General features: G+C 42.7%; 3 protein-coding genes and 1 long non-coding RNA gene across 4 annotated transcripts; 2 read left to right on the forward strand and 2 right to left on the reverse strand.

Annotated features, from left to right (window-relative positions):
- Positions 1 to 74,211: 74,211 nt before the first annotated feature.
- ppargc1b (peroxisome proliferator-activated receptor gamma, coactivator 1 beta) lies at positions 74,212 to 176,131 on the forward strand (the record flags this gene model as incomplete). Its single annotated transcript, XM_083980763.1, has 12 exons — positions 74,212 to 74,292; positions 145,704 to 145,889; positions 150,128 to 150,328; positions 158,894 to 159,019; positions 162,735 to 163,791; positions 164,684 to 164,729; positions 166,633 to 166,697; positions 166,990 to 167,611; positions 168,285 to 168,342; positions 168,656 to 168,774; positions 169,430 to 169,557; positions 170,029 to 176,131. The coding sequence occupies 12 exons, from the start codon at positions 74,212 to 74,214 to the stop codon at positions 170,118 to 170,120; spliced, it is 2,781 nt and encodes a 926-aa protein (XP_083836889.1). The 3' UTR covers positions 170,121 to 176,131.
- On the reverse strand, positions 122,705 to 125,417 carry LOC310992095. The gene is made up of 5 exons (XR_014595662.1): positions 125,085 to 125,417; positions 124,708 to 124,821; positions 124,397 to 124,485; positions 123,679 to 123,870; positions 122,705 to 123,259 (listed from the first exon to the last, which is right to left on the reverse strand). It is a non-coding gene; the product is annotated as an uncharacterized lncRNA (long non-coding RNA).
- An 8,824-nt stretch (positions 176,132 to 184,955) lies between the features above and the next one.
- pde6a (phosphodiesterase 6A, cGMP-specific, rod, alpha) lies at positions 184,956 to 218,685 on the reverse strand (the record flags this gene model as incomplete). The annotated part of the gene is made up of 23 exons (XM_083980369.1): positions 218,349 to 218,685; positions 217,604 to 217,745; positions 212,813 to 212,965; positions 211,296 to 211,385; positions 210,782 to 210,922; positions 209,848 to 209,922; positions 209,478 to 209,542; positions 209,021 to 209,087; positions 205,615 to 205,662; positions 202,918 to 203,067; positions 201,597 to 201,740; positions 200,642 to 200,707; positions 200,226 to 200,372; positions 199,138 to 199,245; positions 198,128 to 198,237; positions 196,284 to 196,371; positions 195,366 to 195,466; positions 194,144 to 194,251; positions 193,262 to 193,325; positions 188,994 to 189,068; positions 185,827 to 185,910; positions 185,355 to 185,523; positions 184,956 to 184,999 (listed from the first exon to the last, which is right to left on the reverse strand). Exons 1-23 carry the CDS (start codon positions 218,675 to 218,677, stop codon positions 184,956 to 184,958), a joined length of 2,568 nt encoding a protein of 855 aa, XP_083836495.1. The 5' UTR covers positions 218,678 to 218,685.
- A 3,964-nt stretch (positions 218,686 to 222,649) lies between these two features.
- Positions 222,650 to 228,592, forward strand: slc26a2 (solute carrier family 26 member 2). Its single transcript, XM_083980475.1, has 5 exons — positions 222,650 to 222,730; positions 223,978 to 224,602; positions 224,726 to 225,016; positions 225,921 to 226,369; positions 227,616 to 228,592. Exons 2-5 carry the CDS (start codon positions 223,988 to 223,990, stop codon positions 228,430 to 228,432), a joined length of 2,172 nt encoding a protein of 723 aa, XP_083836601.1. The 5' UTR covers positions 222,650 to 222,730; positions 223,978 to 223,987; the 3' UTR covers positions 228,433 to 228,592.
- Positions 228,593 to 267,535: the final 38,943 nt, after the last annotated feature.

The following is a 267,535-nucleotide window of genomic DNA, read 5'->3' on the forward strand; positions in this document are numbered from 1 at the left end:
TGAAAACAGCCGAGGTGGGGGCTGCAGCGTGTCCGTCTGTTATTTTGCACGTCTGTGCGACCGTTAAATGCTTGTCTGAGTGAGTGGGACTGTCTGTCTATATAAGACCCTGTGCAGGCATAGGTCTGAGTGTGTGTGTGTGTGTGTGTGTGTGTGTGTGTGTGTGTGTGTGTGTGTGTGTGTGTGTGTGTGTGTGTGTGTGTGTGTGTGTGTGTGTGTGTGAGTGTGTGTTGTGGAGGTTGGTCGCCCATGGGGAAGACTGGAGGCGTTCTTGTTTTGAATTCCTCCAAGCCAACTGTCATAATAGAGTTGTATATGGGAGCAATACACAGAGTGAGAGAGGAGAGGAAAACTACCGGGCTGAAGTGATGCCGTCCTCTCAGCAGGTGATTTAGAAATGATTCATGTTTCTAATAGAAATTCATATGTAAGTAAGAATTGATCAGGTCATCATAAGACATGGTCCGTCTCAGTGTCTGTGTGACTCTCATTCATGCATCTCGTGTCGGTGAGTGAGAGACGTCTCGGATTAAACTTACAGAAAGACAAGAGGAGATGCTGTTTTATTAAACAATAACTGCCACAACAAACTCGATGTCAGAAGCGGGATCACCCGTGTGAGGCGGCACCCAGGGCTCAGGAGCTGCAGGTGGAGACTTTTGCACAGCTAGAACCTGGGACTCTAACCTCAACCTCTGTTAAAGAGCGGCCACGGACAGCGCTGTTGTTTTGGAAAGCAAAGTGTTTTCATACTACATTCCCCATGAGCCTCTGCGCACGGTGAAATTCTTGGACCAGCACAAGAAAAGGGAAAACATTTGCCAAGAATGTTTTCATTCATCAAGAATGAAAGTCAGAGGTTCGAAGACGAGCAGATACCATCATTGTTCCGACCATAAACGGCGATTCGGCGGCGTTACTCCCATGACCCGCCGGGCAGCGTCCGCAAAACCGAAAGTAGGAAATGCTGGGCGAGCTGACCACTAAATAATAACAAAATAACGATAAAGACAAAACGATATATTTATCGAAAATGGACCCATTAACAAGTGTTGGTAATGTAGATTCATCCACATTAATATGAGACTTTTTTTGATAACCAAATACAAACTCCTCGTTGTCCCTTTAACAATTGGTTTGTTTCACATTTGTCAGAGTTCTTGGAACTCAAAACTTACTCAAGTGCTTTTCAACAATTTGCTACCAAAAAAAAGTGAGAGATAAGTAAAAGTGTCAAAAACAACTTATGAAACAATCTATGTACATAAAATAATATAAGATAAGTTATACAAAAGGTAATTACGTATATAAGAACAATATAAGGTGATAAGATATGAAACCAAAGCAATAAATCCAAGGTCCCTGCACCTGCAACTAAATCCTAATTCCCACCAAAAAAAGAAAAGAGAAATGTGCTCTAACAAAAGCAAACGCAGGAAAACCTCAGATACTGATAATCCAGTCCAAATAACATCTCCCAATGTTCAGTTCATGATTGCGGCGAGAAAAGTGTCGACCAGCTTAAAGTCTGGGTTGCAGAGTGTAGTTTTCTGAGTAAGCATAGATGTCAAAGAAGGAAATGTGATGGAAACTCTTAGAAGTAAGTAAGCATTGTTTCCTAGAAAATAATCAATGTGCTTACCTTTATTATGTAAGTTAGTATTTAAGAACCATTTGAAAAACTTGGTGTCTCATTTTGTCTGAACAAACTGACACTCCCAGTTAAATAAAAGCTGTGACTCACCATTCATTTGCATAAACATAAAACATCATAACAGTTGCTTGCTCTCAAAGTCCTAAGCAAAGGTTATGTGTATGACATGATTGTAGTGTTAAAATGTGATGTAGCCGTGTTGTGAGCTCCAAACAGTGTTTGCCTCACTTGGTGGCAGAGAAAACTAAAATGTTATTTAATACCTGTGGAACTGAGCCTTTAAAATCCACTCTTATCTGTAAATTGGTGCCACTGTGCTGAATGAAAAAAAACGGCCTTAAAAACATAAAAATCCAAGATAAAGTTCCTCCCACAGCTTCACACATGAATCTACTGTTTACCGCTTTAATATCTGACAGAGCCGGCTGTGAAGAATACATTAAGACTTCAAGATTTGTTTTCACAATTTTCCTTCTCCGCTGCATAATGAAAAAGGAGGTTTAGCTGATCATCTCCGTGCCCTTTAAAATCACCTCTGTGCAGATAAGAGTCAGTGTTTTATTAGTTGGTACGGCCCGGTCCATGCAGAAGTTATTAACAGGAGGCGGGTGGGGGTGGGGAACTTGCCCACCAAGATTACATTAGGAACATCCTCCTCCTCATCATCTTTATTATTATTCCCCATCAGTAAATGCCCTGCCGGCTGTGTGTATGCATATGAACTCATCAGAGGGAGGCTTCGGGGGCGACGTCGGCCTCCCGCTGACCCTCGTTAGGCAACGACGTGGTAAAAACAAGAAGAAGCCCCGAATCGCTTCAGATGAAATTACACACGGCAGCGAAAGGTCGACGGGAAAGTCAGCAGAGGTGTCAGGACGGGGGTCAGCGGGGAGGGTGTGAGTTAGGCCGTCCACACGAGGACGACTCTTGAAAAAGAGACAATCGGTTTGGCTCCATTAATTTCATGCTTGGGCACTGTACAACCCCCCCCCCCCAAGATGGAATTATTCATATTCACCACGAGTTGCTGATGTTGTGCACAAGATCTGGCTTTTCACTGTGATCTGAGTAAAGACCATCGTGTGTAGTCCAACAAATCTCACAAGCTGAACCAGAGGCAAATTAAAAACAGACAGAAAACCCCAACGGCAGCAGCTCCTAAAAACTACAATGACTCATTTTTTTAGGGGATTTGATGGATTAAAACTGGTCTAAACTGAAGCAACAAATGTTGAGATAAAAAAAAAAAAAATCTGGATCCTACGTTTCCCATAATGCATCTTGAGTTCATTTTCTTAGATCAGACCTCTCAACCTCAAATCCTACCCACTAGTTTTTAATTTAATAATTTGAGATAACCCTGATGACGTTACTGTGATGTCAGGTCATGTCAGAACTGCAGTTCCCATAATGCAACTTGAGAGCATTCAAACCTCACTCTTTGTTAAAGATTGTCTTTCAAATTCCTTTGGACACTTTGTAAAGTTTATATATTCGTAAATCATAATCCAAGATAACCTTCATGACATCACTGTGATGTCATCCGGGTTACATAGTAATTCATTAGTTGTGTTGACAAAGCTCCTCCAGAACTGCAATACCCATAATGCCCCACTTTTTTTTCCTTTTTTTTTTTTTTACAATAGACCCTCAAACTTTGTCAAAGATTCTCTTTCAAACTCCACTCAGCAGTTTTTAACATTTTTATATAAATTTATATAAATCCCAGTCTAATGACGTCACTTTGATGTAATTCTGGTTATATAATTCATCAGTTCTTTTGACAAAGCTCCTCCAGAGCTGCAGCTCCCATAATGCAATTTGAGTGTGTATTTTTCAGTAGATTAGACGCCGACTCTGTTCTATAAAATTATTTCTTTCAAACTCCACTCACCCAAATCTCAATCTGATGACGTAACAGTGATGTCATTCCTGTTTTATAGTAATTTAATATGTTATGACAGAGCTCCTCCAGAACTGCAGATGTTAAAAGAAAAGAAGAAAAACTGTTTTCAAGATCAAAGAAGAATCTGTGTTTTTGTTCAGCAGTCGATCTGCTGAGTATTTTCAGGTGTGGTGGGGGCTGAACATCACTGAGCTACATGAAAGTGGGCTAAGCTAACACTGAGCTCTGTCCCTGTGACCACAGCTGCTCCTCCTCCTCCTCCTCCTCCTGTGTGCGAGCATCGATCCAGAAGAAAACACTCAGAGGAAGGTGATGTGGCCTTGAGATGGCCTTGGTACCAGCAGAATTAGATGGAGGCTTATTATCATCACCTTTCACACACGCACGCGCACACACACACAGCCCATGGAACATGCATACCAATGGTCAATGAAACCTAAGCAGGCCTTCAATCAGCTACACACACAGAGAAATACACACACACACACACACACACACACACACACACACACACACACACGGTCACGTGTAATACCAGCCGCTAATCAATAGCAGTGCTAATGGGAACTTGGGACAAGCCACAGACCGGGACCAACACACACACACAGGGTGCACACACATTCACATATGTGTATGAAATCACACAACTACACAGTTGTGCTGCAACTAATGAGGGAGAGAAAGAGAGAGAGTTCCCTTCAAAGTCATAATCATACTCCCGCTGTGTTAAAATGCAAACCAACACACACACATACACACACACACACACACACAGAGAGCTGAGAGTGACACTACTGGTATGCCGGCCGCTCATGTGGAACCAGCTGACCTTCGGCCACTGATACTTGTCCTTGAGTCACATGAGAGGGTGACACACTTCACTGAATGTGTGTGTGTGTTTGAGTGAGAGAGAGATAGGTGTGTGTGTGCATGCGCGTGTGTGTTTCATTTGAATACTGTAAACATGCTTTTAATAGCCAATAAGCTACTCCGCTGTGTGTTCATGCATGTCGTGTACATCTCCTCTTTATATTAAGTGTGTGTGTGTACATGGGATTTGTGCGCAATGCACTTGTGTGTTAATGTGTTGAAGCTGTTAATGTTAAAGCTCAGTGGTTTTAGTGTGTAGCGATGGGTTTAAACATCACTCGACAAAGGTTGCAGGTTGTTAATCACTGTTTACTGCAGCTTCTAATCAGGCTTAATTAAACTTAAACTCAGTTTAGATCTACAGAAGCTGCTGAAAGGTTTTTCATTGAGTCCACTCGGGGTGAAAAAAACAAAACATAATGGTGTTTTATTATCTAAATTTAAACTGGTAATTTTGCAATGATTCAGATTGAGTCACAGTTTCTTTTTTTTTTTAAGGGATAGTTCAACATTTTGGCAAATTTGCCCATTGCAATAATCCCTATAGTCATAGCAGTAGGTTTGTTAGCCACGCTACGGAGGCTCATGGGATTTCTTGGTTTCCCTCATCAAACTCATCAAATACACAATCCAACAACTCCAAAACGCTCTGGGGGACAAGTTGTGACCTGCACATTCACCACGCTATGAGATAATAACAGAACGTTACGAGTCGTTTTAGAGGTAAATTCATGCAAAACCGCTGATGCGCATTGCCTTCAGGGACAGTTTTTCATCAAGCAGTCTCTGCATTTCCCTCTAAAAACAACTCTGTCTGGTAACGTTCTGTTATTATCTCATAGCGTGGTGAATGTGCAGGTCACAACTTGTCCACCAGAGCGTTTTGGAGTTGTTGGATTGTGTATTTGATGAGTTTGATGGGGGAAACCAAGAAATCCCATTAGCCTCCGTAGCGTAGCTCTGAGCAGCTCGCAGCTTTGCTCCACCGTTCTAAAAATAGCTTGCACCGACAATTAAAGGTAACAAACCTACTGCTATGACTATAGGGATTATGGCATTGGGCCAATTTGCCAAAATGTTGAACTATCCCTTTAAATGTACGGTTACAATTTTTTTGTGACATTTAAAATCATGTTATTGCACACCTTGTTCAAAATGAGTGGATTGTGTGTCCATGGGCTAGTGTGTGTGCGTGTGTGTGTGCTGACAGATCCTTTTCCCACCGTACACTAAGAGTCCTCTGGTCGACCTCTGATTCTCTGAACCCTGTGAGATTAAACCCTGATGGAGAGATGGAAAAGAGAGAGAGAGAGAGGAAGGGGGGTTACCTTTCTTCTCCTCCCCCCTTTGACATCACCTCTCACTTGTCCTTCCTTCACCTCTATTTATCTCCATTTCACCTCTTTTCACTGCTGCTTTTCCATGAACATCTCTTTCCACATCTTCTCCTCCTCTAATCTTCCTCCCTCCTCCCCCTCCCTCCCATTCCTCTTCCTGCTTTTACATATCCATCTCTCCCTCTCTTCTCCCACCCCTCCTCCATCCTATGGTAATTTCCCTAACAAATCTCTTCATGCGCTGCACCTCGGCTCTTCTTCATATTTTTTGCTCTGCTCCTGCTATTCACCGACTGCTCCCCTCATTTCCTTCTTCTTATCTTCTGTTCTTCGGATGAATAGAATAAAATGCATTGGAATAAAAAATTGAAATGAGCGGCTTCTAGTTAAACTGGACCCGATCCAGCACCTGAATAGCAGATTCAAACTAAATGGATTCAGGCAGAATGAATTTGAACTTTTAGCCACTGGTGTGTGTGTGTGTTTGTGTGTTTTGGCTGGTGTTGATTTATGAGCTCTAAATGCTGTGTGCTTTCAGTTTTAGTTAAGCGTCTGTTTAAAGAGCTTAATTAGCTCAATCAAAATTCACAAGAGGCTCACGAATCAATGCAACACAGCAGGGTAATTCACCAGAGGACCTTTGGCCTGCAGTCGTATTCTGTTAACACACATAAATAAATAACGTGTTTTATAGCTTTACATGCTCTCTGCAGCAACCTTGTTTTCTCTGTGTGTGTGTCTGCGTCTAAGAGGGCGAGCTGCGTTTGAGGACGACTGAATGATTGCTGGAATACAATTAGAGTCCTGTCGCAACTTTTAGAGGCTGTGTGATTGAAGCTTTGTCTGCACAGGTTTAAAGTGTTTCCAAATAAATTGGCTTTTCTGAGGTGAACGATGAGGGCCGCTGCAGGACTTCAGCGGTCAACACAAAAATATGCCATTACCAAAACCAAACAAGAAATGCGTATCGCTCAGCAAACTGTCCTTCTAATTAATGCAGCAGTAAGAATGGATGTTGAAAAAGACTTTACATTAAATACATAATGGATGCAAACAACTCTGCATGTTGCCTTCACTTCCTACTGTGAGATTTCTTGAAAAGGAGTTTTTATTTGTTTGGCAACAGATGTTGTTTATGTCATAAAGTAAAGGGGTCGTCTCTAAAGCCCCGAGAACTGCAGGAAATAAGCTGACTGCATGCATCAATACATAACAACTACAGGATAACCTGCAATTGACCACAAAAATAACTTAGAAAGTTGTTTTTAGAAAACTCAACAACTTTATGGAAAAATAGATGCTTAGATACTTTCCAGTCAATCCAGATTTAGGTTCCATCGCAGCATTGAGATGACTGCTAATAAAGAACATCCATCTCATCGTAGATTCTGGTAAAGTCTCAGAACACAACACACAATGACCCAAGATGACCCAACTTCCATGCATGCACTGGTGGTTTCACATCCTCCCAACAACATGTGGGGTTCCACAGGGCTCTATCCTCAGACCTCTATTATTTAATCTCTACATGCTGTACTTCACTGAAACAATTCAAAATTTGATGGTTTCATATCACACATATCCAGACGACACACATTTATATTTCTAAATGGGTACTGCCCAATGGAAACACTAGGATGATGCATTGAACGTCTTAGGGACAATCCAAAACTTTAACCATTTACACAGCACGAAAAACCAAAGTCATTGTTACTAGTGCCAGTGAACAGAAACGTAAAGTCCCTATAGTCACTATAATGGTCTGATCCTGAAGGGTAAAGACTAAATTTCGATCATCACATTGAATCAACAACAGAATCAGATTTCCGCTAGATTGAAAATATCACCATGATCAGATATCTAAACCCCTTACCCAGAACAAGACCTCCATGAACTGGTTCCTGCTTTTATTTCCAGCAGTCTGACAGCTTTATCTGAGCTGAAAATCAGCATATAACACCAGATCCTCAGGTCACTACATTTGACATCAGTCTCTCACAGGACTAAATTCAGCATTCTCCGGTTAATAAATAAATCACTGAATAGTTTAGCAACAAGATCAGAGCTTTCTTGTTGGGCCTATACACTCAAAACTGAACAAGCCAAGACTTGGGACTATGTTCAAGGTCAAGCTAAAACCAACCTGTTTTCCATTATTTACTACTGTTTTAAATTACAAATTCTGTAAAGCACGTTGGGTCGCCTTTTTTTATATTGTAAAAAAATTTAATAAAATAGTTTTGCCTCGCCAGAGGGAGATGTAGGAGAACAAACTGCGAGGATAAGGTGAACCTTAGCCAGGATGCCTCTCCAAAGCTATTAAAGTGAATTATTAATTAATACACTCCCACCCATCACATTATTTCTCCATTTTGCCAATTAAAACAACATACGATTTTGAGCCTCTGCTCACACACAACAGACCTCTGTAGCTCTGTCATAAAACTTTTTTTCTAAAGCAACATTAATTCTAACCTCTGGACCAGTAAGCAAACAATCAAACAACCAAACAGTATAACTGGTTTGTCTATATCTACGGTGAACAATCTACCTTGATTTAATTGGTTGAGTTAGTGTGTGTCAACTCTTTGCTGATTCAGCTCCAGATCTAGATAAGGAAATGAAAGTAGAGTAAACAAACACTAATCCAGGTATGGACTCATTCATCACCGTGTTATCAAAATGCCACTCCAACCTCCTTTTTTATTATGTTTTTACAACCTACACACAACCAGTGGGAGGGGTCAGCCTGACTTGGGCTTCCCAGGTCGGATGCCTTGCTCAAAGGTGCTGCCACTCACTGCCTGCTGTAATTCACCTTCCAGTGAGAGGAGAGGGCTGATAGCTTATCACGAACCAAGGTCTAACATGTCGGCTGAAGGTGCTCTAAACGTCGTGATAGTGTAATCAGTGGATGTGGTGGCAAAAACTAACTTTACTCAACATTTGTGAGGGGACAGACAACATGGCCTTTTCATCGGCTCAGTCACATACGGTCCTAAATGTCATTACCAGCACTGTAATTAAGAGACTGCATGGGGAAATTAATTATTGTTGTTGGGTTTTTGCTGGGAAAAAGGAAAAAAACACAAACAAACACACACACTCACCTGACCTGGAAAAACACCTGAACTTTAAAGTGATCTTGAACTGCTCCATTGCACAAACTCACTCTGTATTGCTGTCAAGGTTACTGTTTGGGATCTCTTCATGTCTGGTCAAGTCAGCCTCCTCTTTTTTCCTGCTTTCATCACGATAACAGTCTCAAAAGGTTTTGCAATCACACGTTACAGTGCATTCAGGCTGATAATCGACTCCTAGAAAAACAACCCATGAGGCCGTGTTAGCGTGGGCATGTTGCTACAGTACAAGATATTGACTGCACGGATTAAATGCAAATCAGGAAGTCCATGTTACTTGAGGCAGGATTTTACAGCTCTACAGGGGGCAGCCATTTCCCCCTAATTGTTCACACTTGTCAGGTAAACAAAAGAAAGTGGCAGCGCAGTGGTACCACTCGTTATGAAATATTCCACCTCACAGGTAGACTCATTTATTGGAGCACTTCAGTGATTTCAATCAGATTCTTTGATGAAAAATTGATTTACAGTTCCCTCATGTTTACATGAAAGCGTAACCTAAATTCATGCCAAAGGCCATCCCATTTCTAAGGCTCCTTCAAATGAACCCAAGAAGTACAGCCTGTTTTTCCAGAGCCCAACCTCTCACAAGAGTCATTGTGTCCTACAAAGCAAGCAAAACAAAACACAGACAGAAAAGCTTTGTTAAAAGTTAAGTAGGCTATTGATTTTCAGCTCAGATCAGCAGATAACACTGATACAACTGATAAACCAAAATTCTCGAAAACTTTTACATGTTGTCATGATTACCAAGCAACATGAGCTGTGTTTTTCAATGCAACATTAATGGTTGGCACAACTGGTGACCCAAAGCCTCTGTAGACCAGATCGGCTTGTTCATTTTGGTCTTGATGGTTTCCGACGTCTTCAAAGAGCCACACCTTTGCAAACCGGATCACTAGGACACATTTAATGTCACAATTAGTCAGTGTGGGATTATATATAATGTTCTTAGCCGTTCACACAAAGGAGGACAGCATGAGACCCCAGTATAGTCAAAGAAAGGATTAGATAGGACTGTGTGGCACTTACAGGAAGAAACACGATCAGTGTCACCAGCTCAGTGGTTATTTCATCAGATTTATGGATTTCAAAATTCCCTGACTGTCCCATTTAGAAAAAAAACATAAAATCTCCAAAAAAACTGAAACATTGAACCCACGGCTGAGACTCTACAGTGAATGTTAGGACAGTTTTGTCACACCTGAAGGTAGCACAGAGGTACATCGACTTATTGGATGTGTCTTGTGGTTCTTTGTTATAATTATAGTGCTCACTAGTCATTAGGGAGTTATCTCTTCCCTCTGTCAATCACTGGTCATTATTAACCTGATAATGCTCCTCTTCCTGGTGTTTAGTTGAGTAAAAGTCATACATTATTAAGTGATCGTCCATAAACAAAGCAGATAGCAGCATGTTCGCAGCAACAGACTTTCCTCTTTGATCTCAGAGCTAACCAGAGCAATCACCGCGGTGTGAGAAGATTTAACTCCACAGCTTCAGGGGGGAGTCACTTAATAAAACCTGTGATGAAACGGCCTCACCCTGCTGCAAGGAGCCGCCAACCACCTCCAAGTATTTCATCACTCTGGGTCTGAGAGCAAAGTCGCACTAAGTGCTGCTTCACAGGCTTTTCCACCTTAACGGGGCACAAAATTAATCTGCGTATTATATTTTTCCAGAATCAGGGAGATGACAGCGTCCTGACCTCACCTCCAAAATCTCCTTCTCATATGAAAATGAATAGGATAAAAATACTTATTGGAACTCAAAAAAAAAAATTGAGCGATGGAGGAGTCAAGAGTTCAACTTCCTGTCTGTTATGTTATGTTTTTTTCCTCCAAACTTCAAAGCACCTGGACAGCATGTTTTCACGCTGACGCTTAAACCTCGCGCTGTCGTCCAGATTTACATGCAAAAAGTGCAACTACCTCAGTATCTTTTATTGCCACCAACCTACAGTAATGAGGTAAAAGGTCAGGAGCACGGGGTACATACACATTCCACCCTCTGCCAAATGTCAGTGTCATGGTGGCGTGCGTGGAGCGGCTGTGGCTCTCATCCTTGACCCTGGTGCAGTCGGATGCTGATCATGTGAATGATCTAGTGATGTGTTCAAGAGCTGCTTCGAAATCTGGTGCTAAATAATGTCTCATTTTTTTATTCAATGTCAAAGTGAAGTTACATTTTCTCCCTTTTTGAATACTGTTGGCTTCACATGGATGTGTTGGACATCTAAATGAAGAATAATGTCTCGATTGCATTCAAGATTTTCTATGATGAATGAAGGATGGATTTAGCTTCTTATTATTCCCCTTTTCCATAAATTAAAATAGTTCCCAGGTGTCTTCAAGACATATCTGTGACATGTTTCGGTCAAAATACCCCAAGGATCAAACATCACAGCACTTTTTTCTGTTCAAAACAGCCCTGTTCAGAACAACCGAGGAAACAACTCGTAAAACCACATGGATTTCAATTTAGGCAGCCTGCAAATTACAGATTATTTTGTGTGCGAAAGGCAAGACAAACACCTAGATATATGTTAAAAAGCCTTCAAAAAGTGATATTTCCATAATATGTCCCCTTTAAAGAAAGAGCATGCATTTTATGTATGAAGCTCTGAAGAAAACTCAATGCAATACTTTATTCAAGTGAGACCATTGAACTGCACTGTTTGACTTTATTAGGCAACAGGGGTTAAAAACTAGAATGTGAACTATTTCCAAATGTGTCATGGCCAGTTATAAAAATAAATCTGCCCCAATACTTGGCACAGTGAACACCAGTTCCACGGTCCGAATCTGCCCCATATACCAAATTATTGTCAGACAGCTACTTCCACATCTGGGCCTGTTCTGGCACACAGACAGAAAGTCTTGAATCGTCATAGCAACACACAAGAGGAAGCACAACCAATGCAAGAAAAAGGACAACAATCTAAATCTTAGTTTTGTATTTTTAACCACAAAACAAATCTTCTAATATTAAACGTTGCTGTGCCTCATAACCATCTATTTTCAAGTCTAGTGGTTCACTTTAGGAATAAATGTTTACATATCTGAATGCAGACTGGGCAGGTGTTTTTGTTTATAGAGGCGTATGAGTCAGTGAGATAAATTGTTCATCTTCATAATATCCCGATGAATATTTGTATTGGATTTGTTTTGTGGCTGACTCACATCAGCTCGACAACAACAATTCTAACTTTAAGTCTGGCAAGGCCACGGATGAATCAGCCCGAGACAATGGATCGTTTCAATAAGCAGCGCAGTGGATGAAACACAGCCCTCGCCTTTATTTACTGTGGGCATCAGCATCAACCCTTTGTAAAGCTGTATATCGGATTAGAGGAATTCACTCAGCTGTCATTGGTCTTTGGGTCTGATTTTGCCACCGTCAGTTTCTGTAGGAAGTAGGCCAGAGCCACGTCTGTATGAGTCAGACCAAGTTTTTTTATCTGCAGTACATTTTTTCCAGTGAAAGTGAAGAGCTGGAGGCGAAGAGCTGCCCGATCAAAGCTGTGAGTCAGTCCAGGAGGTCAAAGGTGAACCAGCAGCGAGTCACACTGCTCTGCAAACAACACCAAACGTTCACCGCTACATTAGTGAATTACATTGATAACCTGAGGCTTATCTGATGTTTGTTTTTGTTCTGCCATCATAAAGCTCATGGATGTAATATCATCATTATGTAAACACCGATTTTTAATGTTGATTTAGTTTTCCAACTACTGTGGATAATAAAAGCATTTCTTCCAATCATGTAGATCTGAGTGAGCTTCGAGCACCAAGACGAAGAAAACACCACATTTTAAATTCTACTTGTGTTTCGACATTCAAAGTAAATTGTCAGATCTGCCGACAGAAAGTCTCAGTCATGTATAACTTCCTGCTCTGATAGCCGACATACCAGTAATACCAGCTCAGCAATTTGCTTGATAAGACCACCGGGGGCTTCAGATAACTGAAAACTGAAGCAGATTTAGTCATCGGGGCAACGAATTACAGACATATTCACAGTGGAAAGTATCTGTAAGAGAAGAAGAGGAGGTGTTAAGGGGTCAGCGGGACACTGGAGGTTGTTTTGGTGTCTTCTCTAGCGGTCGTCAGGATATTGTATCTGTCACGCTGCATGATGTAGGCGATGAAAGGAAATTACTAATGAGATTTATTAGTCATTCGAACTGTTCCTCAGTTGTACGACAAAGAGGTTATTGGATTTTTATTTACATTTATCGTCGCGCACCAGAGGACAAATGTGTTTCAGTCTCTCCTGCTGAATTACTGAAGTGTGTAGAGTGTGTAGAGTAGTATTTCCTCTTTACCACACAGAGAGTTGTGTTGGTAAAAAGTTGTTCTAGTTTTAAACGTATCTGCAGTTTGAGCCGTCACTGGACGAGTGAGCGTTAAATGAAGCTGACACACTGTTGCTATGGTTACCGTCGGTTTAATAATACCTTGCAAACTGATGTGGTGAGCAGACACCCGTGTTTTCCCTCAACTGTCTCCTGCAGACTATGTTTAAAGGAGCTGTTTATAAGTTTTAGCCAGTGCTACGCAGCCTGTGTGTTAGTATAAACAGCTGTTTATTCACCGGTCTCACCAAGGGCTTTTACTATAATTTCAGTTACAGTCAAAGAGGATATTATAAGTCCCCACTGACTCGGTATCGGAAAAGTGATGACATGGGCTCACTGGGCTATGGCTAGCATGCTAACCTTGGTAGCTGGAAACAGCTGATAGTTGGTAAATACATGAAGTTTGATGATGATTTTGCAACGTCTCTTCTCGATAACTAAGTAAAGATCTGCTAATGCTAATGTAACAATAGCAACACTTTTTAAAAACTTTAACCAAGTGATAGACATGGTGGTGATGTTTCCTATTTAATAAATATTTAGCTTGAAATCCAAGCACTTCCTCATGATTTCAATAGAAAATACATATAGAAAGATGGATATACAATAAACAGTATATTATGCCTATGGTCATTACTGTACATCATGACCATAGACAAAGGCTATGTAAAATTTTACTTGAAGATGGTCTAGATTTGTTTTTAATGTCTGATGAATGTAAACTTCGGAATTTATTTACAGAAAATGTATTCCCGCTAGCTAGAGTTGTCACGATACCAAAATGAGTAACCACGGTACTATACCAGACAAAGTATCACAGTTCCGGGTATTATCACGATACCGCAGCCTTTTAAAAATTATTTTTAATTTAATTATTATTTTTATGAAAATATTGTATATATTTATGAAAGAATATTTACACAAGTTATTACTTATTAACTCATTGAGTGCCAACCATGTAATTTCTCGTTTTTCGTTCCCATGTGTTGAGTGCCAAAAACGAGATTTCTCATTTTTTTTTTCACTTTTTTTTAAAATTATGAAACTAGACACTTTAACACACATTGGGTCTCATTCATGAAACGTGAGCAGCACGGATTTATGTGTAAACCCTGAGCAGCGCAAATGTACGTGGATTTCCGCATTCATCAATCTTTTAGTAGTGCTGATTTTTTCGTAGCTACTCACAAAATCTACACCTGCTCCGGACTGTGTGTAGCGCTTGTGTAAATGTAGGAATGCAAATAAATACTGCTTGTCACTGTTGAAAATTACAATTTTAATCCGTATTACTCTCTCTCATGTTCAAAATACGCCGATGCCTTTGAAACACGTCATTTAAACATGACAAACAATTAGAAATATTTGGAGAGAGAGACGTTTTAGGGATCAGACACGCACAAACACGTCAAGACTCCATTTTATGATGATAATAATCTGATATAAAACTGGAAAAAACTTTTTTGTGTTGCTACAGTATACGCTCGGTGGGCGCACACTTCACCCTGCGCAGCAGCGCAGTTGGCACCGGTTTGGATGGAGCTGTGACAGACGGCTGGTGCTTCTGTAACAATATAACCTGCCTATATAACTTCATGTGTTGATACAACCATGCTCCTCTACAGCTGAGGCTCTGAAGAGCCTCCTCCTCCTGTCGCTGCTGTAGCTCTGTAGTTGTGTGTGTGTGTTTTTTTTTCATGTTTCATATCGAACTATTCTGGTTTTACTTCTTAAACGGTACTTTAATAAACCAAGGATACTTATTTCACTAAATGTGTTACTTCCCTCCAGCCTTTGATTACCTGTCCCAGTCACACCACCACTAACAGAAGAGAATTAAATATTTTTTCTGGACTCCACTTCACCCAAAATGACTTCGATCCGCGATCTCTCTCTTTTTTTCTCTCTCTCCCTCTTTCCTCGTTTGCGTTATGGCCGCAGGTGAACAGGATGCACCTACCTCCTAATATGGTGGTCAGGATCTCCTTATATGGCTATTCATGTATGGAGATCTATGCTAATTGCTGATCACCGGGGGCGTGTTGTTAATTTACGATGGGTTGGCATTCATGAAGTTACACACGTGTTTACGATCAAATCTGAGTTTCCCGCACCGTTCATGAATCCAGAGTAGAGTTTTAGTAGAGTGAGCTTTTATGTGCAAATCTACACACAGATTTACTCACGTTTCATGAATGAGACCCAGTATGTGTAAATTTGGGGACTCTACGACGAGTAGAACTGAAATAGATGACAATCAAAAGCTCATGACAGCTCATGATCTGGAAGTTTTCATCATAACTCGGCTTTTGCAAACGGAGTTCTGCATGTGGATGCAGCGCAGCTGCTCCGCTGTCACCCGCGAGGCTCCAGCAGCTCGGAGCCGAAACAGGAAGCCCGGTCTTCATCTGGAGCAACACAAAATTTTGTTATACAGTGGTATAATGACAATAAAGGCATTCTGATTCTGGTAAAATGTGATGGTCTCTGGGTCAAAGCAGACCGGCATCACCGACCCGTACCACAGAAGGACCGCGACCACCGGTGGGGCCGGTGTTCCCGACCTGCTGTGGCCGAGAGACCATCACATTCCGCGGCGAGAGGCTGTGACACGGCACGGTGTGTCTGTGTTATTGTTGTTTAGTGGCGCCCCCCCCCGCCCCCGATGGTGAATTTGTGAATAGAACAACATTTGTTGTATATATTTATCTTACACGAGCCCTTTGATCCAGAAATGCAAGTGTCAGAAGAGCGACGGGCACAAACAGAGCACCTTTCATAAAAGACGCTCTATCTCCTTTTCTAGAAAAAAAGGAGGGATTTTGGTGAAACCCAGCCATGTTTAGCTTGACTTTTCTCAGGAACAGAGGCACGTAGAAACAAACGGTTTGTGGCCATTTGAAGCATAAAGTTTCACCTTTCAAATGAGCCACAGTATGTGTTGGTGGCAATAATATAGAATACACTGTGGCTCTACAAAAATCGTCAAAAATGGTCTAAATTGCCGGTACACTTGACTAAAACTTCTACTTCTAGTTCTACTTTAAACTCTTCAGGCAGTGATCAGTGACAGCGGCTTTGACAGGTAACAGTGTTGCGTCTTTTCACCGACAGCTGTGTGATTAGCGCACTGCACTCACTCCGATGCCCATTTTAAACAGACAGAGATCCTGCTGCATTAGGACACCAGTAACAGGCAAACAGCCAATCATTCATCAGCTGTGTAGTTTGGTGGCAGCATAGTTGCCTTGGGTTTTTTTTTTTTTTTTCAATTTTTTTTTATATATAACAGCAGCGCTCAGTGAAAAGCCAGAAGGAGAGTAGAGGCGGCTGCTAGCGGAAAGTGGCACCGGTAGTATAGTAATCCACGGTAGTACCGTCATGTAGGATTTCTGGTATAGTAGTAACCATGGCGACTTGGCACCGCGGGGTACCGTGGCATGGGTATCGTGCAACTCTACTGCTAGCAAAGTTCTTCCTAAAGGCCTAGAGCAGTGTAGGAGTAGGCTATATGTGTGAAGCAAACACTATCACCGTCTGTATGTATGCATGTATGTAGTATAGCCTACTGTGTATATGTATGTATGTGTGGGTGTGTATATGTATGCATGTATGGAAGCATATTTAGAAGCATCATTCCCTGTCGTTTTATTTTTGGGCTTTTTTTTGTTTGCTATTTTTGGTTCTTGTATGGCTCCTGTATTCATGTCTTAAGTGTCTTGTAAGCCAATGAGGGCTGGTTACCTTTGGTTTATGATACTTTAAAAATAACTAACTAACTATAGAAACATAATCTTGTCTTATTACACTTTAAGGATATCATATCACAACAATTTACTCCATTTCATTCAAATAAGAGAGTTAGCTGTAGCCACTGCAGCTGTTCCACCGTGTCTCTGCAGGAAGCTGTTTTTTGCAGCTTGGTTGAAAAAAATAGACGATTTACAGTCGACACGGTTCAAAAATCTGATTTGTACGAGTGCTTGTTTCCTGTGGGGAACCTGTAAAGAGCCGGAGGAGGAGGTGGTGATCATCATATGGCCATAAGTACAGAAATGTGGTGCAGGAGTGTAGCTGTCGGTAGCTTAACGTCTCCAAGCAACAGGGTCTGTCAGTTTTCTGACAGGTCGATAAAAAGGACACTGAAAAAAACTGCAGCCGCACAAAGTGAATTGAACCTGACAGGCAGCAAAGACGGCGTGAAGCATTACAGACATTTTCATACACTTCTCACCCACAGTGCCTTTTAGCACAGTGGGTCTCGGTGGGAATCAAACTCACGGACTCTCACTGCCTGCTGCTGTTGGAGCTTTTCACAGAACGAAGAAGGTTATTGAAGTGAAGGAGACCGTCCTTTAGGGGAGACACTACAGGTGAATAGGGTAAAAAAATTAAATAAACATTTCTTTTGACTTTTCTGAAAGAATACATGTTAAGGAAGAAAAAGAGCCCAACATTTCAAAATTGATCAGTGCATGAAAAAACTGTGTTTTTGCCTGTATGTTTTGGCTTTAGTTCAGTATATTTACCTCTGAGAGTCATTATTAGGGGCTTTTATTTTGAAGGCTTTGAAACGTGACTCTGTTTTGTGTGTATAAGAGAAACTGACACACACAGAGATGCACTACATTTGTCACTGCATGAACCAGTTTCCATTTAATCTGCCCAGATTTGCATGGGAGGAAAAATTGTTCATCTATATTCTTTTGATTTATTTTATTTTCCTTTGTGTGTGTGCGTGTGCGCGTGTGCGTGCGTGTGTGTGAGAGAGAACTCTCTTTCTCTTTTACTCTCTTTTTAGATCCAAATACTCTTTCCTCTCTCTCTCTCTAACCTAGTTTAGTTTTTTTCCCCCTCTCTCAGCATCTTCTGGTCTCGTTCCCACGTGTGTGTGTGTGTGTGTGAGTGTGTGTGTGTGTATGTGCATTTGCTTGTGTATTTTGTACATGTGTGTGTGTGTGTGTGTGTGTGTATGTGTGTACTTGTTTGTTTGCGTGAGTGAGCGGGGGCCTGAGCTGTCGGTTTGCAGCATTTTGGATGGATTTACCGAGGTTATATGAGGATTTCCCTCTCTCTCTCTCTCCCTCCCTCTCTCCATCCTCCTGTGTGTGTGTGTGTGTGTGTCTATGTGTGTGTGTGTGTGTGGTCTTGTGGGCTCTGAGGTAATTATGGGAGATTTCTCCCTCAATGGAGCGAGCAGGGGGCAGGTGCCTGAGGAATACTCTCTCCCTTCATTTTCTCTTTCAGTCTCTCTTGCTCTCTTTCAATCTTACCCCCTCTCTCTCTTTTTCCCTCCCTCTCTCTCTCCTCCCTTCCTCTTTCACCTCTCTCTTTACCTTCCTCTTTCTCCCCTCTCTCTCCGTCTCTTTCTCTCTGTCTTCTCTAATCCCGACAGCACTCAGGTCATTAGATCATGTCACTTCATTTGTGTTGTTTGTGCAAATGCCAAACACGCACGCACACACACATTTAAACTCTAACACATTCACACACACATAAACACATGTGCACACATGCGTATAACCAAATAACTCAGAGAGTTGACAAACAGTCACCCACAGCTACTGAAACTCTGAATCTACTTATTAAACTGGTCTCAGGTTCATTGCATCTGTTTGTGGTGAATTATTATGAATAAAGTATCTGACCCTTTGAAGGACAGGTCGACACTAAGCAGCTTTAATCTTAAAAGAGTCGTTTAATAAACAGCTGTTGACCTGTAAGTGTTTGTGTCTCTCCGGCTCTTTTATAACATCAAGGTCCCAGATTTAAAAAAAAAAAAAAAAGTTTCTCCATCCACAGAGAAATGCACACAGCCTGTATTCAGAAACTGAGCCTTAAAGGAGACATATCATGCCCCTTTTCCACAGATTAAAATAGTTCCCAGGTGTCTTAAAGACATGTCTGTGACATGGTTTGGTCAAAATATCCCAAGGATCAAACATCACAGCTCTTTTCATCCTCTCAAAACAGTCCTGTTCAGAACGGCTGGTTTCAGTGCCTGTTCCTTTAAATGTACATGAGCCACTGCTTGCCCCGCCCCTTCTACCGGTCCCAGGTAGGGCTGGGATTATGCAAATTCGAAACCTAGTTACATCACTGGAAGACAACTGAGGGAACAGCTCATAAAACCACGTGGATTTCAACCGAGGGAGCCTGCAGATTACAGATTTATTTTGTCAATTCTCACATTTTGCGGTCCAGAAGGCAAAACAAACACCCAAATATATGTTAAAGGAGCTTGAGGCAAGATCAAGGAATAAAACTCATTAGCGATACAACGGCCGTAGCGGCCGTCAGGGTTACTGCAGCCATCAGCCAAGCTGGTGCGGGAGCGCGCATCAACTCGACACAGCAGTGCAGCTGATGATGTGACAGTGACACTGTGGCATAACGTTACTATACCAGTGTTTTCCATTAATCAGCCGCCACAGTTTCGTTTGGGTCCGCCGCAGCAGTCTCTCACAGAAGAAAATAACATTTTTCACTATCTCTCATCTCTGCCAGTCAGCCCCTCTACCTGCTGTCTCTCTCACGACACACACACACACACACACACACACACACACACACACACACACACACACACACACACACACGTCGCGCTTGGCTGTTAATAAACAGTAAATGCGCCATGCCGCGCTCATTGTACAGTGCTCAAATTTACGCGACACCCGGAGGTTGACCGCCCAGGCATCAGGTCAGCACCGGCCGCCGCCGCCTCTGTGAGCCGCTGGTGCCGCTCGGCTGCTCTAGTGGCTCTGCACTCCTCCGAACACGTCGGAGAATTTCCTTACAGGTGTTGTTTGGATAAACTGACCACGGATGAATCAATCGGCTCATTGTAAAACTATTTATTTATTTATTGAAGTAGCCTAAATATGGTGATTTTTGGTACAGATCGAGCCCCAAGGCTGCGCTGCTCACACACACCTGAAGCTTCACTTTTCATTCAAATGAACTAATGCGACTGCCACTGTTAGATTTCATCAATGAGACCAGCATTTATCTCCTAAAACCAATTCAACCCGCCGGCAGAAAACCTCTAAAAACCTGTGGGGAAGTTACTCGGCTCGTTTTCTTCCCTGGGAGGAGGACAGCTGTTGCCCGGCCGATGAGCTCAGCTCCCCGGCTGCAGCCTCTGTGACGAGCCGCTGCTGCCGCTCATGTGTGGCTCTGCACTCCTCTGAAAAATGTCGGAGCAAATCTACTTACAGACGTTATTTGGATAAACTGACAACAGATTGGGAATCTAAACTGTCACTTTCTCGCATGAAAAAATATTAAAATTTAAGAAAGTGACGTTATTTCTCTACTCGCTGCTCACATAACTGTTCAGGCTGCAAGACATCCGCCGTCCGCCAACCGCCGCTGGTCGCAAGCGGTGGAAAGCTGTCGAGGACGCGCATGCAGCGTCATTTGACGTCACACACACACACACACGACACGATGACAGCGCGGGAAATTCAGACCCAGAATTGCAGTGCATTTTGCAGCACACAGCCTGTTCAAGGCAACAGAGAGATACGCGAGTGGGCTCATTCTTTTTGGTTTTGAACGCTTCATCGCCCATTAGCAGTAAAAAACTTAAAACGCATGTGCATTTCTTCACAAATCTTGCCTCATGAACCTTTAAAGAGGCTTCAAAAAGTGATATTTTCATAATATGTTCCCTTTAAAACCAGCTGTCGGGACTCCCTGTGACAGTCCCAAAGCCCCGCCCTCTCACCACCTGGACCCACCATCCATCCAACAACTTTCCAAGGATTTGGTTTCTCTGAGTGTTTTATTCTGAAATCTGCACTATTTTTTTATTGGATTACTCAGTCAAAACAGTCAGCCAATCAGAAGAGAGCATCAGAGCCTCCTCCTCCTCCTCTTTTCTGATTGGCTGACACCAACCTGTTGCTACTAGAGCTCCAGAGAGAAGTTGAGAGAGAGAGGAGATGGGAAAACTACACTGAGATGTTTTTTTGCAAAATGATTTCACTTTACATCTCCATCATGGCTGCAGGAGATGATATTATCATTTTTCTAGTGTGTGTGTGTGTTTTTGACCTTTGCTCTTTTCATTTCTCCACCATCTCCACTCACCAGGTCTCTGTTTGCTGGACCGACTCACCTCTCTGAAGCATGAGACTCACGTATGAATAGTTCAGGTAACAGGTGATTCTTTTATTGCTTCATTTCTTTTGTCACTGACTTTGTCTTCACACATTCAAACAGCAAATGCAGCTAATTTGCATATTTATGTTTCTCTTCTCACAGACGTCAGAGTTACAGTGAGATATGATGAGAGGAGTTATTATCAAGCTGTTGTGCTGCACCACGTCACTGTTTTATGATCTTGTCTCTCTCAGACTAAAATACAGGTTAACGACAGCTGCTGCCTCCGCTGACGGGTAAAAGTGAGTGATGACAGAGAGAGATAGACCCCCTCCCTCTCTCTCTCTCTCCTCCCTGGTAGAGATTAAACTGTCTGTTGTCGATATCTGGGAATGATGATAGTGTAACGGTGGAGTGTGTGTTTTGGACCCTGAGTGATTTAATTAGAGGAAGCGATGGAGTGGTTAAGGGGTTTAGAGAGGAGGGATGAAGTGGTGGAGGATGGCGTGGGACGGCTGGAGAGCAGATGAATGGCGGAGCGGTTGCAACAGGTCGCCATGGTCACTGAGACCTTAAATAATATGACACTTAAAGGGATAGTTCAACATTTTTGGCAAATTGGCCCATTGCCATAATCCCTATAGTCATAGCAGTAGGTTTGTTACCTTTTATTGTCGGTGCAAGCTATTTTTAGAATGGCGGAGCAGAGCCGCGAGCTGCTCAGAGCTACGCTACGGAGGCTCATGGGAACGTTACCAGACGGAGTCGTTTTAGAGGTAAATGCAGAGACTGCTTGCTGAAAAACTGCCCCTGAAGGCAACGCGCATCAGTGGTTTTGTATGAATTTACCTCCAAAACAACTCTGTCTCGTAACGTTCTGTTATTATCTCATAGCGTGGTGAATATGCAGGTCACAACTTGTCCACCAGAGCGTTTTGGAGTTGTTGGATTGTGTATTTGATGAGTTTGATGAGGGAAACCACCAAGAAATCCCACGAGCCTCCGTAGCGTGGCTGTGAGCAGGTCACTGTTTTGAAATCATTTCACTTGTGCAACAAACTGCATCATGGTCAGGTTAGACCTCTGGACTCCATGGATGCTATACATTTTGAAAAAACTTAAAAATGTAATGAAAATACAGCTGTGTAGAGAGAGTTATTTTGTTATTTTCTGGTCTGTTAGAAAATTAGGTTTTAATGATATGAAAATGGGTCAAACTTCACCTGAGGATGACGGGAGGGTTATCGGAGTCCTGAAGTTTTAGAAGAAGATGACTTAAAGGTGTTTTGTGCAGCAGTTTTAATTTAAAGGAACCCTTAACTCAGCCTTTAAAGGAAACCTTGTGTTAAGGTGTTGAGTGCAATGAGCTGTTTGAACAATGTGAGTGATGTGATGAGTGAACGGAGAGTTAGAGCTGAGGGTGATGAATCGACTGCGGACAGGTGTGGAGAGATGCCAGGGGAGGTTAAGCCACGCCCCCTACGATGCAACACACACATACACACAGAGGTGGAGACTCACAGGGAAACACAAGGGGAGGGAGAAACATGACAAATATAACAGTATGGCTCTGTTACACCTGTTGACACCAGGTGTGGTCCTTGTCCAATCAGCTGCAGCCTCATGTTGTGTCTCTGAGATCAACGAGCCGCCGCTCTTTGACCTGTCGTTACCCATAATGCCCCGTGATATTTGTGTAGATCCCAACAGATGGGCTGTGTTCGAAACCGCGTACTTCTCCTACTACTCGTACTACTCATACTAACGATTTGAGTATGCAGTATGTTCACACTGCGCAGTATGCGATTTGCAGTAGGCGAGAAGTTCCCGGATGCATACTAGATTCGGCCGAAATGTTGAGTATACATCATGAGGTCACTACTCATACTCAAACTACCCAAGATGCAACGCAACGTGACGTCAAGGACCGCCTCTTCCTTGCCGCGAAAAAAAAAAAAAAAAAAAACGGAGAAGGAGGAGCCGAGCGGACGAGAGGAAAAAGGAGGGGCAGCAATACAAATGTGAGCAAGCTAGCCACAGTGGGGACAGGTTCACTTCCTGTTTATAAAGTAAGAGCACTGACGTCATTGTAACGGCTTTCTTTATGGTCAATTGCAACGGGTGCTTTATTTTGACACAGAAACCGGAAGTACAGTGCTCACTACGGCTGGTTTTACTAACGCCAGAGAAGTCCGACTTCGTCCGACTAAAATTGTAAATAGGTGTTATTTTGTCATTTTTTCAACACCATGGGGATACGAAGTAGTACTTTCTCGCCTGAAAATGTTTCAAATGTTGCTGAAGTTATATATTTACAGAGTTTAGAGCTTAAGTGAAATCAGCTTCAGGGCGGCTGATTTCGGCTCGGGCAGGAGCGAAATGCATTGTGGGTTATCATAGTACGCAGCAGTGTGAACGCTCTGCATACTGTATGATCGATTAGTATGTAGTATGGAGTATGGAAGTATGCAGTATGGAAGTATGTAGTATGGAGTATGTGGTTTCGAACACAGCCATGTTTGCATGCGTCTTAGCAGAGCCACAGTTTGCAGTGAGTGAGGTGGGCGGAGCCTCAGGCTGAAAGAAAATGTGCTGCTTTAATTGTCTCCTCACTTTTTAGTTTTTTCCCATCACTCACTTCTTCTTTCTTATCTCCTCTCTCCTCCTCCTTCATGACTCATCCCTCTCTCTCCCTCTCGTTCCCATCACTCCCAGTCATTCCTCCGCCTCACTCCTGCCTCCTTCCCTCCCTCCTTCTCTTTTCCCTCCCTCCTTCTTCCACCTCTTCGTCTCTCAGATTAATCTTGTTTTCTGGTGACCGTCCAGCAACAGCTGTTTCTATTGGCTCTACGAGGTTTGGTGTGTTTATATGTGTGTGTGTTTCCCACTCACTCGTTCTCTACCTCTCTCGTCCTTCGAGCTCAAATAGGCTTCAGTAGCATTATTACTTTATAGCTACTGCAAAAACACACACACACACACACAGTATTTGTTCTCTACTTGCACATGGTTGTGTGTGTATGTGAACCTCATGAATTCAGTGATACATTTCAGAAATACTCTCTCTCTCGCTCACTCGCTCCACGTGACTCAGGGATTATCTCTCTCAACCAAAATAAAGCAGAGAGAGAGAGAGGTAAAGAAATAAGAAGAGAGAGAGAGAGGAGAGGGAAGGCTTGTGGAGGGAGCCAGGAAAAGATAGAGAGAGAGAGAGAAAGATGGATAAACAGAGACATGAAAATGAATGGGAGGGATGAAACACCAATAATCGATACTCTGATAATCGCCCGTCATGGATGATGTCATCACGAACACTTGACTGTGAATATTTTTCACGCCACAGATCAACATGTCAGCGGTGACTGATGTGATGCTCGTCGTGTTAATGAGACGGTTGCTGCCGTCGCTCGTCACCATGACGCCACATAAATCTTTACACAGTTTGTTTATTTTTTTAACCTGTCGTTAACTGCAGGTAGATTTTCACAAACTCACCCTGAGGCTTTATTCTCAGACACTAAACTCGCTGCGTTTACGCCTCTAACGTCACCACTGCTTCTCTGCTGAACTCCTCGTTATCGTCACTGTGCGACTTCGTCTCGTTACGAACGTAATCTCGTCCTAAAGGGATAGTTCAACATTTTGGCAAATTGGCCCATTGCCATAATCCCTATAGTCATAGCAGTAGGTTCGTTACCTTTAAGTGTCAGTGCAAGCTATTTTTAGAACGGCGGAGCAGAGCCGCGATCTGCTCAGAGCTACGCTACGGAGGCTAATGGGATTTCTTGGTTTCCCTCATCAAAATCATCAAATACACAATCCAACAACTCCAAAACGCTCTGGTGGACAAGTTGTGACCTGCACATTCACCACGCTATGAGATAATAACAGAATGTTACGAGACAGAGTTCTTAAATCCCTTTGAGACAAACTGTTTGTAAAAACGGGCTATACAAATAAAATTGCCTTGCCTTGCCTTGCCTTTTAGAGGTAAATTCATGGAAAACCGCTGATGCGCGTTCCCGTCGGGGGCAGTTTTCCGGCAAGCAGTCTCTGTATTTACCTCTAAAACAACTCTGTCTTGTAACGTTCTGTTATTATCTCATTGTGTGGTGAATGTGCAGGTCACAACTTGTCCACCAGAGCGTTTTGGAGTTGTTGGATTGTGTATTAGATGAGTTTGATGAGGGAAACCAAGAAATCCCATTAGCCTCCGTAGCGTAGCTCTGAGCAGCTCGCGGCTCTGCTCCACCGTTCAAAAAATAGCTTGCACCGACAATTAAAGGTAACGAACCTACTGCTATGTCTATAGGGATTATGGCAATGGGTCAATTTGCCAAAATGTTGAACTATCCCTTTAAACATCAGGAGCTGAGAGCGTCCTCCTCCTACGTCTGTAGCCACAGAGGAAACACTCGTATTTACACGGTCGCCGCCGGCCTCTGATATCCTTGAAAGTTAATGAAGTGGAAGTGATCAAACATCCAGGCCTCCTCCTCTCTTGTTGTTGTTGTTGTTGTTCGTGATATTCACAGGAGCCTGATAGCTCATCATAGAAATGAGTGTTATAACAGTAATCCTCATCTGTCTGCGTCTCAAACTCTGCTGTGATTGGTGCTTCTTCTGCTTCCATGTACAGATTATATCACCTTTACCTTTCTTGTCCCGCTCACTCCACCAACTCCATAAATATTTCATCTCCTACATTTGTATTGCAGGTGTGGACCGGTGTTATTGAGGGAGACAGATACATCAGCGCCTGGTTTCCAGGAACAGTCAGAGACTTTTAATGACCACCACCCACTCCCAGTACTCCAAAAATAATAAATAATAATAATACACTTTATTCATGTAGCACAGTTTACAGTGTTTAAAGTGCTCTCTAAGAAATAGATGACATGGAATGAGTTGAATAGACACATGAAAAGACATACAATGTACATAAAACATGTCAAAAACATAAGTATAAGTGAAGTAATAATATAATAAAACAATAAATAATTAAAATAAAGTAGGTTATACATAGAAAACCTAAACTTGGTAAGAAATCAAAACTTTAAAATTGTGATTGTAACAGGGCGTGAAGGCTCAGAGCTGTAAAAAATGATCCCACTGCTTTGTTTGTCTAATCCAAACTCCCAGTCGATGTAAAAGCAACACCTGTGTGTGTGTGTGTGTGTGTGTGTGTGTGTGTGTTGTGTGTGTGTGTGTGTGTGTGTGTGTGTGTGTGTGTGTGTGTGTGTGTGTGTGTGTGTGTGTGTGTGTGTGTGTGTGTGTGTGTGTGTGTGTGTGTGTGTGTGTGTGTGTGTGCTGATTGTGTCGTCACAGTTTGGCTCTGAGCTCTGGGAAACTGCAACGTGTGTGTGATGTTGTTTGGAGCGAGCAGCATCTCAACACACAACCTCACACTGCACAGCAGGAGTCCAGTAGTCACAGTGTTACATCACACACAAACACACACACACACACAGAGGAGGAGGATAATCTGTGTGTGCGTGTGTGCATCAGGTGTTTTTATATTCTCTGTGACTACACGACTGTGATCACAGCACACTGTGTGTTTGTACTGTATATACATACACTGTGTACAGTATACAGACATTATATCTTCATGATTGTACACCTGGTGTGTGTGTGTGTTTGTGTCAAACTTGTATAGAAGTTGTTTCTCCTCGGCTCACATCAGTTCAACACATGTGATCAGTGTTAACAGTGCAATCAATGTTATATCCATGCTGCGTTCAATACCCATTATCTTTACTGTTCATCCTCACAGGGCCTGACCGGAGGCTGGAGCCAATCACAGTCTATCACAGGTGTGCGTGTGTGTCTTATATTATCACCGTAAAATTCGGAATATAAGTCACAGTCTATTTTTGAGGGTCTCAAACTGGGAAAACAAGGTTTTCTATTCCTATTTTTTAAATAAAAACGTTATGCAAGTTATTCCACAAGTCTACAACATGAAGTTTCTGTGCTGCATTGTAGTTCTTGTTATTTTAAATTAAAAAAGAAAAGAAAAAAGAGATTGTGGGGTAATTTGAATACTATACATTTAGTGCAATATAGCACATGTGTGTGCATGTGCCCGCACGTTAGAGAGAGACCGAGTCCAGCAGGGGGAGGGGCTGACTGACAGAGATGAGAGACGGTGAAATGCTGTTAAAAAAGCATAACAATAAGATTATTTTCTGTGAGAGACTATGGCGGACCCAAACAAGTCTTGTGAATTAATCAGAGAAAAAAACACACATGTAGTTGTATGCGGATACAGAACACATCACTGTTTACACCGGTCACAACGCGTCCATGACCGCTTCTGGAGGTGGTTTGGCCGATCGGATCACTGTACTTTAATGTGGTCATTAGTCAAGCTCTATCTAATTGCAATCTGATCACTGAAAACCCGGTGTAAACGGGGTTGAAATCTACCTTGGTCTATAACCCGCACCCAACTTTTTAGATGAAAAAAAAGGGGGGGAAAAAGTGCGACTTTTACACCAAATTTTACAGTAGATATCTGTAGTTTGTCTTGATTTATAAAACTCTACTGCTGCTCAGAGTGTGGTCATCGTTTCCCTGTTTATTGACGACATTCAGATGAACAGTTTTCTGATCAGTACTCTCTGTGTTTCCTCAGATCTCACAACCGTGACCTGATGCAGCAGGTGGGTCAGTGAACGCATCACCACACACAGGTGAGAGAACCTGCACCTCCCATACTGTAACAAGGTGGAAACGGTTAAACGTGTGTGTGTGTGTGTGTGTGTGTGTGTGTTTCAGCAGCAGAGCTCAGGTGCGATGATTAATGTACAGATCCAGACTCAAAAAGAGACAGTCCACACACACACAAACACAGACACACACAGAGACAAGTGAAGACAGTAATTATGTGTTTCTATCTTCGTGTCCTTCCTGTGTGATAATGTGGCTCTCATTATCTTTTATCCTCAACACACACACACACTGTTCACACACATTAAGCAGAAACATCACAGTGTGTTTACTTTCATGTTGTATCCACAAGTTTCTTTGTGTGTGTATGTGTGTGTATATATATTGTAGGATACAAGGAAAATATATATATATATATATATATATATATATATATATGTGTGTGTGTGTGTGTGTGTGTGTGTGCAGTGCTCTTTCTCTCATGACTCATGTTCTATTCCTGTGTCTCATGACAGTGTGTGTTGCTGCTGTTGAACACTGAACACACAACACACACACAGTCCTCACACAACCAGTCGCTTCAGACGAGCGATCTGATTGGTCGGCGGCGAGGTAATGAGCTCCCTCTAAAAATACTATTGTGGCCTCTCTCCGGCTTCCTGAGCTGGTTGTGTTGTTTGTGTTACACTTAAATTTCTGACATGTTCGGGATTCGCCAGTTTCATGTAATGAGATTAATTCAGTCGCATCAGAACAATCAGACGACCTACGACTGATGAATCACACACGCTTCAAGTGATCCGGTGGTTTTGTCTAACTTCCTGTCAGCAGATGGAGTTAGCAGTCCCCGCCCTCGTCCCTACGTCGCCACATTCACGCGCATCCCTTGGCTGCACACACAGAGAGGACCGCCCCTTTATGCCGTTCTCTCTCCTCATTGGATAAAGGTTGTAGGATACAAGGAAAGTTTTCTCCTCGGCTTACAGCAGAGCAGAGTGACTGACAGACCCGTGTTTAAGACCAAACACTCTATATAAGTGATCGCTGTCGGAAGATAAAACTATTTAAGACTGATATTAACATAAACATTCCGCTTACTTCTGCTTTAAGTTAAATATTTAAGTTGGAAATTAAATAACTTGGCTACAAAATCAGTAATTGATCAATTATTAATATTTAGTTGAGTTTAATCACGCGTGTGCATGATATTTATTTGTTCAAAACTATGAAGGGATTTTTTTCAAGTGTTTGATTATAGACAAATATGCTGCTCAACCCTCCTCTTGTCCTGGGACAACTGGGACAACAATTGACCCAATCTGTTCCCTTCCTCCATCCTTCCTTTCTCCCTTCCTTCTTTCCACAATCCTTTTCTACTCTCTTCTTTCCTTCCTTCCTTCCCTTCGTCCTTACTTCTTCCTTCCTCTTTTGATCCAATTGACCTGGTCTGTTCCCTCCCTCCATCTTTATTTCCTTCCTTTTCCCTTCCTTCTTTCCCTTCTTCCTTCCTTCTTCTTCCTTCCTTGAACAAATCTGTTCTCTCCCTCCATCTTTCTTCCCTTCCTTCTTTCCACAGTCCTTTTTGCCTCCCTCCCTCCCTTCCTTTCTTCCATCATTCCTTCCCCTCGTCCTTACTTCTTCCTTCTTTTTTGACCCAATTGACCCAATCTGTTCCCTCCCTCCATCTATCTTTCCTTCCTTTCTTCCTTCTTTCCCTTTGTCCTTCCTTCCTTCCTTCCTTCCTTCCTTCCTTCCTTCCTTCCTTCCTTCCTTCCTTCCTTCCTTCCTTCCTTCCTTCCTTCCTTCCTTCCTTCCTTCCTTCTATCCCTTCAACCTTCCTGCCTTCCTTCCTTTCGTCCTTCCTTCCTTGACCCAGGACTCAGGAGGACAACAGGAGGGTTAATTCAAATGTCACTTTATTATACATTTACCGAAAACAATGACAAAGTCCAATCCAGAAACACTCAGAGGCCTCACTGCAGAAGGCATAAAAAATATGCAATAAACTAAACAATACAGGACTTTACACACCGAATAAAAGACACAAACCCATTCATACCGGCAGTGATGCAAATATGCAACAGACACGACAATTACATGTATAAACCAAAGTTTCCTCCATGTTGTGCTTTAAACCTGCATAACACACACCTACTTGTTGATTATCCCTCACATATTCATGTTTACGTTCGCCAACCTGCTGCGCCACCGTTGGCTCGCTACCAACTCTACTAGCTCTGATGCAGCAGCTCACTCTGTCCTGACAACCTTAACCACACAACCCTTCATTTGTTTGTAAACTTTGTGTCCCTTGTCAAACAAGACAGGGTGGTGAGACACAGGTTACATGATTAATTGATGCGTTTATAGTCGCTGAAAAATCAACCTCACTCCAAAATAATACATTACATCACATTTTTCGCTGCCTAACAATTCACTGTCTGTTTGAAAGGACTCAAAATACATCCCCGGAGTGTGAGGTTCTCATTATGTAAACAATGACAACCATAAAAAAAGGTAATAATGAGTAATTTATGTTAATATAATAAAGTAAAGTAAATGTAAATCAGGTTTAAGATAATAACAAGAAGGAGAATAAAGTGCTTTATCTCTCTTACTCTCTTTCTTGGACATACATTCAGTCATTCATCCATTGTGGTAAATCATTTATTCGTTGCTCCTTCCAACGACCGTCGTTCAGTTTTTCATTCACCAGTCCAGAGTGTCACTCATTAAGCAGCTAGGTCACTTTCTGATTGATCGTTATCTTCATACCTTGTTTCAGTCCGAGTCTCTACCAAGGAAATTCTGTGTAACTGAAAGAAGGAAGCTGATAAAATGTTTTGATAACAATTTGCTTTTATGGCTTATTACACAGAAAGGAAAAAGATAAGGAGCTCATCTGGGCTGTTTGGTAGAAGAACTGCACAGGCCACTGAGTACAGTTTAAATGAAGCTCTGTATGGCTCCACCAGTGTGTTGCATTGGTGCATTTTTCTTTCTTTTGTTTTTTTGCAAGAATTTTGATGCAGGGTAATTTTATACACAAAATATTGAGCCTGGTTATTTGACAGTTATTCTGGACTTAAGTCGTTATCTAAAAAAAAAAAAGGCAACATTTTGGCTTAGGTGTTAAAATCTTGTGCTCCAACTCATGGTCAGGAGTTTGTCTGGGTCATTTTCTGCTAATAGGCTCCTCCCATGTTTGATGTCCAGTAGCTGTTTGTTGCATCAGTCTGGGGAGTATCAGTGTTTATCGTGTCTCTCTGCTCCTCCTTAATGAGCCGCTGACCACAAACAAGAACTTTCTTAGTCTGAGTTTTATCCGGTCTGATTAAGGATTGAGATGTGGTTCGATCCCCAGTGAACGTGGACCCTGAATAATGAAATACTGAACCCCAGATTGTGTTGGAAATGGTAGGAAAGGCCTATAGTGGAAATGAAGACTAGAAAAGCTTGATCCATTGACGCTGAAGAAAACTATAAGTCCCTAAACGTCACATAATTGCTAGTGTTTTTGTTCGGCTCCTGTCACTTCAGGTTCTTCCACTTAGAGACTTTATTCAGACAGAAAACTGACGGCAACAAAGAACCTGTGGCTCCTCCTTAAACATGCAGTGATTGAGTTGGGACGGCAGCTGAGCGGCTGCCAGCTCCGTCAGGTTGAGACAAATAATCCAGACCTGAGGCTGTAAACAGAGGTGTGAAGCAGCAGCAGCTGCAACAAAAGGAGCAACTAATCACCCTCCAAACGTCTCCGACACAACCAGCCGTATCGGGACGGAGGAGACGCAGCAGAGTTTGGCTCCGTCTGGTTTAAATCTGATTTCACTCCCACAGCCTGATGAAGACTGCTCTTTTAAATTAGGATCTAAAGACGGTCCTGACATATTATTACAGACATAAACTTGTATCATATCTGAATAAGATACCTCAGAATAACCCTGTAGATCTGGATCTATCTTAAAGATGACTGGAGGCCTCCAACTGTAATGAAATTGAACTCCAGTCAATATTTCTTTCATATGGTGAGTGGTTCCTTTTTCTGGGGAATTACATTGAACTTTTCTCTCTCTCTGCAAAACACAGATACAATAAAAGAATTTAAATGTTGGAAAGAGATTATTTTCCCTCAGCCTTGTTCTATATTTGACTTTCATGGAAGCACCTGCGCAGTTTAAAATATTCTTGCCTTATTTCTAATCTGAAATCCATGAGAGGACAGAAATAATATGTTATTCAGCACAAAGTTCTTCACTGAATGACTTTATAGAGGAATAAGAAATATTTGGATGGAAACTGTGTTGGTGTCTCTCCGTCTGTAACATCTGTATTTCTTATGAATGCAAAACATTTCCTTTTTTAAATACACGCGTTGCATATTTCTCTGTCGTTCCTCTGCAGCAGCGGCTTCGCTCTGCGGCGGCTAAACAAATGACTGCTCCAACACTCAGTAACAAGTGGAACAGATTTTCTCTCTAAGGATTTCACACACAACTGGAACCGACTCATAATCACAGTCAACACTTGTTCCCAAATATTCAAATTTGGATCCTGCCGCTGCCATAAACCTTCCATAAATACTCAGATCTTCAAATCTCCTCTCAGGATTAGCAGTTCAACCTCAGGTCACAGAGAGTGAAACAACTTCCTGATTCGATGTGATGATAAACTGCAGGTCTCATACTTTAAAATATAGCCTATTCATGTTATACAGGCAAAGATTTACATTTTCAACGGAGTTGACTTCTATAAGTTTTACACAAAGTGGCAAACCTAGAAGAATCATAAGTTAAAGGAGAATTCCGGCCATGACCCCTAAATTGTTGTCCTGATGGTCACCCAGTGTTGGGGGGTGCAAAAAACGCGACTAAAATTGATGCAGGCAAACCAGAGTTACACCATGGCTAGATGGCGCTAGGGATAGTGACGCCAACGCTAACCTATGGGGGCAATTCTTTCACCAACAACAAACACTCAAAAAACAATCAAATATCTATGGTACATGACTCGAATCCTTACGAGACACCACTGAACTCCTACAGTATAAACAGTATAAACTTTGTGTTTTTGCATGTAGTCACTCACCTCAGACAGCTGAACTCTGAAACATCCTGGAAAGACATTACTATCCGATCACAGAGTGCCTGCTCTCCCCGCCACAGAAACAAACACTTTTTCCTTGTTGTAATGATTTATTTACAAAAATAAACGGTCAGAGATATTATGAACATTACCACTGCACTGCTCGACCGTTTATTTTTGTGAAAAATGACTGGAATTCTCCTTTAAACTTCAGTCTTCTTCGTCCCTGTGGAGGCGACGCATTCACATTATGTGAAACACTTCTTTTTCTTCTGCTAAAGTTAGCATGCTAACCAGCTAGCACTGTCACAGTGTTGCCAACTTGGCGCTGCCGCGGGCACTCACAGGTATTCAGCCTACACACAGTAGTGTCACAGAGCTGCCTCCGCTGCATTCAGAGACGCACTGCTCCACGCCACAGACATGAAGAGCGCCGCTGCCCCCCCCCCCTCCCCGCTGAGATAACGACGTCATTTAGCGACTTTTAGCGACTTTGACGACAGCCAATAACGACTTTGCTTACTGAGGAGTTGGCAACACTGCACTGTCATATGGTCACTTAACTTTGAACCGATAGCGAGTCACTGTAGCATGATCCAGGCTGCACTGAAGATGTAGCACTGTATTTATAACCTAATGTCTTTAAATGCAACATTGATTAATAAACAGCTTTTAATACCATTGGTGATGTAACGACAACAATAACAGGACTTAGGAGCTATTCATTCACTGGTCAGTTGCTAACTCTGCTAACTGCTAACGATTGGATGCTGTGGCTAATTTATGTAGGTCTTTACCATTGTGAATGCTAAAATGCCTTTATATAGGGTATGGTGTGTGTCTGCGTGTGTGTGTGTGTTCTCTTCAGGGGCTGAAGAGCAGAAGTTGCCTTGAACAGACACCGGCTCATTGAAACATCAATGACAAGAATGCGACACAGAGTACACACACGCTGCTTTGAGTCAACCTCACACACTCACAGCCCAGTGGACACACAAGTACAAACACACACACACTCACATACACACATACAAGGAGTTCAGATGAGTCAGTGTTTGTATAATGTACATTCTTATTAATGTACACACACACGCACACACACACACACACACACACACACACACACACACACACACACACACACACAGACTCTCAACTTTTACAACACACTGGAGTCGCACACATTCTTTACAAGAACTCACACTCTATGAGCCAATACAGTTACGCCCAGTTACGCACACTCCCCTCTGCACACACAGACACACACTCCTGTCTGCACCCTCCCATATCAGAGTCCCGAGACCAAACCACAGGTCAAAATTATTCAGATCAATACTCAGATGTTTTTCACAAATAATAAGAATCCGTTATTCAGGTCACAAAATCCAAATCAGATTCAAATTGAATGAAATAATTTCACTTAAATGAGTTTGTTCTGTGTTAATAAGAATAATTAATCACAGTTCATTCACCATAGGAGCTGCTGCTTTCTTCAAATGTGATTCATTTTATCTTTTATTTTCTTCCCTGAAGTGATTTCACCATCTCGCTGCAGCGTTTTAATTTTTTTTTTTTTTTATCGTTTTCACATTTCACCCGTCAGTTTGAGTCCCTTTAATAAAAAGCAGGAACATCATAAACTTAAATAGCCATCAGCGCTGATTCGCTGTAGTTTGGTTGTGTATGCACTTGTTTCATGAATCGATTCGTCCTGCTCATTTATCAAACTGATGAAACTAAACCAGTCTTACAGTAGCTTCAGTATTTTATTTTTTATTTTTACAAGGAAGTAGTTGTGCAGAGAAAAAGTGCATGTGTGACCGATCTTGTTTCACTTGTGGGGGCAGTTTTATTGCATCATGTTTTCGTCTTCCAGTAACTTCTGATTACATATGTACTTTCATACTGCAATAGAGAACCAGTTCCTTTAATCCTGCAGCCATGTGGACACGAGTGAGTTTCAAATGAGAATGTTTTTTTTGTTTTTTTTTGCCTTTGCATAAAGCAGGGATTCTTTAGTGTGCAACCTTTCATCATTAATAATACAACTACTTTTTTCTGCTCAAACTTTGATTATTCAGGGAGAAAAACATGGTTGAAAAATTCAAACCGAGCTTTGAAACTTTGGAAATTATGATTATGAATAAAACCACCTGTTGCAGCAGTTCATCACTCTCTGAATTAATCTGGTCAAACATGGTGGAGTAAAACAGATCTGAGATCAGTTTCTGGTGTAAGTGATCATAACTGTCAAGTCTCCTCCGCCTCCATCTGTGTCGACAGCAACGCCTCGTTGACTGCAGAGACTTTTTTTAATTTATTTTTTAACCGTGCATCTCTACTTAATGAAAGTAATAAGAGGTTTTAATGAGGCCGGTTTAATGAGCGTCGTCCTAGTTTAAATTCTCATGGAGGCACTAGATATACTGAAAAAAAAAAAAAAGCTTCTGGACTTAATGGGATTCATAAAAAAACTCACTAACAACAAATGACAGTTGTTGCAAAGAGGCAGCTGAGGAGGACGCTACAGCTCCTTCAGGTCTCATCCCAAACCCTGGTCACGTAATGAAAGTTTTTAAAGTGATTTAAAAGGAAAATCAGATTCAGTCACTCTGAAGCCTTCAAGGTTAGAAAAAATGCTCTGCTGTGTAAAAAAAAAAAAAAAAAAAAAAGAAAGAAAAGAAAACTATATAAAGCCTGATTTTCTGTTTCTGTAACTTCTAACTGCTTTCATTGCAGAGCGGTCTGCAGCATGAGGGATGGAGAAGAGAAGAGATGGTTTTGAAGTGAATCATCTGCTGAACCTGCGACTCAATCGGGAGGTGAGATTGTAAACAAGCGTTTACTGTTTCCACTGCTTCAGAGCCAAAACCATGTGGTGTCCGCATTAACTCCCCAATCTGCAGCCCCTCTGCCCATCTATCACTCTCCTCCACCTTGTGTGTATAACTCCGCCGTGCATGTGTTTGTTCTTGGATCAATATTCCCGGTAGGCTCCAGGAGGAACGGCTCGATTCGCCTCACGTTCGTCCCCTCCGACAGCCGTGACAGAGCCAACAGCAGAGTATGGATCAGCACCTGCTGCCGTGTGCTGATCCATACTCTCTCTCCGACTAGAGCGCTAATATCTAAACAACTGTTCTTTACTTGTGTTGTTGTGTACGACGGTGTGGCAGCACGCACACACAAGCAACAGCAGCTGTGTGATCCGTGTGCGGGTCGCCCTCGTCTCGTGGATTGATTTTAACAAAGCTGACGACCGTCATAGAGATTTTTTCCTCGTAGAGACTCCAAGGCCCCAGCTCTGCTCTGCTTTTTCTTTTTTCTTTTTTTTTTATCATACGAGTTGTCACGGCAACTATTAATTCTGTAACTTTAAGCTTTTCTGGCTTGTGACCCTAAAACTGAAACCTGTGACCCCCTGCTGCAACACCACAACATGCTTTTTAACAGGATCAAAAAAGTGGAAGAATCACAGAGGTTGAAAATGGCCATTATCATAATGTAAGATAGATAAGATAACAACAACAAACAGAAACACAATAATCACAAGTAACTGAAGCACAGCAGTGAAAATTGACATACAGCAGTGCTTGAGAATAAAATGCATTATCATGTGCAGGAAATGGGATATAATGCATTTCTGTGCATATAAATAGTTTGTGAGACAATTAAATGCATTAGCAAAAGTATTATTTAGAATAGTTAAATTAAATATTCTGTTTTTTGTTTTTAATTTTTTTTTAATGTTCAAAATACAGTACATAAATTCATTCATTCAAAAATTAACTAATAAACTACAAAGAAGAGATCAACAGTGGCATATGTAGACTTCTTCAGTCTACTTTTTGTTAAGTGGCGAGACAGAGGTGGGGATGAAGGAGGATTTAAAACGCTTTCCTGAGGTGCAACAACTCATATTCAGAAATTATGGAACTGTTACTTACTTTACAACAACAGGACCTGGTAACTTTAAACTGAGACAGACCAGTGTGATGTAACATAGTCCTGCATGAATCTCAAACTGGAGCCGGGACTTTTCAGCAGCTATAAATAACAAAACGTTCTGAAACAACTCTGGTGGTGAATGTGCAGGTCACAACTTGTCCACCAGAGCGTTTTGGAGTTGTTGGATTGTGTATTTGATGAGTTTGATGAGGGAAACCAAGAAATCCCATGAGCCTCCGTAGCGTAGCTCTGAGCAGCTCGCTGCTCTGCTCCACTGTTCTAAAAAATAGCTTGCACCGACAATTAAAGGTAACGAACCATCCCTCAACAGGGGAGGAGGTCTCAGACACCACCTATCTCCAATTTACAATGCTGCCCTTTCATCCCTTCCCAGGAGATTCAACAATCTAGCCTCAAAGAATAACAACTGTTCACAAGTGGCAAGTGACTCCAACGACTGTCGTTATAACACAATAGGGCACTAACGAAGTCGAAACCAACTTTCCACCAAAGACAGTCACTTCAACGACTGTCGTTGGCACTTGGAGCACAAAAGGGAACCAGTGACATCATCAGCCTTGTGAACGCCCACACAAGAGGTTAAATACCTGGGTCTCCACACCAGTTAGTTGGACCAGTCCCAGCCTGGTCAGATGCGTACATGAACTGATGAAGCCTCTTGGATGAGAGGTGAAACGTCTTCCTAGACAAATAACTAAGTCCAGTTGCTTTCGATTTAACCTCCTTTGAGAAACACACCTACTGCTATGACTATAGGGATTATGGCAATGGGCCAATTTGCCCAAATGTTGAACTATCCCTTTAAGCTACAGTAATGACTTAACTAATCTAACAGCAAGGAGCCTTCAAAATAAGACATAGTTGTCTCACCGCTGCGACACAGTTCATCTTCAGATGCAGCCCCCTGCATCTCAAAAGTTAATGCTAATATTATTTTTTTACACCATAATAGATTGTTGTAAATAAATATAAAAAGTGATTGACTCATTTTACAAAATATTAAATATACACATAAATCTGATAAGAGCTGTGACAGTGTTTACACTTGGAGGTTGGTCAACTTTCCAGGGAAAGGCGTGGACTTTCTGTTCACCTCCAGGTGTAACTGTCACTCACTGTGGAGGCTGAAATGTGTACACACACACACACACACACACACACACACACACACACTGTTGTCGGTGTGCGTGTGTCAGCCTGTATGTACATTACACTTCCAGTTGAGTTTGACTTCCTGTTTGATGCTATTTGTTCTTCCACTGGCAAAAAAGTGAGTTAAGGACATTTCCACCCGGTGAGTTCACGCTTCACATAAATAACTTTAGAAGCCATTACATAGTCTGATGATCCTGGATCACATCTATCACAACATCATTTACAGGCTGCACAGGTAAAGACTAATAGAACAAAAACCACAATCAATTTTGTTTTTTGACTTTGAGTTGAAATGAATCAGAAATGAACATCCACACTGAAATCACAACATCACAATATGAAACACACACACACCTGCTGCAGTAAAACTCAGACTGACGGTTGATATGACCACAGCGCCTGTTTTACATGAAACTGAATGGGACGCTGCCTCAGTCCTCACTCTGCACCTCTGGCTGTCTCTCTCTCTCTCTCTCTCTCTCTCTCTCTCTCTCTCTCTCTCTCTCTCTCTCTCTCTCTCTCTCTCTCTCTCTCTATGTATCAACATTTTTGAGCAAATTTTGTGAAAATGCGCAAAAAGAAAATGCAAATTCATGCCCTTTTCCATTTGTTATTGTTTTGCGATTATTGGGAAAAGACCTGTTTTCTCCCCCAGGATGACGACGCAGGTTGACCCAGTCGCTGCTCACACAGGTGAAGCTTCACTTCTCTGAAAAACATCGTAGCAAACTTCTAAACAGCCGTCATTTGGATAAACTAACCGCACATTGGGGATCTAAACAGTTACTTTCTTGCATGAAAAAATATTAAAACTTAATGGCGCTACAGTGGGAAACAGCTTTTCGCCTGTTTTACAGCTGTATGCCGCTGCATTCTGGGAAACTTGTATAGCTACTGTATACTGCGGTGTGAACGGCGCCGATCATCGTTTATTCGCAAAACCTGTTTCCATAGCAAAAAGTTGCATTTTCCTTTTATCGATAGGCTGACAAATCCACCCCCAAAAACTTTTTTGCGAATTTTCTGCCTCTTTTCGAATTTCTGGTGTTTCCATCCAAGTTTTTGTTAGCAAATTTTGAAAATGCAAATAAGAATAGGTGGATGGAAACTCCACTTCCATGTCCGCTGGGTGTTTGAATCCATTTTCTGTCTTTCTGACTGTTTGCTTTCGTCTCATCTGCTCCATTTCTCTCTCCCTCCCTGTTGCACCATCACCCCAACCCTCTCCCCTTGACACAAATTCTCACAAGTAACCTCTTTTTTTCTTTTCTTTTTTTTTAAATGCCCCCCTCCACTCCACCCTTCAACCCCCTCCTGGTGTCATAACGCTGCCATCTTGTTTTACAGGAGGCTAAGAATGACACTGCCCTGGTACATTGGGTCACCACTCTGCAGTGCACTGGGTCATTTGGTCGTGGTTATAAATAAAGTCGTGACCTCTAACCAAGCCCCCCCACCCCCTCGTTCTGCTCTACACCAGATATAGATTTCACGTCTTTTTGTGTTAAGTGCTGGACGATAGTTACCGTATGTCTTTATCTGGAGATCCAAAGCAGGCTGATATACTGTAATGCTGCAGAGCAAATGTCACTGTATCTGCAATAAGAAAGTCGTGATGTTTATATGACATTTTCAAAATAAAAGCAGTTCAAGAAACATCCTCCTATAGAAATGTTTGAGGGTCGTGTATCTTTGTTTCTCTACATTATGATGTGTGTGTGTTTGTGTGTCTGTGTGTGGGTGGATGTACACACCTGCCTGTGTACATTTAAATGTGTGTCTGCATTTGTGTCGACAGGGAGTGTTTGGTTGGTGTGCAGGGTCGCTGTGGAGAGAGAGGCTCGACAAACTCGACTGGCATCCAGACTGAGGAGAGATGAACCTGGGCGAGTGACACTGAGAGAGAGTGGGAGAGAGAGAGAGAGAGAGAGAGGCTGCAGGATGCTGAGTATTAGCTGTGATACAATAGCAGCTTGTTTGTTAATGAACTTCTTTGATTTACATTTATTCCTCCATAATTTGTTCAGCAGGATGCGTCGCTACAGACAACAACACACATGAATCTGACTCACAGATAAAACCAGAGAAAAGAGAGTGATGAAAAGAGAGAGAGAGTGCAGCGAGGAGGCGAGAAAGAAGAAGAAGAAGGGCAAAAAGAGGAGGAGAGAAAAAGGGGTTGAGGAGATAACAGAGGGGGAAGAAGGAGGGAGGGAGGGAGGGAGGGAGAGAGAGAGAGAGAGAGAGGGAAGGATAACAGGAGGAAGAGAAAGGAGGGGAGAGATGAGGATGAAAGAGCAGAACAGAGAGAGAGAGAGAGAGAGGGAAAAGACTGGAGTATCAGCAGAGAGAAAGAGAGAGATCAGAGCGAGCCAGCATGGAAAAGACACAGAGAGAGAGAGAGTGTTGAGTCATGTGACGGAGCAGCACGTGTCTCTCTCTCTCTTTTTCTCTGGCTCACATTCCTTCCACTCAGATACAAGGGCTCCTCTCAGCCAATCAGGACGCAGTGTCTCTGAATCACTCTCTCTCTTTCTCTCTCTCTCTCTCTCCTCCTCTGTGTTTGACTGTGTCGCTCGCTCGCTGACTGTGTGGCCCTCCAACACACACACACACACACACACTCTCTCTCTCTCTCTCTCTGTCTCTCTCTCTCTCTCATATCCACCTCTCTCTCCTCTGGCTGTCAGAATCAAATGTATATAACAGGTTTAGTTTAATGCTCAGACACTCAACCACCCTCTTTAATTAGATCTAATTATATACATTATTCAGACATATATTATACATACATGCTCCATATATTCTATGAGTCAACTATAATCTTTTACACTATATAATATATTTATTTCAAACTGTTTTTCCAGGGTCTCTATGCCATTAATTCATTTGAATCTCAAAATAAAAGTCTCTGCTGATGATCCGCGCTGGCAGGCAGGCGGGAATGTGGCACTGAAGGGGTTAAAGGCCCGGGGAACTGGAACTGATTAGTTTCACTTCAGTTTAATCACTCAGATCAATAGGAGATTAATACCTGCTTAATTGTTTAAGTCGTACTTAATGAGAAATGCTCCAAATTCTCCGGCATCTCACATTATCAATAGTTGCATTTTTTTTTTTTGTTATGACAATATTTGTTGAATTTACTGAGAGGACTAATTGAAAACAGGCAGATTAATCAATAATGAAAATAATTGCATGTCATTTTTTAACATCAGCTTGAAGCGACTCGACTCAGGCACTGAAAAGAATAATGAAAATTTAATTTGAGTTGCTTTAAGGTGAAACAGCTCAGAGTCAGAGTCTGTAACCACAGCGTCCTGAGTAGAGGACCAATCACAGCAGAGAGGCGATCATAGGTGTGTAGAGGCTGTGAACAAACAGGAAAAATGTACAGGAAGATAAACAAAGAGCTTGTTGTAGATTTAACTTTGAAACTAAAAATGACAAAGCGAGACATTTTATTTCATTCAGACATACTTAAAGCAGATATCAGTGGAATGTTTTTGTTAATATAAGTCCTAAATAGTCCTATTTTCCGTCAGCAATCACTTACATGAAGTATTTCAGCCTAAACACGAGTCTCTCCGTCACTCTGCTCTGCTGTAACCCGAGGAGAAAATTTTCCTTGTGGGATACAAGTGTTATCCAATGAGGAGAGAGAACGGCATGAAGGGCTGTGTGTGCAGCCAAGGGATGCGCGTGAATGTGGTGACGTAGCACGAGGACCAATTGATGCCTGACAAGGGCGGGGGCTGCTAACTCATGGTGCGTTCAAAGAAACTCGTACTTTGTGTTTTTCCTTCCTGTGAAGTCATACCAGTTCGATCTGGTACGAGTTCACGGGTCGGAAGTTACGAGTGGCCGTTATAGGGAACTTTCACAGACAACAGGATGGTAAAAACACGAGCTACGGGTTACCTGGAACGCTACCAAGTCGTAGTTGTGACTTGAAGCTGTAACTTACGGTTTCAAAAGCCTGCCTTGAACGCAGCATTAGCCGAAACGGCCGTGAAGCTGATATCTGCTTTAAGTTAATAATGATAAAAAAGAAAAGAGAAAAACATACAGCGTGTGCGAGTTTTGCAAGGTTTATGGCTGCCTACCACAACAACAAACTCATGACGTAATCACGTTACGTTCACCTTCTTGCTCCTAGAGCATCATGGGTAATGAAGTCCATTTTAATGTAACTCCAAATCAAATCAAATGCAGTCTCCTTTTTAACCACATATTCAACATATTAACTGTTTTTATCAATATTAATGTTAACTTATATTTTAACTCACATTAACTTATTTATCATTTATTTAAACAACAACTATAGACTGTAAACAAAGATGGATGTCGCCCACAGACTGAGCTGCTCCACCGTCGCCATCTTGGCAGAGCCTGACTCCGCCCCCTAACTCCCAGCTAATCTAAAAAGAGGAGGAGCATGACCATATATAGCAAATATACACTCACCCACCCTGCCACTCAAATAGGCCACGCCCCCAACTGAAATAGGCCACACACCCTAGAGACTGACTCTAGTGGTCAGAAGAGGAACTGCAGCTTTTCAGTATTTGATTGATGCTTGAGAACAACCTACATTTTTGTATTATACCACCACTACACATGCACATGGAGGAAATTATGGATGAGAAAATATCGATTAGTATGAATATAGGCTGTGGGGATGCAAAAATATGATTGGATAAATACAGATGGTGCTTAAAGTTATCAGTATAAATCAGATCATCCTTCTTCACTGTTTCTGTTCAGAAGACAGAAACATTACAAATGCAGCAGCACACAGCCTCACAGATCCATTCTTCTGTTCATCAGTCGTGTCAAATCCTCAGTCAGATGATGAAGCGTGCTCCTGATTATCAGTCCACCATGACTCAGGAGAGTTCAGGAAGAATCCAGCTGTGGTTGTCAGACCTGATCATAACCTGCTCTGTCCTACTGCACCATGGGTGTGTGTGTGTGTATGTTTCATGTGTGTGTGTGTGTGTGTTTCATGTGTGCAGCCTGATGTGATTCTGTTACAGTCATTTACAGCTGCTTTAACTGTGATGTATGAGTGTATGTAAATATTTCATCTCCCTCTCTTCCTTAAAGCTGGATGCATGTTTCCATCTGTCTCGCTTCCTGCTGTGTGTTAAGTAAGAGGATGCAGTGCTCACACACACACGCGCACACACACACAGAGTGGGACACAATGCATGCTAAGCCTCTGTGTCAGTGTGTGGCAGATGGAAGCAGAGAGAGAGAGAGAGGGCGAGAGACATAGCCAGACAGATGCAGGTACATTTCATGGATGAGCTCAGAAGCCTCAGCTCTGTGTGTGTGTGTGTCTGTGTTTACATCTGTATTGTCGAGTATGTTTGCTCATGTGAGTGGCTGTTTGATCTGTGTCTGCATGTGCGGATGTGTGTGTGTGTGTGTGTGTGTGTGTGTGTGTGTGTGTGTGTGTGTGTGTGTTTACAGCCCATATTGTTCAAACACAGTTAACCAATCTGGGTTGATCAATACACACACACATACGATTGATCTACTACATGTTACATGAGAAAAACATGACGTAACAAGAGGGCAGGAGGAGGAAAGCTGTGAATGGAGTGTGTGTGTGTGTGTGTGTGTGTGTGTGTGTGTGTGTGTGTGTGTGTGTGTGTGTGTGTGTGTGTGTGTGTGTGTGTGTGTGTATGTGTGTGTGCTGACAGATGTGCCTGTGTGTAGTCTAATCACTGTGGTGAATGTAAACATTGCTCATGGCTGAGAGGGAAATGCCATAAGCCTCAACAGAGAGGATGAGTCCTGCAGAGTAAAGAACCAAACACCAAATGTTTGTTTCCAGCTGTTTGACAGATTTTACAGGCAACAACAAAAACACACAAACTTGATAATTATTTAATTGTAATTATGATTAGAAATAAAACAGAGACTAATTTATTTAAAGGTACATTGTGTAGGAATTACTCCCGTCTAGCGGTGCGGTTGTATATCGCAAGCAACTCAATCGTATTTTTCATGCTGCATTCACGTGGAATTGGGCAGAGGGCAGACAGACGACAGCCGCCGCACGTAACGGCATAAACAAGCCTCTATGTAAACAAGTGGTCCGTCAGCACGAGGCAAAACAATACACGTGACAATATGTTGTCATGGTGATGTTGTATTGTTGACCTGGCCCACGTTTTACCGGCTTTCTCTGGACTTCTGTGACTAAAATGACATCTGGTTTGTTAGCGACGGCCGTCTGCCCGACTGCAGGTGAATGCAGCATCAGTGTAACGCTCCATTCCCCCTCACTGCGTTACCGCGGTGACCTTTCACAGACGTCACCTCGACCTGAGCCGACAGCTCCGGTGTCTCCGCTGAGTTTCCGTGGTTTCCTACCGTCACGATGCCACTGAACGTAAAAACATGGCGACACCACATGGCAGCAGCACCGAGCTTACCCGCTCCATGTAGATATGAATGATATGAACGGCTCATTCAGAGCTGAAAGGAACTCTTCAGTTTGTTGATGGGGGGGATTATTGGTTAATGAAAAACATACTTTTGAACGAAATAATTGATTTTCGTGAATAGAAAACAGGAGAAGTTACACAATGTCCCTTTAATAGGACCAAGTGCCAGTTTGTAAATAAGGCCACCATAGTGTATATGTCAGTTTTATAGAAACAGGAAACAGAAGAGCAAACACAGAAGAATCAGTTTGATATTATTGATTGATGTGACTCATTAAAAGTAACAATCACACGTCACACTCACTCTGACGGACCGTGTTGTTTCAGTCAGAGATGAAGTCGTCAGACAGGATCAGAGAAGTGAAAACAAGTGAAGATGTCATGTCAGTCATGTGATTTACAGCTCCAGGATCAGTGCTGATCCACCTGCATTAAACGGGGCTCCTGGTCCAGAGGTCACGTGACACTGTTGATCTGTTCGTTCATTTTATTATTATTCCTCTGTTAGTCGCTGTGGTGTTTTATCCTGGACTGAACAGACAGAAAAATATGTAGGGAAAGCAGGACATATAATAGAATAATCAATATCTATCCATCTATTATCTATACCGCTGATTGGTGCAGGGTCACAGGGGGCGGAATCAATTCCAGCTGACATAGGTGAGGGTGGGGCACTGAGACAAACAACTTTACACACCCACATTCACACTTATGTGCACTTTATCTATTTATTTCAATTTTAATTTGACCATTTTTATTGTTTTGTTGCTGATTTGTTTTTCTGCTTTTATTTTTATTTTATTTTTAATCTGAATGAATTAACTTTATTATCATTATATTCATTGTACAGTGAAATTCAGTGTGGCTTCTACTCAAGGAGAAGCACAGAATAAATGGAATAAAAAGATAAATAAGAGCAGCAGAGATAAAAACAGCACTGATGTATAAATATATTCAAGTCACTAAGTTTTTCTTTAGTTTAGTTGTGTTCGGTTTGTGACCTTGTTAAGAAAAGTGCTATATAACTAAAAAGTATTGTTATTTCCATGTTTATTATTAATAATTAATTTAACTACTGCGCATTTATTTTATGAAGCTGTAGAACCTGAGAGAACTCTCACATGCACAAGGAGAAGGTCATGTTTCACTCTCTACCTTCCCATACACACCTGTGCACATCTGTATTCACAGTGACCAGTGATCAGAGTATTAGCTGTAACACAGTAAAATACCAGACGAGGGGTGAGGACGTCTGAGAGGTCTGAGGCTCCGACCTCGGGGGCCCAGGCTGCAGGAATCTGGTCTCCTGACAGCTGCTGCTGCTTTTAACCCTCTGTCACACTTTACTGCCACCTCCTCCTTCAACTCTGAGTTGTAACATCACAGCAGAGACACACTTCTTTAAAGGGGACATATTAGGAAATATCACTTTCCCCCTAAATGTGAGAATTGACAAAATAAAATCTGTAATTTTCAGGTTGCTGAGGTTGAAATCCACATGGTTTTACGAGCTGTTCCCTCAGCTGTCTGACAATGATGTCATTAGCTTTTGAATTTGCATATACCACCCCTACCTGAGAGTACAGGTACCTGTAGAGGGGGCGGGGCCTGGTGAGTAGTGGCTCATTTGCATTTAAAGCGACAGGCACTGAAACCAGCCGTTCTGAACAGGGCTGTTTTGTGAGGATTAAAAGAGCTGTGATGTTTTGATCCTTGTGGTATTTTGACCAAAGCATGTCACAGACATGTCATCTGGGAACTATTTTAATTTATGGAAAAGGGGCAGAATATGTCTCCTTTAAGTTACACGAGTGTGGTCTTAGTTTCTTCCAATTTGGAGACGCAGTGAGGTCGAGCTTGGACACACAAGCACATTTCAGATATGAAAGACAAGTCTGCACATGGACTCTGATTTGAGCTCTTTAGCTGTGCGTTGTGTTGTGTTGTTTTGTGTTGCACATCTGCATCTTTATGCGTCATTTGCTGTTTATCAACCTGGACGCACCTTGGACATCTGTGACTCAGACAGATGTGTCAGTGCCCAGTTCCATTACTACACTGAAGACTCTTCTCCTCCGTCTGTGATGTTTTCTTCATGCTCACCATTATGTATAATAGAGAGTGACCCTGTGCAGCTGCAGGGTTGTTTTATCTGTCTGTTTTTAGGAGGGCGAGTGGCTGGAGGACTCTGCTCTCTGAACGGAGGCATGAGCTCCCACTCCTGACGCGTCAAATGTCTTTTAGTGAAAACTATGGGAACTTTTCAAAGTCTTCATGATCTTCTTCTTCTTCCTCTCCTTCTGCTTCTTCTGTGCAGTAAGGCTGAGAGCTCTGAGGCTGCAGAACCTTCATGAAGAATTCAACCTTAGAGGTCTCTAAATAAAAAATCCCATTCCTGACATGTGACATTTGCTTCTTGGTTCACTGAAGAGGAAACATCATGAAGTAACAGTTGGGTTATTTGACTGAAGACTGAAGACTGGTCAGGACGACTGAGTGCTAACAGCAACAACATTGACACACTCATCATCCTGTGAGAGAAGAATCTTCTGTTTCTGGCTCAAATCCCTGACTCACTCTCATGTGTGATTTGGGAACAAGACTGTGACTATGAAAACATTGTCAGGAGCCTCGGCTACGACGTTAGGAGCAGTCGGGTCGACTGAGTCGTCTGAGGTGACGGACTGAAGATCTTCCTTTCTGCCTAATGAGACTCAGTTTAAATCTCAGTCCTGATGTGTCCAGGTTTCCTCCTTTGATGTTTTACTAGTGTCAGTTTTATCTTCAGGTCCAGTTTGTCAGGATGGTTGTTCACATGACAGTCGGCTCTGTGCCAGAAATGGTCTCTACCATACTTACTGGGAACCCTGATCACATGACCAATCACATACTTCACAGGTAGAAACAAGAAGCAGATAGTCAACCCTGCAGCTTTTATACATAATAATACTAGAGCCTGACTGAAATGGGATTTTAGTGAGAAATGTCAATATTATGGAGTAAAAATAACCTCTGATAACTGATTTATTACATTAACACATTTCGCCGATCCTTCATATATGGTTCAAACTCTTTGACAAATATCTATTGGAAGTTCAAAATGTTACTGTTTAATAGTCAATAACTTTTATTATTCAAACTGGCCTCAGTGCAGCGCTGCAGGAAACTCTTGAAACATATCAACGAAATAAATAGAAAAACCTAGAAACGGGTGAAAATGACTCGCTTAAAGGACAATTCCAGGCGAATTCAACTCGGGGGTGTATTTTCCTATCATTTTAGGTCTAAAAGAATGAATCTGAAGATTTTCAGTTTAATTGCTCCTGTTTTGCGGTAGTTGTGTCTGTCCCCGCATCGTCACGGCAGCAATGAATGGGAGTGGATGTAAGTTCTGCTGTTTAGGCTGTTTACATCCCTCAAAGCCGCAATTTGTTTCCACAGACAGCGTCAGATGGCGACTCAAACATGCACCGAGAAGTTTATTTTCTTCAAGCAAGCCGACATGTTTGTAAAACTAGATCTAATTCAAAGTCTCCCGGAGTCTCGCGCGAGACCCAGTTGCTGTGTGCGGTGTGTTCAGGTGCAGTGGGAAAAGCTACCATTTGTGTCATAAACACAGGAATATCAACTCTTTAATACACCAGCACTACAACTTCGGGCTCGCGCGAGACTCCGGGAGACTTTGAGTTAGATCTAGTTTTATAAACATGTCGGCTTGCTTGCAGTAAATAAACTTCTCGGTGCATGTTTGAGTCGCCATCTGACGCTGTCTGTGGAAAAAATTGCGGCTTTGAGGGATGTAAACAGCCTAAACAGCGGAACTTACATCCACTCCCATTCATCGCTGCCGTGGCGATGCGGTGACAGACACAATTACCGCGAAACAGGAGCAATTAAACTGAAAATCTTCAGATTCCTTCTTTTAGACCTAAAATGATAGGAAAATACACCCCCGAGTTGAATTCGCCTGGAATTGTCCTTTAATTTTGTGTTGATCAAACCTGTAGAAATGAGATAAAACCACAAACACTTATTTTTCTGTAGTGAACCAACCAACGACAGCCGTCATTTCTACATTAAAGAGGAACTATGCTACTTTTTTTTTTTCATTTTAATTAAACAGCTTCAGAGTCTTAGTGCTGGTTAAATCAATGACTTGTAACTAGTTCCAGGGAGAATGGAGGCTCTCTGCCTTCCACCTAGCGTCTCTTGGCTGAAAACCAACCTTGTAAGATCAGAGCCTCCGACCCGGTGTCCCAGCTCTCGTCTCACCAGAAACATGTACTGCTTTATGGCACTACGGCACAAACACACCCGAATCTGTAATATCATGTTAACGTTACCCACCTCAGGTAGACATCGCTCCACAGATTGCCTTCTCGTCTGCTTCGTTGAAAACAAATTCACATGGCCAGAGGGAGGAGGGTTAGTGTTGAGTTTTTACGTAAAATATGCACTCGTAGAGAAAAAAAGTGACAGACTTCCATAGTTCCCCTTTATACCAGACAGTTTGTCATTTACCTGCAAAGTTTGACGACACAAGAAACACCTTCACATCGGTTCTTATTGACCAACACAAACGCTCCGTTGGGTCGTATAAAATACTGTGAACGAAGAGCAGCAAAGACAGATGTAGCATTAACATGCAAAATGTAAATGAATGAGCAGCTGGTAGCAGAAACATCGAGGTCAGTGATGCCTGTAAATATTTATCCAAACTGCAGTCAGGGAGTGAACAGTGGTGTCCACATCATCATCACGTCCAGAGGTCTCAGGACTCAAACCCCTGCAGCGTTTCTGTAATTTGACGAAAACAGCGGGAGTAAACAAGTGATGCATTTTAAAACTGAACTTAATAAAAAATGCTCTAAATCTTAAGTTTACTCCAGTCACACTGATGATGTCATGCAGAGGTCTTCTGGTTTAATATCCAAAACACCAGATATGCTATTATATATACTATATGCAAATTTTTTTAGCGACTCATGCTGTGCATTATCATGGACGTGTGATGTGTCGGATGCGGACACACACACACACACACACACACCGGGTTTGTTTTTCCATATCAATCACTGCAGTGTAAAATGTTTGGGATGGAAGCTCCCTCCAGATTAACACTATCTTGTTTTTGCATGCATTTTTATTCTCGCTGCATCACGTCCTGTCGTTAGTATGCAGGCTGATCTCGCTGACAGACGGGCACCGGCTCTCTGTCTCTCTGCTCGCTTCAAATTTGGACGAGGGCAAATGCACTCCTGTGTCCCAGTTTTAACCGAAAAAGGAAAAAAAACAATTTGGGCCCCTCACAATGGAAAGCAAAGCGAGGTTATGAGAATCATGTGAGTTTTTTAGAGCGGCTTTGCAGCAGCAGCACCTCACATGAAGACAAGACGGAGAGAGAGAGAGAGAGAGCTGCTTTTATCTCCCAGGTCGCTGAGAACGAGGGAGTCGGGGAGGCGTGCCTGCTGATCCCAGATCTGCAATTCTGCTCATGCAGGCTTGAAAAATGCTTTTGGGCCTAAAGATAGAGAGTTTTTTGCCGGAGTAAATATAGACACAGTGGGGTGTTTGACCGCTGCTGGTGCATGACAGCCTGACTCCCGGTGATGGTCATTCCTCATGTTTTCAACTTGAATTGATGGACACTCGGCCGAATATGATTTGCAACATGAGTTCACTCAGAGCGAATGGCTCCGGACTGAGCATGTGCAGAACAAGGGGGGGTGACAGAGGTCCAGCACCTGCCCCTCTGCCCTCCTGGTACACACACACAGAGCTGCTGTTGTATTTTACTGCTTTTTTACTTTTTTTTTTTATGCCCGTGGCCTTTTTCAAGAAAAAAACCCTACTAACAATAATAATAATGTAGCTATGAATAAAACGACCTCTGACCTCAGGTCATGTGTGACTCTTAACGCCACAACGTGTTGTGCGAGTTGCTCTGATACATTTTACGAGATGAAGAGTTTTTGTTGCTGTTAGCCACCGGCTACGATACAGTTTTGCTGCCATGGAAACACAGTGTGAGCCTGTGATTGACGTCTTGTTTTTTTTTTTTTTACATGAGTGAGTTGTTTCTGTCCTCAGCTTTAGGCTGATTAAATTAACCCCACATGATGGTTCTGACCATACACGGACGTTTACCTGTTACCTCTTGGTGCTTTACATCAATAGTTCTCAAAGTGGGGTCCGGGGACCCCCAGGGGTCCTTGAGAGGGTTCAAGTGGGTCCCCAACTTTTTCTTGAAATTTTACCACTTTTTTCTAGAACTTTTTAACTTTAAAAAAATATATACAGTATATATTTTACTTTTAGAAATGTTACGACTTTTTCTAGAATTTTTCAAAAACTTTTTTTTTTTTTTTTTTTTTTTTTTAGAAATGTTACCACTTTTTTCTAGAATTTTTCTTCAGTCTCAGAACAAATATTTGTGTATTTCTGGTGTTTGCTTAAAAAAATTGTCCAATGGGGGTCCGTGGTCTAATTTGTGTCAATTTAGGGTCCTTGATGTAAAAAAAGTTTGAGAACCATAGATGATGTAAATCACTTTAACAAACTTGTATCTGTGCAGTTTAAACTTTCACAAATACAAAAACAGAGTGGCGACAGTCTTGGTCACTTATTGGTCAGATTGCTCTACAAATAAAGTTTCAGTTGAGTTGAGATCAGTGAGACTCTGTGATGTATAACATAACATATTTTCACTTCGTCCATGTGCACATGAACATGGATCTTAATTACGCCTCGAGGGAACTCCTTTATAGTCATGTGGACCTGAGCAAGACACAGCATGTTTAAGGCCATAACTCATAAATTCACACACTAATTTAATTATTCATGACACAGTTTAACTGAGGATAATGAAGTGATGGTTTCATGTCACAGAGGTCAACATCACTGTGACGACATCATTTGTTGTAAAACACCTCTGACCATTAGTCAATGCGGTGAATCAGGAAGAGGAGATAGTGAGCAGATTTCATGCGACGATTACAGATGATTTCTGCATTTACATCAGTTTTAGCCAAAATTGAACATTAATAATTATTTAAAAAACTAAATCTACCAGTTCAGAGGTCGTGTCATCGACCTCCTGTCATTTTAAACCTACTTCTTTCCTTCTTCAGCTCTTAACAGCAGTAAGTTTAACCTTTATCTGAGTCCTCAGCTCTGGTCTCAGCTGTATTATTGTTAGTAAAGTGTCAGATGACTGGAGAGGAGGAGAATTGATGAAAAGGTGGAAGGAGGTGGAGGTGATTAGAAGGAGGAGTTTGCCGTGGAAGTTGTTGAATTTGCAGATAGTGTGGGGGAAGTTAAACGCTCGTCTTTATCAGGGATTAGAATGAGCTCAGAGGGAATATGAATGAGGGAATCAGGAAACGCTGCACGTTCACACCTGCGTGTGTTACCTGAGTGTGTTTGAGTGTGTGTGTGTGTGTGTGTGTGTGTGTGTGTGTGTGTGTGTGTGTGTGTGTGTGTGTGTGTGTGTGTGTGTGTGTGTGTGTGTGTGTGTGTGTGTGTGTGTGTGTGTGTGTGTGTGTGTGTGTGTGACATACAGGAGAAGATATAATAAAGAAAACAAGAGTTATGGTGATGGAGAGAAGGAGGACAAAGAGAGGTGGAGCAAGAGGAGAAGAATGAGGTGGCAGCTGTGATGGACAGATGTAATGAGGGATGACAGAGAACATAAAGAGAAGATGAAGGTTCTTATGAGAAGAGGAGAAGAAGGGAAGTTGAGAGGGAAAATAAATGGTTGGAAGAGAGGGATGATGAGAAAAAAGGAGAGTGAAGAGGAGGGGGAGATGGAGAAGAGGAGAAAAGTGGAGGAGCAGGTTCAGAGAGGAAGATGGAGGAGGTGGTGGAGCAGAAGATGAAGGAGGAGGAGGAGGAGGAGCTGTGAAAATCGAAGAGGAGGAAGAGTCTGAATTGATTTTTCTTCTGTCTTCTGCTCATCGGTCTCTATCGCAGCCACACACACACACACACGTTTTACTGTACTTGTGGGGATCAAGCTTTGAAGAAGTGACGTCGTCTGATCACTTCTCCCAAACTGGTCCTCACAAAGATACAAGTTCAGACACACACACACACACACACACACACACACACACACACACACACACACACACACACAAAGCTACATATCGGACAGAGATAGAAAAGGACGAATGTTCTTCATTACATCCCTATTGATTTAGACTGAGGCCCACCCATTCACACACACACACACACACACACTATGAAGGTCTTAAAGTTTTAAAAGCGCTTCTTTCACACCTCTATCTGTTTGTTAGTTTTTCAGTAACGAGTAATCAAAAAAGTTACTTTTCCCCGTTACCGTGTCGTTACCGTTACTGACAATAAAATGCGCCGTTACTTGACTCAAGAAGTCCCGTCAGAAAATACTACCTGTTTAACCGTCCTGTTGTCCTCCTGGGTCAAACTGACCCAATCTGTTTCAAATGGTCCTTCATTCCTCCCTTCTTTCTGTCTCTCCATCCCTCCTTCCTCCCTCCTTTCTCCACTCCTTTCCTTTCTTTGTTCCTCCTTTCCTCCATCCCTCTTTCCCTCCTTTCTCCCTTCTTCCCACCATCATTTCCCTTCCTTCTTCTTCCTTCCTTGACCCAATCTGTTCCCTTTGCCCATCCTTCTTTCCTTCCTTTCTCCCTTCCTTCTTCTCACCATCCTTTTCACTTCCTTCCTCCCTTCTTTCCCTTCGTTCTTCTTCCTTCCCTGATCCAATCTGTTCCCTTCCTCCATCTTTCTTTCTTTCCTTCCTTCCTTGACAGGAGGGTTAAGTGTAGGGCAGTATTTTTTTTCAGTTCATCAACTGGTTGGAAAAAGACGTTTATCTGGAACTAACCAGCTCACTCAGTATTCCTCCACATAGGCAGGCTCCGCAACGCGCTGTATCACTCCGCCGCCTATCAGATGTTTAGATCAGCAGCGTGTGAAGAGGCGGAGTGAAACAGTGCGACGCAGAGCCTGCCTGTGTGGAGGAATATTGAGTGACCTGGTTAGTACAGTAGTTAGATAAACGGGGGTTAGGGAGGGAAGTCCAAGTAATTTGACATATTTGAGCATTTTAACACAATAGTTACTTTCCTTGTAATTATTTACTTTTAACTCGGTTACTTTTTGGGGAAAGTAACTATAACTAATTACTTATTCAAAGTAATGTGCCCAACAGATGCTCGTCCTTCAACATGTGGATTTAAACAGTACAAACTAGAGTCATGTATATGTGTGTATTTGATGAGTTTGATGAGGGAAACCAAGAAATCCCATTAGCCTCCGTAGCGTAGCTCTGAGCAGCTCACGGCTCTGCTCCGCCATTCTAAAATTAGCTTGCACCAACAATTAAAGGTAACGAACCTACTGCTATGACTATAGGGATTATGGCAATGGGCCAATTTGCCAAAATGTTGAACTATCCCTTTAACACTGACTCAAGCTAAACGATGGATGAACTGCAGAGCTCCGGTTTTCTGATCAAACCTCATTCATGTGATTTCACAGCTGTTGTTACATTTCACGATCAATCGAGTTGATTGGTTTTGCTCACAAGACGAATCAGAGACACAGAAACACTGATCAGTGAAGACGTTTAAAACAAGAAACGCTCTGATTTGAACTAAACGTGAGTCTCTAAACAGTTTGATCGACCTCCTGCTCTGACACACACACACACACACACACACACACACACACACACACACACACACACACACACACACACACACACACACACACACACACACACACACACACAGGTGATCAATGAACACATGACCCCTCTATGAAATAGGCCACAACACTGATTGATAACTACAAACAAGACATGGTTTCCTATGATCCGTATCAATAGAGGATGTTGTGTTTGTGTCTGTGTGACACTCATGTTATTGTCTCAGAGTTTGATTGATCACAGTTTTATTGCAGCATCGATCAATAAGAATAAGACTCTGGTTGTTTATGGGGTTTATTTTCTTTTTTGTACTTGTCTGATTTTTTTTTTTTGCACAAACAGATGAAATGAAGATTTGCTTTGTTGCAACAGACGGAGCTCCTCTCTCTCTCTGTAGTAACGACACACTCGGCTTCATGTTCTCCCCCGATGGGAATATGAAGCTGTTTTTCGGTGTAAATTCAATTGCATCGTTATCTCCGCTGTGTAGTGCATCCAATAGGAGGAGAGGGAATGAAAACATGAATGAAATGAAAACATTTAATGAGACGAGGCATAAAACAGAGAGAGAGCCGAAGTGGGGAGGAGGAGGAGGAGCGAGGCCGAGCTGAGCTGAGCTGGTTCTGGAAAGAAAAGAAACCCCAGGTGTAGTTGTATTGAACTGTGACGGCGGCTTTACCTGTATCAACAGCAGTTAATCATTGCATTTCATTGATGCAGGGTGTGTGTGTGTGTGTGTGTGTGTGTGTGTGTGTGTGTGTGTTTTTCCCACAATCTCTTGCAGGGATTGTCGTGGAGTGTACACATGGGCGCGGTGCTGTTGGTTTAAGTCGGACTTGAGAAATGTGAACTCATTCTTTAAGGTGAGCTTCACCTTTACACACGCATACACATGTGTCGTCTGCCTACGCGTTGTTGTCTGCAGTGATACGCACACAACAACACACACACAGACACACCACTACCACCATCTAATGACTTCATGCAAGTCACCCGACTCCTTCGTCCCGACCGGTCAGTTTTCTGAACGTCTCAACAGTGAGACGTTCAGGGTCACACAAACGTGCAGAGGGAAGTTGTGACTGGTCACTTTTTAAATCTTGCTTTCTTCTTTGATGCTGATGTTGTTGTGGTAAAGACAGACTCACAAACTTACGAAGGAGTATTAGGGCCAGGCAAAAAAAAAAAAAAAAGTGAGGCAAAAAAAAAAAAAAAACGTCTGCGGTGACTGTAAAAAAGAAAAGAAAAACATGAATATGCATCAGTCTGATTTCCCTTCAGACAAGGTGTCGGCACAACACAGGCCTCCATGTCACTGTGTGTGTGTGTGTGTGTTCATACGAAGAGCTACAGGCAGCGTGAATGTGTAAAACGTTGTATATGTTTACTACATATCATATGTAGGTCTGAGTCTTGACTTTCTGTGTGTGTGTGTGTGTGTGTGTGTGTGTGTGTGTGTGTGTGTGTGTGTGTGTGTGTGTGTGGGTCTAATTATTCTTCCATATTGTTCTTCATGTATGACCGTGTGCAGCTTTGGGCAAAGTGAGCTCATCCTCGACCCGCGATTCACCTCTTATCCAATCAGAGGAAAGAACATGACTAATAGAAACAAGACGCTTATTTAATTTTGATTTAATGACGACACTTTTCTCCCAGCATGCATCACTGCTGCTGCTGCTGCTTCTTGACTCTTGACACACACACACGTGTGGCTGAAAAAGAAGGTTTCTGTGTGTGTGTGTGTGTGTAGCTTGTGGCAGCTGAAGTGAAAGGGAAGGGAAGTAAACAAACAGAGAGGAGCGGCTGCTGAGGTGGGACTGAAGGTCAGACCAGTGTTTCTCGTTTTAATGCTGCCTTCAGGTGCTGCTGTTGTATACGGCCTCCGTAGCTGGAGATATGACTCACTGCTTGGCGGTCGACGTGGCTAATTGGAGAGCAGACTTGGTTTTCTCTCATTCTGGCCACTTGGAAGCCGTCATTCTGTCTCATGTAATCAATTTGTATTTTTTTTCCCCCGCTATTTTTTCTGTGGTTTCCTGAGTGACCTGAACACATCGGTTAACTACATCTGATGTTTTCTAACTGTATTTGTGACTTGCAGAGTTCATCATTATAATTAGAGACACTGTACAATTTAATCAAGTAAAATAAGAAAATAAATCTAGAAAACATGAAAATAAATAAGAAAATGTGACTGATAAATAAGAATTACAATATAATAAAATATTTGAGATACAAGTGACAACCCATAATATTCTTTTACAAACCTATGCACATGCACTCTTGACTGTTGACTGGATCATTCAGCGTAAATACAGCTCTGTGCAGCAGCAGCAGCAGCAGCAGCAGCAGCAGCTTTGCATTCGATGCTATAACTGATTTTACTCTGCCATTATTTTTTTTTAACTATTGTTTGATGATTCGCTCAAATAACGTGTAGTCTGCAAAATGAAATCACTTTTAAATGGGGCTTTTTTCCAGTGGAGGAAATGAACACATCCAGCAGTGGCAGGTTCTGCACCTGATTTTGATGCTTGTGTTGTGGAGTTGAAGCCTGAGTGGATGAATCCATCTGTCAGCTGTTTAGAAAGTGTAAAACCAAAGGAAAGAGCTGTTTTAGATAAAGCTGAAAATGAAGTGAATGTTTCAATGGGTGATGGATTATTTTGTAGTTGAGTGTCTTTTAAAAGTGTCTAAACTTGTTTCTTGTTCTGGCTCCGCCCAATCTACTGCAGGTAACAACCACAACTGTGCCTTTAAATAAATCACTTTTCCACGGTTGTGCGCTCGAATGAAGAGCTGTTCATGTGCACTCATCCAATAATTACATTTTACAACAGCACTTGAAGGCAGCGCCGCACACTCGTGTGCTGTCAACATTTGCGAATGTCAATAATTAGAACTGGAAGCTTGTTTTTCACTTCACAGCGTCGTGAATCACATGATGCTTGTGAACACATCACAGGACATGTTCTCTCCAGTCAGATGGGTTTAAAGTGTCGGCACGTACAAGGAAAGTTTAATATGCACAATGATGAGTGAGTTTATTATCAGACCAGGAGCCAGAGCTTCATTAATTAAAGTGGAGCCACATGCTTCAGTTTAAACCTGGAGATTTGTAGGTAAACAGAAATAAATTTGCTGATAAACTGTCCCGTTGACAGGTTTAAAACTTATCTCATCTTAACAGCACATGACGTCATTACGCACAGCTTTTTATTTGATTTAAAGGTCTGGAAAACGCACTCGAACTGGTGTTATTCCCATTAATATTTCTATCGATCTTGAGATAATTTGATGGACAAGTGGAAGGAAACATGGTTTGAGTGTAAAAGCAGCATTTCAGAGAGGAGTCGTCTGTCAGAAGGGGTTGTATTTGCTTTTATTTATGGCCTTTTTGTACTAAAGTTAAGAGTTATTCCAGGTAATAGACGCCTCCTCCTCCTCCTGCAGCGTCCAATCACAGGCTGCGTTTTTTATCCAACAGTAGCAACTGTTGCTTTGAGTGCGACAGAGACAGAAACTAATCAGAGAGAGGAGCTGCTGCTGCTGAGATGAAAACCTGTTTATGATCCGTGGACTCTAATGAACGACAGCTGGTTCTCACTGGCTCAGCGCCTCTGTCCATCCGTCCGTCCCGCCGCTCGTTTCCATTGTTGCGTTGTTTATTTTTCGTACCAGGTGTCTTAAACGGGACGTGTCATCCATCAGCCAGACTCCAGATCAGCGGCGTAGGAGTGTGAACGCAGACGAGCCGATGCAAATGCCAAAACACATCACATGGCGGGTTATTAATACGGCGAGGGCCTTCGATAGGTCAGTGTGCGAGGACGCTCCAGATCAAACCTATTTACGGCGCCTGTTCACATCCAGACCTCTCATAAGCATCTTAGGCCGAGAGCTCCGGCTCCCACTCCAGATCATCTCATAAATTACATCATAAATCGTATCAGGGACACACAGGAGGCCACACGGGAGCCCTGCAGGCGACTGCCAGCATCCCCTCGCCCCACAACACCCCTAACACCCCCCCCCCCCACACACACACACACAGACACACACAGCTCAGCAGAGACGCCTGTGTCTTTAGGTGAATGCAAACCAGATTCAATGGTGTATTTATAGTCGTGGTATTTTGTCGTCTACACGGGCAAATGTCTCCCTCGTGTTTCACACACACAGCGTTAACGTGGAGGAGCTCAGGAGAAGAAGAAAAAACATTTGATTTAGGTTCAGTCACATGACGTTGTGACATGAATGCATCAGAGGAGGTGATGGCTTTCAGTCTGATGAAAATACAGTGGCCCTGAGAGCTCAAAACACTGCAGCAGAGGAAAACACATGCAACATTCAAACATCTTGTCTTGACACACCTGTAATCCGCTTCCTGTTTAGACCGTCCAGCTGAGATTTCTTTTATATTTTGTCCTTTTTTTCCTTCACCAGATGCACCGTATCAACATTTTCCACTGCTGAAGGATGTCCTTGCTTGTATTCCTGCATAAAATTTTGTTTTTTTCTTTTCTTTTGGACAATTTGCATCACATTTTTCATTTCAAAGTTATTTTATGAATTTTAAGGACATGGGCACAGATGATTCTTCTCCATCTTTTATCATTTTGTCGTCATGTTCTGGTCACAAACCAACAAGACTGATTGTTTTGTATAAAACTGGCATCGTAATCGGCAAATAAGTACACCACTTTCTGTTTGAAGATGTTTCCACTTTAATAATCAGTTAGATTTTTTTTGTTTGTAGTTGTTTTCTCATCAGATCTATCTGAAGATGAACAAACAAACTATGAGAATAATGGCACTTGATGATTCCAGCTGTGCCTGAAGTTTGCAGCTGTTTCGCTGATGCAGATGAAGGAGAAACACAAAATAATAACATAAAAGATTCAAGCATCTCTTTGACTGAGCTGTGTTTGATGTCAATACGTGTGCAGCCTGCGAGCAGACGCAGACGTGATGTGTGTCGGCCCCCTCCGCTGTGTTAAGTAGTGCAAAGTTCAAGGTCAGGCTGCTGGCAGCAGAGCGAGCGGGCGAGAGAGCCAAAGAATGACTGGGGGAAGGAGTGAGTGAGCGAGTGAGTGAGGGAGTAAGTCAGCAAACAAATGAGTGAACCAGCCACACACACACACAGGGATGAATTAATACCTGTACGACCGTGTTCCTCCTCCTGCAGGCGAGTAATGAAATTCCCATGTTACATGTCAATGATCCTCCACCGCCTCGAATTAAACCCTCCCATAAATCAGAGCGCTCTCCACTCACTAACATCCTCCACACACACACTTAAACACACATTCATTCATTTATTTATTTAGATTAGATTAGTTTAGATGTATTTTATTCATCCCACAACGGGGAAATGTAGTTGTTACATCAGCCAAGTTAAAAAAGAAAGAAAGTAGAGAGGGCTAAAAAAACAAAACAACGAAAAACACAAACACAACACAGCTCAACAGACAGAAAATATAGACACAATAAAACAAATCAACCTTCAACCCGGCAATTTGCAAAACAAGTACTGAGGATATAAGGATATCAGATGGCCTGATATAAAAGTATTGATAGGTAAAGTGACTATGGTGTAAAAATATTGCAACGTAAGTGACAATGATATAAATATAAGTATAAATAATATAAATACCACTACTGCAGGTGTGCATGAAATAAGAATATTGTGATGTAAAGTGACCATTGATATAAAAATATTGCAAAGTAAGTGACAATGATATAAATATACATATGAATATAAATATACTGATACAGCAGGTATGCATGAAATAAAAAAAAAAATCATAGTGTAAGGTGACCATGATATACAAATATTGTAAAGTAAGAGACAGTGATATAACCAGTACTGCAGGTATAAACTATATAAATAAATAAAATATTTCAGTGTAGGTGACTATTATATAGAAATAAATAATACAATATATATTTAAGGATAAGAAATGTAAATGAATTCATTTTGAAGACCCGTCACTGAATATAACAACAGGGTGGAGGGAGCTAACGTTGGGTTTCTGTTTAAAATGGACGTCGGCAAAAAATATAAATAAAGAAATAGATAAATAAAAGCAGAAACAGCCATTTGCTTGATATTCATCGTCTGATTTGAATATCTGTCACAGAATTAGCATTTTCTGTGTTGTGTTTACATCCCTGACTTCCTCCCTCAGAGCGCCGCTCGCTCTCGTTACACTTAATCTTTTTACAATCAAAGTAGTTATGGGATGGATTGGTCCTGTAGAATCTGTAATTCTTTATTGTTTACTCTCCTCATGCAAATATTTAATGTTATAAGGTGTTGCACAGGTGCACATGTCACATTTTTTATTGGCCTATTTCACAGTTTAAATGTGTTTCATTGGTTCTGCAGCAGCAGCGAGGCTGATGTGTCGGCTCGGTCACGGGACTGGACTGTCTGGCTCTGTGACAGACTCCTGCTGCTGCTGCTGCTTCGTCTATTTAAAGCTGATAAGTAAGTTGAATCTTTTAAATTACAGTGAGCTGCGATGACAGAAGCAAGAAGACAACAGATCAGTTTTCAGGAGTCCTGCAAAATCAAAATTTTCACTGTAGAGCAAATGTAAAAAAGCGTTAATGGTGGAATAAGCAGGAAAGGTGGTGACCTCGATCAATTCCACAAAAGCCCCCCAGTTGCCTAATCTTTCCCCAGGAGCCCCACTTATTCTCCATATAGCCTACTGTAACCCTGACTAATACTCATACTCATGCTGCATCAGCTTCTAAACAAAATCAAATAAAATATGCAATATTTATGAAATATATTTTACTTTTCCAAGCATTAACCCCCTGCCTTCTCTTTAAAAATGGTTTAGTCCAACCTGGAGCAACAGCAGCCCCCACTTTCATAAGTAACTATTATTAGCTAACATAGCACAAGAAGAACAAAAAAGAACAGACAGTGCAAATTCATAAATCTGGTTACAGGTTTGATGTAAACGCCATGTTAATATAGAGAAAATATAGTATATAATATTCATAATAATACCAAAAGTGTAAATTAAAAGTCGGGGGCTAGGGGCCCACTTCAGTATTTTTTCAGGGGACCCAGAATTCCCAGCAGCGGCCCTGGGAATCGGTCACTGTTTATTTTTTGTTTGTTATTTTAAGTGTTACGCGGCTCTCTAACTTGTTTTATTAGCGTCTTATGACTAATGTAGAGTCGTGAATGCGGCGTTACTTCTCCCTCTGATGTCAGAGTTTGACCCACTGCTGCAGCAGGAAGTGTGACCACAGCTGTGTCACTGATGTGTTACACTAATTCTGCATCGTAATTGGAATTCAGCGCTGCAACCATTCGATCTTATACTGGGAAATAACATTTGGTTACCCTGTGACCACCATTAGAACTGGTGACTTTTCTCTGTGTGATGCACCAACGAGCGGCATCTGAAGATGTAGATTCATGAGGAAGGACATGTGCAAGGCGACGTGGTTGTCAGGAAACACGAACAGAAATTCATGTTTATTTATTTAACAGAGAAAAAAAAAAACTTGCAACATGTAAATGAGGAGTCGGTGGTTGAGTTTGCAGTGAGGAAACAAACTCAGTGTGAACACGCTGCTGTCACTCGGGCTGCGTGACCGACTGCCTCCCTGACTGACTGGCCTGCTGCCTGTCCAGATTACTACGTATCAGCGACGCCTGGATATTTATATCTGGGGCACGACCGGGCTCCTCTCAGCCACCGTGTGTTTGATGTGAAGATCAGCATGAAGTAGGAGGAGGAGCTGGTTTTAGTTTTTATTATTATTAATCCGATTTTGGCTCACAGGTTTGGACTGATATGAAACCTGCTGTGGACGTAGCTGCAGGAAGCCGGAGCACCTGAGGGCACCTGAAGGCACCACCGTAATCCCACCCCCAGCTGCAGCACTCATCCAGGTGACCGAGGGACATTTCTATTCTTTTAAAGCTGATTTTTTTTTTGTCTATTGTGTCACCTCTCCCTCCCCCGACCTGTCCTCGCTGCAGCAGCAGGAGCTTTTAGAGATATTTCCGTGTCATAATTTGTACAGTGTCAAGCAGCATTTTCGCTGGTGTTGATCTGTTGTGGCAGGACGGTTCGGATTCAGACATCCCACCCCCTCCTCCTCCTCCTCCTGCAGCACGACCAAAATACAGTTTTGAACCAACAGCAGCTCATAACAACAACACACAAAAAAAAGTGTGGGATTGTTCAGAGTGACATCTCTTCATCCTGATGCTGCTGCGTCTAACAGGTTGTCAAGTTGTCGAATAGTTTGACTGATATAAACTTCATGTGTCGCTGCAGAGATGTGATCCACACAGACACCATCACTGGTCTGTTCTTAACCTTTAATAAGTATAAACTTTGTCTTGTGTTGTTGATCTGCTCGAGCAAGATCTCCTAGTTTTTGAAGGGGGGAGGAATATCAGGTTACCATGGTTACGGCAGTGTTCTCCATCACCACCTCACATATATATTTCTACTGTACAGGTTCTGTCAGTATCAGCAGCACACTGTGTAGGCCCTGGTCCTGCATCAGGCTTGTTTTTCCCAGTATCTTATAATTAAAAACACAGCGATGGCTGAACTCGTGCATGATCCCAGGAGGATTAACCTCCCTGATCGCCATGACACCTCGCTAGGAAATTAGTCGGTGAGAGACAGTGACGAGCTTCTGTCAGTAACTATATGAAAATACAGATTTAAAAAGCGTTCAGTTTTTCGTCACATCAACGTCGACCTCTGGTCCTCTGAGAAAATACAATTGCACAAACTTTTCTACTGCAAACAACATTAAAATTCAAAAATAAATTCTTCCAGATATGATCAAACAAAGATTTCTTCACTTCCTCACCTCCACTGTGAAGATCCGACTGCTGTAAAAGTCCAGTTCTTCCAGCAGTCATGTGAGCTCGGCCTGACCGCTGTGTGTGGGGCAGGGCCGTGGTTATTTTCTGATCTGCTGGAGAAGCAACCAGGGTTACTAGCTGTTGAGATACCGGCCGTGCCGCTAAAACCACCTGACATGTACGAGCCCTGCGTAGCAACGCCGTGTCGTCAGGTCGCAACCTTTGTCTTTTTTATTGTGCGGCCGCACCCCGAGGACTAAATGTTATTGAAATGTCAGCTCGGATGGTCTGGATGCTGCAAAGACACACATCATCTCAGCTTACAGTCTAGAGCTGTGCATTGTTTCTTTAGTGTGTGTGTGTGTGTGTATGTGTGTGTCTGTTTGTGCTGCAGCTTCACTGTGATATATGGAGGCACTAATGCAGCCGGGTCTTCGCAGCTTATGGCCTGTTTGTCATCCTCACTGGAGTTTGTGTTCGGGGGTGATAGCGTTTTCTTCTTGCAGCATCTACCCGTCCTCTCCGGCACATTTTCAGATTTTATAGTTTGTACACAGAGATAAACTGACTGACTAGTGCACAGAGGTGTTTGCAGCTGGGAGAGGTTTCCCTTAGGAGTTTGTGTTTTTATAAAACCTCATAAGCCACCGTAGTTCAGATTATATTTTATTAAAGTGAGCCCCTCTTCCCGGTGTCACTTCCAACCTTTCACCCACTGAATATTTGGCTTCCTGTGATGCCGGCGATTTAGACATTGAAGGTTATGTCGTTGGCGGTCTTTCTGGGTCAGGAGTTTGGCTGGAGACATAAAACACATATATATAATGCTGTAACATAAGAGCAAGACTTCGTTGGTATGTCAACGTGGAATGGTTTGCTGGCATCGACCAACACCATGCAAACAAGCCGGTAAATTATGGCAACATCGCTATTTTTAACACTTTTAACGACTTGTGTAACATGTATTTCAGTTTCAAACACATACCGACCGCTTATGAAAGTAAACTATGAAGCCACTTCGGTGCAGGTTGGATTATGAGACGTGGAGAAGCAGGCGACTCCTGTGGATCTGTCGAGGTTTGGTAAGGGTTCTGTATCTAAGATTTGGGCCAAAATAAGTTTAGAGGACCTTGGTTGTGATGGTTACAACAGGTTCTGCAGTGGTTATAGGTGTGTACAAGCTGCGTCCCAGTTCAGGGGCTTCATCCTTTGGAGGAGGACGCATTCGAGGGTCAATTACGTTTACGTCACAGTGTTGCGACAAGGCCTGTCCCAGTTCGAAGGCTCCTCCAAATCCCACGAATCTTTGGACATTGTTAATTATTAGCCACCCAGCATGCTAGATATCGTAATGTTGAGGTGGCTGGCTGCACTGCCCGAGCTGAGGAGCTGTTGGAAGTAAAAAAAAAAAAAAAAAAAGCTGCTACTTTCAAATGTTTGACGTTAGGACGTTGATATCGTTTGGACGCAATCAGGAAATGCTCCGAAGGCTGGACCGTCCCATTTACCAACGGTGGACACGATGCAGCTAACACGCTAACATTGTTAACACCAAAAAGCTAGCAGGCTAATATGCAGGTAACAGCTTCCTCAGTGAGACAGTCAGAGTAGATGATGTTAATCTGAGTGTTTTGACATCGTTTGAAAAAATAGATTAATATTTCAGTTATTTCAGTTCTTGTGTTGCACTGATTATTGATTTTTCTGTATTTTTGCAGAGAAGTGTCGGGTTGGTTCTCAGGATCTGGCGAAATGTCGGCTACATAAATAAAAGCTGATGAGTATTAATAGGTAACAGGTACACAGGGAGTGGGAGTGGGTCAACAGCTCATTTCTGCTCAGCCTCGTTACTCCAGCTTCATCAACTTTGGCTAAACATCAGATTCTATTCAAATTCAGTAAATCAGGAAGTCCAGTGCACCACTTCACTTTTTAAAATAAATTGTCATCCTCATCGATGCAGAACAGACAGAGTTACTAACATGTCTCTGCAGGTAAAGCTTTGAGGCCGCAGCAGAGCATCATGGGAGTGTGTGCAGTGGTGGAAATACACGTTGTATTATAGTTAAAATGGTTAATGTCTGTGCTGTTCGTGCTGCAGCTGAACAGCAGCACAGAGACAAGAAGAGTGTGAGTCACACTTCATCGTTTACTCCAAAACAAAACATGTGGTGAAGCTGCAGTGCATGCTGGTCTATTTCCTGCTGCCCCTCTGTGGGGGGAGAGTTTTATCGTAGCGTCCTTCTGAGAAGATGGATCTGTTTTTGGTGCAAAATGTCAAAGGAGCCGTCGCTCGGGACCGACGCCTCTTAGAATCGATAATCTCTTTATTCTTTCTGCAGCATCTCTTTGTTGACATTTATTTATTTATCAGTATCGACTGTTTCACAAGAGTTTAAAGGTTTTTTTTCTGTTTTACGTATTTATATTTGATGAGGAGATGTAAAAGTGTGGGGTGTGATATTCGACGAACATCTTGTGCATGACCGAACGAGCGGCTGCTGTTGTGTCTTAATTGAACGAGGTGACGAGCAGAGACAAACTCACTGTGATGTTGCTGCTGATACCTGAACATGAATTTTTGCATAATACAGGCTGATCAAAAGATTCACTATAGTGTCCTCACATGACACACACACACACACACACACACACACACACACACACACACACACACACACACACACACACACACACACACACACACACACACACACACACACACACACTCATACAACATACATACACACACGTTTCCACTTTTGTCTCTGGTTCTTGTTGAAACACTTCCTCTATTTTTCACACAGAAATATGCAAAACTCATCACACAGTCTTTCTATCTCTGTCTCTTGTGCCTGTGAGGACTGACATGATTCAAACCTGAGTGTTTTATAAGTTCAGTAAATCACTGCGTGTCACTCCCCCTCTCTGTCTCCCACTTCCTGTCTGTCTCTCTGACTATCCTGTCAATTAATGGCCAAAAAATACTAAAAAACAAAATCACAACCTGTGTCTCTGTATCATCACATCTGGACGAGTAGGCGTCAAGTTTTCATGTTGTCTGTACGTCTGTTTTATTATCATGAAGGCAAATACTCGACTCAACTGTTCACCTGAGCTGTAGCATGAACTAATTATATTTCACAAAGGTCAATGCTGCGGTGTTGTACATGATTCAGGCCTCGTAGATGACATTTCTCAGGAAGAGAATCTCCTCAAATTTGGTGCAAACATTCATTTGGTCTCAAGGATGAACTTGTTAGAGTTTGGAGGTCAAAGATCAAGGTCAAGGCGAGGACGTTCTCACTCATGACTCAGGAATTCACAGAGAAATTAGGATGAAAAATCACACAAACTGTTGACATTTTGTACGACTGTGGATATTTGATCTGGACAAAATGTGTTTTTGAACAAGTGACCAGTTCGGCCAGATGATGAAGTGGACTTGGAGGTAAAACACAACAAGAACAAGATCAAAAACAACAACAACATGAACAACAACAACGTGTTTGTGTGAACATGCGTCTGTGATGTCGAACGTCTCTGTTTTCTGTTTTGCCTTAGAAACAACATTTTCCTGAGCTTTGTTACAGTAGGAACCCGTTTGATCAACTGACGGCTCCTGTTTCCTGACCTGTCAGTCGTCTTCCACTGCCGTCGCTCAGCTCATTGGTTACACTGCTGCCTGTGTCTGTGTGTGTCTGTGTGTGTAGTGTTTCTCCACGGCGTTACACTCTCAGACAGGAACAAAGCTCAGAGGGAGTGAGGAGCTCAGAGACGTAAGACGACTCCGAACGAGTCGGTCCTCACTCAGACACAAGTTCAAGTACACACACACACACACACACACACACACACACAGTATTAAGGTCGGTGTTGTCAGCCAGGCTTTTGAAAGACACACAAGACACGCTCGGTTATTGGGCATCACCTGCCTCAGACAGTTAACCTTCTCCTCACCGACACACAGAGCAGAAAAGCCCTGTGCTGCAATGCAGTGATAACATTACACTCACTGCTGTTACTGTGTGTGTGTGTGTGTTGAAGTGTGTGTGTCCTAATGCTCGATTTTCCCTCCTGGCCCATATCGGCCGTTTTGTGGGAATAGCTGCAATTGTGGAAAATTGTGGAGCAATAACAGCTCAGACATAAAAATGTCTCATATCACAGTAAAAGTTTAGACCTGATTTCATTTTTTATAGAATAATTTAATAACTTCACATTAAGAGGAAACACAGATTCTAAAGTGTGTGTGTGTGTGTGTGTGTGTGTGTGTGTGTGTGTGTGTGTGTGTGTGTGTGTTATCCTGTTCCACTGCATGTCGTTATACTGTCACTGTCTCCACTGTGGTTGTGAAAACTACACTGACAGGATGATGATCAGTACAGTAATGTTACAGTTATGTGGTTGGGACACTTTTCATTTCACCATGAGTCAGTGCAGAGACGACACCAGTCACTGATCACTGTGCACATTCTGCACACACACTGGTCTGGGACATTTTGGCTAATGTTTGCCATCAATTCAATTCAATTCAGTTCGATTCGATTTAATTTAATTGTAACTTTAATGAAAACTTTGTCATACCTGTACATGAAAGCGACAAGCCGTTCTCCCTACATAATATTGTTTGCCAGACACATTTAAAAGCAGACACATAAAAAGGATAATTCAACATTTTGGCAAATTGGCCCATTGCCATAATCCCTATAGTCATAGCAGTACTGTAGGTCCGTTGCCTTTAATTGTCGGTGCAAGCACAGAACAGCGGAGCAGAGCCGCAAGCTGCTCAGAGCTACGCTACGGAGGCTCATGGGATTTCTTGGTTTCCTTCATCAAACTCATCAAATACACAATCCAACAACTCCAAAACGCTCTGGTGGACAAGTTGTGACCTGCACATTCACCACGCTATGAGATAATAACAGAACGTTACGAGTTGTTTCAGAGACTGCTTGCTGAAAAACTGCCCAGACTGGGAACGCACATCAGCGGGTTTTGCATGAATTTACCTCTAAAACAACTCTGTCTGGTAACGTTCTGTTATTATCTCATAGCGTGGTGAATGTGCAGGTCACAACTTGTCCACCAGAGCGTTTTGGACTTGTTGGATTGTGTATTTGATGAGTTTGATGAGGTAAACCAAGAACTCCCATGAGCCTCCGTAGCGTAGCTCTGAGCAGCTCACGGCTCTGCTCTGCCGTTCTAAAATTAGCTTGCACCGACAATTAAAGGTAACGAAACCTACTCCAAAGACTATAGGGATTATGGCAATGGGCCAATTTGCCAAAATGTTGAACTATCCCTTTAAGGACCATTTCTATTCTAAAAGACAACAACAATTTTGATAAGGGAAGAAAAAAGATAAAATCCAATCAAAATAAAGTCGGTCGACTTACATGAATCATCTCACTCTGTTCACACTTGCAGGTTGAGATGTGTTGTTGCTGTTGCTGCTCCTCTGAGTGCATTTACTGTGGTATAAATTTTATATAAGCTGCTCTATACTGCAACCTGGACTTGGAGGAGCTGAGAATTGAATGGACAACATGAACGCACCACCTGAACTGTCATGTCTCCAGGAGTTAAATCCAGAGCATGTAGAGCTGTCGAAAGGTTTTCTTCAATGCAGCTGAACACAGTAACACAGTTTGCTCCTGACCTGTTAGTAAAACGCTATAATTACCTTTACAGTGAGAAATGACGAACAAGTCGTTTATTGCATTTTTCAAATAACTTGCATGACAAGAGGGGTCGCAGCAGAGATGAACCTGAAGGCAGCGTGGAGGTGCAGAGCTGTGACTGAGACGGTGCATCAGGGTTTTTTTCCCTTTAGTTTCAGTGGCATCAGCTATATGTCATCAACCATGAGAGCTAAATGAGTGACAGGAGCTGCTCCTGCAGTTTCCCAGCAACAGAAACAGGATCGTGCCAACAGAGTGTGTGTGTGTGTGTGTGTGTGTGTGTGTGTGTGTGTGTGTGGCGGCTTCACAAAAAAAACCCAACAAAAAAACTCCCCCAAAGATTGAGGTGCAAGAATTGAGTCCTGAGCAGATTGGACCATTTAGTATTTAGTGTGTTAATAACTGTTTGTTTGTGACTGTAAGAGCAGATTTGATGTTGATTGTTGTGTGGGTCACGGCCTAATTGTCATTGGTGGGGCAGCCTATATATGGTAGGAACCTTTGGGGGCGCATCAGGTGTTTCCAACCGGAACAGGAAAAACAGTTTTTGACCGCTGTGCGGCATCACGGTGCTCCGTGCGGGTGTGTGTGTGAGATGTGTGATTGAAAGCATAATGATGTCAAATAAATGGACTTGTTTGCATCTGAACACGAAAACAACTGGATTCTCATTCATCCGTCATGGTAAAGTAAAGCGCGTCAATTAGGTTTCCTGTTGAAATACCTCAGTGGCTTAAAGCATTGGCTTAGCTTCTACAATCAAAGTCAAAAAATGTTTTTCCTCCGACGGCATTGCTCCTTTGCTCAATCTCCCTCCCACTCTTATCAGTCCATTTTCCAAAATGGGATCCAACTTGTAAATGGAACTTTGTCTGCTTACTGTGCGCTTCTCAGACATCAATGAGGAAATTTCAGTTGCAAACCTTTGCTGCTGACAGTAGCGAACGACAGCTAATTCAGCCTCCTCCAAATCCTGTGGTGTCAGGACACTGCTGCGCTGCTTAACAGTAGCCTTTTTTCCTCCCACATGAACAATCTGTGGTCCAGAGGCCTTTCGCTGACGACTGAGGTCAAACAGACGACCTTTCAACCTCAGGAACCAAGCCACTGCCACTTTAAGTCTTCTCCAACATGAAAAGTAACTTACGAGATGGTCAGTGGCGTTCAGTGCATCATGAACAGTGACATTCACACAGGCCTCCTTCTTGACCTCTGGATCATCAGAATCCATCCTGACATCATGATTACTTACTGGCCACTCTGCCTCAGACTTCCTGAGAAAGCTTGGTCCCTCCAGCCAGCTTTGATTTTTTAGAAACTCTGACACTTTCATCCCCCGCGATGCAGCATCGGCCGGATTTTCTTTGGTGCCAATGTGCCTCCATTGAGCAGGGCTTGAGATGTCTCGTATGGCTGAGATTCTATTTGCCACAAACGTGTGGAACCGTCGATCTTCATTATTGATGTACTTCAATACTGACGTGCTGTCCGTCCAAAACACAGACTCATCCAGCTGGATTTGAAGCTCTGCCTTTAGCATGGAATCCACTCTGGCAGCTAGGACGGCAGCGGTCAATTCCAATCTTGGGATTGTTACAGCCTTTAAAGGTGTGACTCTGGCTTTGCCCAAAAGGAATGTAACATGATGCTCACCTCTGAAGTTCTTAAGCCTGATGTAACTTACAGTGCCGTAGCCATCTTTGCTGGCATCTGCAAAATGATGCAGTTGGCTGGCTATGGGGTCACCAAAGTTTTCCGGCTTTAAACAGCGTTCAGCTTTGAATGATGACAATAGTGTGACCTCCTGTAACCACACCTCCCATTGCTGCAAGATGTCAGGTGGTATTGCATCATCCCATCCGCAATTTCTTCTGCAAAGCTCCTGCTGTAACATCTTAGCAGACAGAGTGACTGGCGACAAAAAACCCAGAGGATCATATACAGAGCTAGTTGTAGACAACATCCCTCGTCGGGTCAGAGACTGCTGTTTGACCTCCAACTTGAACTTAAATGAGTCTGACTCGACACACCAGAGCAGACCCAAAGCTCTCTCAATGGGCAGTTTGTCTCTGTCCAGGTCCAGCTCTTTTAGATCCTTTGCCCTCTGATCTTCAGCAATGCTCTGCAGGACTGAGCGGCTGTTACTCACCCACTTCTCCAAGACAAATCCACCTCTCTTACAGAGAGCACTGAGCTCTTTGACTCGTTGCTTTGCTGCCTCCTCAGAGCCCAAACTCAGCAAACAGTCATCCACGTAAAAGTTTTGTTTAACAGCTTGAACAGTTTCTGCAGAAAAATCAGAGCTATTATCATCAGCAGTTTTCCTTAGCGCGTAGCTAGCGCAACTGGGTGAGGACACGGCCCCAAACATGTGCACAGTCATCCTGTAGACTGCCAGTTCTTTACTGAGGTCTCCCTCCGGCCACCAGAGAAAGCGCAGAAAGTCTCTGTCCTCTTCTGCCACCTTCACCTGATAAAACATTGCCTGGATGTCACCCATACATGCCACAGGTTCCTGTCTGAAGCGAGTGAGGACTCCAAGCAGTGAACTGGTAAGGTTTGGCCCTTGCAACAGTTCATTGTTCAATGATGTGCCTTGGTACGTGGCTCCACCATCAAACACCACTCGAAGAGAACCCTTTTTAGGATGATGGACCCCGTGGTGGGGTATATACCACACTTTTCCTGGTCTGCCTTGTGACTGTTCCAGAGGCACATTTTCTGCATAGCCCTTCTCAATGACATCATGTAGACAACTTGAATATTCTCTGTGAAACTCCGGGTTGCTCATAAACCTTTTCCTGAGTCCAAGTATCCTTTGCTTTGCTACTTTAAAGCTGTTTGGCAGGTGAGCATCCGGTCTCTTAAAGGGCAACTTCAGGCAGTATCTCTCTTCCTGTAGAACTGCAGAGGATTCCATAATCTCCATAAACTTTATGTCTTCTCTAGACATCTCTTTGTCTTCTGAAGGCCGTTCATTAAAATCATGCATATACTGATTGTTCAGCATGATTTCCAAATTAGACACTGAAATTCGATTCACCACAACAGAGGAAAGCTTCTTTTCATCATTACTGCAGTTTCCATTTAGAGGCCCATTAATTACCCAGCCCAATACTGTTCTTATAGCATATGGACCGGATTCACAACTGTTCACCACTTCCCATGGCTCCAATAACCTGGGAACATTGGTTCCTATCAATAGGTCCACGTTGGCCTTTATGGAAGAGATGTGAACCTTGGACAAATAAGGCCACCTTTCCAAATCAGCAGCAGTGACAATGTTGTCTGGAGTGACTGGCATTTCCCTCTGGGTGAGAACTTCAGGCAAAGGATAAAAACTTTTTCCTGCAAGATCTGCAACCTCCATTCCAGACACAGCAAAAGTGGGAACAACCTTTTCCTGTCCCATCGTTTTCAAAAGAAAATTCGTTCTCTTTCCTGTGATGTTCAATCGCTGCATAAGGTGTTCAGAGCAAAATGTTGCTGTGCTCCCAGGATCCAAGAATGCATATGTCTGAATTATTTCATTTCCTTTTGTAGATTTGACCTGCACTGGGACGATGGAGAGAATGCAACGGTCAGTACCGGCCCCTGTACGTCCACATACCTGGGAAGAAGTTGATGGATTTTCTTCACGTGGCTCCCATGTGCGTTGCAAATCAACATTGGTCTTTGGGATATGAAGTGCAGTGGGATGTTGTTGATCACAAACCTCACAGACCAAGCGTTTCTTACAGTCACGGCTTATGTGTCCGAGCTTTAAACAACCAAAGCATATTCCTTTTTCCTTTATGAACCGAATCTTTTCTCTGTGCTTTTTACGTTGGAACTGTTGACATTTCTCCAAGAGGTGAGCACGTGAACAGCAAGAACAATACAAAAGGTCCTGTCTCTTTGCATTGCTTGTGTGAGCATTTTCTTCAGATGAGCTGACAGGCATAACTGTAGTAGCAAAACTACTTTCTTTCCCTCTGAATGACTTTGATTGCATTTTGAATTTGTTACAGGGTTTTGGAGCAGTTACATTCTGGGGTACAGATGGTTCAATGTTTCCAAAAATTGGATCAGAAAGGATCCTCACTTGCTTCTCCAAAAATGCAACAACATCAGCAAAATGTGCCCTTTGATTGTATTTTTCCATTATATCGTGGGCAACAGCCCTCCACCTTTCACGATATTTATATGGCAATTTGCAAACCACTGTTTTCATATTACTTGGCATGTCCATTTCCTGCATATGAGGAAGCTCCTCCATCACATTACAGCACCCACGTAGAAACAGACCATAGGCTTGCAAAGATTTAACAGTGACTTTGATGATGATCAATAATGTTGAATTCTGGAGCTTTGATGCTTTTTATAATGGTGAATTAAAGCCCCAGTATGTAACTTATTTGGCTTTTTATTAGCATTGCTTTCATAAATACGTATTTCACTGAAGTCGAATCACACCAGCATACAAATGAAAGCTTTCTCGTACCTTAGAATGAATCGTTACAAGTCGTTACAAATACATAAGTGGGCGACGCACCGAACTGAGGCTGGCAACGTGACCGTAGGTAACCACAGAAACTCACCGGAGCTGTCGGCTCGGGGAGAAAGCTTTCGAGGTAGCGCCTGTTAAAACTGTGTAGTGGACCACTTGTTTACATAGAGGCTTGTTTATCCTGTTACATGCAGCGTCTGTTGTGTGTCTGACGTCTGCCCAATTTCATGTGAATGCAACATCAAGAATACATTATGATACGCAACCACACTGCTAGATGGGGGTAATTCATACACATTATACCTTTAATGTGAGGATTTGATCTTGTATTGACTGTGAACGCATCATATTCATCACATCTAAAAACAGATTCCACCTGTAAACACTGGACACCTTCATGTTGGCCTGTAATGTAATGCAAATATGATCACTATTAGCTATTGGTTGAAATCACTGTTTGTTGTAATAATGTGCATTTATTTCCTGTCACAGTGGAATTAAATTAATCCTCATTTAATTGACGGGGGGCCACTGGAGTCACTGCATTAGCCCCTGGAGGTCCCCAGACCCCCCCTGTAGGGAGAACCGCGTGTCAGTAACGTCTCGTGTGTGTGTGTTTCTCTCTGTGTGTGTGTGTGTGTGCGTGTGTCTGTGTGTGTAAACCATAGGTGTAAACAGATGCGCCCCCTACAGGCCGCCTGCCCCCACTGCCGCTCCTCCTCCTCCTCCTATACACCGCTCTCTGACTCCACGGCTCCTCATTCACTAGAAGATGGCGGACTGCGCTCCACTATTAGATGAGGAACTCTCGTCCTTTGTCTTCAATTACTTGACAGAAAACTCCGGCAGCCAGGTAAGACCCCGACCGCTGCGGACACACGGGACTCTGGGCTTTGCACAGCGGGGTGAATCTCTGCGTGTCGCCGGCTCTGGGGCTCGCTATCCCCGGTTGATGCGAGCCTCTCGCCCCGGCTTGTCAGCAGCATCTCCTCGGCTCAGTGAGACCCGGTGTCTCGGCTCTGCGTGCATGCCTATGTGTGTGTATGTGTGTGTGAATGTCTTGACGTCTGGCTTTCACGTGTTTTTTTTGGAGGAAATGTCACCGGACGGATTAAACGCAGAAATGTGTTGCGTGTGTGCGCTCGGCGGCGGAGAGCAGCCGGCGAGGCGAGCCGCAGCTCGGGAGGATTATTGGTATGCAGAGGGCGCGCTGGGAAACTTTTGACGCATTCTTCAGGGAAGTTTTAATTTCAGTGCCGGAGACTTGGGACACGTGGTGCGCCCCTTCAACGCGTGGACTTGGCCTGAGGACTGTTGTGATATTATGACATTATGATACTAATCCGCCGCCTCCGGGACTCGTTACATGTTCCATTTGGGCTGAGAAAGAGACGGAGCGGAGTGTGCTTCAGTGTTTTAACGTCGGTGGATGAGAGAGAGAGAGAGAGTGTGTATGTGTGTGTGGCAGCGGTGTGTCGAGGCGGAGATGCTTCAATAAAAAGATCCAGTTTGGTGGAAACACTGCAACACATCAATGCTGTGTAATGTTATTTATGCACTCCACTATAAGCTGCTGGAGCTTAACGGGGGATCTGTCTCTCTCTCTCTCCCTCTCCCTCGCTCTCTCTCTCTCTATGTGTGTGTGTGTCTCGCGCCGCGGAGCTGCAGGTTCCCGTCGTTGCGCTGCAAAGTTGAACCAACTCACATCGGTGCAATTTAATCAGAAAAGCCAGTGCAGTGGCCCCGATGGAGGAGGATGAGGAGGAGGAGGAGGAGATGGGGGCATGAAGGTGTCAGTCAGCTGAGAAAGTTGGGCCGGTTTATATATAGGATACATGTTTTACGTTTTCGTAACCGTTTGCGTAATCGTTTGGTAACGGTTACAAAACGTCAGTCTGCTTCGCTGACGGTTGTTCGCTGCTGTGGCTGCAGCGAACAACGGTGGATCTCCGGGCTGTGTTTCTCTGCGTGGGGGGGTGATGGTGGTGGTGATGACGGACAGGGTATTAACCCCCGTTGTTGCTGGGGAGGGAGAGAGAGGCAGGGAGGGGGAGGAGGGAGTGGGGGGAATTATATCGCACTGAATTTCAAGGAAACGTCATGACGCCAAACTGCGTCCGCAGACCTGCACAGTTGAGGGATTCCTCGCCTCTGGGCTCTCATGTACAACACATACAGCACCAGTGCGTGATAGAAATGAATGCGCAGCATGTTTGGTTTAATTCGGTGCACGGTGTGCACGCGGGGCGGCTCTTAATAAAGCACAATGTGAACTTTTCTCCCCGGTGCTCCCGTTAATCCCGCAGTAATCTCCTGTGGATGCGCAGCGCGCAGGGCGGCAGCGAGCGAAGGCGAACATCTATAAAAGTTGTGATTTCGTCCCTGATGAAGAGCTCTCGTGCACATTAGATGTGGTCCGAATTCACCAGAGGAACATATCGATTATCAATATCCTCATATTGGGCAATCTGATCAGTGTGTGTGGGGGGGAACAGAGAGGGGAACGATGAAGTAGATGATTTCTAAACAGGGTCTGATAGAAGGAGAAATACACACAGGACCCCGGTGTTTAACCGCATCACAGCGTGACATGAGATGACGTCATGGCGATTGTTATTGCTCCGTTTGCACGGTCATCGCAGGATGTGATAGGTGTGTGTGTGCGCGTGCGCGTGCGTGCGTGTGTTTGTATGTGATTGGCAGTTTAGCGGGCTAATTCACTGTGTGGTGGTGGTGGTGGTGGTGGTGGGATCCTGGGAGACTGTGGTCTATTTATAACGTGCAGCAGTGACATGTGCTTCCACACAACACACATACACACTCACACACACATGCACACACACAGATGTGAACTGCATGATGGGAAGCAGTAAATGAAAGGAAACAGCGGAGCACTGAGGAAGAATCACAGATCCAGCATCAGAGCATCAGAGGATCTGATTGTGCATCAATATGTCATCATCATCACATCCTATGACATCATCAGCTATATGATCCACTTATTAACCCATTGACTTTATATTACACCTTTATTATAGCTACATTTCATATTCGCCTCAGTCTTGTATGTTCATGATATATTCAGCCATGACCTTATTAATCTCCACACGCTTCATGATGCTGTTACACTCGTCTTATCAGTTTTTGATTACAACTACTACGATATGAAGATAATACTCTGTCTTTTATGATGCAGTTGATCACTGATCAGTCATCATCGGCCTCTAAACCAAAAGAACCTCGTTCCAAGTCGAGTGCAGGTCCTGAAGTTCACACGCAGAGAGAGAGAGAGAGAGAGAGAGAGACACCACATCAAACTACATCAGACTGAATCACTGTATTGTACAAAAAGGAGTCGTGCAGCGTGTTTTGAAGGAGTCGGTGCATAAAGAAACAGGAAAACACAGAAACACAGAGTCGGTTTAATCTCTGCAATATCGTTTTTCTGGGGCTTGTAATGTTGGAATTGCTGCAAAGTCCTTGAGTGACACACAGAAGGAGGGAGGGAGAGAGAGAGAGAGAGAGAGAGAGATAAAAGTGCAACCTGAGCATGAGGAACAGGAAGAAAAAAGCAAAAAGCCTGTAATTGTGCTGCTCTTGTATCGCTGCTTCAGTTCTTTCTTCATGTGTTGGATGATACGTTATCTGTTCTACACATGCAGCGTTAATAAGTTAATATTTACTCAGGGTTATTAGGACTGGCTGCTGGCTTTCACTTGCCCCTTCGTCTCTCCCTCTCTCTCCCTCTCTCTCAGTGTGTGTCTGTGTCGCTCGCCCCTGCCGGCTGGTTATTGTAATACTACTCTATCCTCGTGACTGGAGTTACAGAACAGGGCTGCTGCAGTCATGTGAGTTGTAGTGGAGGGAGGGAGGGTGGAGGGAGAGAGAGAGAGAGAGGGAGGCGTTACTCGTGACGTAGACGACTGACAGCCAGTCCCTCCCCCCCCCCCCCCCCTCCCTCCTTCTAGCATGTGACTGCTTCCTTCTCTCTCTCGCCCGCTCTCACACATACAGTGCACATGCTCACTGTCGATTCTCTCCACTTCTTCTTCTTATTCCCTCTGAGCACTTTATATGTATAGATTCACTTGAGTTTTATTGCACATGTTCATTTGAATCCATCACTGACTTTTGCACAAAATAAATAAATAATTAAAGGAATAAAATCAAAAATCTGAGGGATTTGTTGTCTGTAAATGTCAGGAAATCGCTTCTGCTCAATTTAAAACGTGCTGAAATCCCACCGACTAATCACTGAGAAGGTCAGAGCTGATCCTGCGATGCACCAGGAGAACGAACAATGTCGACCTGCCAGAATTATTACAATCAACATTTCACTCTCCGTGATTATAAATCTCAGGCGCCGCCGCCACGATCCGGGATGTTGACATAATAAATCAGCGTCTCATCATTATAAGAGCCAACACACTTGTTCCACCTGCAGCTCCGAGGGCCGAGATCTGATGCTTCTCTGACGTCAGTGAAGGGAGGAACATGATGAGGAACATGCACATAACTTCTCATCCCATGGTGATGAACAGGAGACAGAGTTGGTGTCGTTTCCCTGCACTGCATTGCAGGTTGAAACGATCAATGTGTAAGATCTGACGAATCGGTGACCTGCTTCATTTTTATTCACATGGGCTCGGTGGTTGGACTTTGCACCAGAGGAGCTGGCAGGTTAAAGTCTCCTGGTCCAGCTCAGCTGATCTGATCTGATCTGGACAAAACCGAGCGGCTGTGGGGTGATGGTGTCCTGATGAGGTTCATGGTCGCACGAGTTTAACTCATTTCCCCACAGATTTAGGTCAACGTTTAGAAAAGTAGCTGATCGAATGAAAGTGAAAGATGGAGCTGAAGCTGGTTTTTGTTTCTAGGTCACTGTGACGTATAGGAAACTATCTCGTCATTTAGCTCCAACCCCAAAAAACATATACAGTTGACAGGGCTCCAGAGCAACATTTTTTGTTTCGACTAACTTAAAATTTCAGGAACGTGAGCAGAAGGTTTCGGGGCGCACACCGCAAATCGAACTGCAGAGCAAATATTCACATTTCCTTTTCGCTCATGATTCTCTCACACATTGGTCTGACACCTGTAATGACAGATTTCAGATTCTCTGAGTCGCCTCTTCCATGTTTCACCATTGTTTTTTTTTGTCATTCAAATTTGTAGTTGTTTTAACATAACTCTACAGACATTTCAAGTGTTACAGATATGGCATAAACAAATTAATAGTCTGTTTAAGAAAGTAAAAAGGAGAAACAGATAGATAGAACGAAGAGAAAAAAGAAAAAAAATCTGAAAAAATAAAATATAACATTGATTGAAATGAAACACTCATCTTACAACTTAAAAGCAGCCCCTGGCACCCCTCATGCTTCATACACATTCAAAGCATACATAATTACATGCAATATGTTTCACACTTGTAAGGAAAAACCGACAAATTTTGTCGTTGTTTGTGAAGTTATTGACTTCACCTGAACACTGACTGTAACTCTGACCCTCATGCGCTGGTTGTTTTCCAGTGCAGCTTGTCTCTCTCAGCTCTAATCATTGACCGGGTGTCGAGGGGGCCGGTCTTGGTCCGTTCAGGAGATTTAAGTCTGGGAAGATCAGGCGGACTTAACGTCAGTCACCGTCACCGCCGCCGCCACCGCTGCTGCTGCCGCCACATCCTGCTGTAACAGGACACAACCAGCCACAGGGCACATACTAGTAAAATATTAGCCGTGGCTCATCTCGTCTGTTCAGGCCGTTCAGCTCAGCGCCGGTTGGGCAACTGAGGGGAAAAAAGTCACATGTGAACTGGAAGAACACGTGTGGGAGAGAAAAAAGTGGATTCTCCCGTTTTAAAAATTAAATATTTACAATGCGACAAACATTTTCCCATTAACGAGCAACATGTGTGTAGAGATCACGTGTGTGACTGCCCTTCTTTCTTTCTTTCTTGCTTTCTTTTTTTGTGTTGTTGTTTCTTTTTTTAAAGTTTACTTTAAAGTCTGGAGTCGTGCTGTCATGTAAAAATAGTTGCAGCAGTTTCCTCACAGGGATCATTAAAGTTTTATTGCAGAGAGAAGCATCCATGTTGGCCCCACTGTATTCACTACACAGAGAACATGTACATGCAGACAGGGGATCGGAAAAAAAAAGCTTTTTCTATTCAAGCTTAATTGCAGATCCATTAAATTCAGACTTAAGTGAAGGGGTGTGAGCACAAAAAAAACAAAAAAAAACGACAGTGCCGCCTGAACCAGGAGGAAGATGGAAGTGAAATAAACAACTTTAGCTCCTTGTTTCCAGACGACGCAGCAATTAACTCAGTGTTTCCATATTTGTCTCCTCTGAGCCTGAGTTCACATGTTATTATCAAGTGGACTAATCGAGACAAAACTCATCTCTTAAGTGTTTAAAACATTAATTGCATCTCTGAAGCGACGCCCACGTTGTCGACCAAATGGAAAAGCTAATAAAGCTTAAAGCCATTACCGTGTTGTTGTGGAGCCCTATAGAGCCTCATACTGTCAGTCAGCACTTTATCCTATAACCACGACGTGTGTGTGTGTGTGAATGTATGTGAGGCCCTCTCTCTCCATGTGTGTGTGTGTGTGTGTGTGCATATGTTTCAGCCCAGCAGGCAGTCGGCCCTCATCCCCCTAGCTATCAGGTGATCCTATCCAATTTTGGATTGGAAGTCACACAGTCCCTTACTGACCTCATTCAGCCTCATAGCTGCACTTTGAGCGTCACTTCCAGTCTGATTCAAGTTTTTTTTTAAGCTTTTTATCTGTTAATAGTCAAATATAAGTATCGACTTTTGCAGTTTTTGCTTGAATTGTGATGTAATGTGAACCTGGCTGGTCTGATTAGGGCTGAACAATTTTAGGAAAAGATCTAATTGCGATTTTTCAGGCAGATATTGTGATTTCGATTTGATTTGCAATTTTCTTCAAATCAAGCTTGAGTGAACAGTAACATTTACAAAATGACAGGAAATTAAATCATACCATTGAAACATTAAATGCCATTACTCTAATGCAGGAATGAAAACAAAAGTTAAGAATTGATTTCAAATAAAGTCCTTGACAAACAGCAGTTATTACAACTGAAGAACTAAAAGCCGTCTTTGACTGTCTTAACTTAAAGAAGTGCAAAAAATCCTTAATTGTGTTAAGTTAAAAAAAAAAGTTAAATAAAATACAAACCAATTTAAAAAAAAACAATGTTAAATAAGTAATGATAAGAAAAAGAAAATTCAATAATTAAAAAATGATCGTGCCCAATAGCCTTCCACTCAAGTTGGTATAGGCACTATTTTATGCTATTTATCTCCCTACCATCTGCAAAAAAACACAGTTTTGGTGATCACATGATCACATTGTCTGAAATCGCAATTTCGATCAGAAAACGATAAAACGTTCAGCCCTATAGGTCTGATGGTGTGATACGGTGGGTGGGAAGAGAGAAGTTGAAGGAAGAGTGAAGCGGTAACACAGACTGGTGTATAAATCTCCATCACAGTGTGTTTGTACTTGGCCTACAAGCAGTTAGGAGCATCAGTTGCTGCTGTTGTTGTTGATGTGGATCAATAAATCTGATTTTCTTCTCTGATTGGTTGGTGACAGAGCAGAGTGAGGGATCCAGACAGACAGACAGACAGACAGATAGACAGACAGGTGTATAAATAACAAGGCTTTGAAGTTCCACCCAGGAGTGATGGATACAGGTGTGATTGGTGCTGACTGGGATTTACACCGTGTCGGGGACAAACCAGGAAGCTGCATCGTATCTGTCGCCTCACAGCTTCAGGCTCCTCCGCTATTTCTTATTTCTTCTTTTCTTTATTTTCTCATTCCCTGTTTTTATTTGTTTTTTTATTCATTTTTATTTTGTATTTTACCACCCAGTTTCTGTGTCGTTATCTGTGTGGTTGTGGTTGTCATTTTTCCACCTCTATCGGAGTCGTGATGATGTGCACGGTGACGGTGCTGCAGTGCTATGTGTTCGGCTCGCAGCCCTACAGTGACTCACCTGTCCCTTCTGTCACTGTTATCCTGGACACACACACACACACACACACTTGCACATCCATACGTCAAAATGCAGCATAAAAACGCAGAACAAGCAGAATTGTGCGCCCGAATGCACAGGTGACTATATTTGTAATCTTTTATAATAATACAGTGAATCTCAGTGGAAATACGACAAATATCTCAGTGCAGCAACAGAGGTCAAAGGTGCAGAAAACTGTTCCCCTAATGTAATGTAATCTAAAGCAGCTGTGATTTACAGTAGAGTTGTGTTGTTGTTGTTGTTGTTGTTAATTCTTTGCACTAAGGTGAAACTGTAAATCTCTGTTGACGCCGGTGTGGGTAAATGTTTCCTCACCCAACGTGGTTACTGCGGTGCCACACCAAGGTATCTTAGCTCATCTGTGTGTGTGTGTGTATGTGTGGTGTGTGATAGTGTAGTTAAGAGCAAAATGTTTGTTTATGTGTGGTTGATCCTCATCGTGGTGTGTGTGTGTGCGTCACAGAGTGGGCGCTGGGAATATGGCTGCTTCCTCCCAAATCCCTCTGAGGTTCATCAGGCATCCGGCTTAGACACTGACCCCCCCCCCCCCCAACCGCCACCGCCACCATCTCACAGGGCCTGTGTGTGTGGATCCCAAACGGCTTGTGTGTGTATTCATGTTTGTGTGCGTGTGTGTGTCACATGTTGGGGTGGGCCGTTGTGAGCTAGCATGCTAGCAGAGGCAGGTGAGGGGTCTCTCAATAATTAATTGCTTGGTGATTCATCAGCTGCTCACTCAGGCCTGCCTGGCATTACACACACACAGACACACACTAGAGCTACACAATGCTGTTATGAACAGGATCGTCTTGGAACAGAGATCACAATTATCTCTCCCCACATTCAGTTTTCATTTTAAATAAATAGCTCCTCAGTGTAATCTCATATCATCTTGAAGTCTCCTCTGGTGCCGTTAAAGCTTCCGCATCGTTTTATGAGTTCTATTTTTTTTATTTATTACAAAGCAGGTGTAGTGTCTGTATCCAGAGCCTAAAGCTGTCTGTGACTTTGTGATGTCACAACGAAGAAGTCACCAAGCCCCGCCCACCATCCAACAACTTGCAGGATTTGGTTTATTCTGAAATCTGCTCTATTTTTTTTATTTATAGAACCACTTAGAAAGCAGTCATCCAATCAGAAAGAGAGAATCAGTGCCTACTCTCTTCTGATTGGTTCACTCGCCTCCTAACACTTGTCACCTTTAATGTCGACACACAGAATCGTTTTATTAGCCTCATTATCACCTTTAATATCAGAATCATAAATCACATGTCTTCCTTTTGATCGTCCTGATCGATAAATAAATGAAGTTCCTGTTCCTGCTGCTGTTTGTGTGCAGTTTCTCACACTCCTGTAATTTGTCGATGCAATCAGGTGTAATTAGAAAAAAAAAAAAAAAAAACCGCTGATTTTCAAAGCCGTGGATCTCACCGCTAATTTTAACGTGATTAATTGTGCAGCAGAGGGACAGAGGGCGAGGATGTGAAGATACCACACATACACACACACACAGTAGTTATAACTGTATCAGTACGAGGATCCTTCTATTGGTTTTAATCACGATAATGTGTAATTAACATTTTCTCTTTTAATCATGTGGCTTTATCTTGTGATGCTAACTGTTAGCCTGGTGACAGCACAGAGGACGCAGCAGAGTTGTTATCAGGTTTATTGGACGTTATAAACTCTAATCTGACTTGAGTTATAGGGATTGGAGTAACTGAAGGGTCAGAGGTCAGAGGTCGGGTTGTCCACTCCCACACAGGACAGGTCTTTACACAGTGGGATCTGCTAGTGCTGCTGCAGAGGGCCCTGAGCTGGTTTTAGCTCTGTAGCTGTAGCATGATGCTCAGTCACTGCAGATTTTTCTTCTTCTTCCACACGGTTCGTCTTCCTCCCCTGAGGTGGAGCAGCAGAGCAGCACTCAGCCGTGCAAGAGTGTCCAACACACACACACTCACGACGGCTTCATCACGTGCACTTAACACTGAGAGTCAGAGAGAGAGGAGGAGAAGGAGGAGAAACACCCAACAACAGGGCGAGAGTCTTATTAGGGATTCAACTAGGGATGTCACGATTGTAGATTTTCTCAGTACGATTATTGTCAGAGAAATAATCACGGTATTAACGATTATCACAATTATTATGCATTAATTAATTTCACAACACTATGGATGTAAAATCAAATATAGTCAAAAATATTTACACAAAATATTTAAGTATCTATTAATGTAGAACCAATTAACCATCCCCAAGGGGATACCATCTATACCAAATGTTTAACTTTATTTTATTTTTTTTTATTACAAATGACACGCTAACATTTAAATTCCTATACGTTAGGTAAATGGACCAGTATCTGTGCATTTACCTTTACTTTGGTGCTGATCTGCCGATATGGTTCCAGCATAACTTTTTTTTTTTTGGAAAGTGATGGTATTTCTGAATATTAAATTAATCGTGGCGTTTAATACCACGATTAATTGTGAAAACAAGTAATCGTGACATCCCTAGATTCAACGGCTGCCTCTCTCTCTCGTCTTAATTTATATGAAAATCTATTCGGCTTGTCGCCGTCTTGCAGGTTGTCGCTCTTTCTTTTCTCTCAGTGACTCAAACCAGAGTGGGATGTGAAGATGTAAATTTCTCCCCTCTCTCTCTCTCCAGGCTGTAGTTTTTAATACAGATTATATACTTGTGCTGTGATTCACTGTTATCACCTTTCATCATATTTTCTGTCTTTTATGGTTCTTATCTTTATGCAGCAGCAGCACACGACCGCACACGATTGATCACTTTGGTTATTTATTGCTAAATCATCATTTACATACCATTTAACCTTTTGCCGCTCACACATGGTGAGTGGGTTCATTGTTATGGTCATGATGAGATGATGGACCGGCGGTGGCGGCGGCGCTCAAACCCACAACTTTCCCTCCAGGTGCTCAGGAAACCCCTCCAGGGTTGATCGCTGCTTTGATTTAGAGTGGGAATGATTAGTTTATTTATTGATTAGTGAAAAGACAGAACATTGATTAGGCACATATTTAGATAATTACTCCCTGGTCTGTTTTATGTCAGTGTGGATTGAATTGGATTTTTTTTTTTCTGGGGTCAGACAAAACAGGATGTTTGTGGCGGTCGCCGTGGTTACCACAGCCACTGTTAATCGACATTTTAAACTATCCCCCTCACATTTAATAGACTCATGGTTTGTTCAATTAACTGAGGGAGTCTAATCATCATCGGGTTGTGTGACAGTGAAAAAAACTAATTTGATTCCTCTCAAAGTTGTGGAAGTGTCGGTCGGGGTGCAGGAGAAGATTAAACACGGCTGAGGTTTTTGCATTTTTGTCTGAAACATTTGGTAATTTTTGAGATTGGACTGTTCTCACAAGCAACATGTTCCCAAATAAAGATAATTCAACAGAAACAGACAGTGTGGAGGCCAGGTGTTGTTGTTCCAGTATGAAGAGGCCTTGATGGGGGGGTGGAGACAGTAGGAGCTCCGATGCTGACTTGTGTTTCCTTCTGTTTACCAACAGATCCACTCTGGATGTTGTGCACATTATCTTTAGTTTTTGCTTCACAGAGTCGACAAATTGTGTTGTTATGTTATCCATCCTCATATGCACAATGACATGTGCGTGTGTCTGTGTGTTTCCTGCGTTCTGCAGCACACCGCCGCTTTCCTCCCTCATTTATCCGAGCACGTGTGTTGGTGGTTGTGTACATGTACGCACATGTGTGTATGTGATGTGTCCTTAGCTAACCTTTACTGGCAATTTGTATTCATCACAGGCTCCCTGTTGCTATATTGATAGTGTCAACATGAGCGTGCGACAATTTGTCATTCCCTGCACACACACACACACCTGGGGGAGACGGGAAGGGGTCGGGGGAGAGGGAATCCAATCTCACCCAGCTGCTCAGGGCTTTGTAGGAGAAGCTGGTGGAGGCCCGGCTGCCACCGAGCTCGCCGCCTGCCCTATTTCTCTCTCAGCTTCAGCTTCCTCTCTCTCTCTCTCTCTCCTCCGTTACCTGATTTATCATCGAGGGGGGATGGGGGCGGCCGCCGGGGAAATGTTTCATTTTAAAGCTGAAAGAACGAAGCAAGCGAGGGTCCGTGTAAAAAAACAACAAATCCAAACCGGAGATGAGAAGCACATGAGATGAGAGCGGACGGGAGGGGCTGATACGGCGGCGACATGTCAGCGGCGCACACTGCTGCTGTCTGATGTTCCCAATCTCGCCACATTTGTACAACAAGTGGCGTTTGAAGCGTTTAACAGATAATGGCAGCGGGAGAGAGAGAGAGTGGACGTTAGGACTCTGGTGTGTAATTGCAGTTATTGCTGCAGTTTAAAGGGGTTGGTTCAACATTTTGGCAAATTGGCCCATTGCCATAATCCCTATAGTCATAGCAGTAGGCTTGTTACCTTTCATTGTCGGTGCAAGCTGTTTTTAGAACGGCGGAGCAGAGCCGTGAGCTGCTCAGAGCTATGCTACGGAGGCTAATGGGATTTCTTGGTTTCCCTCATCAAACTCATCAAATACACAATCCAACAACTCAACAACGCTCTAGTGGACAAGTTGTGACCTGCACATTCACCACGCTATGAGATAATAACAGAACGTAGCGTGGTGCAGCTCACGGCCCTGCTCCGCCGTTCTAAAAATAGCTTGCACCGACAATTAAAGGTAACAAACCTACTGCTATGACTATAGGGATTATGGCAATGGGCCAATTTGCCAAAATGTTGAACTATCCCTTTAAAACTGAATTGTACGACTGTGTTACTGCCTCTCCTCTGTGACTGCTACAGTCTGCTTTTAAGATGTCTGTGATGATCATTAAAAAAAAGTACAGATTGAATCTTGACCAACGAAGAGCTGATGTGGTGCACAGCTGTAAAAAGTCAGATTAGAGCCTGCTGCTGGACTTTGATGCTAACACTGAGACTTTCATGCTGTAATAAAACACTGGAGATGAATGGGAGTTGTTCCGAGTGCAGCCGGAGCTGTAAAAACCGCCGCTCCGTTATTGGTTTGGGCTCCACAGCGCCGGCCTCTCCTTCTCCTTGACGCCGTGCCAGTGTTTTGGCTGGGGCTCGGCCCGACTCGGCCCGACAGACAGATCGAGTTGTAAAAAGATGTCTGGACCGCTGGATGGGAAAGCGCCCAACTGCACAAACACATCATCTCTCCTCCTCCTCCTCCTCCTCCTCCTCTTCCCCAGACACAGACAGCGCTATAGCCTGCAGGACCCCGCCGAGGTGACGCGCACACTGACGTGCACGCACGGCTGCTGGTCGTCTGCCAAACAAAATGTATATAACAGCAGCAACCAGAGTCTCTTCTCTCCCAGTAATCCACTAGTTCAGCAGGATTATTGTGTTTGTGATTCAGGATTACACAGTCAGAGCACAGAACTGGTTCCTCTGCTGCGTCCAAGTGATGCAACAGCCGGGACGTGGGCTCCGTTAACACTCGTTAACGGCTTATTAATCACACACAACAGGCAGGGATGCAACAATAGATGGTGGTGGTGCTGGTAGTAGCACATGCAGGCGTTAGGCTACAGACTCAGTATCATGGGCGCCGGAGTAGTGTCGATGAAGGAAATAGTAATTATTGATACTAGTAATAGTAGCAGTGGTGGCAGCAGGATAAGTTAAAGGTCCAGTGTGTAATATTTGTCAAGGTTAATTGGTAAAATCTGAATATACTACTCATTAATAAGTGTATAATCACTATAAAATAAAAAGTGTTTGGTTTTTGTTGCCTAATAATTATTCTTATAGCAATAGTCTTGCTTTAGAGAGCATTGCCATCTTGGACCTTTAATAGTAGTTTGTTGTAGTAGGAAAACGACGCATCAAAAGTAGTAGTAGTAGTAGTAGGAGTAGGAGTAGTAGTAGTAGTTGAGTAAGTAGAGGTGTCAATAGTTGCCGTGGCAGTTACGTGGCTAAGGAGCGCTGCTTCACTAGTGAAAATATCCCAAAACAGGTTCAAGGTAACATCATAAAATCAAAAAGAGTGGTTTGACTTCTCAGTTTATTGTTTATGTGCTCATAACTGAAAAAAAATGACCAAGGCACACTGTTTCAAAAGTAAAAAAGCTTTTAATTCACTGTCTTAACGTCTATGCCTTTCAACAAATCTAGTCTTCATCAGGGCATTGAAAGAAGTGACATCCCATTCACAGATGTACGAAGGCTGGTGTTCGCTGCAACCAGTGCTAATTGTACACTTGATACAGGTGTGGTTAACTAGGCAGTAGCTATCTGCACCAGAAACACCACCACATCAAAAACAGTTATATAGACAAATATTGAATTATATGAGCCATTGAAGAAGTACTAGTGTTATAACTAGTGAACTAGTGGCAGTACACTACCTACTACTACTGCTAATACTATTACTACTGCTACTACAATGTCAGGAGTTAATGCAGTTATAGTGATGATGGTCTGATAGAGTCTGAGGCAGTAAAAGTGCTGCTCTACTACTTGAAGAGAGGTACAGTAGTAGTAGTAATAGTAGTATTAGTAGTAACAGTCTTCACCTTCATCATGTGATTCTTAAGCAGATTTAGTTTGTTGCAGGAGTCAAACACAAATGGTGACGGTTGGTTTATCTCTACTGTTGCCTGCTGCACCCCCCCTGTGTGTGCGTGTGTGTGTGTGACTGATATTTGTTAGAAACCATTGTTGTGTGGACTCGTCCTCACATCAGTCCCACTGTGTGTGTGTATGTGTGTGTGTGTCTGTGTGTGACTCTCAAGGGCAGTCGTGTAAATGAGAGAAAAGGTTAAAGGAAATTTCCATGGCATGGTGTAAGAGACAAGAGGGCACACACACACACCCACACCCACACACACACACACACACACACACACACACACACACACACACACACACCCATACACACACAACTGCCAGCATGGCATATAGCCGTAGCAACCAGGTGCCAAGGGAAGGCAAGCACAGATTGGTGTGAACATGCACTTTTACACACACACACACACACATGCACACACACGCTCTTTGCTGACTGCAGTTATCTATAAACGCAGCCTATCACCTTCTGTACAACATTATTTGATACGGTTCAGCGCAGTAGCTCAAACACACACACACACACACACACACACACACACACACACACTGAGCGTTTCTCCTCCGCCATTACTCCACTTTAAAAGCCATTTGTTGTTATTTTTAGACGTTGTTGCCTCCTCAGATAAAAGCGCATTACCGTCTATGAACTAGTCCGTTTGTGTGTATATGAGCATATTTATGAGTGTGTGTGTATGTGTGTGTGCGCTACAGGAGGAAGTGTGTGTTATAAATAGGCTCCCTGGCCCAGATGTGCGCCCGTCACTGTCACTTACGACCTGTGCGCGACCTCGGCCTCAGTCATAATTACTATAAGATCTCCATCACAGCCGGAGACACCACAGCACCACCGACTTTATCTGCAGCAAAGCATTACAAAATAAAAGAGATGATCAATTATGAGCCTCACGATAACTTAGTAACGGCCGACTAATGTAATAACTCATCACAACTTAAAGGGATAGTTCAACATTTTGGCAAATTGGCCCATTGCCATAATCCCTATAGTCATAGCAGTAGGTTCGTTACCTTTAATTGTCGGTGCAAGCTATTTTTAGAACGGCGGAGCAGAGCGGTGAGCTGCTCAGAGCTACGCTACGGAGGCTAATGAGATTTCTTGGTTTCCCTCATCAAACTCATCAAATACACAATCCAACAACTCCAAAACGCTCTGGTGGACAAGTTGTGACCTGCACATTCACCACGCTATGAGATAATAACAGAACGTTATGAGACAGAGTTGTTTTAGAGGGAAATTCATGCAAAACCGCTGATGCGCATTCCTGTCTGGGGCAGTTTTTCAGCAAGCAGTCTCTGCATTTGCCTCTAAAACAACTCTGTCTCATAACGTTCTGTTATTATCTCATAGCGTGGTGAATGTGCAGGTCACAACTTGTCCACCAGAGCGTTGTGGAGTTGTTGGATTGTGTATTTGATGAGTTTGATGAGGGAAACAAAGAAATCCCATGAGCCTACGTAGCGTAGCTCTGAGCAGCTCGCGGCTCTGCTCTGCCGTTCTAAAAATAGCTTGCACAATTAAAGGTAACAAACCTACTGCTATGACTGTCGATTATGGCAATGGGCCACTTTGCCAAAATGTTGAACTGTCCCTTTAATAAATGGCCCCCCTGTAGGAGCCTGCCTTCCAATGTGATGTATCCTCCTGGTGATGTGATGTCATTTAAACTGATCATTCACACTGATAAACACCACACAGGGTGGAGCCGCATCACAGTGATGGGCTCAGGCTCTGCGGGGTTTAGTGATGGAAACTTTAGAGGTGTGTGTGTGTTGTGTGAGTGTGTGTGTGTTGTGTGTGTGTGTGTGTGTGTGTGTGTGTGTGTGTGTGTGTGTGTGTGTGAGGGTGTGAGTCATGCGTGTGGGTTGTACTGTAGGCAGGCAGCAGGCTTCTACCTGCAGATTGCATAGAGAGTTAAAGAGGTGGGTGAGGCCATTAATGTCCTTTGGGATGCATATACAAACACACACACACACACACACACACACACACACACACACACACACACACACTGGCTCACATTTATTTACTGCACACATACAGTACACACACACACAAGTGAATGTCCGTGCCATATATGGCGTGTGTGTACATGTTCCCAGTAAAACAAGCATCCCGCTTGTCTCCAACTGGTAACTTTCCACTGTCACTCTCTCTCCTCTCGGCCATTGCGTGTTCGCATTTCTTCTCCTTCTTCTCCTTCTTCTTCTTCCACCATCGCTCTCTCTCTCTCTCTCTCTCTCTCTCTCTCTCTCTCTCTCTCTCTCTCTCTCTCTCTCTCTCTCTCTCTCTCCCTCCCTCTCTCTCATTGACCTACTTCCCAAAGGCTGCTCAGGCTTGCGTGACCACAGTGCTCAGTGCTACGGTGATCTGCTGCTGCTGCACACACACACACACACACACACACACACACACACACACACACACACACACACACACACACACACACACACACACACACACACACACACACACACACACACACACACACACACACACACACGCTGTGCATACTACTCATGGACAGTAATGCTTGCACATACAAATTTACCGCTTCACACACATGAGCATTCACATCACACACGAGGAGAGGAGAGGATAAACCTGAGGTGGTGGTGGTGGTGGTGGTCAGTGTGAATTACATGAATATATACAAAATAAACTAGTAAATTGATCATTTAAATGCAATAAATGTGATTTATATCTAGTTATTGTCATATTTTTGATTGGTTTACAGTTGCAAATGGGTGATTCAACCATAAACATGAGCTCACTGATTGCCTAACGCAGCTTGTTCCTCCCGGTAATGTTGAAAAGTATCGATCTGGATCGCAGAGTTTGGAATAACTAGACCCACATTCACATGTGATCGTATCATCACACAGAAGAGGCTAAGTGCATGTTATTACCCTGCCCCATTCTCTGTTTATCTTAATGAGTCATTGATTTAAGCCCATATTACTGGACTAAAGCAGCTATAAACATCATATCTACAATTTAATTTAAGCTTAACTCTTTGTAGATTTACTGCCGCCTTTTTTCTCTGATTACTGCATCAAACCCGCTTCAATCTGCCTCTGATTAATCTAACCATGATCTAATAATTAATATCTGTAATCACCCAGTTGAGACCTGCCTGTAGGGAAACGACAGGTTCAGGTTAACGATGAGATGAGATGGATTTTGGATCAGTGCATGTGTGGAGCCTCCATCGCACCCTCCGTCTGTCTGTAAAGTATCTGATCCCCGGCGTCTCCACATCAGGAACAAGTGGCGTCCTGTTGCTCGTCCCTGACACACCCGTGTTGTTGTGGTGCGTAGAAAGTTTCCTCTCCCTCTCGCCTGCGCTTCATTGTTTCCCTCTTTCACACCGAGGCGGGGGGGGCGGGTGCTGCATGTTGACGGGAGGAATGTCACTACTGTGATGCAATGAGCCAAATTCTTTAATGGTGAGTGTGTGAGTGTGTTTTTTGCACGAGTATGTGTTCAGACCTGTGTGTGTCTGCGGGCAACTTTTTTATATGTGCGCGAGAGATGTGTTTGTTTTGAAGAGGAGACATTCATGTGGTTGCTTGGGTTAATATTTGGGTGTGAAAGAGCGTGTACGTGTGAACTGACGGAGCGACTGATCACATGCAGACTGGATCGGCTCGTACAGGTTTTATTGTCTCCTCGCTGCAGGATGATTTCGCTTCTTCTTCTTCACCATGTATTTATCCTGCACCAGTGCTCAGTGTTCATCTGGGAAGGATTTTCCTAAGTCAGTGAGAGATTTGTGCTCGTACACACCACACTCATCTTGATGCAGAAGATAAATATTAACACAGATTTCCCCCCCTCCCGCCGTCATCCTCGTCCTTCACTGTGTCGGAAAACACCCTCAGAAACCTGCCAGAGCCTGAAGGAGCAGTCATGTGATCTGATAGATTTACATTAACTACAGTTTATTTGGTTGATAGTGTAACTTTAACTAGAAGCAAACTGCTGTTAAAGCGTCATACAGTAAAAAAGAAAAAAAAAAGGGAGATGTTTCTGTGACTTTGTGATGTCACAACGAAGCAGTGTCCTAGCCCCATGCACCCCCACCTGGACCCACAATCCAACACTTTTTTTCTTTTTTGAGTGTTTTATTATGAAATCTGCTCTGTTTCTATTCATTTTTATTCACTCAGAAAACTGTCAGCCAATCACAAGAGAGGCTTTTCCTCTCTTCTGATTGGCTGACGCCGACCTGTTGTTACTAGAGCTCCAGAGAGAAGCTAAACCATAAATAAATAATACCATAAATCTTCCTTTTATGGATCAACACTTCAAATAAAATACTGGAGAAGAGAAAAAGAAGGAGCTTAACCCTGAGAAATTATATTTTCACCTTAGACAAACATGCACACATTTATTTTCTCTATTATTCTGCAGTCTTTTGCATTAAGAGGTTCTCGTTCCTTACATACACCATACATTTATCTTCCTATGGATCAAACAAAACACAGAAGAGGAGTGGAATATGGGGCTTTAATAGCAGCTGGCAGCCAATAAGGAATTCACATTTTCACTAGATGCTGTATAACTCCATAATAAATTAGTAATTTGTCAAGCTGTGGCTGATGAAAATGAAAATGTTTTCAATAAAACGTCCAAACTAATAAAAAAAAAAACATCTTCACTGAATATTTAAAAACAGGATGAGACGTCGTCCACATGAAGTCCATCAGTTGGTGTTTTCCTGTGTTTGTGCAGCACGTTGCAGACTACACCTCTCTCTGTCTCTCGTCTGTGACACCCCCCACACACACACACACAAACACAAACACACACCTCTTTCCTGCGGTCGCACACTTCAGTCTCTCCCTTTTTCACCACACACACACGCAGTCACACACACACCTCTGCTGTGTCTCTCTCATGCTTCATGCTTTTCCCTCAGCTCTGCTCAGCTTTGTGCTTTTCTAAGCAGCGCCTGACCTCGTTTCAACTCTCTCCCTCTTTTTATTTCTCACCCTCTTTTCACTTTTCATTTACTCTTTCTCTCTTCGTCGCTCTCTGGCCATCTCTCTCTCTCTCTCTCTCTCTCTCTCTCTCCTTCCTTCCATTAACTGTATTCATTCCTTTTCACTCTTTTTTCCTAATTCATTTTCATTCTCTTTGATGTCAGCGTTGCTTTCTCTCTCTGCATTTCACTTGAATATCGTTCTACCAGTAGTTTGGAGCTGTCTGATTTGAGATAGCAGTTACTGGGGCAACACACAACACACACTGACAAGCTCAAGTTACCATAAGTGAGTGATGGATGTTTTGTCAATCAAATGTGGGATTTAGCTTGACAGCGCGTGCACACACATATACACACACACACAAACTGACAACAGGGTGAGGAGCACAAACACTGTCGGGGGCTGTGAGGCCGAGCCAATTGACACAGCATGAAATACACAGAGATAGAGAGAGAGTCTGAGACTTCATGGTCTGATAGCTTATCGATTCCTCTGCAGGTGATTTCAAGAGGAAGGAAGAAAGAAAGAGTGGGGAGGGAGAGTAGAGAGTAGACAAAAGAGACAGACAGGTGAGGAGGGAGGGAGAGAATAACCCTAACCCTCTCACAATGTATGCAGATGTCTCAACAACAGTCGACATCTGAGAGATACGATTCCAGGAAAAATGGAAACAGACCTGTGGCCTTTGATCGTCCTGCTGCCCTCCCTGACGCACTCGCTGCGTCAAACTAAGTCAAAAATTACTGAAATGTTGAATCTGTTACGTCTGTTACGACACAGAGGACAGCTGTTGTTATCAATGTTCACTCTCTGCACAGTGAAAACCACTAAAGCTTCTATTGAACCTCTGTAGCTCCCTCGACCCTCTCCAGTGCCGTGGAGCCCGATGACGCGAGTTGGAAGCTGCTGTTTGGCCCAGTTTGGCCCAGTTTGGCCCCTTGTGTCCGAACACTAGGGTTTTAACGCTATTTGATACCCAGGTCAGAGCCGGGCAGGTCTGCCTCCTCTCCTTTGTGGCTTTTATGCGTGTTTGGGTGGTGTTACAGCCATATTGTCTGGTAATGTAGTGGACCGCCTACTAGGAAGACTGAATGATTATCCTGTGTGTGTGTGAGTGTTAGTGTGTGTGTCCTGCTCCCATTAGAATAGCACTCTTGGTCCCCAGTTCATTAGTCCCGTTGCCAGCAGCTGAATGAGGAGCCGAACACCTCGGAAACCAGCTGAGAAAGGCTTTCTGGAGCTTTCTGTGCGTCCTAACACTCTGGTCACGCTCTTGTATCGCGGCCACCAGCGTAACAGGAAGAGACGCCATCAATACAGATTTTCAGCCATCCTGGCAAACCATTACTTTACTGTACGCAGGACTGCTTCAAAGAAAAAAGTCTTTTTTTATTTTTTTATTTTATTTTTAGCATCGCTGCCGTCTGGATGTGGTCATCTTAGCATGCAGAGGTGTACGAACAACAGCAGAATAGAAGAGCTCTTAGGTGATGTAATGCTCCCTCTGGCAGCCATATTGGAGGCCTTCAGCTCATAAATAGTGGCAGTGAAGTGGTGGTTGTTCCTGACTCAACTGGAGCACTGAATCGAAACGGTTCATTCCTGCTGCTTCTGGGTGGGAAATGACTCCAGGAAGAGTAGATGGAGATTAAAAATAAATCCAATAACGTTTTTACTGTTCTTAACTGTAATTTAAAGGTCAGATTTTGTACAATAGTAGATGTTAATGTGTTATTTGATTAAAAAAAGCAGCTCTAGGTTCTGTATTAATACTGTGAAAGTATTAGAGCTCCAGTCCACAGAGAAATGCACACAGCCTGTTTTCAGAAACTGAGCCTTAAAACCAGCCGTCAGGACTTCCTGTCACTTTGTGATGTCACAACAAAGCAGTCACACCAAGCCCCACCCACCACCACCTGGACCCACCATCCAACAACTTGTAGGCTTTGGTTTCTTTGTGTGTTTTATTCTGAAATCTGCTCAAATTTGTATTGGATCACTCAGAAAACAATCAGCCAATCAGAAGAGAGGCTCAGAACCTCCTCCTCTCTTCTGATTGGCTGACACCGACCTGTTGTTACTAGAGCTCCAGAGAGAAGCTAAACCATAAATAATACCATAAATCTTCCTTTTTATGGATCAACACTTCAAATAAAACACAGAAGAAGAGAAAAAAATGGAGCTTAACCCTAAGAAATGATATTTTCACTTTAGACAAACATGCACACATTCATGTTTTCATATTATTCTGCAGTCTTTTTGCATTAAGAGGTTCTCGTTCCTGTGGCGAGGTGGCTGCAAACAGACGTCCACGCTTCATTTTAAGCCATTAAAAGCCCAAAGGAGAGAGAGAGAGAAAAAAGGGGGATGTTAAATGTGATAGTGTTTTGACAGTGTTTCTAAACAGCCGTGAATCTGTTGGAGGAGTCGGGCCTGGCTGCCGGGAGATTAGTGTCACAAGCCTGTGCAGTTTGACGGCAGAGAAAACGAGCAGAGAGGTTGTCAACACGTGAACAAACGCTCATAAAAGTGAAGAGCAGCAACGTGTAATTATTACTGGATCTGGTGGAATCCAAACAAATATTTTTTTTTCTGTGTGAGAAAGTAGAAACGTAAACATCCCATAGAGACTAGTCTGAACTGCTGTTAATGTCATTAACAGCAGTGTCTGTGCTGATCTGACCGGGCTCATCGTGATTGACTGGAGGTTAAATCTGCCACTTTCCTCTTGTGTGGAAAGAAATGTCAAGACTGCTGAGATGACTAACACTTGCATAAGAACATCCTACACACACACACACACACACACACACACACACACACACACACACACACACACACACACACACACACACACACACACACACACACACACACACACACACACACTTTACAGCTCGTCAAACACCCACAAATTTGCAAATTCATAGAGTGACAGTGTGCGCATCCATAATTCATCCCCCTTTTCCTTGAGCACGCATGTGTGTGAACAGTTGCAACATTGTCCCTGGAAGTCGGCTTTATAGATATCAGCCCTTATTTTCCTTTGAACTTTAGCTGTTGCTTGCACACACACAGACGCACACACACTTTCTGAGCACAGGACACACAACGCCCTCTTTCGCTCTCCTCACACACACATACACACACTTCAGAGCAGTGCGTTTGTGTGGGGTTTGTGTCTGTATAAGGGGAATGAGGGTAGTATAGTAATAGAATGAGGTGGTGGCGTGAAGGTCGTTCTGCCAGTATAAACATGATCTCTCTCACACACACACACACTCACACACAAGGTCTCACATCAGCTGCTTGTCCCTCGCTGTGTGTTATTTACTGCGACATTTTCAGAGCTAACCTGCTACCTGAGTGTTGTTGAAGTGTGTGCGTCTGTGTGTGTGTGCGTGTGTGAAGGGCAGTTCCAGCCTGCCAGGTGAAAGATTTGCTGCAGACCTGGTGACAGGGACAGACATTTACCAAAAGCTGCTGCTGCTGTTAGCAGAGAGGGAAACAAGAAAACATCACACACAATGTTTAAAGGGATAGTTCAACATTTTGGCAAATTGGCCCATTGCCATAATCCCTATAGTCATAGCAGTAGGTTCGTTACCTTTAATTGTCGGTGCAAGCTATTTTTAGAACGGCGGAGCAGAGCGGCAAGCTGCTCAGAGCTACACTACGGAGGCTAATGGGATTTCTTGGTTTCCCTCATCAAACTCATCAAATACACAATCCAACAACTCCAAAACGCTCTGGTGGACAAGTTGTGACCTGCACATTCACCACGCTATGAGATAATAACAGAACGTTACCAGACAGAGTTGTTTTAGAGGTAAATTCATGCAAAACCGCTTATGCACGTTGCCGTTGGGGACAGTTTTTCATCAAGCAGTCTCTGCATTTACCAAGAAACCAAGAAATCTCATTAGCCTCCGTAGCAGCTCGCGGCTCTGCTCCGCCATTCTAAAAACAGCTTGGTAACGAAGGTAACGAACCTGCTGCTATGACTATAGGGATTATAGCGATGGTCCAATTTGCCAAAATGTTGAACTATCCCTTTAACGATGCTCCTCTATGATCAGAGCTGATCAGTTTTCATTATCAATTGATCACTTTGGTCATTTATCATGGGAGAATATCACTTGTAAACAGAAATAGAAGAAGTCTTTTTTATTGTGATATACCAGGTGTGTAATGCGGAACTTCTTGTGTGTTCTTGTGTCCTGCAGGCGGAGTCGTGGCTCGTAAAGGGTTAAACATTAATTTATAGTTTTTGGTTTTTCTCCCAGTTGTTGAAATTCATCGGCGCTCTTTGTTTATGAAACGATTTACACTTGAATTGTTTATGTGAATTTGGCATAAAGTGAAAAGAGCAGATGCAGAACAAGGATGGAGACAGCCAAAATAAAAGAGAACATTGTGTCTAGGTGTGTGTTCATGTGTTCAGTTGTGTTGTACATACAGCATTTAGCGATCGTGTGTGTGTGTGTGTGTGTGTGTGTGTGTGTGTGTGTGTGTGTGTGTGTGTGTGTGTGTGTGTGTGTGTGTGTGTGAGATTCAGTGTGTTCTTTGCAGACCAGCCGGAATATAATGGCAAAATAAGTGTGTGTGTCTATGTGTGTGTCTATGTGTGTGTGTGTGTGTGTGTAGAGAGAGAGGAAGCAGATCTTTTGATGGGACAGCTGGGAAGTTCAAAGCCCGATCGGCTTCACGTCTGATGATGAACACACACTTACACACTCACACAAACACACACACACACACACACACACACACACACAAATTCTGGCTTTTGTACTTGCCACAGCTGCAGCAACACACACACACTCCCACCCACACACACACACACAGACACACACTTGTTTCGTCAGCCTCTCAGAAGCAGGTTCACTTTCTGCAGAGCTGTATTTAGAGATAAACCAGCAGGTCAAAGGTCCTGGTACAAAGTCTGTGTCTCTCGCTCTTTGTTTCTCTCTCTCTCTCTTTTCTACCTAATATGGCCGTGCTGCTGCTGCTGCTGCTGCTGCTGCTGCTGCTGCTGCTGCACGAGCTCCTCCGTCACGTGCACACACACGCACACGCAGACACGCACACATACGCACACACAGGGCTCAGTGTCAGACTTCTCGCACACTGTGGTTGTTGATACTCAGGGGGTTGCTGCGTTGTGTTAAAATTGTTTGTGTGTGTGTACGTGTGTGTACAGTATGTGTGTGTGTGTGTGTGTGAGAGTGAGAGTGTGTGTGCGTGTGTGTGTGTTAGAGATAATCTCTCTCCCCAGCAGTTTGTGAAGCCAAAATCTCCCAAATCCTCTTGGACTTTCTGTTGATTCATCGATATTATTGTTGATGTTTTAGTTTCCTTGTTTCTTCTTCTTCTTTTCATCTCCACCTGTCCTACTTCCTCATCTCCTCTCCTCACCTCTTCCAACTTCTCTCCTCTCCTCTCCTTTGCTCTCCACTTCCTCTCCTTCTACTCTCCTCTCATCTCATCTCCTTTTTCCCTCTCCTCCCCTCTCTTCCTTCTCCTCTCCTCTCCTCTCCTCTCCTCTCCTCTCCTCTCCTCTCCTCTCCTCTCCTCTCCTCTCTCCTTCTTCTTCCTCCTCTCCTCTTTCCCTCCTCTCCTCTCCTCTCCTCTCCTCTCCTCTCCTCTCTCCTTCTTCTTCCTCCTCTCCTCTTTCCCTCCTCTCCTCTCCTCTCCTCTCCTCTCCTCTCCTCTCTCCTTCTTCTTCCTCCTCTCCTCTTTCCCTCCTCTCCTCTCCTCTCCTCTCCTCTCTCCTTCTTCTTCCTCCTCTCCTCTTTCCCTCCTCCTCTCCTCTCCTCTCCTCTCCTCTCCTCTCCTCTCCTCTCCTCTCCTGATGTCAGCATGTGATTTCTTGCTTCTCTAGGTTGTTTTCAGACTTTTGTGTGGTTAGGCACATTTCAAACTCGCTTTTATTCGTGTGTGTGTGTTTGTGTGCATTCAAATGTGTGTGTGTGTGTTGGGGCGGTCTGTTGTGTTTTGAGGCACATTTCAAGCAGCCATCTGTGAGATAAGTGAAATGGGTCTTTTCTTTGCTGCAGCAGCTGTAAAGGAGTCTTCAGACTCTTCAGAGGAAACTTTAAAAAGAAATAACAGAATTGCCAGTGGGAGAGTGTAAAAAAACAACAACAACCCAATATCTATTTCTGTGGCGTTTTGTACAAAAACAGGAAGTTATCCATCTCCAGGTGTGACTGTTCAATACCTGAGTCTCCCGTCAAGTAAAAGCAGCAGGAAAAAAACCTCCAGAGTTTATTTTTTATCCATCTGTCCATTGGCTGACTGCGGATTTCAGAATAAAACAAATCCTACAAGTTGTTGGATGGCTGGTCCAGGTGGTGAGGGGGCGGGGCTTTGGTGTGACATCACAAAGTCACAGGAAGTCTTGACGGCTCAGTTTGTGAATACAGACTGTGTGCATTTCTTTCTTTGATACCTTCACAGTATTGATATAGAACCTAGAGCTGATCTATAATCATAAACTCGTCTATTTGTGACTCGTCAGTTGAGTTGTTTCCTTCAGCTCAGTTTGTGATTGAGAGTTTCACCCTGTATTTGACCTGGTGACGATGGTTAAAAACAACATCTAAACATCTCTAGTCTTTGCAGAACAGAAACCTGAGGCTTTATCAACCCCAACACTGTTTTGTTTTGTTTTTGTCTCGCTCATTTTCATGTGACTGAGCAGTTCATCGTTTGACACCACAAAGTGTCTGTGCTCTGTTAAAAATGTCCCCTGGTTATTTCAGTGTTCAGTGACATTTTCCAGACCAAGTTGGAATTGAAACACAGCGAGCGAGTCGTATAGTGGAACCACTTCACGGCAGAGCAACTGGTCTTACTGGACTAATTCTGTGTGTGTTAAGCCACTAAGCCCTGGTTATCTCCTCACATTTGGCTAAGCAGCCTAGTCTGCTAACGTCTGGACCTCTGCAGGGTGAACGTACAGTACAGACGCTGGTGGAGCGACAGAGCTTTTCCTGAAGGAATCAATGCAGCACAGAGTAAAATGAGTCTTAAAGTCCCCCTAAACCAAAAATTTACTTTTTGAAATTATTAACATGTCAATGGTTTGGTCAATGGTCAATGTTTGGGTTCTGCTACAAGACATTTCAGCACCAAAGTCGCTAATGCAGCCACAACTGAGCATTTTAGATTTGAAAATGCATTTTCAAAGCCAAAGGTCTGAAAAAGTTGGATTCAGTTTTTCTGCAAACAGTCGGGATTAATACGTCATAATCCCTAGCAACCAATCCTGTTGAATTTGTTTTGCATCTCATTTGTTGTTCACTGTGATGTGATCTACTTACACAGCTAGATGTTCAAGAATAGTATCTTTAGTTTAAGTGGTCCAGAGTTATAGTCAGGGTTTGAATCGCTCCTCCGTTTCCCGAGTCATGATGCATTTGCATACTCATGAATATTCATAGAATCTGGATTTTTCAATGAGGGAGAAATAGTAGACGAGTTTTTAGCCTCTTTGGGAGTTATTTTAAACAACTTTTTTGTGGGGAAGCAATTTTAATCAAAAAATAGTCATAGCAGAGCATTAAAAAAAAAATTAAATGCCTCTTTAACACACATAGACACACAAAAAGTAATACAACTTTAGGGAAAGAGATGGAAACTAAATTACACCAAAGTGCAGAGAAGGAGACAGAGTTAAAAAAAAAATTAGTTGTAAAGGGCAGAGAGAGAAGAGAGGAAGATGGAGGATCAAGAGAGATGATGAAGCATCTCTTCAGTTTAAATTAAAACAGAGTGCAACAGATGAAGACGAGGAAAAAGGAGGGAAATTGAAAGAAAAGAGGGAAAGGCTGCGAAATGTCAGAGAGTCAGAGGAGAATAATAAGGACACGGAGCAAAAGTTTGCAGCCTCCCTGATAATATACTATACCAGTGTGTGTGTGTGTGTGTTTAATGTATGGGCTCGAGCAGGGCTGTAGCTTATCACAATATGTGTGTGTGTCTGTGTTGGGTGTGTGTCTGAAATGATGTGTCACCCCGGCATCCCTCATCCAGCTCAAGGACGGAGTCGCTGATTGCACTGGCCACTCTCCACTGCCTCTGTGTGTGTGTGTGTGTGTGCGACGACAAGGTCTTTGTATGAGGGTGTACATATAAATGATAGTGCGTCTGTGTGTGGTGACAGTGTGTTCTCCGTCATGCATGCTCAGGCATCAGTTTGTGTGAATGTGAATGTGTGTGCGTGTGTGTTGACGTCCTTGTATATTTATGCGTGTGCTGAGAGGTCCACAGATGTATGACCGGATTCCTCACTTGGTGTGTGTGTGTGTGTGTGTGTGTGGTTGTTGGTGTGTATTTACTGAAGACACCTCTCATCATAGCAGAAGTTACTTGATCACAGCAGCAACTGATCTGCCGCCGCAGCCTGGAGGAGTCTATATGTGTGGACGCTGGCATCTACACTGCATATGTGTGTGTGTGGCTCTACGTGAAGGATTACACACACACACACACACACACACTCATTCTGGTTAACATGTTGAGCTCAGAGCTTCTTAGAGCTCAGTCTAACATTAGCCTGCGTCATGTAACTGTGTATGGACCCTGCACAGGTGCGACCTCCACGCACACACTTATACACACTCACACACACAGTAACACATTACTGACTAATGATTATGTGTTCGCACAAAAGAAGAAATGTGTGTATGAAGTCATGTGATCACGTGGTTCCGGTTTATAAACCTCACCCATTGACAAACTGGAGCCTCATCAGTTAATTCTGATTGGACGATAAATAAACTGAACTCATGAGTTTGTTAATAAAAAACACAAGTGATCAGACCCAGAGAAGAAAGATGAGACGGATTATGAAATTTAATTTGTCTTGTTTTACTGGTAATAAAAAAGTAAAATAATAAAATGAATTCAGAATGACTCACAATAAATAATGATTTTAAAACAAACACAGTGAGTTATGTTATAGTGTAAAATTGTTATTGTTGCTCCATGATGTGTATGTGTGTGTGTGTCTCACCAGTTTTAAATTTGCCTATATATGTGCAGGAAATGGTGCACACATGTTTTTATGCAAACACACATCATTTATGCTTCGGACCGTTCATGTTTGAAGTTTGTGCATTTGCTTTATAAACAGCAGCTTGTGTGTGTTTGTGTTGAGAACTGATCAGACCTAAAGACAAATATCTGATCTACTGATACGTATACAACATGATCTCAGACTCAGACTCTACTGTCTGTACCTGGAAGCTCCGGGTCATGTGATGCAGCTGTGGGAGGCGCAGCCATGAAACAACTTCCACTTGTTTGTTTATTAGAGAGATTTTCAAAGGATTTAGTGAATTCATCTCTGAACCATTACGGAGTCTGTCATGGCAAATGTTTAAAATGTTCAAGTGGCCTCATTCAGTCAACGCAGCGCGGTAAAGTCGTGTTTGGAAGTCGTGACTCGTATTCGATGTCACTTGTTTCTAATGAAGGCGATTTCTTTTTGCTGTTTTCATTATTACCCTCTCTGTGTTTACAGAATATTTCCTAAAGACTCTGGAGGATCAGATTTATAGCTGAGAATAAAAGCTGGTTTCTCCTCTGGAGCTTCTACAATAAACCTTTCAGACCATTTTTTAAAACAGACGTCTTCTCTGAGTGACTCCAAAGTTTGTTTGTCTTGTCGCCTCCTTGGCCTCCCTGGCAGGTCTCCCTTTTGAAAAAGTCATTCTTAATCTCAGGCCATTAACCTTTTTGGAAGCATGGTAAACCAGAGCTTCGCCCTGACAAAAATCCCGAGCCGGAGCTGCCAGTGTTCGTCTAAAATAAACCATCGCAGTCATCCCAGTCATCTGCGTCTGAGCGGGGAGGGGGGAGGGGGGAGGGGCTCGTGGGCCGGCCTGTCATTGGCTCTGATTGGCGTGTCCTTTTGCAAGGTGCTTGCTGACCAACTGCTTCATACCTGCTGCAGGACGCCGCACTCATGCATGTTCCCACCGGGCTTTTTTACTGCAGATATTTTTGTCCTGCATCACACACACACACACATCCATGCAGCTGCATTTTTAGTCTCCCCGCCTGCTTCTGAGAAGCGTTAAAAGGAGGTCAAAGGTCAAGGCTCTGTATGTTCTATGTATGTATTCCGGCCCATGCGTGACAGCCTCGCTCTTGACCTCCGTTTGCGTCGCATGCGAACTGGCTCAGTGGTAAAAGCTACTGTAAGTGGACCAGTTAATGCCGAGTCATGCTTTTACTTTTCCTCCTCCCGCTGTTTCAGTGTGTGTGTGTGTTTGTTTCTTCCTTCCTATCCACCTGGCTGTCCTGACAGTGATGGATAGGATGGGCTGCATCTGCTGTCACCTCTGCGCACGCACACACACACACACACACACACACACACACACACACACACACACACACACACACACACACACACACACACACACACACACACTTGCATAGAAACATTAAAGCACACATGCAGAACATATTTATAGCCTTGAGTGTGAGTGACCAAAAATATTCTCCTTCTATTCTGGTGATGGAGTAGTACTCGATATGCGTGGAAGACATGCCTAAAAACTGCAGGAATTTGCATGCTTGTGAGGTCACTGTCTGCCCATGTGTGTGTGTGTGTGTGTTGAGGCTGTGCCAGAGGACAAAGTGCTCCTCTAACGAACCTTGAGCGAGAAGGCGCTTGCGGATAAAAGCAGAAGAGTTATTTTCACCGAGCTCCTCGCAGTTGTCTGACCCGCTTGTGTTTAACTCGATGCTCATTTGGCCTCACACACCCACATCACCTTTACACTCCGAGTCCATATTGAGCAACCTGTGCGCCGTCAGGCCCGAGGAGAGGGAGGGCTGAGCCTCTGATTGGCTGGCTCCAAGTGAAAAGGCCAGCTCGGTCTCATGACCACACAGGACGCTTTCAGTTTCCTCCCACAGGATTATTTTGGATGCTTTGTGGGAGTCAGGAGGTGACTGGTTTTTTTTTTTTTAAAGGCTCAGAGAAAATGTTTTTGAAGTTGTCAGGATGCTTAAAGCCTCACGCGTTTTAATGTTGTTGTTGATCTCTGAAATTGAAGCTCATTCCACTGCTGCACTCTGCATAAGAGCAGCAGCTAAATGTGGGATTAAAACTGGCTCGGCTGAAATTGGATCTTAAAGGAGAATATTGTCATTTGGAATTACAGGCCATTTAATTCCCTCCACCGTCTAGTTCACATTTTGTCCAGTCATTATGCAGCACATTCCATATTTAATTGGATTTGTTTAATTCTACCTGGAGGTTATGTTGTTTGGATGCAGCGTTTGGCATCAGTCACTTTCAGTGGCAAGTGTTTTTTTTTTTTTTTGCATTCGAGCGAGTGTGCAGCTTTGTTGTGGGTCCAAACATGTTTTTCTCCGAGCAGTGTTTAGGACGGGGATTAGTTGAAGAGTTTGATCCGTTCAGAATAAAAAGTTCAACACATTTAATCTTAATTTAAGAGATACGGTGTTAATCTGTGACGTGCTGCTTTTCATTAATCTAGTTCACGATTTAAAGGTTCCATATTTCTGTTTTTATTTACTTAAGAACATATTAACAACAGGTCAGGACAGTCATCCAATCAGAAAAAAAAGCCTGTCTTCTGATTGGTTGACTATTTAAGACCAAAAATAGAGCAGATTTCAGGATAAATCACTCAGAGAAACCAAATCCTGCATCCCGTTGTGACATCACAAAGTGACAGGAAGTCCTGACGGCTGGTTTTAAGGCTCAGTTTCTGAATACAGGCTGTGTGCATTTCTCTGTGGACTGAGGCTTTGATACTATCACAGTATTAATATAGAACCTAGAGCTGCTTTATAATCACACTACACATGGACATCTACCTTTATACTGTATGGAGCTTTAATACAAACATCTACCTTTATACTGTATGGAGCTTTAACAGCATCTTTTTCTTTTTTTTCCACCAGAGCCACAAAATCCTCCTAAATGTAGACGTTTCTCTGTCACATCATTTGCTGCATTTGCCATTAGTGTAGGTTTGTGTTGTCACTCTACATTACTGCTATCATAGCACCTCACCGGGCTTAGCCTTGTGACTATCTGGGCCAAGCACAGCGCTCTGAGCCCTGGGGAAGAGAAACACTTTCTTAGCCATCAGACCTTGGTAAAAAATAGAGCCTGTGAGTGAAAATGGCTTCAGATAAAGGCGCTGATGCACTGGATGTTCACTCAGTTCGTGGACTTAAATACACTGCTTGTTTTTTGCAAAACTCGCCTCCTACAAGTCGAACCGAGTCAGGTGCATGAAACACATTAATGAGACTCAGGGCCTGGATGCTCTGTCGTCTTCTGTAGCTCAGACTTCCAGAGAACGACACCAGCAGTGGCTCCGAATGTGATAATTGTGTAAAAAGATATCTTTATTTCAGATCTTCCCTGACCAGGCCTCCATGAATAGCTCCATTGAAGTGAGGAAACACTGATGATAAAAATAACTGTGGGGCACGATGTTTCAAAACAAGCAGAGCAAAAACCAAATCGGGAAAACTGAAGAGATGCCGTACGGCGCCTCAGACGGACTGAGAAAACTCATCAAATCGCACAGTTTTTGAGTTGCAAAAGCCATAAAAATCTTTATTAAATCAATCCACTGGAAACAAATTAACAAAATCTGAGGAAAACGGCGACTGGTTGGTTAAAAAATGGTCAAACCATCAGTGACGGAGAAAATGGAGTGATGTGATCAACCAAACCTGTTGCAGAATTAAATACCATAGTTAATATTCTGTTATTCTCAGTGTTGTGACTCAATCTACTAAGATTTAAAACTTCATCCTTTGCATCATGAAATCTGCAAAAATAAACGATCTTAATCAATACATGTGCAGCTGCAGCTCTGGTTTGAAGGTGGGAGCCTGGTGTCGGTTTCTCCGACTATAAATAAAAAAGAGAGAGACGGAGGGAGAGGAGAGGAGAGGAGAGGTTGCGAAGCTTCAAGCAGAATTCAATAATTCTCTGACACGTCTTGTGCAGTTTTGTTTCTTCGCTCTGAAGCCGGTTCACTCGCTCGCTCAGGTAGGACTGCAGGCAGGCGGAGGAGCGGGGAAGGATTCACCAAGCCGGCTGCGCACTATTATTTATAGCTCCACTGTTTCCATGCTACACTCTCACATGTTGGGCTGCGTAACGGCGTGCTGCATCCACCGCCGCAGCTCGTCCTTCAGGCAGGAGCTGGGTGACCTTCATGACTGCAGCGTATCAGCAGATATAGACGGCAGGAAGAGGAGGAGGAGGAGGAAGAGGAGGAGGAGGATGGGTGACTCAAGGGGGGCAAACAAATGGGGATGGAGAGGTGGAGGGAAGGAGGTGAGAGGAAAAGAAAAGAAAAGAAAAGGAGGAGGAGGTGAGAGGTAAAAGGAGCAAAGTGGAGGAGAGCAAGGGGCAGGAGGAGTGGAGAGGGGAGGGGAGGAGGATGCAAAGGAAGGGAAAAAAAGATGGAAGGAAGAGGAGAGAGGGGTGAAACCAGATCAGCTGAGGAGTGGAGAGGGAAAGTAGCGGTTGAGAGAGAGGGGGAGAGAGAAGGGGGGGCAGGGGTTAAAGGAGGGGAGAAGACGGATGGAGATAATAAAGGAGAGAATAAAGTCACAGAGCAAAGCGAAGCGTCCACTTCCTCCTCTTCTTCTTCTCTTTCTTCTTCACACAGAGCAGCAGTGAATGTAAACCCAGCTCACGTTTGCTCTCTCTCTCTCCCTCCCCCATGTGTGTGCCTCAGATGTGCTCGTGTGTGTGTGTGTGTGTGTGTGTTTGTTCACGTATGTGTGTAGCGGCGGTCATCTGAGGACGATGCAGTCTGCCAGTGTCGTCGTCCTCCTCCTCTTCCTCTTCTTCTTCTCCTTCTTCACTCCGGCTGCTGAAATGGAGACGATTCACAGATTTGAATGAGAGGGAGCATAATTAATAGTGTGTGTATGTGTGTGTGTCAGTGAAAGTGTGTGTGTATGTGTGTGTCAGTGAAAGTGTGTGTGTGTGTGTGTGCTGCAATACTGACCGTCTCCAAGGAGATGCAGGAGGCGAGAGAAGCAGCCAACATGGTGTAGTAAACCCAAGAAATGTCACTGTGTGGTTTCACAATGCAAGTGTGTGTGTATATGTGTGCGTGTGTGTGTGTGTGTGTGTGTGTGCGTGTCAGCGGGGGAGCTCTACCGTTTACCTGCTCGTTTGTTGCCTAGCGACTCTGTGTGTACGAGTCCTTCATTAAGGCCGGAGAGCTGCTTGATCACAGGTAGCCCAGGTGTGTTTGGGCGAGCGAGGTGCGCTCACATGCCAAAGTGTGTGAACGAGAGAGATTGTGTTACAGCAGCAGCGTCCTCTCCTCCATTGTCTCTCATCTGTTTATTGACTCCATGTATTTATCTATTCTTCTCTTATCATTTCATCTCTCCCTCCTCTCTCCATCCCTCCTCTTCCTCTCCTCTGGTTCACTTCACTGTTGTGTGTCTTTCCTTTGATCCAGCTGAGCTCTTTGAGTTTGATGCTGAATAAGTTTTTTCATGAGCTGCCTGCAGAACTCAGAGCTTCAGCACTTTTTTTTAAACAGTTGTTATTGTTCTGATGTCTATAAAGTTTTTCAATTGTCAATATTAAGTCGTTGATCAGTGGAAGTTTCCTGTTCGGTTTGTTAAGTTTGTAACATCAGCTCCTTTGGATTGGATTAAAGCAGAAATAACACAACTTCCTTTGAACTAGTACATGAATTCATCAGACAGTGAACAGGCTGATGATGAGTTTGTCTCTTTATTTGATTGGACGATTGATCCGACTCTTCAGATTCATTATTTTAAGCTGCGAAATTGGAAAGCAGCCAAAATTGAAGTTATGTTTTTTAAGATATGACAAAGATAAGGAGGTTTAGTTGGGACTAGGATTTACAGCCAGGATTCATTGATTGACTGATTGATTGATTAATTAATTGATGTTTATTTAGTTGTGTTAAAGTGCAGTTTGATCAGCTGCTGCTGCTGCTGCTGTTGACGATGATGACGATAATTACAATAATGATGTTATCTTCTTTCACTTCTGTTTTGTTTGATGTTTGCACTCGACTTGAATTTCCACTTGCACCTCCTCGTCACACACAGACACACACACGCACACACACACACACACTGATACTAGGCTACTAATGGAAACAATGCTACAACAGGAAGCTGTTCAATCTGACCAAACTTCACTTGTGCACGAAATTCACCTGGTAACTTTTCCAAGGTGAACAAAACAAAACAGAAAACCTGAGTGACTGCGAACGGTCCAGCAGCTAAGTTTCCATGGTAACGTGGTTCCTGCTCAGGTTAATGAAATGTTGATTGCAATCCAAACTCGACCGCTACTGGTGTGTTATGGAGGAGTTTTAAACAATGAGGCTGTTAGATAAAAAAAAAAATCACAGAGTGTGTGGAGTTTGATTTGATTTGAAGGCTTCATCAGGTTTGAAAATAGATTTTGCAGGATTTCTGCTTTGAGCTTCAGTTGAGGATGATGAGTTAAAGTTTCCATTAGATTCTCTCACACACAGGTGATTTATGTTTCCCACTTGGATGCCTGTGTTTGATGAAACAGGAGGTTACAGATTGTTTTATATCCACGTAATGAAGCCAAATCACGTATAAAACAACAGACATGTCTGCTTTAGCTGTCAGAAATATCCTAATTATACAGTGTGTGTGTGTGTGTCTGTCTGTATGTGTGTGTGTCTGAGAGTTGAAGGTTTGTGTTGGCGTCAAGCCAGTGGTGGGAATTACAGGTTATTTGTCAGAATAATGCTGTTGGTTGACTGCAGGAGTGTGTGTGTGCGTGTATGTGTGAAGTGGCAGTCGGAGGCTTGTGTGCTTTCCGGAGCTTTGGTAATTGTGTGTGTGTGTGTGTGTGTGTGTTTACATAACACTGACAGGGAAGATATTCCACATTGTCCCGCTCTGTCACTGCAGGTCTGTGTTTTCCAGTGGAGAATCTTTCTGTTCCTGACGCCTCGCTCGACTTTCTCCTTCTAATTAAGTTCCTTCAGAGTTTGTGTTTTTATTTCTGTGATGATTTTATGCAGAAATCAGGATCTAAAGAGAAAGAATCTTGTTGAATTAAAGTTACATTTTCCAGTTTGTGCTCACATGAGAATAAAACACAATTGTTATCACAGCAACCAAAGCAGAACCTCATCTGATATGATGTTTTTTTTCCCCCTGAGCGTCGTCTAGTAGGCAGAATGAACAAACTGGATGTTTAGTTTTATGTCCACACCGACTAAATCTCCTTTCACCATGATTTTTAAATACAACACACTAGTATGGAGGTACATTTGTGCCTTTATTATTCAATCAAAAAAAAAAAGTTGATTTAAACAAAAAATATATTTTCAATCAAAACAAACTTCACTTCAATTAAAAAACAAAAAAAACATTTCAATCAAAGAAAAAAAGGGTTTGAATGCAAAAAAATATTTGAGACCCAAAAAATTGCATTCGAGCACTTTTTTTTCTTTGATTGAAAAGTTTTTTTTTTTTTATTAAAGTAATCTTTTTTTATGGGTAGGATATTTGTGTCTGTATTATTCAATAAAAAAAGATTTAAACAAAAAAGGTATTTTCAATCAAATAATAACTCACTTCAATCAAAGAAAAAAAGGGTTCAAATGCAATTTTTGGGGTCTCAAATATATATATTTTTGCATTCAAACACTCTTTTTTGATTGAAGTGAAGTTTGTTTTGATTGAAAATATTTTTTTTGTTTAAACCACCTTTTTTTTTGATTGAATAATAAAGACACAAATGTACCTCCATACACTTGTGCTATCTTTTTTATGTGACCCTTTATCCAGTCCATCTTTCACAAGACTCATGAGTCTCATTTCTCAACCTGCTGAAGTTTCAACATCTGAGTCTCTGAACTTGAAGCGGCAGCAGCTTTTTTTTTTTAACTCATTAGGCCTAATTCAGCCGGTCACCCATGAATGACCTCGCTGTGCCAGTTGAGAATAATCTCAGCTTTACAGTGGCTGAGTTGAACAACCCCCTCTCCCCTCCCCCCTCATTCACACACACACTCACACCCCCTAGAAAGACCGTTTTCACCCCCTTTTTTATTTAACCTCCTCTTAAAGCTGAAAATCTCCCACCTAACCCAAACACGGTTTCGTAATCCTCCCATATTGACCAACAGATGCATGCTGGGATATCCAGAAAGCATGGGGCTCTGGACACAGAGCTGATTAGTTTACATTTTCATGGGTTATTGATGCTTAAATCACAGTTTTACTCAATGAAACTAGTGCAAAGTTAATGGAGAATTATTAACCACTTTATCTAGAAGGTATTATTTGAGATAGTAGCTTTATGAATGGGATTTTACTGGAGCTGTTTGGCCTCCATTATAAAAAAGATAAGAGCATCATTAATCTATTCAAGTCCATATATAGACCTGCAGAGCTAACCTGCACTTTGCTTCTCGAAGCCCTGCAGCCGAGATCAGGCTAAAGATTAGATCTGCGAAGGCCGGACATACCCATTAGCACAAACCAGGCTAGTTAGTTAGTTAGTTAGTTAGTTAGTTAGTTAGTTAGTTAGTTAGTTAATAAGCCGCATTCAGCCCCGTAGACACAATACAGCTAAAGATTAGCCGCCGGTGGCTAAAGGCGAATGGGAATTAGGCCTCTTCCAAAAAAAAAAAAAAAATCGACCATATGAGTGTGTTTCCTCGCTCTTTTCTAGTCTGAGCTGCCGTCAGCCAATCAGAGAGCTCACCCGGGGCAGAGATGTTGCTGAGGGACGTTGCCTGGAAAAAAAAAAGTTGCTGGTGTGTGCGGTTGCCGTGTGAGCAGATGGCCCGGCCGTCTGTCTCCACATTAGGAAGATACTGATGAGATGAGTCAGTTAACACACACTCAGACACACACTCTTCCTCTGCCATGTCTGTGTAAGTGTGTGTGTGTGTCTATTGTGTCATAGCTACACACGTATGAAGTGTGTGTGTCTGCAGATGTCCTTTCCTCTTTGTGTTGGTATGCATGTACCCATGTGTGTGTGTTACTGCTCACAGTCTTCCCTGTTCTGCTTCCTATGAGACAGCAGGGAACATCGCTGACTCACACTACAACACACACACACACACACAGGCATGCACGCACACACACACACTCAGACAATAACTAATAAGAGCAGCTGAAACACAGAAGCTGCTGCCGGAGTGCAATCGCTTTCTCTGATAGAAAATCAAAGTATTTCTGATTGAAAACTATGTTTTTTGAACGCTGCATCAAAAACAATCAAACTCTGGGGAGAAAACATCAAGACTGTGTGTGTGTGTCAGTGTGTGTGTGTGTGTGTGTGTGTGGGTATGTGTGAGAGAGATCCACTCTTAAAAACACACACACTTAACCTCTTACCACTCCTATAAATTCTGTAATATTCGCCTATCCAAGGCGTACCCAAAGTAAATTGAATGCTGTTCTTGAACTGTTTGGAGAATATGGATGGGCTTGGTCTCTTTTGAAAGGTATCACTCTGAAGTTTTTCCCCAAACTGAAATAATCACTATAAGTGCTACTATCATAGAGATATCTAAGTGGGAGCACACTGAATTAGAATGTTTTTATTCTCGCCTGAATTTTTTTGTTGCAATCAGATGCCTGAAGATGAGTGTGGCTGAGAATTTTAGCTGGAAAACACAATGGGACTACAGCATGAAGCCTTACCTGGCCCCAGTTCAAATTTGATAACAATCCTGCTAAAAATGAGTATTTTACACATGTTTTTCTAAGTGTATATCTAGGCGTTTTCCTAAAGTTGCCATTGAGAAACAATACATGCGCCAAAGTGCAGCTTTTGCAAAGTTACGCATGAAAATGGCAGTGCTGCCTTTTCCCAGGGACCGTGAATGCAGCACATCGTTCGTTTCGTAATCTCATTGGCTATTCAATGCTACAGTTTCCATCGGGATCGGTTCCTATTGGCTGAAGCCATTCAGCGCTGTCGGAGGGGATGTTCCTCATGAGACACAGCCACTCCATTCGCTATTGCAGGCGGCAGCCGGGGACAGGGAGCTTGTGATTGGTCGAGTGAGCTGTCAATCGAAAGGTCAGAGGGCAGCGCCATTTTGTAAAGTGAAATAAACATTGTTTTCATGTAAACGCCGGACTTATGAGGAGAAATAAACGGATTTACTGGATATACAATGCGTAATTTCATAAGATGCAGCAGCGGGATGAGGTTATCTACCGGTACAACCGTGTGTTTTGGACTAAATACTTTACTGGATTGGATTTACTGGACTTTTCTGAATGTAACGACACCAAGTTTGTGGGGAAACCCTGTGATCCTGAGCCTGCCCTGACACAAATCGTGAGTTATATCGGCTTTTTACGAACTTTGTTAGCATGTTTATAGTCTGATTCGAGTGTTGCTGTGATGATTATATTTAGGAATGGTCGGCATATCTTTAATCACAAGAGTTTTAGCTTTCCAACGATATGTGGCATGACTATTTCAAGTGACTGGTGACATCCTCTATGACACCTCCCTGATTAAAACCCCCCCGGGGGCCCGCCGGCGGGCCGTCGGTGTGACAAGGGGTTGGGGGCTTCAGTATTCAGCCCTCACGCCTCGGTGCTCCAGATCGACAACCCGCTGCTCTTATGATGCGTTCGGAGGCTGTGGGGGAAAATTTTAAAATAAAGTCATGATGGATGAAAAAAAGAAGAAAAAAAAACAGAATTTGTAGCAGGATGAGATTGAGCACCCAGCATCGGAGCAGATTCAGGGTGCATTGATCGAGCACCCACTGTGTGCAGGATTGTGGGGTTTTTGTGGCTCAGAGTTATCCTTCGCCAGCAGTCATTCTGTGTTTCTATGGCGGCTCAGAGAGGACACACTGAGCTGACGGCGTCGCTCAGCTTTGATGAGTCCGACACGCCAGAAATATTTCATGTTTGTGTGAGAGGAAATGAGGAGGAGGTCTTCTAACAATGGGCAGTCATTATTTTCATATCCATCAGTCTCTTGGTGGTTTGACCTCCAGCACCGACTTCCTGTTTGGTCCTTTCAGTATAAAGTTGTATTTGTAGCTAAATGACGTATGAGGCCGCTAAGAGTTGGGAATACGAGTATAAACACTGCTAAAGTTCACAAATTGACATTTTACATGACATTTAATTTATTTCATGTAAAAATATTGCTGTGTTTCTGTTAAGTTTACTTACTTAACTCTTTCTTTGCCAGGCAGTAACTTGAGGATGGCTAGTTGTAGGTTTTACGCTAAACTAAACTGAGCCAATAATCCAGTGCCTTCAGCTCTGTACTTGCAGTGCAGATATAATCAGTATCAATCCTCTTGTCTACCTTTGTGGGAGAATAAATACACTTCCCAAAGTGTCAGAACCATCTTTTTTTAACTTCTATTACTCCTTTATTACTTATTTTTCTTCTTCTTTTGTGATCATTGATAAGAGATGCTATAGACATGTTATAGAGTGTAACTTAAACAAATCTTCTGCTTTTCCTGTGAGCAAGTTAACACACTCAGAACATACAGTATAATAGCACAACTGGGTTCAACTGTGAATCTAAAGTAAAATTTCCAATGGAAACATAATCTAAGTAGCCTGGGTATACCCATGCCTGGAAACCATGGACCCAATTTGTCCCTCAACGAGGAAGCCAATCACAGAACGGGGGAGTGGGCAGCAAGACGATGACGACACACCGAAGCGACTTTGATAGCTTGTTGATCCAACATGGCAGCAGATGCTTTACCTTTCGATGCAGCGTTAGAAAGTCTTTTAAGTAGTTTAGACGGCAAGTTTATTTTGAAAAAAGAGCAATGTTAAGCGTTTTTTTCCTCATCGGATTTATGTTGATTTTGATAGACATTCGTAGCGCCCAATAAACAGCTCTGGGCGTTCGTAAACCACACCTTAAATACGAAAAAATGAACGGGTGGTTCCCAGACCGAATCTCAATCTACATTGAGATGAGGTCTGGTGTTGGCCAGGCTATAATCTAACTGCAGCTGCTGTTGATTTTACGCTGTCATGGATGTTGGCATTACATCCACTAGGGGCGGCCTAGAGTCAGATGTTTCTAGCAGCTGCGTGAGGTCGTAAAACAACATTTACTGAAAAAGTACCGCCATCTCTTTTGACGATGTGTCTCGCTGCTGCACTGCCTCCGCAGGTCTGTGGTGGCACTGCACCGATTAGTCCGTCACAAAGACGGAGGGAGTGACGGCGGAGGAGGAGGTAAACAAGCCTCCGTCTGTATCTGTATCTAACGTTGAGCGTAAATGAGCCTTAACAACACGGGGAGCTCTGCTGCTCAGCCGCCTCCTCTGAGAGATCTGAGGGATGGAGGTGTGTGTGTGTGTGTGTGAGGTGTGTGTGTGCAGCTGCTGCTACTGCTCACTGCCTGTAATGTTTTATGGTGCCGGTGGTTGTGTTAGCGGCTGCAGCCTCTGCTCACTGTGCACCATTAAAAAACTATTGCTGTTTCCTCTACTGCTGTGTATTTACTGCAAAACTGATTATACCGCTCTATACTGCTGCGAGGAATCTGAGAGCAGTGTGAGTGTGTTTGTGTCAGAGAAAGACAAATGAGTTGTCTAAATGAGCAGGACCACTTTTAAAGGCTGGGCCCATTACCATCAGCTGAAATAACACACACACACACACGCACACACACATACATACAGTGTGTAAGCAGACACACACCATAATCAGTGTAAATACGCCTTGACACTCTGAGCTATTTGAATGCAGGGAAAATGTGAGATGTGTGATGTTCTCTGGGACTTAAAGGCTTTTATCGCCTATTTATTAGAAGTATCAGGGAGACGTGAAGAGAGACGACCATGATGATGATGATGATGATGATGATGATGATGGTCCCGACACTACATGCTGCCTGTTAGCTATACAGAAAATAAAAAGGTCCACCTTGTAATTTCTTTTAAATAAAGATGACAAACTCGTGTTTTTCCTTCAATTCAAAGACGTTTATATTAAAAGGAAAATCAACTGAATTAAGAGTTTTAAAGCTAAACTGTCAAATTTTAAAGACCCCGTGTTGTCTAAAAGTAGATCTCCTTGTCTTTGTTTGTCCTCACATGGAGCTCCATGGAGCATTGCACACAACCTGTATTCAGAAACCGAGCTGTTGGGACTTCCTGTGACTTTGTGATGTCACAACGGCAGGCTGTGATTTCATTGGATCACTCAGAAAAAACAGCCGGGAGCTCAATGACTAGATGTAAAAAACTACACTGAGATGGTTCTATATCCACAGATTTATCTTCTCATGGATCAACACTGGAGGAAAATATGAGATATTTCAAAAAGAAATGTCACCAGGTCCAATAATCTGAAGTCTTATTTCCACCTTTAACATTTCCGTCATATAAAGAAAACACCTGAGAGAAATAGGGGGTGAAATATTTCACACTTCTTTAAGAAAATTGATGTTTTTCTTGTGTTTTCTTCCACTTTTCACCGCGGCTTTCTGTTGTGTAATGGGACTGTTTACCTCTGCAACGTGCACCTGATGCTGCTTCTCTTTATAAACCTGGAGTCAAGAGCTTGAAAAGCTTCTCACTCTTCATATGAACCCGGCGCTTTGTTGTTGGTAAACTGGTAATTCACCCTCTCCAGAAGATCAGTGTGGGCTGCCGGTTTCTTCCCCCCACTACAGAATAGATGAGATGAAGCTGTCCTGAGCTGGTGTCAGGAGGTTGGGGAGGGGTGGAGGAGGAGGGGGAGGAGGGGGAGGAGGGGTGGTGGGGGGCAAATCAGGATGTGAGTGAGAGTTCGCTTTGATCTTTCTTTAGCAGGCCGTTAATTTAGCAGCGTTTCACAGCCGGAGGTCGGCTCAGATCCTTCTGCGATGCTCGGGTCAGGTGGAGCCGATTCTCCAGAAACCATTTGTTGTTGTTGCTCTTCTTCTTCTTCTTCTTCTTCTTCTTTGGAAGACAAAAAAATACATGTAAATAATTAATCCGGCTGCTTCCACATACATAAATCAGATCGCAGCCTGTTCGTTCGTTCGGTGGGGATGTTTTTGTTTTGTTTTGTTTTGTTTTGTGTTTTTTCCAGGAAAAGCCGTGGCAGACGCTGAGCGCTGCTGTGGAGTCGCTGTAACGTGTATATGAATTAAAGTCGTGGATTATCGTCTCTGCTCCGTGGAAAAGCAGATTCTGGTCGCACAAAGTCTTTAAACGTGAACGAGAATATCAGCTGTGGGACAGCTGTAATCGCTGTTGTGTGTCTGTGTGTGTGTGTGCATGAGTGTGTGTGACAGCTGTGCCTGTTTCTACTGTAATACCATTTCCTCTGGGCCAAATGTGTGGGTGGGTCTTTCTCCTGATGATGCTGGAGGTGTGATCATTTGGTCTTCTGTTATTCTGTGTGACTCTGTATGTGTGTGTGTGTGTGTTTTCAGCTGGGAGGGTGTGTTGTTTTGCTGCGGGGCACGTCAGCTGTCGGGATCGAACCTGTAACCTTTCTGTTGGTGGATGAGCAGCTGGCTGCTTTGAAATGAATGGGAGTCGATGGGAGACGAGCACAGTAACCCCCAGGCCTATTTTTACTTGTGTATGTGTGACTCCATGTGTGCGTGTGTGTGTGTGTGCGTGAGAAACGACCACCGACACAGCCAACACTTGTGTGTGTGTGTGTGTGTGTGTGTACTTGTGAGATAGAAATAGTGTGTGTCTGTTGGAAGCAGTGTGTGTGTGTGTGTGTGTGTGTGTGTGTGTGTGTACCACTAGTGACAGCTGTTTCAGTGTCCTCTCCACCCCAAGACACACGCACACACACACACACACATCCACGCACATACATCCCTAGCAAAGGTCAGAGCTCCGCCCCTCTAGGCCACGCTAGAGTTTCAAAACAAACTCACCCCCACCCCCCCCTCTCTCGCCCAGAGTCCCACCATTTCCCACTGCTGCAAGAGGAGGGGACAGTGTGACCCCCAGATTACACACACGCATGCACATGCACACACACACACACACACACACACACACACACACACACACACACACACACACACACACACACACACACATACACCTTCAGTGTAATAATGACACCAGATCAGACGTGTGTTGACTTTTGATCCAGATGAGCTTCAGAGTCAGGACCTTCCTCCTCCTCTTCTTCCTCACCCTCTCGTAGTTTGGGAGTGAAAAGAGCAGCGATGGAGGATGATGAGTGATTTGAGGGAGGAAGTGCAGGTCAGAGTCTGGGTCGTCGTCATTGAAGCATCAGAGCAGAGAGAGAGAGAGAGAAGGAGGGAGAGGGAGGACAAGTTTGGCTGCAGAAACAACTTCCATATTTAGCCTCAGATGAAGAGAGAGATACAGGGAGGGTGTAGAGGATGGTGGGGGAGGTCACATGATACACTTGATTGAAGGGATAGTTCAACATTTTGGCAAATTGGCCCATTGCCATAATCCCTATAGTCATAGCAGTAGGTTCTTTACCTTTAAAGCATAAGTAAGCGATCCGGTCGTTTTGGCTAATGCTGCGTTCCAGGCAGGCTTTTGAAACCGTAAATTACAGCTTCAAGTCACAACTTACGATTTTGTAGCGTACCAGGCAACCCACTCGTGTTTTTCCGTCCTGTTTTACCGGTGAAAGTCACTATAACGGCCACTCGTAACTTCCGACCGGTGAACTCGTACCAGATCGAACTGGTACAACTTCACAGGTCGGAAAAACACGAGTTACGAGTTGCCTTGAACGCACCATAACAGTCCTCGTCCCTACGTCACCACATTCACGGCGTCCCTTGGCTGCACACACAGCCCTGCATGCCGTTCTCTCTCCTCATTGGATAAAAACTGTAGGATACGAGAAATGTTTTCTCCTCGGCTCAGAGCAGAGCAGAGGGACTGACAGACCCGTGTTTCAGTCCAAACACTCTATGTAAGTGATTGCTGTCGGAAGATATAACTATTTAAGACTTATATTAACACAAATATATCACTGCTTTAATTGTCGGTGCAAGCTATTTTTAGAACAGCGGAGCAGAGCCGCAAGCTGCTCAGAGCTACGCTACGGAGGCTCATGGGATTTCTTGGTTTCCCTCATCAAACTCATCAAATCAAGAAATCCCATGAGCCTCCGTAGCGTAGCTCTGAGCAGCTCGCGGCTCTGCTCCGCCGTTCTAAAAACAGCTTGCACCAACAATTAAAGGTAAAGAACCTACTGCTATGACTATAGGGATTATGGCATTGGGCCAGTTTGCCAAAATGTTGAACTATCCCTTTAAAGTCCAACATCAGGTCTGTTGATGACGCCTCCCCCTCTGTCTCCCCCCTCATCCTCCCACCCTCTCCCTCTCTCTCTCCTCCGTCTCTCGTATTGATGTTTTGAAATGAATCCTCATCAGATAGCTGGACTCTAAACTTAGAACCGACTCTCTCTCTCTCTCTCTCTCTCTCTCTCTCTCTCTCTCTCTCTCTCTCTCTCTCTCTCTCTCTCTCTCTCTTGTAACCTCTCTCGCCCATTAGCTGCCTGCTGACCTTTCTGAACTGTGTCATGATCCTCCCTCAGACGCTCCGAGGTCTCACATGGTCAATAGGTCTTCCTGGAAAACCGTGCATCCTCAGCGGTGACCCTCGAGACCAAACCGGTGGCTATGACGATCAACTCATTACAGCTTCAAAAATCACCTCCTCCTACATGGAAATGCTGTGCTCTGATTGGCTACTGAGAACGACAACTTAACCAGTTAACGAGCAATGGAAAGACGACGGTTCTACTGGGAATGTCCCAGTAAAACCAGTGATTTTCATCTTAATTATTCAGTTCATTGATTTTTCCAACATGCGTCGTTTGTCGTGTGGCTTTTTGATTTGTTTCTTTGTCCTTGATCATCAAGTAAATCGATCTTGTCTATCTCCTGGTGTCTGGTCCGGTCTATCACCTGGACAGTTTGTTAACGAAACCTTACCAGTTTCCAAAACTTTTTTTAAATATTATTATAAGATTGATGAATGAGATGCGGAGGACCTCAGGCGGCCGTTACTCTCCATTCATTTCAGTGCAGAATAAAAATCAACTCAGAGACGTGAAAGTTGCTCGAAGAAGCTTCATCCATCAAAACCAGAGACACGTCCTCCCTCATTCCTGTCTCGCTTAGTGTTGAGGTGACGCAACTTTCTTTTTTTCTTACTTTCTTCCTTCTTTACTTCTTTCCTTTCCTTCCTTCATCCCCTCCTTTTATTCCTCCCCTCCCTCCCCCTCTCATGCTTTATCTTCCCTCCCTCTCTCTGACTCAGTGTTTTCCTCCTGTCATTCGTTCTCCTTGCGCCGCCGAGGAGTCGTGACTGGACGAACAAGGGATGGAGGGATGGATTGATGCAGCAGGGGCTCGTGGATGGATGGAGGGAGAGATGGAGGGATGGAGGGTGGGGGGATTGGACAGAGAGAGATGGGTGTGTCGTGATGCTCGGCTTCACCTCTCCGCTCTGCAGCACCGGTAGAGGGGGGGGGGAAAAGAGAAGAGGGAGGGATGGAGGAGGAGGAGGAGGAGAAAAGATGAGAAGAAAGCAAGTGGAGGGAGTTAAAGAGAAGAGGAGAAGAGGAGGGAGGGGAGAAAGAGAAGGAGGAGAGGGGGGGCAGACACGCTGAGAGCTGCATGACAATGAGACAAGACAGGACACTCAGAGTCGTGATGCAGCTGCTAGATGAGCCATTAGATCAGGTGACCCAGGTCTGGTCAGTTACCTTTTACCTGCTTCTCCTCTTCCACTTTTCCCTCCATCCTTTAATTTTATTAGTTTCTCCTCTTCTTTTTCACATCCAGCCAGTTTTCTCTCTCTCTCTCTCTCTCACCTTTTCCTCCTTCTCTCTTTCTTCTCCCTCTCCCCTCCTCATTCTCTCCTCTTGCTTGTCTTTGCTTTACTCACTCGTCTTTCTCTCCTGTTTTGTCGCTCTCTCTTCCGCCTTTCTTTTTCTCTCTCCATCTTCTCTCCCTCCTTCATCTGTGTCTTCATTAATGAAACTTGTCACTGAAACAGCTACAACACAGAAAGGCCATAAATCAACCTCAATGTGTGATCGGGCCATTTAGATTCTCCACTGATATAAAAGTGTTTAATCTGCCTGGATACAGTACCTGGGTCACGTGCACACACACACACACACACACACACACACACACACACACACACACACACACACACACACACACACACACACACACACACACACACACACACACAGCTGTAGTGGTGGTGGTGCCACCGTGTCGTGAGGTCGAAGCAAATTGAGGGTTTTAACGTCTCCTTCAGTCGAGTGTGTGTGTGTGGGAACAGGTGTGTGTTCTCCAAGCTGCTGTAACATTAGACACCTGCTGTCATTGTCTCTGTGTAAAGGACACCAATGTGCTGACTGACTCACTAACCCCCGTAGACTCTGTGTGTGTGTGTGTGTGTGTGTGTGTGTGTGTGTGTGTGTGTGTGTGTGTGTGTGCATGAGTGTGTGTGCGTGTGTGTGTGTGTGTGTGTGTGTGTGGACATTTGAGGTTATATTTTTGACATCCTGGGAAAATGCAAGTGTTAGGCAGTCATGGATATGCAGGTGTGTGTGTGTGTGTGTGTGTGTGTGTGTGTGTGTGTGCAACAGCTGCCAGTGTCGTGTCTTTGCTCCATGTGACACAGTATGACATCACAGCTGCAGCCAATCATCGATTGCATCATCAATTAATACATGTGATTGGATCTATCCACCTTTTTCCGAACGTCAAAAACGTAAGCCGGTTTTGCTCTTCCGGTGGAATTTTCTGTTTACGTTTCCATGGTTTCGGTAGTCGCGGTAAATGCATGGATTTTATTTTTTTATTTTATTTTTTTCAATGAAAATCTGTAAAGAGCATGGATCATCACACCAGCTTTTAACAATGGATATCACACAAATTTACATCCATGTTAAAAGCCAGCGTTAATAGATCCATGCATTTACTGCAACTATGACAACGACTGAAAGGTAATAAACGTACAATTCCACCGGAAGTGCAAAACCGGCTTCCGGTTTTGACCATAGATGACGTTCGGAAAAAGGTGGATTGAGTGACAGCGGATGGACTGTTTTAGAAAAAAAACAGGGAAAACCAGGGGCTGATGGGAAACGTAGTCTTAATTTGATCAGTGCTGGTGTGAGATAAGGCCTCCTTCCACCATGGTCTCTGTTGTTTACTGTAATCAAACGAAGGCGTCATAATTAATTTGGCTCCGATGAAGCGATAGCGGTCATGCTACAGTACGTGATGCTGTCTCCTGTATCCACGGTAACCCCACGTTTTTTTTGGTTGGTTGTTTTCTCCTCCACCCTGTGACCTCACGGTTCACATACACTGTAAAAAAAATTCCGTAGAATTTACGGTAAAATACTGGCAGCTGTGGTTGCCAGAATTTTACCGTAGAAAATACGGTCACAATGTATTACACATTACGGTATGCTGTTTTGGCAACCGTAAATTTCACAGTAGAGAACTGTTATTTGTTTACGGTAATTTGCTGTAAAAATAACAGTTATAATATAAACCTGTTTACGGTAAATTCTTTTAAAAATAACGGATATACTGTAAACCTAATTACAGTCCATCAGTGAAAAAACACAGTAAAACTGTAAGATATAGTACGGTATTTTATTGCAAAATTCACGGTAAAATACTGGCAGCTGTGGTTGCCAGAATTTCACCGTAAAAAATACGGTACAACACATAATGGAATTACAGTTTGTTGGCGTAGATTTTACAGTCAGAAAATGCAAATGGTAAATTATTAAGGAAATAACCAATTAAAGGACAATTCCAGGCGAATTCAACTCGGGGGTGTATTTTCATATCATTTTAGGTCTAAAAGAAGGAATCTTAAGATTTTCAGTTTAATCGCTCCTGTTTTGCGGTAGTTGCGTCTGTCCCCGCATCGCCACGGCAGCAATGAATGGGAGTGGATGTAAGTTCCGCTGTTTAGGCTGTTTCCATCCCTCAAAGCCGCAATTTTTTTCCACAGACAGCGTCAGATGGAGACTCAAACATGCACCGAGAAGTTTATTTACTTCAAGCAAGCCGACATGTTTGTAAAACTAGATCTAATTCAAAGTCTCCCAGAGTCTTGCGCGAGCCCGAAGTTGCAGTGCTGGTGTATTCAGGTGCAGTTGGAGCTATCGTTTGTGTCATAAACACAGGAATACCAACTCTTGACTTGCTTCAAGTGTACATTTTTTTCCACAGACAGCGTCAGGTGGCTACTCAAACATGCGCTGAGAAGTTTTTTTTTACTTGAAGCAAGTAAAGAGTTGATATTCCTGTGTTTATGACACAAACTGTAGCTTTCCTACTGCACCTGAACACACCGAGCACGGCAACTGGGTCTCGCGCGAGACTCCGGGAGACTTTGAATTAGATCTAGTTTTACAAACATGTCGGCTTGCTTGCTTAAATAAACTTCTCGGTGCATGTTTGAGTCGCCATCTGACGCTGTCTGCGGAAAAAATTTGCGGCTTTGAGGGCTGGAAACAGCCTAAACAGCGGAACTTACATCCACTCCCATTCATCGCTGCCGTGGCGATGCGGGAACAGACGCAACTACTGCAAAACGGGAGCGATTAAACTGAAAATCTTCAGATTCCTTCTTCTAGACCTAAAATGATAGGAAAATACACCCCCGAGTTGAATTCGCCTGGAATTGTCCTTTAAGCCCATTGTAAACCAAAGTACAGACTATAATTGATAAACTTTAAGAACCTCTCTTTGCATATACACATTCTCTGTGAAAAACAGAACTTGTCCAGTATACTCACAAGGCAGTGTTGACATCTTGAAAAGACAGTGTGTGTCCATACATATGAAGAAGGATAGTCCATGATAGAAGAAATAAACATAATGAAAAAAGGAGCCACTTGCCCTGTGTTGATCAACACTAATGAGTCACTGAGTCCAGACTTGGCTGAAGAGGGCTCTTAACATATACATGGTGTTCAAGAAACTGGAACTTAAAGCATCCAGCAGTCACCAGTTCTGCTTGAAGACTCATATATTGTCCATTTGGTGTCCACTGTAGACTGGCATGATCCTCTCTGCAGCCAGAAAACAGAAACAAAGCAAAGGTTAGATTGATGCAGTGCCTGAGCATGGTGCCTACAGAGATAAATTCAGCCTTCTGTTGTTAAACTGAGCTCCAATGAGCTATACATAGAATGAAACCAGCACTCTGGAATATAGTTTTGCAGGTCATCAGGAGTATTTCATTTATTTTATTGTATTAGTGTAAAAGGTAGAAACTGTCACTTTTCAGGACTAAATGATCATCAGTATTTGTTTCACCCTTGTCGAATTGCAGCCAAAATCCTGAATCCTGTCCGTAATACTGATTTTTTTTCTACTGTATGTTTGTATGAAGCTGTTGGCACCGTGCATTTGTGGGAGATCGATTGAGTGAAGTTTGAGTTGTGCTTGCATCTACTCATTTGCTACACTGACATAAACCATTGCTTACCTCTAATTAGCCTTGACAAGACTGGTGTTTGAGTCATTGGGTCCAGACTTGACTGAAGACAGGTGGGACAGAGTCTCATACAGACATGGTACAATGTTGAAGAAACTTTGGGCAGGTGTTGTCATCATTCCTGCTTGAAAATTCACCAGCAGTCTTCAATCAGGTGTTTACTGTGGACTGGCATGAACCTCTCTGCAACCAGACAAAGAAAGACAACAAAGAAAACATTGTTAATGATAATGATAATTATTATTATATAGCACACTGTTGCAAAGTGCTTCCTGCAGCAACAACAACAACAAACAAAACATTAATAAAAGAAGTTGGAACAGAAAAAAAAAAATGGTGAATGAAGAGTAGGTTTAAAAAATCTAATAGAAAGGCCAACCAATAAATATGATTTCAGGAGGCGCTTAAAACAGTTAACAGATTTAGCAGATCTAATAGATTGAGAGAGATTGAGGGAGAAACTGTGGAGGCTACAGCTGAAAACACACAATCCTTTGGATTTGACATTAAATCAGTGATTTTGATGTTTTTTTTAAGGATAGTTCCGAGGATTTATCCTTAAGGAACTCCAGATAATAGGGTAGTAGACATAAATGGGAGACATAATTATTGATGTGGCCATGTAAATATTTGACAGGTATGAAGAAACAAAAACATTTAGGCTAATGGCAGCACCAGTTCAGAAGCCTATCAATTTAAATGTACTCACTGAAGCTGAGTGTTGATAACGCTGAAGATGTACTGGCCATGCCACATTCCTGCAAAGTAGGCTGCCTTGCATTCTCCAGCTGCACCATGCTGAGGAGAAGGTAAAATGATTTTGTAGTGTTAAAAATGTGTACAACTAAGGATGGGATGGTTCTGTACAAATATAGTATATGTTGAACACAAAATGAACTCATGTAACACTTCAGTAATAATGATAATGGACAGAAGTAGCTACATGGATATCTGAACAAGGCAGTTTTAGGCCGGTGTATTTTCCCTCTTCCACACAAACACAGTAACACATAACTTTACCTTAACAGTAATGATGTTGGCCTCCCTTAGGAACTTCTGCACCTCCATGAGAGCAAGGCTCCTCTTCAGACCGTCTATCTCCATGTGCTAACGTTAGCTTCCACATACTTTACTCTGATTAGAAAACACAAAAACTCTGGTTACTCTCAGGTCCTGTCTCTCACGCTAGTCTCATGCTATAGTAGTCAGCGTTATTAGCTTAACGATCCACCGTTAGCGTTAGCATAACGACCGTTATCGTTATTAGCATAACAATAGACCGTTAGCTGTATTAGCATAACGGTCGTTAGCGTTAGCCTAGCCATCGTTAGCGTTAGCCTAGCTCATGTGCTAAACGGCCAAAGTAACACAAACCATGCTCATTTTTAAATACTTACAGTTCATCTGTAGCTTTTCCACGGACAGTTGGTATCGATCCAACCTGAGAAAGTCCAGTCCGATCCACCGACACTCGTTGCTGAAGCAGTCAGACTTTTTTGCAGACTGAAGCTGGGGCATTTCCATCAAAAATAAAATTAATCCACTTTACTTATGTCGTCTTTGGCTGACAACAGAGCAGCTTGGTTGTAACCAGGTTGTAACGGCGCTCCGGCCAAAAATAACGGATCTTGGTGGCGCGCAGCAAACCAACCGTTGACCCAACAAATGGGTTACTATGGTTACTGCTGGGTCACCTGTGGGTCACCCAAGCCAGAGCTGACTCAAGCTTCTTCTTTTTTTCCTTTTTTCTTTCTTTTTTTTTTTTACTGTGTGTAGGTATGTTATGGAGACTACATGTTTGTACAATAGAGATGTTTGTATTTTAAAAAAATATATATTTATGTCTAAACTATTTTGCACATTTATTCTGAAATATATGTTACATATAGGCTATTACATGTTATTTTGACTTAGTATCTTAATCTTATCTTAATTCTGTTTTGACAACATGTAGTTTTTCTATTGCATTAAGTGCTTCACATCGACCCGAACAATGCCCACGTGACCACAGCCTGTCCTGATACCATACTTTTTAACATTCTACTTTCTATAGAAATGATGGTATGATTTAATGGTTGTGTACCGTAAATTTAAACGTAAACACCAGCAAAATCTGTAATTCAGACAGAATGATACCGTCAATTTTACGGTAATTACACGCTTGTGACATTATGGTATTTTACCGTGAATTTTGCGAACTTTTTACAACATTCACAGTAAAATTCCATATTTTCTACTTAGTAAGACCGTAAAATTTAAAGTTATTTACTGTATCTTGATTTACGGTAATTCAGTGTATTTACTACAGTGATATACTATTTTTGATTTTACGGTATTTTACTGTTGCTATTTGACAGTTTTTTACCGTAATTTCTACGGACATTTCTTACAGTGTACTGAGTTGTGCTTATCTACACGTTTCCAAGAAATCTTACAACGACCTTGGGAAGCCACCAGTGTGTGTGTGTCTGTGTGTCTGAGTCTGTGTGTGTAAGTGTGTGTGTGTGTGTGTGTGTGTGTGTGTGTGTGTGTGTGTGTGTGTGTGTGTGTGTGAGTTGTCAAGCTGTGATAAGCTTTTCTATTAGTTACAGCTAGCTAGGCCCACCCAGCTGAAGGGGAACACAGAACCATTACAATTAAATTGAGACTATAGGATTTACCCGCACAAATGGGCTTTTTGGATCACTGATAGTGTGTGTGTGTGTGTGTGTGTGTGTGTGTGTGTGTGTGTGTGTGTCTGTGTGTGTGTTTTACCCATAAGTCTGTGTTTTCTCCTGAGCTTGGTGTTTGTTCCTATGTGTGTTAGCAGGACAGTGTCTCTTATTTATTCAGAGATGAATTGGTATTTTTAACATGTGCACGTGTAGTGTAGCAGCCTATGTCGCTGATGCTTTTCTGTGTGTGTCTGTGTGTGTGTGTGTGTGTGTGTGTGTGTGTGTGTGTGTGTGTGTGTGTGTGTGTGTGTGTGTGCTTGTGTGTGTGCGTGCTTGTGCTTGCTAGGCATCACATTACCGCACAGTAATGAGAAGTCAGTTTGCCCGGTGACCAATCTTCACGACGCAGCTCCACACTATAATCTGCAGACTGCAACTGCAGAGAAATCACAATCAGCTGCTATTTGTCTTGCAAACACACACACACAGACACACACACTGGTTTGTTTATGTTTTTGTGCGAGCCGCAAACAGGATGTGATTAGGCATGTAATTAGCTGTGAGCGTGAAGGTTTTCTTCAGGTTTATGGTTTTGTTTAGACGGTGTAAGGGAGACGCTCCGATGGGCGAGAGACATAGAAACACACAGGGAGAAACAGAGAGGGAGAGAGAGAGAGAGAGAGGGAGCATCTGCATTTTGCTGATTGACTGTGATTGGTCACTCTGCGGAGTCTGATCCGTCAGCTTCAGCACCGCGGTCCGTCTCCTCTCACTGTCGACCTAATCAGGAATTGATCGGCTGATCGGCTCGTTGTAAACTGATTGACTGACTGACAGGTGGTTGAAGAGACAAGAGCTTCTCTCTCCTTCTTCTTCTTCACCTGCTGAGTCAAACAATCCTCCAACTTTGGCCTTTTGTCCCTTCTTGCTTCCTGTAGCTTCACATTCCCCTTCCTGTTATTGTTTTTTTACATAGTGCTGAACTGGATGTATGTTGAACGACCGACCCCCACCTTTACAACAAATTAAACATTTTTTTAATGAAAATTCATCATAAATCCCAATTAATGTCTTTGATTGGAGCATATGGACACATTTTAGTTTGTACAAAGGGGGAAAAGAGAAGAAATAAAGAACACGGCCTACAGATGCTGTTGAGCTTATTGGCTCACTGGGAGAGGAGGGGGGTCCCTCGTTTCCCTCCCTCCTCCCTGTGTCAGATTTCCTCTCTGGTGTCTGGGCTGTTGGAGGCTCTGAAGGTAAAAGGTGATGATGATGTCATGCCAGTGATCACACCTGTCACCACCGTTTTGCAGGATTTCACCGCCGTTAAAAGGTAAAAAAGAAAAAAAGAAAAACATCCCTCATGGGAGTTCACACACGTTTGGGTCGTTCCACACACATGATCTAATTCGGCTGCTGATAATTGATTAAAGGCCACATCCACCGGTGACTCAGTGATATCATATTACACCGCTGCAGGATTGTATTTCCCCCCACAACGTCCTTGCTCTGTGCCGCCTCCCTCCTCCTCCTCCTCCTCCTCCTCCTCCTCTCTGCAGCTCTGTTTCTCTGACGTGATGCCGTCCTTTCATCAGAATAAGCAGAAAGTGTCTGAGCTGCTGCTGCTGCTGCTGCATCGTCCTTTTATTTTGCAGACGGCGTCGTTAGGAAGCAGGAAAGACGATGCACAGCAGCAGGAGAAGCAGACAGCGGGCCGAGCCGGGGTCACGGGGAGCGGAGCCAAGAGGAGGCTGGGATCCAGAGTTTTTAGGTTTACGAGTTAATTTTAATTAAAGCATCCAAATCTGACCACGAAACAGATTTAATCAGTGATGTCATGTTTCCTGCTGAATGTTAAAATGAGCAAAAGCTGATCAATCATCTCCACAAAAAATTTGAACAAATTCGAGTTTAAGAAATACTGGGAGAGACTCGCTAATGAAATGTGATTGGACGGCGGCCGGGTGGTCAAATCCGCCCGTCGGAGGAGTTTAAATGAAGGTGAAGTAATCTGATTGGCCGACCTGTCGCTGCTGAATTAAGGTCAGGTGGAGTGGTGGATTTGGAGTTTGAGGATGAGTTTGCTGTGACGCCAAAAGGCCGAGTCAAGTCCAAGTTGTGAGCAGAGATGAAGAGGAGGAGGGATTATCGGAGAGTGAAAGTCATAATTATACAACATTTAGTGCCGAGGAACTCAATTAGGTAATTTCGCTGCCAAAAAAAAAAAAATCCAAAGAATCCAGATGTTGAAGCGAAGAGTAATTTGTGAGGAATAATGAGTGTCATGCCTGGGGCCGACGGCGGCATGTGATGGGAAGGACGAGGGTCGACAAAGAGAGGGAGAGCAGGAAAATGAGCAGCGAGGCGTCGCTCGGGTCGATAGGTTTTCATGCGTTTGCCTCCTAATGAGTTCCTGAGTGAGAGTGATTGAGGAGGTTTGATGAGGACGCCTCGTCATGTGACCAAACGAGTGTGTTTCCTGTTTGATACACGCTGACCCCCGACCATAAGGCCACCTTATAACGCAAATGGAAGACGGAGCATGTGAGGTCACATGTGGTGTTCCTCGCTGTGGGAATTAGAAAATGAAGAAGAAGAGAAGGAAGGTAGGGAGGATGGGGAGAGGAAGCAGGGAGGAAAGGGAGGAAGGAAGGAAAGGAATGAAGAGAAGGAGGAGGGAGGATCAGAGACAGCTCTCCAATCCAGTCTGATGTTTAGCTGGGATCAGTGTCCAGCGCTAATTGCTAACGAAGCTATTGAGAGTGTGATCAGATACACTGATGTCACAGTGATGGATTCAGTGGTGAGGCTACAGCTCCTGAGAAAACACCTGAGGACGAGTGCAGGCTTTTATTTTTTTGTTTTTATCATGCAAATTATTGATAAACAGAGAAAAATGATTCACATAAAGAAATGAATAAGCCTGACCCGAGGTTGCGCATAGATAATGTTTGGTATTGTTGCTTAAGAAAGAAGACAGGAAGTGATGGATCTGCGTGTCACCACGGTCGCGACGCGCTGCGTTCGTCAGCACAAAGTGCCACAGGAGCTCATTTGCATTAGTTTAATAAAACAGGAAGAAACCTGAACGTACGGGACAGAGGTCAGAGCAGATCAGCTGCTCTCTGCTCTTCAGCGACTGAAAACTGATTTCCTGAACGTCAGCACTTCCTGAAACATGTCGAGCGCCTCAGTGTTGTTACATACATTAGATATAGTGATGAGGATGCACCACACACGGACTCTAATGGATTGATGGATAGGGGGGTGGATGTGGGGCTGCAGGGTGTTTTTTGGTGCAGCTGAAGGCCAAGTGCATCTGAAACGAGACGCCGTGACGGTTGAGACACCTGAGACAGGAGCAGGGTGGACGGCTGAGGGTTAAAGCCTGTTCACCGGCAATTTAATCAACAGAGACACTCGCAGGGAATTTGGAAAGTGCTTAAAGGGATTGCAAGTCCACATGTTGGAGGAGGGGAGGGGGGTTGAAGAAAAAGGACAAAGAGGACGTTCAGAGGTAGAAGAGACGGAGTGAAACAACATCTGATAATCATGTGCATCCTTTGAATGGAGACCTCAGGATTTTATTGTGAAAACTCTTTTCTTCTTTTGTTCCTTTCACTTTTTAAAATGTGAAACAAACCCCAAAACTCAGACTGTCTCTACACTCTCAGCCTCCAAACTCCCTTATTCTCCTCTTTTTTCCCATTCAATACCCAACGTTGCCCTCAATGAACCGACCAGAACTCCGCTCCTCCATCCTCCACTCCTCCACGTCGTCTCAGCTGCCACCATTGCTCTTATTTCTGAGCTCTGAATCGGCTTTCCTCCTCCGATCTCATTACCGGACCCGCCCGCCCGCTACCTGCCCGCCGCCCATGCAGGTTCAAGACGGCAGCTCTGGGCTCCTTTTAGCTCAATGCTCTGTCTCGTCTTCATCACCTCTGTCATCTTCCTTTCCTCTGCCAAAAACTGTCATTAGTGATTCCTGATTCCTTCTTTCTGTCTCTGCGGCTGAGGGAGCGTCAGGACACAAGTTTGGCTCCAGTGTGAATCCGGTTTTACTGATCACACTGTTGTAAGATGTTTCACTCCAGTGACTTTTAACGGTTTGTGTTTTGTAATAAGAGAAGGTTTATATTCACATTAATCTGCTTATTAACTCATGATAGAACTTAATAAATATCAGAAAAGAAGAATAAAATAAAATAAAAATAAAAATCTGTGCAAGTGACATATTTGCATTGAAAACAATATTGCAAATCAAATAAGAAGAAAATTCCTCTCCTCCCGTCTCTCGCTCCGTCCTGATTGGCTGTGGCTTTTATCCGTCGGCCAGTGGAACGGTCCAATTTAGCCTTGACTGCTAATCTGACAACAATTAAGCGGGGCGCTTAGCGGTGAGGTGAGGGTGAGGATGAGGATGAGGTTGGAGCCAAGTGGGCGGGGCGCCGGAAACAGAGCCGCCGCCGCCAAATGACGTGGAACAGATGAGATCTGGGATCGATGGTGGTGTAGTGATGCTGAGAGGAGAGGAGGGGTGGGGCTGGCTGGGTGGGTGGGCGGGTGGTTTACAGGAGATACAGAAATGTCGGCACGAAGCGAACACACCTCAGACTCGGGCATGAGGGCGACACGCTGCCGTGTAATCACCTGTTGAATCGAGTAAAGTCTGTTTGGCTTAATGTGTGTATTTCCATCCCTCCGTCATTAGCCTCTTACTGGCAGGGGACGGACCAGGGTTCACCTGGGCTGCCGCTTTCCAGATTTAGCCTCTGTGCCTCTGCTGCTCTTCCCTGCCGAGGGGGAGGGAGGGATGGTGAGTGGGGGAGGGAGGGATGGTGAGCGGGGGAGGGAGGGGAGGGGAGGATAGAGCCAGATTAGGTTGCAGTGAGTGACAGAGGTTGGCTGGAGGTGAGATCAGTGTAACGGATCTCCCCAGAGGAAGAGGAAGAGCTGGAGACAGACTGGATCCCGTCCCATCAGTCACCTAAACGCACCTCCAAATAACTTAGTTTTTAATTTGCGCCGCCGTTTTATCAACAGTGAGACTCGCTGCCAGGTGACTCCGACCTTGGCTCCAAATTTTTTTTTTTTTTTGTGGGGGGGCGGGAGTTGGAAACATTAGTGGGTATTTATGAGGGTCATTATGGGAGTAATGAGGACATTATTGTGATGTCCTTCCTCCCCTCCTCTGGCTTCTTCACGTCCAAGATAAAAACACAACAAAGAACCAAACCAACAGAGATATGTTTAAGACTTTAAAGGGATAGTTCAACATTTTGGCAAATTGGCCCATTGCCATAATCCCTCCAAAACGCTCTGGTGGACAAGTTGTGACCTGCACATTCACCACGCTATGAGATAATAACAGAACGTTACGAGACAAAGTTGTTTTAGAGGTAAATACTGTACAAAACCGCTGATGCGCGTTGCTTTCAGGGACAGTTTTTCAGCAAGCAGTCTCTGCATTTACTGTACCTTGAAAACAACTCTGTCTCGTAACGTTCTGTTATTATCTCATAGCGTGGTGAATGTGCAGGTCACAACTTGTCCACCAGAGCATTGTGGAGTTGTTGGATTGTGTATTTGATGAGTTTGATGAGGGAAACCAAGAAATCCCATGAGCCTCCGTAGCGTAGCTCTGAGCACCTCGCGGCTCCGCTCCGCCGTTCTAAAAATAGCTTGCACCGACAATTAAAGGTAACGAACCTACTGCTATGACTATAGGGATTATGGCAATGGGCCAATTTGCCAAAATGTTGAACTATCCCTTTAAAGTCTGAGGTTCAGTTGTAGTTGTTGTTGTTGGACGGTTTCAGCTGAGTCACTGTAGTTTGGTTCAATCCAGTGTGGGAAGACGTTTAAGAAACAAGACATCAATCAAGACTCAGACTGAAACTCATCTTCATCTTGAACTTCCACACGTCCAAAACTTTCTTATTACCCAACTACCCAACCGCCGCCGTCGTCGTCATTCGAGGCTACATTGGCTACACAAGTGGCGGCGAGAAAATCAAGCATTTGATTGAACTCTGGAGTGTTTTTGATTCAAGACTGGAAGCAGCATCAGTAACACTTGTTGTACTGACAGAAGGCCAGAAATCATTTGCAAACTGAGTCTCTGTGTGTGTGCAAAGAGAAACTAATATTTGAAGGAAGTGAAACAGTGTTTGTGTGTGTCTCAGATAAAAAGGAAGGGAGCCTTTGATGATGAGTGTGTGTGTGTGTGTGTTTGCGGGTGTGATAGAGAGAACAAGCAAGTGTGTGTGTTAATGAGTCAATATGCCTGAGATCTGAAGCTTCGGTCCTCTGCCTCCGCTTCTGCCAACATCACAGGCCACTGATAGTAATGAGGTCAGAGGTCAGAGGTCACAGGGTCAGTGAAGACCACATGGGAGTAAAATTTGGACAGAAACAAACTGAAGTTGAGATGAATGTTTTGGTTTTTGTCACTGAACCTGATTTATGGTTTCACAGTTTTACAATGAAGAGGAAAATAGGATTCATGAGTCAGCGAAAATGAACGATGACAAAGAGAAACATGAGGAAGGAGGCGGAGGTGGTCGCTCCAACAGGAAGCTGTCATGGCTGAAGCGTCAGGACTCAGACAGACAGTATTCGGTCTGTGGTTTGGTCTGTTGAACGACTCTGGGTGAAAAGGGAATCGAACCCGATCGCGTGCAGAGAAACGAGTTCAGTGGAACACGGTGAGTCAGTCAGCTGATGGCTACAGTCCGGCCTCAGATCGGTCGTATAAACCGTCACCTCATGTCTGCAGGGTGAGAGACGTCCCTCAGAGATAGACACACACTATAAACTATAAAAACACCCACACGCACGCACACACACACACACACACACACACACACACATACACACACACACACACACACACACACACACACACACACACACCCTGGAGCAGCAGTGATGGGAACAGCCAGTACTTTACAACACTCTGGTTTTTCAGCAGCGTCCCACTTCCTCCTCATTTGCACTCATCAGAGCACACACACACACACACACACACACACACACATACACACACTGAGAAATACACCCACACATTCAGAAATACACACACACCCTTGCTGACCTCCTGACTGACTGTTCCTGGTCGCCTGCTGCTCATTCAGTTTTGGGGAAATTCAGCAAATTAACTGAAGAAGAAAATCAGACAGAAGATTCCTTTAAAGGGTTAGAAAATGTAATTCACTCTCTCTCTCTCTCTCTCTCTCTCTCTCTCTCTCTCTCTCTCTCTCTCTCTCTCTCTCTCTCTCTCTCTCTCTCTCTCTCTCACTCACACACACGCACACACAGACACACTCACTCACTCACTCACTACTGATGCATGTAATAGGAAACACTAGCTGCCAATTTAGCCTTTCATTCATTCATTCATTAACGTGTGTGAGACGGACGCACGTTCACATAAATCACTTTATCCGTCATGTGGTTGCAACACTACAGGAGGTCAAGGACACACACACGCACACACACACACACACACACACACATACGCACAAACACACACACATTAAAGCTTGATGATGCAAGTGGATGGGGATGATTGTGGAATCAATCAAGTCCAAATCAGCCAAGTTCTGCTGGCAACAGTGTGTGTGTGTGTGTGTGTGTGTGTGTGTGTGTGTGTGTGTCTATATATGTGTGTGCACATGTGTGTGTGTGTGTGGCTATTAGGGGTCATCTGTGTCTGGCAGAGGCTCCTCAAGTCACCAGCAGCCTGTGGAAGAACTGGTCATGAGACCAAGATAAGAGCTAAATATAGACTCTCTCTCTCTCTCTCTCTCTCATTCACACACACGGACACACACGCGGTAACACACTTGTGTAAATGCAGCATCTAAGGCCTGGACTGCACGGATACGATATATTCCTAAACGCACATTTTTCTGTCCAACTGGGCCTCTCGACCACACGACTACGGCGGTTTCACCCACATAAACGGAGACATTTTTAAACGTATAAAAAAAGTGGAGAAATAAAAAAAATATCCGATTACAGTAAGTGGATCCGTGTAGCGATGTTAAACGGAGCTGGTGTTGACGCGATGACGTCAAGTGCCTAGCATCAAGCCGTTCGCACATGCGCATCGAAGCAAAACGGTTGTCAACAACAATGGCCGACATGTACCGTGCTATCTGTGTGTGCACTTTTAGGTCTCAACTCAGCTCTACACATGAACGTAACGTTGTTGCGTCAACTGCACTCCACCGGTACGCGAAGGCTTCTGCTGCTGCGCCCAGTATTACTGGATAGCCCCAAACATCCACGGTTTAAAATACGTTCGTCTTCTGTGGTATTTTACATTATGCTAATCGCCACCTATCGGCCGGGCGTGGCGAAAATATCCGCTTAAAATAATATCCCTATACGTGTAGTCCAGGCCTAAATGAACCACTGAACCTATCAAAGAATCAGGCTGCAGATTTGCATTCTGGGTAATAATGTCTCCTCTCTTCTCCTTTCTATTTATTTTCTGTCCTCCTCTTGTTCGTCTCTCTGTGAGAACAGAGGAGCTCCACAGGGAGCACGCTGACAAACCCCGAGTCTCTGTGGATCAGCAGCGCCGGCGCCGTCACAGACATTTCATTTAGAAAAGTCAAAATCTGGACGACTTCATTTTTCTTTACTTTCTCTCTCTCTGTCTCTTTCTTTTTTTTCCCCTCTCAGACTGTGAAGTTTCCTCGCTCTGTGTTTACCTGAGGGATTAAAGAGCAAAATCCACCAGGAGACAAAATCCCAACAAACACCTCTGACCTGAATATCTGTAGGAACAACATCATCTTTCTGCTCCTAACTCAACCTGACAGAGAGAGGAGGATCTGCAGCCTCTGATTCTCTGATTTAACACATTTACACACAGTGTTTGTGTGTTTAACTGAGACAGAGCGGTGATGTGCGCCACTGATGCTCTGAGGGATCATGGGATATGTAGGCTAACCACAGGAAGTGATCAGTCGTTTCAGTTTTGCAGCTTTAGCGTCAGATTATTGGTAAAATGCAGTGCAAGAAATAGAACAAGGGGTGTCTTTTAGCTCAGTGGGTTGAGCAGGTGCCCTATATGCATAATCTAGCAGCCCCGGTTCGATTCCTACAGCTGTCCTATCAGTTAAAGGCCTAAAAGCTGCCCACTGCTCCTCAGGGATGGGTTAAATGCAGAGAAAGAATTTCACTGTACTAGCTGTATATGTGACAAATAAAGTACCTTTACCTTTACCTTTACCTTTAAAAGTAAAACAAAACAAGGTTATAAATGAATGAATCTCTGCAGGATAATTATTAACTTTATAGTTTTTCAGAGTTCATTGTTCAGGTTTTTATTCATCAGGGACAAAAAGTCAAATGTTTTCTGACTTCTGCTTTTTTCCTCTGAGCCAAAAGTGAAATATCAGATTTTTCTTCTGATTGTTTGTGGCACAAAAACAAAGAGTTGTCACTTGTGTGACATTTTATGCACCAAACAATTAATCAACGAGTAGATAATGACACTGCAGCACTGGTCTGCTCACTGAGATTAGATCCGTAGGTGAGCTCCTGAGGGCCGGTGGAGCCAGAGGAGGTTTGAATCCTGTTTGAGCCCCCGCTGTGATAAGTGAGTGAATATAAATCAAGTTGCTGCTAAAGAACGTCGTGTCGTTCAGTCGAGCTTCTCCGGATAAATAAAGATTGAACGGCGTGAGATAATGATTCCCATTGATCCACTTCCTCATTTAGCTTCTGTCCCGAGCCCACTGCGAGTTTTCATTGTCTCACTTTGTACCTTCAATAATCAAACGCCACATAATTGGCTTTCTGTGGCCCCTTATTAAATATGGAAGAGGGGCTGCGGACGGAGTGGGTGTCCGCTTTTGTTCGCAGTAATTAAGCACATCCCCTCGGTGTTGGCGGCGGCGGCTGGGAGAGAAAAATTAGTTGGGAAGTTGAAATTGTTGCAGCTTTTCTGTTCTTGTTACCCGTCGACAAACGGCCCTGTGACTCCCGGCGACTCTTCGCTGTCAGGATGAAGTGTCAAGCTTTAGGAGGTCCAGACATTTCTGCAGGGTCATGAGGTGGATGTATTTCTAAATGTTAAAGTTTATAGCTTCTTCTGAGATGAAGAAGAAATAAAAAAAAAACTAAGACAGAGCAGCTGGATGGACAAACGTCCCTCAGACGGACTGAAAAGATCAGGACTTGTACGTTTTCTTTGCTCACGTGCAGGATTCCCCTCGTTGCCGTCAGTAGTCGTGAGCGGAGAAGTCGCTGTGGGGACGTCGGAGGTGTCTTTTTAAAAAGAATAAAATAAAACACTTCCTGTCAAAGTGACCTACAAGAAAGTGGGAGCGAAGTGAGTGGGACACTTAACGCCGGTCCCCGCCTGGCAAGCTGCCCTTATCTCTCATGTCACTTCAATGTGCGAAGCTGAAAGTGATTACAACCTTTTCTGCAGCTCCTCTCATCATCATCTTTCATATCTATGGGCCCTGGTGCGTCACTTAACCTTCACACGCCCCCCCTTCCTGTATTACCACAACTCTCTCAGACATGAGACATGTTTAAGGCGTCAGTCGGGAGAATTTTAAAAGTGGTTCAGAAAAATAAGAGAAAACGTTGGTTCGATCACGTCAGTGCAGGAGACTCAAAAAGAGGATTTTGACCTTTATAAATCAAGTAATAACTACAAGAACTCTTCATTGCTACTAAACAAAATGTGGATAATATGTGTTTTACTGCAGCTGCAGTCGGGCCTGGACCTCCATCACGTCCACAAAGGTCAGAGCTGAGGTTAAACTCCCTGCTCGGACTCGTCACTTCTTACAGACGGAGGAGGAGAAAAAGTGAAATTAGATTTCGTCCTCTGGGGAATTGAGTTAAAGTGCAGAATAAGTTCAGCGACTCAGCAGTAAGTGAGTGTGACTTCTTCTTCTTCTTCGTCTTCTTCTGCAACATCTGTCGGCACTCGGGTCGTCTCCAACCTGTAGAGGTGGGAGGAGTACAGGAGCCTGTCGGGGTCAAAGCAAAGTCTTCGTTCATTCATTCAACACAGCAGAGGAGTCGACCTGAGAAATCGTCACGTATAATTCAACAGAGACTCTTCTTTTTTTTTAACTCTGCTAGCGCTCGATATCTACAGCCGAGAGCTGAGAGAGGTTGACCTTGTATGGCGGTGGTGCTGTATCCATGTGTGTGTGTGTGTGTGTAAAGGGAAGTTTGGACAGTCCAGAGCACTGGCGAGGACTCACCGGCACATGACTGGGCTTGTGACTGACCTTACATAACATTACAAAAGGTCTGTTGTAGCTCTGCCAGGAAAGCAGCAGCCGGGGGCTTTGATTTCTCCATGTGGATCGATACAGAATCCCATAATGATCAGAACCGTAAAGGCCTTAGTTTACATTAACACACACACTTAGATCTCATGTTTGTGAGTGTGAGTGTGCTTCACGGCACTAGAGACGATTCCATTGTTTAAATGCAGGTTTTTTATTTTATCTTGTAGATTGTTTTTTATAGAAATTAAGTATATTCTGAGTAGATTTTGTTAATTTTGACTTTTATCTAGTATTAATGGCACAAAAAATGGAGGAAATTTAAAAACAAATGTCAGGACAAAGCAGCGGAAAGAAAAAGCAACACTGTGTCTTTTAAAAGTCTGAAAACGATATTAAGAAAGTTGATTTCATGTGGATTAACACCAGAATATAAAGACCAGTGTGTTGTATTTCCTGTATACTCTGTGTAACAGGGACATTGTTCTGGTTTCATAGGTGACCTGAACTGGCCTGTTTGTAATTAGCATGTAGACGTGGGTTTCTTCTGGTTTAAACTAAACTTGGCTTCATATTTTTAGCTCCACCTTCAAAGGCTTAACGCCACCAATGAGATCGTTTCTGAGAAACCCTTGTGTAACCATTATGCCAATTTACTATTCATAGAAGTCTAATGGAGGAGGATGCACCTCCCCTCCCCCCCCACACCATAACTAACAGTAGGAACCTGTGATGAGGACGTATGGTGCGTTTAAAGATAGAAGTGAATGATGCACCTTCAGCACATCCAACATGCTGGAGAGGCTCGTTGGCCTTTCCATATCCACTCACTGGTTTTAGCCCAGATAGCTCTCCCACGTGCCCGGGCCGGCGCTATAAATAGCGCAGGTTTAATGCGCGATTGTCCCGGCAGGCTTTTTATGACTGAACGGGCCAGTAGGTTTTCACTGTTGTTACTAAGGCAGAGATTAACCACAAATGGAAGTCACCACACCACATCACACATCACACATCACACTGGCTTCTTTGCTATTCCTCCTCCATAATTACACACTGATGCCCTTTACAAGCAGGACGCCGGCCCGCTCGGGTATATGGGTCTCAAAAGGTCGAAAGTCAGAGCAAAGTTTTTAGATTCACATTAACAAAACAAAACGTCCTGTTCTTTTGGCTTCTGTATTTCTGTTTGCTCATAGTTCATAGTCACAGTTGCACTAAAAAAAACTCTTCAACTCCAAATGGACTGATTGTAATTTCCCCTGAAGTGTGCCCTCTCTCCAACTTCAAAGGTGTCTGTATTCTACATTAATTTCATGCACATTTGCTTAATCTACCCAGTCTAATGCTCCATTTAAGCCCTAATCGATTCAGACAGAGACACAGTGAGTGATGTGTTCATTCCTGAAATGCTATTGTGTATATCACGCTGCATTAAAACACAGAAGAACCAGCCACTTTTCTTCCTTTTTATTTTCCATTTTGGAGAATAAAACACATTTATTTCTTTATACATCTGATTTGTATTCGCACCTCTTCTAACTTCTCTCTCAGCTAAAGGCCACCTCGGTAGGGGATGTTCAGGGAGTCTGAGAAAGCTCCTTTTGAAGTCAATGCATTGAGACTTTTTATGGATTCGAATGGGCTGTTTCGCTGCCTTACTGGGCTAATGAACTGTGTTTGACCCAGTGCAGGAGCTTCTCTGTTCATCTGAGAGAGGCTATGAACTGCAAAAAAAACTTTGACGGCTTTCCCTTTTCCACCGCGCAGAGAAAAACTTTCCTCACCAGGAAAGTGACAGCATCGATTTGTGTTCAAAGGCTCAGAAGAATCCTGTGTTTTCTGTTTACCCAACATGCATCTGTCTGAAGTCGAGCAGAGGAGTAAAGTTGAGACGCGCAGATTCAGCCGAAGCCCACAATTACACCAGAGCGGCGTTAACTGAAAGTGGAGCTTGTTGAATTTGCAAACTAGAGACTTGACTCAACCGAGTTCAACCCAGGTTTCAGAAACGAGGACTCGACAGTTGACGAGACATGAAAGTGAAAACGTGTTGAGCCGAGTTTGAACATCTGAACGTCCTCGACATCTCTCTGAGTCTGACAGTTGACAGTGATTCATGTCGCGTCTTCAAACAGCAGCCACTGATGTGTTTTTTTTTTGTTTTTTTTAACCTTGAAGCCGCTTCCTAAACTTAACCAAGTCGTTTTAGTTCCTTAAACATAGAGGTGGCAGAGCAGAAGAAACACAGTGCGACTTAAATCTTAAAGAAATATTAATGAGCTTCTTTGTTCAGTCTGAATCTGAGACCTCAGATTACTTAGTATATCCAACCACCTGACTATTTTCAGCTGTTGGCTCTGGGGTCAGGTGGCAGTGGCAGCAGCAGCAGGTTGAGTTAAGGCGGTCCAGATGTCCCCCCGAGCACCATCCCCAGGCCAGATGAGATGTATAATCTCTTTAGCGGGGTCTCCTACTGGGAGCCACCCAGCAGCCAGATGCCCTGACCACTGCTGCAGCACCTGCAGCGACCTGCATCAGGTTGCTTGCCGTGTCGACCCCTCGGTGACAGAGAAGAGCTGCAGGGACGTGACCAATTATGGGTAAATGATCAGAAGGATTTGTTCCTCTGAAACTCTGAGCCTCAGGTTTGATTCCAGTAATGACCCAGAGTCCAATAGTCCAGCTGTTGCGTTGCCAATGAATTGCTTAATATAATTGTCAGTGTTAAGCATTGTTGTGTAGACACAGGGCTGGATCTAAGTCAACAGTTGACACATCAGTCTTGGATCTAACAACATCTTATCTAGGGTTGCAAAATTTTCAAAGTTGGAAACTTTCCATGGGAATTAACAGGATTTTTTTTTTGATTGGGTGGGTTGTTGAGTATAAGAATGGATTGTTCATACAAGAATTAAAACTTGATAAAGTTCTACTCACAAATAAATCTGTTGAAATGTCATGTTTTTTAATTGTATTATTTTGCATGGATGTCTGATTATGACAAAACAAAATATTTACATTTATGTTTGGATATGATACAGTTGTTTGTGTTTAAATTACCCCCAATATTCAGTTAATTCCCATAAATTCCCATAATTCCCATGGAAAGTTTCCAATTTGGAATATTTCCAAACTTTCCCAGCTTAACTTCCCATGGAAAGTTTCTGGAAATCTACCGAAAATTTTCCGCCCCTTTGCAACCCTAATCTTATCACTTCTTTTTATGATATTGAACAAGCGTGTTGGAGGTCAGCGGAATCTGCAAATGTGATGTTCAGGGAACTGAAGAAAAGCAGGAAAAATGAAATGAGAGTGGAGGACAGGAGGCGTCACTCCGTGCTGAGCTGCCTCTTCCTCTGCTGTGTGTGAGTCATGTTGCGTTGCCGTCGGGGGCTTCATCATTATTCAGAGGCAGCGCTGAGTTGGGAACACGCCACCACCGCTGCTGCTGCTGCTGCAGCCGCCACCGCCACACACTGTGGTCGCGTGTCGCCTTCTGCTGCAGCAGAGAGGACACGCAGATCTACGTCATGTGTGTGTGTGCGTGACGTGTGTTGTTGTGGTCTTACATGCAGTGAGGTGTGTGTTTACATGTGGCACGGGCAGGTCTCTATCGATGCATCAGCAGAGGGTGTGTGAATGTGATGCCAATGACATCACGGCACAGCAGCTCTGTGTGCAGGTGTGTGTGTATGTGTGTGTGTGTGTTCTCCTGTTCCTGTGTGCGTTCGGTTTCCTGCTGCAACATGTTGTGGAGACGTGTGAAAAGCGTGAGTCGTGCCCAAGGATGTTTGTATTGATTGACGGCTGCAATGAAAGAAGAAAAGAGAAAAGAAGGAGGGATGAGGGGAGGAGAGAGAAAGACCAGAGTGGAAACGAAGAAATCAATCAGGCTGTCCTCCGAGTTTATGAGGAGGTACAGAGGGAAGGATGGAGGGAAGAGGAGGAGGAGGAGGAGATGGGAGGGTGGAGGGGGAGAAGAGAAGATCAGAGGATGGAGAGGGAAAGATGGAGGGGGGAGGAAAAAGAAAAACATTAAAGGGAATGAAAGAAAAGAATGATGTGAAGGGCAGTAAAGAGGAAGGATGGCAACGGGTGATGACAAGATGGGAGAGGAAGGTAATGAAAATGGAGAGAAGGATGAGAAAGAAGATATTGTAGGCATCAACGAGGAATGAGAGGAGGAAAAAATGGTGGGAGGGAACGATAAAAGAGAGGAGAGGAGGAAACAGCAGGGATGAAGGGAGCAAGGAAGAAGAAGGATGCTGGGATGAGAGGGAAAGAGGACATGAGATGAAGAAGAGAAAGAAGAAGGAAAAGATGAGAGGAGGAGGAGATGATGCTGAGAGAAGGAAAGATGAAGAAGAGAGGTGAAGGAGGCGAGTGAGAAGGAGAAGAAGCAGGGGATGATGAGCAGAGGGGGCGAGTGGTGGAGGGGCATGAGTCAGGCGCACGTGAGGGGGATGTGAGCTGAATGCTAACTAACAGCTAGGTGGAAGCACATCTGCATCAGCAACTGGAAGGAGAGGAAACGTGGGGAGGGTCTTATAGAGGGCATCCTTCCTCCCTCCTTCTCATCTACTTCTCCTTCTCCATCAAGTTATGACTACCCACCCTCCATCGCACCCTCCTCTATCGCTCTTTTATTCTCTCTCTTCTGGTCCCCTTTCCTCCCTATTTTTGCATCCTTTCATCTCTCTTTGCTTTTCCTTTTCTTCCTCCATTTTTTGCCTTTTATCCTGCCTCCTCTTCACACCTCTCCTTTTCCTCCATCCATCCCTCCATCCGCTCTTTCTCTCTCCACTCTGCTGATTGGCTCTTTGATCATGTCTTCTCTCGTGTGCTGTGTAATTCTGCTCTGTAATTTATGAAACCATAAACGATATCAGCTCGTGTTACCCGTCCCTTGACCCAAATAAACACTCCCCGCTCACACCAAATAAACACACACTTATACACACACAGAGCTAAAGCAGCCACTGGAACAGTTGTAATAATAAAACAGTTTAAAATATGATGTAAGGAAATGAAACAAGATAAATATTTTCCCAAATGAAAGGAGAAAACGTGAGCGGTAATTAAGCGTGAAGGGTCGGTGCAGATAAAAAAAAAGAAAAAAAACACCCAGAGGCAGAAGCTGCAGGGAGGGATAAGAGGATTGATGGTCATTCACTGTTGTGTGGAAGCTGAGCTAATTAATTAGTATGTTGTTAATTCATCCTGAATGTGGGAACTGTCCATTAACTTCCTCAGGAAATGTGAATTCTGCAGTCTGAGCTTCGGCTCGTTAGCCAAGCTAGCTGTTAGCTGCGGCTGCGTCAGGTGTTTCAGTTGGATAGAAACAGTTTCAAGTTACAAATCTTTACAAAATAAAGTGCTACATTGCTACAAAGCTATAGCATCGACAGATTTAAATTAAATTGACCAGTGTAGAGGTGAAAAGGAAATGCTACTCTGTATGCTACCATTGAACTACCATCGTGTGCTATCTATGCAGATACCATGCTAATAAGGTAGCCCCAGTCTTCTGATAGCGACTCTAATCTTAGCTTGATTGGCTATACTCTGGCACAACCAAAAATAAATGTAATTTTTAAATAATTTACATGAAATAAACTCAGGAAATAGTGCTTTAATCACAATTTTTTATTCAAATTAAACTTTTTTGTGTTTTTAATCAAGATTTTTAATTTAATGGACTTAATAAAACATTAATTTCATAGAAGTAGTCTGTTAACTGCATCTACTATTGGACAGTTGCAGACTTGTGACCAAAAGATTCCAGAAACTGAGCTTTATGTTTTTGTGTAATTGTATGTCATGGGACACATTGTGTACTACTACGAGATGTCTGAGACAAAATACCAAAGAAACAATGTGCAGCTCAGTGTTAAGAGTCAGTTGGACACGACGTTAGCGCTGAGGGAATCTGATAGGGAGGGAAACCCGTCTGTTTGATTCAGTTTGAACGACGGTTGGTTTAACTGGTCGGCCCTGAGGGATGAATGAAAAAGGAAGTGTGTGTGTGAGTGTGTGGGGGCGTAAAAATGAATGAGAGTCCAGCTTCCTCATCATAGATACAATAGGTCATTGATCTTTCCCGCGTTTTCTCTGGGAAGAGCCGACATGTGCACAAACACATTCAGTGATATTAGGATTCCTGGTTAAATTCCTGTCAGACTGGTTTCTGTCACCACATGTTTTCTCTTTCTTTCTCCCTCGCACGCTTTTCCTTCTTCCCCCGAAATGTGCCTCCTCCCCCCTGAGAGACCACAGTCGTTCGCTTCTCAATGAGTCACGTACACACATTTCCTGCTCTTCTTCTTCTTTTTTTTTTTGTGTGTGTGACGTGGCCCAGTGTTTCAGTCTGTATCTCAGCTCTGTGTTGTGACTGCAGACCACGTGGAAGCTGCTGCAGACGGACATGCTATTTTAGGAGATCGTCACAGTTTGAGGTTCTTGTGGGTTCAGAACGTCGTTGAAGAGTTTCCACAGGGATTCAGTTTGTTCTTTAGAGCATTTTAGGGACTCTTGAGGAAGTGTTAGGGGTTCCTAATTAGTTTAGAGGGGTTCCTGAGGGGGGTTAAAGGGTGCTTGGTTGTTATAGGGCTTCTTAAGGGGGGTTCAAGGTGAGTGGACTCCAGAAGCCTGTGAGCCACAAGGTCTAAGAGCTTTTCATAGCTGCCAAAGGGCTCTCTTACCCAGAAACTTTTACAGATTGAGGGGGTTCTCCAAAGGGTTTTGGGTTTCACTGAAGGAGTTCATTGGGGTTGCAGGATTTTTTTTAAATTATTTGTGTGTGTGTGAGTGTTTTAGGATTTGTTGATGGGTTTTAGAAGAGTTTTCAGGGATTCATGAGGGAGCTGGCAGCGTCTCTGGTCAGGTTCAACGGATGGAGTGGGTTCAAGAGGTCATTAGAGGGATTTCTGAGGTCTAAAGTCCTTAATGAGGTTTATAGAGGCACCACATGGAAAATTTTCACACATTAATCTGTGAATGAAGGGAAGCACGTGTCACAGTTGAGAAGCAATGAATTACTGCCACTGGAGTAACGTCTCGTAACATTTGCAGAGCGCCCTGGGGGGATCTTCATCGGATTCTCTCTGGCAGGATGTTGTCGGGGGTGGGGGGGGATTTCCACAGAGCAAATAATTCACTTTAATAAGAACTGTGTGTTCACAACAGGTTTCGACAGCAAACAAAGCAGGATCGAGCGTTCTCCGCCGTGACCATAGAGTCCACAGATTACACCGAACGGTTCATTTCACTGATTAACACACACTCGAGCCAACGAAGGGGAACTAATCACCTGAAGACCTCTTGGGTCACGATTGCACTTTGTCGTGAGCCACTGGGAGATGTCGCAGGATAAATGCACGGAGGCGTTTCCACAGCGACTCCCGGCGTTTGACACGTTCTCGGTTCTAATCTTGCATTGTGTCGGGACAGATGCCTCTGTTGGTTTCAGTGTGGAACCTCCTTTAACATGGAAGTCTCATTATCTATAATGAGTAGCTGTTGAGAGATGAGAGGCTGTTGACGAGAGCTCCTTGTGGCTCAGACAGTTAGCAGTGTAATAATATACAGTATCAGCCAGATGATGGAGGCTTTTATCCAAAGTACCTCACACTGCTTCAACTGCATACATATTTTAGAAAGGGCGGCCTGGTGGGAACTAAACCCCTAATTCTGACAATGGCGGTGTCACGCTGAGCAGTGAACTTCAGAGGAAACACCAACCTCTGCAGCCTCGGAGAGGGAGCGGTATGATTTCCCATGTTTGGTATTGTGTGTTCCTGAGTGGTCAGAGAAAACATCTCACTACAGCATTTCCTTTGTGATCGCATGAAAGAGCAAAGTGGCAGATTCGAGTGACGCATGCAGACGTGTTCGCTTCTCTCCAGCTGTGATCAGCACCTCCAGTTTTTTTTGGGAATGCATTTTTTACAAAGACACTCACGCACTTCTGTTGCATCTCAACAGAACAAACAACCCCCCCCCCCCCCTCGAGACTTTCACTTTAATCTCAATGTTTGACTAACATGACCTTTCCCTCTCTCTCCTTCTCTTTTTCCATCTTCAGTATGGGGAGGAGGAGGTGTGTTCGGACCGTTTGGACACTGACTTCCCGGACATCGACCTCTCCCAGCTGGACACCAGCGACTTCGACAGCGTCAACTGTCTCAGCGAGCTGCAGTGGTGCAACGATCAGCCTGCAGACGCCTCACCAGCCTCCATCCACTACAGTACGGCAGATGAGCTCTTCGAGGTGAGATAAAGACCAGTGACTCGTTATTCAATGATCATAGTTGCAAGGCAAGGCAATTTTATTTGTATAGCCCGTTTTTACAAACAGTTTGTCTCAAAGGGCTTTACATGGCATCGTAACAACATCCTCTGTCCTTAGACCCTCACATTGACTTCTGATAAATGTTCTGACAGATAAACCTGGTTTAAGAATCAGTTATTTTGTCTCCATATTAAATACAAGCCAAAACATCAAAACAACAAACCAAATGCTGCCTCATGTTGAAGAATTAAAGGCTTCAGGTTGATTAAGAAATTGATCTAAATGATGTTGCACGTGCAGGTACAGAGTTAAAGTCACAAACGAGCTTTTGCTCATAAAGAAATTCAAGCCCAGATTTCTGTGGTGGTTTAAAACTAATCCACAGTTTTGGCCTCTTGGAGCCACAGTTTAGATTAATCTGATTTAATTGAGGAAAAACATCCAGTTTGGACCCCTGAACAACAACATCAGTGTTTCAGCAGTGATTGTCTCTCGAGGACACCTTTCGGTGAAGTCTAAATGAGCCAGTGAGGGATTTCAGTTCTGTAGTCTGGGTTAATGTCATGATTGATTTAGAGGCGACTTCCTTTCTCTAAATGTTTGACTGCTGGTAATACCGTTGGACAGAAATCTTGTCCACTTCTTGGAATCTTCAGTCCAGTGGGTCTTCAGCAGATTTTGCAAGAGATGAGGGATTTGAACCAGCAGAACGTTTTTGTACGTTTAATAAATCTCGGTTTCGAAGCCAAACTTTCCTTTGCTGTTGACATGTGCAAAGCCCCCGACCCTTCACCCGATCCCCCTGCTGAAATTTGGACATACAGTACGTCCCAGAGGGCACTGCCAAGAAAGTAAGTGCCCGTTACGCTGCTGCGTGTAACATGAGGACGGAGGCAGACCCATCAGCTTGGATCAGCCCGCTGCCTCCAGGCCCAGGGCTCTGGTATCATGTGCCCTCGCTGGATGAATTCAGGGAACACCCTCCTTGTTTTCCTCTATCTAAAAGCAAACCCTGGATCATTGATTGTCTATATGTTTCCAGCCCCAGTTATGACTCGCGGTCCCATTACAGAGGCTAAATTGAGTGCGTCTCCAGAATAAAAAGACAACAACAGAGAGATAAAGTAGCGTTTAGGTCCAGATCAGCGGCTATGTAATGCAACTCTACTGGTGAAAATTGCTCTAATGTTGCAACGCACCACCGAGTATTGGTTAAACGAAGATAGGCAAGGGATGATGGGAAAGTAGGTGAGGTAAACACTGACCGTCTCTGCTGTGTCTTTCTCGGTTGTGGTTCTTATTTCGATCCCCATTATTAGCTGACGCCTGAGTGACTGTTTGTCTTTCTGCCACCCCGACACAAAACAAAACTTTACGAGACAGTTGTTGTGTGAGGACGGACTCTCATCAGAGCTAATAGATATTTGTACTGATGCCATAATCGTTATGATCGTTATGAGAAAGGTGTGAGAGTAGAGCAGGAAGCTCGATCACTGCTGACGGTATCACACTCTTCTCAATTTCATCCTTTAATGAATCTTTTTTTACTTTCTTTTCTCTCTTCTTTTGTCAACTTCTGCTCGCTCTCAGACTTTAACCTACATCTCACAGCTCCCCTTTATTATCTTTTTAAGCAAAACTGATATTCCTCCCTCTTCGTTCCTCCACTATATTACATTTGAGCCGATAGTGTATTGATCAGACTAATAGGCTGCAGCCGAGCAGACGGTCAGACGTCTTTCATTTATGATCACAGGGTAATGAATAGAGTGATAAGGCGACAGATGAGACCCCCCTCTCCCACCATGTCTCCAACTCTCTGCCGCTCATCAATACGCCACTTTATTTACAGCAGCGTATTGGAATCTAATCCACGTTGGACCAGATTGATCCGTGTTTGTGTCGTCGGACTTCGTTTAACCTTGTAGAGAGAGTTGGAGAGGTTGGCTTCATATTATCACTTTAATAATAACACATTATCTTATTTCTCCCTCGTTCTCTGTTCTTGTCTGTTTCTTCCACACTCACATTTAAATGTAATTATTACTCAGGAAATCTCTTTAATATCTTTCTAATGTAATTAATGGAATGAGGTAATATCCACAAGTGTGTTTAAATGCGCTAATGTACCACTGCTGATGGCAATAAAGCTTTGATTACAATCTGCTCACAGAGATAGACAGAAAATCATGAAAAGGAAAGAAGGTTTGAGGAGGAAAAAGGATTTTCAGAGGTTAGATTCAAACTCCTGCCTCTGGCGGGTGAAGCACCACGTGGAAAAGCAAGTGAATTAATAAAACAGAAATATATTTCAGCCAAAGTCGACTGTGATTATCAGGAACAGCATCATTTATACCCCCTAAAAGTTCTAACTGACTCCGAGAACGTTCCTGACATCAAGTGGAGTCGCAGCAGCAGCATCCAGTGAAGAGAAAGAGCATCAGCAAACCTGAGAGACAGAGAATAAATTTAATAATAAATAGTTTGGCAGCCGGGAAACAGATAGAGCTGGATGATAAAAGGAAGAGACAGATGACTGGAGCTCGGTGGCTTCCCGTAGGCCAGCCATGCTATCACCTCTCCACCAGACTCTGCTCTCAGCAAGATGGCAGCTCCACAACAGTAAACAACCCCTGTGTGGATGTAACAGGAGGGATGAGGGGGGTGTGGGGGTGGAGATGGGGCAAAATCTGGGCTGAAATTACAGATAAATAATGCATTTTGATGTGCATCTTCACATCCTCAAATTAGTCTGTTTTCATGCTTCTTCTTTTTTTTTTTTTTTTAAAGCATGAACATCTTCACAGGAAGCCAGAAGAGTCAAACTGAATCACATTCATCACAGTGGCTGGGAACACAATGGTGCAGATCAGTCAATAAACATTTATAAAAATAACTCCCCTGTATCAGCAAGCTTATGCTTTGTTCTTTATAATGAGGTCAAAGGTTGGGGTTAGTGTGTCCTCATCATGTGAACTAACGAGGTAGAAGAGAAGCAGGAGTGAGATAACAGCTGATTAAGTGTGAACACAGGAGGACGGTCGGTGGAGGAGAGAGGAGTGATTCAGCTGCTGCGTCACCGAGCCTTTAACAGTCTCTTCTCTATTTCAAGATATAAATGTAGATTAAAGCAGAAGTAAGCGATCCGGTCGTTTTGGCTAATGCTGCGTTCCAGGTAGGCTTTTGAGACCGTAAATTACAGCTTCAAGTCACAATTTACGACTTGGTAGCGTTCCAGGCAACCCACTCGTGTTTTTCCGACCTGTTTTACCGGTGAAAGTCACTATAACGGCCACTCGTAACTTCCGACCCGTGAACTCGTACCAGATCGAACTGGTACGACTTCACAGGTCGGAAAAACACAAGTTACGAGTTGCCTTGAACGCACCATAACAGTCCTCGTCCCTACGTCACCACATTCACGGCGTCCCTTGGCTGCACACACAGCCCTGCATGCCGTTCTCTCTCCTCATTGGATAAAAACTGTAGGATACGATAAATGTTTTCTCCTCGGCTCAGAGCAGAGCAGAGTGACTGACAGACCCGTGTTTCAGACCAAACACTCTATGTAAGTGATTGCTGTCGGAAGATATAACTATTTAAGACTTATATTAATACAAATATATCACTTACTTCTGCTTTAAGTACTAATGTATTTTACATCTGGCAGTTAACTGTTACTTTTTAACTGATTCAGGCATCTTAGATGGCACTAAAACATTAATGAAAGCTTAAAGCTCCATACAGTATAAAGGTAGATGTTTGTATTAAAGCTCCATACAGTATAAAGGCAGATGTCCATGTGTAGTGTGATTATAAAGCAGCTCTAGGTTCTATATTAATACTGTGAAAGTATCAAAGTCTCAGTCCACAGAGAAATGCACACAGCCTGTATTCAGAAACTGAGCCTCAAAACCAGCCGTCAGGACTTCCTGTCACTTTGTGATGTCACAACAGAGCAGTTATCAAGCCACGCCCACTTTGACCAACCATCCAACACTTGCAGGATTTGGTTTCTCTGTGTGTTTTATTCTGAAATCTGCTCTACAGCCAATTAGCAGAGAGGCTCAGCATTAGCGAGTTAGCATGTAGCTAGCCAGAGTTTCTAGAGCAGCTGTTCGTGGTGAACTGGATTCGGTTTCAGAGCTGTGTTGTCCTTTAACCTTTAGTCTGTCAGGGCTGTGACCTGTGTCCTCTCTGTGTTCGACTCCCTGCAGATAGAAGAGGAGAATGCGGCTCTGCTCGCCGCTCTCACTGACAGTTTGGATGGCATGGTGGATGCCGAGGTGGGCGGGCTCTCCGTCTTCCCCGCCCTGGAGGAGGAGCCTGACCAGGACGAGGAGGAAAATGATCGTCTTCCTCTCAGCGCCGGGGACTTCAGCCAGTCCCTGGGGGCGGAGTCGGAGGATCCATCACTAGTAAGCAGCACACCGCCGTACTGTTTGCAGATAAACTCTCTAACCTCGCTGAGGAACACAAACTCTGTACATGAACTTGATATTCTCACCTCGGACGCCCCCCTGCTGCCGGTTCAAGTGGCTCCTTTAATACACACTTCAAACACCAACCCACTCCCGTGCTGCACCTCTCCTTTTCCCATGCTCCCCCTCTCTCTTTTTTTTTTCTTTTCCCGCCCGCATCTTAATCTGTGTCGCGTTTACCGACCTTGATGTTCCCCTCGTCGGCCCGCGAAGGTTCAAAGTCCGTCTTTAAATCCAGGAAAACAGAGGGGCCCTGAGGCAGCACACAGTAACCTTTCATCCAGTCTTGTCCTCCCTGTGTGTGTGTGTGTGTGTGTGTGTGTGTGTGTGTGTGTGTGTGTGTGTGTGTGTGTGTGTGTTTCAGGAGCACATTTCTTTACAAGAATAGAGAGAAAGTTTAAACTGAAGAAACTCTGCAGATGCTCATTTATTAGCATTAATTATTTAGAAATAACATTGGACTTACTGTAAGTAAGTAAAGTAAAGTAAACAGGATTTTTATTAATTTGCAAAAGTTGAACTCAAACAAACATCATAAAAAGTAACAAACAAGGAAAAGACCAAGTTTATCCAATAATAATACTTTCAATGTCAAATTTGGATTAAAAACAAACATACTTTATAAGTTTGTTGTTTACTGTAGGACGATGTGAACAAACTAAAGTACGTTAAAGATTCACCTTCACAAAATTGTTTATTCAAGGAAGCAAATTAACTCCAGATTAATGAGACGTGTTCACATCCTGCTCTTGACCTTTGACCTGTTTGTAGTAATGTTGTTGTGTTCTGTCCCGACGACCCTTGAACGCAACGCTGGTCCATAAAATTACAGTGAAAACGACAGTTCAGTTCAGGTTCCTTACAAGTGCAGTTATCCAGAGTGTGTGTGAGTGTGTGTGTGTGAGGGAGAGTGTGTGTGGCCCTCCAGCACGTGGTCGAGTTTATGTGTGTTTGCTTGTTTTCAGCCCCCCCTCCCTACTCGCTCTCTTTTCACACAGTGCTGCTGGATGCCTCTCTCTCTCTCTCTTTTCTCTCTCTGGGCCCCTCCGTCGTTCCCTGAATCCGGCTTCTAGGAAACAAACCTTGTTTTTTCTCTCTCCATCGGCCCTCTGCCTGCACCTGAGCCATGTCCTCCTCAGAAAAACACACTGAACCTCCATCTCCTCACACAGGATCAACACATTGCCCCGGCCTCCCTCTGCAGCAGCAGCAGTGAACGAACCGCGTGCCCTACTTTCCCCGCGGTTCACTCTGCTGTCAGGAGAATGCAGCCTCTGGAGCTTAATTGAAGCAGGAAGCTATTTCCCTGCAATAAATGACTTATGATTACTGCTGTAATGTGGCCTTATTGCACTTGTCAAGATGAATCCAACCCGCTTCCTTAATTTGACTTAAATTTCACAGCGAAGAGGGGGCGGCTCGCTGGGTTTTTCTCGTGCGCTCTGATTTAGCGGCGGCCCACAAAGATGCTATTGTTTGGCGGCCGTGAGTCATGTCGGAGGGCTGAATACCGACAGCGTAAATATTCGCCGAGCTGCACTGCTGCCTTCCCATTTGCAATTACACACCGAATCCAGCCATAAAACACGGCTGTCGGAGGAGTCGGAGGAGATTTGTTAAGCTTCAAGGTTCGGGAGGCGTCGACAGTGAGAAACGGTGAAAGAAAATGTTTTAAGAAGGAAAAATTAACAAAAGAAATTCTTCTGAAACTACAGGTGAAAAGAGGAGGAGGAAGAGGATGATGAGCAAGAGGCGGAAGGTGAAGGTTAAAACTCACTCTGTAATGTCACTTCTAGTATCTACAGTACAGTTGAGTACAGTGAGATTTATTTATTTTAAAGTCACATGAAGTAATTAACAGTGACAGACCAGGTCAGTGTGTCACCTGTGTTACATCACAGGTCAGCTGCTGGAGTCGGGCCAAGCCAGGCATGGGAATACGGTAGTTCGAGCTGAGAAGATATAATTCCAAAGAAAATGGCTCCAAGATTAATAAAGTGAAAATATTCAAAATAAAACAAACTCCTACAGTGATGTTGGCTTTTTTTAATTTGACAATTTTTTAACCTTGATTAAAAAGTAAAGCCTCAGTGAACTTATACGTTCAATTAAACTGATGCCAACTAGTGAATAATGAAGAGTTCAGCTCAACTTACATTAAATAAACTGACTGATGATCGTCAGCTCTGGATTCAGACCAAAGCAGAAACTCTTGAAGTGATGTTTGACTTCAGATCAGAGAGATTTTGATCCTATTGAACAAGTTTACAGACTCGTCACCATCAGTCCTGATAGTTACTGTACCCACACATGTACCTGCGCTCAGGTGTGCTCACATCAATCAGGCTGGAAACAGTGTAGGAAGATGAGCTTCCTCTTAAATTTTAAAGGCACAACTTGCTCTGATGGGACCGACAGGACCTGAACAGCTGAGGCTGAAATATTAGGAATAAAACCAGCTGTAATGAAGCAGAGTTTGTCTCTGAGACGAGTTCTGTCTCAGGATCTGAGAGAAAAATGAGCAGAGGAAGCGACATTCCTGCCAAATTGGTGGAAATGATAACGACTTCAATGACCTTAGATGGTTCAGTGCAGGAATCAGGAGTCGTTTGGCAGATGAGGGAGCCAAGAAATGTTGAGCCTGGTGTTGAGAGCCGTTAGTGAGCGCCGGTGTTTTTTGTGCACTGGCAGCAAACAGGGCGAGCGGGGCTTGTGTTGCTGCAGCAGGTGAAAGGCCACCGAGGAGGTGTTTAGCCCAAAACAGTAGAGAGGTCGAGCCACCAGATGCCATCGACTTCACTGTTGTGTGGCAAAACTTGCACACACATGCACACACACACGTCCTGCCCTTGTCTAACCTTGAGGACTCAGTCGACTTGTCACAATAAGGCCGAGTGGAGGCTGGTTAATCAGTTACACCTCCTGGTTTCACTCAGTCTGGTTTGAAAAGACACTGAAGGTCGAATGTAAAGAAGAAGGTTCAGTTACAAACAGAGCCTAAAACGCTCCTCCGTCATGTTTGAGTTGCGTGGTTTCTCCGTCTCTGATGATTCTTTTGTGTAACTTTCATACGATTGGGAGAAATCTCAGTTTTACTTGAGTGAAGAGATTAAACATCAAGGACCAGACAGAAACAGGAAGCAGTGAAGCTGAACCATGAGTTTAAGCTTCATCGTTTTTCCTCCAGGTTTCTGCCTCATATCAAGGCAGCGGCTTCTTCTGCTTTAGTGCTAAAGGATCCTGTCTTGAGCTTTCAAATGAATCTTTATTGGCAATTGTCAATAGCCAGGACGGTCGGGATATAAATTGGACGGTTCACTCCAACAATCTGACCTGGAATTAAATAAGAATATTTCTAAAATTGTGTCTGTAGACGCTTAAAGGGATAGTTCAACATTTTGGCAAATTGGCCCATTGCCATAATCCCTATAGTCATAGCAGTAGGTTTGTTACCTTCACAACTTGTCCACAAGTGCGTTTTGGAGTTGTTGGATTGTGTATTTGATGAGTTTGATGAGGGAAACCAAGAAATCCCATGAGCCTCAGTAGCGTAGCACTGAGCAGCTCGCGGCTCTGCTCCGCCGTTCTAAAAATAGCTTGCACCGACAAATAAAGGTAACGAACCTACTGCTAAAATTATAAGGATTATGGCAATGGGCCAATTTGCCAAAATATTGAACTATCCCTTTAAAGAGCAGTTAAGAAAGTAATGATGTGGCGTTCAGGGACAGTCAGGGACGGTGTTGACTTGAAACATCAGCAGTTAGAAATTCACTTCCCAGATAAATGCAGCTCTGTGTCGGAGAAGAAGCTTCAGTTTCCCTTAAACGCGAGCGCTGAAGCTGCGGCTCCACTCGTCACTTATCGTTGATTTACAGTCGGTGCCCTGTGTGTTACTAAAATGTAGATGGCAGTAATTCATCCTGCATTTTACAGCAGCAGCGGCTCGGCGACCGCAGCCGAGTGATTTAACATGCAGCTGCACCACGTGTCGCTCCGGCGTCGCTTCCTCGAAAGCTGCAGTAGTTCAGCAGAAGAAGAAGAAGCCGTTCACTCACTGGCTGCTGCTTCATTCCTCTGACAGTTTTCCCAAAGTTTTCCCCCCCACACACACACACACAGAGCTCCCCTCTTCTGTAACACAAACACCACTCCTCCACCTCCACTTCTACCTCCGTCTCCGTCTCTACAACTTCTGAGGCCGTTTCCCGTGGGCTCCGTCTCGTTAGCGCCTCCAGGCAGCAAAATGGGAGACTAGTATGACAAGTCACGACTCCCATCGCTGTAGGGGAGGGGAGGGAAGGGGAGGAGGGGGGGGGTGCACGTGAACTGATGAAATGCATATGAGGAAAGACTAGTGAACAGCAGTGGGATGTTTTTCTTTTCACGGAAAGCAGGGAACTTTTTTTTTCTTTTTCCTCGTTCCACTGAGGATGAATTTGAAACAGTCATGCATCGACTTGAACTGGAGGGCGGTGATTAAAACGTCACTGTTAAACGGCACCGTGGTGCAGCAGGAGCGTTGCGTAGTTGTGTAGTAGTATCACACAGTAACACGTGGCCGACGCCACTTAACCGTAGTGACACCAAACTGGTCACAGGTGAAAAGTCTGTTTACACATTAAACACCTGTATTTATGGTTTTTACCTCCGAGCTCCTGGATTCGTCTTTGAAAGAACCTCCTGCCAAGAAACATGATCGGAAAATACTTTGACTCATTTGTCAAAGTTTTTTTTCTATATGATCTTAATCCTGGACTTCCCCTGAGAGTTTTATTTTTGGATCTGCTGAATGATTCACGTGTCTCTGAGTTGACTGATGCTCCGAGGACAGAGTCCAGGTCCCTGTCTCAGACCAGAACATCTCACTTTGTTCAGACAGAACTCAGATGATCCCGACTGACGTTGACGTTGTCTACTCACACAGAAACGCTGTAATAACATGATGCTGTTTACTCTACTGGAGCTGCAAGGTGTGTGTGTCTCTATGTGTGTGTATGTGTGTGTGTGTGTGTGTGTGTTTCATCACCCATTTCCATCAGTTGAGTGCTTCACTGTCACATGACTGTTGTCACTCTCGTGCTCCAGTCTGAGTGTGGCGCTGCCCTCTACTGGTGCAGGACGACACTGCACATGAACTCATTGAGGCCCCACTGCCTGAGTGTGTGTGTGTGTGTGTGACATGTAGACACACAAACAGAAACACACAAACAGTCTGTTATTAGCTTGATTTAATTCCCATACAAGATCCATATCATATTTATTTATGACTGATCAGGAAAATGATTCAGTTTATGAACCAGTCATAATTCTAATTCATTCCTATTATGTAGTTTTCCTTATTGATTAGTGTGTAATTTACAGTTGAGGCCTGAAACAACGTGTGATTACAGATTTATATCAGAGTCAGAGACACGTGGGAGGTAGATTACTGATCAATAAAGCCACTGATTTCTTGTCTGATATCATTAGATTTGTGTCTGTGAAGGAAATTTGATGATTTAAAATGAATTTGGAAACACAGATGAAAATAAATCCAACATAAACAGTTTAATGTATTTCAGTTATTGTTGATTTGCATGTAATTGAATTGATACAGTTATGTAATCTAATCTATAAAGATGTAGTGTAAGTTTGGAGGCCACACACACACACGCTGTACTGTCACAGCAGAGTGTAATTACAGATGTCTCATGTTGATGCTTTGACAGGTTATAAATACAGTGGAGACGCAGGGAATGTAAATCTGGCAACAACACGAGATCATGAAAGTCAAATTAAAGTGGTACCATGTTTGTAATGGTGATAAATTAAACAAACTAAACCATAACCTCTCTGTGACCTGCTGAGGCTCCAGTGTTTTGATGTTTGTCTGACACGTTGCTCCTGAATCTCACCTACGTGTTCGTCTGGGATGACGTAACTGTACCTGGATGTACCTGAAGGCAGCGTGGGATTCGTGTGCGTGTGTGTGTGTGGAGGCTTCTGCATCAGATTTAATAAGATGGAGTCATGATCAAGTTAAATTGTTCATGTACAAACACAGATTGTGTCACTTGTTTGTCTTCCTGTGTGATCATCAGTGTTTACATCCACTCACAGCTCCGCGTTTGTGTGCATCATTGTTTCTCTCATTTCTCTCTGTCTGTCATTCATGTGCTCTTGCAACTTTCTCTCTTTTAGTCTATGTGTGTGTGTGTGTGCGTGTGTGTCCCACCTCAGAACAAGGCGTCCATTGATGCACCAGCAGAGAGCTCTGGCCGGCGTCCAGAGTAGAGTAGAGTAGAGCGGAGCGGAGTAGAAGTGGAGCGTTCGAGAGGCCCGGACGCTGCCGGAGGGTTTTCAGTGTTTCACACAGACACAAACCTTCAGTCTCCTCTTCACTCTGCTCAATGGGACTCTCACAGCAGCAGCAGCAGCAGCAGCATCATCATCACACACTCCCGGGCCAAGTTGGCTCGCCCACAAAGGGCCGCGGTGGCCCCATTAGTGATGCGGGCGATGGTCCCGTTCAGTCATTTGACCCAGATAGTATTCAGTGGTTACAGCCAGAACTGCTGGGTGGTAATGTCCTATTCATTAAAGCATGGCTGTAATAAACAGTGACAGTGCTGTAAATAAAAGGTGGTTAACTGTGACCTCCTGACACTGATCAGCAGCTTCATGACAAACGATGCATCGGATCATTACCTGTTTTTTTGTTTTTTGTTGATCTTCTTCTCTTTGATTTATGGCGACTCTGCTCTTTAGCTCAGATATACGCAGCTCTCTATATAACTCTGAGCTGTAAGTTCTGGCACCGTCAGCGGATGATTCACTGTCAGATATAAAGACTGAATGTATAGCAAAGGGTTAGATAATAAAAAAAATAAGGTTGGTATAATAATGTATATGTATAAGGGTTAGCAGCAGTTGTTGCTATGGAGAAGAAGTGAGTCACTTGTGCTTTGTTGATGCAAATGGGAACAGAATCGACCCAATTAAAATGATTTACATTGTATTAATGTGTCTTTGAGTGTTCGCTGCAGATGCACCAGCAATTCAGGCTTAATTATTAAACGTTTCATGCAGCGCTGCACCATGGGAGATGTAGTTAATTTACTCCTTTTTTTTTAATATCAACATTTTTTTATGTTTGATTGAGGAATCTGGTGTTTTTTTCTGATACAATGAGGATTCAACCTGTTTAGTTTGACTCATATTTATAAATTCTCCAACACTGAGGCAGGAAATGGATCTGAAGTGACCTTCGCTCCCCCTCGTTTCCTCTGCGTCGGTCAAATCAGATTAATTTCGGTTCAGTGACTTTATTCATCCCCCAGCTGAGACGGATGTGTTTACAAACAGAGTCAGGTGATCTGAGCCGCTGCGTTCCCGGGAGGAACGAGGAGGACGTCCAACATGGCTGCCAGAGTTTATTGCATTAAATGAGGCTGTGTTTGTTTATATGCGCGGCGGCGGCGGCACTTTGCTGTAAATGGTTCAGGAAGCGCTGTTATATCCTCCCTCTCTGATTCCTCACTCCCACCACATCTGTATTTTCCACATCGTCGTCTCCGGGAGCGAACGCAGCGCAGCGCGGCGTGGTGGGGGGATTTTCTCCCTAAGCTGATTTATATCAGCTGATAGCCTTGTCATGAAGCTAGGTGCTGGAATGAAAGGATGAATAGACAGATGAAAAAAAAAAAACCAAAACAATGAGAGGATAGTGGGGAATGAGAGCGGGCTGTGTTAATATCCATTTGAAAGGTAATACCGAGGGAGGGATTCGTCTCTGTGTCTTATCTGTGGCTTCAACCAGAGGATGGAGGGAGAGGGGGAAACATTAAGAGGGATGGAGAGACAGGAGGAGGAGGACGTGAGGTGGTAGAGGTGTAGATGAAGATGGGTGTGAAAGGTCATAAAGATGGAGATGAAAGATGGGAGGGGGAGGCAAAGAAGAAAAGAGCTGAAGGATGACAGGGACGAGAAGAGAGGACGGGTATAAACAGGTATTAACAAAGAGGATGGAGGGTGAAAGACGAAGCTGAGATGGTAAGATTGAAAGACAGAAGGATCAAAGAGAAAGGGATGAGTAGAAGTCATGTGATGTGATCTTAGAGAAGACGATCCAGCTGTTTGATGAGAGTGTCATGTAGCTGTCGGCTTCAACCTGCAGCACGACAACACACTGAATGTCAAAATGTGTTTGTTTTTTTCTTTTCCATATCGTGGAAACGTGTGAGAAGTTGCAGCACTTCACCGCAGCTGTTTCCGTCAGACTTGAACATTTACATCTTTATTACCGTGAATTTATTCGTCCTGTTGAAGCTGAAACACATAAAGACGAATCTTCACTCTCCACCAAACTGCCGCCCTAAATTCTCCGTACGTCCGTTAAAGGCTTCGAGAATCGCTCACGTCCGTTTAACCACAGGAGACGAACCTGCACTGTTCAATGATGGAGTTTAATTTGCAGCCAAACTTATGTCTCCTACTTTCTCTTTCTTTCCTATCCTGCAGCTGAAGAAGCTGCTGCTGACTCCTCCCAACGTGCCCACGGGCATCGACGCACACAAAGATGGAGTCCATGGCCATCGCTATAGCAACAGGAGCCTGCAACTACGGCCGGTCAGACCTCTGGTCAAGGTGAGGGGGCGCGAATAACACAGAGCAGGAGCTGCTGATTTAAGGTGGAATTGTTGAGTTTACAGAGAAAGTTTTCAAACTCAGAATCAGTTTGTTCTGTTGCAGCCACAGATGATGATCATGTCCCTGTTTTCACTGCTGAATGTCTCTCTGTCCTCTGAAGGCTAGATGGATAACAAAATTGGATTTTTTTTTTTTCAAAATCACTTTCCCTCAGAGGTGGTGGCGAGTTGAGGCAGATGTAATTCACTGCTGTGCGGCGCCTGAAGCCGGCCTCACAAACTGAACCTCAAACAGGTGTCTGCACATCCTTCTGCAGGCTGGACTCAAACCAGCGCACTGAGCAGATATTAGTATTTGATTTAACTCATCTGTTGGTGGGTTAAGATGGTTTGATTTGGTCATGTCATACTCAGTTTTAACCTCGACCACCATCTTTTTTAAAAACTTTACTAAGTAGTTTTCCATCTCCTCTCTCAGCTTCTCTCTGGAGCTCTTGTAACAACAGGTTGGTGTCGGCCAATCAGAAGAGAGGAGGCTCTGAGCCTCTCTTCTGATTGGCTGACTAAATGAGCTATTAAAATAGAGCAGATTCCAGAATAAAACACTCAGGAGAAACCAAATCCTGCAAATCTGTAGGATGGTGGGTCCAGGTGGTGGTGGGCGGGGCTTAGGATGACTGCTTTGTTGTGACATCACAAAGTGACAGGAAGTCCTGACAGCTGGTTTTAAGGCTCAGTTTCTGAATACAGGCTGTGTGCATTTCTCTGTGGACTGAGGCTTTGATACTTTCACAGTATTAATATAGAACCTAGAGCTGCTTTATAATCACACTACACATGCACATCTACCTTTATACTGTATGGAGCTTTGATAGAAACATAATGGCTAAATCCATTTGATAACTACAGTATGTAAGGTTTTCTTCTATATCTCCCTCTTTTCCTTTCTGTGCATCCGTCCTGTAAGATGTGGTGACACAGCATCAGTCCCACCTAAAGCAATTTTGTCAGACTCAGTCTTTTCAGGGAGCATCAAGTCGAGGTTAATTGAAATTTCAGAGGCTGTTTCCATCCTGACAAAAAAAAATTGTTGTGAAAATCCTGCAGAAATCTTGTTAAACTCTGGCTTCAGCACCAACATGGTCCTTTAAGAAAGACAAAACCCTCCGTCTGCCAGGTCTCAGATTCTCACTACACAGCGTCCACACAGGAACAGGAGCAAACAGAGTGCTCGTCCAGCTCCTAACAACAACAGTTTTTATTTTCCAAAATGACAGATATCTCATTTTTACAATAAAAAACTCTTCGGACCCTGAAGCTTGCCGAGGCCTTCAGCTGCTGCCTGTGATAGATGCAGCGTAGAGGAAGGGAGGACGTTTACAATGGCTGCTGCTGTATGACTTAGCAGTAATTGGATAGCTGCTAGCATTGTGCTTCAAGTGGCCATTGATTACAATACCAGTCATTTATCTTGTACGAGCAGAGAGAGCGTGGTGATCCTGCACACAGCCCTGCTGCTCTGGCTCAAGAAAGGAGGATTCAGAATACCCACAGGATGCAGCACGGGGATAAGCCAAGCTTGTATCCATCACACACCCTCCCAGTGCTGGCAGAGCCTGTGTGTGTGTGTGAGCTTTAGTTTTAGAGTAGTGTGGCTTTGCTGTGACAGATGGCGGGAGTATTGACTGACAGGGCAAGAGGGCAACAGAGAATCACAGTCTCTCTCCTTCTCCCCTCCCTCTCTCTCTCCCTCTTCTCTCTGTATGAGTAATATAGAATCAGCCATTTCATTGCAGCTGCACTCTGAATCATCGCTCACACAGTTGGAGGCAGAATTTACTGCCGTGTTCTTCATGTTCCTGTATCCAGGGCAGGAAGCTGAGGATGCACTCGCACCTTCATGTGTCGGCTTTTGTTGTTTTGTGGCTCATTTTTCTTCTCGCAGACGCTGTGATGAGATAAATTCAGTGTAGCTACAGTGAAGGTGTTTTTTTTTGGGGGGGGGGGAATATTTAATCTAAAATATCGATAGTAAATGTCAGGCTGTAGTTTCAGCTCCTCAGAGTCAGTTTCTCAGGTTTTTCTATTGATGTCCATTGATTGAGGCCTACAGTAGATAGATGTGTTTAAGTCTCAAATAGTAATGTTTACGTCCACTATTTATCACTATCATTTCTTTTCTTTTTTTTTTGTTGTTGTTCAAAACAAATGTTATTTTATTTAAAAGCCTGTCTTTTATAGAATCAGTAATGACTTGTTTAAAGTGGCTGTGATGCTGAAGTGGCAGCTCATTAGGACGTCGTCCCTGTTGTTCTGTTAGTGGAGGTAATTTCTGAGCTTTACAAAAGAACCTATCACTGTGAGTGGTGTCCTGCTCTGCAAATCAAATTCTCCCTCTGGCATTATTAAGTTAATCACTCAGTCCCTGTACAATTAAAAAAAGATGAATACATTCGGGCCGGATGGGGAAATGAAATCATTTTTAAAATCCATGTATGTGAAAACTAATGAGGCTCAGTAACACAGAGACGTAGCTGGATGTTCTGCTGCTGATGATAACATTTCCCAGACAAACTGAAATCAGCCGGTCGTCGTCGTTGTTGCTGGGGTGATTTCACTCTCAGACTCTTTCATTGACTTTTTATTGCAGCATTAAATTGTTGCAGACTAATCTCCACCACACAGACGAGCTTAACTAGATCAGGGTTACAGGTCTCCAGTCTCTCGCTCTGACCTCCGCACGCAAACTCAAACCTTTTCATTTATCTATTTATTTATTGTTTTCAGGGCGGCGTTTAGCTCACTGGGTAGAGCTGCCGCCCCATGTTGAGGCTCAGTCCTCTGTGCAGGCGGCCCCGGTTCGAGTCCCGCGTCGGACGGCCCTTTCCTGCGTGTCATTCCCCCACTCTTTGCCTCCCCATTTCCTGTCTCTCTTGCGACTGCACTATCAATTAAAGGCAATAAAAGCCCCCAAAAATATACTTAAAAAAAAATATATATATATATATATATTTATTGTCTTCACTCGGAGCAGGAAGGAAGAGAAGTCATGTTTTCTTTATTCAGCATTTAAACCCTGCAGGAGTTGTGGTGTATATACTATATTTATTAGTGGTGGGACTCGATTAAAAAAAAAATCTAATTAATTAGAACCTTTGTAATTTATTAATCTCGATTAATCGCATATCGATATTTGACATGAGGAGTTTAAATGGATTTCGGGTTTCTACCATTGATAGTGGCCGACAGTCCACTGCAATCCACTTTGCCAGTGCGTTTGTTAATTTGTCAGTTGTGGACTTACTCTGAACCCTCTTGTCGAGTGTGGATTGGCGACACTGCCTGCTCGAACCAGGAGTGTTGTCTGTGCTGCTCGCTGCAACATGTTTGGCATTGAGGTGGTAGTGGAGGCTGGAAGTGCTCCGGTGATAGGCCAATTCTTTTTTGCACAATTTGCACACAACTGTGCTTTTATCCAGGCTACCATCCGGTAGTTTTTTCAGCTTCCATTTTTTCACGTGTTGTGCCCTGTGCATCAGTATTGAGCAATGAGCAATGTTCCGCGCTCCTGGGAGTACAAAAATAAATTGCGATTAAATGCGTAAATTTTTTTTGTCGCGTTATTTTTCTGTGGTTAATTAATCATAATTAACGCGATAAAGTCCCAGCCCTAATATTTATATAATGTTTGTGTGTTGTGTCTCCCCCCGCAGAGCGACCTCCCTCAGGAGAGGAAGCCCCGGGCGGTGCGTCCAGCCGGGCGCCTCTGCACCGAGCTCCACCGCCACCTCACCACCGCCCAGGACACGGAGGACGTCCAGGCCCCCGACACAGAGGAGGACGAAGAGGAGGAGGAGGACGAGGACAGCGAGTCGGAGGAGGAGGACGAGGAGGAGGAGGAAGAGGAGGAGGAGGAGTCCTCCAGCAGCGAGGTGGAGGGTGGGGTGGCGGTGGCATCCGTCCCCGCCGAGCCGCCCAAACCTCAGTTCAGCTCAGAGAAAGAACTGCACTCGGTGGTGGAGCTGATCACCTACATGCACACCTACTGCCTGCCCACGCGCAAGCAGCAGGGCTGGGAGCGCAAGGACCGCGACGCCCCCCGGTCCCGGGCTCGACCCGAGGCCTCGCGCCCGGCCGCCACAAACTCTAACAGCAGAGTCGTCCTGGTGGCCACTCCCGGGACTAGCGGGGGCGTGGCCGGGCCGGGCAGCGGCGCCCCCCGCAGGCTCCCCTTTGCAAGGCAGAGGGAGATGAAGGCCAACTCCCTCCTCCGTGAGCTCCTGCAGCAGAGCAGCTCTTATGACGTGAGCAAGCCTTACAGACTGCACAGCCCGCCCTACGCCCACAGCCCCAACAGAGGAGCCTCCACCGCCGCCCTGGCTAAATCAGCCCCCGCCCAGCCCCCCAGCTCCACCACCGCCCCCAAACCGGAGCTACGTAAAGACTCTTCCTCCCCGGAGAGGAGAAGCTGCTCCACCGAGGCGCCTCAGAGGCTGGAGGACGCGGAAGAGGACGGCGGCTCCTTCTCGGTCCGGCGTTCCCGCCGTCTGGCGTCTTTCCCCAGCCGCTTCGCCAAAAGGCTTCGGCCTGGACGGGCGAGGGAGGACGAGGGGAAGGACAAGCCGGAAAGGGAGGAGGGACGGGCTGGAGTCAAACTCCTGCCGACCCAAGTGGGAGGCGGAACCACGACGGAGGCTCAGCCGGAGCCGCTGACGTCCAGCGACGGCAGCATCAGCGCCACGGAGGCGAGCAAACCCTGCTGCCACAATGGTGAGGACGAGGGACACAGATGTCTCAGTTTCAGCTGCTTGTATCAGGTTTTATGGAGACGTATCTTCTAAACTTAAGTCTTAAGAGTAGGTTCATTACCTTTAATTGTCGGTGCAAGCTGTTTTTAGATCGGTGGGGCAGAGACGTGAGCTCTGCACGGCGCGAGATATTTTCACCTTTCCCTCATCAAACTCATCAGATACACAATCCAACAACTCCAAAGTTGTGACCTGTATACCATGCTATGAAATATTCATGTAACATTACGAGAGAGAGTTGTTTTAGAAGCATACTGTAGCTGGAACTATATTCCAGATACGGCTGCTGGGCAGAGTGACTTCAAAAGCGCAAGTAGTTCCGGTTGTTTGCTTCATTTGTTCATACGTTATTATCTCATAGCATGGCCAATATACAGGTCACAACTTGTCCACAAGAGCGTTTTGGAGTTGTTGGATTGTGTATTTAGTTTGATGATGAAACACAAAAATACTGTTCGCCTCTGTTGAGTTAGCTAAGAAGCCCACGTCCCTGCCCCGCCAATCTAAAAACAGCTTGCACCGACAACTAAAGGTAATGAACCTACTCCTAAAACTATAGGGATTATGGCGAGAGGTGAATTTGCCAAAATGTTGAACTATCCCTTTAAATATTATCCATCTCTTCACTGAGTCTCCTCCTCCTCCGTGTTAACTCTGGCTGAGCCGAGCTGCTGCAGCATGTCAGCGTCATATTACAAGTCACACATGTTGTAGTCTTAGTGTTAGATTTCAAACGTAATCCACACGAGCCCGACCGAAATACGCCTGCAGATCACACTGATTATTAAAATCTGATCCGAGAACATTTTCCAAACACACATGAGGTAACGGTTTCTTTCTCACTCTGGTTGCAGAGAAGCGAGCCTGCCTCTGCCTGCCTCTGAACCCCAAGTCCACAGGGTGAGTATCAGTAACGTACCTGCTGTGTTTCATCATCATGCGGCCGAGCCTGGTTCAAATACTCAGCATCTGAGCTGCATTAGCCCCGAAACGTCTCCGAGTTGTTTCATGTGCTTTGGTGCAATCACACAAACGACTGTGGCAAATATTGTTTTTCCAAACATGAGAACTGAGACGAGATGCAGCAGCAGTTTACGAAGCCAACCTTTAGGAGCATTGTTGACTTTCAGAAAAAGTCTGAAAGGACTCAGAATATTTAGCATCGGTTCTGAAATTCTTGACTTTGAACAAATATTAACTAACCTGTTGAACTCTGCTTTAAAATTTAATTTGAACATCTGCCTGGAAAATCCTGCAGCATCACACATATTAATTTAATTTATTATAATTAAATATTATACCCAGACATAGTAATTATGGCCAGGCAACAGCTGTGAAGACCAAATACCATCAGCTTGTTATTAAATCAGTGCTGAATACTTTATGTTTGATATTAGTTTGCTGTAGAATATGTTTAGTTTCAGTTAGTTAGTAGAGGTATTCATATTTTATTTCAATAGAACAAACTTGGGCTCTTTCCCACTTCCTGTCTGATGTAAATGTGAATGCTCTCAGTCAGGACTGTTGCCGAGGAGAAGCATGCAGCTCTGTGGCAGCTGTTTATTTATGCTGTGCTGACTGAGAGACAGATTCCATTAAGGAGCCTGATTGTTTCAGCTTTTACTAATCTATTGCCTGTAAACATGCAAATTACTGACTTAATCACATTTGCTCTAATTTTTTTTTTTTTTAAATTGAGCACTAATTGATTTGATCCTATATGGGCGTTTATTCCATTGTCTCAGTGATGTAACTAAATGCTTCATAATCTGGCTCCAGTCCATAATTCATGAAACTGTTGAAGGAGTTTGGCCTACGAAGTTGTTGTTGATGATGTTGTTGTTGGCTCCAAGTTGAAACCATTGAGTGATGCAGCATCACACTCCACTGAGACAAACCTCTGTACTCAAACACACTCATGTTTGTTTGGCAGCAGGATGAGACTGGATTCTCAATCTCAAACCGCAGGAGACAGGAACAACATGAAGAAAATGTCAAAAATGTCTCGTATTCCATTTTTAATGCGTATCAGTGAACACGTCCTTCGTAATCTCATAGGACTTTATTATATTCTGGATTTATAGAAGATAAACCTTCCAAATTCAGCAGTTTTATTCCAGGAGCCCTAATGAAGCCGGACTCCTGGCTGGCTCGCCGAGATTTTAATCTGCACCAGACAAAGTGTCCTCACTGCTCTTACTTTTCTAAATTAACCTCCGCGCCCGTCCAGCCTCAAACGCTGGAACCTCTCCAGCTCCAAACAGTCAAAAAGCAGAATTGAGTTCCTGTACAAACCTCTGGCGTCCGTCCATCTTCTAAATTAATCTGTCTTCTGAAGCACTCACCAAAAAAAAAAAAAAAAGAGTTTTTCTTTTTTTCTATTTTATTCTGCTGTTCTCTGCAGAGGGTAAGTAATATCCCGCCTGAAGCCAATCCACTCGGCACCGCTCCTGCCTTTCATGGCGAGTGGAGAAACAGAAACAGACAGCCAGAAATAGAAAGCAGAAGAAGAATAGGGGAGAGGACAGCCGAGTACATATGGTTGTTGTGATAAGAAATGAGGAGCGCTGAGAAACGCCAGTAGCATTTACAGGGAGGAACATCATTCACATTCAGGAGGCATCAGCTGAAACTGGCCACTTTTTATTTGGGGGCTTTTTACGGAGCCTTTTTACGGACGTTATTGGATTCCTGTTGATGTGAACGTTTTAAAAGTGCAATGGATTCAAACATGACGCAGCAGTCTCTAATTCCTCTCTCTCTCTCTCTCTCTGTCTTCTGTTTTGTCTCTCCACCTCCACAGAGAGTCCCAGTACAGCACCAAGCCTTTCGAGCAGACGCTCAGTGTGGATCTGTGTGGAACGGCAGGTAAACACACCTCCTGTTTGCTCCTCTCTTGTTTGTCTGGATAAACGCTGATGTCACCTGCTGCTCACGCCGGTGACGTCATGAGGGACGGGAGAGTGACAGGTCGACTCCAGAGGGTGGAGAGCTTTAAATAGTTTGACATTTTGGATTAAATCTGCTGATTCTTGTAAATGTGGATTCACTGAGAGCAGGTGCCTCGGATCAGCAGCTGGAAACGCTCCAATTAACGTGTTATAGCTCATTAGATCAATTAAAACTCACCTTGGTGATGCTGATGTGTCACCTCCCTCAGGTCTCACCCCTCCCACCACCCCGCCTCACAAACCAGTGGAGGACGAGCTCTTCAAGCCGGCAGAGGGAGGGAAGGTCGGCGGAGGAGTGGGCGGCGGCGGCAGCGAGTCCGTCCATCCGGCTTTGAACACCAACGCCGCCGCGAAGGCTTCGTCCTGGCTGAGCCGCGCCCACCACCAGCGGAAGCTCCCGGAGCAGACGGAGCTGTACGCCCAGCTGCGGCGCATGGGCCAGGCCGGCGACAGCGACACCCACCGCAGCTTCGGCGACCACGACTACTGCGCGCTGAGCCTCGGGGAGAGCCGCAAGCGGAGCGCCGCCATGCTTGGCGCCATATTGCAGGCACAAGGAGGCGGGGACGGAGCCAGCGCCGCCGCCGCCGCCGCAGCAGCAGCAGCACCGCCCAGAGCGACCGACGATCAGGTGTCGGACGGGAGGGACAAGGCGGAGAGGCTGGTGGCGTCAGAGGAGGAGCAGCAGACGACCGTGACGATGTCATCGCCGCCGTCAGACTGTCAGTCGGCGGGATCGGAGGAGGAGGCGGAGCACTCGCTGGCATCTCGCTCGCCCTCGCCCATCCTTCACCCATGTCCCGACTCCCCAGCCAGCAAGACAGACTCCAGGTGAGACAGAGACAGGAAGCGTCAGACAGAAGAAACATGACGGGAGACGAAGAGACGATAAGAGACGAAAGTAGAAACAGGAGAGAGAAAAGATTTCTGTTCTATTGAAACACATTTCAAACTTTCTACCAAGTCCAGTTCACAACACCCCAACACAAGAGATAGTAGCAGAAAGCTGACACAAGACAAAGGTTCAATTGAAGTCAAGGGGTATGCTGACAAAAAAGGCCCAGGGTCCCACACCCAAAATATTAAAACCAACCAATTAAGCCAACCAACGAAGCCTAACAATGTAACCAAGAGATGAAAGACATATTGGATGAAAAAAAAAGTTTTTAGTGTGTTTTACAGCTGATTTAAGACACAGGTCAAAACCGACCCTAATACAAGAGATGGTAGCACGAGTAACCTTATTTTGAGGCGAAGTCTTCAAACCTTTGAAAAGGATTTTACCAGGTGACTGGACATTTTGACCACTGACAGTGACGTTGTGACTCTCTTGCCACGATGGCTGAGTTTTACCTAGAAGGACTTTGCTGCAGTCAGTGAAAGAAAGTCTGACTTTTTGCTGCAGTTCACCTGTTTCCTGGTGTTTGACATTAGGTTTCACCTTGTGGACGTCCTTATCTCCCTAACTATCCTCTCTCTCCTTTTCTTCCTTGTCCTCCTTTAGTGAGAACTCAGAGATCTGTCCCGATGACAAGCAGAGGAACAAAGCCAAGTCTGACGAGGTACGGAGAACAGTCACTCTCCACAGTCTCCTACACAACTAAAGGGACTTTTTTTTTGCCTTAGTCAAAATGCATAATCTGTGACCCAGAGTGTAAAACATGAGCCTGAAGCAAAAGATCAAGGCTTCAAAAGACAGATTTGGTGCATCAGTCTCGACACACACATAAACACACATTGCATGTTGGTGCGTGAAGTGTGAAGCCTCAGGACGTCGCCCTGCACTCTACTCGGCTTCCTGCTTCACTTCCTACGTCTATCTGTATTCTGTATTGTCCTTTGTCCTCACCGTTGCCATGGTTTCCCTGTTGCCAGGACAACTGCCAGGTGTTTTACATCCACAACCTGCCGAACAGCGTGACCCAGAACATGCTGAGGAAACGCTTCCAGGTTTTCGGCAACGCGGAGGACTGCAAAGTCATCATCTGCAACGAGTAAGTGAAGCGTCCCGATTCCTGGGTGTGAAAGGAGGCCACGGAGAAACGGAGTTATCTAAGTTTAAAATGCTGTTGACAGACTGATCCAAATCTGGGCTACAATATTTTTTTTAGCCCAGAAGCAGCACTGGAGCTCATAAGTTTTGACAGTTTGTTGGAACAAAATGTTTTAGTAGTATCTATTGAACTACTTCAACTGCAACTTGGCTTCCTGTTGTACTTGGTGTGCTGAATCATCATTTTATGTGATGACCTCCAATCATCTACAACGTTAGGATGATTAAAACTTTCTGATCCCACTGATTGAAGCACGCAGCACTTACATCAGTCTGGAGTTTGTGTAGGTTTGTCATCTTTGTACTGTGTTGCTCTTGAATGTTTAGAGTAGGTCCGTTACAGAGGAGAAACGCTCCCATAGGGACTCATTAAACATGACTTTAGAAAGTTGAAGTTGACAAGGTGACCTCCCTTTGTTGCACACAAACTCTAACATTAAGAATATTGGCTTTTTTTTGTGTCCTGGTTGTCCTTTAACTTATTTTAGACATCTGGTCTTTAATGGACAGAGTGGCCACTTGTGTTTGGTCTCAAGTCAATATCATCATTGTGATGTGTGTGTGTGTGTGTGTGTGTCTGTGTGTGTCTCTTAAAGGGAGCGCTGTGGGGTGATAAAGATTCGCCAGGCAGGGGTTCAGAAGCACTGGAGAGAACGGGAGACGGTTTTCCAGAATGGACCAGCTGGCCTGAGGAGGCTGACGAGAAAACGCTACATAGACCTTGGTAACGAACTAACACTTGTTTTTACAGTGTTGTCCTCCAGAAATAAAAGGCTGGAAGGGAACAAAGGAAACATACTTACTTAGAATATCCTTCTTTGACAGTACATATTTTTAGCACATACTTTTATCAGAAATCAAATTACTCCTTTTTAACTTTTTAACTGAATACTTACATATGAATTGCCTATTTATTGCTCATTTATTGCTTTTATCAATAAAGTGACCTGTTGAATTTTTAATATGTTGTCACTCATACTATTGTCCTTTCCTGTAAACATAACATAAATTGTAAATGAATCTTCAAATTCCCAACAACTCTTAAACAGCAAATAATGCCTTATAATTGAACCAAAGGACATGTGACAAAAATTACATACCAACGATTTAATTTAGGTTTTGTTCAGATTGAGAGTATCCTACTCTACCTTGACTCCTTGTGTTTGACTGTGACCTCTTTATCTCTCTCTTTCAGACGAGGCAGGTCCAGGTCCTGTCAAGAGCAAGTACGATGCACTGGACTTTGATACTCTGCTGAAGGAGGCCCAAAAGTCCCTGCACCGCTGACAGCACAGCGCCCCTGACTGGCCAGCCTTAGTAAACCACAGCAACACCCCTCCGACTACACGGCTCTGCCCTCAGACAGGCCTCTCAGTACCTCCATGCAAGGCAACCTCGCAAAATGTTTACATTTTTACCATTGGAACAAAGTAACGATAAGGACCTTGTTGTTTTTTAAGTTTCTTTCACCGGAGGATACTGCTTAAAAACGAGGAAGCCACTGGGAGTCTGGATGAGTCATGAGACAATGGAGGAAGTGGGACTTTTAACAGCAATGGTACAACAACTACTACACGTGATAATGATACAGTTCTGTGCTGAACAACAATAACAACAAAGCTGCTTCCTGTCTGTGTTGGTGACATCATCGCCCCGCCTTGGAAGCACAGGTGTGAGAGAGACCTCTGTAGCAAATACTTGCTATCCCTGCGTTGCGTTGGTCGTCGTGGTGTGTGTGTTTCTGCGTGTGCGTGTTCTTTGTTCTGTTTGTTTTGTACAAAAAAAAAAAAAGCCTCCCTCTTTCCGGCCAGGGGTGGTGAACCTGCAAGCTGTGTTCACCATGAAGTCGTGTGGTTGTGTAACCTGAGAAAAAAAAAAAAAAAAAACCTGCTTTGTTTTAGCGAAAAATTGTGGATGTTATAAAATTTTAAAATCTATTGTGTGTGTGTTATGGACAAAGAATATAACAAAAACACATTTAACGTAATCATTTGATGACTGATAAAGTTTACAAATCTAAAATGAAGAAGAAAAAAATCATGTTTTTTTCTTTTTTGTAATTGTAGTGCTTCCTTGATTTGATCTATGCACTGTAAGGAGGTAAATGTCTCCGCTGTCCTCCACTTTCCCCCTTTGACTCTAATCTCTATCTCTGCCATGCTGAACATTTTGGTTTCTGCTACTGGCTGCTGCAGGTTCGGTTTGATTGGCGCGCCGTTCATCAAGATCCCAACTTGGATTTCAGAAAAAAATTTACCTTAAAATTGGTTCCAACCATTTCAGACTAGGATACAAGCAATGCACCAATACTGAATGTTGAATTGGCCGAAAAAATCTAGTCTGCCCTCACATGACTGTAAGGGGTCATGATGATGACATTCTAGTTCGACAAAGAGTCAAAGTATTTATTGCTGAGGTTAAAGAAAATCTTGAGGTTTCTAAGGGTTAGGGTTTGGTTTGGTCTGGGGTAAAGTCAGGGTTGCAGGAAAACTGGTGTTTTCTTGATAACACTACCCAGCAGCAAATTTCCATTGGAACCATTGACGTCTGTTTTTCCAGAACAGCTGTTTGGGCTTCACCAGGTAAATTTCTTCCTCATCCAGCTGGATCTTGATGGACTGGTTTGATAGGGTCCCACTGAACATACGTCCCATTAAGGCTGCAGCCTGACGACACCCTCTTCCCCTCGAATGCCACAGCCAATGCAACAGTTACAGTTTACATTTGGACTGATGCAAGCAGGACTTAAATGGGGAAATAAAGATGGCAACCGTTGAAGCTCTCATCACATATTCACTCTTCCAGACCATCCCAGTCCGACCGTCTTTCAGGCAAAGTTCATCAGTCGTAACGAGGCCAAGAACTACAAACAGGATTCAACTATTTGTCCACAAATCCTTTTGTTTTTCCTCAGTGACATCGGCGCTTCACGTTGGGTTTCAGAAGTTCGAACCAATATTGCCATAGCCAGACATAGATGAATCTGTTGGTTCAAAAGGAATGTATTTAAGAAATCTGAATGTAATCATTGTGTTTCCCCATTTCTGCTTGCCCAAAGATTGTGATTGAGCTTCTTGGTGCTTTTTAAAGATACTCTTGCAGCAGTCGTCCAATTGACTGCGTGCACCCAACTTTTAGCTTGAGGTGCAGTCCGGGTAGCGCCTAATTTTACGTTCCTGCCACAGCCAGTAGCACCCACTGTCTAAAGGGAGAGAGCCTCCAAGCCTGCCAATGTGGTGGCAACAAACCGCCACTGACAACACAGCCAGGGACCGAGCAAGGGATGGGCTTGAAAGTAACGAAAAGAGCAATCGGCCGGAGAGTCCGATTTCTCATCCAGGAGGTACTGTATCAGCTGAGCATCTCTACCTCACATCCATCCATCCTTGCTCCCCCTGTCTTTTTATTTCTGTGATCTACTGGATGCTCTCCCCCTCCTCTTTTCTGTCTCTCACTTTTTGTTTTGTTTTGTCGGAAGCGTTCTCTGTGTGAGGTTTTCCCCAACTGATGGGTGGTTCTAGGTAATGCGGGGGGGTTTGTGTTTGGTTTTTTTATACTACAACTCCTCTACCACTAAGTCCCTTGTGAGGGGAATAATCTATCTTTCTCTAACTGTATCCTTCGCTTGCCTCATAACGGTTTTAAGCGTGTCCGTTTCTTGGAGTCTCAATCGTGTGTCCTTGTGAGTGTTTTGTCTTTGTCTCGTGTTTGAGTCGGACACTGCTGACGCTTGCGGGTTGGTGAGGAGGTGTCGGGAGAGGTTGAACGGTGGTGTGGTGGTGGTTTGGTCCTTGAGTGCTCTTGAGAGAAGAAGACTCAAATCTTCTCTCCTCGCTCTCATTTTGTTCTCCTCTGGGACCCACAATTTCACCGTTCCTCCTCTCCTTGACCAGGGATTTCAATAAAATGCAGCCCGACTCTTCCTCTATCTCTATCTTTAACTCTGTCACTTTCTGGCTCTGTGGGTTCAAGGCCTTGTTTCCAGGTCTTCTCCAAACCCTGGCAAACCTCCCCTGCTTTTTAACAAATAATCCCTACTTCCCCCTCCTCCTCGTTCTTTCTCTATCTAATCAACTCCTTGGTAACACACACAAAAAATTGAATGTTTACATCACTCGATTCTCCTTTGACTTTATTAGGAACGCACACTAAGTACAAAGGCGCCTTATTCAGTGTTTAAAAAAAAAAAAACAGCAAATGAAGTGGCCTAGAAAGACGGACCCTCTCCCTTCAGGCTCACCAATATCCAAAACGAACAAAAACAATTTAGTGCTATACATACTGATTAAGAAACAAGGTGTCGGGGGGAAAAAAAAGAAATTGAAATTGTAACAAAACTAATCACAAACAACTGAATGAGTATTTGTGCTTAGTATGTATACTACTAAAAAGTGAGAGAATGTGCTGGTTTACATATTAAAAAAAGAAAATATATTATATAAATATATAATGTGTATATAGCACTATGCCTCGTTGTAAACATAAAATGTATTGTGTGTTTTGTTTTTTTTAATGGTGGCGGGTCACAGTTGATTGCTAATCAGACAGGAGATGGTCTGGTCGGTTTTGTTTCAATGAGTTCTGTTTGTTCAGTGCAGGGAGGACATGAAGGGAAAAAAATGACATTGAAACGACTTCACCCAAAGTCCAACACTGTTGTAAAAGACAAAAAAGATCTAAGTATCCCTTTAGACTATCACACTAGAAGGTTCTGTTTCTTTGCTGTTTTGAAATGACAAAATATTTTTGATGATTTTTTTCTGTTTCCTTAAAAAGCAATTTGAGATGCAATACGTAATAATCCTATCTGTGAGACAGCCTTTTCCGAAAAACTGAGGTAATAATGTATAGTGTGTGGTTGGTTGTTGAACTACATCACAGGCGATCTCTGAGCTGCAGATTCAATAGGCTGCTGTACTGTATGTAGACTGCTGTTAAATACAAAAAAAACCATAAAAACTAATTACAGGAAGAATGTGGTCAGTCACGTCGTAAACACATAACACGTATACAAAAACCAATTGTACTAATATACTCTTGCACAAAATAACGTCCCAAGTAGTGAAATAACTTCACAATATTTTCTTCTCATTGAAAGGAAGCTGTTGTAACTATGTTATTACCACATTTTGATGGTGCACAGATTTGTTAAAATCTGAGTTGCAATGGACATTTGTACTACAGTATCAGCTAAATAAATATACATGTATGACTCCGGTAAGGAATGTGGGAGGGAGAAAAAGAGAGAAAAAAAAAGAAAGTTGTTGCTGGTTTGACCCCGTTAGATAATTTCAGACTACTTGATATGGATGTGGTGGACGCTGTAGAAATCCCACTGTCACTTGTTCAGTCCATTTAAATCATTTACTATACAATACAAGTCACAGAAATATTCAATGTTCATCTGGTTGAGAAGAAGTCAGAGTTTTATGTTTGAAAGATTTTCGCAGCACTTAAGCAGAAGAGATGCAAAGCGTCAACGCTGTAGTTATAGTGAGTACTAGTTTCTCACTGAGACAGGAAGCGAAATGAGAAATTGACCGTAGTTTCCTATATTGTAATTCTAACCTATGACCAAAATTTGACCTTAAAATGCCTTTAGATAGACAAGTTCCTGGTTTGTTCCTGTTGCTTCAGCACTTGTGTGGAGGAGAAACAAACAGTTTTTACATGCAGTTCTAAAATCTAGTACTCCAAGTGTGTGGTGGGATTTCTACAGTGGCTGCTGCTGTGCCTGTGTGGGTGCCTCCATTGTTGCAGAGGTGGATGACATCAAGACAACCCCATTTTTCATCATGGCAAGCCTTAAAAATCAACCGGGGGGAAAACGAAGCTACCACTAGCTTTTAGTATTACCGTTTCAACTCCTTTCCAATCCATTTATTATTAAATAATTACTGACGTAATTAAAACTTTTTTCAATAGCCATATTATAAAAAGGTATATACATATATATGAATATATATTTGTGTGTTTGTGTAGATATCTAGATGATTATATACTTTCTTATAGAAAACTTTGATGTTGACCATTCTCCTCAGTGTTTTGAGAACACGTTGACACATTTCAACATAATACCGCTGTCTGCTCGGTCTAGGTCCTAGGTCCATGGGCAACGAATCCAAATAAAAAAGAAATGTTTAAAAAAATAAAAATAAAAAAAATTAATAAAAAAAAAAACCTTCCAAAGGGAATGACCCTCATCAGAATGCAATACCTTTCTTTCCACTATTCATTTCAGAAAAATGGAAAATGGCAAGAAAACCATAAAACTTGATAGATGAGTTGACCAAAAAGAAAAATCTTCAACAATAAAGAGCGTGGCTCCGGACGGCTCGCCGGAAAATGCAACGTTTTCAGCGGCTGCACCAGATTCACTTTTATAGATTTCATGTTTCCAATGCCATGGCCCACAAAAACACTTCCTTCTTTTCTTTTCTTTTCGTATCTCACTCACTGTTTCTTTAGTTGAGAAGGCAATGGATCAGCTAGCTAACACCATCAATTAGCCCCTAACAGGACAGGAGTGCTTGCAATACCGGCCCCGACGCCGGCCTCAGATTCCACTTTCGTTGTTCAATCTGTGAATGGTTGTGTCACATTTCAGCATCAGTAGTTGTACAATACACAAGAAACTTATGGGTAATCTGTCAAACTTGATGGCAACAGTGATGTCAAACAGGCACTTAATAGGGAATGCAAACTGTCGAAATCTGCTAAATGTGAGTGGGTGTTTTATTTTGGTGGAAGAAAATATTTTGACATAAGGGCATACATTGTTTTTGTTTTTTTCATTACTATTGATTTCATTGTCTATTTACATCTAATGACTATCAAATTCACATAAATGATTTTTTCTTTTTTAACTTAGTTTTTGGTAAAACAAAAAAAGGTAAATACTGCTAGTGAGATTTTATATTTTTACATATGTTGGTTTTATTTTGCGTTTCTTCTTTTTTATTTATACGCCACTTAGTTTGGATGTCTTTAAATGGTGTTTTTTTTCTTCGTTTTGTGTGATTTCATATGTCTTGAGAATGTGGAGACAAAGGCATTTCAGTATTTTTGAATTGTTAAAATCTAGTTTCATAGAAGCGGAAGTATCTGATGTTATAAATTATATTTTAATTCATGTAAATAGTTTAAAACAGAAGACTATGGCTTCCTTTTAAACTGAATACATTTCTCTTCAGAGATTGTTTACATTATGAAACTGTAGAGATGTGCTCCTCATATACTGTATAAAGTACATATATTCATTGATTTGCCTCCAAAAAATAAAAACCTAATGAACAGCACTTTGAAATTATGTGATTATTTCTGAAAGAGATGCACGTTTTGTTTTTGTTTCAATGACCATCGATTGTTATAAACCTCAGGACAGCTTATAGGACATGATGTAGTTTCGTCTTCACAATAATGAGGCCATTGATACAAGCCATCCAAGCCTTGTATAACCACTGACATTTGTCTGTGTTCTGCATCAGAGGTCGACTTCTCTTTTCCAATCCTGCTTACAATGCTCATTGGCAGGATGTCAAAGATCTTGGCCATGACAATTGCTGGTTTTTGAAGAAACAAGTAGTACCAGAGAAACTGGCTGTAGGGGTTTAGCAGGGGATGAATCTGTGTCCTCAACCAACTGGGTATTACAGGAGAGGCTAAGAGGAAGGCCTAGGATGCAAGTCAGGGGCTTGATCAACCCTACCCTAGCTGGGTCACCTACCTGAGGTTGAAAGACTGATGCTCCCAGGAACATCACTCAAGATAACTCCCAGTGCAGCTAGAAGATGTATCTTACTTACACTGGTTTGGGAACCTCAGGATGGCATCTCTGTTGTTTGCAGACAATGTGATACTGTTGCCTTCATCAGATCATAACTTGCAATGTTCACCTGGTCAGTTTGCAGCCGAGTGTGAAGGACTGAGAGTCAGGAAATCTCTGACAGAACATGGTGTATTGTTCCCTCCAGGTTAAGTTCAAGTATCTTGAGGTCTCGTAACAGGAAAACAGAGCTGGAGATGAAGAAGTGGAGTGGTGCAGTATCGGCAAGGGGACCAATATAATTGAGAAAGTTGCTCTCAATTTACCACTTGATCTCTGTTCTTAGAAATAGAATAAGGAACTTGGACATCCAGAAGGACCTCAGAGTACTATCTCTGCTCCTTTACATCACAAGGATTCATTTAAGGTAGTTCAGGCGTCTGATCATGATGCATCTTCTTAAGGAGAGTTTCCAGGCACACTCGTCAGCTTTTGTCTTTAAAGGTAGAGTCCGGAGGTTTGTCCGCAGTTTGTAAACAAAACATTCAAACTGGGCCCCTCCTCTCTCTCTGGATCAACTGTGCAGCCTCCTGCCCCAGGAGCAGCAGCAGTATTCAGGACTAGTCAGGACTGCAAAGAAAAGGAAATACAGTCCGAGTGAATCACTGGAGCGGCAGACCGCCACCAACAACGGGAGCCTTGAGAATTATGCTGTAACGAGTAGAAGGGCCGCTGTGATGAGTTGGGAAGCAAGTGCTAGGGGCGAGTACTAGGGGCGAGTGCCAGCGGCGAGTGCTAGCGGCGAGTGCTATCGGTGAGTGCTAGCTGCCGCCACAAGCGGAAGTTAGCGTCGAGCTAGTGAGTGCACTCACTAGCATCCGAGACAGCTAGCGGGGCTAGCAGCCCTCTGCTCCACGGAGCTTCACCTGAGCTATGTCATTAAACACAGACTCTCCACCCAGAAGCATCCCAGTGCACAACAAAACAAAGCAAAAGCAAAATACAGGCAGGGGAAGGGGGCTCTGCAGACACAGTCACCACAACACAGGCCCATAGGTGATGATTAAGATGGATTTCATTTGTATAAGTCTAGCGTTTATTTTTGGACAAAAACCTCCAGACTCTACCTTTAATGTATCACTTTGCTTTCTTGAAATACTAATAACGGCTGATGAGTTATTACTTCCTGAAATTGAAGTCAGTTTCAAGATAGACTAACCCTAACAGAGCTGACAAATTAAATAGTTACTATAAAAGTGATGTGTTTCAACAGGTGTTTGTGGTGTGGTTAACAATATATTCATATATGGGGTTTGGGTTGGACAGCTTTGCTGCTGCAACGAATCATCTTACTCACTTATGTCAGGTTGTTTTGTGCCAACATGAGTGTTATTGATATGTGTTTGTGTACAGTAGGACACTACTGCTGCTCACTCTGCTGTAATGAACCTGTGATGCTGTGGTTCAGCTTCACAAAGCCGTGTGCTCTGCTGCCTCTGTTCGCCCATTAACAGACACTCCCTCTCTCAAGTCTCCCCCTGGTTAAACAGCACTATTAAGAGGCCGCTGGCAATTTTCCGCCTGGCTAGACTGTGATTCACATGTCAGTGACTGCGCTGATGATGTCTGACCATGTGACATCACTGTATGAGCACTGCTGTACTGATGGTCGCTTTTCCCCCTGTCACTTCCACACCAGCAAAAACACATGGGAGAATTGACGATTCACAAACGCTGCAAGAAAAGAAACAAAACAAAACAAATTGAACTGCACCAAACCAAATATCATGTTCCCTCTGTGAGTCAAACAAAGTCACATCAAGCATCTGACAAGACTTTCACACCGACACAGTGCTTTATATTCCAATGGAGACAGCAGCTGTGCTCTCTCTTGGCCATCCGTCTGCATTATGCTGATTTTCTGCAAGCTTGAGCAGCCAAAGTTCAACTAAATTACTCTCTGACCCCAAATGGGACGTCCTCCTCAGCACACCAAGTGCATTCATCCAAAAATGTAAAAAAAAAAAAAAAAAAAAAAACTCTCTCTCTAACTCTGTTCTAGTCTGTAAATCTCAATTATGTAGCAATATATGAGCAATGACAGCGATACTTTGCTCCAGCGTTTCCATGTTTGGTGTGAAACTAGCCAATAACGCCGCGGCCAGGTTCAAACTAACAACAGGAAGTGATAAGACGCCGTCGTCGATAAAGAAACGTTTGAAGCGGAGTGAATTCACAAATCCAGAGCTCACACTGCAGCAGGAGATTCCCTCTGGAGTTTTGTTTCTGACAACTTGATGAATGTCATCATTCCTCAACTCTTCACCCTGATTTTCTTTCTTCACCAGCTGGTTTCTAAATTGGTCATTTTGTCCTCTGCTGCTGGTCAGCTGGCGTCGAGCGACTGCAGCAAACGGAGCTTCATTTTGCTGCAAAACATACCAATTAGAGCAGAAGAAACTTTGTCGCACCAAAAAACCCTTAAACGGACACAAATTAGACCACGGACCCCCCACCCCCACCCCCTTTTCCTACATATTTGATTAAGCCACTGAATTGTGCTCTAAACCAAATTACACCACACAGAACAGCTTGAATCAATCACTTCAGCTTCTTCTATTTGAATTCAGATTTGTTTGACCATTGACAGTCTGCTGCAATAAAATCTCAAGTGACATTGTTCCCTCTACTGGGAATAAGACTCCAAAACATTTAATCTCTTTCTCCAGAGAAAGAAGAAACTTCCTCCCTATCCTATTGTAGCACAGCCTTATACAACTGACCCTCAATCCAGCTGATTCACACTTTAACCGCCCTCCACCGACACAGTCCAGTGAAGCCAGCAGAGCTACATCATTTGCAGAAAGCAGAGATACAACCCCTGAGGTCAGGAGAGCGTGAACCTTCTCCCTTCGTTGGGCGAGATGCTGGAGATTCGGTCCATGGATATCGCAAACAGAATCTGTGACAAGCAGCACAAGAAGTGGAGCCTGCAGCTCCTTTTACTTTGGAGAATGCAAACACAGCTAACACATTTTTATAGACGGGATCAGTGGCTCATAGCAACACAGCAAACAGTCTATAAACCTTTGCTTCTGCCAAGACATTAGAACATACCATGACCTTTCTATAGGGAGGAGACACTGTGAGGCTGTTGCATTAGGATGCATCAGTTAAAGCAAGAGGTCCCTGATTAGCTCGCCTCACATTATAAACTTCCACAGTCGTTTATTCATGTGTGGTTCCACAGATCTCCAGTCAATGCAGCCAATTTGTAAAGCCCCAACTTGTTTTTTTTCTCCAACTTTAGTGATTAATTGTTCAGCTCAAAGCCAGAGGAGAAAGCAGACGATTAGAAATCATCCTGTCAGCCGTTTCCTGTCCTGCTGTCCTCTGTTTGGTTGTTTCTATGGGGCAGTCGTGACTGCAGCAAACAGAGCTGCTCTGCAGTGCAGTGCAGAGTTATTACACACACACTGTGTCGTCCCCATGAGCTTCAGCTTAAGTCTGACAGGGACAGCAGGACAAGACACCGCCGCCCACCCTCAACCTCACATCTCCTGTTTGTTTGTTCCAGTTCCTGGTGTTGAGCCGAGCTAAAGTTTGTTTTTATGTTTTATGTAAATCCAGGTTGAGACGTTTTCAAAACTGCACTAATCTGCATGTGCTGCTGAAACGTGTTGCCAAACTTTTCTAAAGCCACATTCTCATCATCTTACACTTTATACATTTCAGATCAGGATTCTTGCACAGCTGGGACTTATACAGATGATATGACATCACATGACTGGACACTGGACCCTCAGCTGTCCAGTGACAAATAAAGGTTATTCACTCTCACCAGACTACTACGTCCCCAATGATGTCGACAGCAGCCCAACAGGCAATATCAATACAGTCTGGTCCACATAATCAATATTATTGAAATAATGCAGCTGCAATGTTATTTTGTTTTTCTATCATACTGTACATAATGTTTATTTTATTTTATCAGATGTTTCAGGCATACGTGACAAATAATATTTAATTAATATTTATAATTTCACTCAATATATCACTCAATAAAGACTGTACAAAATAAAATGGGTTAATACCCCATAAAGAAACTCACCTTGATGTTTCTCCTTGATGGTCGTGTCCCTGATTATTTCAGAACTTTGATCAAAAAGCCTGAGCAGGCTCCTATACTTTCAGTCGACCTTTATATAAAAGTTTTGGCAGTTTAAAAAACCCACGCACCGTCTGAGCGGTTGTTTTGGTGCTGGACCTTCATCACACGTGTCTGATGGAGGTCATATAGATGATGAAGGTTTCTAAAGATTCAGAGCTCTGCTGCTTTTAACCCGCAGCAGGAGCTTTGACCCTTCACTCTTTAAACTGGCTCCCAGACAGTGTGTTTGAGAACAGATTTTAGTATTTTATTGCTGACTGTTGAATCTGTCTGTGGCCTCTCTCCTCTTTACATCCGACCCTCTAGTTCCACTCTCATCGGTTTTCACCCTGAGATTCTCACAAGAAAAAAAACTCCTCTGTCTGTTTCAGAGTAAAAACTAAAGAGGACAGAGCTTTTGCAGTCGGGAATAATCTGCCTGAGGAAATCAGATCAGCGTCAGAGTCCATCATCTCTTTTATTGGAGAGCTTTTTCTACTTGTACTTTCCCTTCTTTTATTTTGACTCTATTAGTTTTATACATGTTTGTCTTCTCTGTTTAGTTTCTTGCTTTTGTTCTGAAGTAGCTTTTGAAAACTGCTCTAGTAATAAAGATTATTATGAACGTATTGGTCAAATCCAGATGATTTTGTTTGACAGTGTGAAATATTTAATATTTAAGAGGAAACAAAAAGGTGGATGTCTAGAGTTTGACACAAAAAGAAGCTGCTGAAGATAATCCTGCTGCTGCTGCTGCACTCAGGTGATGTGATGGAAGGATTTCATGTGAATTCCTGTGCTGCACTCAGCAGCAGCAGCAGCTGAATGTTGCATCGCCCCACCGACGCTGATGAGAATGCACTTCTGGGACAAACGAGTCAAGTGACTTTCCTCTGCTTAGAAACTGCAGCCGACACATGCATATAGTCGTCTATAAATAGTCCTGCATCGTTCTCTCTGTGCTGTGGCTTGCAGGCTGGCAGCTCTGCAGTCACGACTGCCCCCGATCCCTGCTAGAATGAGGCTAAAGCTCCCTTCCTGCAGGCTCTCTGGGTGTACTGCAGCTGCCGCTCTCTACTCTCTCTCTCTCTCTCTCTCTCTCTGCAGTCACGGGTTGTCCCTGCGTCAGAGCCAAGCTTTACAAGCTCTGCTGATCATCACAACCGTATACGGCAATCCTTTGAGCTCCCAACACGCCCTTACGTCATGGGGACTTACGTCACACACCAATGACGACACACTTAGGTTATGTATCCGTGGCTATTATTATATTACTACAGCGTGTGAATGAGGGAGGGAGGGATGGTGTTGAATATAGCTGCCCCCCCTCACCCACCTCACCTCCTTCTCTATTCATTATCTGCACTCTGGTGTCATGTTGTGTTTTATAACAGTATTATGTATGCCTCTAGGTGGGAGAATTCATTAATGTGTGTACATGGAAACACATTTACATGGATGGTGCAGCTGACAGATATTAATACTCCGTCAGCTGTTGTGCAAGTTGTTGTTTATGCAGCGATCCTGCATCAGTGCTACAGACACTGAAACTTTCTGCTTACTTTTTGAAAATGTTTTTAGTAAACCTACACGTCTGTTTGAATTCTGAAATGCTGTAAAGATAAATACCGTAGAAATCATGCAGAGGGAGAAGGACCATGTGGTGCCAGGGTTTGTTTCTCCTCTAATTTCACAGTGTGTGTGTGTGTCCTACTTTTAGGTCAGGAGTGAGTTGCTCCCAGTAAACACAGATTTGGTAATTGGTGGCTCAGGAGACACTGAAACATCTTCTTTAAAATACAGAAAAAGGTGGTTAGACATCTACATTTGACTATTATTTCATTACATCTTACATCTTATTACATCTTGAATATAGAAATTAAAACTGTTTTAACATTAACAATATGTAGCCTATACCAGATCTAAAAAAACAACAACTATAAACCGTATCAAATCCAGTTTTTGCCTCAACCTTATTTAGCTATAAATCAGTTTTTTCTGAGTTTTGAAATACAGCTACAGGAGAAGAACCAGAATCTTAACACCCATAGATTAATGCACAGCCCGACGGCTTCTGTGGAATCAATCGACATCTGTAGTTTGGGAGGGAAGCTTTTAAATTTTGGCGTTTTCTCTCCTGGTGTGAAATTGATGCTTACCACCAGCGGGAAACCCGTAACTTGAGGAGGAAATACATTTTGGCACAACATGTGGCCAGCACCTCCACAGGGCTGTCAGTCAGATGTTTTCTGGGTCGTAAATTCTCAAAAAAGAAAAGTCACAAAGAAGGAAACTTTTCAAAACAGATTCTCTGGAGCAGTGGTTCTCAAAGTGCGGCCCGGGGACCCCAAGGAGTCCATGAGAGGATTCAAGGGGGTCCCCAACTTTTTCCCCAAGATTTTACCACATTTTTTTAACAGAAATTTTCCTTTTTTCCCCCAGAAATATTACGTTCTTTTCCAGAAATATTACTTTTTTCCCCCATAAATATTACTTTTTTTACCCCATAAATATTACTTTTTTCCAGAAATATTACTTTTTTTCCCAGAGATTTCTTGAAATTTTTCCAAAAATTGGCAGTAATTTTAACATACATTGACTAAAAAAAGTAACATTGCTCAGTCTCAGGACAAATATTTGTGAATTTCTGGTATTTGTCTAAAAATTTTGACCAATGGGGGGGCCGTGGTCAAATTTGTGTCCACTTAGGGGTCCTTGATGTAAAAAAAAGTTTGCAAACCACTGCTCTGGAGAATCTAATGAAAGTGCAGCAAGAGACGAGGAACCATGCAGAGAAAAGAGAAAGTAAAAGAAATGATTACAAAAGTGTGATCAAATATAACATTTATGTGGAAAGGCAAGTGTTTACTGCTGAAATGCAAACTCTGTTGTTTAAAGTAATAAAACTGCACAGAAGCAGGCAACATAAAAGAATGTGTAGACACCAGACAGAGACAAAACTACCACACACAGCTGAGTAAAAACACAGACACCAGTGTTAGTCAGTATGAAAATAGCATCTTTACTAATCTCTGCAAAATGACTTACGCAATTTCCCATTTGCTCTTCACTAACTACAGCAACAGCGACACACTGTGTGATTGAGCCATTAGTGACTCCTCACACAGTTTCATCTCGGTTGATCTGCAGTCGTTTTCTGCACAGCTGTCTGTAAGTGTTAGATTCGTACAACACAAACGCTAGGAAGCATCTGGTTACACACTTTAATACACGGTGTAGCACAGAGGTCGAGCTTCTTCAACATGTATCTTCAGGGTTTCATCTAAAAGCTGAGACAAACACGTCAACACAACTAATGTCACATTAGTGCCTGAGCCGGAAATATAAAATAACTGCAGGCTCATGGATGCTATGGAAACACCTGGTGATGAACGTCATTAACCAGAGTTGGAGCCTGTCTTTCCCCTCCAACGAATCCATTTCTTAAATGTTTTTTTTTTTTTTTTGCCTTTTGTCCTCTTTATAGCTCACAATAATAATATAGAAAAGTAAATATATATTTGCTTCCCCAACACTTTTTCAGTCTCCAACATCCTCACTCTGACCCAGTACAAACATGTTAGAGCAGGTGATATCTGAGCTCACCTGTGATTATTCAGTGAAGGTTTCATCTGCGGTTAACTCTAAATGGAAATCATGCAAACTGATGATTTGCATGTTTTAACCCTTTATCTCCTCAACAGACTGTGTGCTGCTGTAACCATGTCTGCTCCATATGTTCTACAGTATAGCACACTCCTCTAGGCAGCTGCTACTGCCACCACATTGGTCCAGATGTGCAGGTGCAGGTAGCTGCTGACATTTACCAGTCCAGTTGCCATCTGAACATTATCAACGCAAGATGCTTCCTAATAGTTCGACAGGGTCCATGTTTCTTTATTGTCGGTCTGCCAGGTTTTGATTTACAGATGGTATAACTGACTGTCGAATGTTAGATGTTCATTCTTCCCACAAACATCCGAACGCACAATAAAGCCCAGTGCATCTACAGAGTAATACAGTATGAAAAGCATGGACAGGTAGAAGCAGTGCAGACGGAAGAAGTGGCAGTAAAGAGAGAGACTCTTCTCAGTAAACTGGAGTTTAAAAAAAAGAAAGAAAAGGAAACAGGAATAAAACTCTTGAGGTGAAATCCAGTGTTGGACCAGAACCACGTAGTGAGCAAGGTGGCGCTATTGTGTCCTCTCTAGCTGAGAATACAGGTCTTCGAATTTGACTGGGCTGCACTTGCTGCAGGAGGACGGAAGAAAGGAAAAAAGGAAGGAAGGAAGGAAGGAAGGAAGGAAGGAAGGAAGGAAGGAAGGAAGGAAGGAAGGAAGGAAGGAAGGAAGGAAAAACAGAGATTGAGTTATTTTTCCAGGATTTAAAGTTGCATCATTAAAAGAAATGCATTCAAACAAAAGTACTTCTTTGTGTCCCTGCACCAAGTGGCACTTCAACACTGGCACATGGACTGTTTGGGCTCAAAGGCATCATCCCACATGAAAATGGAGAGAGTGAAGCATTGTTTGTGTGTGTGTGTGTGTGTGTGTGTGTGTGTGTGTGTGTGTGTGTGTGTGTGTTGACATGTCTGAGGGCCTCCTACCTTGTCTGGCTGCCACAGCTTTCTCAGCCGCCTCCTCCTTTTCTTTCTTGTCCGCCTCCAATTCGGCCAGTTTGGCTTCGTGCTCCTCCTTCTTGGCGTTCCACTCCTTCCTGTTGTTCAGCAGGCGGTCCAGCATCGGAGTGATCTCCACGTGGAAGCGACTGAACTCCTGCCGAGCGGGAGGAGAGGAGGGAAAGTCGACAACAATCAAATCACGGCGGATCGATGCGGCTTTGTTAGATTTATTAAATCAGAGATACGACACTAACTAATCAGTCTCACATGGTGCGAACAAAGTTAATTATGATAATCCAGTTGTACATCCGAACCATCTTGAAATAAAGTTACGCAGCTCTTAAAATAAAGTCGATATCAAGCTGCTTTTAATCTCTGTTAGCCAGTGGCAGGTGTTTGACTTAAAGTTACTTGGTGGTGTGTGTTAGTTTTTGTGTATGTGTGTTGTGTGTCTGACCTTGTACACAAAAGCACAGACGAAGTCGATGAAACCACACTGCATCTTCGGCAGGTCTGCTGCTTTGTGTCTGTCCATCATGGGCTGGAGGAGACAGAGAAGGAGACAGACATGGTTAAAACACTCATGCAAAGTACGATGACATCACCGCTGTGCTACTTTAGCTTTAGATACTGTAGCACCGATACTGATGTTCTGTTATCTGCTGCTCAACTGCCATTTAAAAACATTTAAAACACATTTATATTGTAGCTGTAACAGAAGCTGCTTCACCACCTGGTTCCCACTTCATCTAATAGACTGATCTGATAAATCAATCAATTTCTAAGCTTAAAGCAGAAGTGAGTGATATATTTGTGTTCATATAAGTCTTAAATAGTTATATCTTCCGACAGCAATCACTTACATAGAGTGTTTGGTCTGAAACACGGGTCTCTCAGTCCCTCTGCTCTGCTCTGAGCCGAAGAGAAAACATTTATCGTATCCTACAGTTTTTATCCAATGAGGAGAGAGAACGGCATGCAGGGCTGTGTGTGCAGCCAAGGAACGCCGTGAATGTGGTGACGTAGCGACGAGGACTGTTATGGTGCGTTCAAGGAAACTCGTATTTTTCCGACCGTGAAGTCGTACCAGTTCGATCTGGTACGAGTTCACCGGTCGGAAGTTACGAGTGGCCGTTATAGTGACTTTCACCGGTAAAACAGGTCGGCAAAACATGAGTGGGTTGCCTGGAACGCTACAAAGTCGTAAGTTGTGACTTGAAGCTGTAATTTACGATTTCAAAAGCCTGCCTGGAACGCAGCATTAGCGAAAACGACCGGACCACTCACTTCTGTTTTAACTGAAACTATGTGTTAAGCTCTACACAGGGACAAGACACCACAACACAGTGTGTGAATCTATGGCTGTCAGAATTAGACTATGCAATTATTGCAACCAAAGAGATTTATAATATTGTAATATCTTTCAAAAAATGTAAGAAATTATTAATGATAATAAATAATAATAATTTAAGTCAATTTGGTTATTGTGTGTTTTGTTTTTTCTTTCAGCAAAAGAGTCAAATTCTAGTACGGTACAGTAGTAGAGGATAGTTTAGTGTAGTGTTTGTGACAGTAACCACACAAAAAGAACAGCTACACTTCACAGTGAATGACAAAGGTGTAATATCATTTGAGTTATTTACACAATATCATTTAAAAAAAAAAATATATATTATTGTTATTATTATCATATTTAAATATTTCAATTTTTAAATATCACAGTCGTCATCCATCATATGAATCGATCCAACAGCTGGTCTTTTAGCTTTGATGTCGCCCTGCTGAAAATTCAACTTTTAGTTTAAGTATCTACTTTTAGTATCAAATGTATTCGACTGATTTAACTTCAGGGCCTCTGATATTGTTCCAGCCTCAGTGAAGCTGCTCTAGAGCTGACTCTGACCTCTGACCTCTGACAAAGGCCTTTTTCAGAAATGTGAGCTCATCCTCACTGAGAAAACTGTTGATTCATCCAGAGATTTAAATGTTTAGATGCGTCGATTCGGAGCCTGAAACCTGAAGAGTCTCCTTTAGACAAGAGGGAAGTCGTTCCTCAGTCTGTCCTTCCTGAACAAACCATGTGAAGTCATATGAGCTTCACCGTGCTTGCTGCTGTGGAGCAGTGTGAGCAGCACACCAGACTGTGAAAGGCTGTCAGAACTGTGCCGACTGTAATTGCTGGTAAAATTGCCCACCTACATTTCCTGATAAAATTGATCAAGTGTTACAGCCTCTGCAAACTCTTTTTTTTTTTTCTTCCTCCTTGTCAGACCACAGTGACTCACATCATCCACTGCTGGGGAAATACAAACTGATCAAAATGAAAAGTTTTCCCTGCTGACTGATGCTATTAAATTCAGAGCAGTGCGAGGTGAGAGAGAGAGTGGGATGGTGCTTCTCACACTTGAAGTGTCTCAAGGACACGAGGGAATGAAACACAGCAGGAGAGAGAGACGGTGGCAGAGAGAGAGACGGAGAGAGACGGTCGGCCGAGGCGAGCCGGGGCCACAGTCACCGCTCTTTCTGTATCAGTGCTCCACATAATGGCCCCGACATCGCTCAACACCGACGCCACGGGGAACCGAATCTGTCTTTTCATTTCGTCTTCCAGCTGCGTCTCTGTCTCTTGTCCTCCTGCTCTCTCATCCCGTCCTTCCCGCTCTCCATCCTAAAGTGAAACACAGACGACTGCTGCACTGTCTCGCTGTAATTCCCATGATTCCTGTGTCCTCCCACCAAATCCTCTTTCTCCTCCTCTCGAACATCGTCTTACTGGCACAAGCCGATCCAAAAAAAAAAAAAAAAAAAAAAAGAAAAGATATGGAAATCTAATTACGCAGATGAGCAGATATTTTTTGACGACTGCTGGAGAACTGATATGCATCATTACCTATTTCAAACTCCAGCATCATGTCTGCGTCTGTCCAGATTACTGACATTAAATTGATCATATGATTGAGGTCATCATGAAGGGATCGTTCCAGACAAACCGGCTCATTTTTCACCTTCTGCTGCAGACTCTTGATGAGACTATACGGCCCTGTTCAAATTTACATTAACATGACTGTTGACACCTGGATTTAAAAATGCGTCTCCATATGCAAATGATCGATCATTTGTGATCGGATCTCACTCAGCTCTACAGTGAAATATATGAAATCACACCTCAGTACTTCCTGGGTGCAGTCACATCTGAACTTACTCCTTGTAATCAGATGTAACTACCAGGCTGAACAGGGCCACAGTAATCTATGGTTAAAGGTAAAGTAACTTCAGTAACTGTACATAGTATACTGATGAAACTTTGGGATTTAAAATAAATAAAACTATTAAACATTTCCATAATAAGAGTATTTTTTTGTGTGTTTTAGTGTTTCTGACCCCAAACTAAACCCACAAACAGAAAACCACATCAGCCTGGGAAATTCCATCTGTCTTCAAACCTCAAGCTCTGTTTAATTCAGTCATTCATCTTGACCGACTTTCTAAAGGACGTCCTCCTGTTGAGGTCAAAGGTCAGAAATGGAACAGCAGCAGCAGCAGCACTGCCTCCAACTGAACCTTCACACCTGGGTCCAATGTTCCCATCTCTCTTAATCCCACTAAATCCTACTGTGTCCTTACAATAGGCTGCTGCTCCAGGACCGTCCTCTCCAGGTCTCCCTGCTCCCAGAACTCTGCAGCCACAGCCAGCGCCACCTACAGGGACAAACAAAGCAGATTTTTTGGTTAAAACACTCAATGAAACAAAATCATGCAAGTGTTGAATGGAGGGACCAGGTGGGCGGGGCTCAGTGACTGCTTTGTTGTGACATCACAAAGTGACAGGAAGTCCTGACGGCTGGTTTTAAGGCTCAGTTTCTGAATACAGGCAGTGTGCATTTCTCTGTGGACTGAGGCTTTGATACTTTTACGGTATTAATATAGAACCTAGAGCTGCTTTATAATCACACTACACATGGACATCTATCTTTATACTGTGTGGAGCTTTAACACAGACATCTACCTTTATACTGTATGGAGCTTTAATACAAACATCTACCTTTATCACAAAGCAGCCACTGGAGCACAGTGTTTTATTGCGGAGGAAAAGCTCCTGTACATCTCCTTAAACATCATCCTATAAATCTTTTACAGTTTTCAATAAATGAGAATCTTGTTCACTGCTCACGAGGCAGTTTCAGGCTTTTTGTGCCTTGATGAGATGAAAGCTTATTTTGTCTTGCCCCTCGCAAAGCTAAAATGGAGCGAAACGCGTGATCTGATGAATAATATGTGAATTCTGCATTTAGGCTAAAAAAAAAAAAAAAAAGAAAGAAAGAAAAGAAAAATAACAAAAAAACTCATTTTAGAAAGAGCTAGTCATCAAGCCAGTTTGGAGGGAACAATTGCCACGAGGCTGTGACAGGCTGTAGACAGATATTCAGTGTGCGTGGGAAGCAGAACTGAGTAACTAAAAAAAAAAAAAAAAAAAAGTACCAGCCATGAAAATGTCAGTGGAATATGTTATGAGGAACAGATCAGCTCCAGCTTTTGTCTCAGTGAGGTCTTCCTATCATCAATAAACATCTGAGTGACTTTATCAGCACTTTGATGATTTTTATGTAAGAACGCAGTCGTCTTATCGACTTAAATCACAAACTCCCGCTGTAATAGAGACTCATTTCCCACGAGCAGAGATTCCCTTTGCTTAAATTAAGTGTTGGTATCAAGTAGCTGCAAGTCTCTTGATGCAAACCTTAATATGGACGGCTTCGTTTTGACAGCTACGATATGTAGCTGCTGTATTCAGGGAGGAATTCACCTTTTAGGAGAGGAGTTAGTCATCAAACTACTTTTAGAGCCCAATTCACAGGAGGACGGGTGCTGCTGCAGATAGATATCCTGACAGCGTGTGTGGGATGTGGAGCTGACTCACCAGGTGCAGACAAAGGTGAAATCGAACTAAAAAAAATGTATCTGCCAAAAAAAATGAAGGTGGAATATCCTAATTTGTTCAAGCAGAAGAAGCAACAGAGCGGAAGTCGAAATAAGACTGAAAACTCTTATTTTTATATCAGTTAACTTGCTGAAGTTTGTCCGAACATCAGGTGGTGGTTACTGCAGGTGTTTGAGAGACTGTAGAGTAAACATCTGTAATACACAATGGGTGACATCAACTTGAAATGGACAGACCACAGCACACTGACATAAACTTATACTATCAGGGCGGTGTTTGGCTCAGTTGGTAGAGCACCCGCCCCATGTGTGGAGGCTGTGGTCCTCGCTGCAGGCAGCCCCGGTTCGAGTCCCGCGTCGATTGGCCCTGTCCTGCATGTCATGCCTCCCATTTCCTGTCACACTCCGAACTTTCCTATCTAATAAAGGCATGAAAAGCCCAAAAAATATACTTAAAAAAAAACAAAAAAAAAAACGTATACTATCTATTAGGAGCGAACAACGCGTTTCGCTTTGAGGGTTGTCGAGGTTCGCCTCAAGGTATGGCTAAAGCATTAACAGGTGTGTTTAAATGCCAATTGGTCACATGAGTCTATGCCAAAATATATATACATATACAGTATATAGTAATAACATAAGCTGCGTTTACATGGGTCCAAAAATCCTATTTACAATCAGATTAAGAGGTCAATCTGATTCAAAATGTAAACACCTTACTGGTAGTCTATGCCGATTGATAATCAGCTTCTTGCTGCATGTAAACGGCTGAATAGAGTGGATTTGGTTGATCTAATTCTGGCGGGGGGTTTTTTGGTCAAAAGCGACTAACGACAAATCTAGCGACTTTTTTGGGTCGTTTTATTTAGCGTTCATGTATACAGATCAAATAAGATTCATTTAATCTGATTGTTTTCAGATTCAGATTGAGGAAAACACTGCATGTAAATGCAGCTATAGAGTTCTTGCACCCTTCTTGATTAGATTGTTTAAAATCACACCAACCATGATAGTTGCAATGATGTTTTTATATATTTATATTGTCTTGTACACTGTATAGTGTCTATTTCATTCCTTTTTGCATATGTAAAAAACAAAAAACTGGGATTTGGACAATTATGGGTCATGCGACCAATTGGCATTTTGCTCTGGCAGTCTCCTGAGGCGAACCTGCGAAACTCGTTGTTTGCTCCTAATAAACAGTAAAGTCTAAGTCAGTGTGCTGTGGTTGGTCTATTTCAAGTTGATGTTGGATGTTCCTGCTGCCTACCAGCACCTGACTCGTTTGATTGACTTCAGTTTGAATAATAATAGGTGTTTGAACATTATCTCATCGTTGTGTTTGTGTGACCGTTGCTAATATTTTTTGCACTAAAAGTTGTGGCCAAAATATTATTTGGTCACAACCAGAGACTCACACCGACCTCTCCTCTCCTCTAACCGGTCGTATGGGAATAATATTCATTTATGTCTCTGCTCCAGTGACAGTCGGAGCCGGAGGCGTGTTGTCTTTCGGTTGTCTTTCCGTCCATTTCCATTGATACAATATCTCAGTTCCCTCGGGGGAATTTCTACTGGTGCAAAACTTTCACTTGAAGTCAAGGATGAACTGTTTCCTGTCAGACGTCAAGTACTCGCTGACCTCAGAGAAGAAAATGGTTAATATTTTATATGGCTCTGTATAAACAGGATGTGACCTAAAACTAGTCTGAGTTTAGATTTCCTGGGTGTCAATCAGGAGCAGTGCAGCCAGGTTAAGACTGTGACTCTAATACAAAGTTGAAGAAGAACAGACTGGTATTTATGAGTCTGTCACATTACACCATGAAGAATACCAGGTTAATGATCATTTAACTGCTTAAATTAATATATTCATATGTTTCAATATGGGACAAATTAATATTCAAATTCTAATTATCTGTTCAAATTTGAAACTTAAAGGGCAACGGGTTGTGTCTTGTATTCACACTCACTTCTACCTGGACTTTTGTGAGATGGCCATGAAAATCAGACCATCAGAAAAGTGAAGTTGGTGGAAAAACTATTGGAGTTAGGTTATGTTCTCTATTTTCTATGAAAGCGACAACATGAGCCTGAGAAACCAAGAAATATCCTCTTTAACAATGCGAGCCGTAAAGACCACAGAGCTACTTCTCATTTTCTGAATCAGTGGTTCAAACACTTTTAGCTCGTGACCCTTGAAAATGAAGCTACGTCCCATTGTGACCCCTCGTTACAGGTTGGACACGACTCTGATAATAAACATGGAACCTGTGATTTTATTTCTCTCTCAGTTCAGATTATTTTTGCGGCTTTAGAAGGATAAAATAATCTGACGACTCCAATTTCTCCTCTGTCAACATGTGATGTATGAAACAAAAGCTCATCTTTCCGTGCTTTAAATTACCAGTGCTGTTTTTTTTTTTTTATTATGGCTACAGTGGAATTGCAATGTGTCTGCAGCATATGTGTGTGTGTGTGTGTTTAAGGATGCAGAGCAGGCATCGCTGACAAAGAGCTCATGTTCCCAGTCAATTGCAAACAAATAAAGGTAAAGAACGACCCTCCAGCAGGGCCTGTTGAGCAGGCGCCGATACCTCCTGTTAATATTGATATTCCTGTGTGTGGAGGCTGGATGGCAACGTGTATATTACATACTTTACTGAAGTAAAACGCTGAGCCTGCCAGGCCGTAATGAGGGGAATGAAAAGCAGCGGGTTGCTTTTGATGCATGGGGCCGTCAGGAATCACTGCTGAACGCCACTGAGAGAAATGGCAGCGCTGACAAAATGTCATTCTCTGTCTACTTTATCACTGACTCCCGCCCCTCTCTCTCTCTCCTGGAGCCTGTGTACGAGTGTGTCTTATTACAGGGAGCGGCGGCTGGAGAAGTGGTTTCACAGCCACTACAGTGAAGTATGAAAAGGAGCTCGTGTAGAGATCACACAGGTTCGTACCTTGCTCTGAATCTCCCACGGTTTGGCGATAGCAGACAAGTCACAGGCCGTCATCATCATGGCCCTGCAGACACAGAGCATGTGACATAGAACTGCTTATATGCAACTGTGTTAAAGGGATAGTTCAACATTTTGGCAAATTGGCCCATTGCCTTAAGCCCTATAGTTTTAGCAGTAGGTTCATTACCTTTAATTGTTGGTGCAAGCTATTTTTAGAACGGCGGAGCAGAGGCTAAAAGGCAGGCTAATGGGATTTCTTGGTTTCCTCATCAAACTTATCAAATACACAATCCAACAACTCTGGTGGACAAGTTGTGACCTGCACATTCACCACGCTATGAGATAATAACAGAACGTTACGAGACAGAGTTGATTTAGAGGTACATTCATGCAAAACCACTGATGCACATTGCCTTCAGGGACAGTTTTTCGGCAAGCAGTCTCTGTATTTACCTTTAAAACAACTCTGACTCGTAACGTTCTGTTATTATCTCATAGCGTGGTCAATGTGCAGGTCACAACTTTTGGAGCGTTTTGGAGTTGTTGGATTGTGTATTTGATGAGTATTATGAGGGAAACCAAGAAATCTCATGAGCCTCCGTAGCGTAGCTCTGAGCAGCTCGTGGCTTGGCTCAGCCGTTCTAAAAATAGCTTGCACCAACAATTAAAGGTAGCTAACCTACTGCTATGACTATAGGGATTATGGAAATGGGCCAATTTGCCAAAATGTTGAACTATCCCTTTAACTGTTAGTGTGAGTGTGTGTGTGTGTGTGTGTGTGTGTGTGTGTGTGTGTGTGTGTGTGTGTGTGTGTGTGTGTGTGTGTGTGTGTGTGTGTGTGTGTGTGTGTGTGTGTGTGTGTGTGTGTGTGTGCGCGCCTACATGACGATCTCTTTACGCGTGGTCTCCAGCATCATGTACTTGGTCCATTCGTTCCAGTTCTCGTAGGTCTTGGATTGGTCCACGATCTTCTGGAACATGGTCCTCTTCCTGCACAGAAACCAAACAACAACACAATGAACATCTGTTTCATCTTCACATGACATCACAACCACAGCTGTATGTATAACTCACTTACAGGTGAATGTGTAGGTAAGCTTATGCTGATGTAGAAGAGCTACTGTAGTACTAAGACAAGGGTCTTCAACGTTTTTTTAGGCCAAGGACCCCTAAACTGATGGAGAAATGGAGCAGGGACCCCCTACTATATTGTATAAAATTGTGTTTATTATCAAACTGGGCTGAGTACCTTGTATTAACGCACCTTGTTACTGTGCATTTAATTGTAAGCTTTTCAAATTTATTCATGTTTTTGAGTGAGTAGGGGGCCCTGTTAACTGATACCAATGCCAGTATCAACAATGTCTGTCGATTGCATAATAATCACAGACCAGCTATTCAAATTTAAGTTTTTATTTAAAAATAAATGTAAAAAAATATTTAAAAATTGTCTAATCAACCAAAAATCTTGCGACCTCCCTGCAGCACCAACACGGACCCATTAGGAGTCACGGACCCCCTGTTGAAGACCTCCGAGCTAGATTATAGCAGGAGCTGCTCAATTACCATTCAGACTCCAGGTGGGAGTGTGACTTATGGTGCGTGCCAATTTGACATGTTGGAATTTTAATCTTGAAGTCGGATCTCTGACTCGGGAAGTCGGACAAATCCCACAAGCCCCGGCATATGAATTCTAACAATGCTACAGTAACAATGGCATGCAGTGGTTAACGGCTCGTTACAAACTTGCTTTTATTGTAAATTTGTACGGCTTTTTAGAAACTTTAGAAATTGTTTGCATTTAAATCAACATTTACAAGCAAGAAATTGGTGAATTTTCATCCATTTATACATGAACAGTGTTTGTTTTTTCTACTGGGGAGTGCTCAACTCAGAGCTGACGTCATTCCAAGCTCATACTTCTTCTGTATTTAAAGTATAGTTTTTGGGCTTTTTAACCTTTTTTTAGAGGACTGTAGCCTCTGCATATGCTACACAGCACCCCTCTTTTTCTGTATTTAAATTATACTTAATGAAACAAACACAACAATTAAACGCATTCAGTCCGTGTAATGTGATGTATTTTTGAGGCTCTTGTACTGACTTGAAGTAGAGAGCCAGGTCAGTGGCGATGATGGCGATGTCCATGAGGTGGATGACGTGGTCGTGCTGACGCCGGTTCAGATTCTGATAAATGTTCAGAGCCTGAAAACACAAGTGAACATCAACACAGTCAGTAAGAAGAATAACAAAGACACAGTGATGGGTCAAAGATTTAGTTTTGGTGTTTGGTTTAGGTTGGAGAGAAGAAACCCTTTTTTTGTTTTTTCTGCTGTAGATTATGGATGTTTTACTTTACCACCGTCCTGTGGGGTGAGTCCATTTTGATCATGTCTTTCTCTGTCTTTTGTGTTATGACGTTTGATGCAGCACATCTGATCTCTAAACTATAGGAATACCACACATGCACAGACTCACACAGACGCCCTTTGATGTCAGATGAGACAGAAATTATGCGTGACACAACTGATAAATTAGAAAAGATAAACAGAGAAAGATGAGTTGGAAGCTAAATGGGTTTCCACTGCTGAACTGGACGGTTAAGTTAAAGACCTTTTACACTTTTTTTTTTTTTTTTAGAAAAAACTGTAAAAAAAAAAAAAAAAACATGTTTTGCCTGTTTTATTCTTAATTGTTGTTATGCCCCTGATGATTTATTGCTTTTCTATGCCTCTTGTGTTTCTTTTTACTTCCTGTATGTCTTTGAGTTCTTGAAAAGCGCTTTATAATTAAAATGTATTATTATTTATTATTATTAACATCTTAACTGCAATTCTATTTACTGTAACTGTAAGTAAACACGTTTTCCGGTGGGATTATAGAGAAAAGGTTGTTTATATTTATTGTAGAACAGTTGTATCGCATCATTTTCTCCTGTACAGATGTTTAGGTGTTAATGTGTCCAACCCTCTCACTGTGTGTGTGTTTGTGTGTGTGTGTGTTTGTGTGTAGTGCAGCGTACATCATCTCTCAGCAGAGTCTTGCCAAAGTCCAGATGGTGTCTTTCCAAGATGGAGGAGCCGTGAAGCTTCGCCAGAGGATTACCAGACCTGGATACAAAACACACACACACACACACACACACACACACACACACACACACACACACACACACACACACACACACACACACACACACACACACACACACACACACACACACACACACACACACACACACACACACACACACACACACACACACACACACACACACACACACACACACACACACACACACACACACACACGCCCAGAATGATGGGAGGTTACCCTGTGATAAATCATGCATGTTAAAACCAGGGTGGGCCTGGCCCGCTGCGCCCACGGCTAATGGCGGCTCACATTAGCTCATCCATCAGCAGGTGGAGCAGAGCTGCAGGAGGTGGATCTGGTCAATATCAGCGTATTGATGTTCTAGGTGTGTGACGTTTCCTTCGCCCCAAAGAGCTGAGGTCAGCTCATCTCGTGCGCAGGAGGAGTGGCTGCTGTCACTTTGAGTCAATTAAACGCCCACAGAATGAGCAAACAGTCCGATTTCAAACAACGAGACAAGTTTTAAATGAATGTCACTGAAATTGGGTCATGGTGGCAACAAGTGATGAAGAAAAACCTGTTATTCATCATTCTACATGACTTTAACTTAGTTCAGTTTATGGTTCTGGTTGGCTTTAGCTTCATAGCTAGTGTTAGCACTAACAGCTGTTTATCAAAGTTCATCCAACAGCTGAATCCAGAGGTGGAAAACATTTTGTTTTTATTTTATTTCTATTATATCTCAGTTGTTTGTAAACTAGCACTGTCACTGTCCAACAAAGAGTCACTGTTTGATTCAATCCTGAAGAAGAAGCTGCTCAGGGGACGTATTATAATCTCTTGTACAGTAAACGCTACGATGGAAAGTAGCAATAGCAACAGATTTAAAGGGATAGTTCAATATTTTGGCAAATTGGCCCATTGCCATAATCCCTATAGTCATAGCAGTAGGTTTGTTACCTTTAATTGTCGGCGCAAGCTATTTTTAGAACGGCGGAGCAGAGCCGCAAGCTGCTCACAGGCTAATGGGATTTCTTGGTTTCCCTCGTCAAACTCATCAAATACACAATCCAACAACTCCAAAACGCTCTGGTGGACAAGTTGTGACCTGCACATTCACCACGCTATGAGATAATAACAGAACGTTACCAGACAGAGTTGTTTTAGAGGTAAATGCAGAGACTGCTTGCCAAAAAACTGCCCTCGACAGGAACGCACATCAGTGGTTTTCCATGAATTTACCTCTAAAACAACTTCATCTCGGTCAATGGGCCAATTTGCCAAAATGTTGAACTATCCCTTTAACAAACCCTGAAGCTTATTATCGCGAAGAGTGAAGTGGTTTTCATTCATCATGCTCCTCACCTGTGGAACACCTGAAGTCGGCTCAAACACTTCATTCATTTAAATCTGGGTGGAAAACATCCCTGTTTTCTGCAGCCTATTCATATTTGTTACATTATTTTGATCATTCACAAAATGTATTATTTTAATTCTAAATTATTCATTTTAATTGTCCTCATTATTGTGTATGAACTGTGCTATACATTTCCATTGCCTTGCATCTGACTTAGTTTTCTTACACTTCTCTATATTCAGTCTCTGTATGAGCTTTAATTCAGTGTCCTACGGTAACGTTCCAGGAATTTAAATCTCATCAGGTTTTATTCACTCCGCCCATCTCTCAGGGATCAAACCTGATATCTTTCCTGATATTCACTGACAAGCTGTAACACTCCCTCCTTAACTTTGTCCCTCTGCAGTTCTTACTTCATCTGGTAGAGGTTGTTGGTTCCTCTGTGGTCGATATCGTGGCAGAGGCCGGCGGTCACCATGGCCATACACTCCAGGTCTGTGTAGTAACGCTTCAGATCACCTGTCTGACAACATGAACACACACGCACGCACGCACGCACACACACACATGGAGAGAGAGCAGAGACAAAGAAGTGAGCAGGATTTTCTCTCTCACTTGTTTCCTTATTAATGACCAGTCCAGACTGGTTTTTATCATCGACAGACGCACTTCATTATTTCCTCTGTTTGCTCCTCCTCTCTCACATATAAACACAGCTCAGACACAAGCGGTCACGTACAGAACATTTCAGATTAGGGATGTCACAATTATAGGTTTTCTTTGTACGATTATTGTCAGAGAAACAATCACGGTATTACGATTATTATGCATTAATTAATTTCACAACATATGAATGTGTAAAATCAAATAGTCAAAATATAATTACATTACTAATTATGTACACTAAATATTATTATTATTAGTATCTACTATCAATATATAACCAATTATTAATCCTCCAGGGGAAGTGTTTTAAATATTCAAATCATTAATACCAAAATGTATTTTAATAGTTTGTTTGTTTTTTATCACAAATGACATGCTAAGTTTTAAATTCCTACCAATTGTATGTTACGTTAGGTAAATGCCAGTATTTCTTACTTCTTATCTGCCTCCGTGTTTCCAACATAATCTTTTTTGGAAAGTGATGGTATTTAGAAATCCTTATGATTAATTAATTGTGGTGTTTAATACCGCAATTAATTGTGAAAACAAGTAATCGTGACGTCCCTATTTCAGATAATGATCAGAGGGGATGAAGGAGGAGGAGAATAGTGAGAAGGGGGACAGGAAAGATGAAGTATGAGTGGTGAGATGGAGGAGGAGGATTTACTGAAGAAAGGAGGAAGAGGGGGAATGACGGAGAGCAGGAGGTGAAGGATTGATGAGTAATTATGGCGAGGAGGTGGACTGTGTGTCTGACCATCAGCAGGGTGAACATGGTTTGTCCCACGTTGAATCCGTGTCTCCAGTTGTGGTAGGTGATCGACCTGTAGCCTTTACTCAGGGAGTAAATGAACCTCACCAGAGCCTGCAGACATCACACACACACACACACACACATTAACATTACTGCGCTTAAGAAATGAAAAGTATTTTTATTATTATCTAAGTAGCTCCAACTAACTGACGACACAAAGACACATGAAGAGTCTGATCTAACGCAGACAAATACATTAGCTTTGCAACATCGGTATGATTAATTATTTATTTATAACCGCTGCATGTTGATATTAAAAAAACACAAGAAAAGTGTGTTATTGAGTTATTTCAAGTGCATCTTAGATGAGATATTGTTTTGAGTCTGTTTTAACAAGTGTGAACCTCCGGGGGTCTGTGTACTTCGCGGCCATGAATGAACCGTTTCCCTTTTTTTTTTCTTTGATAATACAAAACGAAAAACAGAAACGAATCATTATCCATTTTCCATTATCCGTCATCCGATTTAATTTGACCGTGACATATTTGTAAATAGAAATTGGGAATTAAAAAACCTCCATGGAAAACTCCTTTCTCTATTTCCTGTTAGTTTCTTCTCTGTGACCCAGAGTCTGCAGACCGACCCCTCACAAAATAAAAGCACAGCTCGAATAATGCGCCCTCTGGTCTTCTTCTGTGGTCGTGGTGGCTCACTGGCGCTCCATAGACAGTCACGGTCACAGAGAAGAAACTAACAGGAAATAAAGAAAGAAGTTTTCCATGGAGGTTTATGAATTCCCAATTTCTATTTACAAATACGTCAAATTAAATCGAAATTTGCCCATATTTGGATTGCCTGGGAGTTAGGGGGCGGAGTCCGGTGCTGCCTAAATGGAGTCAGTGGAGCAGACCAGTCTGAGCTTCAGAAACACTGTGAGTGACATCATGAAGGCTAAATTCCCCTTTATTAACGTTTTACATCACATCACTTCAATGCCTCACAGATAATGTGACAGGAGTGTCAAACTTTATGAATCTCAGCCTGTGAGATAATCACAGAATGTTATTTGGCAAAAAATGAGAAGAACGCACCTCTCTGGGGACGTGAAACTTGTCCACCACTTTCAGTTCGTAGTACATCTGGATGCCACACTTCACCAGGTCCAGTTGAGTGAACTCAAAGTCACAGAAGTGAAACTCTAGGATCTCAGTTTTCTTGGAGGGTGGCAAAACCTCCGACTGTGGACAGAAAGGGACAAATGTGTAAATCCATACGGTGGATTTGTGCAGTCATGTTGCCACAGCCTGATGTGAATCCCATTGTTAATCATGTCACAGCATTGCACCAAAGAGAAACCTTACAGACGCAAAGGTCACCAGTTTGATCTGTGGAGTTGATATAGTAAATGCCATAGCATCTCTTTTCCCTGTCACTTCTCCACCTGTTGTCTTTCCTGCTTCAAAGAAACATGTTGTATGAGGACAGATGTGTGTCTTTGTGTGTTTACCAGAATCTCCTGGAGCTCCTCCTCCTCGCACTCGTCGGGCTCCTTCCCCCATCTCTCCCTGGTGTTCTGGGGGAAAAAAGATCACACATCATCCTCACTCACCTTGGATCAAACTCCTCAGCATCAATCATCCGTCTCCTGATCTGAGGTCACATCAGGTCATCTCTCCCGCTCTTTCTCTCTTTTTTGTCCCCTCTGTCTGTCTGTCTATCTATCTACTGACAAATCACCTCATACAAAATCTGACAGCCTATTTCACCTCATAAAAGATGCTCATCTCCTGTTTCTGTCGTCTGCATCAGCTTTGAAACCGACTGGGTTTGTTCTCTGTGGCACGAATAATGAAGGGTTAAGCACCAGCTCTGCAGGGTTAGTCATAGTGTCTTCTGCTTCCATCCTTGTTGTATTTATATATACAAAATTACACTATACATCTGTACCAGTCTCTAGTTGTAGTTTTTTTTTCAATTTCATGTCAACAAAATGCTGCAGCCCTCACAGCCCTCAAATGTACCAAACTCTCATGTTCAGCTTTTACTAAATACAATTTTCATTCATTTTTTCAATAGACTCGACTGATTAGATTAAAATGACTCTAAAGCTCTTCCAGGTCTCATTACCTACTTTTTTAAATCAATAAATGCACAATTTTCATGACTTCGGCATCGGTACTCTTGTATCATACTGTAAGAAACTAATATTAGTTATATATTATAGAAAAAAAAAACACATTACAGCACTTCAGTAATCTTTTCATGAAAACAGGCTTTGGCAAACTGTCAAACACTCAACTGCTGTGTGAAACATTATTAAATCGTTAATATTTGAAAATGAGAAACCCACAGAATAACATTATCACACAAACTCGTCCTCAGACACACACTTTGTTAAATGATATATTTATAGCTGATGGGATAAAGAACTCTCTCTCATTTTTCCACATTCACTCACTAACCAGAACGTTCTGGATTTCATCCTTGCGACACTTGACGTGGTACATCACCATGTCCTGGAAGATGTCCTTCCTGTTCTCCAGCTTGTTCATCTTGTCGTAGGTGTCAGTGTTCAGCACCGACCAGCCCAGGAACTGGGTCAGAGACTGGACAGAGCAGTGTGTGTGTGTGTGTGTGTGTGTGTGTGTGTGTGTGTGTGTGTGTGTGTGTGTGTGTGTGTGTGTGTGTGTGTGTGTGTGTGTGTGTGTGTGTGACAGAGAGAGACAGAGAGAGAGAAGGAGGAGGAGGAGGAGGAGAGAGACCATTATTGGAGGCAGGTGAGACAAAACTCCATGAAATGATAAAATGTTTCTCAAATCCTTAAACTTATTCTGAGTGTTTCTGTAATAATATTGATAATAATGATTACCATATTAATAACAAACTGTATTTGAGCTTTACAGCCCCTTTATATAACTTCCCTTCAAAAGACAGTTACAAGGTCTTATACAGATAAATGTATAGGACGAGTAATGGAAAAAGCAAAATTATTCATCACCCTCATCATTATCACATTGTACCTATCTGTTATGTAAAGCTAATACATATTTTTGTCTGTGCAAACAAATCAAAGTGATCTGATTACTGCACTTCAACGAGATGTAAACTGGTTAAACTTTGTCCTGTGCTTTTATTTTGTGAGTAAAATTATACTCGAATGAGACTAAATGACTTGATTATTAACTACTTCTATTTACGTTCAATAAAAACAGTGCCAGTCACTTTCACAGAGATGTAGTCATGCAGCTTTATGCACCTCCAAGGTTGTAATTGTTTTAACTTACTTCTTTACCCATGTGGATTGATATGGATCTATAATCTGCAACGTAACCTGTCCATTGTATTCAAGTACTGTTAAGCTGTACTTATATACACTACTTGAGTAAATGTAAATAGTTACGATCCACTATTGTCACCATGCAGCTTCCTGTGGGACAACATCACCACAGTTGAAACAAAAACAAAAGCTTTCTGAACTGAGCAAGTGTTGGTCAAATGACTTTATGGGCAAATAACAAATCAAATGCACAGGAAAAAAAGTAAAAAGAAAAACTTTCCACAAAACTACTTTGATGTTTAAGAGGAGCTGAGGATCAAACTGTCACGTCGTTATTTTAACTGAGCTCTGAGGAGAGAGGCAGATAGAGAGACTTCAGTAAAAAGCCTCCAGGCCCAGTGATAAATAATGCAGATGCTCTGAATGGCCTGAGTGTATTTATAAACTCAGTGACTCAGTGCTTACTCCCTCACTATCTCACTCACTCTCACACACACACCCTGTACCTCCATCAGTGTTTCATCCATTTCATCAAAGGGTTTCCCATCCTTCCTGTTATAGAACGTGGCCACACCCACTATCTCCTCTTTCTTGTTGACAATTGGCAGCGACAGGACGTTCTTAATGGTCCAGCCAGAGTCGTCCAGAGGCTCTTTCTGTGCACGCACACACACACACACACACACACACACACGCACACACACACACACACACGCACACACACAGGGTTCAAGATGCATTAATTCAGTGGTTATAAATAAATAAATTGCAGCAACAATATCCATAATCATATTCTTAAAATAGTAACATGGGAGCTTTGTCTAATCCAGTATCACGTTTTTTTTCACTGATGTTTTTTTCTTATTATTTACTTAAAGCAGATATCAGCTTCACGGCCGTTTCGGCTAATGCTGCGTTCAAGGCAGGCTTTTGAAACCGTAAGTTACAGCTTCAAGTCACAACTACGACTTGGTAGCGTTCCAGGTAACCCGTAGCTCGTGTTTTTACCATCCTGTTGTCTGTGAAAGTTCCCTATAACGGCCACTCGTAACTTCCGACCCGTGAACTCGTACCAGATCGAACTGGTATGACTTCACAGGAAGGAAAAACACAAAGTACGAGTTTCTTTGAACGCACCATGAGTTAGCAGCCCCCGCCCTTGTCAGGCATCAATTGGTCCTCGTGCTACGTCACCACATTCACGCGCATCCCTTGGCTGCACACACAGCCCTTCATGCCGTTCTCTCTCCTCATTGGATAACACTTGTATCCCACAAGGAAAATTTTCTCCTCGGGTTACAGCAGAGCAGAGTGACGGAGAGACTCGTGTTTAGGCTGAAATACTTCATGTAAGTGATTGCTGACGGAAAATAGGACTATTTAGGACTTATATTAACAAAAACATTCCACTGATATCTGCTTTAATCTAATTATTATTATTATAACCTTTATTTAACCAGGTTTGTCCCATTGAGATCCAAGATATCTTTTGCAAGAGAGACCTGGCCAAGAATGGCAGCACATAAAGTTTCAACACATAGTCACATTAATCATAGACAAAAAAACAGATAAAATACAAAAAAATTACAATTGAATTTTCAATATTAGTTAAAAGAATTTACAAGATTAGTCAAAACATTTGCACTCCTGAAGCCTGGATGGAATTTTTCATGGACTTGAATACATTCAGAGATACCAGACTTTGGAGTTTGAGCTCTGACTGCAAAATGTTCCATGTACTCGGAGCAGAAAATCTAAAAGTTTTCTTCCCCATTTCTGTTCTGACCTACGGCACAGTAAAATGACAAAAGTCCTGAGAGCGGAGACTGTAGGCCCTTTTATTCAAGATTAAAAGGAATGATAAATAAGATGGAATCATCTGAAGAATAGCCTTGTAAATCAGCACATACCAATGGCCGAGCCGGTGCACATATAAAGATGGTCAATTTACTATTTTATACTAATAAATCTAATCTTATCTATTAGATTATTTATCTCCTGAGCAGGAACCTGACAGACATGTAAACCTGAACTTCTACATTCAAAAGAAAAGAAGTGAAAAGAATCAATAATTCACCTGCTGCTCACAGCCACTAAAGTCTGAGCAGACTGCTGCTGGAGCTGCTGTTCACGCCTGACTTCCTCAAAATGTGGAAACAAGATATTCTTGGATTCAAACATATATATTAGTTTATTGCGTGTTTCACCACGATCTGAAGTTACTCATCGTTTCCCTGCAGTTAAATGGAATCTGATGATGGGAAATCTTTTCATTTGTGTTGCACCATTTCATTCAAAGTGCTTTATTGGTTCTTTAAAAAAAAAAGCAAAGCATAAAGTGACTGGAGAAAAAAGAAAAGGAAAAGATAGCAAAAGTGTTTTTCAACTCTCAACAGCGATTTAAAAAAGAGAAACACAGATTCACTCTCTGTTTGATCTTAGTGCCGTACAAAAAGAAAACACAGTTTCAAAGCCTTCTGGGAAACGTAGGGAAGCCATGATGAGGTAGATTTGCATAAGGCAGGTTTGGAGGAAAGAGGCTGCTACATGATGTAAAATTACAACACACAATCACAGGGAAGCTGGGACTGTGGCCACAACAGAGGACGACTCAGACTCACACTGTCAGCAGTTCTCAAACAGAGTGAATATACTGTATGAGCAGATCCACCGGCTACAGGTGCATGAGCAGGTACATTGGCTGGTACTTTATGAGGAACCACATCCAATAAGGATAAATACAGTGGGAGCAGAATAGCCTCCAGGAAACTAATTTAAAGTGAAGAGAGCTGAGAGTGTGGGACATATCATTTATTCACCGAGGACATTACAATCGTTCTTTATGAATGTTCTCTGGTGGTCCTTTATGATACGAGAGGGGCCATTACATTGCTAAGTTCATTTTTTCCCATATCATCTCTACTTTTCAAATCACTCATGAACAAATGCAGTCACTGTAATCTGGCTGCAAAATGTTAATGTCATTTACTGTTCTATATAAAGATCTGAGCTTAATGTAGAGACTTACGTGTTCTTTCCTAGCTAAATGTGCAAAAAATAAACAATATAATATGAATGTGTGAATAAATGTAAATGTCTGTGCTGGCATTCATCCTACAGTTGATATTTTTTTCATTTATCTGCATATTTTACACATCTGGAAGTATGAAACAAGAGGGAAGGAAGAGTTGCAGTGATCTTACCTGGAATGCAAAAGTATCTTCCTCCGCTGCGTTCATGATGTTACAGATCTGTTGAGAAGGGAAGAGAGAGAAAACGTTGAAGATAAAATATAAAATATCTCATAAATGACGAGGGGAATGGATTGTGGTTTATTCTATGTATCTATAAGATAATCATGTAACATTACGAGATTTGTTTGCAGCCGGAGCTACATTCCAGATACGGCTGCTGGGCGGAGTGATTTCAAAAGCGCAAGTAGTTCCAAGTATTTGCTTCATGTGTCGTAATGTTACATAATGTTACATGATTATTTCATAGTGTGGTGGATGTAGGTCACAACTTGTCCACCAGAGCGTTTTGGAGTTGTTGGATTGTGTATTTGATGAGTTGTGAGGGAAAAGCGAAAGTACCATTCACCTGAGTAGCTCACGTCTCTGCCCCACAGATCTCAAAACAACATACACCGACAATTTAAGGTAACAAAAAACCTACTCCTAAAACTATAGGGATTATGGTGATAGGAGAAGGAGAATTTGCTAAAAATGTTGAACTACCCCTTTAATGCTCCACAGTTTCATCAACTTGCATCCAAAAGCATTAGTATCAGTCTGACATTTTCATTTTTTCACTCTACCTATAGCATGTAAAGGTGACTTCCTACACGATGTAGGAAGAGGGGGCAGAAAGGCGGAGGAGATGAGCGTGGAGTTGAAAAATGAGGAGCAGGCAAAGACAACGGAAGGACGGGATGAAATGAAGAGCACAGACGGGACGAAGCAGAAGGAGGGATAGACAGACGAGTGGCAGCAGGCTCACTGGTTTGGGGAAAAAAGCTGCATTTGTAATTAATTACATTGGCTGAAGAAATTACAATTATACATCACAGCAGCGTGCGGCTGAGCACTTTTCATTTCCACAACGGTGTGCACACTGACAACTGTGTAATAAGGCCTAATGGCGTTCTGCTCCGCCGACCACACAAAGCTTCCTGTGAAGATGCTCTGAAGTTAAAAGGTTTTTAGAGGACACTGGTTTTGATGAAGGTGTTTTGGTCGGATCCAGCCTCACTCACTGATTCTGAGAATCATGTAGTTGCTTTGCTACAAACTAGTCCCTCTGGATTTTAGTTACACAGCCAAGAAGATGAACTTGCTGAAAGCTACCATAATTTACATACAGTATATTCTTAAGTAACTGAGATTGTTAAAATATAGAAAGATAAAAGAACAAACTAATAATCATAACGTAAAACATTGCAGAGACAGTAAATGTGTTTTGATGGGATTGATCAGAAGCGACAAGCCTGTGTAGTTATTTATTGAGGATTTATCTCAGCTTCTAGGTGGATGTAGCAGCTCTGACTTGTTACATGTTTCTAGGAAGCTCCGTAAACCAGAGAATGAGGCGTTTTGGTGTCAGTGGGAAATCGAAGCATCCTGCCTAGCTACAGTGTTTATGCTGAGTTGGGTCTCGATGCAACAAGGTTATTATAGTTTTAAAATTTCAGTTTCGTTTTAGTTAGTTCAACAAGTGATTAACCAGTTTTTATTTTTGAGGAATTGACTAGTTTTTATTTAGTCTTCGTCTTAGTTTTAGTTTTTCAGGTTTTAGGAGAAAGCCTCTGTGAGACCTCTGAAGATGAACTTCCACATTTGTGCGATTTTTTCCTTATAGTTGCATCCCATAAATGTTCCCGTCAGTCCTCATCACGTTACATTCACTCTTATCTACCTGTGGGTCGTACTCAAAGTCGTCCCATATTGAGCTGTGGTGTTTTCTTCCTGCAGCTTTAGACATCTCTAAGAAAACTAAAACTAAGCTGATGTTATCAGTTCAGTTTAGTTTTAGATAGTTTTGCATTGTTCATTGTAATTTTTATTCAGTTCTCATTTTTGGAAAAGTTGTTTTTTATTTTTATTTCAGTTTACTAAATTATTTTTTCACTATAATACTATAATAACCCTGCGATGCAATTGAAGTGTTTAATGTAATTCATGTAATTCCAAGTGTATGATAACATGTTTTCTACCTTAGAATTGCCCTAGAAGTACAAATAAAAATGTCTGAGGCCACTGGAAGTTTGAGATATTTTCTTGTGATATGGTTTAATTTGTCAACGTTGTATATGGTGAGTTCAAGGAACCCAGTCAGACTGTTTGCCTTCCTTCTGTGGAGACAAATTTCTCCTCAGCTGGTGAAGATTAAGCCTTAACATTTGTTTTTACTGTAGCTCAGATCATGTTTCTAAACTGGTTTATGTTCATACAGAAACCTCCAGTGTTCAGTGATATGTGCAAGCCCTTGTAAAGATTGCCAAGTTTTTCCAAATATTGCATTTCAGTCCTGAATCTTGCAACAACAGTGATGATTTCTGAAAGACTGAGACCGGCTCACAGTCTCATATCATCACCCAGGTTGCTGTTCCTGCAGCGTTTAGAGCTGATCTCTCCCCCTGGTGAACAGAGCAGCCTCAGTTTGTATTCAACCTGCCCACTGACCAGTCATTCATTATTCATTTATTGTTTAATTCATGCATGTTTTGGCTCCGGGGCGGCCGAGCCTCTCGCAGAAAGGTCATGTGTTCGATACCTTCAACAATCACCGGTGCATGTGACCTGCCGCGGTGTCCTTGAGTTACTCATTGTTAAGTTAACAATGTAAATGTGACACGTCGATGCTTTAAATTTAAATCTGATTATACTTCTCACACTCATCTGCTTTGATTTAAGGCCTTTCCTCACGGTAACCTTAGAAAACCATGACATGATCCATACACAAGACTGAGGGGGCAGGATGATGAAATACGCTGCTACAGCTCACGAAGCACGGACACTTTAAGATGACTTATGGAATATTCCTTTTAATTTATCCAGACTCAAAAGCTTTGAATTTTACAATTCAAATCTCAGCAGCTTGAATTCTCCTCTGAGCTGAAACATGACACATCTGAGTCAATGTCATGTCACAGGGACTTGTTCAAAATTAAAGGGGAACTATCCAAGTTCGGTCACTTTTCCGCTGTGTTGCTAACCCTCCTCCCGCCTGTGTGCATTTGTTTTTAAGGAAGCTGGTGAGAAAGCAATCAATACAGCAGTAGATAACAATATTTATCATATACGCGCTACGATGTGTATGTTGGTGTAGTCTTATCTGTCATAAACAAGAGATTACGGGTTACGGGGCGCGTTACGTTTGTGTGGCGGTGCCGTAGAGACGAGAGCTGGGACACCGGGTCAGAGGCTCTGATCTTACAAGGTTGGTTTTCAGCCAAGAGACGCTAGGTGGAAGACAGAGAGCCTCCATTCTCCCTGGAACTAGTTACAAGTCATTGATTTAACCAGCATTATTATTCTGAAGCTGCTTAATTTAGGTAAAAATCCTGCATAGTTCCTCTTTAACTGAGTGGACAGGACAGAAGACACTGACCAGTCCGGTCTCTGCGACGTAGGTTGGTAAACCGCTGACCAGGGCCCAGTGATCAGGTGTAGGAGTCCTGTGCATGAATAAAAACACAATATCATCATCATCATCATCATTTAAAACCACAAAGGGAACAAAATAATGCTGCAATTTATTTCTCTACTTGGTGTCATCCCACTGTGCCAGGGTTAAATAAATATTATGGAATATGAGAGGCATTAAAATGCAAAACAATGCTTAGTCTATGCAGAGACATGTTTGGATGGTTATTAATGTTTCAACCAGGAACAGTGTTTGATATTAGACTTGATTTTTATTCATAGTCTTTATGCTATGCAATGCCTGGAGTCTGAAATTGCTTCTTTCTTTTTTTTACTCTCTAATTGGCCATAATGGAGATGTCTGCAGGTGTCGGAGAAGATGACACTGGAATTGGACGAACTAAATGTCTGTTGTGACTCACGCTATGACTTTGATGTCCTCTTTGCCGTGGAGGATGTAGTCGATCAGTTTGTAGAAGACAATTTCCTGTTAAAGACAGACAACAAGAACGTCACAGGAACATTTATGTTGACAGGATATTTCCAGTAAAAATCAGTTTCACATCGCAGAGAGCAATCTAAATTATTAACTGCACCAAAAGGTATGAGCTCTTCTGCTCAGTGCTTTTTCTGTTTAAATCCTGCAGACAAACAAACCAACATTATCAAATATAACCTCCTTTTCCGAGGTTACTACGAGTCAAAGCGTCTCACTAGTGGCCCGTTGGTGGTGCTCAGAGGAAGGTCAGACAACCACAATAAAAACAGTAAACACAGTAGCAATTTGCTCACCCTGCCGTCAGGAGTTTTGGGACCATCGTACGGAGGAACATCTCCCATCAGAACGGGCCACAGGTCAAAGAACTCCTACAGACACAGAGAGAGAGACAGAGAGAACAGAAGATTTAGACGCAGCACCATCCTGCCTGGAAACGCTCGGCTGCCAGCAGCCACTTAGGAGCGTTTCATATTTTTCCCCTCTTGTCTTTACAAAGTGCACAGTTTCCAGGAGCAGGCTCAAAGCCGAGCTAGTACTAGTTTTTGTTTATTCTTTAAGTGCTTTATTCATGGATCTCAGTATTGTTACCAGACAGCCATCTGTGCAGGCAGACAACATGTGTTTGTTCACAGATAGCAGGTGTCGGGAATCAACCGGCAGCTGCTTGTAATTAGATGACAGCTACAGCCAATGAGTGGAATTCATGTTGGTTATCACAAATTCACGTGGACGGTGCGACGCTGATCAGAAGTTTATAGTGTGTAACGTTCACTGACAAAAACTAAATTACAACAAAGGAACTGTGGAGATTAGACAAAGAACGCCCAGAGGAGTTTCTGAGAAAACATCTTCTTAATTTATAAAAAATTACAGAGACCCATCTCATCAAAATTCATTTGGTGTGGGAGTACAACAGAAACAGAAGCACATAAGTGGAAAGCAATGGGTGCATTTAGTTTAAATCTAAATGGGTTTATCTTTATGAGCAATAGTTCTTTTTTATTCAAGATGTACCAGATGTTTTTTATTTTTTTTATTTTGTGAAAGCTAAAGCTCCATAAGACCAAAAGCTGCATGTTGCTCTTCAACTTTATATAACCAGGGAATAGATGGAAACCTGAGGCACCAAATCATCTTCATGGGACACTGAAGCGCTTTGATTCACGGTTTTTTGTTCGTTTTCCAGCTTTATCCACCAACTCTGGGTGTGCATCTATGGCAACCCACCTTGGTCTTGGTCATGTCCAGCAGACCCACAGAGTAGCGGTCACAGTTGAGGAAGGCTCTGACTGTGTACAGGGCCTTGTGGAACTGCCTCTCTATGTCCGTCAGCTCTTCAAACACCTTGCTGGCCGACCACAGCAGCACCTGCACCACAGAGGAGGAAACAACAACTTTGTAAATTTAATCTGAATCCGTACAGTATTTGTATTGTGTACTGTGTACTTTTTATGTATTTTAGCAGATTCTGCACACAGCTGCAAACATTTTCTTTTCTTTCAGTTTTTTTTATGTGTTTTGTGTTATGAGCATGTGGTGCACAAGCTGCCGAACGGAATTGCCCTTTAAGGGATTAATAAAGTTGTCTTGAATCTTGAATCTTGAATCTTGAACAGCAGCTGAGGGAACTGCAATCCCACTTTACAACATATTATTCGTGCAACTGTATGTGCTTTTACTAATTTACTCAATTTCACTAGATACGTCGCTTTATCTTTGTCTTCCTTCGCTGCGACCTCACCTGTCCCCTCCTGGTCTCACAGTTGTGCAGGTAGCTCAGGTGGAATACTCTCAGGATCAGGTTGGCAAAGTTCAGGTACTTGTTTAGGATCTAAAAACAAAAAAAAAAACAGCACATAGTCGATACTGTCAAAAGCTGATGATTTACAACTTCAAAACATCTCTCATTTAAGACGTGCACAGTCTATCTACCACTGAAGAGGCAGAACAACGCAGCAGATGAGCTGCATGAACACAGGGACAAAACTGACTCTGCAGACTGGAAGCTGCTCCTGTGGTGAACGGTTTTATGTGGCTTTTATTCCACTGCATCGTCAACAATTATTGTAAAGTTTAGCAGACTGAGTTTTATTATGTCATATCACTGTCTGGTCAGGGAGCCAGTTAATGATACAAAAAAAGAAAAGTTTTGAGAAGTGACATAAAACAGTAGGTAAAGGGAACATTTGTGAAAACTAAAAGGGAGATGAGTTTCTTCCTGCTCTTGTTTCCTGTTTTTAAAGCTTTTTTAAGACTCATAGTGAAAAATGGCTCTATAGAAGTGAATATATAAGTTCATGTATACTTAAGACGACCAGGGGCGTATCCAGACATTTTTGATATGGGTGGCTCAAGAGGGGCACTGACTTACAGTATGGTGGGGGGGCATGAAGCGTGAGCATGAGTGCCTGCAAGCACACATTTCGTACTCATGTATGCATGTGCACACGCAAACACACACCCACATAGGTTTTGGCCCGACCCAGTTTTGTCTGCAAAACCATAACTACTTCAATTACTAACACTGCAAGAAAAATAGGGCTGCCCCCGACCAAAGATTTTCTTGATCGACCAATAATCGTCATTTAGGGCAGTTAGTCAACTGCTCATGGATCTATGGATCTGCTCAGTGACCCTTCTGTGAGACTGACCGCGGGTGAGTGCTTAGGGACGGGGACGGGCTCATGGCAGCACCCGCTAATCGTTGAAAACAGCAGTGATACGTGCTTTCACGTCGGAGTCTCCAAACCAGAAACGTCTGTAACAACATCGGAAAAAGTCGCTTTTGACCAAAAAAAAAAAAAGAAAAAAAGGGGGGGGATCTACCGTGCTGTGTAAAAGAACAACAACAACAACAAAAAACTGACAGCCTGTATCTGGCCCTTCAAAATAAAAGCCCTATAGCCTTTCTTTATACAGTTCAGTCATATTGATTTTGACTTAATTTTGACAAGACAGGGCTCCAAATGTTTTTTCTTTTTTCTACGACCAATTGACCAATGAAATTTTTGTCGACTAATGACTTTTTGGTCGACTATTTGGGGGCAGCCCTAAAGAAAAACTAGACCTACTAGTCAAAATACAGGAGTGGCAAAACACAATTGTGATAGAAAACCTCAAATGTATTCTTGGAAAAAAAATTACTTGAAAAAAGCCAATATAAAACAATGTATATGCCTCTGACTGGGCATACTATATCAGATTTCAGGACGGCCCCTCCCTGAACACGCCACTGAAGACGACAGCGTTAGATGTTACCTCCTCATCCTTGGTGGTGAAGCTTGGCCCGTCCAACTTGTTGAGTGCCATCATCACAGCCACCATATCTTTGCCGTTCATGATGGGGATGGCGAGGACGCTCTTGGTCCGATACTCTGTCAGCTCGTCCACAAACTCGCTGTAGTGAGGGCTCTGTGAGGGGAGAAGAGACGGAGAGAGGAGTTAATTGGACTTAATTTCCAGGCTCTTTGTCCCCGCGCCCCTCACGACCTCTGATGAACACACCACTTCTCTCCATAAATGCTGCAAGCAAAAGGCTCTCCATTATCTATCCACACGCTCACGGCCCTCTCTGCTGCACTCCACCTACTGCTCCTCCTGTACAGCAGGGGTCATCAATTGTGTTCCTCTGGGGGGGGGGGGGGCAGAGGAAGAGCGGCTCATTAGCTGCCAAGGAGGAACAAAAACTTGCAGAGAGCTCTCCCCGCCCCATGGGGGACCGGGATCGGTGACAGCCTTGATTTAGGTAAAGCAAGGTTTTTCTTCAGATGTACCCATCTCTTTGTTTGGGTTATGTTAAAAATAGAAAGAAACATACACTTGAGGTGCAGGTCAGGAGTCAGAAAGTCGATGCAGGCTGAGAGAGGAACACAATTTATAGGCTTTTATATAGACTGCATGATTAAGAGCAGCACAGGAGGGAAAGGTATTATCACTCTACTATTTTATGTATCTGCCTTTTTCCACAAACCTAACGCTCACCCACAGGAGAAAAACATTATCTCCAACCTCGGAGATTTTAATGCTGCTGCTGTGACATGCAAAGTAGAAAACCCTGAACAGCATCTACAGTAAAACCTTCCTCTTATAACCAGCTACTGATACATACTGTACCCTGAGTGAGTATATAAAAAAAGAGGTTTTGTGGGTTTTATGTCCTTGTGTTTAAGATAAAATGTTAGACAGAGACGGATGTTAGACGGTCTCAAACTATGGAACGACCTCCCACTGCACATCAGACAAGCCCCCTCCACTCGTCTTAAAACCAATTTTTATCCCTTGGCTTTCAACCCAGTATAAGATGCTGCTCTTGTTTTAGTGTTTAAGTGTTTGTATTGTTTTAACATTGTTCTTTTTTTATTTTATTTGAATGTTTTTATGTATAATGTCTCACTTTCTACAGTATTACAGCACTTTGTTTGGTAACCCTTTACAGGCCGTTAATTACAGTCTAATGTCAAGAAATAGTCAAGAAATAACAAGTAATTGTGTAGTAATGTAAAGAAATAACCTAGAAATAACAGTCAACTTCATAGTAATGTCATGTTTTTCATTAAAGCAAAAGATTACACATGCTTTTCATGCTTTGAATTTTTTGGGAAAGGCCAGAATTTTTCTCCACCGAGTCCTTGCAATTGACTGATGTTTCTGGGCTATTTCTACGCAATCAATTGTTATTACTTGGCAAAATTTCTCGACATTACTATGAAATTGACTGTTATTTCTTGGCTATTTCTAGATATTATGACGCAATTGTTGTTTCTTGGCTATTTCTTGACATTATCACATAATGAGTGGCCTGTAAATTAAAGGGTCACCCTTTGTTCCAGTTGTGGCTCTTTTTAAAGTGCTTTATAAATAAAGTCGAGTTGAGTTGAGACAGTAAAAAGTATATTTTCCCATGAAGAGTTGACCCTCTGCCATTGTTGTCTTTTCACATCAGCAATGGGATTTTAGCTGCTCTCAGACTCATAATATCATTAGGTATGAAGTGGTGTTTTTTTCTCTGCGGAAAGGCGTTAATGTGAAGTGTGGTAGTGTAGGTCACGTAAGAGAAAATCACTATGAGGGGGCCCGGGTTGATCCTGGATCAGCTCTGTATAGAAAGAGCTTACAAACAAACCTGTTCCAAAGATCTGGGCAGTTTGACAGCTTATTATTGGGTGACCTTTGACCCCCTAAAGCCCAGAGAGAGGTCTTCATCCTGCTTGTTATCCTCAGCTGAACCTTAGCATTGACCTTTACACAGCGGCTCGACACTTTAGAAGCACACCTTGCATTTTGAAGAAAAGAAAAAAAAAGAAGAAATGATATATTTATAGTGTACACATAATTCATCTGTGCTGCTCTTTATTATTTAACATTTCCAGCTGGGAAAAAGTCAAATGACCTCATATATATATCAAAATACAGCCGCTGCTAGACCTGTAGTATTTGTCATTGTAGGGCAGTGTCAGAAACGGAGATTACATTATAAATGTGCAAATAATTTAATACAGTCCTCCCTGGATAATATAGCATCTAGGATTATTACACATTAACTCGTTAAGGGGATTCCAGGGTGTTTCTGCTCCGCCCCAGTGAGAAATAAATAAATAAATAAAGTGAAACAACGGCGTAACAGGATAGATTAAAGGTGTGTTATTGTGCTGAGTCTGTGAAAATGGCTCAGGGCCTGCCTGACCTCTGGGAGTAATCTGGGATCGCTCTAATTCAGGACAGATTAACCGGCTTCATCTGCAGCATCCTGGGCTCTGCACCTTCCTCACACGCACACGTCCACATGGGACCACACCTCGAACAACAGTCGGAGCCATCGCGACGCTGCGTATAGTTGTGTGATTATTAAATTCACTTTGAAGGAGGAACGGATGGGTGAAGTAGGAGAAATGAGGCCAGCTGTTGCTCACTACATAATCCCAGTGAAACATAATCCCTACTTTATACCTACAAGAATCCTGACTGGATGACCGGCCTGCACTGGATTGGACTGGGATGGAAATAGAGCACGCACACACACAGAAAGAGAGGGAGAGACAGTGATTCCCGGTCTCTGCACAACTCTGAAAGACCATCCTCAGTGCATTAGCATCATAAAGTCAACCAATTATATGGAAACATTAGCTGTTCCTCTGCTCTGACTGAGGGGACTGAGGCTTGGAGGCTTTGATATCGTTCCAGTTGCCACATTTCCCGTTGAGCTTTCATGTATTTGTGTGAGACTGCGGCGTGACGGACGAAGGTTTGAACAGTACGGCTCACAGCGAAGGCACACCAGGCCAGCCTGGCAGCAGAACCAACAGATAAAAACCAAACAGGAGCAATCAAAACGGCTCTGTTTCGTTAGTACATCGGCAGCCGAGCTTTCTAATCTCCCATGAAAAGATGTGACTGAAGTGATAAAGAGGAGGAGGGGAGGGGGGGCTTGTGATCCTTCAGTTATGTGGAGTGGGCTGCCGCCGTACTGAGTGTAAATGTCACAATAACAGTTGTTGGTAAAGGAAGGCGAGTGGGGGGTGGGGGGTGGGGGAGAAGGTGATGGCTCTGTAGCAACATGACAAACTTGTAAGTGTACATGGGAATAAGCTTGCCAGCCATTTTCAAATGTCAAAGGTATTGGCTGTAATGAGATTGAACTGGCTTTGGTTGAAGGGAATTAGCAGCAGCTCTGACACTGTGGTGACATGTCGCCCTCTGGTGGTCAAACACGGGCTGAGCAACAGTGGACAGATGGTGACACTACAGCAGTGAGAGATTCAATTGCTTAGAGAAATAGGCCGATTTTAAATAGAAATTATTTTTAGAGATGAGTTAGATCCACAAACTGATTATTTCTTTCTTTAAAAACTTCTGATCTGTACTGGATTGATTTTGACTCAACAGGTTTCAATTCTCTATGTTGTAGTTTAAAAGTAGCACATGACTCCTGTTTAATGAACTTTGTGTTATATTTCATGCAAGAGTTGTGCTTTATAAAAAAAAGTTATCGTTGTCATAACATGCAGGGTGACCGGGATTCACTGATGAAAAAGGAAAAGTCCGCACACCAGCGAAAGCTCCAGAGCAAGGGGACAGGGATTCACTCCCACTAAGTTTTTCATATTAAAAATATACTCACACTTTAAGTTGGTTTGAATTTTATATTTTTTCTGCATAATTTATTCTTTTTTATTTATTTTTACCTTGTTCACTCATACAAACCATACTCTTACTAGTTCTCCATGACCACCCACACTGCAATATCTTTGACCAAACAACATGTATAAATAATATATTTCTACTTGTACATAACAGTAGCCCACATATCTTTGTTTATTTTATATATATTTATATTCTTGTACATAGTAAATCCTTTATTTTATTCCTTATTTATTTACGCATCCTGTACTCTTTGCTACTGTTACAAGAGAATTTCCCACATGTGGGATCAATAAAGAGTCTTACTGTATGCCTTATGTCTTATGTCTCACACAAATAACAGTGGAGTCCTACTGTCCAGATTTGTTCTTTGCCACTGAGCGTGGTTTCTAGCTGGGAGCAGGTGATGGTGGTTGTAGCTTCAGCCATCTTTGTCTTTATATTACAAAAGGTTATAATACGTCCTCTATGTGGTGCTACAGTACGTCTTCAAGGAAGATTCTACACGGTTATCAACTATTTGAAAGTGACAAGATTGGTCAGGGCTATCTGGTTAGCATGCTAGCTGTAGAAATAAAGATGTAATAGAGTCACGAGTTAATAGTAAGTAGTTAATAGAATACATTTTATGCTGAAGTTATGTTTCTTCTAGACTGGGTAATAAACTGTGTTTTTCTTGATTTTATTGTGGAAGTATTTATTTCAAGCTAATTTAAAGTAACTGAGAGGAAGAAGTTTGCCACCAGTTTACATACAGCTAGGTTATATATCAATTAAATGGATACAAAAGAGGTCTTTTTGTAATGGATATTTGAAATAGCACCATGGTACCGATGCTCACACCAGTATCAGATGTAGTTTTCACGGCCACATTGACTGATGAACCTTGAACGCCATGTGTGCGGTGCCTACCTCAGATGCAACAGGGATATTGACCATCTTCTTGGTGGAAGCCACATGGCCGACGATGCCCATGTCCAACGGGTACACAATCTCACTGTCAGGCTGCACCAGACAGTCGTCGAACGCCGCATCTTTATGGACGTTGAATAACCTGCGGGTAAAGAAAGGAGAGGACAATAGAAAAAAGAAGGATGATAAAATTATAATGTGTTTTTTCACACAATCTCAAGTAAAACAGTTAAAAACAGTTAATCCGCCTTTCAGACAAAACTCAATCACCACAGAGAGGGAATGTAAATGTTTCTCAGCACTAAACAATGCGCCCGTAAGCAAGGCAACTCCATTCAACAGGTGTTTTTGTAGCAAGCTCCTTTCATGGGCATGAAAATGTGTAATTGCATAAATAGAAAGGGTACAAATCTGGGATACTCAATGAACAGTCTGTGATTTAAATGAACTGGAACTGTATGAATGTGAGGCAGTGTGCTTCTGAAAAACAACATCTGTGTTCATTAAATATGCTCCCCTGAAGATTAGCCTGGAAACGTAGGCAATGTGCTCAAACCTGGCAACGTTACAGAAACGTTCCCTTACCAGGTAACAGCGAGGTGGACGAAATGCAAACATGAAGAGGAAGCAGTGTAACTTTGAAATAGTATGAGAGAAGAATACGTTTTGATTTTCTCCTTTCATGGAGCAGCTGGAGGAATGTGTGCACTTCATCCTCACACGGGAAAAACAAATGTGCAGTGACCTTGTTGCCAGCTCGGCCACGCCGTTCCTCTGCCGGTACATGAAGAGACTCATGCGGTCGGCCCTCATCATGAAGCTGAGGTGTCTCATGAGGTTGAAGATGGACTTCTCCATCTGCAGGTTGTCCTGGATGTCGCGCACCAAGTCGAACATGACTTCACTCTCCTCCACCGTCGACAGCTCGTGAAACTGGGAGACGTCCAACGCCACCTTACGGTTGCCATCCAGCAGGTTGGAAATGACCTTAGGTCGCATGAAGACGTCATAGTACTGCTTGGCGAATTCTGGGTTAGCGTCCAGGAACTTCTCCGCTGCTGCTGCATCCACCATGGCTGCTGCTGAAAAAACATTTATAGACATGACAGTTTAAAACAGATGGTAGAAAAGTTCTGGGCTGGATGTTACAGTAGCAGGTCAAATTAAAAAGTGAGAAAGAGGTTATGGAGAGTGCCCACAAAATATCTTCTTTCATCCAACAATTGATTATTAATTACTTTGCAAGTCACTTAACCTACAATGATCCACAAGAAAAAAAACTCCCATTTGGAATTGTAGTTAATTATGGACGACTGTATAAATCAAGGGGTGTCAAACTCATTTTACTTCAGGGGACACATACAGCGCAATATGATCTCAATTTGATCTGGGTCGGACCAGTAAAATAATAGCATGATAACCTATAAATAAAAAGAACTTTGAATTTTCCCCTTTATTTTAGTACATTATTAAAGGGACGAGGAGGAGTTTGTATTTGGTTATAAAAAAAGTCTCATATTAATGTGGATGAATCTACGTTACCCAGTTATTAATGGGTCAATTTTAGATAAATATATGGTTTGGTCTTATTATTATTAGTGGTGGACGCTGCCCGGCGGGTCATGGGAATAACGCCAACGAATCGCCGTTTATGGTCGGAATTACGTCAGTATCTGATCGTCTTCAAACCTCCGACTTTCGTTCTTGATCAATGAAAACATTCTTGGCAAATGTTTTCTCTTTGGTCCGTCTTGCGCCGGTCCAAGAATTTCACAGTGTGCGTGGAGGCTCATGGGAAATGTAGTGTGAAAACACTTCGCTTTCAAAAACTCCTCGTTGTCCCTTTAAGATGTTTACAGTTAATGAACTATGCTTTTATAAAACATATTATGAACAACCTAAAATTTCTTGATGAAAAAAAGGGCAATTTCAACAAGATTATGCCTCTTCTGTCTTCTGTGTAATTTTCACGCTTGGCAAATTCATCCTGAGGGCCGGATTGGACCTACTGCCGGTTTTGGCCCACGGGCCGCATGTTTGACACCCCTGGTCTAAAGGTTTCACTGTCTTCATGAGCTAGCTGCTAACTTTGTTGAGTAGGTACTGTAGCAGTGATGTAACAGTGGGTTTCTGGTCACCTGTAAAAAACAAACAAAAAACAGCTGCCTGCTGCAGCTGGAAACGGTGCTGATGAGAGCACTCACACTGAATCCTAGTACATGTGCTGTGAAACCAAAAGAACAAACTAAAAGAGGCTGAAGAAGCTAGGCAGAGCTGCAGAGTCAGAGGATAATTCTCTGTGTCCATGTGTGTGACTCAATATGTCCTGATCAAAACTATCTCTGGTTATTCCCTTCAGTAAATATTAGTTATCTCATACTTTCCTATAATTATCCCTTGTGGCTCTCAATACACCGTTATGTAATAATGCCCAATGTTCATCACATGGAGATTCATCAATAAAGCTACAACAATCACAAGGTATTCATGTTATATAATATGTTATGATGTGATGATATAATAAAGCACAGTCAATGTGAATGTCCCATAAATTAAAAGAAGCCCTCCTACCTGTGTGAGTTCTTGTATTGTCTCCAGTAAAGTGTATAATCCCTCTGTCCTACTAACCAAGTCTGCAGGCGCCTGAGAAAAGAAAAGGGATTACCAGGATGGTTTTAAATGGTCATGTGTGAACATAAGCCCGCATCCAATTACAACGCTGGGATTACGATACCTTCCCATGTTTATTGACACAACCTGGGATTCCTGTCTCTGTACTCACTATAAGGCACTCGAGGGCTCTCCATGGGAATTAAAACACAGAGAGCCTGTTGAACTGAAATATTCTGTTCATTAGCCTTTCATCAGCCACTCGTATTTTGGCAGACACCTCCACTCAAAATTGCTTATTAGCAGCACCAGATCAAGCATTTTTAATAGGGATGTAGTTTTAGTTGCACACACTATTAGTCAAAACGCAGTGATCTAAATTGAACAATTTGCAAAGTGGAGGAGATGAAAGGGGTTAAAATCAAAGAGTTTCAATGTAAATGACTTAATTTTCATAGAATCAAAACCGTGACCTGAATTTATAACGTCAACCAGCTTTCATGTGAGATCTTTAGATTTGTGTTTGATATTTTAACCATGGTTCATCATATAAACTTGAGAGATTAGACTTGTATTTCTTTGATGACTTTTAGAGGTTCAAAATCAACTTTTCCCAAACTTACATACTTTACTGCAAAAATGTCGACTCACCTTATTAAAGTTTTTAGACAATAGGCCAATGTGCTTGTGTCCACATCAGGAGACATTAGTGACACTTGATCTGAAGTATGTCTTTTCAGAATAAAGGTCTTCTGATCTCCAGCCTTATGCAAACATTAAATTGCAACATGATTATATTCCATGCATAAATGTTTGGACAACATTTAAATACTTTTCAAGCTTTGTTGTTAATTAAGACTGAGTGGTCCCATTTTATTTATATCTTTTAAATTGATACCATTATTTTACTTGTACACACGTTGAAATAAGGTTTGAAAATGTAAAAATAATCATTTGTCCATTTTCCTCAATAACTTTTTACCTTTTCTGTTCTTTCTTTCTATAAAATATTTGCAATACATACTTAACTTAGTGTTGTCATTAAAACGTATTCATTATTCAGCTATGATCATATAGGACATCAGCAAAACTGTGAGTGTAGACTCACCTCCCTTTCTGATGCCCCCTGAGGTGTATGTTTTATATATAGTGTGATTCAATATTGGTGGTTATGTCATTGTACAAACATACTATTACACTTACTTACTGTGTTTCCCAGAGCTCATAATGTTTCGTTTCCCTCCTCTCTCTGGTGATGAACCTCCTATCAGTCACCTGCACACCCTTTCTGAGAAATATGAGACAAAAATGTAATAACAGAGTCATACTGTATAACAAAATAAACTTTTTCACAACTATGCAGATGGTTTTACGTGTGCTGAGTGACAATTAAGGGTGTGTTCAGAGAGAAGTACAGCTAAGAGAGCACTCACTACTTTTGTGTATCTCATAACCAACATCAGCATGACACATTAACTTATTTAAAGAGAAGTATCCAATCATATAGCTGGAGGACATTATTCGATCCCTATTAGTTGTCAATAATGCAACAGCTACAAAAAATACAATAAACATAACTTACAAAATGTATACATTTCAAATAGACATATTAGTCACTTCATTGGGAAAATGCATTATTGTCTTTATTTCTGTGATCATAACAGCCAAATATAACATTTCTGAAGTAAAGAATGAAGTCAAAGAAGACAAAGTTAAGTATAGAGGAGTGAAGCTAAGGTAAGCTAAGGTAAGCTAAGGTAATTAGCGATCATTTATGTACTTTTTGCTCTTTAAAAGTGATTGGCAGTTATATCCATATGTTCTGAGAGTGTGCCGCAGTAGCCAGATTTTGGAAGGTGGTTGCCTTTAACCTTTCTAACTTGCTTGCTGCACTCATTTTGAATGATTTTATCAAGACTAGGCCTTCGTTTGACATTCAACAAAAAACAAGCATAGTTATAGCTGGTCTTACAGCAGCAAAGAAACTCTTTATGTATGTATGTATGTATGTGTATGTATGTATGTATGTATGTATGTATGTATGTATGTATGTATGTATCCTCCAGAGCTGTATTTTTGTAGTATGTGCATATATAGTATTCGTATTTTCTTCTTCTTCTCTTTTTGTAAGTTTATATTTTTTCCTAAAAATAAAATTTTGATCACAAATAAAAAGTATAAAGGAGTTCATATCTTTCCAAAGTTAATGTGTAAATTCACAAGACCAAAACGAATAAGAGACGGTTTCAGAATGCAGTTCACATAAAGAACATGTCACGTCAGTATTACTATCTCATTATTATTGGGCGAGGTGTCTTTTTACCTCCAAAGTGACTCCTCTTAAGTCACACACTATCTTTGACTCCGCGGGTCATGTGACGTTCACCACGCGCTCCATAAAACGTCATCACGCACGGCGCTGCCAACTAGTGTAAAATGAATTTGAGGCGGAATGAAAGTCGGAACTATGAACACAGCTTCACATTAACTTGGTAAAAGCGGCTGGCTCGAGCTCAGGTCAGTATGTTTTACACATTCAGTACGACATGTTGTCTCTGTCGGAGCAGTAACAAACTGTCACGTTGTGTTGTTTCAGTTTTGCTAAAAAGTTTAAAACCGGTGTGTCCACGTTGACAACTTTGTTTACAATGGTACTCATTCATATCTGCGCTGCCGCAGCGGTGGCAGCTCCAGGCCCGACTCGGCTCATTAAACTGGGCACATTAAGTTCATTAATGTCAGCTGTTGTAAATATGGGCATTTACTGTCGCTGGGGTTTTATTTATATCGCACCTCAGCTCATAAAGTGACGCTGCTCTGCTTCCCAGTATTGACTGGCAGCATTTAAATAGCCCGGGGACGTGTGCATTAATCCCATTAACGCCACTACACATCCCTCCTCTTGGGAAACTACACCAGGTTGATGTTATTGTGTGGCTGTTAACGTTATAATGGTGACAAAGCTTCAAGTACCGTGCATACCTTTACAAGAGTATCATGGTGATATGGTGATGTAGAGTCATAGCTCTTGAACGCCTACAGTTAATAGGAGATTTTACACAGAAAAATAAGTCCAGTCTGATCTCACTTGGGTTTGAAGGTTTAAGTTTTGTTTCAAAGTTTTTATGTTATGAAACCAAATGAGCCTCCAGTTTCCCCAAGTCTGTTTAAACATATGCCAAACTTTAACCTACACTTCAGCAGATGTTCGACTTGTTAAAATAATTAAATGCAAAACAACAGAAATACCATAATGAATGGGAACTAAATAAGGCTATAATAAAATCAGTATCAGTAAAGGTCCCTTCACTAAGTAGCTCAAGCCTGTTACATAATGACTTAACTGATCAAAGCTGTACAGGGGGAGTAATGTACACACACCACAGTGTGGTAGGTTCTAGTACGGGCTTATGTTTTCACTGACGGTGTAAGACGAACTGTGTGTGAACAAGGGGGAAGTGTCTGTATCTGTATTGTGGTGTAACACGAAGCAGAAGAAATATGTCTCTGCCTCAGCAAATTGTCAGAAATATGCAGCCAGGCCCACAGGAACTGACCCGACATTTGATAGCAGTTCACCCCTCGCCCTCCACCTCCACTCCACCCTGCTTCTAAAGTGTTATGTGGTCACTGCTAAAGCGAGGGGAGGCATTTTTCTACTGATAAGGTTCAAATCTGTTGTGGTCGGAGATAATGTTGGTTACACACCTGAGTAAACTGAAACTGAACATCTTTCTTTCTTTTTAAAAAAAAATCCACATCAGGTGCTCGATCATGACTCATGGCGATGACTGCTGTGCAGCAGCAGAGGATGGCGTGGAGAGCGACCAACAGCAGCCGCTCATTCTGGAGAGAGTGCAGAAAGAGGAGGAGAAGAGCTGTCGAACGGCCGCGATACGCCGACTGAAGAAACACTGCTCATGTACACCAGAGAAAGCCAAATCCAAAGTACTGGGCTTCTTCCCCATTGTGCAATGGCTGCCACGCTACAAGCTCAGGGACTGGATTTTGGGCGACTGCATGTCAGGACTGATTGTTGGAATCCTATTGGTCCCCCAGTCCATAGCTTACTCCTTATTGGCCAGTCAGGACCCTATATATGGTCTCTATACTTCTTTCTTCTCCTCCATCATCTACGCCCTCTTGGGCACCTCTAGACACATCTCGGTGGGGATCTTTGGGGTGCTGTGTTTACTGGTGGGGCAGGTTGTGGACAGGGAGTTGGCGTTGGCAGGTTACCTCACAGAGAGCAGCATCACCGGCGGCGGTAACGCCAGCGCCGTCCTGCTGGCTGCCCAGGGGAATGGCAGCGTCGGGGTGGCCTGCGACAGAAGCTGCTATGCGATCACAGTGGGAGCCACGGTTACCTTTACTGCTGGGGTTTACCAGGTGAGTAAGCAGGGGCAGGATCTCATGGACTAGACAGAGAGAAATGATCACATGCTAATGTCAGTAAATGCTTCTGTAGTTCTTCAGGTGCCTATTTTAATCCTGTTTATCCTGTTCTCTCAGGTGCTCATGGGCATTTTCCAGGTTGGCTTCGTCTCCGTCTACCTCTCCGACTCCCTCCTCAGTGGCTTCGCTACAGGAGCCTCCCTGACCATCCTCACCTCCCAGTTCAAGTACCTTCTGGGTCTGAAGATCCCCCGGCCTCAGGGCTGGTTCACCCTCTTCCAGACCTGGTACAGCCTCTTCACCAACCTGGGGAACACCAACATTTGTGACCTGGTGACCAGTGTGGTGTGTTTGCTGGTACTGATACCAACAAAGGAGCTGAATGATCGCTTTAAAGCCAAACTACCGGTAAAGATTAACTGCAGATTAGTTCATTTTGATAGAACAGTTATAATCATCTAGATCTGGTATACATGACTTTTTTTTGGTCGAAAAACTACAATGAACCAATTGCAAAGTCAGAAACCTATTGCATTACAACACAGGATGTATACTGTCTGACCACTGTAATACAATAAGATGGTAATGTCAGATGGCTCAATTACATGGTTACTCACCTTTACAACACTTTCAATTCAAGATATCATCAGCGGCCGCCCCATGTAGAGGCTACAGTCCTCAACGCAGGCGTCCCCGGTTTGAATCACGCGTCGGGCAGACCTTTCCTGCATGTCATTCCCCCTCTCTCTGCCTCCCCCTTTCCTGTCTATCTCACTATGTGCTATCAAGTAAAGGCAAAAAAGCCCCAAAAATACTTAAAAAAAAAAGATATTTGTTTTGTACGAAATCATGGTACAGTATACATTATCTCAAGACACTTTAGGATATTTCAAATCACTAGTTGACTTGTTCTGGCCCAGCTCCACTTTGATAGTGACAGAAATGTTAGTATGCCAGTGGTTGTAGGTCAAAGTGTAGCTGGGCTTAGGGGCAGACCACAAACAGATGTCCTTAATCTGTCAACATATGGGGAAAACCATTTTGATTGATGTTGATGTAATGGCACCCTTAGGCCAAACTCCATCTTTAATGACCTCGGATTAACACTCAATTTCTGCCCTGTACTATGAGAATTACTACTCTGTTGCTACTGTTGCTCACCCTGAGGTTTGCATGTTGTCATGATGCTGTGTAAAGCCCTTTGAGACAAACTGTTTGAAAATCAAAATGACCTTGCCTTGCCTACTCCTATCTACCTGTGATGAAACACAGCTTCTTAGTCTTGTTTGCCATTTTTCTCTTTCTTACCCAGGCCCCAATCCCCTTTGAGCTCTTTGTGGTGATCATTGCGACGGTGGCCTCTCACTTCGGCCACTTCACCACAGAGTACGGGTCTGATGTGGCCGGCGACATCCCCACAGGCTTCCTCCCGCCGCAGCTGCCCCTCTGGTCTCTGATTCCCAACGTGGCCGTCGACGCCTTCTCCATCGCCATCGTGGGGTTCGCCATCACCGTCTCGCTGTCGGAAATGTTCGCCAAGAAGCACGGCTACACGGTGGACGCCAACCAGGAGATGTACGCCATCGGCTTCTGCAACATCCTGCCCTCGTTTTTCCGCTGCTTCACCACCAGCGCCGCTCTGACCAAGACCCTCGTCAAGGAGTCCACCGGTTGTCAGACTCAAGTGTCGGGGCTGGTCAGCGCTCTGGTCCTGCTGCTGGTGCTTCTCGTCATCGCGCCGCTCTTCTACTCCCTTCAGAAGTGAGCATACAAACTCTTAATTAGTTGTCGATTTAAGGGTCCTCCTCAATTATTCCACTTGCAAATGAATCTCCTAAGTAGGAGTAGACATTTTACTAATTAACTCTGCTTGAATGACATCCTGCTCATCCTTATCACACAATTTTTTTTCTTTTTTACATCACTGACATTTGCACTTGTTGTTGCTACAGTTGTAAATTTAATAGTCTTGTCTGAAGAAAAAGGAAACTCTGAATGTCTTAGAGCCGTGAGCTGTAACTGTTTCCTAAAAATAGCACCTCCTTCTCCAAAAGCCTGTCAGAGCCGTCATGGCTGCTTAACTCACCCCAGCAATTTCACTCTTGAACAGTCAGACACATCATCTTGAGGAGAATCATCATTACAGAGCATACATCACCAGCCACATGTAACCGAGACCTATTCAGTTCGGCCCAGAGCCAACATTAATGTCTGTGTCCATGTTAACACAGTTTTACAAAAATACATATACTATATATTTCTATGAATATATGTGAAATATATGTCATGTATATGTGAAAATGACGTGAACACATATTCTTTTGGCTAAAAATGTATTTGGTGATAAAAGGAGCTTAAAAAATCTTTAAAATTGCAAGAAATTGAATCTTATTTGGAGTAAAACCTGCTTTAGGCATAAAATGTGTTTCTGTCGTTCCACTGTTCCAGTTTGTTCTGGTTCATAAGAGCACTTAAACATTTGCTTGTGGCGTCTATCTTTCTTTTTGTCAAAGGTTAACTTGTACAAATACTGATAACCTGTGGTTGTAGTTCAGGGTTGGTGCTGACTCTGCAGAGGCTGCGCTCGCTCAAATGTATTTGGGCAACAACATTTCAGTCCATTCTAATATCACAAGACTTGCTTGTTGGATAATGAGGAGCAGAGATAGGAATTAATAAAACAAGGGAGTTAATTGCTAACAAGAAAGATAACTGAGAGATGTGAGAATTGATCACTGGCTGATGATTGTGACTCAGGGTCATGATTAGTTTTTTTTTTTTGTTTTTTTTTTAAGAAGATTTGCTTCTAAAGTAAAAGATAGTTGCAGACGCGCTCACAGCTCCACTGATCATATCGAAAGTGTTTATCAAAAACCTGAATTGTAAAAGATCGAGGTTTCACTCTTCAAAATGCCCTAAAACAACGTCCATTCTTCAGAGTTGTGATTGGTTGCTGTATTCCTTGAACACATCTCTTAACCTTTGCCCTTTTTTTTTGTCTGCCCAGGTGTGTGCTGGCTGTCATCATCGTGGTCAACCTCCGTGGGGCTCTGCGAAAGTTCACCGACATCCCCCGCATGTGGCGTGCCAACCGCGTCGACGCCTCCATTTGGCTGGTCACCATGCTGACCTCGTCGCTGGTCAACACGGAGCTGGGTCTCCTCGTTGGGGTTTTGGTGTCGGCCTTCTGCGTCCTGGGCCGAACCCAGCAGGTTCAAGTCCTGGAGCTGGGCCGGGCTTCCACCAGAGAACGTTACGAGGACCTGTCGTCTTACCGCGGCCTTCAGACGCAACCAGGAGTGGCTGTTTTCAGATACGAGGCTCCCATCTACTACGCCAACCAGAGCTTGTTCAAAAAGTCTCTCTACAAGCGAGTGGGGCTCGACCCTGTGAGGGAGAAGACACGGCGCTTGAAGTTCGAGAAGAAGATGAGAAAACAGCAGGAGGAGGTTGCAGGAGATCCAAATATGAAGTCAGAGAAGGAGGAAGCTACAGCGACTGTGACCTTGATGCTTGATGAGAAGCCCCAGGCCCGTAGCTTACACAGCATAGTGATAGACTGCAGCGCCATCTTGTTTCTAGATACTGCTGGAGTGAACGCTCTGAAGGAAGTCCGCAAAGATTACGGAGAATTTGGGGTCAAGGTTGTCCTGGCCCAGTGTAATACCTCAGTACTGGACACTCTGGAACGAGGGGAGTACTACCCCGATACCAAAGGAGGTGATGGAGCGGAGAACAACGTTGTGTTCTACACCATCGAAGATGCCGTCCACTACGTCCAACGCCGCTCCACACCCAACGGAGACTGTGACACCAAATGCTAAGGAGATAATCTGTCCAAATATCTATGTTTACATGTATACAGTGTACATCTCACATAATCCAAGTCACTTACCGTCTATGTGCCTTTATGATGCTACAGTGGGAGCAGCAGTTAAAGGGAAATTTCTGTTTTTTACAATCTGGACCTTTTTTCTAGCATAAAATACGATCATTTACTCAGCCAGATAACTTAAGTGTCATTACGAGTTGATCCGATGAAATTAGATCCAGCCGAGAGCCGCGTATATCTATATAATGCAAGTCTACGGAATGCAGCTTCTAAGTAACACATTATCTGCCGCGAAACTCGTTCATTTCACCAATATTTTGTTATGACACGCTAGTGCTATTCCCCTCTGAGTCCGGGGTTAGCTGTTATCAACATCCGGGGTCTGTAGGTTGACCTATGTACTACTAACCTCTGACCTGGATGACGTCATCTCTGAGTGCCGTACGGCTTGTTTACCTGAAAGTTGCTACTGGACTTACTAAAGCCGGCTAGTTGCGCTAAAAATGGACCTGAATGCCGAAGCGGAATGATCATTGTCAGAATTAGTCGGGCAGCGGCTGGAGATGACATCATCCAGGTCAGATCTACTAACCTCTGACCTGGATGATGTCAACCTACAGACCCCGGATGTTGATAACGGCTAACCCCGGACTCAGAGGGGAATAGCACTAGCGTATCATAACAAAATATTGGTGAAATGAACGAGTTTCGCGGCCGATAATATGTTATTTAGAGGCTGCATTCCGGTGCCCTATAGACTTGCATTATATGGATATACGTGGCTCTCGGCTGGAGCTAATTTCGTCGGAACGACTTGTAATGACACCAAAGTTATCTGGGTGAGTAAATGATCGGATTTTATGCTAGAAACAAGGTCCAGATTGTAAAAAACGGAAATTACCCTTTAATAATATGGAGCTAAAGTACACAGTATATTAAAAACTGGAACTTCTCTTTGGCTCCATCTGAACTTCACAATCATTTCCTCTTTGCACAGTCATCTGACAACACAACACATCACACACAGTTATTTAGTGTCATATCTAAACCCAATTTGGTACAGGGACCTGAAACAGAAAATGCTGACTTCCACCATTTATGTTTCTGGAAATTTGTCACATGTGTAATGGCTGAAAATAGCCAGGATCATTGTTCACTAAAATTCAATGTAATTCCACACATTTTAATCCTGTAAGATTATAATGTGTGGAATCCTGTGGGCTAATATGATATCATGTATATTGTGTGGTGGGTTGGGAGTTATTAGTCAATTTAAAGGTTTAAATTGACAATGTTTTTCTGTTAAAAATAAATATATACAGTCTTTCTATGGCAAAAATCACAGATGGGGAAAAAATAGAATAGAAAAATCGAAAATAGCCAGACTGTAGCTCACTGTGAATGTACCCATAATGCAGTTTTCTCTCAGCGGAAACAATCAAGGGATTTTTTTTGTTTTTTTTCTTTCTGTGGGAAAGACTTAGTTGTGTTTACAAAGCCATGAAGTGATAATTTAACACTGATCTTTAAAAGAAGTGGGAAACAAACACATCTGTTACCTTTTGTTGCCTTTATCTTACACTGCCTTTAATGACGCCCGTTCAGTGCCTTTACTGTTGTAATGTTTTCATATCGAGTCATTTCACATATGAATGTCTGTCGTCTGTTATTGTTGTAACTGGACAACTTAAATGTTTGTTTTTGTTTTCCAAAGAGAGTAACATTAGTTCATGATCCACAATCGTATTACCTGGAGTTTATCTCAGAAACAACCTTGTGGGCCAGGACTGAATGTCTCACTTTGTCTGCTGCTTTATGTTTGCTCCATGTTTGCTGTGGGTGACAACATTACTGACGCAGCTTTAGCCTAAGTTATTATAGCCAAGTAAACAGCTGCCAGCTGGGTGGTGAATGGGAACAGAGTTTGAAAAAACTCTGTGATGAATGCTATGTGAGATTTACATCCAAACGGTCTTTGTGGACTTATGTCGAATTTAATTTCAGTTGTGCCTGTTGGACCTCAAGAACATTTTCTTTGAAAGACAAAAATGCTAATCTATAAGATTATTGTACCATTGATCTGCAAAGCATACCTCTAAAGTTCAGATAAAGAAAAACAAGGGTCCAGTCCTTTTTATTTCTCTGAAAGCTCAGGGTTGGCTTCTTGACAGTATGTTAGAGCGAAAGGTGTGACTGTAAACTTAGACTTAAACAATGTCCCAAATATTACAGAGCAGAAACGACAGGATGTTCTCAACAGCCTGAAACAACAGGTCCTTCTGGAGAATTAGGGATCACATGTTTTATCAAAAAACCCTGCAGGACAATGAGGTCACAGCCCTCACTGAAGCCTTTTGTAAAAATAAATAAATAAAAAAAAATTGATTAAAAGTCATATTTAAATGAAGAATGGGTTTAAATCCAACCCAGAATAAAAGACAGTTAAAGGAAAGGAGGATGAAGCATGTTGGAGAAGTTGATGCTATGTTTTCTACATTTCTTCACTTGTGTCTAAAACCAAAGTGCATTAAACTACCTATGAACATTACTTCTATAGCACTTAATATAACTTCATTTAAGTAGTGTCTTGTTATATTATTGTATGACATAAAAACTATTATAACTTCTGTAGCCTTTTATGTAGTAGTTTTGTTTTTCTTGTTTGTATTGTCATTGTTTTTTAAAAACAGAAATGTAACAAGCACAAAAACTGCCTCCATACAATTTTGGGGTTAGACTAGCTTTACTCTGCTTTTTATCCTTAAGCTAAACTGAATGTAAGAGTTTAATCTCAATTCAGGTCTATTTTCCGTATCATTTCTTATACATGTTTATGAAACTGCGGCTGTACAATTTATTCCAAAGTTCACTTATTCTGTACCCTTTAATAAAAACCTTTATATTTATGTATGTGGATAAGTGCCTTAACAGTAAATGGATCTCTTTACATCCAGGTATTCATGCTTGAGCAGCTACTGTATATTTTGGTTCTGTGGGATGAATATCAAAGCCCCATTGTTACTCTAAAAGCGCCAGGTCTACACATGCAGCTATGTGTATTTACAGAACACAGGAATGTTTTTGTGTGGAGCAGAACTGAGTGACGACTTGCACGACTTTCTATTCTTTGGTTTTCCCATCCCGTAATACTGCTCCACCCTTACAAAATAACCGCCTTTTACAGTCCGGCTAAGCATACTGGCTGAACCGGAGCTGGAGGAATCTGCCTCGGCCCCTCCCACTATAATGACATGTGCATATGTTGTGTGAGACGTCCTCACTACACAGTTCCCTTGTTTGAACCCGAGTGCATGTCGTCAAACTCTCAGTCAACGTCATGTCAAACCCTGGTAATGGTTTCAGGACATTTCTGACCCATGTCCTCTTGGCTGTTGTCCACTCGTAATGACTCTGTCCCCAGGTTAGATCAATACAAGTTCAACAGTAACTTGCATCATGCACTTCTAGTTCAGCTTCGATCTTACTCTGTTTTGTATTTGTTATGAATTAAAAGACAACTGTGATGCGATGGGGCTCCTGAAATGTTTTGTTAAATTAAATTGCTCAAACTAATCAGGAAGAACAAAAGATAATGTGTTTACTTTATTTAAAAGTGTTAATATAAACATGAAGGTTCAGGGCTGGTTGTTTTTTTTGTTTTTTTACGTTGAAGTTGGCTGTGATGTATTTTTTAAGACTTGGCCTTGGGACACACTTGGCCTTTTTTTCACGGCTTCTCTCTTCCAATATTTTTTACCGATAGAAATCGGAAGCAGCATTTTTACAATTCAATACAAAAAACACATTAAAAAGAAATTGGGTTCGCCTTAGGAATAACACTGTAAAAGTGCACTGTGTATAAACTCCTCAGGTTTATCATGCAGTTAGTCTAAAATACAAAAGAAGTGTCAAGTGGAAGAGTGAAAAATGTTCCATATTAAGTTCAATATTGTATTTTACTTCATGTGTGACTCGTGCCGTCGCTTTTGAATTAATAAAACACTTTGACATGATGTGTCATGTCTCTTTCCTCAGGTGGAGTCTTATGCAAACTGAACACTGCAAACAGAAACACTGCCTCAACTCTTCACTCCCCCTAAAGTTCTTACTTTTGTGTGTTTCAGCTGCTTATCTCAGTGCACTGCTGTTCTTTGAGGCAACTAAATCCTGTTTCGGTTTTTATTAATGTTGAGAAAACGACTTGTTTACCTATAGACCCAGAAGCAGTTCAAGTTTAGGAGGCCTTTCATCACGTGTGTTATTATGCTCTGTTGAATTCCAAACCTGTGCTTCAGTTCCTGTCTAACAAACTGGAATTTTTATTGCAAATTCCTTTTGTGACTGTTTTTTTGGATAAGCATTGATTTATCTGTGTTTTTTTTTTTTTAAGTTTTCCACCTGCAAACACTTTACATTTAAAACAGTTCAAGTGTTAAATTAAGTTCAGTTTTTCTTTTTCACAAGTTTCAAGGTGAAGAATGAAACTAAACAGCTCTCAGCCGTCCAATGATCCTTACCTGATGACCAGTGAAGTGAGCGGCACCAGAAAAATTGCCAGCTTGTGATGAGCATACACTCCCCCGAGGACACACTCCCAATCATGCACAGCATTAGTCCTCAATAATATGTGAACAGGAGAGTGATGTAAACAGTCATCATGACAGAAGAAGTTAGTTGTAGACAGAAGATTTGGACCAGGCTGTAAAATTTGACATTTTAACTCTTTCGCGACCACACTAATTGCTCAGCACATCCGCTCCGGACCACATGTTTTTGGCTATTTGTTTACCTTTTATCTCACGTTGAAGCGAACTCTGTACATCACTTTGACATGACTTTCCAGCATGCTCCTCAAAAAAACGGCGAGTTTTTCCGCCGTTTCGTTCGTGAGTACGAAGGAGAAGAAGAGAGCTTGGTTTCTCCAAACACGGAGCTCCCGCTCTAGTTTCAGAGAAAAATGCACTTTCGTGTCAAGTGGCAATCGGCTCATTTTACCGGTACTCTGCAGTGTGGCATGTCTCCCAAATCATTTTACGACTAAATAAGTATTTTTGTAGGTAAATCTGGGGGGTGTGGCAGCGTGGAGTGCAGCGGTGCGGGTCTCTGGCCACAGCGCAGCAGCTCCGTGACACTCCTGTGTGACTGGCCGGCGCTGAGTGCTTCGGGGCGGGGGCGGCCGGCTCACAGCGCCCGCTCCGCTGCACGGTGAAAACAGCAGTGATAACGTGATCCGAATCTCCAAACCAGAAACGTTTGTAACAGCACCGGAAAAAGTCGCCAGATTTGTCGCCAGTCGCTTTTGTCAAAAAAAAAAGTCGCCAAGAGGGTTTGGAAAGTCGCCAGATTTAGCGAGAAAGTCGCAACACAGTAGCCGACAGCCATACAGCACGCTGCACGCTGTCCCCAGAGCAGCATTCAAGGAGACCGATTACGCAAACAAAACCAAAATCACACAGTTTATAAAAAACATTATGCTTTGATTGTAGTTTAAAACAGTTTTACATATCCCATATGTAATACCATATACCATATTCACACACAGGTTACCTGAGAGTGTCTATTATCATAATCTGTAAAAAAAAAAAAACGGTTTTGACGAGTTAACAAGTCAATGGTCGTGAACGTTCGGCAGGCTGTGACGAGTTTACTCGTCAATGGTCGCGAAAGAGTTAACATGGAAGTCTATGGAGACTGACTCACTGTTGGAGACTCACTCTAGTGGTCAGGAGAGGAACTGCAGCTTCTGATTCTTCGTGTTTCAGCATCATTGGTTTCTGCTTGGCCACATGGAAAACTGGAAAAAAAACATAAGGTGTGATGTCCCATCGTCTTTAATACTGGAACTAAACAATGAATCAAGAAAGCGTTACGGCCAAGGGCAATGTCCCGGTGGCAGGGGAAATCATTTCATTCGTTAAATGTGTCACAGAGAGACTGTGGTGTTATACAGACGCCACTGGCTCATAGATCAGATTATGTAAACCCAAGAGAACATGAGCCTAAGAGAAATGCAAGAATAACCGAATCTGAAATCCTGACCAATATCACAACATGTGCCAGAGTATAATGACTATATATTTTTTTTGCATATGGTTCATTGATAAAGGATGAGTGGAATTACATAAAATTTGGTACTTCAGAGGGAAAACTACAAATCTTGTTAAGAGCCCATGAAAGCAACAGCAGGGAGTCTTCTCTGAAACACGCTGCCTTGACTAACCTCCTTACATGAGCTATAATAAACTTACAGACTTAATTCAGAGCGCCTTGCACTCTCTCTGCTTCTCATTAAAACTCCCCAGATGACAAATTACACAGAGCAATAGACCCACAGATTCCAGACAAAAGTCAATGCGGGTTTCAAGGTGAATGGGAATCCTTGAGGATTCAGTCAATAGTTCCAAATGAGACATTATCAAGATAAAATAGCTGAGGGTGCGACTTCCTGGGCAGCAACACCACCAATGTCAACTGTCTGTCCTGACTCTAATGACATGAGCTGCTCTGAGAGTTGTAATATCCAAAACTAAAGAACTGACTTCACTGAGCAGAGGGAGGAGCAGTTTGTATTTTTAGTTTTTCATGGTGAAAGAGACGCCTGTGTCACAAAGCAGGGCCAGAGTAGAGTCTAAATACTGACATATAATATCACCAAACAGGGCTCCAGACTAATATAACCTTTTTTACTAGGAGCACAGTGGTCCCTGACTTAAAGGAGACATATTCTGCCCCCTTTTCCACAAATTAAAATAGTTCCCAGGTGTCATAAAGACATGTCTGACTTGCTTCGGTCAAAAATACCCCAAGGATCAAACATCACAGCTCTTTTCATCCTCTCAAAACAGCCCTGTTCAGAACGACTGGTTTCAGTGCCTGTCCCTTTAAAATGCAAATGAACCACTGCTTGCCCCGGTCCCAGGTAGGGGTGGTATTATACATAACCTAGTTACATCACTGGAAGACAACTGAGGGAACAGCTCGTAAAACCACGTGGATTTCAACCTAGGGAGCCTATATGTCCCTTTTAAATCTTAGGGGTGCAAATATTTACATTTCCTTATCATTAATGATCCTCATACACCTTGGCCTGACACGTGTAATGACAGATTCCAGGTTCTTTGAGTATTGAGAAAGAAAAAAAAAGGCAGCAAATTTACTGGTTGCACATGTGCAAGTAGAAATTCACTTGCACTGTTTCAAATTTTAGGGGCAAAAAAAACCCATTTAGGGGCACTCTGCCAAACTCTCTGAACTGTGAACTGTACATTGTTAAATCTTTAACCTGTAAGAAAAAGTTCATAAAATGATGTGGGAGTATTTCATTCCTAATGTTTCTAAACATTACAGAGTCCCCCTGGTACAATCCTTAAAAATCTATACGCTTTGTGATGTTCTCATATACTTTGATACAGTTGTAGTCAAGGAGTTGCTGAATGCATTCAGTTGCTTCCATGGTGTTTTCCATTGTGTAAACAAGATAATAAATTTTTCTTTTGGTTCAACATAATTTGCTCAGTCGGAGGAATGTTACCGACACTGGAGTTACATTATATTATCTAAGGCCTTGACTGTCCATTGAGACAAAGATGATGCATATGGACCTGATTATTGTGGAGCTGGTCTTGATTTATTTTGGGTCGGTCTGTTTAGGAGCCTCCACCAAATGCCACAACTTTGCTGCTCTCTAGCTCTGCACAAGAGCTGTGATGATTTCTGGACCATTTTTATCCCTTCATTCTTCTCCTTCGTCTCTGTCACATCCCCCAGAAGACAGTGCTCCCCGGTCCCCGCCTTGCAAAAGAAAATTCAAGAATTATCGATGAGCGTTTGGGGTTGAATGAGGATCCTTACGTGTCCTCTCTGTTCTCTGATGCTTTAATCAATGACCAGTCTGGCCTTTTGTAAACTTGTGGAGGAGGTAAGAGTTTAGTGATTAAAAGCTCTGGGCTCTGTCTCTGTCTCTATCTCCTGCTCTTATCTCCTCATTTATCACATTCACAAGGGCTCGTTCAGTCTGAGGTGTACATGACTGGGTGTCAGCATGGAGATGAATTTACTGGGTGCATGGACGTTTTACAGAAATGACAGACACACAGTGAAGTGCTCGTTATCTCGTGTGCAGAGTGTTAACGAGTGTCTAACAGTCCACATAATCAATAGATTTTACTGCACCATGAAGAGCTGGTTCTGTAGTGAGATCTAGGAAGGTTTGAATTTCTTCGATGATAAAGTTACATAAGCAAATAACACAAATATTCTAGAGATATTTACATTTGTTTTTTTTTAATATTCCATAAAATGATGCAAGTGATTTCATTCCTCTTGGTTGGAGTTGGATTATTCTGAGCTGTGCAAAGCAGTGACACTATTTTGCCACCAGGAGGCAGCATTGATCAAGAAACTGGGAATATTAAAGTTTGGAGAATTGGGGAAAGAACAAGAGACACTTTGGAAAATAGTGTCTGATGCAATTTCTGAAAGACTGAACATTTATGCAAGAAACTGTTCTTTATTTTTGAATCAGCTTGTACATAGATACTATGCATTAATACAAATCTGCTGCACTTTGCTTTTTGCAATAACATTGTAAATGTGCCATAATTCAAAAATAAAACTGGACTTACCAGGAAGAGAGGGTGTAAAAGGTGGTGTAAGGACTCAGCTTTGTCCAAACAGTTTGATGCTGTAAACAGACAGAGCAAATGAACATATTTACCATCAAAGTTCAATAAAAAGAGATGAATATATTCTGAGATGATTTATAACATTTTATTTGGGATAAAACAAATAAGGTTTTATGTTCCTCTCTGAACTGTAGCTGTCTGTCCTCTGTGTGCACTCTGCAGTCTGCAGAGGTGAGCACACTAAAGGTGATTAAAGTCTCTTTCACGGTTTGTTGCCTCTCAAATTATATCTACTGCGGAATGGCACCTGTGTTGATTGGTACGTGATTTGCTGGGTGAACGCAGCAGATTTACACTCCATCCCTCCATCCCTCTCTCTCTCTCTCCCAGCCTTCATATTTTTCATCATCAGTAACTCCCTGGATCACTCAATTAATCAAGAGAGGAAGAAAAAAAAAACAACCTCCGCTCCACTGAAAACAGAATTGAGAATGAGTATTTAATATGATGCTGAAATGATTCTTGATGTGATGTAAACTTCACACTTCAAAATAATAAGCTTCAATCTAGAATAGCTCCACACCGTCTGGGTCTATCCTGATTTTCACTGAATTAAAATCGAACCAGGAGTCTGGACAACAGCTTCAGTCTCAATGACACGTCCTTGTTTACTTTTCCAAAGACAGACAGACAGACAGACAGACTCACATATGAAGCATTCGTCATCCACATTGCTTCAAGTAATCAAAGCTCAATGTTCTGTGAAGGGACATTTCTATATTTCACAGAGAAGCCAATGTTTATCTTTGCTGTCAAAACAGTTTTATCACCACTTTCTCAAAAGTTTTTTTTTTTCCCTCAGTAGCAGCTGACATATCTGTAATGTCTCTATACAGTAGCTACAAAAAGAATGAGCTTAGTGACATAATGATGAATCAAAATGCAGATAAACATCTCTTTTTTTTAATGTTATTTTGCTTCACATTGTGAATAGAGCGGTAGCAGGAGGAGGATGTTTAAGTGGTACAAGTGGTTTTTCTGATACAATCAAAAGTGGGAAAAATAAAACTGAGATTGGAGTTCAGAAGTTCTCACATAACAATTCACTTGATGTCAGGAAGGGTAAGAAAAGCTGTCAGTCACAGAGGTGAACACACTTCTTTAAAAAAAAACTTTACTGCACTTCTGTAAGTATTCTTGCAAACTAACACCAGGTCAAACTGGAACAAGTCGGCTCGTTAAAGGACAATTTCGCTCCCATTCATCTGAGGTCAATTTGGTTTTGTTTATGCAGCAGACATCTTCTCAGAAACAGAAACTTCTGTCTTCGCTCAGTTCCTGCATGGGAAGAAAGTGAGAGTCAATGCTCAGAGGGAGGTTTCTGAATGATCCAAACTAACAACAACACTGATTCTGAAAAGACTCATTACAGAGAAACTAGACAAGATTTGCACCTTAATTAAACGGCTTTGGAGTAATTATGATAGTTTAATGACTTGTTACAGGGAGAATGGAGGCTCTGGAGTCTACTGGCCAAAAAACAAACAACCTTGCAAGATGAGTGCCTCCACTATGGACAACACTACGACACAAACATGTCCACTACATTTTTACCTTAATTAAACAGCTTTGGAGTAATTGTGAAGGTTTAATAAATGGCTTAACTTGTGTTGAGGGAGAATGGAGGCTCTCTGCCTGTCACTTATTGTGTGAAAAACAACGTTGCAAGATCAGGTGTCCCAGCTCTCGTATCTGCGGCACCGTGACACAAACGCCCCCTGTAAACCAAAATCTCTTATTTATGACAGATTAAACTACACAAATATACATGTTGTAACACTGTATATGATATAAATCTTTATGTACCGCTCTTGTGATTGATTTCTCATCGGCTTTGTTGTAAACAAATGCACATGGCCAGGATGAGGGTTAGCAAAACAGCGGAAAAGCGACCGGACTTACATAGTTCCTCTTCAATGTTTGATGCCAACACAGTTCCATTCACCTGCACAGTAGCGGAGTGGATACAGAAACCACAATAACGTCATCAACACTGAACAAACACTGTAAAACTAAGAGAGCAAATATGTACTGAGTTAATGCACCTGCTGGTTTACTTCTTCAACATTAATCTGCTCAGTCGACATCTTTTCTGAGATGAAGAGGAGGTGAATTTGCTCAATCTGACCTCAGCACACACCCCCAAACAGACTGACTCTGTGTGTGTGTGTGTGTGTGTGTGTGTGTGTGTGTGTGTGTGTGTGTGTGTGTGTGTGTGTGTGTGTGTGTGTGTGTGTGTGTGTGTGTGCCTGAACATCCCTCTGAAGTCGACCACTACTTATGCAGCGAGCCGTCGTTAGTAAAGACGATCTCTGAACAATTAACTGAATAAACCGAGTGTCCGTTCTACACAGTATTAATTCTGAGCCATGACTCGACTCACTAAAGTGGCCAACAGGGATCTGGAGCAGACAGATGGTGTGGAGGAGGCCGAGGGCAGCAGTACATATACTAACAAACTACCACACACACATGCAGAGTCACACATGCATGATGACCCCAGTGAGCCGCCGACCGTGATGCCAAACACTCTGCTTCATCCCCTGACTGAAAAATTAATGGATCAGTGGATCGGCCCGGGCTCACACATGGTATCAGTGGACCGCCGCAGGCTGCGACCGCATCTCAGCCAGAGAGTGACAGGGAGTAGTCAGGAGGTTCAGCGTGAACCGACTCCACTCGGACGAAGCCCGTGGGATGACGCCAAGAGGCGATGAGAGCGCTCTACTGCTCCGTTCACGTTGAGATCAGCAGCAAAGGTGAACGTGACGGTTGAGTTCATTAGAATAACACTTCTACAGGTATCCATGGAGACGTGGCCAAATTGGCCCAATTTCAGATCGACTAAATGTCACATTTCCCACGAGAAAGTTTCTAACAGTGACGCCCACGTTCTGTTCTTCTGGGAGAACTTAAATCTGAAAATCACTGCAAGCAACAGCCACAACGTAACATGATTATGAATAAGATTAATCTGTCAGTGACACCAAGACAACAATATTCATTCATCATCATCAGCAAAAATAGGAGAAGAAAATGTTCAGCTCACGACAGCAAAAACATTTCAGCAATGCACAAGAAAGCAGAGGCGTCAAACTCTGACTCCATATATGATCCAGACTCTCCAAAAGATCCAAAGTGGATCTCTTTGGATTCTTTGGCCATCTAGAAGGACAAAATGAAAGAAAGATAGAGCTTATGTCTTAGAATGAACATGGCAATGATTTATAAATATCAAAATCCTTAAATGCAGTTGTGAAGTCTGCCCATGCTCTTAAAGGGATACTTCACCCAAAATCAATTCACCAATTTTCTACTCACCATCATGCCAAGGAAGGTTTTCATATAATGGCAGCAGATTGTGCTCACTTTTGAATCGTCCAACTATGAAACATCCAGATACCTCCATACTGCTCGTCTGTACTGACCCAAGCGTCCTGAAGCCGCCACATGGAAAAGTTGTTGTGAGATGTGAGATGTTCTTCCGTGTTTACATCATACATCCAATGGTTTACAACGACGAACGAGCAACCACAACAACAACAAGGCTAAAAACAGAGATCAAATTATTTTTTCCCGAACAACTTTTTCATGTCGTGGCTTCAGGACACTTGGGTCAGTACAGACGAGCAGTATGGAGGTATCTGGATGATTCATAGTGTGTGTTTTGGAAGATTCAAAAGTGAGCACTATCCGCCGCCATTATATGAAAATCCGTTGCCAGCCGGACCCCCCCTGGAACTCCAAAAGCATTGATGACTCTGAAAGTTCTTCCTTGGCATGACGGTGAGTAGACAATTGGTGAATAATCGATTGTGGGTGAAGTATCCCTTTAATGATATCTGCAAAACTGTTGTACAAAACTATGGCCTTGATCTCCTCCTCCTTGATGTGGCTCAGTGGCATCCAGCCGCAGTGTGTGTTTGATGAACAAAGAACCTCATCTAATCTCTGCCCAAATTCAGCCTGGTTTGATTTCCAGGAGAGAGACAGCCTTAGTGTTTCTGATGGATTATAATAAACCCTCTGTGTTTTTCATGGGTCAGTCTTAATGCAATACTAATGGGATCTGCAGAGCAATATTTACTTTAATTGCAGCGGACATTTAATGTGCCTGCTTCCATTGTACTTGTTGAATATAATGGAGAGCTGCGACACAAAGAGGTTTTTTTTTTGGTTTAAATTTCCTGCCAGTAGCTTTATAGTAGATGTGATTGTTATTAATAGCAGCTTTGGAAGAAGAAACCCCTGCTAAGTGCCTGCCCACTCTGATAGATTAAGTCAACTGCAATTTCAGCGTACAATGTTTTGAAAAGGCTTCTGATGCTTCTCTCAGCTCATCTCTGATAAAAGGGCGTGTCAGTCTGCGGCGACCTCTGAGCCGCTCAGAGGAAACCGTCACAGGGAGAAATAGAGAAGAAAGTAACACAGTGAAAGATGAAGAAGCTCACCAGCTCAGGGAGCAGCAGAAGTGACAGGAACATTTCATCCCTCTAGACTGATAAATGTTCTTTTTTTCCTGCTTGGCCACAAGCGTCAATGGTCAGCAAAACAGACAACGTATAACTCAAGATAAATTTAATTACTTATTTACTGATCCACGTATTTATTCGTTTTTTTTCTCCTTTCCTTCTTTCTCTCCTTATTTTTTTTTTCCGTTCGCACAGCTTCATTCACTCATTTTCTTATTTTTTCCTCTCTCTTCAAAATTCCATTCAAGCACCCATCCTCCGCTCCCTCTTCCTTCTTTCATCCTTTATTCTTATTGTTCCTATTTTTCCATCTTACTTTCAGAATTATTACTGTTATTAACGCTGAGTTATGTTGTGTTTGCTGTCTAGCTAATGCTATCACAACTGTTATCCTTAATACCATACTATTAGTATTATTATGACCAATGTTTCTATCATTATTCTTTCATTTCTTTCTTTATTACTGCACTATTACGATCACCACACTACACGTGAATTACACACATACTGTACGCGCACCTTGTGCACATCCATTGCTTTATGTCTGTTATGTTGTTTGTCTTGTATCTCACAATAAAGAAAAAAAAATAACTCAAGAAAAGAATACAATAATACAAGTTATGCACATTAAGATATGCATGAAAACTATTATTTTTCATACAATATTGAGTGAGATCAGTTGTTAAAGCCGATGGTTTAGTGGTCGGTCAGTCTGCTCAGCTTGTAGCGTGCAGTGACCTCCTACAGGGGGCAGCATGACCTGATAAGAAGACCACAAAAGAAGTCGTCCTTTTATTTGTGAGCGCTGCAGCAGCACAAACAGGTGACTACATTCATTTATAACATCTTAAATCACCACGGTGAAGATCACAACAGACAGATCATCATTACACATTCCTAAAACTTGAGCCCAGACATTCCCATAAAAGAGATTTAGACTCCAAGACCCTTGGATTCACATCATCTGGATCTGCATCAAAACACACACACAACACACACAGTCACACAACACTTAATATGCACCACTGAAGTTCCTTGTGCTGTCAAGACTGAACTCTCCTCTGTGACTGACTGTAGATTAATAAATGATGATTAAAACTAGTTTTGAAGCCAAGTCACTTCTATGAATAATTGATCAAAACATTCAATACAATCAATGTGTTTAGGAGCTGCTGACACTTTTCCATCTCTGGATTTCATCTCATCACATCCTGGAAGGATGAAAAGACAACACAATGCATTCTGGGTATTTTATGTCATGTCGTGAGTCGAGTCATGATTGTGATTGTTTTCTCCCTCAACCCTTGAGTGGATGATCTAAGTCCACTTGGTCTCACAAACAAGATCCCCCCTGGAGCCGGACCACCACTGAAACTCATCTCTGAAGGAAATCAAGGCTCAGCTGGTTCAGATTTATCGGTACGGAGTGAAACTTTGACGGTGTCGGACTCGATCCACTCCACCAGCCACACAGTTGACAAAGAGGTGGTGCAAGCTTAATTTAACATAATGAATGAAATCCCTTTTTTGCCCAGTGAACCAGCCCCTCCTGATGTTGTGTGTTCACATGGCATTAAAGATCGATGTTTATTAAACAGAAGCCAGAGTTCTTTCGGTAACACTTTATTTGAATAGGTATTCATAAGATTGACATAAAACTGTCATAACCATGACATGACAGCTGTCATAAACATCAATGAATACTTATGACAGCTGTCGTTAAGTGTCATTCGGTAAGTTATGTCACTTTTGATGAAAAGTTGACATTAGCCTATTTGAGATGTCCTTGTTATGAGAACTTGACATCATTTTTTTAAAGTTTGGCAATTAGGTCTGCTATGACAGTTTAAATTGTCTTTATGTCAAGTTGTCAGAACAAAAACATCTCAAACAATGTCAACTTTGCATTAAAAGTGACATAACTTACAGAATGACACTTAACGACAGCTGTCATAAGTATTCATTGATGTTTATGACAGCTGTTATGTCAATCTTATGAATACCTATTCAAGTAAAGTGTTACCGTTCTTTCTTTGTATTTCAGGCTCAATCAAACAGCTGAAATGTGATTCCTGTGTCTTGTTGAGCTGCAAAATGGATTTACACCAATGGGCAAAGAGCGAGTACTACCTGTACATGCTCCAGTTGCCTTTTTCTGCAAGCGCTTTATACCAGTGGTTCTCAACGTGGGGTCCGGGGACCCTAATATTTGTACCAAATATTTGTGTATTTCTGGGGTTTGATTGAAAATTTTGTCCAATGGGGGTCCGTGGTCTAATTTGTGTCAATTTAGGGGTCCTTGATGTAAAAAAAAAGGTTGAGAACCACTGCTTTATACTGCTACTATAAGGCAGGAGTCGAAAAGAAAAGACTAAATTAACATTAACCCAAATTACATAAACGTCTAAAAATGATGATACAATTAACCAGATAGCTGCAGATGAAGGAGAGGCTGTTGAGTAAACACACAGCCCACTGTGACTCACACTCTCAATGTGACACAAACACTTGATATCAGACAGTGAAAGCAGACATGGCCCCTGCGCATCAAAACTTCTTCTTAGCTTGAATCCAGAAGAGGGAGTAAATGAAGTACTTACCAGCAATGAGACATATACTGCAAATAGCAGTAATGAGTGGCTGTCTCTCCTCTTCAAAGTGACTCAGCCTCTTCAGCTCTGTTTTTACCCCAGGACCACTCTCTGTTGTTCACCCCTCCAACACAATCCTGATGGAAAACAAAATAACACAAAGATATTTACCAGCTTTCATTCACGCTCCATGAAACAGACCATGTTTGTCATTCGGACCCTCAAGTCTGCCTCGGCCTTCTCTTTAAATTTCTGCAGAGGGATTATACAAAAGAAGGCCACAGGATTAAACTCCCACATGGATTTGACTTGTATAATCGAGCCAGTGTGTTTGGATGAATATGATTAATTAAGTAGGACGAGAACAAAAACTATTAATCGGATAACTGTTGTCTGAATCACACAGACAATCCTTGTGAGGTCACTGTACAGAGTATTTCTTAACATCACTGCGATTAATGAAATCTAGCATCTCGCATTTATGGAGCGCTACTAACAGAGCTAAAGGAAGAAGACACAACCTGAGATGAAAACACATTGATGCACAAACAATCTCTAGGTATCATTTATCTTGTAAAATCTATGCCCAAGTGCCTATAAATGTCCGACGTAAAAGTGCACCTTATTCTCATCCATTAGCCAATTTAGACCCAAGTAAAATAACATCTGGCTATAAACACGACACCTTATGATCAAATAACATCTCTGTGCACAAAGTGAGAGGAAATCTTTCCCAGACAGGAAATAATTACACAGAGAAGACCAGTAGTTTGGCTCTGAAACTACACAGGGGAAAAGAAAATGACTTTAAATCAGCTTTGAAATACTGGGTTTCATCTATAAATCATGGTGCTCTGTGTTTGAAGCATTATTTTTGAATCATGTGTCCTTTTTTTTTTGATCCAGAATCAAATCCTTAATGCAGCCCCTTTTTTTTCTTTATCTGGGATTGTTTGGGTCAACAACACATTATTTATATTTCAGATTCTGGGCTTTTTCAGAGGTTTCCTGGGATTCCTCGGGCTGGAATTAAACATTAAACATGATGGTGCTCAGGTCACGCTGGAAGCATTTGGAAAGAGATTAGACTATTTATCTCAGGCTACTTTGCAGAACCTGAGTAAGATTAGCCAATTTATATTCAGGTCCCTTATATGGGATTTCTAGTATTGTTGCAGTGCTCAGTATCCCATGCATATATGATGCAGTGATGGGATTTATATGTATAAACCATGTGAATCTATTGAGCATCAATATTGCATATTCTGCACTCATGAATGTGTGTGATAATAATTTAGTTTGTGAAGAAAATATGCAATTTGAGAAATAAAATAAGCTCCCACATGCATACAAAAACATAACATATCATAAGTCATACATAAAGCAGCAGTCAGCATGATGAGAGACTCCCTTAGAAACACAGATGGACACTCATTTAAAGTTGGACGCATAAACGCACTATTGCACACACACAACCAGTCAAGCAGGGTTTTTTTTTTTTTTTTTTTTTAGCAGGAAGAGAGGCAGCGATGTCTGCTGCTGTCAACGGGAATGACAGGGCCGACGACTGTCAGGATGAAAACAATGACAGCTGCACTCCGCAATTACCTGAAATATCAACAGGAACCCATTTACCAAGACATCCCACCGGCATGTCCCATTATTCTCCCTGTCAACATATATGCCACCGGGACTCGCCATTATTCCCTCTGCCGTCAGGGGAAGTCACACACACACACAAATACACACAGCGGGCCAAGATGAAAGTGCTAGATCACATTCATCCCGAGTATATGAGATATTATCTGACCCGCACATACACACCAACAGTGTGTGGTGCAAGATATTATTATAAAGTGACCGTGACATCTTCAACTGTCAACAACTTCATCATCACACAGAGAGAGTAAGATGAATACTTTTTTTCCTTTTATGGAGCAAAGAAGCTCAGAGGAAACAACAACAACAATATCATCTATATAATAATAGTTGATATTTAGGAAAGAAAACTACTGATGCATCACAAAGCCATCTGTGTTCATTAGCAAAGTCAGGATTATTGAAATACACTACAATAAATGCTCTGCAAAATAACAACAACAAAAAACATCTACAGTATATCAATCTGACAACACGTTCACTAAACCGGATGCAACCCAAACCACAGCAGCCACAGCTGTCCTGGCTGATGTATGATCAGCACTAACAAAATGTTTCTGATAGACACGTCAAACCTTATCTGGTTGAACCACGACTGAAACCCTGTAGCTAGAGTTTGAGGGATTCCTTCTGCTTTTACTCATTTCCTATCATCGCCTGCATCACTTTCTCTCTTCCTGAGTGTTCTCTGTCTCTGTCTTTTTATCTAACAGAAAGCAAAAAAAATTAAAATAAAATAAAAACTTCAAAAGGAGAAAAGTACGACGGAGTATTAGGGCCACCTTCTTTTTTCACAGACTTCGAGAATAAAGTCATAACTTTATGAGAAAAAAGTCGCAATTTTATGAGAAATTATAGCTGCTGCGCAGCGATGGGTCGGGTCCGGGCTACTTTTGGGCAAATTTAGGCAATTCTGAGCAACAAACAGGAGAATAGGAAGACAAGACAGTTGACCTTATAATGTTCAATTTGCATCAGTTGAGGATTGAACCCACAACCTCGGGAACCAAAGACCATTGTCTATCGCACTGAGCTAATTGACAAGTGGCAGATCAACAGTGGCTTCACAAATTGAGTAAGCCATTCACTGTCGTGTAGGCAGATTTGAAACCACAGTAAAAAGAAAAATCAGTTTTTGAGGTAAAATAATGATATGTATTTGTCAAACATCAACTACGAGTCTAAGATGTTAGGAGCCTTCGCACATGGTCCAGTCCAAGCTATTTGTTTGTTTTTTTAATTTAGAGGCTTGCTGTGATGCCACCATCAGTACAACTGTCTTGTGTTTCATATTGAGGTCAACTGACATTTTGATCTGTCATCATCATCGCCCTTGCTGGGTCTCGAACTCACAACCTCTGACACCAAGAACCAGCTCTTAACCCGCTGAGCTAATTGGCTGGTAGTGAGACCTGCTGTGTAGCTTCATTTATCCACTCAGGGAGTCAGTGCCCAGGCAGCTGTTGTCAAGGCAGATTTCAGAAAGTCAGAAATTCTATTATCTAAACAAAAATCTGTTAATACATAAATTGCATTTAGACAGCAAAACAGCTTAAGGACATGTGACATTTTGATCAGTCATCATCATCATCATCACCCTTGCTGGGTCTCGAACTCACAATCTCTGACACCAAGAACCAGCTCCTAACTCGCTGAGCTAATTGGTTGGTAATGAGACCTGCTGTGTAGCTTCATTTGTCCACTCAGGTGAGCCAGTGCCCGGGCAGCTGTTGTGATGAAATGGTCAAAATGTCAATAATTCAGTCATCTAAACAAAAATCTGATAATACATAAATTGCATCTTGACAGCATGGAAATGTTGGTGATTTGTTTTTAATGATAAGTGTTTTGCTTCATAAGAGAAAATCTGATGTTTATAAATTCCACTCTCACATTGACTGCAGTTGTTCCCATGAGAGCAGAATTCAAAATGTTCTCAAAAATTCAGTTTTTGAGTTAAAATTCTGATATTTGCCAAACTTCATCAACCATGACTCCAGAATATTGTCATTTTTTTTCAGGAAGATTGAAAATGTATTTATCAAGAATTTGATGGTATATGTTTACAGTACTGTTTGCAGTCAAACGTTTTCATGCACTGTAGGCTCAATTTTTGCTTAATCAAAAATCCGAGAAACAAGTTTTGTGGAGGACGGTCTGGAGATGCTCTGTAGCAAGTTTGGTGTCAATTGAGCAAAAATTGTGGGAGGAGATACATTTTAAAAGTTTTACAGTTATTGAAAAAAACAGAGTGATGGACTTCATAATTTGTAATAAGTTTAAGTGGACAAAAGTTTCAGCAGTATTGAGGCAACATTGTGGTGAAGTTTCAAAACTGTAGCATCTACCGTTGGTTTGGTAGGAATTTTTAAAGTTTTTAAATTTAAACGCTTATTGTGCCCCCCCTAGGAGGGGAGGGGGGGGGCACATGTGCTTGGAGTTGAGTGAATCTGGCATGGGACTGAACCTTTGTGCAAAGTTTGGTGAGTTTTCGCCCATGGGAAGTATGACTTCCTTGGAAGAAGAAAGAAAGAAGAAGAAGAAGAAGAATTCCTAGGAATACAATAGTGTCCTGGCAGCTGCGCTGCCCGGACCCTAAAGAAGAAGAAGAAGAAGAATTCCTAGGAATACAATAGTGTCCTGTCAGCTGCGCTGCCCGGACCCTAAAAATCAGCGATTTCCTCCAAGTCTGCCTGGTTCTTTCTGTGTGATAGATGCATTGCATTTTCTTGCATATTCTTTTCAAAGTCCTGATACTGATGATGTGCCAAAAGTATAAGTATAAACATACTTATAGGGTATATATAGTAGTATGTATGTAGTATATAGTATAAGTAAGTATCTCCTTGTATGTGAAAACTATACTGAAGTACAACTGCTCCACGGCCTCATTTTAAAAACTTTAACAACTAAAAACAACAGGTTAAAATATTATGAAATATTTTATTCTCATTATAAAATAGTAAAATTATGACTTTATTCTCGTAATACTATGACTTTATTTTTGTAATATTATGATTTTTTTTCTCATAAAATAATTCTCAAAGCTTGTGAAAAAAAAATGTTCTCAATGTGGCCCTAATACTCCGTTGTAGAAAAGGAACCCTGCTGGGACACAAAACATCTGTTATACAATGCTTTTAATGTCAAAACACTACTGTTGTGTGAATGTGCAGATGTTTTCCGAATTTTGGGCTGTATCTGTGCACTTGCATGTGTTTTCTTCAAGTTGCAGTTTATAGACTCGAGGAATTTTGGTTCTTAAAAGTGTGGGATTATGAACTGTATTGGGCCATGAGCTCAGAAGTTCCCATGGCTTAGTGTAGGAGTAAACAGCTGGTGTTGTTGGGAGCAACACCACCAACACCAAGTCTACGTAGGCTGAGAAGAGCGATCAGCACATCAGCAGCTCAGCAGCAGTGTTGATCCACAGGTGTCTGTGCAGGATGCGTCCTGCTGTGTGTGTCACTCACATTCTGACAGCACTTAAAGACCAATACAGAATCACTACAGTCACATTTATAAGGGAAAAAAAGAGCTAGAAACTTAAAGATACAGTGTTTTCATAAGGAAAAGCATGAGCCGCTACCACTGGACTGTGTTAGAGATGATGTGAGTGCAGCTCATTGGTAAACACAGCTCAGACTGATCATTATGGGAAAACAACCCACTGCCACAATCAGACATGATATCAGCCCCTAAAATGGCCCAATTCAGGATACAAATTATGCACGGCAATTATCCTTATCCTATCCAGTGTTTAACAGTGAAAGCTCTTTTTTTTTCTTATTGGTTGCATTGTTTACTTGTTTGACAGCTTCTGGAACGTGTCCTACGACCACACGGCCTCTCGACCGCCGTTATCTCAAACATCTGCCTCTGGCCTCTCTGCCCAATCAACTCTGCGAGTCAAGCAGGTCTTGACAGACTGCAAACTAATCCTGGTCGAGGTTCAACATTTGACATGCAATGGCAGGGAAATAATCCCCTTATCTGACACTGTGATCATCTGGAGAGACATAATTGTGGAGCAGCCTCCGAATCGCCACCCACACCTCAGATCTCTGATTCAAAATACGTCTGGTGTTCTGCCCACGGACGTCTGACTCCGCTGGTGGGAAAAGCAGTCGACCAACCAGAGCTTAGAGGGCACAAGACGAAGAATGGGGATGTCAGCTTTCAATGTATCTCATTTCCTCGTAGGGCTGGGTTTAAAAAAACTTTTTTCTGATTCATATCGATCTTCATTTGAAAGATCCCATATGAATCATAAAATCCTCAACCAAAGTCATTACACCGGCTTCATTATGGTACTCTACTAACCCACCAGCCACCCTCAACAACAGCATTATCAGATTTCCATGCTCTATTGCCAAACTATTTCATAAAAGGTTGGGTATAAATGGACTAATGTTACCATCATGACCTATTTGGCTTACCACGTTACTGACAGCTGGGGGTAAGCCACTAAATAATATATTATGGCAACATAAAGGAGTTTTCACCATAGGCCAGCTCTGCAATGAAAATGGTATCCGTCCTTTCTCTGACGTTAAAGCAGAATTTGGACTATCAGAAGCAGCGTTTCTGGCCTATTTACAAATTAAATCAATTACTAGCAAATTTACCCTCGCACATAAAACAGAACTAGATAATAACTTAATGTCAGCCATTACAAAAAGAGACTTATATGACACCCTCTCGTATATCCAAAATGAATAAAGATCTGTCAGATGAATGTTGGCATAACTGTGGGGGGCATGGATCATTATTACATCTTCTATGGGACTGCCCGGCAGTCAAAACATTCTGGCTTGGCATAACAAAGGTGCTAACAGATATGTTTAAGGTTCATGTACCTGTCTGTCCCATCACATGCCTTCTTGGACAATCACTGGGACATGTCAAATCAAGCTCTACACACTACTTTATGAACCTAGGCTTTCTCTCTGCAAAGAGAATTGGAAGCAACACAAACCCTCATGTTTTGCATTATCGGAATGGATTAGAGACTATCTGGACCTGTTAAGCATGGAACGCGCCTCCAACTTGCTCTTTGACTATGACACGAACACTCAAGGACACTGGGACATTGCACGGACATTCATGGAAAAAGAGCAGCATTACTCTAATATGCTTTTGTAAAGTTGTTTATATTGTCCTGCAACCCATGCTTGTCTTTTGTTATTAATATTAAAGGAGATATCAGTGAAATGTTTTTGTTAATATAAGTCCTAATTAGTCATATTTTCCGTCAGCAATCACTTACATAGAGTGTTTCGACCGGAACACGAGTCTCTCCGTCACTCTGCTCTGCTGTAACCCGAGGAGAAAACATTTCTTCTGGGATACAAGTGTTATCCAATGAGGAGAGAGAACGGCATGAAGGGCTGTGTGTGCAGCCAAGGGATGCGCGTGAATGTGGTGACGTAGCACGAGGACCAATTGATGCCTGACAAGGGCGGGGGCTGCTAACTCATGGTGCGTTCAAGGAAACTCGTACTTTGTGTTTTTCCTTCCTGTGAAGTCATACCAGTTCGATCTGGTACGAGTTCACGGGTCAGAAGTTACGAGTGGCCGTTATAGGGAACTTTCACAGACAACAGGATGGTAAAAACACGAGCTACGGGTTACCTGGAACGCTACCAAGTCGTAGTTGTGACTTGAAGCTGTAACTTACGGTTTCAAAAGCCTGCCTTGAACGCAGCATTAGCCGAAACGGCCGTGAAGCTGATATCTGCTTTAAGTCAAATGCTACAATGTAATAAATCAGCATACAACCCCCCCCCCCCCCCTTTTTTTCTTTTGTTTTTTTTTCTTGTCTTGTTTTGTAACTACGTGAGTGTGTTTGTATAGTGTGAGTGGTGTGGTGTCAGGGTGTGTGTATGCATGAGTGCCTTTGGGTGTGCTGTGAAGTGTGTGTGTGTGTGTGTGTGTGTGTGTGTGTGTGTGTGTGTGTGTGTGTGTGTGTGTGTGTGTGTGTGTGTGTGTATTGGTGAGAGGTATGGTTGAATATGTACATTGCAGTGCCATGCAGCAGACTTGCCATCCCTTTTGCCTTGTTTTATTATGTTGTTGAAAATTAATAAAAAATATATTATAAAAAAAAAAAGATCGATCTTTTAATGTATGTTCAATTTCCTGTTTCCTCTGTTAGATCTGCATGATAGCGATTATCACCCACAACTGTACTGCAGAATTACACCGTTTACTTCTATACGAATACGAAAACTTTATTACTAACTAATAAATTACTAATAAATTACATGATCAAAGAGATAGTTCAACGTTTTGGCAAATTGGCCCATTGCCATAATCTCTATAGTATTAGAAGTAGGTTCATTACCTATATTTGTCGGTGCAAGCTATTTTTAGAACGGCGGAGCAGAGCAGTGAGTTGCTCATGGGATTTCTTGGTTTCCCTCATCAACTCATCAAATACACAATCCAACAACTCCAAAACACTCTGGTGGACAAGTTGTGACCTGCACATTCACCACACTATGAGATAATAACGGAACGTTGTTTTTGAGGCAAATTCATGCAAAACCACTGATGTGCGTTCCTGTCGGGAGCAGTTTTTCAGCAAGCAGTCTCTGTATTTGCCTCGAAAACAACTCCGTCAAGAACTATCCCTTTAATCCCCAAAGGGAAATTCATTTGTTGGTTGGTGGGATATACACAAGTGTTATTATGATTTGAAAAAACGTCTTGAGTCTTCACCAATATCTCCAGCTCTTCATCACTCCTGTTGGACAGAGAGTTGACACCTCCCATGATGACTGACATCAGAAGATGTACAGTACATCTCCACTTCCAAGCCTTCATCTCTGAACCAGCAGCAGCACGGCAACCACAAAAACACCTCTTCATCTCGGCTGGAACAGAGTGGCATCCTCCAGACTTGCTCCATTTTCAATGAAAGAAGCTCCTCTCCCCACAGAAGTATCCATCAGTAGTGGACAAAATACGAAAAAAAACACAACAAAAACATACAAAAATAAAGCAATGGTTGAGTAAAAACTCAACTGCTGCTCTCAGTTGAAGCACATGTTCTGGAAATAGTGGGTCAAATTAAATGTTTTTGGGTCAATTTGTAATGTAAACTTTAATATTTTTAATAATGCCCCAGGTTAGATAGTTACATTTTTGTACCATTTGCAGCACTAGTTCTGTGAAAATCTTTTTCATAACCAAGCAAAATTGGTATTAAAACTGAATCTCTAAATGAATCAATATTGAATCAAATCGGAAATCGAACTGAATCGGGACCTTGTGAATCAGATTGAATTGATTCAGTAAATCAGTAGTGATACTCAGCACGTATTGGATTGATAAAGGTTGTGTCACTTCATCAAAATTCAAACTCAGATTCAATCCAGATCTGTAACAGACCTTCAAAGGGACAACGAGGAGTTTTGGAAAAGCGAAGCGTTTTCACACTACATTTATGAGCCTCCGTGCGCACCGTGAAATTCTTTGACCGGCGCAAGACAGACTCATGTTTTCATTCATCAAGAATTAAAGTCAGAGGTTCGAAGACGATCATATACCGTCGTAGTTCCGACCATAAACGGCGATTCGGCAGCATTATTCTCATGACTCGCTGCGAAACCGAAAGTAAAGAAACGCTGGTTGGCTCGCCCAGCATTTCCGCCACCACGAATAATAACAAAATAACGATAGAGACAAAACGAAATATTTATCGAAAATGGGCCCATTAACAAGTGTGGGTAACATAGATTCATCCACATTAATATGAGGCTTTTTTACTGTCGGGGAATTTTTCGTTCTGCCGATGGAGAAACTCCTCGTTGTCCCTTTAATAGAATCTGCCAAACTGCATTCGCTATGTAAGTCCAACAGTCAAACACTCCTTTCCTTTTCAAATACTGGACTGACATATGGAACAGGGTCTCTGATCTGGTCTAATAGGTCTCCAACCAGCATGTAGCCGTCAGTGTCACGCCCCGGTGCAGCCGGTGAGTCATGCACCTTAACTATATGTCATTGTGGTTTAAAGGGGTTGGTGGGTTTAACACTGCAGACTATATAGGTGCCTTTTGTCTTTTTACATCAGCGATAGCCAACAGCTGACATCCCACCCACAGTGTGTGTGTGTGTGTGTTTGATCAATGCCCTGCACGTCACACCTAAGCTCCTGCTGTTACCTCTCAGCATGGGAGGGGATGACAGCAGAGGGGCTGAAGAGTTGACTTCTCAATCTCAACAATCTTGTTTCTGTCAACATGCTGCTCATCTTTCTGTCCACAAATGGGGATCACAAGCTTACAGTACACACATACACACTTAAAAATACCTATACCAAACGATACAGAAATGATGAACAGTGGGGAAAAGGAGACAGAATCACTGCCTCCACCAGTCGTTCCAGTTGCAGGTATACGAGCAAAAAAACATGTTTTGTGACCTCGTCCTTCGACCACCAAAATCTAATTACTTCAACTTTCAGTAAATGTTTGAAAAAAATCCCCAGGTGTTCCTGAGATATTGTGTTTACAGGCCAAAAAAAACCGGCAATATGTTTGGATTTGTATCAACGACAGATTAAATTAATATATAAATCCCCGGTTCGAGTCCCGAGTCGGGCAGACCTTTCCTGCATGTCATTCCCCCTCTCTCTGCCTCCCCCTTTCCTGTCTATCTCACTGTGCTATCAAATAAGAAAGCCAAAAAATATATTTAAAAAAAAAAATATATATATATATATATAAATCCACCTTGTTATTTATCTACCAGGGGCAGGAGGGATATGAGCAAAAAACACAGGTCCTTATAGTAACAAGTAATGTTTTCAGGGCCAAAGAGGTTCATGGTCTGAGGGGGGATACATTTGTGAATCATCTTTTTCAGGTTAAAGTCAGGTGACAATGCTGCAAGACTGCCAAAAACTACAACAACATTACCGCAAACATGGATTTCAACAGGATCTAGTCAGAGCTGCCAACCTTGGGAAATATAGGCAATGTAATAACTGTGTATTGATAAGTGCATTGCCCTCCTGGCCATTTTAAGGGAACAATACAATTATGTACAGTTACGGTGGCAAAATGTATGTTAATGTGAACAGTACGTGGAAGATGAAATTATCTCCAAAAGGCATAGAGTTAAACATGAAACGCTATAGGCCTATATTGCAATAGTTTTAAGCAATATCAGTGCTTTAAAAATTATTTTTTGTTTTCTAAGAGTGAAAAGGGGAAACAATGCAGCAGCCTGCAAAAGAATGGGAAACCCAGGAGACTTGAGCTCTCAGATAACTTTGACCAAGGTTTCAGATAAGCTGTTTACCTACTATTTACACGTTGTGATATTTTAGGCCGTTTGTGTAGGCACATAAACAGTAAACTTACGTTGTTAATTTAGGCTTTCCCACTTCCACTCCAGTCAGTTCACCTGTGAAGAACAAGGGATATTCCGGCGTAAATTTAACCCATGGTCCAACGTACCGTGGATAGATGAAGTCTGCTAACCGCTAGCTTCTCTAGTTGTAGCAACTTTAGCAATGACCGCACCATAACAAACAGCGCAGTATATGGATCCACTATCAACCGATCAAAAAGCCACTTATAGCCACAAATAATGCTCAGAACAGCACCAAACATCACCAACAGTACAAACAGGGTCCCAGCACATAATATGAGCCATCAAACGTCTGTTAGCTTAGCCTGGTTTCTATTGAAAAGAGACGAAAACAACTCACACACTCTCCTCCAGTTATACGCCATGCAGCAACTTTCCGCGTCCAGCTTATGGTCCAGGCGCTGACAACACACGTCCGAGGCCGACTGGCAGCATAAACATCTGCTTTAAGCGGCCACTGGCAGACAGTGACCACACTGACCACTTGATCCCCCCAGGTCCAGCACATAGACTCCACCTCTCTCCCTCTTTCACTTTTTTCCTCCATTTTCTTCAGCTTGTCTGTAGGCAACTCGGTCTCAAACTGATAGGGGCGCCCATCGAAATGAAACCAGTCGTCGTTGTTCTCAAACTCCATAAACTCAACCGTGTTGTCCCTTCTGTGATGTCTGCTCACATAATACATCCATGTGTCTAGTCTGGGGCCGTTGACTCGCTGTTTTGGTAGGAAACGGATCCAGGGCGAGAGAGACATTTCCTTCAAAATAAAAGCACTGAGCTAATAAAATGCGGTAAAACTCTTTAATTTAAGAAATATAATTTACAAGAAAGTCCCCGAGCCATTAGGTTAACATTTTGCTTTTATTGTATTACAAGTTAATGTTTATTTTATAAGTTTTATGTTGGTGAACACTTTTATTTTGGTGAATTTGGTGATTTCGGTATCCGCTACAGACAGGAACCAGAATGCAGACGAATTCGGAGGTAACAGACACCAGAGCCAGTCTATTAGAAATTCTCTGCAGACACCAAAGAGCCTGGTGATGCCAGGCTAATGTGTCTGCTTCACTGTGTGACATCGCGTCTAGTCTCGCGCTTGTTTGCGTGATTTTCTCCCGCATATCCAAAGTCAGAAATGCCCAATTCCGTTCATTTCCCTGTGAACACTCGATAATAACTTTTATAAACTGATAGGCAAGATGCCTAGGAACTTTGGCTTTGAGCTATAACATGATTAAGTTAGTATGAAAGTGCACCATTTTAGCTGCGGGTAGGTCTACTAATCATGGATCTAGCTACATATGGTACTAATGAAGTCAATAAGGTAGCTCTGGGGTAAGTTGAGCCACCTGCCCTATGTATTTTGTCTGTACATGTCCTAATTATTAAATCATGATTCTGGATTTCCTAGGCCTATACATTCCTGAGAAGAGGCAAAGCTGTTTGGTGAAGCCCAGCTTTACTTTTAAAGAGAAAATGAGGGATTCTTCTCAAGACGCAATGTAATCACAAAACTCCCCAGACCTCAGTGAGTTGGTGTCTGAGCAGCAGGTCCCAGCAGTTTGTGTTCACCTGCAACCTGGAGAGGTGAGATATTGAGTAGAATCGGGATGTGGGAGATGGATGGAGGGGAAGGAGGGCGGTGGCTCATTTGTGGCTCAATTTACCCCATAGGCTACATGGGGTCAGTTGTGCCACGAGACCACTTTTGCTATATTATCAACATGTTTTCACTCATTCTGTTTGTTTGTGGATGCACAACATCCTGAAATATGCAGATATATTATTTAGCAACAAAATTATAATTGTCTTGATTTAGTAGTGATCCTGAATATGAAAAGTGGCTCAACTTACCCCACTCTCCACAGCAAGCTCTACTACTACTAATGATGATAATAATAATAATAATAATAATAATAATAATAATAATAATAATAATAATAATAACAACGAGGACGATGATGATAATAATAATAAATAGAAATGGCTCCAGTTATAACCCTGAAACAATTAAATTCAAAACAATAAAACCTGTAATACTATGGGCTACAAGTGCACATTGATGTAAAAATACATACCTGAGATGTAAAGTGTGTGGCAGTCTGTCTCATTTATTTTTCACGGTATGCAGCACATATTGGCTATTAAATAAAACTGCTGAAGGGTCACAAATAGCTTCACCGTATTAAGACACTTAAAGAGTTTGCTGTGCACTCGGATTTTGAGTTTTTTCCCCTCAAGGGACACGGGCCACAGTAATCTGCCAAAAACTGAAAATACACAACCGGGACTCCATTGAGAAAAGAAAGCCCCGCTGCTCACTCAGCTGTGATACACTTCATCTTTCAGGCTCAAAACAGTATAATTACACACTTTTTCTGGCTTTGCTTACTTTCATCTTACAGCTTGCCAGCTCCACTTTCTTCTCTGCAGCATTTATGTTGTCACTAAATAAAAACAAAGCACCTAAACAAACTGCATCTAATGTTTTACTGTGTGCTGCAGAGAATGAGCTGTGATGCTGGGTTTGATATTGTTCCTACGCAGATATCCTAAATTTAATTCAAGAGCATCACATTTAAAAAGTAGGGTAAGTCTAAAGACCCAGAGACAGGAATCAGATATTGTTTAGACTCCTCACTTCTGCCAAAGCCTCGGACCTGGCAAGTTGTCAGGTAACCAAAACTCCACACAATAAACAAACTTCTTTAACAGGCCACGTTAGTCGTGTTTACAAGCCCCAGGTTGTTTGTAATTGGACAATATGAACCATATAACAAACCGAAAACATGCAACAAAGCAAACTTTTCCACTGTGGTTCAGTGAAAACTGCAATGCTGACGCTCAAAATTGTGTATGCAGAGAACAATAAGGTCAATAATGTTTAATATGGAGGGTTAAGTGTTTCCCCTCCCACAGTTCAGTTTAACAGAGATGGTTGTGATCTCTCTCTTACTGCCTCTGTCTGTTTGTCTTCTCTTTTTCTGACTCTGAAATGTCCTCCTCCTCTTTGACTTTCATATCTCATACTATTTCCGTCTAAAGGTATAAAGCTGAGGAAGGTTTCTCTACTGCACACAAAAAGAAGTGACAACTGATGATTGCGTTTATAAACATGAAGCTGAAAGTCTTCACAGAGTTTTTATTGTATTATGTGAAAGTAATATGGATTCAAAACAGCTCAAATATCAGAAAACATCAAGAGATCATTAAAGCAGAAGTAAGCGATCCGGTCATTTTGGCTAACTTCTTGTCAGCCGATGGAGTTAGCAGTCCCCGCCCTCGTCCCTACGTCACCACATTCACGCGCATCCCTTGGCTGCACACACAGAGAGGACCGCCCCTTTATGCCGTTCTCTCTCCTCATTGGATAAAGGTTGTAGGATACAAGGAAAGTTTTTTCCTTGGCTTACAGTACAGCAGCAGAGCAGAGTGACTGACAGACTCGTGTTTCAGACCAAACACTCTATATAAGTGATTGCCGTCGGAAGATATAACTATTTAAGACTTATATTAACACAAACATTCCGCTTACTTCTGCTTTAAATCCTGAACTAATTCCCAGTCAAACTGTCTGAGGAAGTTGTGTAATCCAGCAAGGATGAACCTCAGAAAAAGTCTATTTTGCAAAAAAATCCCAGCAGCTTTAGTCTTACATAATAGGAGCAGTGAGTCCAACATAGAGAGACTCCCTTGGCATTTTGTTTTTCATCACCAACAGAAATAATTTCTGCCTTTGCTAAAAAGCCTGAGGCTCCCGACCTCTCACCGTTCTGCTGAGGAGTCGGAAATGTCACTTCACTCTGGCCTGTTGTCAGTGAATAATGTCTAAAATACAAATACTGCTTAGTCAAATGAAATGCAAGGACTAAAAAAAAAATAATAAATTCCAAAGTTCAGCAAAAACATGAAAAAATAAAGGAGTTGGGGATTTGATCAAACTAAGGGGAAGGATATCATGGTGATTTATTGGACCTGCTGATTCTGTGCTTCAAGGCATGATGTAGGATGGAGCTTTCAGCATAAACACACACACAAATTAAAACGTCATGCTTTCAAACTCACACGTATAGATCAGAAACCCAAATGCACTTCAACATACACACACTGAATTGCTCACTCAGCGCCCCCACACCTCCTACACTCATATTGAAACATATTCCCACAACGTTTTTTTAATGCTTAATTACTGAACCTGAACCTGAACCAACCTCCAATAAAACTAAATCAGTCTCTTGTGCTTAGAGCAGCTGAAAACTTTGTTCCTAAGTAAAATATCTGGAAAAAAAAAACCTCTTTACTCCTTATATTTAGAAAACAGATGTTTAACCCAGATTTCATCAGCAGCAACAGCTGGCCGAATCTTGTTGACCCATGCAAAGATGAGCTGTATCTGGGATTCAAACCCCCACCCTGCTGCTCCAAAGAGATCATACCTTGGCAATGCCCCCAATGGAAATTTTCGACTTTCTAATACAGTCCTGCATTTGGTGGATGATAGCATGAATGGTATAAATGAAACCTGCAAGGTTAGATAGATAGATAGATAGATAGATAGATAGATAGATAGATAGATAGATAGATAGATAGATAGATAGATAGATAGATAGATAGATAGATAGATAGATAGATAGATAGATAGATAGATAGATAGATAGATAGCAGCTGATGAAACACAGAAACTTGGAGAACTCTGACTCTTTAATAAACCATGTCTGTTTTTAATCTGTCGGCTGTAATGATCTCTGACGGTTGAGGATTCCAGGTGTTGTAGCTACAGCATTATGAGTCATTCAAGTGCGTGAGTCGCCTACATGAATTATCAGGTACGTGACACGTTAAGATCATAATTATAACAGGAAAATATCTTGAGTCTAAATTCACAAACTTCAGAACAAAGTTTTTTTCTGAATTCCCACACACTGTCGTCTCTGACTTGCCTGACTCATTGTGTCTATTATTAACTAAACCAATTAACTCAGGACTAACAGTGTCTTCAATTTTTGATTTCCCGTTTGTCGACATTCTCAAAACGTATGGAATAAAAACACTTAAATGGCTTTATATTTCTGCATAGCCTACAGTATTTTCATCCAGGAGCAGGACGACGTGTCTCCTTCCTGCTGGATTTGTTTGTGACAGACAGGAACGATTTGTACTTGTTAAACTTTATTGCAGTGGAATTACATCTGCAGAAAGTGAAGCAAATGATATGGATTTGAAGCAGCAGCTGAACAGGTACGAAGATTTTGTAATAAAGGGAGGGGGGTTATATTATTATATTATATATTATTATAGGGGGGACGATAAATGATAAGGCACATCATTAAACTAAACACAAATTAAGGACAAATTAACACAAACATCCAAGCCTTTAAATCAAATATCAGAGTCACAGTGTCCTCTGTGTGTTTTTACTTTATGGATTTGTGGAAGTGAAGTGCAGGTATCAGGTGGCCTCTAAAAAACACACACTACTTGAGACTCAAAAACACAAACACTCACAGTTTCACATATTTTTGAGAAAACGAAAAATGACATCGTCGAACACGAACCTATCGCTGGTTAAGTGGAGCTGGGAGTCAGAGGAGGAACTCCTCACCGAAGTCAATCTGAAGTGTCCGAGCCGGATGGATTTCTTTTTCTTTCATTTCATTTTCAGGGACATATTGACGAAAATAAACTGACTGAGTTTTTGAAGAGGAACAGAGGAGGGATGGAGTAAGAGCAGAAACAAGACCTATACAAAGCTGACCCTGTTTCAGTTGGACTTCTACACCGGAGCTACATCTGTAATGAGGGAACGGACCGGTGCCGAATAGGTTTCTGTTGTCAGACCTTTTGTTCTTCAACTCCACACGAAGCTTTGCAGAGACCTTTGAAAACCCCCACACTCTTGTTCCTGTGACCACACACAAATGTCACTGTCATAGGAAAAAAAAAAAACCCAAAACACGACTTTATTCAACCATTTCTGAAATATTAGTCAGCACATCACAGGACTCTTTGTGCCTTTGTTTTCCGTCACCAGGCCGACGAGCGACAGTGTGAATTTTCTTTCTTTCTTTTTCTTTCTTTCCCCTTAATATCTATTATTAATTTCTCTCTGCCTCCTCAAACCAGAACAATTGCAGACCAGACTGCAAAAAAGGACCCTGTGGGTGAGAATTCATTGCAGCAGAAGTGAAAGGACTTCATGCAGGATGAAGTCATAATGACCCACTGTCAGTTGCTGTGATGGGTTAGCAGAGAATGGGGAGCAGAAAATGAACAATGCCCCTGGATGCTGCTGAGGATGGACTGTGTCTCAGAGGACACTCAGATCGCCTTGCTTGATTGAGATGTACATTTTTGTCTATTCAGTTAAATCACATCACACTGTGATATTGGAGTTGATGAGAAACTGGGGGTTGTAGTGGAGGTGTAAAGAGCTCTCTAGTGACAGCTGGTGGGCAGGAGGGGAAGGGCAGGTGAGGACAACATCAACACACAGAAGTGTTGTGGTCCTCAAGCCCCATCTGGAGTACCACATTTTCAAGGGCTTGGTCTTGTCTCGGTCTTGGCTGAGCTGGACTCCGTCAAGACCACAGCTGCAGTGACATCTTTTTTTTTTAAATCTGCAAATGTATCTCTCTGTCACTCACTCACTTTGGTTTATTTAATGTAATTTAATGACTTAAAGATAATTCTTCTACAAAAGTATCTGCTTGTTTAACCATCTGAAAACTTGAGTGAACAGTGGGAGGAGACTTCAGCAGGTTCTGTGCTGTGTTCTTCTGTTCAATCCAAATAAGGTATAGATTTGATCCAAAATGATCTTTTCTTTTTAGCTGAGGAATAATGTAAATATCAAGCCACATGATTATTATGAGTACTGGTACTGAATACAGTAATAGTCTTGAAAATGGTCTCGCATTGGTTTGGTCTTGGTCTTGGACTTGGTCTTGACTCTCTCAAAGTCTTGGTCTTGACTTGTTCTCAGGTTAGGTGGTCTTGACCACAATACTACAGTACAGATTGACCTCGGGGTCAACAAGCTGACGAGGAAGATCAAAATAAACCAATGGCTTCCAGGCACTGTAGCGAGAGCAGATGTGTACCTGTTGAGTAGGGAACATATTAGGGGACGGACATACCGGAAGTATAGGTGTGTGTGAATGCAGAGTTGTAAATAAAGTGAACTGCAGACCGACGTCGTCTCCCGTCTGGAACTATCTACAGACTGCCTGTGCACGAGGCTCACAGTGCGCCAGAGCCGCTGCTGACGACTCCGTTGCCTGAAAGGCCATGGCAGCGTGTGGCAACGGATCTCTTCCAGTGGGACAATGCCATGTACCTCGTGGTTGTTGACTATTATTCGCGCTATATTGAAGTAGCTAACCTTACCTCCACCACCGCAGCACACGTGACAGGAAAGATGAAGTCTATTTTTGCCCCTCATGGGGTCCCAGAGACCGTAATCACGGACAACGGCCCCCAGTTCTCTGCAGCGGAGTTTGCAGCCTTCGCCAGAGACTATGACTTCACGCACGCAACGAGCAGTCCCCGCTACCCTCAAAGTAACGGAGAGGCTGAGAGGGCCGTGAGGACGGTAAAATCTCTCCTGAAAAAGGGGGAGGATCCACACAAGGCACTCATGGCTTACAGAGCCACTCCCTTGTCACAAGGCTCATCCCCTGCACAGCTGCTAATGTGTCGCAACATCAGGACGCCTCTGTCTGTCAGCCAAGAGAAGCTACAGCCAGGATGGCCTGACCTGCAGGCTTTCAGACAGAAAGATCAGGACTTGAAAGAAAAACAGGCCTCGTGGTTCAACAAACGACACAGCACAAAGACAAGACAAGATCTCAGACCAGGACAAAGGGTCTGGGTGAAGGACACAAAGGAAACAGGGACTGTCAGTGGTCCAGCTCAGACACCCAGGTCTTACAACATAGACCTGCCTTCAGGAAGTCTCAGGAGAACCAATCTCACATCAGGGTCGTTCCAGAGACTGCCAGAGAGACTAGATTGGGCAGGACCATAAGACCACCAAACAGAATGGATTTGTAGACTAGATAGAAAGCTGTGGTTTGTTTCACAGGGCAGCATAAACCCTACACAGCTTGGGGACCCGGGTAGTCGACCCCGACCCCTAGAGAAGAAAGATGTATATGTTTTAATGTTTGTTCAATGAAAAAAAAAAGAGCAAGAGAATGTAATACTGAAAGAAAACATTTGCCGAAGTGTCAGTTAAACAGAGAGGAAAGGAAAAGTAATGCTGGTTACTTGAATATTTAGTGCTCAGGTTTACTATGTTTACTGTTCAAGTTTATTAACAAATACGGTAAAACAAAAGAAGTTCTTTTGAGAGTCTGACAGTTAACTAAAGGGGGGAGATGTAGCGAGAGCAGATGTGTACCTGTTGAGTAGGGGACATATTAGGGGACGGACATACCGGAAGTGTGTGAATGCAGAGTTGTAAATAAAGTGAACTGCAGACCGACGTCGTCTCCCGTCTGGAACTTTCTACAGACTGCCTGAACACGGCATGTTACAGGCACGATTTGTGTTTGTTAACCGTAACCCAGCTGGCACAAGGACTCAGGGAAGACCCAGAACATGTCAGCTCATCTGGCCCACGATCTGAGGAGCCGGAAAACTTTGCTATGAATGGATGGGTCTTAAACTCTCACCATCTCAGTCTTACGCCTTTGGAAACTGCCCTGAGACTTTTGATCAAGTTCAACAAAGTTGATCGTTCTCATTCAAACCTGTCGTCCGGGTTCATCTGATAAAAACTGACTGGGTGAAGATGAATCACTTATTTTCTACTGAGTGATGAGGTTCAGTCCAAACTCCCACCACCACCGCCCACTACCCTGAAAATCAGCGGTGACTCTGCCGCTCCACCTAAACATGTAGCTATGTTTTCTCCACTTCACTGCTCATGAGTCAACATCATGAATCCTGCTCTTTACTCTCTGCGTCACTCTCCCGTCTGCATGTGCACGACTCCACTATCACAGATTGGCAATCGAGTGCCTGGTCCTCACATGCGTAATTGATTTCATCCTCTACAGCTCTGTCGTGAGTAAGCAATCACATTCGGCTCAGACAGAGATGATGATCATTTCCAAAACGAATTTGCTCCAGTTTACACTGGTCGACCAATCTCCAGTCTCTGTTTCTGTCTGTCTCAGGTTGTTTGTTGCCTCGTTGTATTCCTCTCTGCACCACCGGAGGAACTTCACCTTCTTTTTTTGCCAAGAGCTGAATGGGAATGTTGATTCCGCTCTCAAATCCATCCACGGCCACAGGGACGGAGACGGCTTCTCATTTTTATGTCCAAAACTAACAAAACCCAACCACCAGTACGCGTTTCCTGTCTTTGCACCAAACTAAACAAACCAGCCAGTGGAACAAGTTTCATATTAAGATGTGACTGATATAAATTCCCCCATTGAACTGTCAAGAAAAGAATACCATATTAGGCTGTTCCTTAAAGGAGACACATTCTGCCCCCTTTCCACATTTAAAATAGTTCCCAGGTGTCTTAAAGACATGTCTGTGACATGCTTCAGTCAAAATATCCCAAGGATCAAACATCACAGCTCTTTTCATCCTCTCAAAACAGCCCTGTTCAGAACGGCTGGTTTCAGTGCCTGTCCCTTTAAATGCAAATGAGCCACTGCTTGCCCCGTCCCTTTTACCGGTCCCAGGTAGGGGTGGTATTATGCAATTTCAAAAACTAATTACATCATTCTGAGACAACTGAGGGAACAACTTGGATTTCAACCTCAGCAGCCTGCAAATTACAGATTTTTTTTGTTAATTCTCACACTTTGGGGGCTGGAAGGCAAGACAAACACCCACATAAAGAGCTTTCAAAAAGTGATATATGTCCCCTTTAAATTAATTATGCACATTTATGTAGGCTATAGGTAGGTCCAATAATTTACAGATGTTCCCTGAATGCCTCACTGCAGCCCACTTTTATGCAAATGAAGTTTCTGGACATTTTGAACCAACACATCTGGTCACAAGAGGACGGTTGGATGCAACTTTTATTGTTTTAGAAATGAGAACAGCGTGAAGTTCGACTCTTTGTCCTTTCCCTGACTGGACTGTTAACACCATCCTCCATGACTCGGAGCCGAAGGTCGTCAGACTCCCTCAGGAAACAACGAGAGATGAGAGCACATCAGCTTGTTGAGGTGGGACATGATGTGAAGAAGCAATTGGAGAGAGAGAAAGAAGGTGTCTGCTCTTACACTGCTAGTTCAACACAATGGAAACTTGACTTGCTATGAACACAAAAGACATCAAAGCCGCTCACGACGCCACGATCACACACAAAGCTGCTGGTTGTATTTCTACATTTGTGCATCATTACTCACTCCCTTTTTGTGTCACCTTTTTTTTTATTTTTTTATTGCACAATAGATCCATAACAATATAATTTGAATTCAGTATGAAGGCAGGGTATAAAGGCAGAATCTGACAGGAAGAGTGTGTATTTAGTTTAAATTGCACCATTATATCTCTCGTAAGAAAAATCTGCCTTATTATGACAAGCCAGCTACCTATGGTAAGGATGTTTCTGAGCCTCTGTGTTTAAACCAGAACAGCATGTTTCACAGCTGTGGGCGAGTCAGGGCACAGCATTACCATGGAGGCTTTTTGTGCAATCAGTCCACAGTTTGGGCAAGAAGATTCTCATGAGAGAGAAACAAACTCCTGCAACTAAACAACCGAATAAACAGGGCAGAGCATTCGGATCAAGTGTGGAAGAAAAAAGAAAAAAAAAAAAAAAAAACTTTTACCAACTTTATAACTTCTATAACTCCGAGCTGGACTCAGGAAGATGTTCCTAATGATGTGGGCCCCTGAGGAGAGCATGTCCGGGGTAAGACACAAACGAGTGAGGATAGGCCGGAGGATTTTTGCAATGATTCCTGCAAACTGGCTCCTGCTGCATTTGTCATGATGTCAAATTTGGAGGGAAAATCTTCTGAATTGCTTCACAGTACAAAAACAATAGAGGATACGGGTCCAGATTTTAGGGCTTCAGTCGACAGAACAGAGAATCTGAGCTGCAGACTTCTACACGTAGGATCTGTGATCAGTGTGACGACCACATGCTGTGTGTTAAGTTGACGTTGTAGCGACATGTGTCAGCTCTGTGTCTGCTCCCCTGACAGTGTGTCGCTCCAGGAGCAGTCAGAGAGCCGTCCTCAGTCTCTAACCACATTAAACCCTCGTCAGGAAGGATTTTCTCCTCCTAATTGAATTGAATGGATGTGTGGGCTGACTCCTCTCTGACTCTATCGCTGTCTGCACATCTTGTCTTTATGTCTCCATTTCTTTTTCTTTATCTCATTGCTGCTAGCTGTAGTACTTTTTTTTTCTGTGAATAAAATTGAGTTTACAAACACAGCAGCTTGATAAGAATGTTATCTTAAATTAGCATAGGCGTTTCAACAACGTACAATCCAAACCTTAAAATATTAACACAGATTTCTTGTTTTAATTTTCTGAAAATACCGGTAGTTGTCTAATACTTGACACATACTTTCTGTTAAGATGAGCCCAAACAGAAAGAAGGCTGTAGCAGGTTAAGAGACTTAGTTATTACTAACTTACTCAACACGAAACATGGAGGCAGGGCTGAGCAGGACCAGGGCGGTGACTGAGTGGAAATCTGGAGACAATATCAGGGCTGCAGGAAGAGATGAAAACAGGTAAAACAAAAAGGTTCAGGGAGAGAAGAGGCCGAGCAGTTTACCACAAGTAACAAACTGGTGAAAAGTTGAGGAAGAGGCCGGTTCTTATACTGAAGGTGAAGAACGTAAGATGAACCACCACCACGCTATGAGATGATAACAGAACGTTACCAGACAGAGTTGTTTTAGAGGTAAATTCATGCAAAACCGCTGATGCGCGTTCCCGTCAGGAGCAGTTTTTCGGCAAGCAGTCTCTATTTGCCTCGAAAACAACTCTGTCTGGTAACGTTCTGTTATTATCTCATAGCGTGGTGAATGTGCAGGTCACAACTTGTCCACCAGAGCATTTTGGAGTTGTTGGATTGTGTATTTGATGAGTTTGATGAGGGAAACAAAGAAATCCCATGAGCCTCCGTAGCTCTGAGCAGCTCACGGCTCTGCTTCTAAAAATAGCTTGCACCGACAATTAAAGGTAACAAACCTACTGCTATGACTATAGGGATTATGGCAATGGGCCAATTTGCCAAAATGTTGAGCTATTCCTTTAACAGCATCACAATAAGCTTCTGAAGACATTTATTGATCGTCTACATCGAGGCT

Source organism: Trachurus trachurus (genome assembly GCF_905171665.1).
Source record: "Trachurus trachurus genome assembly, chromosome: 10".
NCBI lineage: Eukaryota > Metazoa > Chordata > Actinopteri > Carangiformes > Carangidae > Trachurus > Trachurus trachurus.

What these genes read in the sequence shown, in the direction of transcription:
- slc26a2 (XM_083980475.1), top strand. Translation starts at nt 223,988, where the DNA reads ATGACTCATGGCGATGACTGCTGTGCAGCAGCAGAGGATGGCGTGGAG. An exon ending in TTACTGCTGGGGTTTACCAG is followed by an intron (nt 224,603 to 224,725) that starts GTGAGTAAGCAG and finishes CTGTTCTCTCAG; the next exon opens with GTGCTCATGGGCATTTTCCA. An exon ending in CTCTTCTACTCCCTTCAGAA is followed by an intron (nt 226,370 to 227,615) that starts GTGAGCATACAA and finishes TTGTCTGCCCAG; the next exon opens with GTGTGTGCTGGCTGTCATCA.